This window comes from Miniopterus schreibersii, assembly GCF_964146895.1.
Source record: "Miniopterus schreibersii genome assembly, chromosome: X".
NCBI lineage: Eukaryota > Metazoa > Chordata > Mammalia > Chiroptera > Miniopteridae > Miniopterus > Miniopterus schreibersii.
The window spans coordinates 100,854,034-101,089,602 of record NC_138104.1 but is presented as its reverse complement, the minus strand read 5'-3'; the positions used below and the strand labels follow the sequence as shown (position 1 = coordinate 101,089,602).

At 42.1% G+C, this 235,569-nt stretch overlaps 5 protein-coding genes across 19 annotated transcripts; 3 read left to right on the top strand and 2 right to left on the bottom strand.

Annotated features, from left to right (window-relative positions):
* Nucleotides 1–6,549: 6,549 nt before the first annotated feature.
* Nucleotides 6,550–15,772, top strand: TCEANC (transcription elongation factor A N-terminal and central domain containing). 4 transcript variants are annotated; one of them, XM_081126145.1, is made up of 3 exons: nucleotides 6,579–6,637; nucleotides 11,036–11,156; nucleotides 14,440–15,772. In XM_081126145.1, exon 3 carries the CDS (start codon nucleotides 14,448–14,450, stop codon nucleotides 15,504–15,506), a length of 1,059 nt encoding a protein of 352 aa, XP_080982271.1. In that variant the 5' UTR covers nucleotides 6,579–6,637; nucleotides 11,036–11,156; nucleotides 14,440–14,447; the 3' UTR covers nucleotides 15,507–15,772. The 4 variants fall into 4 exon arrangements, with proteins under 4 accessions (XP_080982270.1, XP_080982273.1, XP_080982271.1 ...); XM_081126146.1 differs by lacking the exon at nucleotides 11,036–11,156 and adding an exon at nucleotides 8,030–8,404 and having other exon boundaries at nucleotides 6,602–6,637; nucleotides 14,440–15,766; XM_081126144.1 differs by lacking the exon at nucleotides 11,036–11,156 and having other exon boundaries at nucleotides 6,550–6,637; nucleotides 14,440–15,766.
* Nucleotides 6,565–54,314, top strand: RAB9A (RAB9A, member RAS oncogene family). Of its 5 annotated transcripts, XM_081126149.1 has the most exons (5): nucleotides 33,656–33,821; nucleotides 42,882–42,980; nucleotides 49,314–49,405; nucleotides 50,044–50,071; nucleotides 53,218–54,314. In XM_081126149.1, exon 5 carries the CDS (start codon nucleotides 53,249–53,251, stop codon nucleotides 53,852–53,854), a length of 606 nt encoding a protein of 201 aa, XP_080982275.1. In that variant the 5' UTR covers nucleotides 33,656–33,821; nucleotides 42,882–42,980; nucleotides 49,314–49,405; nucleotides 50,044–50,071; nucleotides 53,218–53,248; the 3' UTR covers nucleotides 53,855–54,314. The 5 variants fall into 5 exon arrangements, with proteins under 5 accessions (XP_080982276.1, XP_080982278.1, XP_080982277.1 ...); XM_081126150.1 differs by lacking the exons at nucleotides 33,656–33,821; nucleotides 42,882–42,980 and adding an exon at nucleotides 6,565–6,637; XM_081126152.1 differs by lacking the exons at nucleotides 33,656–33,821; nucleotides 42,882–42,980 and adding an exon at nucleotides 26,875–26,896.
* A 3,500-nt stretch (nucleotides 54,315–57,814) lies between these two features.
* TRAPPC2 (trafficking protein particle complex subunit 2) lies at nucleotides 57,815–68,709 on the bottom strand. Its single transcript, XM_081126288.1, has 5 exons — nucleotides 68,584–68,709; nucleotides 63,063–63,174; nucleotides 60,521–60,664; nucleotides 60,095–60,181; nucleotides 57,815–58,865 (listed from the first exon to the last, which is right to left on the bottom strand). Exons 2-5 carry the CDS (start codon nucleotides 63,153–63,155, stop codon nucleotides 58,767–58,769), a joined length of 423 nt encoding a protein of 140 aa, XP_080982414.1. The 5' UTR covers nucleotides 63,156–63,174; nucleotides 68,584–68,709; the 3' UTR covers nucleotides 57,815–58,766.
* A 45-nt stretch (nucleotides 68,710–68,754) lies between these two features.
* On the top strand, nucleotides 68,755–100,514 carry OFD1 (OFD1 centriole and centriolar satellite protein). 2 transcript variants are annotated; one of them, XM_081126286.1, is made up of 23 exons: nucleotides 68,755–68,907; nucleotides 69,315–69,413; nucleotides 72,980–73,180; nucleotides 74,946–75,014; nucleotides 75,102–75,132; nucleotides 76,684–76,791; nucleotides 78,113–78,249; nucleotides 78,577–78,750; nucleotides 80,824–80,930; nucleotides 82,441–82,560; nucleotides 84,225–84,298; nucleotides 86,083–86,174; nucleotides 87,114–87,303; nucleotides 88,262–88,392; nucleotides 89,161–89,272; nucleotides 90,855–91,418; nucleotides 91,953–92,079; nucleotides 93,209–93,309; nucleotides 94,545–94,655; nucleotides 98,480–98,631; nucleotides 99,367–99,513; nucleotides 100,042–100,109; nucleotides 100,375–100,514. In XM_081126286.1, the coding sequence occupies exons 2-23, from the start codon at nucleotides 69,321–69,323 to the stop codon at nucleotides 100,415–100,417; spliced, it is 2,952 nt and encodes a 983-aa protein (XP_080982412.1). In that variant the 5' UTR covers nucleotides 68,755–68,907; nucleotides 69,315–69,320; the 3' UTR covers nucleotides 100,418–100,514. The 2 variants fall into 2 exon arrangements, with proteins under 2 accessions (XP_080982412.1, XP_080982413.1); XM_081126287.1 differs by lacking the exon at nucleotides 68,755–68,907 and adding an exon at nucleotides 69,056–69,137.
* A 4,460-nt stretch (nucleotides 100,515–104,974) lies between these two features.
* On the bottom strand, nucleotides 104,975–233,626 carry GPM6B (glycoprotein M6B). 7 transcript variants are annotated; one of them, XM_081125207.1, is made up of 8 exons: nucleotides 233,460–233,621; nucleotides 117,850–118,036; nucleotides 115,795–115,951; nucleotides 113,113–113,284; nucleotides 110,903–110,976; nucleotides 109,954–110,019; nucleotides 108,433–108,526; nucleotides 104,975–106,992 (listed from the first exon to the last, which is right to left on the bottom strand). In XM_081125207.1, the coding sequence occupies exons 1-7, from the start codon at nucleotides 233,461–233,463 to the stop codon at nucleotides 108,446–108,448; spliced, it is 741 nt and encodes a 246-aa protein (XP_080981333.1). In that variant the 5' UTR covers nucleotides 233,464–233,621; the 3' UTR covers nucleotides 104,975–106,992; nucleotides 108,433–108,445. The 7 variants fall into 7 exon arrangements, with proteins under 7 accessions (XP_080981333.1, XP_080981327.1, XP_080981331.1 ...); XM_081125201.1 differs by lacking the exons at nucleotides 108,433–108,526; nucleotides 233,460–233,621 and adding exons at nucleotides 132,377–132,496; nucleotides 140,218–140,622; XM_081125205.1 differs by lacking the exon at nucleotides 233,460–233,621 and adding an exon at nucleotides 140,218–140,618.
* Between the last annotated feature and the right edge of the window lie 1,943 nt (nucleotides 233,627–235,569).

Sequence of the window (235,569 nt, the reverse complement as noted above, 5' to 3'; positions counted from 1 at the left end):
GTTGTCATCAACCAATCTGTACAAGTGACATCTATGCCAATGACCCATCCAATATCCTGGCCTCACAGTTCTTTCACCTCCTCTATTCCAGTTACCATCGCCTCCTTCCTGTCAGTGTCCTTTTAAACATCTTTTTCCTCAGGAGTCCTAGCTGCGGTCACACAGCTGTCCTGCTGAATGTGAGACACTTTCCCCTTGCACCACTCATTTTTCAGACCCTTTCTCAGAGTTCCAGCAGTGCCCCCTTGTGGCTGCCATCAGGCAGACAGCTCAAAGGACTGCCTTCAGCATCTTCTGCTCCCCCTTTGCTCCATTTCTCCCTTCTCCGGTGTCTTGTGAACTCATGATTCTTTCTGGGTACGCAAAACCTTACGATTCAGTCACCCCTGAAATCTTGAAGAATCCGATCTTGCAGGCCTTTCATTCTCTCCTATCAGCGCTTACTGGTCCTACGCCCTGTTCCGCTGTTCTCTGACAAGTGAAGGGAGGCTACCCTTAAAACATAACTCAAGTGTCAGGAATAAACAGCTGCAAGCGTAACCTTAACTAATATTTCCTGTTTTATAATAGTTTCCTATGCCTTCATACAAAGGAACGAGTAAGAAGGCAATTTTAGCACCACAGTAAGATCAGGGATTCTCTTCCGATGGCCCTCAAATCTCATAGCTACATTGAGATGGGGGCTGTGTCAGTTAGAGTTCATTGGTAGCAAGCAACAGAAACAGATCTCAGCTAACTTACGCCGAAGGGAAGTTGCCGTAAAGAAGCAGGAGTGTACAGGCAGGTTAAAGGACCAGCGATCCAGCCTTAGAAATGGGCTGCAGGGCTGGAAGAAAAACGATGGAAAAAAGCCATTGCTGGTCAGGATGCCACCATTGCCAGAATGGCCTCACACCATGTTAGTCTCCACATTACTCGGCCCAAAATTCACATTCTGGGGAGGGGTGTGCAATCAGACCAGCCTGGGTCATGTGGCTGCCCCCCGCTAGGGCAGATCAGGGTAACTTGTTAGCTTTCCAGAAGCCCACTGAAGTCCACCACGTGGACTCTATCACATAAAAGCTGGAATTGAGTACATGTAATTGTCCCAGCCAACATGCCAACATGCCGATCTAAATGATGTACTCTCGTCATGGCAAAGGAGTTGATACCTTCATCCTCTTCAGCAACTAGAAACCTAGGTGATGTTTGGGTCACGTTTGAAATTAAGAACAACTAATAACTATTATATGAGCCAGGTGGTGCAGCAACTACAATGTGTTAGGTTGTTACGGGGGCGGGGAATGGGGCCAAAATAGAAAAATGCTCCTCTTGGGCACCATAAATCAGAGCAGTACACTTCTGGCCAAATGTGTCTCCCCCTGAAGACTTAGACCTGGAATGAAAATGGTTATCCTTTATATTGTCTTTCTGGGGGTGTGTGTGTGGTTTTTTAAAATTGAATTTATTGGGGTTACATTGGCTGATAAAATTATATAGGTTTGAGGTGTACAGTTCTATAATCCATCATCTGTGTATTGTATTGTGTGCTCACCACCCCACGTCAAGTCTCCTTCCATCATTACTTGTCGCCCCCCTTACCTTCTACCTCCCCTCAGCCCCTTGTCCCTCTGGTAACCGCCACGCTGTTGTCTGTGTCTATGAGTTGTTGTCCTTCACCTTTTTCACCCAGTCCCCAGCCCCTCCCCTCTGGCAGCTGCCAGTCTGTTCTCTGTATCTATGAGTCTGTTTCTATTTTGTTAGTTTATTTTGTTCATTAGATTCCGCATAGAAGTGAAATCATGTGGTACTTGTCTTTCTCTGCCTGGCTTCTTTCACTTAGTATAATACTGTCCATGTCCATTCATGCTGTCACAAAAGGTAAGATCTCCTTCTTTTTTACACCCAAGTAGTAGCCCATTGTGTACATGTCCCACAGCCATTTTATCCACTCATCTACTGATGCGCACTTGGGCTGCTTTGAAATCTTGTCAATTGTAAATAAAGCTGCAATGAACATACGGTACATATATTCTTTTGAATTAGTGTTTCAGGCTTCTTTGGATATATTCCCAGAAGTGGAATCACTAGGTCATAAGGCAGCTCCATTTTTAATTTTTTGAGTTAACTCCACACTGCTTTCCACAGTGGCTGCCCCAGTCTGCATTCCCACCAGCAGTGCACAAGGGATCCCCTTTCTCCACACCCTCGCCAGCACTTGTTTGTTGATTTATTGGTGACAGTCATTCTGACAGGTGTGAGGTGATATCTTGTGGTTTAACTTGCATCTCTCTGATGATAAGTGATGTTGAGCATCTTTTCGGGGGTCTATTGGCCATTTGTATGTCTTCTTGGAGAAGTGTCTATTCAGGTCCTTTGCCCAGTTTTTAACTGGACTTTTTGTTTTTAGGTTTTGAGTTGTATGAATTCTTTGTAAATTTTGGATATTAACCCCTTATCAGATGTATCATTGGCCAGTATATTCTTCCATTCAGTGGGTTGTCTTTTCATTTTGTTGATGGTTTCTTTTGCTGGGCAAAAACTTTTTAATTTGATGTAGTCCCATTTGTTTATTTTTCTTTTGTTTCCCTTGCCCAAGGAAATATATCAGAAAATATTACTATGAGAAATGTCAGAGATTTTACTGCCTATATTTTCTTCTAAGATTTTTATGGTTTTGAGTCTAGCATTTGTCTTTTATCCATTTTGAGTTTATTCTTGTGTATGGTGTAAGAAATTAGTCTAGTTTCATTTTTTTGCACATATCTGTCCAGTTTTCCCAACACCATTTATTGAATAGACTATCTTTACCCCATTGTGTACTCTTGCCTCCTTTGTCAAACATTGACCATAAAGCTGTGAGTATGTTTCTGGGCTCTCTATTCTGTTCCATTGATATTTATGTCTGTTTTTATGCCAGTACCATGCTGTTTTGATTACTATGGCCTTGTCGTATAGTTTGATATCAGGTAGTGTGATTCATCCAACTCTGTTCTTCTTTCTCAAGATTACTGTGGCTATTCAAGTTCTTTTGTGGTCCCATATAATTTTTTGAAATATTTGTTCTAGTTTTGTGAAATACACCATTGGTATCTGGATAGGGATTGCATTGAATGTATAGATTGCTTTGGGTAGTATGGACATTTTAATGATGTTAATTCTTCCCATCCATGAATAAGGCATATGCTTCCACTTATTTCTATCTTCTTCAGTTTCTTTTTTAAATGTCCTATAGTTTTCTAAGTACAGGTCTTTTACACCTCTGGTTAAATTTTTATTCCTAGGTAATTTTTGTTGATGCATTTAGAAATGGGGTTGTTTTTTTAGCTTCCCTTTTAGATAGTTCATTATTGGTGTATATAAATGCAACTGATTTCTGGATATTTATTTTGTATCCTCCTACTTTATTGAATGCATTTGTCACTTCTAGTAGTTTTTTTGGTGGAGTCTCTAGGTTTCTCTATATACAGTATCATGTCATTTGCTGAATTGTTTTTTTCGATGAATGGTCCCTTGTGGTAGCATGCCCAGGTTATATCATGAAAGGAGGGCTGTGGATGGTGTGTAAAGAGTCAGTCAACAAGAATGAGCCTTGAAGCTACATGGCGCAAGAACAAAAGACAAGGAAGCTGCACGGATCAGTGATTTTTAGTTCAGTGTTTATGTCTTGCTACTCTGATGAATTGCTGAGAACCAAAATGAAGTGAGGCATTTCACAGAGCAGTCCACACATCAGGATCACTGGCAAACTGTACTCCTCCTGGTAACAAGCCATTCTAACTAAATGAAATTCCAGTGGTGGACTCAGATTTCTTAATAGCAATGCAAAAGTCAATTGAGTAGGCAGGCCTTTGAATAGAGTTGGCATCTTTTCATCCCATTTCTTTTTGTACTTTTTGATATTTTTCTGATTAAATGAAATTTTGAAGCATCCCAATAACCAAATAGTATAAATATTGTTTCACTGCCTCTGAATTTCCATCCTATGATCTGCACCAAGAAGTGATTAAAACCAGACTTGCTGGTCCTTCATTTCTCTGCTAATCAGTTGCTATAAATCTATGGCAGAATAACCCATGTTCTAGAGAAACGACAACATCGACTAATGGTGTTGGAAGAAGAACAAGAAGTATAGAAATGATCTAAAGATCACTACAGGTACAAGAGGGTATTAATGGGACTCTTCCTGACTTGGAGTTTTGCCCAAGGCCCCAAAGTTGAACCCACTTTTAAGTACCCACTGATTCTAAAAAGACATGCTAGACCGTCTACACAGGGCTAAGTGGAGAGCCCAAACTGCTTCTGCCATCCATGGCCTCTTGCCCCTCTTCAGCTTATGTAAAAGAGAAGACAAGAGTGAAAGAGGGCTGTTAGAATTCTGGAAGCTTCCTCCCACCTTCCAGGCAAGTGGAGGGGACTTTGAGAGACCCACTCAGAGAGATTGACAGGCTCCCCTGTCATGAAAGGGCACAAGAAATGGTGCTTGACTGTCCCGAAAAACTCAACAAGTGATAAACCGCTAGTGCTTCCTAAGACTGCCTGTGGCGTTGAGAGTGGCCACACAGGGAGCAGCCTCTGCTTCCAGGGATGAGTAGGCGACAAAGCTGCTGGAGTGTTCCCATGGGCTAAGCACACATCAAGCAAGTAGCTGGGTTTAGGTTACTTTGGATGGACCCTGCCCACGGGGCCTGTCTGCAGGCGAGGTGACCAAACAGAAAAAGGCCTGGTGGGACATGCCACCAAAAGCAGGAGCTAGCGGTCAACCAGAGACTGTATCATCTGAACCAGACAATGAGTGGGAAAGGGGAGGTCTCTCAATATCCAGAAAACGGAGCCCATAAAAAGAACAAAAGAGGCAGCCTTTGGGCATTAGCACACAGAGAGTTCCAATACCAGGTAACAACATCATTAATCAAATTAGTGTCCTGTGGCTGCCATAACTGGGTGGCTTGAAACAACAGAAATGTATTCTCTCACAGTGCTGAAGCCAGTCATCCAAATTAAAGGGGTTGGTAGGACCACACTCCCTCCAAAAGCTCTAGGGGAAAATCCCTCATTGCTTCTTCCCGTTTCTTCAAAGACCCCCCAAAATAATGTCACATTCACAGGTTCTGAGAGTTAGGAAGTGTACATATCTATCTTTTGGGAGGGGTACCACCATTCAACATACAACACGAATCAAATAAGACCTTTTAATCACTCCTCCCCCTCCTGCCCTCACCCAGGAGAGACCAGAAAATAGTAGAATAAGCAGAAAAAAGGTGCAATACAGTGAATGAAGAAATTGATCCATATGTTACAAACCACACCTGAGCTGAGGGAAGGTCAGAGCTTTGAATTTGATGAGTCATTGAATTTTTATATTAGTTTAGAATGCATTTTAATAACCTAAAAAATAAGATGACTTCTTTATACAGTGGCACCTCAGTTTTCGAACGTCTCCGTTGACGACCATTTCAGGTTATGAGCCCCGTAAACCCAGAAGGCGATGCTTCGGTTTTCGAACCCGCCTCGGAAGTCGAACAGGCCCCGCGGCTCCAGCTGAGGGCAGGATCCTGAGGCCCAGCTTTTGGCTGTGGACCCCTCGTTTTTCGAATGTTTCTGAACCCGAACGGTCTTCCGGACGGATTACATTTGAAAACCGAGGTCCCACTGTACCTGAAAGTAATTGCAAAAGCTGCGGGCTTTGCTCAGCCCTCCAACTCCATCCAGTCCTGCAGGAGCCGCTGGGCGGGGGAGAGAGCCCACAGAGCTCGTTTGGAGGCAATGGTGGGGAAAAATGTCTCTTATTACATCCACTCTACAGAGCCCGGCCTGTTCAATGTATAGGTGTTTCACTTCGTTCTTGTGATAGAGACAATCTTATAGCAATAAATGTTAGAAACTAAAGCCTCTTAGGTTACATCCCAAATGGGCCAGCAATGTTGCAACAGTTTTTAAAACTGAGTCACTGCTGGGTATTTTTTTTTTAGTCTTAGCCTTGGTCTTGTCTTCCCTGCCCCTAGGTAAGGTTTATTACTCTTCCTGCAGCATCCGATCCAGAGCAAAGCCCTGCTTCCTTGAACTGGGAGGGGGTCCGCAAAGAAGGCTGCCACATTCTAGTCCTCCCATCGCTTTGGCTTTATTGGACCCTTGCAGGGGAAGATGGGCACAGGTGATTTGTGCGGGATGCACACGGCTACTTGGTGAAGGCCTACTGCTTTCACGCCAACTGATGCGTGCTAAGGGTGCAATCAACACTTGCGGGATTAATCACTGCGTTAAATAGATCGTGAACATTTTGTCCAAAGCTCTGCCAGTATTTAGCTGAGCGCTGCCTTGACTGGAAGCAGGAATGGTACGTTTAGAGCAGTTCCGCAAACACTGCTGCTCAGAAACAAGAGCCCGCGGAGTTCCCTCGATTCGCGCCGGGCGCTGGTCTGCCGGCCCCGGGCTGACCTCTTCCCGCGCGCTGCCGCCCGCGGCCCCACCGCCGCCGAGCGCTGAGCGCAGAGCGCCGTGCGCAGGCGCGTTCCCTAGCGCATGCGCCGAGCCCAGGCCCGTTCTTCGGCCCGCGCGCCTCGGTTGGCTGAGCCTTCGTAGTCCCGCCCTCGGAACCGCGCGTCCTCTCCGGGCCCGGAGGCCGCCGAGGGCCCTCCGACTTCCCCGGCGCTTCTAGGTGAGCCACGCCCCGGGTTCGCCTGGGCTTCCGCCCGGCCCCGCTCGCGGAGGGTCCCCGCGCGCCCTGGGCGGGGCAGACGCGGGCGTTCCCGCGTCCCTTCCTGCCCTTCGGCCGCGGTCGCGGGGGTGGGCGGGTCCCTAGGGCCGCCGCTGCTTGTGTGCTGGGCGCCAGGCTGTCACCCCGGGACGGTTGGCAGCAGGCTTTCCTTGTCACTCCACCCCAGCCACTGGAACCCGGGCCTGGGCCCGGGCCCGAGCGGGCCCTTGGGCTGCACCTTGTGCTAGAGGTCATCTTAAAGTGAGAGGGCCCTAGCTCAGGACTGAGGGACAGTTTGGAAACGCGACGCCCCTACCGGCATTTGGATTTGTCTCCTAGAGGAAGGGGCTCCCTGTGTAGCTGGGTTAGATCCTAGAGCGATCTAATAATCTAAACAGATCTAGGTCACTGCTGATTGGTTGCCAGCTTTTGGAAATTTTCCTTTGAGCTTTCCTCTCCTTGGGGTTTAGGCCAGATCGTGTGCACCTTGCCCATACTGTAGTATTAGTTAATAATTACAAGCTTTTATATGCACTCAGTCAACATACTTAGGGCGTACTCTTGCTGGCACTGTATAAACTCTATTTTTGATATGTATTCAGAAGCTAGGGTTACAAGTGTGTATCTGAGTATTATCTATATTAGCATATGCTCTAGAACTGTGTTGTCCAATATGGTAGCCACTAGCTACATAAGGCTAGTGAGTACTTGAAATGTGCCTAGACCGAATTGAGTTGTGCAGTAAGTATAAAACAGCGAAATTTTTGAGAATTAGTATGAAAAAATATAAAGTATCTCAATAATTTTTTATATCACATGTTGAAATGGCAGTATTTTGGATACACTGGGTTAAATAAAATGTATTATTAATTTCACTTGTTTGTTTTTTAAGGCCGCTACTAGACAATTTAAAATTCTACCCGTGGCTTGCATTATGTTTCTATTGGACAGCAATGCTCTAGAAAGGGATCAGCAAACTATGACCTGCGGCCGAATCCAGCCTGCCTGTCTTTGAAAAAAGACTTAGAGCAAAGCCATACCCAGTCATTTAGGTTTTGTCAATGGTTGCTCTTCCTACTACAAGAGCAGCAGAACTGAGTAGTACATACAGAGATCGGATGGCTTGCAAAGCCTAAAACAGTTATTATTTGGCCTTTTAAAGAAAAAGTTTGCCAACCCCCTGCTCTGGAACAATGCCTGGTATGGCAGATATATGTAAACCCTTTAATGGTAGTCCTGTGTAATTGTCAGTCAGGCTTGCTGTGTGATGGGTGTCATTCTAAGGACTTTATGAGGACTGTCTAGTTCAGTTCTCGTATTAATCCCAGGATGTCGGATCTCCCCTGTTTGCAGATGAGGACCCTGAAGTGCAGAGGGGTCATGAAGCTTGCCCAGTGTGCTCAGCACCCCTCACTTCTGGGAACTGTACCTTCTTGACCATCTTTATCCCCAAATCGCTTGACTCCTGGAGCCCACTTGATTGGCTCACAGTAGACACCATGCTGCTGCTTTTTTGAACTAGAATTTCTGTTCATGACTTTTTGGGATTGAGATGAGATTGGCCTCTTCTGGAAGAAGCTAAGGGGGCCCTGAGCTTGGGTGCTGTGGGTGCAAGCAAGGTGATCTGTAGGGAAAATAATGAAGCTCACAAGCAGGGAGGAGAGAGCATCCTGAATGTAACAAAAAGTATTTGTTGAGGGATAGTGAGCACTGGCCAGGTGTTTCCAGGTGTGTATCAGTGAATGAAACAAACAGCATTCTTATGGTCTTGTGGGGAAGACTGACAATAAGAAAACTGATTTCGACCATGAAAAAACAATATGCAAATAGTTGATGTTTTTAACAGGTTTCCTCCTCTGTAAGGTGGAGATAAGCCTGTGTTGGTTATTGTGAGGATTGAGGTGACATGAGTGTGTATGGCATGTAGAGTTGCTCAATAAATATACATTGCCTTCTGCTGTTAAGAGGTACGTGAAGGAATGAATATGGGGAATTGGAAGCATCATGACACTTAAAACATGGCAGTCACCACTTGTAATTTGTAGAGAAGGTTCCCAGATTGGTTGTGCACAGCAAGTGTTTTTAATATTTCCTGATTTAATAGGGCTCATCTAGCAAAATTGCAGTCAGAGAGGTTCAGTGCATTCAGTCCAGGAGCAGGACAGGAGCTGTCTTCGGGCTGATAGCAGCGTCCCTGGGATGGTCCTGCTGCGGGAAGGGAGTTGTGCCTGTGCAGTGGTGGCAGCCCTGGTTTAAGTGAGAATCCCCCGGAGAGCTGAAAAAATACGCAGGCCTACCTTCAGAGATTCTAATTCATTCTGATATCATTCCATCAAACAAGGGCCTGCCATTGTTTGTTTTGTTTTTGCTACTTAATTTCTCCAGATAGTTCAGATTTTCAGTGAGGATTGAGAACCACTCATGGTGAGAGATAGGCCATGCTCAGGGAGCTATTGGAGCAAAGGCCCAGAGCTGTGAAGTGAGCAGTGTGTGCCGGTGGTTCAGCTGAGGCACTGAGGAGGCTGGAAGGGGGTTTTTATTACCTGGCCAAGGAGCTTAGCTTCATCCTGAAAGCAGAAGGGAACCCCTGAAGGGCTCTAAACAGGAAAATGAGGGAATATCTTGCTAAGATCTTTACTAGAGGATGAACCTTCTAACAAAGTGCCATGAAGGTGAGGAAGCAATTGGAGCTGGCCAGATGGTGGCAAGCCCAGATTCAGTTTCAGTATTCCTGCTATGTGTCCCCTAGTGGATAGTGTCTATCCTTGTGGAGTGTAATTGGCTGTTTTTTTGTCTGTATTCCGTCCACTGGGCTGGCAGCTTCTTCAAGGCAAAGAATCTCTCTTTAGGCTCAGCATCTATCATGTACTAGATGCACAATAAATATTTACTGAATGAACTATGTAGTACTTTAAACTGGACACACCACTTACTTTGTCTTTTTATGGCAGTTCTCAAAATTTTGTATCCCAGTTGCTTCCACACTGTACCCTCCTAGGGTAATAAGTACTCTATATTCACATGATTGTCCCATAGGGGAAATAGAAAGTTTGACAGGATTTAAATGCTGTTAAAAATATGGAAGAGAATTATAAAACAGTATAGCAGATCCTTAAAATATTAAAAATAGAATTACCATATGATCCAGCAATCCCACTTTGGGTATACACCCAAAAGAATTGAAAGCAGAGCCTCAAAGAGGTATTTGTACCCCCCTGTAATAGTATCTCTATTCACAAAATCCAAAAGGTGGAAGCAACCCAAGTGTCCAATAACAGATGAATGGATAAGCAAAATGTGGTTTCTTCATTCAACGGAATATTATTCAGCCTTAAAAGGGAAAGATCCTGACACATGCTTCAATATGGATGAAACTTGATGACATTATGCTAAGTGAAATAAGCCAGTCATAAAAAGATAGATACTGTCTGATTCCCCTTATATGAGGTATCTAAAGTAGTGAAATTCATAGAGATAGGAAGTAGAATGGTGGTTGCCCGGGGCTGCAGGGAATGGGGAGTTGGTGTTTATTTATTTATTTTTTGGTTAATCTTCACCCGAGGATATTTTTCCCATTTATTTTTTATTTTAAAGAGAGTGGGAGGGAGGGGGGATGGGGGGCAGAGAGAGAGAGAAGGAGAGAAACATCGATGTAGTAGAGACACATTGATTGGTTGCCTCCTGCACACATCCTGTCGGAGGCTGGGGATCAAACCTGCAACCTAGGCATGTGCCCTTGACCAGAGGTTGAACCTGTGACCCTTCAGTCCTCGGGCCAACGCTCTAACCACCCTGGCGAGGGTGGGAGGTAGTGTTTAATGAGTACAAAGTTTGTTTTGCAAGATGGGAAAATAAAAGAGTTCTGGAGGTTGGTTACACAACACTGAATGTACTTAACGCTTCTGAATTGTACACTTGAAAAGAGGTAAGATGGTAAATTTCATGGTTTGTGTAGTTTACCACAATTACAAATTGAAAATGAATAAATACAGAGGAGAGGCAAATAGAGGGACATATGGAGTGAAGAGCAAAGTGCTTACACGTGAATGCATTAACTTCTATAGGTTTACATGGTTAAGGAACAGGTTTTGCGGGGATGTCAGGCTGCTGCTCCCGTGGCACTGATGCCCTGAAGCTACATATTAAATTCCCCTTCAGAGTCTCCTTGAGACTCTGACCCATCGTTGAGAAATTCTGACCTGAGTTAAATATTGCCTAATCCCCTTGTGGGCACTGTAGACCTGTCTCTTATTAACTAGCTTGCCAACCTCCAGCGAACTTCAATCCTGATTTCTTTGGTATTAATGCATATAGAATGAGTTTAAAATGCAGGCAGGATGAATATTTCTTCTTTGTTAGGAAACTTTCCAGCGAGTGGGGGAGGGCTTGAGACCTCATCATCATGACATGGCTGCTTGACTTCCCCCAGATCCCAAGATGTCAGGTGGACAATTTTGAGACAAATATCCAGCAATTGAGAGTATGTATTTTTTTTTTCCTGTGCTATCTTGCCTCTTCTTTGTTTACTGAGCCTTTGATTTTTGGGAAGTGGAATCTTAAAGGAAAAAAAAACAATGATCTTGAAGTACTGAATCGATAATTAGAAAAATTGCCTCTTAAGATCCTGAATTGATGGCCCATTGAGTTACTGTTAACTAAAAAACAAGAACTGTCCAGGTTGTCTACATTCTGGTGGTAAAAATGCAAGACTAGGAATCTTTATCATCCTTGAGCTGACCAGCAGGGAAACACCAGGAGGAACCTTATAGTTGTGGCCAAGAGTACTTAATTTTTTAAAGGCACCTAATTCTTATCTTTGGTGGTAAAGTTTGAGAGTCAGGATAGACTTCTGAGGAAATCGTGAATGCTAATCTGAATGCAAAGACACAGGCGATGGAGCACCTTTCCGGTATTGATTCCAGAGGGAAGGTTGATTGATCCATTTACATTGCCATTTTTCAATAGGCACATATCTTAAATGTATATAGAGTTTATTATGAAATTATATTAGATGAATAAGTTTTCTGATTATGAAAAAAATACATAGTAATCATAGTAAATACAAAAAAGAGTAAGAGAACAAACAAAAATCACATAAATTTTACCATTCAGAAAATGCCAGTCTAAAATTTTGTGTATCTATTTTTGACCTTTTCACATGATTTAAAAATTTTTTTTTTTTTAATTGATTTCAGAGAGAGGAAGGGAGAGGAGAAAGAGATAGAAACATCAATGATGAGAATCATTGATCGGCTGCCTCCTGCACGCCCCTCACTGGGGACGGAGCCCGCAACCCAGGCATGTGCGGGGAATCGAATTGTGACCTTCTGGTTCATGGGTCAGTGCTCAACCAGAGCCTCACTGGCTGGGCCTCACATGTGACTTTTAAGTGAAATTTGGTTCAGACTCTATATGTTGTTTTTATTTTTATTTTTTAAAAATTTGTCTTTATTGTTGAAAGTATTACAGATGTCCCCTTTTTTCCCCCATTGATCCCCCTCCACCTCGAACCTGTCCCCTACACTATTGTCCTTCCCCACACTATTGTCTGTGTCCATGGGTTATGCATATATGCATATAACTTCTTTGATTAATCTCTCCCCACTCCCCAACCCCCGCCTTCCCTCTGAGATCCCTCAGTCTGTTTCATGCTTCTATATCTCTGGATCTGTTTTGTTCATCGGTTTATTTTGTTCATTAAATTCACATATGAGTGAGATCATGTAAAACTGAATCAGGAAGAATCAGAAAACCCAAATAGGCCAATAACAACCGATGAAATAGAAGCAGCAATAAAAAAAAACTCCCAGCAAACAAAAGCCCTGGTCCAGACTGCTTCACAGGGGAGCTTTATATATGTTGTTTTTAAATAACAGCTTTATTCAGATATAATTTATATACCATATCATTCCCCTATTTAAAGTGTACACTTTAGTGTACAAGATTAAAAGAGTTCTGGAGGTTGGCTGCACAACACTGAATGTACTGAACATTACTGAACACTTGAAAAGGGTTCAGATGCTTAATTTTAATGGCAAGTGTGGTTTTTAGTGTATTGACAGTTGCACAACTCGTCACCACAATCAACTTGAGATTTTCCACCTCCCCCAAGAGAAACTGTACCCATTAACTCCTTTTCATTCCACACACTGGTGTGCCCCCAGACATAGCTAACCACACTTTCCTCTGTGTCTCTATGGATTTGCCTATTCTGGACATTTCATATAAATAGAATCATACACTATGTGACCTTCTGTGCCTTTAACGGAGCACAGTGTTTTCAAGGCTCATCCATGTTGTAGTGTGTATCAGAATGTCATTTCTTTGTATTGCCAAATAGCATTTCATTGTATGGATATATACTACATTTTGTGTATTCATTCATCGGCTGATAGACATTTGGGTTGTTTCTACTTTTTGTCTATTACTAATGATGCTGCTATGAACATTCATGTAGAAGTTCAACCATTTGGGACCTTTTAGTTTCTTCTCAGTTTGAAGAAAATTCTTACAGATCCTGGCTCCACACCTCTCATTTTCTTAAAGTAAATTTATCGAAGTAGATTTGCTGTCTAAAAGGGCATTACATTTTACAGCACCTGTCAGATGGTTTCTAGGAAGACTGCATTTATTCTGTCTGTAATTGCTTCAGTGTTGTTAGCCTGTGTGTGTTCAGTGATGGATATTTAATACAAAGTGCTGTAAAATGGGAGTCCATGGGTTTTTTTTAAAAGACAGGGCCCCTGCCATCAAGATGCTTGTGTTCACATTTAGACGAGATGGGCAGATCTGGATCCACAGGTATCATGTAGGCAACATTATGTGCATGATGTGGAGAGAAAAATAGACTGGTGGGGTAAAGTAAACATTTGCCTGCCAAAGATGAGATTCATATAGACATAATCATCAAGCAACTTTTTACACCTAAAAGTTAAAAAAAGTTAACAGCCAAACTCTGGCCTAGGGACTAGTTAGTCCAATGTCATAAATCCTCTGGATCGCTTAGTCTAAACCTTTATCCTGTTGTCCAGAAGACTCAGATGTCAGCACAGCGGGGCCATCAGACCTGGCTCTGGCTGCCTCCCAGCCTGTGCTAGCTCATGACTTCTTTAGGTTCCTTGGGACATCTAAACAGCATCCCCGTTTGCCCTGTTTCTCATTCTTTTATATTCAGAAAAGTACCATGGAAAGATTATAAAATCAGCAAGTAGTTCCGTTTTATAGCTGAATATGGGGGACGTTGTCCAGCCTTGCTCGGCCGCACCCTGTTGATGTTGACATTGGCATGATTTCATCACCAGCATGACCACCAAATTCCAAGCACAGGAACTGATGAATCTTGATTTGGGAAGTTCACTGATTTGTAAAATTAGAGGTGGCAAAAGTTATAGCAGATCTTCCAGCAAGCTTCCTTTAAGCAGTGATTCATGTAGAAGCTATTTGCAGTGCTGCTTTTTTTTTTAACTACTGAGAATCAAACTTTATTTAAATTTATCTTTATTGTTGAAAGTATTACAGATGTCCTCTTTTCCCCCAATGACCCCTTATACCCCTCACCTTCCCTACCCCGAGAATCAAACTTTTAAAACTAAACCATGCCACATTGCAGATCCCGTTTTCTAACATGTCACACCCATTTTTTTCACCTACCTCCTTTAGAAAACACTGTGTAGGTAACTGGCAGAAAGTGCCATGCTACTATCAGGAACCTGTGACTGGCAAATGCAAGCCTAAGAAAGTAGAAAACTCTTTTTTCTTTGCAGCTGTGAAAATGTCCGCCAAGGCCCAAATAGCTGCGAGAGCATCCCTTATTGAGCAACTGATGGCTGAAAGGAACTTTGAGGATCTTGGCAACCACCTGATGGAGCTTGAAACTCTGCATGTGACTAAGGAGCACCTCCAGCAGACAGAAGTGGTCAGGGCTGTGTACCGAGTCCTCAAAAACTGCCCCACGGTGGCTCTGAAAAAGAAAGCCAAGTGTTTGCTGTCAGAATGGAAAGCTCTTTATAAGGATCCCCATTTCAAACCAAGGGACAGCCCCAAATTCTTCCCTACGGATGGAAAGGACAAAAATTCAGGACTTTCTTCTGACTCAAGTCAAAATGAGGCATTGGGCAGCTCCAGTTCTGATTCTCTGCTATCGTCCCAAGATGTTTTGGCAAAATCCACTGAAATGATTGTGCCTGCAAATAGCCCTAGTGGAATGGAACCTAAGGAAGAGTATGTCAGGGGTAGTGACCTTAAATCCACTGACAAGAAATCAAGTGAGTTGCTGGATCCTGCAGTGCCTGTGAGAATGAAATGCACAGAGCTTCTTCATGAAGCTTTAACTAGTTCTTCCACAGATCAGTCCAAAGCCGAGTTGTGGCAAAACTTTGCAAGAGAAATTGAAGAGCACATTTTTACCCTTTATTCAAAGAACCTCAAAAAATATAAAACTTGTATCAGAAGCAAAGTTGCCAATCTGAAGAACCCCCAAAATTCTCACTTACAACAAAACTTGCTCTCTGGGACCATGTCACCAAGAGAATTTGCTGAAATGACTGTCATGGAAATGGCAAGCAAGGAACTGAAACAGTTGAGAGCTTCGTACACGGAGTCTGGCATACAGGAGCATTGCCTTCCCCAAGTGACTGAGGGCACAGAGACCAAGAAAATAAAATGCAGACACTGTGAGAAGTTCAATTGCAAGGTCACTGTAATAGCCAGAGGAACACTTTTCCTTCCAGGCTGGGTACAGAATTCAAACCCAGATGAACAAATGATGACCTATGTAATCTGTAATGAATGTGGGGAGCAGTGGTACCATAGCAATTGGGTGTGCTTATAATTGTAAATAAATGTTCTGGCTCTGGCCAGTGTGGCTCAGTTGGTTGGGCATCCTCCTGTGCACCAAAAGGTTGCTGGTTCCATACCCAGTCAGGGTACATGCCCGAGTAGCCAGCTTGATCACTGGTAGGGGGCATGCCTGTAGGCGGCAGCCAATCAATGTTCCACTCTCACATCGATGTTTCTCTCTTTCTCCCTCTCCTTTCCTCTCTCTCTAAAAATCAATGAAAAATATTTTAAAAAATAAATAAATGTTCTGAACAGCAGATAACCAGAGTGATACCTTTTATTTGCATCACCCTTTTATGCTTGTTTTTAAAATCTTATACACACTGTTCTTAAAACAACCCTAAGAAGAAGGAAAGAAAGTCATTTGCTGAAGTTCACACCCACATCACTAAAAGTTGATGGTTTGGCTAGAGAGTGGATGACTGCACTGTACTTTGTGACCACGTAGTACTTTGCTATCCTCAGGGTGGCTGAGAGCAGCTCAGCATAACCTAGGAGCCTGTTAGAAATGCACACTTTCAGGCCCCAAGCTACTGAATCTGAATCTGCATTTTGGCAGAGTTCCCACATGATCCTGTCCAAGTTGCCAGCTATTTTAGCAATAGGCCAGTAGTTCTCAGCAGTGGCTGCGTATTAGAATCATTTAGAGAGCTTTGAAACCCCACTGAGGCTGAGGGCCAACCCTAGAACAATTACATCTGAATCTATGGGCTGCAACCCAGGACTGAACACTTCTTTTTTAATTCCTCGAGTTATTTTGAAATGCCATCCGAGATGAGAACTGCTCATACCTAGGCTCTCACGTGATCCATTTCACAGCTCTAAGAAAAGACTTATTCTGTATACTTTACAGATGATGAAACAGGTCCACAGAAGTGCCGTGACTTGCCCAAGTTACACAACCATGGGTAGCCCAACTCGAACTACTCCCAGATTGTCTTCCTCCACCTTCACTGTCGGGGACTGCCTCAATATTGACTTTTTTTTTTTTTAAATCCTCACCCAAGGACATGTTTCTCATTAATTTTTAAGAGAGAGAGGAAAGGAGAGGGAGGAAGAGAAACATCGGTTCGTTGCCTCCCGTATGTGCCCTGACCAGGGATCGAACCTGCAGCCCCTCGGTGCACAGGATGATGCTCCCACCAGCTGAGCCACACCAGCCAGGGCAGTATTGACTTCTGAGAAATGTGTTCCTGGAGATGTAAGACTAAATGCATAGTGCCTTTAGGCTCTAACATTGGGTAACTAGAGCTTTGTTATTTTTTCCTCTTGTTTCTCACTTTACACGTCTCCCTTAAGCCACAAAAGTTACCCTATAATTAATCCCACACTATTTTGTTTCGAGTCCTTGATTAGTCGAAGGAGTTCTTTTTTTTTCTTTGCAGAGTTCTCCAGGGTATATAAACTCTTCAACTATGACATTTGGTTTCTGATGTTAGGGAGCCTTCATGCTCTCAAGGGCATATTTTAGATCTACAGAGGGCAAAAACCCTCCCAGGCTTTGTACCTGGGAGGCTGCAACTTTGACAAAAGACAGATTAACGAGAGAAAACCAGTTTATTAACACTTGCAGCATGGTACAGGCAGGAGAAACTCAGCGATGAGTAACTCAAAGGGGTGGTTAGAACTTGGCCTATGTGGCATCTTAACAAAGAACAACGAATTTGTAGAGAAGTAACAAGACAAAGGAAAAGGGCTTTGGGCCTTCTAGGGGCAGCAAACCGGGAGAGTAAATATATGGGGGACCTAATGGAAGATAATGGTTATGTAGTCAGGTTTGTTTGTGTAGACTCTTCCCAGTGTCTCCGGTGGTAAGGTTGCTACCTCCTTCCTGGTATGGGATTCATGAGGGGGATTTGTGTCCTGCTTTCAGGGAGCTCATCCCGGGTCTGCTTTTTCTCACTTGCTTTCAGCTCAGAACGATCCTTATGCCAGGATGGCATATCTTGGGGTGACATACTCTGAACCCCTCTAGGTCTGAAGTTCCAAATCTACTTATGTAAAACAGGAATTAATGTGTCAGGGGAAGGCCATTGCTTCAGCCTTTGAATCTACCAACATTTCTCTAATAAATGAATTGAAGAGGAAATGACTTCTTTGAGGCCTTGCAGTGTTTAAGCAATCGGTATAATTGTTTAAACACAACAAGCCTTCTGTGTGGTTACAGCTGATTTTTTTCTCTTTTAAACATTCATAGAATATTAATTGTAATAGTTTTAACAAGCTTACTTCTGAGTTATCTGCAAACCAGATAACCTATACATTTTCACCAGTTCTTTTCTCCTAACTTGCTTAACTTGCTCTGCCACAACCCTGAAGGCCTAAGCACAGGTAAGATTTACCTGCCTCATGATAGAATTCCCCCAAAGGTGCACAAAATGAAAATATCCTTGTCTTTTCAAATGGTTTTGAAGAAATTAGCTTGAAGCCATCAAGTGTGAATTCTATTTTGGTCCCTTTTTTCCCTGAGACTCCCCAGGGCTGCTTATTGTGATGTCACATGTTAGTCTTTTAAAGAGAAACTTGCAAAGTCACCTAAAACTTCAAGTTTCACAAAGTGTGGTTTCATGTGACTTGGAATGATCTTAAAAGCTATTCAGTGGCTATAAAAGAGCATAGTACATGAAACCCAAGTGTGATTAGTTCATGCCACTGTTTGCTTTTTCATTAGGGTTTTTTTTTTGGTATGTGTGTGTTTTGGGGCTTGGGGGTTTTTGCGGGTAGTTTTTATTTATACTGGAATTTTGCAAACAAAATTTGCAGACAAAAACACCTGAAATGGAAATCCCTTTACTCTCCAAGACGTAGAAATCTGGCTAGTCTTCCTCATTTTGTATTAACTGTTAGTGGCTTTTACAACTAGAGTTAGGAAAATAGTAACCTGGGGGTTTTCTTTTAGCCAATGAAGTAGCATTACGTTTTCTAAGCATAGATAATCATTCTTTCACATCCTGTGTCTTATTCCCTAAAAATAAAAGTGTTTTATAAATTGCTTTTGGGGTAAAGGATCTTTCATTTAATTTAAAATAATTTTTACAGGAAAAGGCCCCAAGATGGGAGGGTGCCTGTCAGACAAGGTACAGCAAGGGTCCACTGGGACTGAGGTGTCATGGCAAAGGGAAGGAGGGTGAGCAGTGAAGTCAAAGAGCCATCAGGTTGGTCAAGGCCCTGTTGGTCACCATAAGAACTTTGGAGTTTTTCCCAAGCCTCATGGGAAGCCATGGAAGCTAGGGAGTTGGTAGTGAAAAGATTTGAATGACCTTTAGGAAGGATCCCTCTGGCTGCTGTGGTAATTAGATGGGGAGGGAAGCAAAGACAGATGCAGGGACACCAGTTAAGTGGCCATAGCAATGGTCCAAATTTCATATACAGTGATACCTTGGTTTTCGAACGTCTCCGTTGACCATTTCGGGTTAGGAACGCCGTAAACCCGAAGGCGATGCTTCGGTTTTCGAACTCGCCTCCAAAGTCGAACATGCCCCGCGGCTCCCGCCGAGGGCAGGATCCTGAGGCCCAGCTGTCGGCTGCGGATCCCTCGGTTTCCGAATGTTTCAGACCTCGAACGGTCTTCTGGAACAGATTACATTAAAAAATCAAGGTACCACTGTACCTGGATTCAAACTTGAGTACACAAGACAGCTCTCCCTATATCCTTATGGTTGCCAAAGTCCTTGATGATGGGGTTCAGGACGCGCTACTCCAAATATGGCACCTCAGCATATGGGATATTTTAAGCTGAAGGAATTTGAGAAATGGCAGATCATAGGACCCTCAAGTGAGAGGTGCCCACCCCACACCCAAGGAAAAGACCACTCTCATGTCTATAGATGGAGACGTGCTGAGAGGAACCTGAACAACAGGCCTCGCCAGGTTTCCCTCAGTGTACTACCCTTGGCTCATAACCTTTGCCCTACCACATTTTCTCATGACTTTCCACTCTTCATCAAACCTAGCATAAAAACACTCCGGCTTAACCATTTTGGGGGGGTATTTATTTCCTTATGAAGGCTCCTGTGTCACGTAAAACTTATGTTATAAATGTGAATGCTTTCCTTTTGTTAATTTGTTTTTTGTTAGAGTCCCAGCCAGAAACCTAGATGGATAGAAGAAAAACGATTTTTTCCCTCCCTACATTGGCAATATTGCAAATGGATGTTTCATAAAATACAACCGACCCCAAATTCCCTACCTGTGGCCCAGAATAAAAAATAACAAACAGCACAGAAACTCCACACAGTGCAAGTATAGCCTGGATCCTGGTTGCCATGGTTATGGGGAGTCGCTGTGCACTGGGCACAAACATCAGTTATACCTGAATGCAGAAAGGCTCTCTTCATGGATTTTCCCACATCACTCTCCTTTTGTCCATGTCACTTCTTTTAGATCAAAATTTGGTACAATCACAGCTCTGTCTCTTCCCCAGCCCTTCCTGTGATCAGAGGCTCCTTTCATTCCCTATTTCCATTTCCAAGGACCAGCGAGGAAGCCTGTGGCTGGCAGCGCTCCATTGCCTTTGCAAGGGCCAAGGGCCGGGCCTTCATCTTTTAGGTCAGATTGCTGCTTTGTTATTTATAACCTACCAGTAAATGCAAAATATTTCACTCAAATATTTTTCTCTCCCAGAGGTATTTACTGTAAGGGCCTAGATTATAGAAGGCACCTTCTTGCTTTCAAAAGAGCCCACAATCTGAAGGGAGAACCCATGACGACTTCATATAATCTCATTTGCAATATTGTTTAAAATTAGGTTTCCAGAGATGTCACTGTGTATTACCAGAAAGGCTGTGCAGTAATGACTGCACATTGCTTTACACTTTGCCAGTTGCTGGGGGCAAAGAGATGGCCAAGACACCATCCCAGGCCTCGGGACCCACGGATGCAGGCAAAGCACCAATGTCATGTAGCCAGCAGTCATTTTGCATTTTAAGAGACTGAAGAGGCTGGGGTACAGGGGACCCGGAGAATCAGGGAGGGCTTCACAGAGGCTGTGACCCTTCAGTCAAACCTTGAAGTTAGCTAGGCAGAGGAAGGGCGAGGGATGCTCCATCACCATATTTGCTAGATTCCCGGCACTTTATATACAGCATCTCATTTAATCTTCACAACCATGCTGCCAACATTTGAGAGGTGAGAAAACTAAAGCTGAGAGAGATTGTTGCTTGCCCAAGGGTACACAGAGACAAAGCCAGGAGTAGCATAAAACAGGTGGGGGGTTTCTTTTGCATATCATTTTGCTTCCAGAAATGCCCAGGCTTCCTGTTAATCCCACGCAAGATTCAAGCCATTTTTAAAAAATTGTCGTTTGGTTTTTCAATGGCAGGAGCATGTGGTTTATAGATTCCACCTTGACTGTGTATTCCTCCCTCTGATGGAGACCAGCCACGAACACCTGGCATGGGGTGCCGGCTTTCCCGATACAGGGGAACCTTCCAGAACCTTCTGTGGTATTAATGTGGTTTTATCTGATTTTCTGAAAAGGAAGTGATTTTTAAATTTTAAAATATAAAAACATGGAGCTTTTAAAGTTTTTTGTTGTTGTTAATCCTCACGTGAGGATATTTTTTTCCTTTTTTTTTTTTTTTTAGAGAGTGGAAGGAGGGTGGGGAGGGGTGAGGAGAGAGAGAGAGAGAGAAAAACAATGTGAGAGAGACACATCGATTGGTTGCCTCCCGCACTCGCCCAGATATTGAACCTGCAACCCAGGTATGTGCCCTTGACCGGGAATCGAACCAGAGACCCTTCAGTGCACAGTCTGATTCTCTAACCACTGACCCACATTGGCCAAAGCAAAAACATGTAGCTTTTAAAGGGACATGTGTATGTTTATATTTTTTATGAATTTGAAGACTATAGGTATAAAAATATAGTTTCAAATACCATTTCCTATAAAATATAGTGACCTTTATATCTTCATTCTCTGTATGACCCAGGGAAAATAATTAATACAGATAACAATTATGACAAAATAGCCAAGCTGTTTTGCATCCTGTTAAATTATTGCAAGTGTCCTACAGCAGAGTAAAAAAAAAAAAAGAATTAAAATTAATTTGTTGGACATATTCTTGTTTTTCAAATATAAACAAGGTACAAATAGGAGTAGGTTCCAAGTAGTCATTATTTTTCTAATGATGGCCCATATTTTTAAAAAATCTAAAACAGCTATGGAAATTTTGCTGATCTAATTAATAATCAAGTTAAAATATTGGTTCAAATTTTTCTTATTATTTTTGGAATATGCTCACTTTCAAAATGTATGTAAATATAGACATAAGCAGCTGCTTTTATTTATTTTATTAAAAAAAAATTTTCAGCACCTGGCCAGCATGTCTCAGTGGTTGAGCACTGACCTATGACCCGGGAGATTGAAGTTCAGTTCCGCCGGGTCAGGGCACGTGCCCGGGTTGTGGGCTGGCTCCCGGCAGGGCGCGTGCAGGAAGTAGCCAATCAATGACTCTCATTAATGTTTCTCCCTTCCTCTGTCTGAAATCAGTAAAAATATATTTAAAAAATTTTTTTTTCAATTATAGTTTACATTCAATATTGTTTTGTATTAGTTTCAGGTGTGCAGCACAGTGGTTAGACAATCACATACTTTGCAAAGTGATCCCCTGGTATTTCCAGCACCCACCCGGCTCCATGCATAGTTATTACAATATTACTGACTGTGTTCCCTGTGCTGCGCTTCACATCCCGTGACTATGCTGTAACTTCCAGTCTGTGCTTCTCAGTCCCTTCACCTTTTTCACTCAGTCCCCCACCCCCTCCCCTCGGCAACCAGCAGTCTGTTCTGTGTCTATGAGTCTGTTTCTCTTTTGTTTGTTCATTTATATTGTTCTTTAAATTCTACATATGAGTGAAATCATATGGTATTAGCATAATACCCTCTAGGTCCACCCATGCTGTCACAAATGGTAAGATTTTGTTCTTTTTATGGACGACTAAGATTCCATTGTTTATATATCACAGCTTTTTTATCCACTCATCTATTGATGGGCACTCAGGTTGCTTCCATACCCAGTAGCTGCTTTTAAATCATCAAAATGGCATCATAATTTGCTAAACTCACCTTTGTAGAAGGAAACAAAAAATTAAGACATTTCTGAGGGTGTTGAGTGAGGCCTGAGTCATCTGGCTGGATCCCACCTACCGTGCCTATCTGTCAGTGACTGAAGACAGAGCTGTAAACCAGTTTCCATTTTCTTCCCCCACCCACAGGCTTGTCCCAAACCAGGCCTGTCCGGCCAGTGCTCCTCTGAGCTCTCGCCCATGGCAGGGGGACCACATGCCCTTCTGTCAGGATGAGCTTAAGCGGATGTTCACCGTCTGACAGGAAAGAACTCCCGGGTTGAAGTGGGTGCTGTGTTGGCATCTCTGAGTCCCCCGACTTCCACCTCTGCAGTTTTGTGTTCATGCAATAGATGCACTTTTACCCACCCCTCCCCACCCCCAGCTCTGTGAAATCTCACACATTGCTGAGCCTTTTAGTGGATTTTGATACCATTTAAAAATGAGACGGTGGCTAAAGGGTGTGGGTTGGTGGTATGAAAATGTTCAAAAATTGATTGTGGTGCTGGCTGCACAACTCTGTGAATAAACACCATTGACTCCATCGCTTTGAATGGGTGAACTGTATGGCCTGTAAAGCTATTATGAAAAAATGAAATGAACTGAGAGGGAACTGGAGGCGGGATCTCTATTGGATGTTTATCTCAGTGAGTCATTCTGAATCTGTATAATTCAGTGTCCCACTTTGCTCATACCTGTAATGGAGAAATACGGCAGTCTTCCTCAGAGGGGCCTCCAGGGAGGCACCCCAGCCAGTTCCACTGACGGATAAAGAGGAGTCAGCTGGCATCCAGCAGCCTCTGTCCACGCGGTGTGCTGGGCCCTGGCCTCTGCACTTCTGTATGGAAGGCCCCTTCCTCTTTCAGTCACACATCCAACAGGGCCAAAGCTGCGATCCACGATCATTGCTCCCCATCTCTCTCGGTTTCTTCCCCATTTCTCAAGACACAGATTTGAGCTGCACTGTCAATGATATCAAAACCCCGGAACCTAGAAAATCTTCTAGAATCAATCCAGAGCAGTTGCCACATAGGCCCCTGGTTAGATCTGTACTGCAGATACTGCAGACGAAATCAGCCCCACACTTTCCCTGCTCACGGTGAGACCCTGGGATCAGCAGTATCAGTATCACCTGGGAGCATATTCAGAAACTGGTGCTCCATCCAGACCTATTGAATCTGAATTTCCCTTGTCACAAAGCCCTCAGTGAGTCCTATGCAGGTTCAGGTTTGCAAAATGCTGTCCTGTCCACAGCAATTGGACCTGTGAATTCTGCCTCCCACTTACACCTTTGGATGAAATGCCCAAGTTCCTGGCTAGCACTGCTCTCTCCACTGGTCTCAGTCACAACCGTCTCCACCCTCCACATTGCTAAGTCCAAGGGACAGTTCTCAGCCATGAAACCTATCAGCAGCATTTATACACTTGCTTCCTTCTTGAAAACACTTTTTTCACGTGGCTTGCAGTAGGTTACTGGCCTCCTTGCTGGCCTTTGACTGTGCCAGACACACACCTGCCACAGGACCTTTGCACTGGCTGTTGCTGCTGCCTGGAATGCTCTTATTCCAGACTCCCAATGATTTAACTTACCTCTCTCAAGCCCTAGCTCAGATTCCATCTTGGGCAGTGAGGCTTTCCCTAGCTGGTTACTACGTCCCCAAGTACCCTTTCTGTTTTTTTTTAATAGCGCTTATTCATTATTTAGATACAATGCTTTACTTATTTATATTGCTTATTGTTTGTTTCCCATCCACCCCCTTCAGTAAGTTGTAAGCTCCATAGGGTCAGGGATTTTTGTCTTTTTGGTTCACAGCTTATCCCCAGCCCCTAGAACAGTTCCTAGCACATAGGAAGCCTTCAGCAAAAATTTGTTAAATTAATACACTTAAGAAACCAGAATAGCCGGAAATATGACATTTTGATACATATGTACATTTACGTAAAGGATTAAAAACAAGTTTAGAGGGAGCGATTGTAGTTTTCAACAGGCAAAATAATTTGAGAGTGGAAAGAATGGGGACTTGGAAAAGGGGAAACATGTTTTTCCCAGAATATTTTTGAGCTTTTCTTCTCCGTGTAGATCTCTGAGTGAGCATCAGATATCACATAAAATCTTAGGCCCTATATGCTCAAACGCTAGGGTAAGGATAATTGCCCAGTTGTCTTAGGACCTTTCGCTTTCTCTGCATTGTTTCCCATTTCAGTATTCAATAGCATTTTCACCAGAAAAAAAATAAGGAAATGGAGGTCAAAATAAAATTCTATTTGTTCATTGTTTCATTTGCCAGAAGACCCTCCAAGTACTTAATAAGGAACATAGTTGAAAGAGTCGTTTGGTGATTTCGTTGTTGTTGACTTAATTACCTGTGCATTACAGATTGTACTTGTTTGTATGTTGGTGATTCAGAAGTGGTTCTTTGAAAATAATCGTCCCAAAATTATACATATAAACACTGTTTGAAGTTTATGAGTTTTTTAAAGCTTATGTGCATTTATTTATTTCTGTTACAATTCAGCAGTTTTTAGTGTATTCACAAGGTTGTGTAACCATGGCCGTTATCTACTTTCAGAACACTTTCATCATCCCCAAAAGAAACCTAGTCTCCATTAGCAGCCCCCCCATCCCTTCCTACTGCCAGTTCCTGGCAGCTACTCCTCTCCTTTCTGTCTCTATGGATTTGCCTACTCCAGACATTTCAAATAAATGGAGTCATACCATATGTGGTCTTTGGTGTCTGGCTTCCTTCACATGAGTTGTTTTTTTAAAGCTCAAGAAATAAAACATGTTTTACTAACCAAAGGAACTGTATTGACCTTTATTTAAAGTGCAGCTTTAACTGAATTTACGTAAATAACTTAATGTTTACACCTGTCACAATTACACTCCTTCAGACTTTTATGTCAGTAATTATTTTTGGTTAACCACATGCAAAATTTGACATATTGAATGCAGAAAAGCTCAACTCTTATCGACAAAATAAAGGTCATACGATGTTTTTTCTTTAAGCAAAAGGAAATACAGATATTTCCCCTCGTTTCTTAACTTAATTGGCAAAGATGAGTCCAGTCAAATTTCATCAGTATAATCGCTGCCTTTAGTAAGGACTTATAGTCACTGTTTGGTGAGGACTGAAGTTTGGAATTAGCAACATGTAATCAGTTTTTCCCCTGCATATCTCCTTCCAAACACACATACCCTCTGGCATAAAGTTATTGTGCTTTTGAATTGTATGGCTTGTTGTAAAGCAGTCCCTTCCTCACATAATTCCATTACATCACTTGGCCGGGGGATTTCACACTTAGCTCATCCGATGAATCTTCTGTATTCTATCTCTCCCCTATTTTATCACTGCTTTATATTATTTGTGGACATGGGTCCCCCCCCCCACTTTAATTGTCTGTCAAGATATGTTTGTGTCCCTTAAAGCCCCAAGGTTAACTCGGCATGGTAGATGCTCAATGCAATTTTGTAAAGTCAACTTTTATTTCAAGTGGGAATGAAAGTTCAACATGAGTTCGTGTTTCTGTTCTGTATACTCACCCCACACTGTGGAAGTACCACATCTAACTTTAATAAACTGGATCTAGTGTTACTATTATTTATGTTTCAAGTCCAATCTCCAGAAAAAAAAAAATTTATTCTAAATAAATTTATTTAATTCATGTCATGGAATTTGAAACTTATCAAATTAATAAAACAAAGCACTGGTGGCTCAGTTGGTTGGCGTGTCGACCTGTACACCAAAAAGTTTGTGGGTTCAATTCCCTGTCAGGGCACATACCTAGGTTGCGGGTTCCATCCCTGGTTGGGCGCATGCCGATCGATGTTTCTCTCTCACATCAATGTTTCTCTCTCTCTCTCTCAAATCAATAAAAACATATCCTCGGGTGAGAATTTAAAAAATAAAATAAAATTTAAAAATCTTAAAAAACAACAACAAAGTCCTGAGTCATAAGAGCTTTGTTAGATTGTATTATTGATCAAATATTTGATGCCCTTCCGGTGGTACAATTCTAGAACCCCACAGCACTCAGGTCAGGTTGGCCATGGGACTCGCAGTGCCCCTCCCTTTGGAAGGATTGTACATCACAATGTGGGACTGGCTTTGGCCAATCCCATATGGGTGGAATCATGAATGTCACTTCTTGGTGGAAGCTTTAAGAGCCAGCAGGGGTATTATTTTGATGTCTTTCTCTTGACCAGTGAGACCTGCATATATCAAGTAGGGTTTGCTCCGTGAGTTCGGGTTCACCAACCTGGGCCCAGAGGGAAGATGACATGGAGTGGAACCACAGCTCACCCACATGGACATTAAGGTGAGAAATAAATCTTTGTGTGTTTTTTAAGCCACTGAGATTTGGGGGGGTGGGAGGTGTTTTTAAAAAAATTTTTTTTTGTTGATTTCAGAAAGAAAGGAGAGGGAGAGAGAGAGAGAGAGAAACATCAATGATGAGAGAGAGTCATTGATCGCCTGCCTCCTGCCTGCTGCCTGCTGGGGATCGAGCCTAAAACCCGGGCATGTGCCCCGACCGGGAATTGAATAGTGACCTCCTGGTTCATAGGTTGACGCTCAACCACTGAGACATGCCAGCCAGGCTGATTTTTTTTTTTAACCACAGCATGGCTTAGCCTAAGCTGACTGATTATATGAAGTATTGAGAGGTATAATGCCATTGCCTGCACTTACATTATGAATCACAGGAAGCTTGCGCTAGATAATCTATAACATACATTCTAACTTTGTACCATTCAGAGTTTGTAGTTGCAAATAAAGACATCAGCTCCTTCTGACTTAGAAAAGGGATTTCTTGGGGAGATAATGGGTAGCCATTAGGGGCAAGGCTGGAGCGTTGAGTTTGTTCAGTGGTGGGAACAACCAGAACATGACTGGCCTGACTAAGATGCTGTCACTGCTACGTACTAAATACTGCCACAGGCCTCGCCACCACTGGCACCGTCCGTGGTCACTAGCTACCAGAGGCTACCACCACCCATGCTAGAATGAACTCTGAGCTGTTCCAGCATCTCTGTGTTGCTTGCTCAAGACTCAGATCTTCAAAGAGTATCTAATTGGCCAGCCTTGGGTCCCATACCTGTATCCTTGCTGCCAGGCTTCTGGAAGAGCCCAGATATCAAAATATCTGGCCTTTGAGGCTTTTATAGTGAAAAGACTCACAAAATAGTTGGTTCCCTAACTGTCAGAGGGGCCTTCAGAGGCTAAGCAAAACCCCCCACTCCCCAAAAGACAACCCCCCAAACTCTTAGAAGAAAACTTTACAACTCCTAATCTGTATTTCTTACTAAGTCCTGCTTCCCTTTATGGGGAGATAACGAGCAGTGTTAAATGATCACATCCTAATTGAAAATTTATGAGATAAAGGGACATATTCGAATCTAGAATTTTCTGTGATGGTGGAAATATTCTATATCTACACCATCCAGTGGAGTAACCACATGTGGCTACTGAGCACTGGAAATTAGGCTAATATGATTCAGGAACTGAATCCTGAATGCTATTTAATTTTAATTGATTTATATTTCAATTTAAGTAAGCACATGTAGCTAGTAACTACATTAGACAGCACAGTTCTAGTCTTTTCAGGCACCACACCTAATTTTCCCTGCAAAGGTCTTCACATTTTTTGTGTTAGATTTGTTGCTAAATATTTTATAATTTTGTTATTGAAATTGCTATATTTTTATTTATATTTCCTGTGTACGTTGGTTGTAACTTATCTTTGTTAACCATTTTTTTAAATCTATCCACTGCCTTAGTCCATTTGGGCTGCTATAGCAAAATACCATAAACTGGGGGGCTTATAAACAACAGAAATTTATTTCTCACTATTCTGGATGCTGGAAGTCTAAGATCTGGGTGCCAGCAGATTCGGTGTCTGCTGAGAGCCCACTTCCAGGTTCATAAATGACCCGCTTTTAGCTTTGTCCTCAGGTGGTGGGAGGAGTGAGGGAGCTCTGTGAGGTTTACTTCATAAGGCACTAACCCTATCATGAAGGCCCCACCCTCGTGACCCAATCACCCCCAAGGCTCCCACCTCCTGATACCATCACACTGGGGGTAGGATTTCAACACTGGAATTTGGTGGGGAAAACAGTCTACAGCAAGCCACCTTGTTAAACTTTTAAAATTAGTTTTCTATAGAGTCCTTTGGATTTCCAAGCACATCGTCTGTGTTTAATAGTTTTGTCTCGCCTTTTGCAGTCCTCACACTTGTCTTTTATTTTACTTCTGAGTGGTAGGATCTCCAATGTTGAAGAGTGGTCACAGCAGACATACTTATCTTTTTCTTGTATTAAAATGTGTACTTAGAGATTTTAACTATTAAGAATGATGTTTGGTATAGGTTTTTAGTAGCTATTTTTTATGAGGTTAAGGAACTTTCCTTCTATTCCTGGTTTGCTGAGATGATTTATCACAAACGTGTGTTGAATTTTACTGAACACATTTTTTTCTTCATCTGGTGAGTTGATTGTACATTTTCCCCCTTTTAAATGATAGTGTTAAACTTTACAACATGCACATTGTCACGGCATTTTAAATTCTAGTTTTGTTTCCTCCTGATTAGGAGTTACTTTCTGTTGCCTCTTCACATGCCCAGTTTTTGTTGCCTACTGGACACTGTGTATAAATGAAACACAAACGCTCCAGATCATACTTTCCACCACAGAGGGTTCCCGCTGTCCTCTATTAAGCAGGTAAGGTAAGGATTTTTATCACTTTAATCCAATCAGGGGTTGAGTTTAGCCCAAGCCTGGCTGTGTCCAGGAGTCTGCACCAGCTTGGATTATTTCTGCCTGTGTGGATGGTGCTGAGGAGAGGAGAGGAGAGGATGAGAAATCAGTTATGTGAGCACCATAGTGGTCCCAACTCTTACACCAGGTCAAGAAAGCTGTTCACGGGCATGGGGTACTCAGACACATGGCAAGCGGGAGGCAGGAAGAGCAACATTTGAACAACACGTTTTGAATGAGTCTGAGTTTGGGAGGTCTCTATCTGACGGAAAGAGTTGCTGAGATAAATGGATTTTTATCTTGCCCTAACGAGTGTACCCTAGGGCAAGGATTACCTTCAGATGCCACAGAAACTTTCTAAAGATTGCTTAGAACTGCTTCATTATGGAGCGTTTGAGATCACGCTCCCCAGCATATGTTATCAGTTCGGCTCAAATAAATTCTTATGAAATATCAGGGGGAACACTTGTAAAGTATATGACTGTCTGACCACTATGCTGTACACCTGAAAATAATACAAAATAATATTGAATGTAAACTGTAATTGAAAAAATTAAAAAAAATTCTACTTAATGCCCCAAAGAATATCATAACATGAAATTTAAAATTTAAATAAAAATTATGCAGAATCCTGCTGCCCAAACAATACAACTGTTTTGATTTTCCTTGTTGCTTTCTATTTTTTATTAAATAAACACTCATATACACAAACACCCACACAAACACACAAATAGGAGGTTGGCAAAAGTAGGTTTACAGTTGTTCATATGGAAAAAGACATGCAGGTAATGATTATAATAATACAAGAATAAACTGTGTTTCGCGTACTTACAACTGTTAACCTAATTTTGTCCACCCCTGTATTGCATAGATGTTCTTGTATAGTTATACTAAGAAGGGAGAAAAGCATGCGAAGTAACTCAAAACCCATTATGTTATATTTTAAGGTAAAGTCAGAGTGAAGATAGGTAACAACATACACTGTTAAGTGAAAAGGGACGTTACCAAATAGTATATGGAGGAAAATGCCAATTTGGTGAAGGAAGCATTTCTTATATAACTTTTCACTATATATTAAAATATTTATCTAATACAGGGTGGGGCAAAAGTAGGTTTACAGTTGTTCCTATGGGAAATAATACAATAATTAATAAAAAACAATCTGCATAAAAAAAAACGATTGGCCTATCACAGAGGCATGTCTTGGAGTGACTGGGTCTGAACCTCCCCAGTTGACATGATGAAGAGAACCAAGAATTCTAGGGAACAAAGACAAAGGGAGAAAGCACCAACAGAGCACCACGAAAGGGAAGAGAATGAGTCATTTGTGCTTCTCTGGAAGTTTTGCCCAAGACCTCAGGCAAGAAACGGGAACACTCAGCACAATTGGAGAAGTTCTTGCCCAAAGGTTGGAATGGTGATTTAATCAGGACGTGAGTGGGCGGAAACGGTCCACTGTGAACACATACTGATCTCCAATGTATTTTAGATCTGCCTTTAGAATTGTGTAGAGGAGGGGTTCAGAAGTATTTAGAAAATGTTGGGGTCATAACTCCCGTATTCCCTAATGCATGATTGAACCATTTAAAATATCCGGAGGACAGAGTTCCAGACGAAGAATCAGAAGAACTGAGTGTCTGTGGCAGCACAGCCCAGCTTCTTTCCTTTGCGCAGCCCATTCAGCACCCTGAGCCTCGTCTGCTCCATCTCTAAGTGAGAGCGGGGTACCATGAGTCTGTGCTATGTCTATGGCAGCAGATGGCCGGGGTACGGCCTGCACTCTGCGCTGGAATCGCATGCCCAGCGCAGGGGCTCCTGGACGCCGTCCATGGAGTCACGCAGGGGAATCCTCAGCTCGGACCTAGCACCGACCTACCCACTTCCAGTCCACTAACCCGCCGTCCCTCCCCCACTCCCTTTCCATCCCACAGCAGTGCTCTCAGCTGCATACGCATCGCTGGAGCTCAGAATAAAACTCTCCCAGTGATTCCTGACATTCAAATAAATAAATAAATAAATAAATAAATAAATAAATAAATAAATAAAAAACTCTGTGCTTTACATGCTCACAACTGTAAACCTAATTTTGCCCCACCCTGTATTGTGAACAAATCTCTTATTTTGGCCAATGGCTTGGGAAAAGTATCAAATTTCTGATTATTTAGATATGTCTGTCATTTAATGGTCAAATTGCCTATTATTGAGTTCTGTGTTTTTCCTTGTATGCGAAAAGTACAGTGGCATATGTCAGAGATACTGCGGGTTCGGTTCCAGACCACTGCAATAAAGCAAATATTGCCTTACAGCGAGTAGTAATCCTTTTGCTGGTGGAGTCTTGCCTTCAGTATATTTATCTCTCTCTCACACATACGCACAAAACATTTGTGACGTGCAATAAAGTGAAGCTCCTTCAAACGAGGTATGCCTGTAATAATTATAAGTATTTATTATACCTGAATCTGGGGCCCACTTGTAGCTTTTCACCAGAGATACCAGAGGTGTCTTTCAGACTCTGGCTTGAAATGGGGTATTAACTCCCAGTGCTCATATACTAATGAGTAGGTGTCATTTAAGAAAAGGAATCATTAACGCCTGGCAACCTTGATCTCTTTCCTCCATGAGTGATGCACTAGATGTTTACAGGATATAAAGACGAAAAATCCTAATTAGACGAAGGGAGTCAAACAGAATCAGTTCTTAAATGCTTTTCTTCAGTAAACAAGTTCATGGAGCGAGATAGAGACCATCTACCTAATTTGTGTCAGCTTGCCAACCATACACAAGGCTTACTTTAAGCCAAGATACAATAGTTCCGTAAGAGCACTTGTTAATAGCTGGTTGGTATTAGCAGTTGCAGATAAATTCCTATTCCATCACTGCTTTATGATTGTGACATACGATTTTCAGGTACCATTTCCTTAGTGACCCTGGGCATTGCTTGGTTGCAATTTAGTCCAAAGTACATGACAGTATACATTTTTTTCTTTTGAAGAATTAACTGAAATGTTCTTATATGTTTTGTTATGTAGTTTTAATTATTATGTGTTTTAAAATTAGATAATGAATATCTCTTCCCCCTCCCTGTTTTCAACAGATTTGAATTTTATAAACTTTTACTCATTTTTTCTTGGGGAAATATCCATTTTCACAAGTATTCTAGAATTGTCTTTTATACTTGTGAGAAACTCAAAAATAACCTTTCCATTGCTGAATGAAAAGACTACATTGGATTCATTCCTTGAAAATGACTCTCTGAAGAAGCCAGAGGTTATTTAACAATTATGGAAGTCATAAAAGTGAGAGCTTTCTCCTGGGAAACAAACGAAATCTACCAAACAAAATATATTGAGAGGTCACTAAAAGCCCCTCTGGTCTCCAAGGCTTGCATTGTTAAGACCCACCTGTTCAACTCCATATACAGGGTGGGACAAAAGTAGGTTTATAGTTGTTTGTATGGAAAATAATACAGAAATTAATAAATAATAATACAAGAATAAGCTGTTTCCTGTACTCACAACTGTAAACTTACTTTTGCCCCACCCTGTATAAAGTGAGGATTAAGAGGTGCCTTCCATACCTTCTTTTCCCACTACTGCTTTTTATTTAGAGATGACGGAGGCAATATTTTAACAAGATAAAGAAAACATTTAAATCTAATTTCTGTTATTCCACAATATCACAGCTGTTTCATTAAAATTTTTTTTAATAGTCACCCAATATGTTTCAATTAAAGACTTTTAGAGAGAGAGAGGAAGGGAGGGGGAGGGAGAGAGAGAGAGGGAGGGAGGGGGAGAGAGAGAGAGGGGAGAGAAAGAGAGAGAGAGAGGGAGAGAGAGGGGGAGAGAGGGAAAGAAGCATCACATGAGATGTGAGATGAAACATCGTCGGTTGCCTCCCCAAGGCACCCCGATCGGCCCCTACAGGGGCCCAAGCCGCAGCGGAGGCATGTGCCCCGACCGGCCGGCCGCCTTCGGTGCACCGCCCACGCCCCAACCGGCTGAGCCGTCGGACCGGGGCGCAGCTCTTTCCAGTTTTGATCTCGCCATCTGTTCTCCGCGCATTCGCTCTCTCATCGAACTCGCATCCCGTGATGGTGCTCAGGCGATCTGTTTATTCCCACAGTACGTAAACTTTCAAAAGTAACGATTACGTCTCGTCCCCGCCTCGCCGGAACACAGCGGGAGGACAGGAAGAGCCCCCCAAGAAGGAAAACCTCGACTACGCGAGGACGGGCAGGCCAGGAGGGGGCCGGCCGGGGGCGAACCGCGCCTCCAGGCCCCGCCCCCATTCCCGCGGCCTGGCCCCGCCCCGGCCCCGCCCCTGCCCGTCGCCATGTTGTTCCCTCCGCGCTGGGCGGGAGCGACCGGAGTCCGAGTCGGGCAGCGCCTTCGCCCTCGCGTCCGGCCAGCGGGTCCCCGACCCTCTCGCCTCCCTCAGTGTTCCCGGCCACGCCAGGCCGCGGCTCCCGGGCGTCCTGGGTGTGACGGCGAGGTGAGCGGGGCGCGGACTCCCCCGGGGGGCCGGGGGCCTTGGCGTCTGGGTCGGAGCGCGCACGGGCCGGGAGAGCAGTCTGGGCCTCGGGCGGCTGGGGCCGGGAACGCGCGGGGCCTGCGCGGGTCTCTCGGCCGCGGGAGGGGGCCGGCTGGTTGCCCGCTGCCTCCCACTGCCTGACGCAGCAGGAAAGAAGGGTTCCCGTCCCCACACACCCGGGGAGAGGCGTACACAGCCCGCGGGACACCCGCAAGCCCCAGCCTCTCCCGCAGCCACTCGGGGGCACGCACCCCGGTCCCCCCACACCAGACCTGCCCCCAGTGGTTCGTGGGGAGAGAGCGAAGGCGCTCGCGAGTCGATGTGGGCGACGTGTGCCGCGTCCCCTAGGTGATCCCTTGCGAACGGGTCGTGACCACTCGGGTGAGGAATTTGGATTGTAAAGCCAGTTCTGGGGCTGCAGGCGGGTTGGGGTGTTACCTGATTCAGACAGGCTAAGGTTTCAGAATCGGGTTCCTTAACTTTACTCCAACTTAACATGTAAAGAGACAAGATGAGAATTTGAGTGCTGACCAATTCGTGGTGGAGGTATCGGTTTTGTTGTTTCTTTTAGAGTGATGACACATCCCGTGACCACGGTTCTTTTGAGGAATGACTTTTGCTGGTTTCCAAAGTGTCATGTGACTAGTCTTTTTATAGCATTTCAGATTCCTGATGAAACCAATAGACAGAACTTGATTGATTTTTGAAAAATTTAAAAAGAATTTTTTTTTTTTTTACTTGTCTTTCAGTCTCTGCCACCGTGGTAATGGAAAATCCCTAAACTACCTGTAATCTCAAAAACTAACAAACGGCAAAACGGTTGGTGGAGCTAAACTGTGGACATGAAGGAAACCCAGAACGCCTCAGTCAGGGACTTTTAAGAAGACTGTTCTTAGGTTCTTGTTTAGAAGCTTATGTTGAAGTTATCACTACTTGTCTAGAACTCTCAGTATCTTATTTAGATTTCCAAACATAAGACATTGGTGTGGCAGTCTGGTGCTTTCATTATTTTTGTGTGGACATTGTAGTAAATTCCTCTTGCTTATACTAGAAAGTTTCTGGCTTGATGATTTATTTATTTTGGAGAGTTTTGTGACGCGAGGATATTTTTGGTTGATCACTGGTCAGGTTAAAGTGGACCAGTGAAACTAAGTAGAATATCCTTGGCTTTGATTCCAACCCGGGTTCTTGGAAATTAGGAAAATACTTTAGTGCTGTTCTCTCTTTTCCAAATTCTCTTTTTCTCTTTTCATTTCTTTGTATCAGCCACGTCTTCCATCTACACTACACTACTCTGGAGGCCTGAAGATAGGTTCCTTTGGTTTTAGAGGTTACATTTTAGTCTCCCCTCATTTCTTGGGCAGCCGCTGCGGCATTGGATGTTCTGTGTGTAAATCCTGTACATACATCGTTTCATTTCATTTTCCCAGCATTTCTGTGTTATTAGCTCCATTTAACAGATGAGGAATTTGCTCAGACATTGGAGGGTTAGGCCTGTTTCCCGTGGTCACACAGGGCAGAGCCAGAATTCAAAGCAGGCCTGTGCGAGTTTAGAGTGGTAGTTCTCAACTGGGGACTTTGATAATGTCTGCAGACATTTTTGGTTCACACCCGAGAGGGAGTGCGGCTGGCATGTAGTGGATAGAGACCACGGATGCTGCTCAGTATCCTACAGTGTGCACAGGGCAGGCCCCACAACAGAGTTGTCTGGCCCAAAATGTCACTAGTGCAGGGGCCGAGAGACCCTGCTTTAGAGCAGTCTGTGTAACTTGAGAGCTCATGTTTCAGCACTTCTGTAGTTTTTCAAATGCAGTGGCCTTTTCCTATTTAGAACACCTCCATCATTTTAAGAAAAAGCAGAGGGGAAATTTGAGAACTTGAAGAGATTTCCCTTGACTACGAGGCATATACATTCATTTGAAAGATTAAGGAGTGAGCAAATAATTTCTGATAACAGAATCCAGTTTTTTAAGGCAAAAGTGACAAAAGGAACTTGAGAGCCATTCAGATCCTTTGGAAGTAGACTTAGGGAGTTTGGTTTCTGTGTTATTCCAGTTGTCAATAAGCATTTTCTGAGTAGCCTGTCGTGCACTGATAGAAAGATGCTGCTGATATGAAGGGGAGCTAACAGTCTAATCACAATAATAAGATCAGGTTCTGCTCAAGGTCAGGGGCCAGGGGCCATTAAACACACACACACCACCGCCACCATCACCCCCGCCTTGTGGCTCAGTTGGTTGGAGAGTCCTCCTGTACACCACAAAGGTTGCTGGTTTGATTTCTGCTCAGGGCACGTACCAAGGTTGCAGGTTCGATCCCCATTTGGGGCGTGTACCAGAGGCAACCCATGTTTCTCTCTCTCTCTAAAACAAAAAATCAATAAAAACATATCCTCTGGTGAGGATTAAAAAACACACACACAATGGGTGCATACCCACAAACAGATAACTGTATCATGGTATTTACAACGCACAGACTTAGGTGAAATGAGGAAAAGTTGATGTGCTTTTGATAGCTTTGTAGTTTGACCACGCGAATATTTACAAGAATCAAATTGAATAGCCATTATTGTTGAGCATAAAAGTTTTAAAATTTAGACAATAGTTATGCATTTTTATCATTGAAATCAAGAAATAAATGATGAAAAAATATTTTTAAATAACCTTTGCATCATTTTCTTTTCTTGCATTTTCCAGCCTGTCTAAGACTAGGCCCTTCAATATATGTACTGCTTCATTCTGGTTGCAGGTGTAACTTTTAGGTGAACTTTGGGAGTGATTGAGGAGTCAAAAAGGACTGGCTCTTGTTTTAGGAATCTGTGAAAGTGTTATTCATGCACTCAACATGGCATCTTTTGTGGGTAGCTTTGCTTTTTGACTCATGCTCATGAACAGCCTGTTCTTTGCTAATGAATAGATTTCTTTGCCTCTCATCAGGAGTTGTCTGCTGTGGGGTAGAGGCGATGCTAAATTATACACCTAAAATGATTGCTAACTCATGGGATCTAACAAAGGGATGTGTGTTCTGTTCTTACTGGAGGGATTTTATTCTGGGAAGGGTCAAGAGGAATTGGTGCAGGAAGAACATCCATTGGCCTCTGAGGAGATTTGCTCAATCTGTAGTTGGCTTGCTGCTCTGGCCAGATTAGGTCACCACATTTCTTTCATTTTTTAAAAATATGTTTTTATTGCTTTGAGAGAGAGGTAGGGGAGAAGGAGAGAGAAACATCGATGTGAGAAACATGGATCGGTTTCCTCCCACATGCACCCTGATAGGGGATCGAACCCAAAACCTGAGTATGTGCCCCCACCCCAGATTGAACCAGCGACCTCCTGGTGCTTGGGAGGACTCTCAATCAATTGAGTCATACTGGCTGGGCCACATTTCTCTTTATGAGATTATAGGACATCAAGTAGAGACCTCAGATACATTATTGGTTTCCAAGTAGTTCTGCCCCAGGCAATTTGCTGGTTAAGCAGCACGAGGAAATAGCCAAATGGAAGTATGTGTGTTTGTGTTTGAAATGTGTCTCACTTGAAAGCTAGCTAGGTAATAAATTTGTTAGTCAAAACCAAGGACAAGAAAATAGGGCTTGTGATTAAGTAGGTCATCAACAGAGACTATTTATTAAGTATCTTTGGCGGGGAGGGGTGAGCTCACAAAATGCCTCAGGGAGTTTGGAAAGCTGTGATGCAAATGAAAGGTCAGAGTACCTGAGGGAGGAGCCATTGGAGACTCTGGGGTGTAGGTGGAGGAAGTCTGGCTGCTTTGTGCTGGGGAGGCGAGGCTGGAGTCGTCCCTGGCAGTGTTTACTAGGGAGCCTGAGGGCACCTGGGCTCCTTCCATAACCTGGAGGAGAAATCTGTTTTACAAAGTGCATTTTGATATTGTACATGTTGTGAAGTTGAGCTCTGAGTATTTCCACATTCTGGATTATTCCATTACTTTTTATTTTTGACCATGGTGGGTCCAGGTCTTAGAATGCTGTTGCTTATTATGAACATAGAGAGGATGATTAGATGTAAATAAATGTAAGTAAAGTAACAGCTGGATCAGCATAGGGTGGAGCGAGATGGCTATATGTTTTGGAAGAAGTGTAGAAGTGAAGCAGGCAGTCGAGGCTTCCCTCAACCCAGCTCATTCATCCTGGGGAGTCTGGACACAGACCTAACTTTTGTCCCAGGCCTGATGCCTTACAAATGTATGCTATTGTTTGGCAAGGGATGGAGAAACAGTATGACGCAACTTAATACATTCATTCCATGGCCACATTCATTATCCAAGTGTGAAGGGTAGCAGAGCAGTGTAAACTAACAAACTGAAATTCCAAATTCTTATGCATTGTATTAGGCTTTGGGTACAGAGGCTAAGGTAGTTTTTAGAAGGTTAGTTCTCATAAGAATGGTTGTGTTATCAGCGTGAGAGAAGCCTCATAAAAAACCTTACAGATTTGTTTGTAGAACTTGCTATGGAAAACTCTAATAGAGGAGTGTTTAAATGATATAACAGGCTCTAAAAAGTTAGAACTCACTGGGCTATGTATGCTGTAAGGTGACTGCTCTAGTCTTTGCAGGTTCAGGCTTGTGTAATCAGAGCAGTGATTAGATGAACATGCCTAAAAATACATATATGGTTTAGTTGGAAGTCAAAACAGAACAGAAGAGCTGCTTGAGGACCATACGTTGGTAAATGCAGAGCATTCTCTGGATTGAGTTCCAGTCTTCTTAAATAAAATTTCATAAATAGTTATTTTGGAGCAAACAGTTGCCACCCTCATATCCTGTTCCACATTCATATTTGCACAGTACTTGAGTTTTTATCACACCAACCCTGGAAAACCAGCTTTGCAAAGATATGATGTCATTGAAAGGAATGTGGTATGATCTAATGTTGAAACTGCAAACTCCCTTGAGTGCCAGTTTGCATGGTGTCCTGCAAATGTCTAGCACCTCTGTGGTTCCCTCAGAAATTGAAAGCAGCCTGCCCTGCTCCTGTTTCCTCTGCAGACTGTCCCTTGATCATCCCCTTTCCCTCATTGGCCATAGTGTTTCATTCCCATTTTCTGCTGCTCACACTTGTTTAGGAAATAGATCTGGTGGAGAAAGAGGCCTCTGGGTACAGAGGGGTGGTCATGGGGTCTCCTGCCTTTCAGAGAAACCCCTGTGCTTCCATTCAGCCTTGGTTGGCCTGTCTCAATAAGTGTCAAGAAGTGTGTTAGGTTTCCTCGTCTCTTCAGTTTGCCAGTAGTGGACCATTTGTTTTCCATCTTCACAGTTTTGTTACTGTCTCTCATCTATAGTTCCCCCTTGTTGTCCTTTTTGGGTTTGTACATTTTTTAGTCCTTTCATTTGGTGGGAGTGAAGGTAACACATATTCGACCTGCCCTGTTTAATAACACTGGGGGAAGTTGTTTAATCTTTCTGAACTTGCATTTACTGATCTGTAAAACATGGGTGATAGTGTCCAACTTGCAGGTGATTTGAAGGTGCTATATGTCTACCAGATACAGTGGAACCTTGGTTCTTGAACTTAATTCATTCCGGAAGGCTGTTCAAGAAGCAGTTTGTTTGAAAACCGAATCATTTTTCCCCTATTAGAAATAATGTAAATTAATTCATTCTAGGCCCCAAATGATTCTGTTTTAACTTTTCTTATATATAGTACATGTCTAATGTACGGTTTAATCAATAAACAAACACTTCTTAAATTTATCAACCCCCCCCCCCCCCCCCCAAACAAGCCTTAAAGGAATCACTTGCAGCACTTGTTCCAGGGTGTGTCTTTCAGGTCAGCATGGAGCATCTTTGGTTTTTCACATATTGCTTACTTCCAAATGCTGTTCCAGGCTAACTTTACAAATCAACAACAGTTTTTCTACCTTTTTAATTTCCCGTGATCATTGTTTCTTTTACACCCTTAGCAACATTAGCACTTTTTAAAAAAATATATCTTTATTGATTTCAGAGAGAGGAAAGGAGGGGGAGAGAGAGATAGAAACGTCAATGATGAGAGAGTCATTGATTGGCTGCCTAGCCCGCAACCCCGGCCTGTGCCCTGACTGGGAATCGAACCCTGATCACCTGGATCCTAGGTTGATGCTCTACCGCTGAGCAACGCCCTGCCGTTTACATTAGCACTCTTGATGGTCTCTTTATGTGTTAAAATTGTGCTAATCCATTTTTCGAGCAGCAAAAGCAAACAAAACAAAACAAAAAACCCCAAACCAAAACACACATACATACAAATATTCACAGCATAATTTCCTGAGGGGTTAACAAGGCGAGGTTTAACTAAACTGACTCCTACTGGTGAATTCTCTCCTTTGTGGCCTGAGAGATGCTTTATGTCATGCTGATAGATCAGTATGATGAAAGAAAGAGTTGTCAGGTAGACAACCCAGACATTTTTTTCTGTGAACAACTTGGTAGAGAACCCAGTTGTTTGAGATGGGAGACCTTGGAGAACTGAGGTGTGACTATATTTAGTAAACAGTGGTAGCTGATGTTATTCCAGTCATAGCATTTGTTATTTGAGCAAACATGACAATAGCAATAGGTATGGAAGTAGACACATTTCTTGTGTTGGTGAATGAAGTTGGTAAGACAGAAGAAGAAAGAGATTTTGGAAATGGGGAAAATAATTCCCTTGGTTTTAGATATGTTGAATTTGAACTGCCAGCAGGGTATCAGATGAACATACTATAAAAGGGGTTGGAATTCTTGTCTGGCCCCCACGGGGTGGGAGGGTGGAGGTGGACTTTAGTTTAGAAATCACTGGGTTTTATATGCCAGGAAGATATGGTTTGGGAAGAGGTAAAGGCTTCAAACCTTGTCATACACCAATGTTAAGAGCTTGTTACAAAAGGGAGCTGCCTAGGTTACTGAAAGCTAAGGGGGTGAAAGGGAGAGACGTTGGAACCTGTTGTCAAGGGTAGTTTTATGGACGATTAAGTAGGAAGCATTTTCAAGGTCACTGCCAGGCTGTGGCTGAGTACTGGCTAAGACTGGAAGGTCTTATGCTTCTAGCTAGAGGTGTGATACTTTGCAAGATACTTTCGCATTTGGGCCTTCATTGCCTTATTTGTTTAAAAAAATACTTACTGCCCTAGCCATTTGGGTAAGTGGTTAGAGCATCAGCCCTCCTGGGTTCAATTCCCGTCAAGGGCACTTACCTCTGTTGCAGGCTCGATCCGGGCCCTGGTTGGGGTGCACGGGGGGAGGCAACCAATCGATGTGTCTCTCTCACATAGATTTTTTTTCTCTCTCCCCCTCCCTTCCACTCTCTCTAAAAAAATCAATGGAAAAAGTATCCCCGGGTGAGGATTAACAGAAGAAAATTTTTACTTAGGGACTTGGGATGTGGTTGTTGGCAATACATTTTATGGTATGGTCTTGAATTCAATGATAAAATATAAATGAAAACAACCCCAAAATTATAGGTTTCTTTATTTTCACTAACCAGGCCATCGACATACATGGTACCAAAAAAAAGGTAAGATTGTTTTAAAATGAAATGGACAGGATAAATATTCAATTTAATTTTCCATCTATGATAATTTCACAATAAAGTCATTGTTTACTTTGTAAAAACAAACAAAAAATGCCTGAGTACCCTTTTGAGAGTTTATGTCATGCACATCCAGACACATGGCTACATCTGAGAGAATTCACTCTCTACTAGGTGGGCCTCGGGTGGGGACCCTGGTTAACCATGAGGGTGTTTCCTAGAAGCATACACTGTGCAGTCCTAAGAGAAGCACTTTTCTCTTTACTCACTTTAAGGGTGCATATGCCTTAGGCGATTTAACTGAGGACTGAGGAAAAGCCTTTGGCTTGGCCATTAGGAGTTGTCTGGGGACTTCTGCATATTAGCAGTGGTGGGATGAATTTGGGAGCCTATGTGTGGTGAGCAGAGTGGAGGAGGGTTGATCAGGCATAGATGTGAAATGGGTAGCAATGGCACAGTAAGTTTAAGCTTGGAAAGTTTCTTTGTAAGCAAAGTCAGCTTCATTACCTTGGTGGAGGCAAATGGGCATCATTGATGGAGAAGTGGGATGAAGTGAACTTTCTGGAAAGCTACCTGCAGCACTCTTACGTTCTTCTCATTTTGATCTGGTGACAACTTCCCTGTAGCATGGGGGCCTTTAATCTAGCTGAGTCCTATGTGCCAGACATATAGCTGTCCTCTTGAAATATATCTGCTTGGGAAATTTCTACTTCCCTTACTTAATATCTCTAACAGCAAGAAGTTCCACTTTGCTTTGGCTTCATGGCTCATGGGCAGTGTTTGTATACTAACTGTTCCCTGAGTTTATTTGGAAGTTCTCCAGCCCTTACACTTTTCTGCTCCAAATGGAAGACACCCGGTTTCAAAAAAAAAAAGACACCTGGTTTCTTATCTAACTTGAGAGGAGTCAGAATCCTTGTTTCCTTAAGTTAACAGCAGATCATTGCAGATCATGTTTAATTTGTTTAGCTCCTTTAATGTATTGTTCTAACGTGCATATTCAAATTCAGTTCTTTTATAATGCATTCTTCCTGAAATAACCAGCCTTCTTCCCACTACTGTATCCCTATCTTGTGATGTGCATCTGTTTCTTTGCATTTTAATTCCGTCTCCCAAGATGAAACCTTAAACTGCCCCACTCTTTTCTTTCTTGTAAAGCACTTTAAGTGCCTTTTATGGGTCAGTGTCTTAATATAGGTAGATACATTTATGCTTACTTCTTTTAAGGGCCTCATTAAACACAACAAATAAAACATCTTCACTTCCAGGATTAGCAGTTTCCCATAAGCCTGTCCACTGAACCATCACAGTTCATGGTCATAATATTAACAACATCTCAAGAGTGAAGGAGAAAATGGCAAATAGTGATGCCAAATAAAGATGAAAGTCTTGAGAGTGTTATGAGTTACACAAATGGATCACACATAATATATGAATGATGCAGACATGTGCCGATCATTTCTTGAGGTCCAAATTCCTTCAAGAACCTGATGAAACCTTTTTTACTTTTTCCAGAGGAAAACTGAAGCTCACGTGCTTCCATCCATGCACTCATCCTTATTTCACGTGATTCTAGGTGCATTTCCCCCTTGCAGCTTGTTCATGGATTCCCAGGTAAGCACACTCTGTGCACACACTATCCAATACAGTACTCATGTAGCAATTTAAATGTAGACTAACTGAAATGAAATAAAATTAAAAATTCAGTTCCTCAGTTGGGCCAGCCACATTTTAAGTGCTCAGTAGCCACATGTGGTTAGTGACTACTGTATTGGACAGCGCAGATACAGAAGAAAAAGTTCTGTCAGATGTCGCTGCTCTACACTTTCAAGATGGTTTAAGAAGATTTAGTTCCTTGACCAAATCTGTGTTTTTCTCTTCTCCCTTCCCACTCTCACCACAATTGTTAATGATTAGTTAGTATACCCAACTACAGATGTGCCTTGTTTTAAGCAAAATCCTGAGTATGTATTTCTTAAAAGTTTAATTAGATGACTCATCTTCAGAAAAGAGATTTATTGAAATGAGTTCTTTAAATAGGTTGAGCTGCTCTGATGTGATAGTGTGGTTTGACTTAGTTTTTTCCTTCTAGTTCTCTGTGAGGTAATGCTCAGTGATTGACTAGATAATTTATTTCATCTGGCAAGTTATGCCTCCAAGTTGGTCTATTTCTATTGTATTTTGCTTAGTTCTTTCTTTTTTGCCCCTGGCCAACTTCTTGCGGTAGAGATAGACTTAATGACTTCCTTGACTTGTTTCTTGTTCATACATTTCATCAAGACAACCAGGAAGAGTAGAGCTAATTAGGCTAAGTGAGATACACCTATATTAAGATACTATAAGGAAACAAATACAGCTCTAGTGAAAATAGAAATAATTTTGAAATTATCCATTGGTTAGTTTCTTTGGTTAGTTTCCATGGTTAGTTTCCTTGAGCCTCAGTTTCTCAAGCTGTGAAATTAAATAAGTGGTTTGCCTCTAACTAGGACATTGAAGGTGAATGCAAAAGGAATGTATGATTTTGGGGGGAAAAATCTGTTCCAAAATTTAAACCTGGAATGATAAATTCAGTTTTCGTGTTGGAAGTGAGAACTAGTCAAGTTGTCACAGAGTATGTGTTTCAGACTCTGAAATTTTGAGAAAATCAGTGTACAAACCCAGCCTACTCTCCGTTTGGTGTTAGAGGAATGTCATTTTTTCAACCACCAGCTCCCTGTTGCAGACAGTAGTACTTATTTTAAAGTGGTTTTCTCATTAGACTTGTAAGTAAAAATCAATGTTTTTGTCCCTTCCCACACATTTTAATAAACTTCAAAAACAGAATTGGGGAAGAACTGATTGATTAGAGAAACAAAGAATTGTAAGTAGGGAAAATACAAGTAGAAAAATAAGAATAGAGTAAGAATAAAGGAGGAAGTAATTACTTTGTTCTCAGTTTTAGCATTTCTTTGGTACCTCACCATATGTAAAGCTTTGTATAAGATGCAGAAAGAACAAAAATAAGACAAATGAATGATGGCATTAGGTGTTATGTGTCTCTCTCAGGGAGTTGAGCAGATTCATACACAATTGACTGGTTAGAGCATAAGTGAATGGGAGCTGTAATAGAGGTGGAAATGATTAGAGTGAAGAGAAAGATTAGACAGGGGAGGCATAGAAGGCTTCTTAGATGAGAGATCTGCACTAGGCCTTTGGATGACCAGGATTTTTGTAGCTGTCCAGGTGTAGGGAGGGGCCTTCAGGTTAGGATATGGGTCTGAGCAAAGGCTGGACAGTAAATGCCTGTAATAGGTTTGAGGATGGTGACTTGTAGGGATATAATTGGGACAGGCTTGTAAGCGAGGTTGGATAGCTCTTTGAATACCATGCTCAAAATCCTGTATAATAAAAATAATGAAGAAATAAATGGGTTTAGTTATCTGTAAGAATGGAGACAATTAGATCCATGACCAATAAAAATGTCTATCTTTAATTAAACATTCCTGTTAGAAATTTATATTCTCCATACTTGGGTCTGACTCCCTCTTAGTTTATTGTGGTATATGGCTTTGGGAACCATCAAGGGGCTGGAGAAGGCCAGAGAAAAGGCTACTACTGATAAACTATCCATATACAACTGATGGTGCAAGATAAAAGTCCACAATGGAAGAGTTGGAAAAATAGTATTATAAAAAGGAAAGGGTTGACATACAATACTCTCTTTTTTCCTTTAGTTTTGAGGTATCTGCCAAAAACATGGTTCATTTTCCTTTTTGCCAGTGATCTATTTATCCAGCTTCCTATTGAGATTAGTGTGTGCCATATACATGTGTTGGTGCCAGCACGTGGTACTGTAATCCTAAAATAGTATCTATTGTGCTTGTAACTGGTTTATTTAAAAGGACACTACTGCAGGCACAAGGAGGAGGTTTGTGGCTCTATAAATCTAATTTTAGGGTCTTGTTGCTAGTAAGACCTGAGGCCCTGGTATGTGTGTGTATCTATAAATATATATCTATTCTTTATATAACTCACCATAAAATTCATCCTTTTAATACAATTTGGTGGTTTTCTGTGTATTCACAAAATTGTGAACTTTCACCACTCTTTAATTCCAGAATATTTTCACCTTTCCCCCCTCAAAAGAAACCCTGTAGTCATTAGCAGTCACTCCCCATTTACCTCTCCCATCATTCCCTGAAAGCACAGATCTATTTTCTGTCTATGGATTTGCCTATTCTGAACATTTCATATGAATGGAATCATATAATATGTGGCCTTTTATGTCTGGCTTCATTCACTTATTATAATGTATTTGGGGTTTACCCATGTTGTATGTATCAGTACTTCATTCCTTTTTATGGCTGATTAATTTTCCATTGTATAGATATGCCTATTTTATTATCCAGTCATCAGTTGATGGACATTTGGATTGTTTCTGCTTTGGGGCTGTTATGAATAATGCTGCTATAAACATACACATACAAGTTTTTATGTTGGATGTATGTTTTCATTTCTCTTAGGTATATGCCTAAGAGAGGAATTGCTGGGTCATATGGTAGCTCTATGTTTAATTTTTTGGGGGAACCACCAGACTGTTACTCATTATGATTGCACCAGTTTACATTCCCATCAGCAGTGTATGAGGGTTACAGTTTCTCCATAGCCTCTTCAACACTTGTTATGGTCTATCTTTTTTATTCTAGCCATCCTAGTGTGTGCGAAGTTTTCATCTGCATTTCTCTACTGGCTCTTGATGTTGACCATTTTTCTCATTTTTAAGTTAGGTTATTTGGTTTTTTTATTGATGAGTTGTAAGAGTTCTTTATATATTCTGGATATAAGTCCCTTATCAGATATTTGGTTTCCAAATATCTTCTCCCATTCTGTCTGTTGTCTTTTCACTTTTTTTTTCCCCCCAGAGAATGTGGAAGGGAGAGAGGGAAGGAGGAAGAGAGAGAAACAACATCGATGTGAGAGAGACACATCAGTTGGTTGCCTCCTGCGCACACGCACCAACCAGCCAGAGATTGGGCCTGCAACTGAGGTACGTGCCCTTGGCCAGAATCGACCCCAGGGCCCTTCAGTCCTTGGTCCAACGCTCTGACCACTGAGCAAAACTGGCCAGGGCTTTTCACTTTTTTGATAGTGTCCTTTTTTTTGTGCCTTTTAGGCACAAAAGTTCTTAATGTTTTTAATTTTGGTGAAGTTCAATATATTTTTTGTTTTGTTGCTTGTATTTTTTGGTGTCATACTGAGTTATTTTGAATATAATCAGAGTTATAGAAAAATTTAGGAAGCATTTGTCCTTGAGGTCTGGTGGATAGCAGTGTTTAAAGAAAATTTAAAAGATGATTTCTACTTCACTTAATTGCAGCATTCAGTCAAGCTAGACTTTAAGTGAAAATGAAGCTTTTGATTCATTTTTATATACTTTTGATATTTAAAAAAAGTATGACTTTGCAACCAAATCAGAACTTTGAAGATTGAACTCGGTATTGATTATTCTGGGCTTTCTTGTAGACTTTAATATTAATCTTTAAGCTTTTACATAGTGTGATCACAGTGTGCCTACTATTTGGGTTTATCACTCAACAGTATGTTTCTAAAGTCCTTTGTCTCCAGCTAAGCATTTAGTCATTTCCAGAAATCTTTCCTTGGCATCTAAGGCCCTGCCTGCTCCAGGCCTGTCTCTCCAGTCCCATCTGCATACAGCTCTCGTCTCTCTCTGGACTCCAGGTTTCAAGCCTACTTTGGACTCTCGACTGCATGCCAGGCTGCATTGGCACAGCCTTGGCCTGGACTGGTCCCTCTCCCTTGCCCCCTCTCCTCCCCTCTTTTCACAGTTTTCTGCTCCTGGTGAGCTTAGCTTGTTGTCAAACCCATTTGCCCTAGGTCAAATCTACCTGTAGTGGAAGCCGAGCTTGGTGATCATTGAGACATTGCCTTCGAACAGCCCGCACTGGAAACCGGTGTATGGTCTCTCACTGACTCTGTTGACACAGCCAGTTTTCCTCTGGCGCTGGAAGTTGCTGCCTTTCCTTTAACCCAGTGGCGGGTGAAGTAGCTGGCTGTGTTAGAGTCATAGTGTATGAAATTCACATCCCCCTGATGGCTGGAGTCACGCACAGCTCTGAGCTACTCCTGAGATGCTCACGCAAGGGGCCTGGGTCTGACTGAGGGGAGTCTCAGGTTCACCCAGCGCATCGCTCACCAGGGGAGACGCTGGGCAGATGCTGCACTGTTGAAGTTGTTCCTTGGTTTTTGGTTGAATATGAATGGCTGTATTCTATCCCAAGTACAGACTCTCATTTGTAGGACTTACCACAGTTGTAATGGCATGGATTTGTGTGTGGATTGTCACCTCTCTAACTCCCAGTGAGACTGGTGTGGCTTGCATCCTCTACATCTGGCACAGTAGGCATTCACTAAATGCTTGTTGAAAAACTTTTCCCACCCGCTCCACTGAATGCTAGGCTTCTGGGGTGGTTCTTTAGAGTTGCAAACATTAGCTTGAAGTTTCATTTAAAACATGTTTAAGCTGCTCTACCCTGTCTGCCTCAGCGGTTGGAGCGTTGGCCCGAGGACTGAAGGGCCCTGGGTTCGATCAATTCCCGCCAAGGGCACATACCTCGGCTGTAGGCTCAATCTCTGGCCCCAGTTGGGGCATGTGGGGTGCGTGTGGGAGGCAACCAATTGATGTGTCTCTCTCACATCGATGTTTCTCCCCCCCTTCCACTCTTTCTGAAAAGCAATGGAAAAAATATCCTTGGGTGAGGATTTATAAAAAAAAAAAAGGAAGGAAAAAAACATGTTTAAGCTATTAAAACTCATAAAACTCAGGCACATTCAGATGTGCTTTATACTACAAGTGGATTGAATACTGTTAGTTCTGTCAGGTTACCTTTATTTTGTGCAGATCTTGAAATAAAGTGAGCAGTTGAAAGATTCTTACCATTCAACTGCTTATTTTTATTATATCTGTGACAGCAACAGGAAAACCCTAGAAATAAATGCAAGGCAGCTGAGCCTAGTGGGTTAAGTGCTGGGGTTTAGAGTAGCCTGCCACATTCGTACCCCATTTCCACATTTTACTAGCTGTGTGACCTTGACCAAGGTATGTAACCTCTCTGAGTCACTGTCCTTACCTGCATTATAGGGATAGAGACTTGTGAGGAGTAAATGCAGTGAAGCAGAGTAAATGGCTTACAGGGCTCAGTCAGTGTTGGCATTGTTGTTGTTATTATAATCATACCTCATTTTATTGCCCTTTACTTTATTGCACTTTGAAGACATTGCAGTTTTTTACAAGTGGAAGGTTTGCGGCAACCACTAGCAAAAAGATTATGACTCGCTGAAGGCTCAGAAAATAGTTACCATTTTTTAGCAATGAAGTATTTTTTACTTAAGGTATGTACATTGTTTTTTAGACATAGTGCTATTGCACACTTAATAGACTACAGTATAGTGTAAACATAACTTACATGTACTGGGAAACAAAAAAAAATTTCATGTGACTTATCTATTGTGATATTTGCTTTATTATGGTGGTTTGGAACTGAGCCCTCAGTATCTCTGAGGTATGCCTGGATTATACTATTTTATCCTTAACTCCAAAATGTCAAGGTTTTGAAGTGTCTCATTTTTTTCATTGATTGAATTTATAAGTTAAAGACTGCTATATGTAAGTCCCACAAAAATGTCCTTCGCTTTAAGGGGGATAAGGGGCTTAAAACCATTGGTGTAGACAGAGCAAGGCTAGTACTAGCACAGCTCCTCATTCGTCACTGGGAAACCTTCCCATTGAATTTGATCTCTAGGTCTAGGATCCTGGCTTCCTGTTGTCTGCCTGCATAATTCTCTCATTTTTCTGCCCATAACTCTTACTGAAATTTCACTGAAGAAATGGCCATAATAGAAGCCTTTCTGTAATACTGCCAGTAAAGACTTCTTGTATTCATTCCACAGAAACTTCCTGCATTCCTATGATGAGCCTGGCGCAGTGGTGAATCGCTTCCCCCCTGTTGTTGGGTCTGAGTGAATTTTCCCGAGTCTGAGAGGTAGGTACAGTTGTCACTGTTGTCCTGTGAGCTTCAGGATGTCAAGTAGCATGCCTATGGGTCTGTGTTCTTGGCCTTTGACACCAGGACCAGTTCTCCTTTACCACAGTGAGCTTTTATTTGGTACCAAGAAAGTTTTCACCTTGGCCTTGGCTGCCCAGAAAGAAGCTTCACAATACTCTTTGCTGTCGTAGACCAACTTTTCCTGTGTCCCATTGGTGCCCCTCTCTCTCGTGGTCCTTCTTTTTTCCTTGTTTATGTTAGCTTTATTTTATTCTCTGGAATATGATTATTCTAAGCCCTCAAAATTTGGGAAAATGTTGAGTGAATTATATATTTTACATTTATTTCATTTTAACAAAATTTTATAGCTATCTGAGTGTGAAACTTAGAAAAGAAGGGTGGGCAGGTGAACGACTTCTCGAAAAAACTGATTAAAGTGTAGTATTTGAATGTAGGACTTTTTTTAGTCTGAAAAGGTCATGGGAAGCTTTCAGGTGTGATTTTATTTTTAAATTAAGAATTTAGCGCTAATAGAAGTCAGATATTTCTTTCACATTTTAATGTGTTTACTCTTAAAATTATGAAAAAAAAATTGAATTTACATTGCTAAGATGTGCTAATTTTTTTCTTTGCAGATGATGATGCTTGAACTGAACAACTAAGGTGAGATTTATGACCTGTGTAGTATGTTTTTCTTATTCAGATTTCCTTATAGCATTTAGCTGAATTGCTAAAATCGTGTTTTAATCTTGGTGAAGATTATTGCCTTTGGGCAAACATTCCAAAGTGTGGGTTATAAAAGACTTGACATTACATTTTAAGGTAAGTTCTGAAAATAACATAGCAGGATACCTTTATTCATTCAGCTTATACTCAAGAAGTTTCAAAGGATTTCACTGTTTTTAGAAAAGAAAAAGGAAACTTAAAATATCTGTAAGCCTATTATGGTTATGTTAATGTATAGATTGCATGAAGTTAGTTTTTGTTAGTTTTTGTTAGATGTCCTTGGGAAATGAGATGATTTATACAATTACCGGTATCACCATGTATGTTTATATATAGTTCTACAGTTAGAATCAGAGAGATGTGTGTATTATTAGTAGTTTTAGCAAATGCCAACATACTTCCAAATAGTATATCTGGGAGGCCCCAGATTACAGATGGGAAATGTAAATATTGTACCCCATTTCCTGGTGTGTGGGTCTAGCATTCCCCAAATTTGTTTGATCAGAATAATGGCACAAACTAGGAAATCCCACATTATTATGAAAAAAGAAAAGAACTGTCAACGTGTCCTGATAAAATTATAAATGACAAATGCTAAGGATCTTCTAAGACTTAAATTTGGGGGATGTATGCAACCAGTCATCTGAGTGGAGGTTGTTAAATTGCATTATCTGGGTTATAATTTGATGTAGAGATTCTAACAGTGCTGTACAATAAAACTTTGTGTCTGGTAAGACAATTAGAGACCTAGTAAAATACTGGGATAAATGATAGATTATAATTATGCACATCTGTTCCACTCTCCTAACACAACAGGGAACTTTTGTGTTCATGTAGCTTAAACATTGTGTGAAAGGAACAGCCTTGGGACAGGGGCTGCTGGGGAAGGTTTCCAGTGTTGGTGACCATGCTGAGTGGTTCTGAGGGCCCAGTGGTAAGTTAGGTGAAACGGGGTGGGATCACCAGCAGAGGGAACAGTATGTGCCAGGGCAAAGGCACGGGAGGGTGTGTGAGCTGGGAAGTGGAATTGAATTTCAGTTCCATCTGACGGTGCTTTTCCGAATGACTGAAGCCAAGAATGGGGAGCAGGGCCAAGTGTCTTGCCTTAAAAATTGGATTTAGACTTGAATCTGTGGAGAACTACTGAAGAATGTTAAGGAGGGGGTATTTGACAGATACTTTTCCCTAAGTCAAAATAGTTGGTGTGCTTTTTTGGTTTTGTTACATCTTTTTCTGTAACTCGAAGTTGTTTAAGCAAGATTGCTAAGAATTAGCAAAGGAACCGATTTAGCACATCTTTACATATGTCAGGAAATTAAGAGGCTTGAGATTGTTTGAATTTCCTCTTTAACAGTAATTTAGCCTGGGCATTGGACAGCGTGATCCATTGGCAGTCAGAAGTCTCCGAGAGGTATGCATCTTGATTGCCTCAGACTTTTGTGGGCCAATTTAAATTGTATTAATTATAGCAGTAATTACTATAGTGGTAATTTAAAAGAGCTAGTTGGAGTTAGGGACAAGTTGCTACAGGTTTTAGCATATAGTTGGAAATACAGAATTCTTGCATGTTAGAGGAAGTGTTCCATTACATTACAGTGGGTCACATTTACATATAACTGGGAGATAGCCAGATAATATGATTCTGCAAATTCATCCAAGTAATATCACAATTATTGTTCATGTCTTAATTACCTTCCCATTGAGAGGATCGTGTTAAATTTCCATTTTTGTTCTAGAGCTGTGCTGTCCAAAATAGCTATTGGCTCTGTAAATATGGCTATTCAAATTAGTTAAATACAATTTAAAATTCAGTTTCTCACTCTCCCCAGCCATATGCCAAGTGCTCAGTACCACCTGTGGCTAGTGGCTGCCATATGGGATGCTGCAGATGGAGGACATCTCCACCATTGCAGAAAGTCCCGTTAGTGCTACTCTAAAGGTTGTCTTTTACAAATTTTAATATACTAACAGCCACTTAATGCTGAAGTATTTACAGATTAAGTGATATAATTTGATTCAAAATAACTGAGGAGAAGGGAGAATGGGGAGTTATGGAGGAACTAGGATTTGCCATTAGTCGACAATTGGTGAAGCTAGATTTAGGGTCTTATGGGTATCATATTATTCCCATTCAGAAATTTTGTGTATGTTTAAATTTTTCCATAATAAAGAATTAAAACAGAAGCTTAAATAGGGGCAGCACTTAGAAGGAATCTTCTATAAATGAGCATCTGAAATCCCACCCCGACAGGCTAGTGCCTATAGTGTAGGAAGGTTTTAATCGTGCCACGGTTTCCCCTAAGGGGTACGCATAGCACCACGTTTTTATTTAAGGGTTACTTCATTCCCCCCTCAACACACAAGTAACGCACAGGCTCACCCTTGTTAAGTTGGAACTGCCCAAATAAGTCTTGTGGGTAGAATGTGCTAGATTACAATACTATATTTAAAATTCCATTGCTGCTGACAGTAATTTTGGCAGACTCAAGGTAGTGTTTCCGATGAAGAGAATAGAATTCATTTACTCAGTGGTTGGCTTATTTTTGTTCACTGCCAAATCAGTCAGCTTCTGTCTCTGGTTTCCCAGTTACCAGCTCCTATGGTGATAGCATTGGAAGAGAAGAAGCAGGGATCGTGGAGAAAACCCTGGCAGGAGAGGAAAAGCCTTCGGTGAACACTGTCACTGTGTCACCAAAGGGCCCTTTGAAGTTGTCATGCATATTTGCCTACTTCAGTCTCCTACTGCATGCCTAACAGATGGTGGCAGGGCTATTGAGAGTAGAGAGAAACGGTTGAAAGCAAGGTGTTTGGGGTCAGACTTGGCCTTGAGTGCCAGCTTCAGTCAGCTGAGGCCCAAGGAAGGGCGAGACTGAACCCCCACCAGCTGTTGCAGGGAGTAATGGTAGGGCAGTGCCTGGCGCATCGTTGAGTGCTTCATAAATGACAGCTCTGCTGTTAGGTATTGTCTGTGCAGAAAGGAATTGGAGCTCTGTGTTTATTTCCCTTAAATGCTGATATTCATAGAATCATGTAGAGCAGTGTACAGGTCTAAAGGAATGTAATGGCACCTTTTTATTTTACAGGGTTCTGAAGTCAAAGATCTTGAGATTAATAATGGCAGGAAAATCATCACTTTTCAAAGTAATTCTCCTTGGAGATGGTGGAGTTGGGAAGAGTTCTCTAATGAACAGATATGTGACTAATAAGTTTGATACCCAGCTCTTCCATACAATAGGTGTGGAATTTTTAAATAAAGAGTTAGAGGTAGATGGACATTTTGTTACCATGCAGATTTGGGACACGGCTGGTCAAGAGAGATTCAGAAGCCTGAGGACGCCCTTTTACAGAGGTTCTGACTGTTGCCTGCTCACTTTCAGTGTTGATGATTCTCAAAGCTTCCAGAACCTGAGTAACTGGAAGAAAGAATTCATATATTATGCAGATGTAAAAGAGCCCGAAAGCTTTCCTTTTGTGATTTTGGGTAACAAGGTTGACATAAGTGAACGGCAGGTGTCTGCAGAAGAAGCCCAAGCCTGGTGCAGGGAGAACGGCGACTACCCTTACTTTGAAACAAGTGCAAAAGATGCCACAAACGTCGCAGCGGCCTTTGAGGAAGCAGTTCGAAGAGTGCTTGCCACCGAGGATAGGTCGGATCACTTGATTCAGACAGACACCGTCAGCCTGCACCGGAAGCCCAAGCCTAGCTCCTCTTGCTGTTGATGGCCAGAGAGGTTCCCGTGCGTCCTAACCAACTCTCACACACACAAACAGGGGAGAGGAGAATTAGCATTTGCAGCAGTGGATCTTGTACTCATAAAATTAACCATATTGCTGCTTCATAAGTGGGTGGGAGAAGGGACACATTCACTCACAGAAGAATCTATTTACTCAATAATGGCACCTTACATTTATAAATTGTAACGGTTGTCTAATGTTTAATTTAAACATGTAAGTTACAGAGCTAATAAATGAGTTGACCAAGACTTTGACTTTACTTATGATTAAAACAAAACACTTGAATATTCTAGAAATTATTGTTCTTTTCCTGGGAAAATGGAGAACTGCTTTTTATATATGTATATTTTTATGTAATTAGCATCTATTCCTGGTTCAAGGGGAAAGTTTCCTAAAGCAATAATGTTAGATATTAAAGATTAAAATCGAATGCATTTGTGCTGCAGTGATTTGCTTCTTTGTTCTCTTTCAAATTATTTGTGTCCACATTTTCATTTTACACAGCCGAATTGATCTCACCCAGTAATCGCTCACCATTTGTGTGCCACACGTTGGCTGCCCCCCAACCCCAGAAGCCAACTTTACCATTTTTAGAGGAAATGCAAAGAAGGATTGCACTTTGTGTGAGGGTAAGAGAAGACATCTTTATTTGGTCATGTATTTATTGGCTTCTCTCTTACTGAACACTGTTTAGTGATTTGCTCTTGAGATTTTTCATCTTGCCGCAGTGACCACTTACTGATAAAGCAAATTGCGGTCTTTGTGGGTGTGTCCGGATGCTGCACATTCGTGCCGATTCCATCCTCCGGAGGCGAACCAGTGCCCCGACTGTGCGCCAGTGAAGGTGGGCCTGGCTGTGGAGCGGTGGGTTATCAAAGGACATGTTTGGGGCGGGGTGCATTTTGAGAAACCAAATAGATCAGCCATTGAGTGTCGGCCTAGGATCCAGGAGGTCTCGGTTTGATTCCAGGTCAGGGGAAATGCCCAGGTTGAGGGCTCGATCCCCAGTGGGGGGCGTGCAGGAGGCAGCCCATCAGTGACTCATTGATGTTTCTATTTCTCTCCCTCTCCCCTCCTATTAAGACATGTTTTGTTTTTAAAAAAGAGTGTCATTACAGTAAGCTAAGCTTTTGAAAGTCTTATTTCCTAACATAACAATTTGGCTCTAAGGAAAACATTTTAACATTTTTGATTTGGGAAAATTAAATCTCTTCATATTCTCAGGTTCGAGAGCTCAAGTTTTTATTATTTAAAATTACTCCTCCCCCCAAAAAACAAATCCTCCATCCAAAAAATAAAATAGGAATCCACCGTTTACAGATTGCTGTATATTATATATTTTTTGTTTTGTTTTTCTTAAAGGGACTTGCTTTGTTTTTTAAAATCAAAAGTGTGCCCATTATTCTGCGACTTGCCCTTCTCTCTAAATATGTCTGGAAGTATTTACATTATAGTAGGCCGCCCCTCATTTATTAGCTGTATGGATACCTAACAACTATTCCAACCCTTCTCTCTTGATAGACATGTAGCAGAAGTACATGAAAATGCCGGTTTCCCACACCTTGGTCAACAATGTCTGCATGCGTGGAAAGGGAGGGTAACAGTGAAGCATTCTGGGAGTCACATGGTTCGAAATCCTAAGGCGGACGTATCTCTGCCTTTGCCACCAGTCCCTGTCCCCGGAGGTGGTCGCATCAGTTTCTTGGGTGTCCATCTAGATATTCAGTGCATAAGGAAAGCATACTCTATGAGCTTGTTCGGCTGCCATAACAATGCAGACTGTGTGGCCTCAACAGTGGGAATTTCTTTTCTCACAATGCTGGGGGATAGAAGGCCCAGATCAAGGTGTTGGTAGGTTTAGTTTCTCCTGAGGTCTTTCCTGTGGCTTGCAGATGATCTTTCCTCTGTGGGGGTCCTCCCCATCTATGTCCGAATTTCCTCTTACGCCAGATTGGATTAGGCCAACCCAAATGGGCTCATTTTAACTTAATCACCTCTTTAAAGGCCCCATCTCCAAATACAGCCACATATTAAGGGTCTGGGTGGTGGCTACGACTTCAACATATGAATTTGGGGGGTACGGGAACAATTTGGCCCATAACTGTAGGTATTTACAAAATGTGTAACTTGGGTAGTTACATAGATTTCACTAATAGCATTTTTTTAAACTTTTAAGCATCTTCTCAACTAATCTATTTTCAGATAAATCCTTAAGGATTAGATTAGTTGGCATTCAAGAGGTCTAGAGTTGAGCAGCAAAAATGATCTAAGGACCAGGTCTACATGTGTGTGGACAGGCTGACAGAGGGGAAAGTAATCCAGCTTCACACCAGGTCTTTAAGGGGATCCGGGGAACAAGGGCTGATCTACCAAACATGGTGCTGAAATGTGATAACTAAGAACAAAACCTGACTAGCTCTGTCCTTCAAAGCTACTACAGCCAACTGATGGAAAAGCTCTTCAACCGGCAGCAGCAGCAGCAAAAGGTAGGTGAAATTCTTTTGAAGAAAATAAAAGGTGCTTTTAATTGGCTGGTGTTACCTACACAAAGATGAGAAGTATGGGGAAAACAAGAGTGGGGAACAAAGCAGGTGCTGCAGGAGTGTGACAATAGCCGCAGAGCCCCCAAAGGGCGTGGGAGATCTGGGGTTCGGGAGGCGGGGGCCTGTGACAGTACTGCTGCTGCTTGGCCTGGGGCCGTCTGTGGCAGGGCGGTTCCATGTCGCTGCGGATGCAAAGCCTCGGAGGTCAGTGGTAAAGGCCAACCACTGGCCTTGGAGAAAGGGCAAATGGACATTTGCCCGCCGAGATGGCAGAGTAGGCCGTGGAAGGTGGAAGGGTACTTCAGCAATGGGTTACTTCAGATTTCTGAAGGGAAGGGTAAAGGGCCACCTTCACCCTTGTGAAAAACTCCCTAGTTGAAGTTAAAACATCCTAAATGTTCCTTGTCTTTAAAGAAAACTTTGCTTTACATTTTTATAAAAACTTAAGCTTTCACTGTAATATGACACGGATGCCAGTTCTCTTAAAATACCAGTGACTTGTGGGGCAGTGAGGTATTAAGTAGGAAAAACGGCCCCGTGGGTTGTGAGGAGTCACCACGGTGGGCTGCCCCCCGGGAAGTGCTGTTGTGACTGGAGAGAGAACATGGCTGTACCGGGTAGAGCAGAGGGGGCAACAGTGCAGCCTTCTAGGAAAGAGGACAGGACCAGGTTGGTGCATTTTATTTGGGTCACGTTGGGAGTGCTAACGATTACAAATGGAACGCTCACAGATCTGTGCTCCGTGGGGCCTGATGTCCCTCCATTGCTCTTGTGCTCCCGGACCCCCTCCCGGATCCATGCTTTGCCAGCTCTCTCGTTCTTCCCTCACAGCAGTCCTAGTTCTGTCCCATCAGCTGTCCTCTCCCCATGCCCAGTGGGGCTTTTCCCACACCTTCTCGCGGCATGTTCCCCCCAGGAGGCCCGCCTAGAGCGCCTTCAGAGATGCAGGCACCCGTGAAACCTGGCACTTAGCTACGGTAATGTACCCGCAGGGCTCCTGTTCCTTGTTCCCTTCACAGCCTCTCAAGCCCAGAGAGAAGGATCTGTTCGCAGGGCACCCTTGTGCGACTGAGCCAGGCCCTGCGGGTCTCCAGCCTAGAACTTCCTGCTGCTGCTCCTGGCTGGCCCTGCTATATGGTCATTGAGGATAGAGCAAACTACGTAAAATAAATAACGTGGCGGGTCTCTCCAGTGAGCATGGCTGAAATTACTCCTAGGTTTCTAGCTTAGTATCTTTCTCTGCTGCTCCCAAAGCTCTGGCACCTAATTTGAGGTGATCTGAGTTCCGTAAAATGTGTTAAGATATAAGTTTGCAGACTTTTGATAGGGGAAATAAAACTAAAATGGTAGTGGTGGTCGGGTGAGCAGCACTTTAAAAAAATTCGATATTAAACTTCCACAATCCTGGACAAACATCTTTATTTAAGAAATCAAATAAATAGGGTAAAAAAAACTGGTAGCAACTTCACACAAAGATACAAGACCAAACTTAGAATTACTTGCTCAAGTTATTCAGAAAGGAACAAAATTCTTCAAGTGCTTACAATTAGCACAGAAAATACGTGGTTATATTACTTGCTTTTCAACAGACAATTACTCGTTTACAGTAAGATCCCACAGTCATTGCAGTACAAGAGACCACTCCTGCCGCCTCCGGTGTACAGCCTAAAAGGCTGGGAATGCAAATGTTAATGTAATTCAAGCTTTGCTTTGTTTACAACTCTAAAATTGCCTTGCAACTTTTCACTAACAGATATCAACAGGTTCATTTCATCCTCAGTATACTGTCTAAGGGAAAGGATCCCGGACTCCAGAATGACAGCGGGATCACTGTCCCGATCCGGACAGGGGCCGGCATGTGGCATTAGGCGCTGCAAATGCTGTTTGCCTGGGCTTGCCGGGCAGGGCTGTGAACAGTGCCTGCACGTTTTTATGTCAACTCCAGGTGTATGGATAAGCCCATGTGTGTGTTACCGTCATTCCTCACTGCGGACGCTTTAGTTTTAAACCTGGCTACCAACTCTTGACAGTGACGTACGGTGGTGGATTGTTACACCAAGATTAAGCTATATGAATGAGGAAAGTCAAAAGCTTATTCTCAAAATTTTAAAGGTATTTCAAGGTTGTTGAAAAAGAACTTATAAATAACTGTTCAGAAGCAAATATTAATCTATTGATAATTCTAAGAAACTGAATGTACTATTTTTAACTATAAAAGGAATTTCATTAGGTTTAGATAAATTGAGACTACAAGTAAAACTTTTCCAGGCTATTTAATCAAGTAACTTACAATGTACACATTCCTGAGTATACCCCATTGTAGCAACATTGTTTATTTCCAGATTTTTCTGCATTTAGCTTAAAAGGTATTTCTTCCCAAGAAACTGAACTTTCCTGTCAAATGCACTGGATCGAATAGGAGAATTGGGTTCATAAAATGGATTCATTGCAAACTAGGAAAGAAGAAAGAATTAGTGAGTTTGTCAGAGTAAAAAGGCTGACAAGTAATAGGCCTCTAAATAGTTTTGAGTTTTAAATGAAATCATCAAAGACATTCAAAACAAAAGTCTGAAGACCATATTTTTAAGTTTCCACGAAAATGTTCCATTGTTAAATAGTAACTTCCCCTTAAAGAACTTTCTTTCTTGGTGTTTTAGTTTTGAGCAGCACCTGTGGTGAAACTGATGGTAGTATGCATGACAAGTGTTGCCTACGTAAGCAAAATTAACTTGCAGGATTCACCCTGTGTGTGAATTACTAATCTCCTTACATTCATTGTAGACATGTGGATTAATCTGTAAAACCCTTTGGCTACATAAAATACAAACTAAAAACCTGCCATATGCTCAGAGTTAGTTATACCACACTGACTAAAAGTTACTAGTGTGATAATTTTTTAATAATCAGGTTTTTAACACTCTCTTTAACACAAGGCTAAGTGATCAGTTTCTCAGATAACAATGAGTATATCATAGTGTCAAAGAAAGTTACTAATGCAATCACTAATGAGGAAAGGAGTTACCAATTTTTATACCTTAATCACTGTGTCTATCTTTATAAGAGGGCTAAATATTCTTATTTGCTACTGCTGACTAGGAATATTGTTAGCTGTGCTGATACACAAAAAAACCTTGTTCAAATACAGAGCATTTAAATGATTAAGAAATACTGTTGTCAGCACTGCAGTTTAACCACCGATATCCTATTATTATTTTATTTTTTTCCAATTAAGTATCAAGAAATGTGGGTGGCACAATTCTCCTTGGGTGACTATTTGACAATATATGAATCACTTCCCGCTGGTTTATGATCTGTATTCATTGCACTGCAACTTATTTGTAAAGTAGGTGGAAAACATTTTAGATTAAAATTATAAAGGAATTTCTCATATGGAGAATACTTCCTTCTCTCTCTTTAGGGTTCCCTAGTAAAAACTATATGCACCAAAATGGGGAGAATGAAATCGATTTAAAAATAACCATGAGTTCTTTTCCTAAATACATGATAACCTGGTGGTGAAGACTTGCCCATTGAGGGAGCTGCCAGGGATGGTTTTGACGGAGGGAGAGCTAATCTGAGATGAAAACTGTAGTATAAAGGAGTCACTTCAACAGGCCAGTTCCCTGCCAAAGTTTGAATCTCTTGTGATTATCAGACTTAAAAAGTTACAGAATACACATACCTTTATGTATAGGTCATAGACATCAGTAAAGAAGTTCTTTATTCCATCTTCTTGCCTCATGTCATGAAGCATAATAAATCTCATATGTGAAATAATTAAGGTATAATTTTTAGAAATGAAAAACGAAAAGCAACCAGTTCAAAGTTAGGTTAGTTTTACCTTAAAGAGAACATAATCTTTTAAAGTTAAAAAATAAAACCACCCTTGATAATGTTCAGATAAACCTTAGTTTTATATATGAGACTTGGTTTTAAAATGATGTTAAATTACAATGAATTTTCCCCCCTAAAAATAGTGAAACCCATAAGCAGCAATTTTTCACCTGACACTTCGAAGCGCGCAGACACAGCCTGGAATGTGTGCCCCATGCTCTAGTTTGCCACCCAACCTTTACTTAGGTATCTTTATTCGGAAGGTAAGGATATGACCTGCGGTAACAAACGCTGACACAAACCACTCGTTGAACTTGTCCACAGTTTTCAAGTACATGTTGTTCGTCAGCCACATGTTCTCATCCACCAGGTCGAGGGCAGCATGAGCGATGAACTGGTTCAGATGACGATGGTCGTCCTAGATGAGCGTGAGCGGCGCCAGGTTAACGTTTCCGTACCGCACCAAGAAAGCCAACACTGCATTCTGTAAATCCTGTACATAGCTCTTGTGCGGGGGACGCTTTCTTTTACTTTGCTTATTAATGGCATGAGACTTATAAAAGATCTTTTGTGTTTTCACATCATATTCTACTTTTAAATTTGGTATCTAAAAGTCAACAAGTATAAACAGCCAACTATAGTAATTAAAATAGATCCTTCTTTCTAGAAGCTTGTATCTTTTTAGAGGAAGACAGGAAAAAATACGTAAGACGTTGTGGTAAAGGACAGAACTTAGGTGAGCTGGGGGTAAGGAGGCGGCGAAGGAGAGCTACAGAGAGACGCTGCTGGCACAGGCCGCAAGCTGCGGTGAGGGGAGGCTTCCTGCACAGTGACACCTGGCGACGAGGCAGCAGTCCCGAAGGGCTGGCATATGCCTCCTTCAGGTGTAAGGAGTTTGCCTGGCAGGGGAGCCTGGGCGTGGCAGGAGGCCCTGCTTAACCCGTGAGCAGTCAGGCACCTGTGTGAGAAACGGCAGGGGAGAGTCCTGAAGGAGCTGGGAGCGTCCTTTTCACGGGCTGAAACAGCTTAACTGGAGAAGGTGGGAATGTCCCACCATAATGTAGAGGGAATTCACAATCTGAAAAGCAGTCTTACTCCTGTGGAGTTCTTATTTTCAAAATGCATTTTTCAAAGAACACCTCTGTTACGGGTTGAATTGTACCCACCCCCCTTCCTATGCTGTAGTCCTAACCCAGTACCTCAGAATGCCACCTTATTTGGAAGGAGGGTCGTCGTAGATGTAATTAGTTAACATGAGCTCATGCTAGAGTAGAGTGGGCTCCAATCCAATATGACTGGTGTATTTATAAAGGGGGACATTTGGACACAGACACACCCAAGGAGAACGCCATATGAAGACTGGGGTTCTGCTGCCACAAGCCAAGGAACTACCAGAAACTACCGAGGGGTCCTGCCCACCCTTTATCTGGGACTTCTGAGCTCCAGAACTGTGAGACAAGACGTTTCCGTTGTGCTAAGCCACCCAAGTTTTTGTATTCTGTAATGGCCGCCCTAGGGAACAAATACAGCCTCTTTGCTGAGGAGGCTGTTGTTGTGACTGGGCTGCAGGAAGGCTGCCAGTTGCCCTGGAATCCCTCGCACAGCTAAAGCATGTTTACTTCACTCCTGCTGCCATGATGCAGCTAATTTAATCCTTAGAGAAATGGATGCATTTTGTGTCTGGCTTACAGCAGCATTTTCCATTACTTTACAGTGATGATCAATCTGGAGAGATTAGGAGAAAACTGTAGAAATGCTTTCAGAAGGTAAGTGGTACCATCTTGCAATGACGTGTTTTTACATGTACTGCTTTACGTATCACCAGGCCACCGGAGTGCACAGGAACTATATTTAAGTAGCTGTGTGACACAAAGCAACAACTACTATAGAGATGCCGCAGACCAAAGTTTTAATGAGCAACGTGCTCACAGGAATGCAGAAAATGATGTAGCAACAACACCTGGTAGGATAATCACTTAAACTTCTATCGTATTTTAGTGGCAAGGTCTGAAGAGTTGAAAAGCATCCTATACTGGACTGGACATTATGCATTACAATTAATTTCAAAAATCAATTCCTGTCTTAAAGAATGTGAAAGCTTATTTTGGGAGGTTGGGAGAAACACAGCACAATTTGCCGGCAATTAGGAACATGGACTAGTACAGAAAGATGGAAGGGACCCAGGTGTTCTCACTTTAAGACTATGGCTCTGTTTACTCTGAATGGAGACATGTTCTCCAACAGAGCCTGTTTTTCTAGAACCAATCTTGACAACAAGGAAGCCAGGTGTGTCACTGGGGAGGAGAGCATGTGGGCACCAGCCAGCAGATAATGTAGAAGGGCCCTGGAAACAGCCATTGCCTCAGGGACAGCAGGAAGACATGTAAGTAAGGGTTCCTTTTAACCCTCCCAGGTGTAAATGGATCTCCTATGTATGTCCTGATGAAAAATGTGACTTGCAGGGAAAGAATGGGCTTTCATGGCATTTCAAGGCAGCAACAACTATTTTTCCAGACTCACTACAGGTGGATCATGTTTCTATGTGCTTAAGTAGTAGCTTTTCCTAGTTGGGTGGCACAGGGAATAGAAGACCAGAGTATCCTGCTTGTACATGCTAAGTGTGTGCTGATAAAGGAGAAATAAACAATTCAGAGGACATTCCGTGGCTGGCTTCTGTCAACCCGTGGGAATGCAGAGCAAGCCTTGTTTAATTGTTACTTCATCTGTCCAAGTCTCCAGTTCTAAAATCATATTATACCATTATCATTACAATAGCATGACAATTCTTATAGGATTTTTTAAGGTTCCATACGCACCTTCGACTCTGCTTTTCCAGGTGGCAAAAACTCCATTTCAAAAACAGGATTATCATGGTGGCCAACAATTACAAAGTAGAAGCTTCCAGACATTGTCTTCAATATATGGCTCCTAATTAAATGAAAAGAAGACATATTTTTAGTACTCAATACTGAAAACCAAAAATGGTTAACTGGGAGTGTCCAGTCCCAGAGAAAGTACAACTGAGTTGTGCCAGAGCCCAGGATGCATGAAGCCTCACTGGGACTCCTGCTGATTCACACAGAACGTGCAGCAAAAGCCAAAGAAATAGGAAATGTATTTCCTAACAAATACAACATTTTGTCAAGGAAATCTGGGCACAGCTGGCACGTTTACCTCTGGAATTGGAAGGCCATAGCTGGGAAAAAAGGCAGACAGGAGACTGTTGGTATGATGAAGTAAGTAGGATTTAAAATATTATTTGGGACAGGGGTCGTCACACTGCAGCTTGTAGGCCAAGTGTGGCCTCATCTGACTTACAATCGTCGAAGGCTGCTTTTGCCCTACAGTGGCAGAGTTGAGCAGTTGTGACAGAGACCACCTGGCCCTTTACAGAAAAAACTGGTCCCTGTTTTAGGGGAAAATGAGCAAAAGGCCCAAATAGTAAAACTGGATAACAAAGACAAGCAGAAATGATACAAAAGCTATGCAAAACTAGGAGAATTGGCCATGACTGCCAAGAGAAAGTGAGGGGAAGAGGGTGGGAGCTTGAAACTGCAACCAAGTCAACAGTGATATCATCCATTTTTGCTGCAATATAGTTTCATAGCTGGAGCGTGCCAAGGGAAGGGCTTACTTTCTTAAGCACAAACGTTTAAGCAGCAGAGATAAAAATTAAGGCAGACCCCCCCACACACACGTTTAAGAAGCAGAAGACAATATATGTTTAAGGAAGATTACCACCCCCACACACTGTCCCGTGTGGAGATCCATGACTGAGGGAGAAGCATGGTGCTAAGGACAGAGTGGGGATCAACAAAGGGAACTGAAGGGAACGCCGAATAAAGACTATCTCAAACTACACAGCTGGGCAGAACCTGAGCTGCCAAGAATTTGACTTTATGAATAGCCGAAGGGAAGTAACTATTCAATTCTTTTAAAAAATATATCTTTATTGATTTTAGAGACAGGAAGGGAGAGGGAGAGATGGAAACATCAATGAGAGTCATTGATTGGCTGCCTCCTGCACGTTCCCCACTGGGGATGGAGCCCACAACCCAGGCTTGTGCCCCACCAGGATCGAACCACGGTCTCCTGGATCATAGGCTGATGCTCAACCACTGAGCCATGCCTGGCTGGCCAACTCTATTCAATTCTGACACGGAAAAACTGAAAGGTGAAGTGAGAGGAAAGGAAACCATACGACCACATTGTCTCAGGAAGGAAATACCCACAATCATTTAATGTTTGAGGGCTTACTATGCCTAGGTAGTGGGCAAAGGGGAGACACTCTAGAACTCTGTCCTATACATGGAACTTTCTGTGAGAATGGAAAAGTTCTATACCTGTGCTGTCCGATGTGGTAGCCACTGGAGGCTAATGAGCACTTGAAATGTGGCTAGTGTGCCTGCAGAACTGAATTTGAAATTTTATTTGATTAAAATTTAAATAGCCACATGTGATTCATGGCTACTGTATTAGACAGTGCAGCTCTAGATCAATGATTCCAAACTTTTTTTTTTTTGAAAGTTCTGGAATCTCCTCCACCTTCCCTCCACCCATGAAGTATTACTTAAACACAAATACAAATAAAGCAACAGCTGTGTGAGTTGTGTAAGTGTCTGCTCGGCTTTCCCATAACCTGAAATAGGGGCCTTCAAGTATCTCCAAAGGAGACTAGGTCTCGAGGTGTGGAGGAGGGAGCTACACAGAACTTGGCAATGGATTAAACAGGTGAACCGAGGACGTTTCCAAATGTCTGACTGAGGTCATCAAGCAGAATATAAGGATGTGCTGCTATTCACCAAGAAAAGAGGGAAGAGGGATGAAATGAACATGTCAGTTTTGAACATGGGGTGGTAGCCAGAACAGCCCTCCCACCCGGCTCCCGCCCCCGCCCTCAATAGCTCCTCATCCTAATCTCGGGAACCTGTGAGTTAATTTACAAGGTAAAGGTAAAGGGGAATTAAGGCTACAGATGGGAACTAAGGTGGTTCATCAGCTGACCTTAAGATAGGAGAGGATCCTGGCCAACCCAGGTGGGCCCAATGTAATTATAAGGGGCTTTAAAAGCCAAGGAGGGAGGCAGGAGAGGAAGTCAGGGGGGAACGTGACTACAGGATGGTTACGAGGTGCAGTGTTGCTGGCTTTAAAGATGGACGAAGGGGCCACCGGTTACGGAATATGAGTGGCCTTCAGCAGCTGGAATGGACAAAGGAACAGTCTCCCCGAGACCCCCAGAAGGGAACGCAGCCTCCTGATGCCTGGATTTCAGCGCAGTAAGACCCATGTCGGACTTCTATGCTAAGAACTGTAATGTAATGCATTTGTGTTGCTTTAAGCCACTAAACTTGTAATTTGTTATGGCAGCAGCAGAAAACTCACACACGTCAAAGCTGAAAAACACACACACCTTTACAGGTATGAGAAAAAAGGAAATATTCAAGGAAGTGTCAGCAAAAAGGTAGAAGGTGCATTCTGTAAAGAGAGTGGGGACAAAGGGAGTTCATTTACCATGGCACATGGGTTTCAAAGCATGTGGGAAAGGTTGGGGGGGCCGAAGGGCATCCAGATGACGCTATTAGAGCAATTAGGGGATGAGAGCATGTTTTTTTCCAGCCTAAATCCCTAATACCGAGCCCAGTATATACTAAGTTTGCAGAATGGAGCTGCGAGGAGGGGGCTGTAGTTTAGACAGTATTTTTGAGATGACCCTGGAATATGGGAGAGGAAATGGAGGAATGAAACACATGGTGGGATTAACTAGCCCAGCTGAGGCCCCGGGTGGGGGCGTCTCAGGCTTGATAGCTGAAGTCTGTGTTCAAGTGATCAACAGCATCTTTGTGAGAAGCTGCTTGAGGCGCTACAAGGGACAGGGCTTGTTGCCTGAAGGTAGGGGAGGCAGGACTCGCCTGGTGTGAAAACAGCAGCTCTCTCTGGTAGCTAGAGTGCCCCTGAGCTGCTTTCGGGAGAGGCAACTAAACAAACCAAGGTGGTGCTACATGGAGCTCTGTACTACCTTGAACTCAGGATGGGCAGGGTACTAACTAGCAATGAACACGGAAATGGGACCGGGGACCAGAAACCTGTGAGGCTAGCATCAGAAAGGCAAAGCCCAAAATGAGCTGAAATGTGTGGAATATGTTAAGACAAACAAGCCTTTTTTACTAGAATACAAGCAGGAAAATGGGAGAAAGAGCAACTGCTTCAAGCACCTGGTGTATACAAATAACAGAGGACACAGGTCTGCTGAACTTCAATTTTCTCGAAGAGAATGATTTTCAAACAGCAAATGTGCAAGAAGGTTAGGCAGGCTATGAACCACAAGATGGCAATATAAAAAAAATCTAGACATTTCAATAAATACAAGTCTTCAGGTTGCAGCAAACTACATATCTTGGATTAACAAATACGATTCTATATCTAGTGATCAGTCACATTTGAGAAGTTGCTGGAACAGAAAAGAGCCATAGCATCAGATATAGGTGTTATTCCTATTTTCAGAAACAAAAAGGCTTACCTCCTAGGCTATAGTTGGGTACATTCAAAGAGATTAAAACGCCAACAAAAATGCGTATAAAATGGTTGTCTTTAGTCAGACACCACTAGGAGGTTTTATTATACACTTAAGTCATTTAACATGAATCCCTAGACAAATACAGAGTAGGTTATTATTCATTTATATGTTCCTGGTTACACTGAGAACAAGTCATGGCAAACCTAAATTTTCTGTTTTGGAAGGGAAATCCAGGAGACAGTAAGTCCCTTTGGGAAGTAATTTGGTATCTACCTAAAAACAACTAGAGATCTTTAGCTTGGATGGCAAGTCTGTGGTATCCCCAGAGCTACAACAGTGCCGGAGGCCCAGGAAACACTCATTATATGTTGAATAAGGGACACAACTCATAGCTTACTAGAACATTAAAGTGCTCCAAGTCGGACAGCATGGGGTCCCTGGGTAGCCTTTGAAGTTGACCTTAACCTAGTCCAGCTCCACATTTGAATCAATAACAACTTACCACATTCAAAGATAACCCGCAAGGGCAGCAAATTTATTAAAGGCAAAAGTCAAGATTCAAAACTATCTCCACAGCTAGGATAATCGGGTGTGAAATTGAAGTCGAATTTAATAGGACGCAAAATAAAGTCCTGTACTTGGGCTTAAAAAAACTGCACAACAGGATGAGAAAACCTAGTTTAAGAGTTCATCTACAAGAACCCAAAGTTTTCATTGATTGCAAGCTCAATAAAAGGCAGCACTCTGATACAGTGGTCACAAAAAGCGAATGCAATTCTAAGCTGCATTAAGAGAAGACAATGTCCTCTTCAGTAATACCATCATCTCTGGGGAACATACTCGGTTCTGGGAATCGTATTTTAAAATCAATAACAGCTGTGTGCTGGGAGGAGGGAGGGATCTAGGCTAGGGAATGTTCTGGACAAACGCTACTGAAGGAACTGAGGATGTTTAAATTGACCAGGGGAAAAGACTTCTTTGGGGGGGGGGGGGGTGGGGTGTCGGTGTACAGCACAACCTAATCTGTAAAGATGATATGCTGTCTAATGGAAAAGGGATTTGACTAGGGGTGGCAAATGGGTTTCCTTTCCTGAACCACGTCTAATCAACTGGTAGTGCCTGCCAGGAACTGGTGCTGCGAAAGATTCTGAGACTAAGCGTGGTCAACGGGAAAGATCCATTTCCACTGTCACGGGTTAGGGGAGGGCAGTCGCCTACGTGAGTGCCAAGTATTTGCTTTTTGTCACCATCCAAATAATACCCATTAAAGCCTAGATAAATCACATTTTCCCCACAGAGATGTCTCTGCGGGCGGGCTTCCATCTTCAACTACCTCTTTTTCTAAACTCTACAGTGCATCTTGGTTCACCTTTATTTTCCCAGCCTGCAAGACGGTGGGTGCTAAAGTCTAGCTCGCTGACTTTCCACCGGTGATTTTTGCCTCCCCGAGGGGATCTGGCAGTGTCTGGAGCCGTTCTCGGCGGTCAGAACGGGTGGGGAGGTGCTGCTGGCATCTAGTAGGTAGAGGCCAGGGAGGCTGCTAACCACCCCGCGGTGCACAAGACAACGCCCACAGCAGAGATTTTGCGGGCCCCAAACGGCACAGGCCGCGCTTAAGCAGCTCTGGGTTACTGAGCGACCTGGTGAAAGGCCAAAGCAGCGAAGCCCCGCAGCTGCGGGCGTTGGCCGGGTGCACTGCGCGGGCTGCGATGGGCGGGCCCGCATCGGGACGTAGAGGAAGAGTCAACACCAGGTCTCGCGGGGCCGAGAGTCCCCCTGGAGCCGCCGCCCTCCCCCGCCCCCAGCCCTCGCTCTAGCCCTACCTGCGCCGAGACGTAGACCACGTAAATATCCGGTAGGTTCCCGCGGTGCCGACCCGCGCTGCGCGGCTTCAGTTAGGACGCCCGGAGCGTCCCTCGCGATACCCGGAGGTTCCGCTCTCGCGATATGTGGGCGGGGCTTCCGGCGGTTGAGTGGCGCGGGCTCGCGCAGGCGCTGGAGGGCTCCGGACTGGGAAAGCTCGGCTGCGCTCGGCGGTAGAGGGCGGACCGGCTGCGAGCAGCGCGTCCTCACGTGGCGCCTCGCCTCCTAGGTCCCAGGGTTTCCCCGGCTTTGTCGCTCGACGTCGCTGCCCCGCGGCGGCCCCGGTGAGAGTCGCGCTCGCGCCCAGTGCCCGACACCCTCCCCCCCCACGGGACCCCGAGGAGAGGAAGTGCGTGTCTCGGCCGGGGTTCCTACTTCGCAGGGGGCGGCAGAGCGTCGAGCATCCCGATTCGGCGGCTCCCGTGCGGGGCGCGGGGACTGCCCCGGCGGGGACTGCGGCGCGGCGTGGGCGGGGCTGGCGTGGTGGGACGCGGCCGCCCGAGCGCGGGACCAGGTACATGCCGCGGCCGCCGCTCGGGCGCCGGAGGAGCGCGAGCCCCTTGTGTGTGTGCGTTTCGGCGCCGTTCCCCGCCGGCCCTTTCCGAGCTGTCCGCGGGTTAGCGCCGGTCCGTGCGTTTCCAGAAAGCCCCCGCTCTGCCTGCCCCGTAACCGTGAGCATCTTCTCTTGCAGTCCACTATGCCCCCCAAATATGACTCGTTGAGTCAAGACGAGCTACGCAAAAGGCTGTACCAGACGTTTAAGGACCGGGGTATACTGGACACGCTCAAGGTATCGGCTTTAGGCTTATCCGTTAGATACCTTTTACAAGTGGACGCCGTAGCCGGCAGTCCACGTGGGAATTGACCCAGGCCTTGGTGTTGAAAATTATGTGCGTGTATACGTGTATATATAGTCTTGGTGAGCGACCTTTTGATGTTTTGTATAACTCGTTGTCCTCGAACAAGTCTCAAATGCTTTCGAGTTTGCGCGGTCTTTATATTCTCATAGGTTTTTTGAACTGACATTCAGATAGGAGCGAATAACTTTATAAAATGAACACATTTTAGTAAGGTTAGGCTTGTTTGATGAAGCTGGTTTATAGGTTCCTGAATTTAAATGGTATCGTAATAGTCATGCTTGAGTGAAGGAAATTGACATGATATGGAAAACATTAAGTGTACTGCTTACCGTAGAATAGTTTCAGGAATGAGAACATTCTTTAAAATATCTTTGAAAGTATGAAGGTTTCATTTGCACAGCAAATACTTATTAGTATGAATTAACTGCAGGGAGTTGGATTAACAGCAATGAGTAGAATTACTCAAACATGTTTTCATTACTGTATACATTGCAGAAGTATATTTTACACTTAAAAATGGGAAATTAAGGAAAAGTGAGATTGCTTTTTTTTCCTTCTCCTGCCCCCGTTGTTTTTGTAATTAAAAAACACACAAAACAAACAAACAAAAAAACCCACTTCAAACTCATCGGAAAAGTACAGGAAAACATGAAGGAGGAAAGTCATCTCTGATAGAACCACTCATTGGCATAATATATGTGTGCGTATGTGTGTGTTCTTCTTAGTTCAATATTATATGGTGAGCATTTTCCTTTGTCCTTAAAAGTTTCTTCAAATTCTCATTTTCACTGGCAGCAGGCTCATGTTCGGATGTATGTGTAATTTATGTAGCATTTCCCTGTTGAATATTTAATTTTAGCAGCAAACATTTATTAATACATTTTATATATATAAATTAACAGCAAGGAGTAGGATTAGTTCAGACCCGTTTTCATAACTATATGTATTTCAGAGGTATATCTTACACTTAAAATGTTGACTAGGTTATACCCAGGTCTACACATTCTTCAGTTGCATTTCTCATTTTTTTGCCTAAAGTGGTATTACTTATGGTCTTCTATGACTCTGTCCTGGAAAATCGCAGGGCGTGAGCACTTCTTTTTAAGGCTCTTGGTGTCTCGTTCTAGAAAGATTGTAATAGTGTATATTCCACCAGCAGTTTGAGAATGCTTGTTTCACTCCAGTATTATCACATTTTAAAAACCAATCTAAGATTGAAAAACTCTTATTTTAGTATTTATTCCTTTGATTATTAATGAAGTTGCACGTATTGTTTGGCTATTTGTATGTTTTCCATGGATTGGCAGTTCATGTCTCTTGCTCAATTTTTTGGAGTGTTAGTGTTTTCTTACTAACATATAAGAAATCATTTAATAGAAACTATTAATCTTTTTTCCATTTTTGTGGCAATGCTTTTATCTTGGTGTTCAATTTTAATTTGGCTCTAAAAATACTGATGATATATTTTTATATAGTCAAATCTATTGATTTTTTTTTTTCTGATTATTCTCAGTGAATTTTTCTCCACCAGTAGCATGAATAGTCACTTTTTAAGTTTTTCAAAAGATTTCCCTTTTTATAGTTAACGCTGTAACCCACCTGGAGTTAATTGTAGGGTATAATGCATTAATACAGCTTCTAATGTGGGGTGGCCATTGTATTTCTGGGTATGGCATATTTTCTTTTTCTGTGTTTCTGGATTAGATTTGATAGTGTTTCTCATCCTATCTGTAGTCACAATTGACATTGACTAATCCTGTTTGAGCTCTCTTTCTTGGCTTTGGTGTGGGGATTATGCTGGCCTTGTTGGCTGTATAGGTGCAATATATCCTTGGGAGAAATGTTTCCTGTTTGCAGCTGTTGTTTCTGGAATTCCAGCTTGATCAATGGCAGGACAGAGTTTCACTCTTTCAGTCTGAGCTAATTTTTATTTTCTCAGTTCAATGACTGGTCTGGGTGCGTTCTAATTTTTAAAATTTCTCGAATTTTTGAGTGGCCTAACTCATATTCTATTTGGATGTTCGAAAAGAATTTGTATTTATGGTTAAGTACAAAGTCATAGATACCTGTTAAATGAGGTTTACCAAATCTTTTTCATATTTTGAGTCCACTTAATCTGTCAATTTCTAAGAGATGTGCTGAGGGTCCCTAAGTCTCTTCTCTCCCACTTCCCCTCTCCCCACAATAATTGTACTTATTTTTACCTTAGGGACATTGCAAGGTTTAATTCCGAGTGTATTTTCCTCTTTGCATTGGCTGCTGGAAAGGCCCCAGCCAGTCTTGCCATTTCTTCTGGCAAGTGCTAGATGGCATGCTTTTTGTATTTGCCAAGATGGAAATTCATCTATAATGTCATTTCATTTTTTTATACTCATTTTCCTTTTACCCTGCTGATATCACTCATTTAAATTTTATCTTATTTCAGTACTTGTTTGCAAGATACTCTGAGTCACTTTTGTCAATTAAGCTGGACCTAAATATATTACTTCTCTAGTATGTTACAAGTCTTATTAAACCACCTCTGAATTTTATTGGTGGAGAATGCTGTAGTTTCTTTTTTCTTGTTTTCTCATTGCTGTTACTGAACTCTATTAGAGGAGGCAGAGCATGTATATTCTGCTCAGTGTAAATGTCTTTGGTACTATAGGACTTTCTATGTGTAAGTCCTGTTCTATACTGGTAGTTATAAACTGTTCTCTCTAGCTGAAGGATAGAAGATAGAGGTATAGCAACTCCGTTTGTTTCTTGCTTGTATTCTATTGATATGAATACATTAGATATTATTTAGTGTTGAACCCCATGGATATAGGCAACGTAGTCTTAAGCTCAGCCCAATTATATGTTTCCAGATTATATGCAAAATAGATTAGAACAAATATCCAGTAGTTCAGTTAATTTAGAGATTTTCTTAAAATCCAAAGGAATAATAACACTAGTTATAACCTTGAAAAAATTACCCACCTTGAACCTGAATTTCCTTATTTATAAAATGTCTTGAGATGTAAATACTATATATGAAAGTGCATCTTAATAAGCCTTTTTAGAGGAGATTGCTCTCTTGCATATGTTATTTCCTTTTGGGGAACCCAATTTTATTTTGATCAGTATACTCAATAAACTGGTTTCACCCAATATTGTTTCATATCCTCCCACAATCCACAGAGAGTTGAGAAAGCAGCAGAATTTTCTCTTATATTTGCTATCCCAATCAAAAGCTGCTGACATGGGCTCATAGTCTACATGTGTTGTAGCTAACTACCACTTCACTTGGCAGCTGGTTGAAGCAGGCTGCTTTGGCCGGTACCCATGGCCTGCTTGTCTCACAGGTTAAGACAGTGTGCAACAGAGATGGTCTGACTTCTGGCCATGGACCTAGAACCACTGTGGAAATCAAAGGAAGGGTTCTAATTCACGTGGCACATCTGTGTATGTCCCGTGCAGTAATCCTGCTGAAAGTCGGCTCCCTCGTGTTTCTTCCCTCTTTGTCTTTGAGCAGACACAGCTGAGAAAGAATCTCATCCACGAGTTGATGCACCCGGTACTGAGCGGAGACATGCAGCCCGCGTCCATCCCGGTGGAAGGGAGCGCCCTCTTGATAGGCGCTTCCAACTCCCTGGTGGCGGATCACTTGCAAAGATGTGGCTATGAGTATTCACTTTCGGTGTTCTTTCCAGAGAGTGGCTTGGCAGAAGAAAAGGTAAAGTTTCCCTCCCCGTTCCTGAATTTTCTGTTCGCGGCCTCTTCTCAGATAATGGTTAAGTGCTGCGTAGTAGCCGAGTGCTCCTTGGCTGGCTTGGCCCCTTCTCAGCCATCTGCAAGCCACGCCCGTAGAGTTGTTACATAATGCAACTAAGGAGTACTTAGTTTCATATGTCGGCTCCCGCGTTCGGGGTTTGTTAAATTGTGAGGTGCAGAATCACAAAACACTCTGGAGCTAGAGTTGTTCTTATATTCCATGTAGTTGTCTAAGTAAGACTCCTAACTGCTGTTTTTGTTGACTGCTGTTGTGAGCTCAACACTGAGCTAGTCGCCCTGCAGGTGTCTATGTGTCCCAGGTGAGGAACCAGAGTCTGGAGAGGTGGGTGATTTGCTCAGGATCACGGGATTTTGGGGTGGCAACACGGGGCGGTAAATCTAAATCTCTAAAATGTGCTCTCTTTATTTTTACCTCTGTCTCTAGATATTTCTCTTTGTGATTATATAAGAGAAGTGAGGAATAGATTAATTTTTTAAAAGTCTGTGGTGGTCTCAAATATTAAAACATGGTTTATCACTTTTCTAATTGTTTTAACTATATTCCTCCACTGTTACCATTGAATATATGAGTCACACACTTCATTATTTTAAAGGCAGATATATCAATTTTCCCTATATTTTTAAAATAAGACTTAATTTTTTTAGAGCAGTTCAGGTTCACAGCAAAATTGAGCAGAAGGGGAGCCTTCCTATCTTCTCCCTCCCGCACATGTGCACAGCCTCCCCCATTACCAACATTGTGTAATCGGTGCGCCTGCCTTGGGGCACCATTATTACCGGAAATCCGTAGCTGACCTTAGGATGCCCTTTGTGTTGTCCTTACGTTTATCTTACTGTCTTATATGTCATTGCCTAAAAGTTTCATATTCAGAAGTTTTAAGAAATCATGAATAGTGTTAGTATTTGAAAACCTTAAAATTTAAATATGCTGTATTTATTCATTAACAACCAGATTTTATTTATCAACATTAGGAATTCTTTTTTGGTCCATCAGTCTCTAAGTTTGTAATTACATTTCACAATTTTGTTTATTGCATGAGCAATACTCAATTACATAGTGATTAGAGCAGTAATTAATCTATTTCATATAATTAAAGGTTTTTACTACTATAAAATGCCGTGCAGAATATTTTCTTTAAAGGAAAACCAATAGAAAATAAATCATATCACTGTTCTCAGGGTAGATATAGTAAATGATACTACATACTGTACTGGGAATATATATTAAGAATAGCTACCCAAAATGGTTGTTTAAACCTATTTTCAGTATACTTTAGTCATTCATAGTTGTAAAGACAGTAAAAATTGCGTTTATTTACATTTCAAAGCAAGAATACTTAAAAAAAAAATTGTTGCAGTTGAAAGACCCTGGAATTCACTCGTGACTCATGTATTCATTGGTTCATCAGATATTTGAGTTTGTCATCTGCAAAGCACTAACCATTTCTGTGGTTTCTGTTAGGCATATCATCTTCATTGTGAAGTATTTGGAGGTTAATTACATGATCAAAAAATTTTATCCACTTGATCTCAGTATGTTTATTGTAATTTAATAGTATAAGGAACAGCTTCAATTTTATATTATTAGCACAGTAAAAATCTTTTTATTTAATCTGAAGATGGTTCTTAGTCTTATATTCAGAAACATCCTAATTTATCATTTAAACATTGATGTAAAAATGTCTACTTAATCTTTTTTTCTGAAGGTATTTACTATGCAAGATCTATTACAACTCATTAAAATTAAGCCGGAATCCAGTCTCTACAAATCTCTGGTAGGATTATTTAGATTTTATAACTTCCTTTGGTTTGTTAATTATACCTGAATAGTTGAATAAAAGTCAAATATTTTCTTTTAACAGGTTTCAGGATTTGATAAAGAAAACAAAAAAGGTAGGAGCTTTCCTCTTTATAGAGAAATAGTAACATTTTTGTCTCATGTTTTTCCTATAAAAGTATGAAACTAGTAATTTTTAGGGGGAAGAATAAGGAATCTAATTTGAATTTAATTATGATTTTCTTGCTGACAATACCTGACCTTTTAAATAAACAACAAATCATTTGTTGTTTTGACAAATGTAGATAATTTTCTTCAAACTTCAATCTTTTTAATAGCTCTTAGATACTCAAATAAGAAAATTGTAGATAGGATCAGTAGCCCTACAATTGGATTGAGAGTCTCTTTGTAAAGCTACCCAATGTTTGGAACATTTCCACACACAAAAGAGAACAAACTAACGTTTAGGCCAAGTATCTATATCCTGATATCCCCCCTCAGTTAATTACCTACCTATTGATGGCGGTTTCGTCGTCATCTGGCTTTGCCGGTAGAAGCAGCATGCGGTGTCCACCCTTGGTGTCCCTGTGGAAGTGTAGCTGCGTGAATTCCCGGAGGTGGACTGACTGAAGGGCATGTGCGTTTCGAATACACACAAACACTGACAGATTTCCCTCCCAAGTGATCGAACCTGCTGGTTTCCCCACTTGAAGTCAAAACTTCAAGTGTGTGAAGTCAAAGCTTCAAGTGTGGCCCTGGCCGGTTTGGCTCAGTGGTTAGTGTGTCGGCCTGAGGACTGAAGGGTCTCGGGTTCGATTCCGGTCGAGGGCACGTACCTGGGTTGGGGCACGTGCAGGAGGCAACCAATCGATGTGTCTCTCACATCAATGTTTCTCTTTCTCTTCTACTCTCTAAAGAGCAATGGGAAAAAATATCCTTGGTCAAGGATTAAAAAAAACTTCAAGTATGGTCAGAGTTTTAATCTTAGCAATGTTCTAGGGAAAATAGGATCTCTCTGTTGTTGTATTAATTTACATTTATTTATGATTTTGTTCATGTTTATTAGACATTAAAATTTTTTCTATAAACTCTTTGTCCATGCTCTTTTTAGAATTTTCTTGCTGATTCATAAGAGTTCTTTGGTATTATAAAAATTAGTGCTCTGTCTCCATATTATAGCAACTATTTTTTTCCAGCGTATGGTTTGTCTTTTGACTTTATTTCATGCCATATATAAGTTCTTAATTTTTTATCTTGTTAAGTATTTCTCTTTATTCTGGATTTTTGTGCCATACTCAGGAAGGACTTCCCTCAGAAATTATTCTTAAAAGATACATAATAGCCTGGCCGGTGTGGCTCAGCAGTTGAGCGTCGACCTAGGATCCAGGAGATGCGTTCGATTCCCGGTCAGGGCACATGCCCGGGTTGCGGGCTCCATCCCCAGTCAGGGTGTGCAGGAGGCAGCCGATCAGTGACTCATCGTTGATGTTTCAGTCTCTCTCTCCCTCTCCCTTCCTCTTTCTGAAATCAATAAAGATATTTAAAAAATACGTAATATAAAAAAGGATAATGTTATAAACTCCAGACTCCAAATCGATAAACAGTGACTGAGCAATGGTTGAATGAAAGGTGTTGTGAGACGAAACTATGTACATTGTGTTTTTTAGGTTTTCTCGTGGAGTTTTTAAAAGAAATGGCACAATATCATCAGGCAAAAGAGACTTGTGACATGGACACTCAGACAAGTCCGATGTTTCCTAGCAAAGACTCTCTTGGTAATTGCAGGCTTTTTTCATAACTTCAAGTTTTCTGTTTTCTCTTTGAATGAAGGAAATGACCCGACTTCCCATGTTGTGTGTGTTCCTAGACTGGGAGGGATGTAAGCTGCAGGTGGGGTGCTCATTCCTGGAAGGGACCAGACTCTGTCGTCAGTACTGCCCTTCCCTCTATGACCACCAGGGTGACCCTTTCTAAAACTCGAGGGAATGCAGAGGCCCACGTTCTTGTTTGCTGGGTTGAACCTCTCAACTGGGAGGCTCTTCCCTGTGTCTCATCTAACTTTATTTTATAGCCACTAACAATGAGAAGATCCTAGACTATTTGTATTGCAGAGAACTAGAGAAGTCAGTGGCCCATCACTTCATTTTATAGTTGAGGAAACCGAGGTCTCCAGAGGAAGGAAAAGCAACTTGGAGACACCCAGTCTGGGTCAGAACTGATACTAGAGTCCAAGTTTTCTGGTCCATGATCCAGAGCCTTATCCGCCGCGGTACAACCTTTCTACAGTACCGTCCTGCCCTTTAGTTGTATGCTCAGGAGAGAAGGGAAACGGCTGGCTAAAATGCTGTGATTAATCCTGTCCCCTCCTTACTCTTAAGGAGCAACAGTGCCTGTAACTTGTTAGACAGTAAGTCCAAGAATCTTAGTCTACTTGTGCCAGCCTTTTTTCCCTACGCATACTTGTTTGTGGGCACTGGTGTTTACATGATTGAGACAGTGCTCTCGCTGTGGGTCTGCACTCTGCCATGTGGTTGGTTCTGTTCCCCATTTGGTGTGAGGGCCATGGGTCTGCTGGAAAGAGCGCTGGAATGAGAGACCATCAGTAGACCTGCCTTTCATCCTAGTTACACCAGTATGTAGTTGCTTAGCCCTCTGACACTGTGTGGGCATCTGTGTCCTCTGTAAAATGGAAGACTTGAAACTCATGATCTTTAATTCATTTTAAGGTCAGTGTTTTGAACATGTGTCTCGATTTTCACCAAAGACTGATCAAAGAACTCTCTGCTTTGGCACTTAGAGACTGGAAGGAGATACCAGTGTTTTCTGGCTTAAACTGCTTTCTTTTTCCCTGACATCTTATGAAAATTTTCAAACATACAAAAAAGTTGAAAGTTTTACAGTTCACCATTAAATTTGTATTATACTTGCTTGATCACTTTCCATCCAGTAATCTAAATTTTTTGAATTATTTCAGAGTAGACTGCAGACATTCCTGCACACTCCCCTACTTGTACTCTTTGCTTTTGAACAGACTTCTGGCCTCTTGCTCACCTGACCACATTCCTTTACCCTAATTTCCTGTGTTTGTTTTAATAGCTGAGAAGTTTCAACATATTGACGATCAGTTTGCGGGTGCTTACCCTCAGCATCCAAAGTTAGACTCTTTAGAAATGAAGTTAAATGAATATAAGAGGGAAATAGAACAGCAGCTTCAAGCAGAAATGCATGAAAGGGTAAGCTTATCTTGTTGCTGTTAACAAAAGTGACATTTTTGCTTATATTTTCATTCTTAATCTTAGGTATATAGGAAAATATCTAGGATCTTTATTAATGAATGTGATGCTATACTGTTGTGCATATTATTTTTCTTTCCCCTTGATGTCATTTCTTTTTCCTTTTTGAATGAATCCTGACAGGTACAATGAATGAGATGAAACTAAAGATGAATTAAACTAAATATATTTAGAGCATGAATGTTAAACCTAACCATGGAGAATTTGTTACTGTTTTTTTTTTAGTATCATTATTGGTATTTACAATTATTTGTGCTCAATTGGCAGTTGAAGCATTTTAAAAATACTGAAATAGTAAAAATTAAAATGGAAGAAAAAAGAAAGTCTGAGAAGGAATTGGCGAAGTTCTGGAATGATGTTGAGAGAACTTGTCAAGCAAAATCTGAAGCCCTCCTTTCTCGGGAAAAGATGTCCCTTGAGAGAATTCAAAAGCACCAGGAGGTAATATTTTTAAATCGTTTACTAGGTAGCTCTTTCCTGCACCTGTTAGTCGATTGGCTCAAAGCCCAGGAGCAAGGTGGGGCATTTGCTGGAACAATCAATGGTTCAGGCCCTAGAGGAGCAGTAGGGACTGCGTTCAAGAACGCAAGTGGAGGAATTGGCCTTCAAAAGGATGCCCAGACTTCTTTTTCCGAGACTGCTGGAAGGAAAGTGGGTGTGAAGGTTCGCGTCGGGGGTGTAAGCACTCGCACTGGGGAGCGGCTGAGGTGAGGGTTAGGTAGCGATGTGGAGGAGACAGCCAGAGGTGTGGAGTGGCTGCTGGAGGTGAGGAGCAGAGCAGCCCCCCGAAGCGGGCGGGACTGCTCGAGCTGAGTGGCGGCCCTGCTGAGGTGGGCAACCTGGAACTGAAGTAGACCAAAGCAAGTGCTTGCAGGCGGTCGTTCTGTTGCAGCTCTTGGGAGGTTTTGGCAGGTCAGTGAGGGCAGAAAGATGGTGGTTGAGAGCTGAATTAATTTGATTTGAGAAAGGCAGCCTGGTTAGTTGAAGACATTGGGGTTCAGCACGATGGTAAAGGGAACCAGAGCGGAGGGTGGATGCCACTACCCTAGGGTAGGAGAGAGTCACATGACAGTCTCAGAGACCTCAGGGGATGGGGGCGGGGATGCTGACAGGTGGAAGGGTAAGGGTGGACCAAGAGGGCGGAGTTGCGGGTGAAGCAGGAAACCAAAGGCAGTGTGCTTCCATCAGAGCAAAGGCGAAGCTCCCTAGAGTAGAGGAGTCCAGGGCTGCAAGCACCATCCATGTGGCCATTTGACCTTGTCACCCAGGAAAGTGACTGGTCAGGAGGTGGGACAGGTTGAGGAGTGGCAGGGAGTGCATGTCAGCAGGAGGATTTGGATCTACTCCTTTAGGAAAAACGGGTTCCTTTCCCCAGGGGATGTCAGACCAGACTGGATTTGGGGCATGGGTTTCTATGTCCAGCCAGAGCTACTGATGCCAGGAGATGGTGGAAGTAAGAGGCTTCCTCTCGGCATCAACCCTTGCTTAGAGCTTCTCAGTGAGACCCAGTTATTAATGGTAATTGCACCCTCTACGATTTTGTGTAGTGTTTCTGGGAATTGGGCTTATTTTAGCTATAAAAATAAATGTTGAAAGCACTGGTTTTTGAGATGGTTGAATTGTGTTCAGACTAACACTTTTATCTTTAAGATAGGTGACTAACTATATCAGATCCACCAGTTAACAGCGCAAGTCCCCATTTAGTCAACAGATTCTGGGAAAGCTTCAGAGAAGGTTGCCATTCTCATAAAAGGCACCATGCCTTTACACCACCACCCAGAATGTCCTCCTCCTCCTCTCCCTGATAAAACTGTCCTGTCCTTCAAACTCCAACTTGAATGTCTCCTCGAGGTGACATCTTCCCCGACTGCCACTGATAGATTTGATTCATTCTTGCCGGGGAGACTGGACTCTGGTTGTGAAATCATCACACTGTAGCATGATTGTTTCTCCCTTAGTAAATTGAATTTTTTAAAAGACGGGTACTGTATCTTCATCTTTTCATATCCAGCCCCCAGTGTGCTTTCTGACAGGATACTCAGTAAATCCTTGCTCAGTGAACACACAAATGGAAGTGTGGCCTGTTCATCCAGGGCTTCATACGAGCTTTCTAAAGCTGAGTCAGAATGACCTATGACTCAAACAACCACTGACCCATGGGAATTCTATTTTGTTAAGTCTTACTGCTGAATGTACATTTTGTTTTTGTGGTTTTTTGCTGAAGAACTTACCAAAAATTTAAGTGTCTGAGAGATGTTAATTAAGTAGAATAATTACACAAGGGATGTTAGGAATATAGGGTAATGTAGCTTTAACAGTCATTGCGGGAGGGAGTAAATTTTTGTGTAACTAGAACAGGCAAAATGCATACCTCAAGGTGGAACCTTTTGAGAGTGAAATTGTTACTCTAAATGTCTGTACTTGGATTATTCTCTGGAATTTAGGAAGCAGTCCATTAGTTCAAATCTGTTTTATTTTCTTTAACTTGCTAAAAATTAATGCTTTCCTGTACAGATGGAAACAAAAGAAATTTATGCTCAAAGGCAGCTTCTACTGAAGGATATCGATTTGGTAAGAGGCAGAGAAGAAGAGCTGAAACAAAGAATTGAAGCTTTTGATATGTAAGTAGTAAGTTTTCATTTTGGATATTCAGAGCCTGTGAGATTAAAAACTAAACATGTCTAAGTATTCTAATGCTAATCCCCAAGTAGGGTTCTTGGTTGTAAAGGTGCCATCACCGAGTTTTAAAAGGCACAAGTAAAGAGAAATGGAGACTAGGATTTTGCTTTTGAAATAGTAGACATTGGGGTGAACAGCCGAGTGAGATACCATCACCGGGCTGCAGTAAAGCCCGGCCAGTGCTTTGAAGAAGCTGACGCTGCTTTAACAGATGGTGTTGCACGCTCACGTTCAGTCATTCGGATGTAACGGTGGTGTGTGCATGTAGTAACCGAATTGCAGACACGTCTCCCTGCTCTGCTGTGGGAGGACCTGCGGTGGCTCTGACTGGACTTGTACTGGGTGAGGCGGCCTGTGATGTGTGTGTGCTTCTCCTGAGTGCTCACCAGCGTTTCATTCTTCACATCTTACCTGCGATTAATAGCAAGCTCACCAGTCTAGCGTATGCAGTAAGCTTTCTTCCCAGTTAGGGTCTGCTGTTAGTTGAAACTCACAGGTACTCTTATTCATTAAAGGATTTGTCCCTTCATTAAGGAGCTTCTCTCATTTGTATAGGCTCAGCTCATTTGATTTCTTCTCTCTCCCTACCTTACTCTCCTTTTGGCAGTAGAGAAGTGGTAAGTTAATCCGAGAGGAAAGGAAAGGGACCAAATTTGGGAGATAGCTCGTGGTCATGTGCTCACTTTACATTCCCCCCCCCCCCCCCTCGCTTCACATGCAGTTCACGCCCCTTCGCTTCCCGGGTTAGCCCGCGGGGGGTGAGCACATAGGCTTTCGCCTTCGCGCGGAGCCCTCGGTTCCCTGGGCTGCTCACGGCCTGATCTGAGGACCCGATTCCCTGGCTCTGGGATGGATTTAGGGTTGACTGAAGGCCTCACTTGAACACCATTCCGTTCTTCAGTATTTGGAAATTCTGATTGATCCCTCTATCTTTTGCTCTCTCGTTCGGCACCCTTTTCAGTTTTCAATCACTAGATTATTAAATGCCAAAAATAAATGTTCTCTCTTTAATACCTGTGGGCTAATCAGTTAAATCTCACAGAAAAAATCTTACAGAAGAAACAAGCACTCAAGTACACTAACAAATTTGGTTTGTAGCTCTTACTTAATAACATTATTCTTTCACCTCTGAATTGATTATGGCCATTTATCACCTGTAACCGTTTTGTAACTGAATCATCTGCTGTGAAAAAGCACCTTGGCTCAACACTTTCACACTCCCTCCAGCCTGGTGCCACCTTATAGCTCTATTGGCTACTTCAGATCCCTCATAACTCGGTCAGTTCATAAAATAGAAGGAGGACTTCTGGCTCTTTTTGTTTATTTCCCAGTGGTGACAGTCACATCGCAGTTTTAGTCTGTGGAGCTAACAGCACGTTATTTTTCTGTCTTAAAATCTTTACTTGAGATATTAGTTTTTTTATTTGCTTTTTATATTTTTGCTAATTTCAGGGCTCAGAGGCTACAGCAAGAGAAAAATAAAAGCATGGCTGATGCACTTAAGAGACGGGAGCTGAATATAAAGAGCATGGAGGAGACCTATGACCAGAAGCTCAAGAGTGAAATTCTAAAGTAATTGTTTGGCATTCTTAAAAGAAGTAGTATGTTTGAATTAAGTTGTTAGAAACATGGCAACACTAGTGAAGTAGATTAGGCTAACATTTTATGGTGAAAGTTAGTGTTTAAAAAATACATGTTTTCACTGACAGTCAAGCCTTTCCCATGAGTATTTGAGTTAAGATGATTTTAAAAGGATACAGTACAGAGAATAGCATCCTCTGCTTGTTCTTACCCGTAGCTTCTCTAACAGGTACTGAGGGACCTGCGATTTGCTTTAATTTTTAGGGCACCTTGTGACTTGCTCAGTTTGCACTGCTGATAAGCTATAAAAGCGGAATTATAATCACTTAGTATCTCTTTTCTTCTACCCCACTCATACTGCCCCTAAGATGGGGGTGGCTAACAATTTATAAATTATTCTACGTAGCGGTTATAGTATTTGTCAGTGGACATGTGTCTTGTATTCCTTCAAGATTCTGCAAAGCCAGAATGAAAAGGAAAAAAAACCTGAAATTAACTATTGATGAAGAAAAAATGATACAGGGAAAGGAAAGTATGGATAACTGTGGTTACCATGGCTTTACTATAGTTGACTTTTATTGTGTTACATTGACTAGTATCTTAGTGCAAAGACAGTTAACCAGTATGGTAATTTTTCTCTCTAGTGCTCAGTGTAGTGTCTGGCACATAATAAATGTTCAGTTAGTATTCATTGAGTAAATGAATTCTTGGTGAAGAGATGACTCAACTGAGCTGCTCTGGTATTTCTTAATCATTGGCCTCTTTTTACTGCCTTGCCCATAATCTGTCATTGATATTCCATTGCATAGTACTTGCAAAAGTTTCTTGAGCTTATTTAAAAGAATTCTAATAAAAAAGAGATACAGTACCTTTCCATGTATCGATTTTGAAATGATGGGTGTTATCCCTACATATTTTATGCCAGCTCCTTGAGTATAGTAGCAGACACTGATGCATCTATAGTTGTTAAACTTTTAGGAATAAGTGAATAAGTGTGTATGTTAACTTTCCATCACCACGGAGATCGTGAACTGTCTGGTGTTATTTGTCTGCCTTGGGTATCCTCTCTGACTTTGGGAAGTGTTGGAGTTCGCAGGATATTCACCACAGGAGTGCTTCTCTTTCCTTTCTCCCATCTCTGAACCGAAACGTCTGCTAGTAGCAGTTGGTGGAGATAAGTAAAACTGCTTGAAAGTGTGCCTTTTGGTATTGCTAACCCAGGTATGAAGGTGTTGGCAGTTGGCTCTTAATACTGTGCTCAGCCCCTGATAGGGAGTGGGGGGAGGCGGGGCGGCAAGGCAGGTAGATTGGATGTGACTGACTTATCTTTTGGGATTCAGAGTCAGTTGCATACAGTATAAATTTAACTTAATTTACTTTTTGTGTCAGTCCAGACCACTGTGGAATAATGGTTCTCTGTAACCTCACAGTAACTTGAGATTTGGGGACCCAGTTTACTGGAGTGCAGCAGGCTTTTACTGGACCTTGTATATTCAGAATTTGGATCTCTGGCCTTAGTACTGAGAGACCTTGAAGTTATGCATGGCCCTGTTCAGTGCCCTTAGGTGCCCGAGTGCCACAGATAAGCCCACATATTGATAGCGATCTGTCCAGGAAGGTGAAAAGAAACTCATTTTAGTCATTCTGATCCTCAGGTTTCAACTTGAGCTAAAGGACGACTACATTGCCAGAACTAACAGGCTGGTTGAAGAAGAAAGGAAGAATAAAGGTGATTCATTGTTAATACAAAATTACACATTGTTTTGTCCTTTTAATTTCACAAAATTTAAGAAATAATCATTGTCTTTCACTACATTTTTGCAAACCTTCATGTTTAACCTTTTGTACATTCACAAAGGTCACTAATTGGTAGGATTTTATCCAACTTTATATATACTTTTTACTTTATATTTTAAAAAATATGTTTTTATTAACTTTAGAGAGAGAGAGAGCGAGGGAAAGAAACATTAGTCGGCTGCCTTCTGGACACCCCCTGCTAAGATTGAGCCCACAACCTGGGCATGTGACCTGACCGGGAATCGAACTGTGACCTCTTGGTGCACGGGACGACACAACACTCAACCAACTGAGCTACACCAACCAGGGCTATATGTATTTTTTAAGTAAGAAAAGTTATATGTAAAAAATGACCCTTAACTGAGAGGAAGTAGGGTATTCAGGAATTTTTCCTACCCATCTGCCTCCCTCCCTTTGGCAACCATCAGCTTGTTATTTATATTTATGGGTTTGTTTTTGTTTTGTTTGTTCATTTGTGGTTTGTATTTTGTTTTTTTAGATTCCACGTATAGGTTAAATCAGGCAGTATTTGTCTTTCTCTGGACTGACTTCTCTTACCATAATGCCCTCTAGGTCCATCCGTGTTGTTGCAGATGGCAAGATTTCATTCTTTTCTATGGCTGAGTAATACTCCATTGTGTACATATACACACCTTCTTTATCCGTTTATCTGCTGATGGACATCTAGGTTGATTCCATTTCTTTGCTGCAGTGGACATAGGGGTACATTTGTATATCTTTTCAAATTAGTGTTTTTGCTTTTTTTGGATATCTACTAAGAAGTAGAATTGCTAGAGCACATGGCAGCTCTATTTTTAGTTTTTTGAGGCCCTTCCACACTGCTTTCCACAGTGGCTGTACCAGTCTGCACTCCCACCAACAGTGCATGAGGTTCCCTTTTCTCCACACCCTTGGCAGCACTTGTTATTTGTTGATTTATTTGTTTTTACCATGAGAGACTTCATTTTTTACTTACGGAAAATTTTATTTTAGCTTCTCTGTTCCCTGTGACCTGGTTTCTTATTTCTTTTACTTCTAATATGTTTTTGTGCCTCACGATATTTTTACTTACTATATAACCCCCTTAACTGTGGTATAATTAGCTGAGGATTAGGAAAGTTGAATGATTGTTCAATCTCCAGATTTTACATTTCATTATATTTCTAGGAACTTGCCTGTGACAAGTTGAACTTTAGTGGCAATTTCCAAGGGATTCTTGGGAGTAAACCAGGGCTGGGTACCTGATAGAGACCTGTAAGGTCATCCAGTGTGTGGCTGCCTCTCTGTGACTGTCTTTTGGAGACTAATACTTCTTCAGCAGTTAGTACCATCATGAAGTCAGCACATTATTTTTTGATGACATACCTGCATAGACTTATATTAGATGAAGTGAAAATGACAAAATAGCGACTATAAAATCATAAGGCGAATTGTTGTCTGAGGAAATTCAGACCTGTTGGCATGAGAGCTCTGAGCCGTGGTGTGACTGGTTGGTATGTGCAGCAGAAGGAAGTTCACCACATATGTGACCATTAGGACTAAGTTCCCATCACCTGTTGGGTAACAGGGTTTATTTCTACTGATTTTTGACTCTGATACCTGCTATTTTAGATCATGAAATAATGGTCATTAGGTCTGACATATCGGCCATAATTTCTTAAATGAGTTTTGTATTCACTAGAAAAACATGTTTAATTGGTTTGCTCTCTCTTACAGAAAAAGCTATACTTTTGCAAGAGCAGCTCATAGCTGTTAATTCAAAAAGGGAAGAACTCTATCATTCTGCAAATCGTGTGAAAGAACTTGAGGTAATTGCTAAGCCTATTGTTTTTTGAAATTGATGTTAGGCAATATATGAACTTTCAGCTTCAGGCATACATAATTTAGCTTGTTATCCTCTTGATGTGTTTGGGTTATTATTATTATTATTAATTCAGTAGTACTTCCTTTCAGTCTTACTTTCCTAGGGAAGCATAGAAAGAGTGCGTCCTTTGGGGCCTGGAGTTCTGCTTAAACATTGGGGTGTTGCCCGCATCCCATGGTTGTTGAGGTTCCTCAGTGAGCTGACTTATGTGCCTAGCCCATAGCAGGTGGCCAGTATGTTTTAGTTTATACTTCAGCCTCTTCCCATCAGCAGTAGGTAAAAATTTCTATCATTACATAGAGATCTTGCAGGTTAAAACAAAATGAGATATGTTTTTCACATGCCACTTTCGCTTTATTTCTGTTCATTCATGTGTGCTAACTTTCAGTACCTGAGTATGTCCTGTGTATAAAATGTATTTTTGCAAACTTATTTGAGAACTTTATATGCTTTTGTATGCAAATATGAGATGTACAAAGAAAAGGAAAACACCCTGTTCACTCAGCCAACCACAGCACCACAGCCAAAGCATGTTTGTGATCACTCACCTTTTCATATTTAAAAACATACTGCTACAGTCTGATTGCTATTGGGAGCTTCATTGCATCTGGAAAATGGGGTGATAATCTTAATCAGGAACACTTGCTTGTTGGACAGGGTTCTACATAAGTATAAAGTTGGACGAACTTCCCCCTGCCCCACTCTAGAGCAAAAGATGCCTTTCATTATTGCAGTCAGGCTCTTCCTACTGCAGAGAATGAGACTTCTGTCCAGTGACCTTAATTACATCATGAGGCCCAGCTTAAAGTAGCCTGCCAGCCTTATATGTAAGCAGTACTTTGGAGTCACTGCTCAGATACAGGTTTTACTTTTTCAATTCCAGCTGGAGCTCGAGTCTCTCAAGGCCCAGTCCTTGGCAATAACAAGGCAGAACCACCTGCTGAATGAAAAGATAAGAGAGATGAGTGACTATTTACTTCTAAAGCAAGAGAAACTGGAGCTTCAGGCACAAAATAAATTACTTAAACAACAACTGGAAGAAAGCAGAAATGAAAACTTGCGTCTCTTAAACCGTATGTCTTTTTTTCCTGATGGCATGTCTTTGTTATTGATATTAGCTTAGTATGACGAAACTGGGCTTCGTACCTGTAAGGGAGGCTTCATTTGGGAAAATTTTATAAAATTAAGATTCTTGAAGTTACTTCCATTCACTTGCTATTGTATGATTAGTAGTGTCACTAAGAAGAAATATTTTTAAACAGTACAAACCTGCCTCTCTGGATTATACCGGTCTCCCCACCCTCTGCTGCTCAGGTTTGGCCAGTAGGGACACCCTCAGTTCTGGGAAGGAGGATGAGAGTGAGGCTGAGGTGGCGGTTATCCCCTTCCCACCACCTCCTGACCCCCTGTGCTCTAGGCTGGCCCTGCGCCTCTCAGCCGGGTGAGATCCCAGTGCTTGTGGGATGGCCTCTCACCAGTGCTCTGTACCTGTGCCAGCTCATTCTCCGGTTCTGGGACTTCTTCCCTCTCTGACCCTCTAGGCTCAAGGAGCATGACCCTAGTCCAGGGATTACGCCATCCTTTGTGTCTACCCTACATGAGTCGCCCTTTATTAGAGGGTCCTCAAGTGACTGAAATGGGGGAACCCCATCTGCTCTGCCTGGCCCCCGAGTGCTGCTGATATGCACAGACTGGATTGGACCCTGGGTGGTCATCAGCAGGTTTTGATGCAGGCCTCCTATGCCTTCTGTGTGTGGTGGAGGAAAGCGGCGGGGTTTCAAGTTCATTTGAGGATTTGAAAGAATTTTTTCCTTGGAGTGGGACTAGGGAGAGGAGTGAAGTTTGTGTTTGCTTGCGTTACAGCCTTCTGAAATTTGTGTGTCAGGATTGCTCTTAGTCCATTTCATAGAATTGATATAACTGCATGTGTACAAAGAAAAGAAAGAAAATTTTTACATCTCTTAGCTGCTTTTGCTAAGTGAAATGAAAAAACTTACTGTTGATAATCACCAGGCTTTTTTTCCTTCTTAGGCATAGCTCAGCCATCTCCTGAGCTGATAAATTTTCAGAAACAGTTAAAGAAAGCAGAAACTGCTATTGTGTTAGGGCATCAGGAGTTTGAAACCCACAAGGAAGCTCTGCACCAACAGCTGCAGAACGAAGTGAGTACCGCTCTTTGCTCAGCCAGGTGGCAGGCCAGTCCACTTTGTACGCTTGTAAACTTGGCATATGTCACACCAGCGTAAATCAGATTGATTTTAACATCAAAAATTACTCCCCAATATGCTAAGGGTATCCTCATCTGAGAAAATTTTTGAGTGATGATATGACATTATATTCATAACAGTAATAAAATCCAGAGGAAAGCAAACCCTCGTAAACACAAAATAGTCCAAGTTCTGATGGTGCCCACTATTAGTGTCTCTTTTTTAAAAATATTTTTTTTATTGACTTCAGAGAGAAGGAGGGAGAGGGATAGAGATAGAAACAGCAATGATGAGAGAGAAACATGGATTGTCTGCCTCCTGTATGCCCCCTACTGGGGATCGAGCACACAACTCGGGCATGTGCCCTGACTCGGAATTGAACCAGTGACTTCCTGGTTCATGGGTGGACACTCAACCACTGAGCAACACCAGCTGGGCTCTATTAGTGTCCCTTGATTCTTGCCCTGTGACTTAGAAATATTGACACTCTCTCTGATGTCTGCATTATGCCCTGCAGTAGCTGTTCTTTGAGATGAGTGAAAAGGGAGGTGGGAAACTTTGTGTGCTTTGTTGTTTTCTCGGGACCTGTGGATTACGGGCATAAAGCTGCTCAGAACGGGCAAAACAGAAAGAGAAAAAAAGCTCAATAAGAGACTTGTTCCTTTTGCGGTGAATTGGGATTTCTTTTACATTGATTTCTTTTCCTTCTCTAAATCTTTTCAGATTGAGCATTCTGCAAAGCTGAAGGCCCAGATATTAGATTATGATGCCTCTGTAAAGAGGTTAAGTATGCAGGTGGCTGATTTAAAATTGCAACTGAAACAAACTCAGACAGGTTAGAGACATTTTTAACCTATAAATGTGTATGTGTATGTGTAAAACTTAGGACGTATGTGGAAATATAATGGTTATTCACTGAAATTTTAGTAATTCTCATAGTAGGGGAAAAGCCATAGAAATATGTCATCTTAGAAGTGTAAGTCCCTGGTATTCCATTTCACGAATACCAACCAAGTCGTCAGTTACCGTGACTTGCTTTTTATAGGTGCCCCATGGTTTGGGAGAGCCTCATACCCCAAATTCATCATGGGCCTAGGCTTTTCTTTTATATTTGTTACCCCAATAATATCAATCTGACTCTCTTGATAGATGAGTAAACATATGGGAGACGCAGGGTGGCTTATGTCACAGCGTAAATCACGTTGATTATATATAAGGTTTCTGTTTTTGCACCCCAATTTTGAAGTCAGTTGATTGACCTTGGGCACATTTAACTACCTTGGATCTCAGTTTGCTCATTTGTAATGGGGAGACGAATACCTGCAGTGCTGTGGTGAAGAAGGTGAAATGAGGTGGGTCCCAGCCGAGTGCCTGGGACCCATCGGACACTTGGAAAGGTTACTGCTATCGTGTTGTTGCACCTCTTCACTGGGGAAGCGCATCTGCCCCTTCCGACTTCATAAGTGTGCTGAAGCTTAGACACCTTCTTTCGCTGCTTTTCAGCTCAAAGGAAGTTTCTGTGTTAGCAGTTGAACTGATTTTTCCCGCTTCCTGGCCCTGAGCCTTCCTCAGTTCCCATTTGCACTCTTTCCTCAGTTCTTGTTCCCTTCTCCTGCACTAGTTTTGTTTTTATCTCTTGACTCATTTCTACTCCTTCCTGTTCATTATTTTCTCTCAAGTCTGTTTGCCAAACTGCCCACAACTGAAATCGGTGATCTCGAATGATGAAAAATAGTTTGAGGACGGGACCTTTTCAAACACATGCGTTGCCGGAGAGTAGCGGCCGCCTGGACTGGCTGTGCATGGACTGGCGTGGCGTTAGGGAGTCCCAGTGTCTGTAGAGCTGGCTGCCTGTGTGACCCAGCCTCGGCCTCCAGCTGGACCGTGGGAGGAGGGCGAGCTCTTAGCCTTGTTGTGACTGCAGGTCCTCATTCCCGTATCTGAAACTTGGGCCCTGGGGGTGCTGGGCAGCATCCTTCAGTGAAGCATGTTTGCAGTCACATGTATGACTGTCCATGCTGGGTGGGATAAAGGAAGACTATGAGTGGGTTTGCATCAGTTTAGGTCAAGTTTATTAACTAAGTGAGTCCAGGTCTGCTTAGGCTTTGTGACCAAATAAATTATGAATAAATTTTCAGTTCTAAGAACTTTTTGGATTTCAAGATTGTGTATTGTGGATCGTGAAATAATACTATGCATTAAGAAAGAAGGCCTTAAAAGACCTGTGAAGCTGTAGCTGGTACATAAAAGCTCTCAGTAAATGCCAATAAATAATTAATAGTATTACCATGGCTTCAGAAATTGTTTAATGTGCATACTTGTTCTTATGACTACCTCTTTCCATTTTTCAAAACTTCTCAAGCATGTTTGAATTTTATTTCCGCTCATTGGTCACATTCTCTCTTTGTAACCCACAGCCCTAGAGAATGAAGTGTACCGCAACCCAAAGACGTCTCTGTTACGCTGCTCTGCCAATGGATTCCAGGTGTTTCCTAGTGGTGAAATAAGTGGGGATTTCTTGAAAAATCTTGAAAAGGAAAAGCTGATGGCAGACACAGCGGTACCAAGGATTAGAAATTATCCATATGCAAGCACGGATGGTAGCTCTCCCGATTCTGACCTTGAGTTTGTAGCCAACACCAAGGCAAGAATGAGAGAGCTGGAGCACGAGGCCGAATGCTTAGAGAAAGCTTTCCTAGATTACCGTCAGAGAGTGAGTCAGTACCCCACCGCTAGAAGCCCACTGGCATCCAAAAGCCTGCCACCCCTGCACTTGCAAGGACCTCTCAGGAACATCATTTCAGGTTCCTCCGAAAGACGCATTTTTGCAGAGGAAGAAGCTGTGCCCAGGCAGCCTCTGGCGGACAACGTGGCAGAAGTGCTGGGGAGCGCGGCCTCGTGGCTCGGCAGAGACCCTGCCAGACGCCTCTCCTCCACTCCCCTTGCTAAGCGAAGCCTTGACGCTGAAATACAGCTGGAAGGTAAGCTTCTGCAGAAAGGGTTGCAGCGTGCCCTGGGCTTGGGTGGTCCTCGGCGGACCTTTATCTGAGTTAGAGCGAGCCCTAGACAGCGGGAAGGAGCAAAAAGTGCAGGCTCAGCTGGCCCGGGGAAAGCCCTGGGCCTGGGAAAGCTCTGGCCTGAGCAGGTGCTTCCTCGCTGCACCTGTGGCTGCCTGCTTACCGGCGGCGTCTGCCCTGTGGCACGGCATTGGTGTGGAAGGCAGTGGGATCGAGTGGCAAGTCCCAGCGCTTTGCTTGGCAGGCAGACATGTTCAGACAGTGACGATCAATGGCTCTTCCCTTATTGCTGATTAATTTTACACATTTTATTGTAAGCACTGCAGTTTCATTTAGGTGCTTGAATCATTAATGCTACGGGTCATGTATACATCATACTCAGCTGTTTGCAAGAATAATAGAATTTCTTTTCAAACTAATAGAACTCCTTAAAAACCACGTTGCTTTTTTCTCCGTGTAATTTGTAATATTCTTGCCCTGATACCTTCTGACCCTTAGGTCTAGGCCAATCCCACATTGCTGCCCACAGTCCTTATCCTGAAAGAATGCTCCAGGCTTCACCAACTGAGTCTCGGCACCACCTTTCCACCCATTCATTTTCCAGCCCTCTGGAGCAGAAGGCCGGGTAAGTTCCATGTTCTGGTCAGCCCCGGCCAGGCCTCGTTAGCTGCATGGGGTCTCAGCCTTGACTTGTGCGGGGTTTTAAGGTGATTCTCAAGACCACGTGGAGTGTAGAATTTGCTGTCAGATTGTAACATGATGTGTAATCTTCGAGAATCATCTGAATTACCTGGGGAAAATTCCTTTAGCAAATTACGTAATTTCTCCTTGTTTGCTAAACCTGATGTGTACACTATGCACTGCGGTAGCAGTAAGCATCTTCATAGTTCCATGAATAGACTAGGTTTATAAAGATCAAAAAGCAACATACAGAATCTGCAAAAGCAAATGAATTCAGTTTATTTTTAAACTTGAAGTAGTTTCACACTTTGGCATTTAAGTCCAAGCACACAAAATTCAAATTTGTCTATTGAGATAAATTCTGAAGTGGTAGTGGGTTATAGGGTCCGATTGCTGAAGCAGGGTGGAGTAGACCTATGTAAAGCTTGATGGTGCATCACCCAGGCTGGGACTGAGTCACCTGTGGGAGTCCTGCCTGTGCCTGATCCTTATGGTGGGAGACTCTGACTCCTTAGTTCTGGGCTCCAGGCTGGACTTCTGTCTGCATATTGATTCAGTCCCACTGTACAGAGGTGACAACTGCCACATGTGCCCATCGTGGTCCTAATGTGTGTAATGTATATGTGTTTTATATCGCTCTCTTGTGGTAAAACCCAGAGGAGAGACAGGACACCCACTTGGTGAGCTAGGGCACTTGGATGCACATGGGGCTTGTTCTGCATCTTTAGCTGACTCAAGCTGATTGTGTGTAGAATTTGGTTTTTTCAAAAATGTTTTGTGGTTCTTGAAGAAATGAAGTCCTAGGAACAGCACTGAGAGGGCGGTGCTCTTCCTCGTTAACCATGGCAGCGCCTGCCTCGCAGTGCAGGGGCTCTGAGGCGCGCGAGCTGGCGTCTGGATGGCTTGGGGTGCCTGGCGCGGGAGAGCGCCCAGGGCGGCGCGGGCTCACCCTCGCGAGCACAGCTCATTCTCTGACGCGCTTCCCCAGTCACAAAAGGCTTTTCATTGTCCTGCGCTCCTGGGTTTTACGTTGTTACAGCTTCAGGCTCATGAATTTTATTCTTCCTACCCAGTCTTTATGGGAGACAAACTGAACTTCAAGACAGAGATGGAGTTTCAAATGTGGACAACCTATCCTTGAAGGGTAATGAGGAATTGGAATCATCTTCTGAATGTAAGTTCAAATAGGACTGGCTTTTATAAGTTGAATATGTAGAAAGCTTAGTTTCAGTGAAGCATATCCATTGTTATAAAAATCAAAGCAGTTACAAATTACGACATTTGTATTTGTGATAAAACCATAAATACAGATATATATTGCCTCGTTTTTATATCACAAAGATTTTGAGGGGTACGTTGGAGTTTCATTTTTTAAAAATCTCAGGATAACCAATAATTTCAAAGTTGGAGCCCACAAATGAACCCTTAATTTAATTTACCAAATTGGACTCAGATTTAAAATGTGATTTTTAATTTTTTTTCCCTTTTATGGAATATGAGAATGCTGTTACTTTCTTTAAGTCGTACAGATACTGTCCTGCCTCAGACTTAGAAAACTCATTCTTAGTGAAAGGATGGAAAGTATATTAGCTTTGTTGTCTGGAAACTAGAGTCCTGGCTCTGGCTCTGCCTTAGATTGTTCTTTGGGAGCCTACTGCTTAAGTATAAAATTGAGATGTACAGTCAGTCAGCTCTGAGGTTCTCTCCAGCCTCGGACATCTTTATATTTGTATATAACTTAGTTCACCTTTTTTTTTTTTTTTTTTTTTTAATACGTCTTTACTGATTTCAGAGAGAGGAAGGGAGAGGGGGAGAGAGATAGAAACATCAGTGATGAGAGAGTCTTTGATCAGCTGCCTCCTGCACGCCCCCGACTGGGTATGGAGCCCACAACCTGGGCATGTGCCCTGACTGGGAATCGAACTGTGATCTCCTGGATCCTAGGTCCATGCTCAACCGCTGAGCCATGCCCGGCTGGGCTCATTTCACCTTGTGAGCTTCACTACCAAGTCCGAAAGTATATTTTGAACAGTTAAATGAGAGAGCTTAGTAAAATTTGCAGATTCTTTGCAACTCACTTTAATAACTTTATTAACGCCTTGCTCTTTAAATGGAGCTCAGATGATTGTCAGCAAGCCAGGTGAATTCTTCTATCACTTTCCTGTTGGGTTATGAATCTAGGTTTGGAAACAAATCTAATTTTTGAAGTGTAAGAACAGTTTGTGGGGCGAATACATCAGCAAGCCGTTACGCTGAAAACGTCTTAGAACTAATTCTGTAGGGAAAGGGCTGGCCCGTTTGCTTTGGCTGAGACTTGAGCGCTCCATGATGAGTTACCTCCATGCTGCACTCCCTTCTCTTGCTGCTGTTGTTAAGGACTCATGGGACACTCATTTGTACCTCATATAGATGCAGGGGACATGCCAATGCAGTTTGAAGTGAGTGGTCTCCGTCCTGCTGGCGACATGCCTCACTTGGACGCTGCTGCGGCCACTCTTCCTGTCTCTTCTCACTACGCAAGTAAGTTTAACTTGGCTGTAACTACAGGTAGTATGACCACGTACTAAACGCCAGTCTGTGCCCTGTAAATTATTTCATGTATCGTGGGAGGACTTCTTGTAAGCCTAACGTATTCAAGTCTTAGGGTTCGGGTGTTACCATCGTTAATGACATTTCTGAAGTGACTCCCAACCTGAACATGGAAAGGAGAAAACTGTTAAGGAAAGGCTTCTCATGTAGTCTTCCTGGGCCAGTGGCTTTTAATATTTTTTCCTTTCTTGTCCAGAGTCTGACAAAGCACTTACCTTTTTGCTTAAGACACTTCTGTAAAAACCATTCCATCTTGGGAAATCATAATGGTGGTTAATACCCATATACATCTTCAGTGTGATTGTAGTATGTTAATAATTCTTTATGTTTCCTTCCTTCATGTCTTTAAACATTAGGACAGAAAAACTTTTATGTTTCAGTTTTTGGAAGAGCTGATGACACTGGAGGAAACCGGTCATTAGATTTGTCTGGCCCACTTTCTCTTTCCTCTTACTTTCTCCAGTACCCACTTCCCTCATCAGCGTGGACACACAGGGAGGACAGCAGAGGGGGAAGCTAGAGCTTCGTTCCAGCCAGGTCCTCTTGTCCTTGAACCAAAGTGTTTAAGCCTCAAGTAAAATCACCTGTCTCCCCAGTGTTTGGGTGGGACTGTCATGCCCCAAACCTATGTATGCAAAGCCTCTTATAAGTAGTTCCTTGGTTTAAGTGAGTATACTCGGGGATAGGAGGAGTTACTGAAAGAAGCAAGAGTCTTTGAAAGGGCCGCTGTTGCTGTTTCCAGAGTCAGTCTGGAAAGCACTCATTTAGTGAGACTTGGTCAAGAACCTTCTCCATGCTGGGTGCTTCCTGGGAGCTGGGCATACAAGCCGTGGGCCAGCCCAAGCCCTTGCTTCACAGAGCTGCTAGTGGGGACGTCGGACAGTCAGCAGCCCACCACGGAGGACCTCCGATGGGATAGGTACTGAGTAGGGGCCGTGGCCACCCAAGAGCAGATGTGATAGGCAGCCATTTGGCAGAGACCTGGGTGAGTAGGGAATAAAAATAATGTCATAGAACAAGGGAAACCAACCGAGCCCATAGGTGTTCTGCCTCTGAGATGTAGTATACATTATAATAATGGCTTTTAAAATCTTTCTTAGTGTGTTTACATTTTGATCATTGAAAAACTTTCTTAAAGTCATCATTTCCCCTTTTTATCTGGGTACAAAGGGAAGTGAAAAAGGCCAAAACTTGGTGTCTTTGAGGTGCCCAGTGGAAACGCTGCTTTTCTTTGCTCTTACACCCAAAGAGGTTTCTGTATGTTACTCTGCAGCTACAAAGTGCAGCTGTGAGCCGCTTCAGCGGGGATATATTCTGAGGAACGTGTCCTTCTGGGGTTCATCGTTGCGCGAACCTCAGAGTACGCTAACATAAACCTGGATGGTACAGCCTCCTACACACCTGGCCTGTTGCTCCCAGGCTACAGGCCCGTACAGCGTGTGACTGTGCAGAACATGAGATTCAATCAAGCCCAAGAGCCCTGGCCAGTTTGGCTCAGTGGTTAGAGTGTCGGCCCACGAACTGAAGGGTCCCAGATTCGATTCCAGTCAAGGGCACACACCTCAGTTGCAGGCTTGATCCCCGGCCCCAGGCAGGGCACGTGCGGGAGGCAACCAGTCGATGTGTGTGTCTCACATCGATGTTTCTCTCCCCCGCCCCTTCCACTCTCTGAAAAGCAATGGGAAAAAGATCCTTGAGTGAGGGTTCAAAAGCACACAAATCACGCACAGGAGGAAGTGATGCCATTGAGAGACGTGGCAGTAAACACGAAGTGCGTGGGGGCGCTGCCTGCCAAGCACGGCATGCCATTTTACAGCAGACTTTTCCTCCTCAGCAGAAAGGGCCCTCTGCAATAGCGATACAAAGTGTAGCGTGGTGAACCCGTGAACCAGTGACGCGGTCGTTCACGGTCGTCACCAAGCGCTAGGGTACTGGACGGAGCCGTAGGCGGCGCGGTGGGCTGGGCTGCCGCACCCGCACGCGAGCAGTGGCCGCTGTGCCGCGCGGTGACGGCTGCGGCGCTGGCAGCAGGCGCTCCCCGGCTCCAACAGCCTGACGGGGCCGCTGTCATAGATGCGGTCCGTTGGCTGAAACTTTGTTACCCGGTGCGTGGCTGTATACCGCACAGCAAAGAAATAGCCCTTTTTTCTTCTTTCTGTCTCAGTCAGCAGCCAAACAGCATTCCTGTTTTGAGATTGCTATTCCATGTGCGAAAGTGATGCCATTTAGGAATAACCGTTCTTCCACCAGCAAGGAGGAGATTGCATTTCTGCTTACGGACATGATCAGCTGCTCCTCTGGTATTTGAATTTCATGACCAGGGCCGAGAGACAGAGAAGACTGTGTTGCTTCTGTCCTGTTAGTGGAACTAACTCGGTTCCTGCCAGGGACTTAGAGCAGGGCAGAGCACCAATGTTCAGAGTCCTCTGGTGAACCCGAGTTTGTCTCTTAGCATTGCTTGGAGGAGGGGGAGTGTAGCCTACAGGAAGTTCAGGCTTCTCCAGAGCCACAGTGAAAAGGTCAGCGTAACCGGCTGTGGCCTGAGAGCGAGTTAAACCTGAGACGCACGGGGACTTGTGCTGCTAGCCATAGGGAATAGACAAAGCCCGAACGACAGACGCAGGACAGACACGCACACGCGCGCGCACACACGTGGTTTGACAGGGCAGGTACAAAAACTGTGACCGTGGTGGAGAGGTAACTCACCTTAGGAATGGGGAGGACCTCGCCGAGGAGGAGGCACTTCAGTGGGCCTTCCTCGAGGTGGGGTTTGTGGGAGAGGCGGGAGGAAGGGAGCTGAGGCTGGGAGTGAAGGCGGAGGCGCCAGCAGCGCTGCTGGCGGGGCAGTGTCCCGGGGCCGAAGGGGGTGCTGGGGAGTCGCTCCCGGAGGACTGGCGGAGCCAGAGCGCGGCGGGGGTGGGCTCTGCCCGAGCGGAGCCGCACGCGGCACGTGCAGGTCTCTTCAGGAGCGACGGGTGCTGCTGAAGGGGCTGCTTGAAGGCTCGCTGAGGTCAGGGAGAGCATGGACAAGGTTAGTTCAGCCGCAGCCGCCCAGGCAAATGGTGATGGGGGCTCTAATTGCCGCCGCAGGAGGAGCTAGAACCTGTAAGCCCTGGTGGCGAGGGAACATAGCATAGAAAGGGCATGACTGGGGACAGGAATGCTGATCAGATACGGAGCTGATGCTGTGGCATTTCCCTGTGTCGATGGCAGGGAGCTCATCAGAAACGCGGGTGTGAGGCTGGGGGAGAGAGCAGGACTAGAGGAAAAGATGTGGGAATGAGCCCGACAGAGGCCATAGCTAAAGGCCCAGGAAGAGATCAGCCCGGAGGAAGTGGGGAAGGACAGCGAGGTGACTGGGGGGGTGCAGGGCTGGGGGCTGGTTTTGTACTGTTCTGGGCAGAAGAGACTCGAGTGCCTTTGTGGGAGTCGGGGGAAGGGTTATAAAGCCACTGTGGCAATAAACAGGGAATAATGGTCGAGTCAGAATCCTAAAGAGTGGAGGGACTAACCAAGTGTAGGGGCAGAAATGCGGGGCTGGGGCTGGAGGGAGGAGGGTGACAAGGATGGAAAAGGTGATGGGGCGGCCAGGATGGTTGAGGTGGTTCGAGGCAGGGCCAGTCCGCCCATCTCAGTAAGGGGAGGGCGGGGCGGGAACCTGGCAGTCAGCAGGCCCCCTCTCGGCAGGGCGCTGGAGCCAGTCGCGGTTGCTGGAAAACGTGCTGGAAGCTACTCACTATTTTCTGCCCCTTCAGGTGCAGATGAGAGAGAAATTGGAGAAGAGAGTGAGGAAGAAAGGATTTGGAACCTGCTGAAGGAACAAAAGCACAGAGAAGAAAGAAGGCAGAGTGAGCAAGAACCTTCAGAAAGGGAATGGAGAGAACTAGAAAAGCTGGATCAAGAAAGGGTAAGAGCTCCACGTGTAGCTCGTGGTTGCCGCATGGCCCGCCTTCAGCGAGCACCTTGCTCTCCGGGGAGCGAGTCCTTAGTGTGTCCCAGAGGCGGAGCGGCAGGTAACTTGGAAGCCCTGCCGTTCGCACCCGTGTCCGCTCCTGTGCTCGGCGCGCTGAGGGGCTGCGTGTGCACACCGGAGGAGTCCCCGGGAAGGGGAGCTTTGCAAGCCCGTGGGCATGCGCTCTCATCTGGCCCTGAGGACACACCCGGGAAGGGGGTGGACTCTGCTTTGCTGTAGATGTCCCCTGTGTAAGGGGTTTCCAGGTCCACTGGCTGGGACGCTAGGAACCCCGGGGAGGTGGCTGCCAGTCCACGGTGGTTTCCTCAGGTTGCCCTGCCCTCCTCCTTCCTTATTCTCTTTGGCCTTCTATGTCCTGATTCTGGTCCCAGACAGATGGGTTACTCCTCCACTTCACATGCCAGCTGGACCTTAGAAAAATTAATCTTCCGTATCCATGTTCCTGGAACACCTGGTTCATTTGGTCTAGAGCACAAGACACTTTAGACAAAGGAATCCCTTCCTTAATTGCATGACATGTTTGTCCCCCTTTGATGGTAGCAATGACTTCAAAGAAAAAAAGAAATGATTTTCTGGCATGCATGTTTTACTTGAAGGATCAGAGTTATAGTACTATGTGTTTTAAAAATATTTGTGTATTCCCTATTTTGGTGGCCATCTACTTGACAGCGATTGATTAAAGAGTCTTTGAAGACTGAGATGGAGAAAGAAGTGAGCGTTCAAGAAATGGAAGACAAATCTGTTTGTGGAGAAAATCCTTTGGAGAAGTACATGAAAATCATCCAGGAGGACCGAGACCTGAAGATGGCAGATAAGGTGCTGATGCTGTGGACCAGCTGTCTGTGGGTGGGGGGCACACGGGCTCCTCTGGTTTGTTAGAAAACCTCTGGACAGGAGCCCGCCTTCTCCATTGGAATCAAAAAAGTAAAAGCAGAGGAAATCCGAAATTCAAATGGATCCTTGAGTCTTTTAAGTATATTATATCCTTGACAAAATTTTATTGCTTTTGCTTGGGTAAAAGATTGAACAGATCTTGATTTGTCAAAGTTTGTACAGGTTCCGATGTCTCATTTTCAGAGCAAGAATGAAATGTAATGAAAGTCCTATAAATGAATAACAGATATGTATTGGCGCTGTCTGAGACATTAGTATGTTACCTAAGTCTGCAATACTACTGCTGCTGAGAATGCACAGGGGATCCTTTGATGTACTTGCTAAATTTCATGTTTAAGAGTCACCTCCTTTTTGGACTCTTAAGTTATATATGTATATTTCGAAAAGTTCTCAGAGAAATCAATAATATTAATATCTAATTTCAAAATCATTCTTCCCCCTCTGTATCAGAGCTCAGTGAAGAGTGTCAGAGAAGGTTCACAAGTGGACACGCTGCCCTCTAGTGACAAAGATGAAAGGTATGCTGTGTTCTTACGGAAACCATTATCATATTGCTGGCTTTGTGGGCAATGTGTTGGAGTCTGCCTGTAAGAAATTATCGAATTAATCAAAATTACTGACTTCAAAACAAATCTGTTGCATTTTGAAGTTGATACTGCTCCTGATACAAACTGTAAGCGAGGGCAGAAACCCCAGAGGGAAGGAATGACATTAGAAAGGTCCCCGAATAAACTGGACAAGAATTTAACACATTTTTAAAATTTTTGTCTTTCCTTAATTTAGTTTCCCAGGCCTTTCTCATGAAGAACCAGATGATTTTTGGTAACCACGTATGCTGCCAGCTTCTTTCTCATGTAACACAATGAAAGGCCTATGCGTTCTCTGTAATAAGACAGAATTTTCAATAAAGGTTGTTTGTTTAATCCAGCGTGCTTTTTTTCATCATTTTATATGGTACTCTAGTGTGTAAGCCAAAAGTAATCTAGTCAAGTGACACCTTTTCAGAATTTCTCATTCTTAGGCCTTCCATTACATTAGAATGAGCTGCTATGGGGTTTCCCCCCTATTTTTATGTTAGATTATATTTCTTTGAAAACTTATTGGTCAAATTCTAGTCCTGCATTTTGGAAGTTTATTCTGTGTTCTTTGCTCTCCAGAGTTGGGCTACCACCTGTCAGACAAGAGGCCACCTTCCCCAACTCTGTCTTTCTGATTTGTCCCTCAAAATAAAGACACAGGTTTTTCTATTCTAGGCTCTAGAAATAATACAGTATCACCACTGGTCTTTACTTCTGACATCTTTATCTTGAGACTCAACCCAAATCCTTACATGGTAAGAAGAGAAGGTAACATTTACTGGGCACTTACTGTGTGCCAGGTGTACTTTTAAACTTGTACCTGTATTTACTCAATGCTCATATCAGCCATATGAAGTGTAGGTGCTGTGACTACCCACCTTTTACGGATTGGGAAACTCGGGGCACAGAGAGCTTAGAGACTTGACCAGGATCTTGTGACTGTCCCATTGTGCAGCCAGGAGACCCAGGTGTTGAGACCAGCACTGCCTCTAGCCTGGGCTGTGCTGGAGCTGCTCCGGTGGAAGACACCCCAAGACTTAGAATGGCTCACCCATGGATGCTCCTCTCCAGAATGACCTTTAGAAACTACACATCAGCCAAGTCAAGGTGACCACATTCGAATGCAGCACCAGCACAACTTCCATGCAGGTAAGAGGAGGCCCGTTGGCTCACCCCCTTCATCTTTGCACACCTGCAGCTCTCAGTCGAGCATCTTGCTGTGGGAGCATCTCGGGAAAGTTCTTTAACGACACTGCCACTACGGTCGCCGAAAGTGCACCCAGGACTGCTCTGAGGGTAAACCACCATCCCGGTTGGCCTGGACTGGGAGGTTTCCCAGGATATGAGACTTTCGGTGCTAACTGATGGCCACCCAGCTCCTAACAGGAAGGGTTTGTCTTGTCCGTCTATCCAAGAAAACCCTAGAACCGATCATTTTCCATTACAAATACAAGCTGAGCTGAGTCGTTTCGGCCAGTGATACTTGCCTGACCCTTGCGTTTGATAACGGGGTGTCTTTCAAACCTTTGTGACTGTCCAAGCCTCCTCCTTTGTTCTGGGTGCTGCTCAGTAGTTGAGGGTGTGTCTAGACTGGTCAGTGTCGCAATGGGGACGATCACAGTGAGCACCTAGGTGCAATTTGATTGGAAGCCAGACTCGGACAGCAACTGGGCAAGTACCTGCAATAGTCCACTTTATCCATTGTTTGGCTTTCTGCAGATTGTTACCCATGGTCTGAAAATATTAAATGGGAAATTCCAGAAATAAACAATTCATAAGTCTTAAGTTGCCCATTCTGAGTAATGTGACGAAATCTCATGCCACCTCGCCTGGGATGCGAGTCCTTCCTTTGTGCAGCGTGTCTGTGCTGTGCGCACACCGGCCCGTTAGTCACTTAGCAGCCATCTCGGTTATCAGCTCCCCGTCATGGTGTAGCAGTGCTTGTGTTCAAGTCGCCCTTATTTTACTTAATAATGACCTTGCAGCCCTTTACATAACTTTTATTACAGTGTGTTGTCATAATTGTTCTACTTTATTAGCCACTGTTGTTAATGTCTTGTTGCTCCTAATTTGTAAATGAAGCTGTCTCCTCAGTACGTACACGTAGGAAAAGCGTGTAAGGTTTGGCGCTCTGTGGCTCCGGGCGTCCCGAGGGCCTCGGAGCGCCCGCCCGCGTGCCAGTGGACTTGTGCAGTGGCCCGGGCCAAGCTGGGGGGGGTGCGTCGCTGCCCCCTCTGCCCTTGGCCTGGGCGGGCGGCCGCGGCCGCGCGCTCGTCCCTGGTGAGAAGGGCTGTGTGCTAGCCCTGCGGGCCTTGGGAATGTGAGGCTGCTGGCGATCGGAGCGGGTGGGCAGGCGGCCTTGGCTCTGCGGCCGCTAGAGGGCGGCTGCCGGCCCTCCGGTGCCGAATTAGAAAGCAGCCCCACTGAGGCAGCAGCTCCCAGTCCATGCAGGCGGACCGACTCGGGGGAGGGCCGGCCCGTGAGCCCTCGGGCGCGGGGGAGAGCTATATGTTTGCTATAGCCTTGTGGGCCTTGGGCACAAGGCCGAAGAGCTGGGTGTTCCGGGGCCCATCTGAGGTGGGAGTCTTGACGGCTGGGGCACTGGGTGTGGGGTGCGAACCCTTTGCTCTTCAGGGAGACCCTGGTGGGCAGGCGGTGTCTCCCGAGTGTGTGGGGTGTGCTGGGGTTGGGCCCTGGGGAGAGCATGTCTCCGCCTGTCCTGATGTGTTTTCGTTCACGTCGTGTAAGAGCCGCTCAGCTAGTTTTGGATTTTTCAGAAAACCTTGTTCCATGTGTGGTGGTACATTCAGTGTGTCCATGGGAGAGGAGTTCAGGAGTCTCCTATTGTCGCCATCTCGGACCAGAACCCTCAGATAACTTCCTTTGTTTTTTTATTTTCCAGATTATTTCTAAAAACTTTATTGTTGTAAGTATTACAGATGTCCTGCCCTTTTCCCCCATTGACCCCTTGTCCCCACTCCCACCCCCTCCCCAGGCCTTCTTAATACTTTAGATTATTACTTAGTTTTTCCCCCCACCTTGTATTTCAAAGCCCTTGTCTAAATAACTGATTGTATACTGTGTTTTCTAGCTTGGGGTTTGATAGGTTCATTTTTTTTTTTTTTTTTATTCAACCTAAATTCTAACTGTTCTTAATACTCTATGTCAGGGCAGAGTCCATTTAAAGAATAATACATTTTTTTAAAATATGTCTTTGTTGATTTCAGGGAGAGGAAAGGAGACGGATAGAGAGAGAGATAGAAACATCAATGATGAGTCGTTGACCGGCCGCCTCCTGCACGCCCCGACTGGAGATCAAGCCCGCAACGCGGGCGTGTGCCGACCAGGAATTGAACCCCAATTGCCTGGATCCTAGGTCGACGCTCCACCGCTGAGCCACGCCGGCCGGGAGCAGTAAGTCATTTCTTACGTAGCATTTCAGGTGGCACGTCAGCTAGAATGCCTATGACTGCAGATTTCAAAATGCAAGACCCCCTGCAGCCTGTCTCGTTTGCCTCACGAAGATCCCCTAGGTGAGTCTCTTTAAATCTTGCCCAAGTGGGTACAATAATGTTTATATTTTTTACATATATTTAACATTGATGTGAGAGAGAAACATCCATCAGTTGCCTCCCATATGCATCCTGACCAGGGATTGAACCCGTGACCTTTCAGTGTACGGGACAACACTCAACCAACTGAGCCACAGCAGTCAGGAAACAATATTTAAATATCAAAACAGCAAGGAAGATTACTGGGGCAGTTTAGAAAAAGAATGTTCTCTGGCAAACCTGACTTCTATTTTCATTATTTCCTTAAAGCTTTCTGTAGTTTTATTCATTCTAAATCTTCAGGTCCTTATTTTTTAATGGACTTAAAGAGTTTTGCTTGTTGGTTTTTAAATGAGAAGATGCCTCCCCTAAAATTGAGACCTTTTTTTATCTTTTAAAAGTTGTTAGACATGGTATAACTAGAGGAATGCTCCCCACTCTAAAGTTTTCCCATTTGTGCCAGGGTTGCTGTTAAGATCCCTTGCAGTCTTTTTTTATTATCTAGCCACAATTTTCACAGAACTTATCCAGGTGATTCATGTAACTTAGGAAATCATTGCACAAATGCTCCGTAAGCAGAAGGTATGAAGTGGAGTGTGACAAATAGCAGACTAATTGGGCTCCTGGTTGGTTCTGCTGACTGAAGGAAGGGTGGTGATCCGGGGCAGCGCCTCACTTAGAAATGCCATTGTGGCAACAGTGACAGAAGCTGGTCCTGCACTGAGAAAGGTGAGAGGGAGAAAAGGCAAACGTGTGATCATGCTGACAGAAGGCGTTGAAGCAGGTTATAAAGTGAAATCTTAGGGAGCTGATTTAGCTCGGCTGCTTTAGAAAATACTGTTAGCTCTAGATCTTTATAATGACTCCCAAATACATCCCCTTCCAGTAGATTTTATACCTCGGGTTTAATGACACATGGACACTCATGAAGGTGGTTCCTTGTACTTCCCCCAAACTTAAGGTTTGTGTTCATCCCATAGGTATATTGCTTTCATTGATGGAAGCTAGTCAGAAAATTTCTATACTTTTCACAGAGAACTATAAAGTGTACTTTATGTAAAATACAGCCCAGTGGATGACATCACTTTCTCAAATTGCTGTGGCTTAGAAGAGATTTGTCAGAAATGAAACGTGTAGCACCCTCATAGAAACTGGATTTCATACGAATGTGAAATCTTGATTATGCATATTATTTTAAAATGACACCATACTGAGGACGGAGAAAGATAGTATTTATGTATGTCAAAAGGCAGCTGAATGAAGCTATAATTTTATTTCATTTCTGTTAGTACATCCACAACTATTTCCACCTAAATAGATCTTTAAAATAAGCATACACAGGTATCGACTATTATCTACAAATATTTATTGTAACACTTGAATAGAACTACAGGAAGCCCTTGGCACGGATAGAAAATATTGATTCACTGTTAGGTTACAAAAATTTATACATAGCAAAATTTAATGCTCTTTACATAAAAAATATTAGACTACTTGAACAAAACTTTCATTCTTGGTAGTAGCTACCAGAATTAGAAAAGTAAAATTAGGCTTTAGACACTGCTTCTAGAACACTGGACTCAAACAGCACCTGCACTGCTGGAGAAAACATGGAAGTCTGTCATGCAACAGAGAGCACATCACCAAGCTATTCTGGAACAACCGTTCTACACAGAGGAGAGCTCCCAACTGAAAAAATAGTCAAGGTCCAAATAGGCATGTTTAGGCATTAACAACAACAGAAAGAATCCAAAGGAAATGTACTTGATGTTCAATTTTAATAGCATATTGATAAAGGTACGCTTCCTTTCATTGCCAAACATTTCTGCACATGTATATGTTTTAAAATCCAGGAAACAGCCAAACCACAAGTTACTTCTTAACATGAATATACATAGTTAACCCTATATTATGCAGCCCCTTTTAAAAAGCACTGATGCACCCAACAGTTACATGTATTGTTTCATAAAGAAAACACAAAGTTTACCATCACTAATACCCAATACCTATAGTCACTTAATGTTCTGCAACACAACGATTTAGAAGGCAAGTTGCTTTTGAAAATGGCTTAAACTCAAGCAGTTGGTTGTTTTTTGCTGAACATCGAACTTTTATTATTCCAGGAAACTCAAGAAAAAGTGAAATAAATACCTACCCTAATTTAAATTACTTAAGTCTTCAAGTCTATAAAAGTAGGAGGCCTGTGGTCTGTTTGTAATTAGGTTTTAGATAGTTGGTATGAAACTGTAAACTCACTTTTCAGACCACATAAAAATGGTTTAGAATGGTGGTCATTTTAATAAGGTAACACTTCTTAATTAAGAAAATTGTCGAAAAAAATTCTGTGAAGGATTTTGGATCTCCTGTTGTGATACGAGTTCTTAGAAATTTATAGCAAATACTCGTTAAGGCAGAGCTGACATTTATTTCCCAAGAAGAATGATGACAAGTGAGTCATTCTATTAAAATGAGGTCTTTTATAAAACTGCTTCCGGAAAGCTTGTCAAGGAGTCAGAATTCAGCTTCTTTAATGGTAGGTATAGCAGAATTATAGTAGCATATTTTAGCATTATTGAAAAAATGATTTCCGATTGGATCATAAAATTAAGGTGTCCTAATTAATTGTAAGAATCACGTTATCTTTGAGCCACAGTTTAGTAAATGCCGGCTGTCAGAAATGGAACTTCACACCAATTCCATTTTATTCCCTATTAGATTCATCTATTTAAGGACAGATGGCACACATGAATTGATGGCCGCAGCCCTTGATGCTGGCATATCGCTGGCCCCTGTGGAGGAGTATGCCATATTCTCAATGCCGATCTCGGCAGGACTGCTCTAGCAATAACTGTGAACATGCCACAAATTTGACAAAGAGGAACAATCATTTTGTCAAAGTGTTGCCTTTTAAAATGGCTAACCTGAAACCTCCAATATCTGTTCTAAAGAAAAAGGTTTACCTACTGGAAGGTTTTCCTAGAAATACATCCCAGCAGCTTGAGACAGTGAAGTGTTTGTAGTTTTACATGAGTTTGTTTGGTGGGAAACATCTGGACTGCAGAGCAGCTGTCTGATGGTTGGTTAGAGCTGTCAATGCGTCGGCGAAGCACTCGGGCAAGCATTTATGTGTAAGAATTGAGTTGCTCTTTGGACCGGGACTGGATATCTTGCAGTTCCTGCTCTTCCTTTGCTTTGATTTCCTGGTAAGCCTGCATTTTGCTGGCATCCTTTAAGTAAGCCCAGTTAGAAGACAGTATCATGAGGAAGTGGATCTGGAAAAGAAGGGTGAGCATGATGGCTAGTGAGCAGGTCAGGGGAAAGCAAGCTGCCAGGCGAGGCGGATTAGCTGGCCTTTCCGGGGGCGGGGTACTCCGGGTTAATGCTCACTGTGCGGGCGGCCCCAGGCACCCAGGCACGGAGAGCATGCTCTACTAGGGGGCTCAGTAGTAAAAGCTGGAGAGAAGTTAGTACACAGGCACAATGCACTTGGAAAATGGCCACAGTTATTGTTAAGGGAAAGCAAAAATAAAACACAATAGGGTGTTTACCATTTAGAGAGTAATTATAAAAACTGATACAGAAGTTCAGAAACACGCTGGTGGTTATTTTCAAATAAGTGCGGTGCAAAGCTCGCTCTTATCTGTGGATAAAAATCAATAACCCAAAAGGCCTAAAAGTGTGAACAATGTTTATTTTGAGTAAATAATGAAAAACTACATATTTAACATGGAAAAATTAAGTGAATGTGAAAACCACACTTAAAAACTATAAGCAAAGCAGTCAGTCAGTCTCTATGTTAACACATTTTTTAGTAGTAAAACTACATTTCCCATTTTGTAACTGCCATTATTTCATTTCAAAAGTATAAAAATCCTTATTGGCATTCTTTCCAGTTGATGTGGTCAACACTTTTCCCCCATCTTTCCTGCAAAATCTACATTTCAAGTTCCTTCTATTTCATATTTCCTTCTCAACATACTTGAGACTTTCAGATGCAGCAACGATTTCTCTTCCCATTAAAATGTTACGTGCAGTGTGAGAACTGGCTTGGAGGAATCGCTTAGTACTCACCAAAACGACTTAAGGTTTCGATTTTGTGGGCTCTGCTAGGAAGGACTGTGTTATGTAAAATAAAAAGAACCCATACATAGAAGGCCTTTTATCACAGGAAACAAATGGGTGGTCTTTACTTTTCTTCAAAATTTGAGGGGCATTTATTTGGTAGTGAACTATGTAATTGTAAAAAAATCTTAATTAAATTTAAAATATATTTGTAAAATATTTTCCAGAAGGAGTCTGACAAATCCAGACTAAGATGCTTCTCTTCCATTTCATCTTCGGCACTTGTTTTCATTTTCACCATTGAACTTGGTTATCAAGCCAGTGAAAATAACAGAAACTGCAGGTATGTCAGAGTTTTAATACTTCATTTAGCGATACTGCTCAGAGTTTAGGTTCAAGAAAATTAATTTTTAATGGCTGCTCAGCACTGTCAGTAAATAACTGAATCCTTTTCAAAATGTGGAAGTAGCCAGATCTCTTAATTTTGTAATTTGCGTGCGGTAAGTCATCTTATTAATCTCCCATGTGGAATGAGTTGACTAAAGCTATTTACAAATTACTGGTACAAAACTGCAGAAACCTAGACTCTGCTTTAGTCTGGGTGCCAGTGATATTCGTGCTACATCGTGCAGCGCCCTACAGCTCCTTACGGGCCTTATGCAATTAGAACTTAGTGCAGCAATCTTCCCGACTCTTAAACTTCAAAACCGCATAGTTATATGTGGTAGCCATCATGTAGATCAGCTGGTGGAAGAGAACAGAACAGGACAGTGAGACAGAGGCGGGGGGGCCGGCCAGCCTAAGGTGCGTCTTTTCCCCTTTAGCGGCACCACGGACGATTCTCATGTCCAGCACACACACCTCTCATGTCACATACACACCAGGCCTCCGTACGTTCATTCAAAAGACTGGGACATGCTTCAAGAATGACAAGACATGGTTGTGGGTCAGCAGCGCACGATGCAACTAAGGGCGCCGTATTCCCCGCATCCTTCCCAAACTACTCGGCGGCAGTTAGTCCCCTCCTGCCTGCTGTTCAGCCGGACAGGCGCTCTCGCTTCATGGGCTGCCTGGGCCAGAAGGGCTTCAGGGTGGGGAAGCTGGGAATGACTCGTTCCCGACTTGTGATGTCCCCCTTGCCCTACCAATCTGAGTTCTGGAAATCTCAAACCAAGCCCTCCCAAATTATGTATCGATGCGCGCGCGCACACACACACACACACCCCTATTCGTGTTTGTACAGCTGATCATTATTTGCAGATTCCATATTTGTGAATTTGCTTACGTACTAAAATTCCTCTGTAACCCCCACAGCAGCACTCACAGCACCTTCACTGTCACCCATGGACATGTGCAGAGTGGTGAATAGGTCTCGGCTCCCAGCGGAGCTCGACCAGGGTGACACTGCCTTCTTGTTCTGGTTCAGCCTGTACACAGGTGTCCTTTCTGCAGTCTGTTTAGTGCCATGTGTTTTGCATTCTTGTGACCACTTTAATGTTCCTACTCGAAGTGCTGCAGTGTTTTTAAGTGCCAAAAGGTGGTGAGCTGCCTCAGACATGTGCGAGTGAGTTTCATGCCGGTATGAGGCGTAGTGCGGTCAGCCAGGTCTTCAGTGGGAGCAAATCAACAACGTATACTACACGAGATGCCTTTGAACGGAATCACAAACACAGGGCTATTTGATCGGTTTCACAAAAAATGTGACCAGAGGCTAGCAGAAACCTAATCCTGCATTCTCCCGAGGAGCAGTGGCTCTGTGTTCATTATTGAGCATAACTACTGTGCACACCAAGATCAACAGTACAAGTATGTATGTATATAAGCACGTTTCCTTTGGGAAAGTGAAAGGGTAAGGCCTCGTGTGACCACTTGTCCGTGATTGACGTCATGAAAGGAAGGGCTGAATAAGCCACAGTGCAGTGTCCCAGTCCTAGTAAACACGTGTGCCAGGTATAGGTGCCCTCTCTTTCCACAGGATCCAGTTTACATTCCCTGAAGTCGGGGCCAGGACAGCCAGCTCGTACACCCTGCCGTCTACACAGGTGGTAGGTTACACAGGTGAAAGTGAACTCACCTTGAGTCCCAGGGCTGCTCGCTGGAAGGGAAATCTGTCATTACGGAGGCTGCGGGGAGGGGGAGCTAACCAGGCCAGGCCTCAGGCCAGTACTCACCAGGGCAATGACGGTGGCACCAGCTCCGGCACAGGCCACAATGAACAGGTGGTAGGACATGTAGAACTAGGAGAGAAGAGCGCAGCAGCGTAAGCCTTCCCTGGAATGAACTGGCTCCACCCCGCGCAGCGCAGGCTGCCGCTGCCCCTGCGAGGCTGCGTGTGGGTGTGCACGCCAAGCCCCGCTGGGGGCACCTGGTGGCTTTTAGAACTTTGATACCCTAGACAAGTGACACGGGAGTGGGGGCTGGGCCTCCGCCATCAGTGTATCATACGGTCGGGAGCCCGCTGTGAGCCGGTCCACACTGTGGATACACAAACCAAGCAGCCAGGGCGGCAGGGGCTCATTATTTTGGTAACTGGTTGCTGTCTAAAAGCAACAGGAGGATTCTCTTCCACATGCAAGTTTCTGCGAGTTAGTGCATTTAAGGATTTTATGAACAGTTATAAACCAGTGCCTGAAGAATATTCCAGGGCCTGGAGATTTTAAAGCGAAGTGTGTTTGTGTTAGGATTTACTGCCAATTAAGCTTGACTAAGAAATAACAGCAGTCACTCTGGAACTATAAATGATTAACTGTGACTTGATTTATAAAAATTTGGCTTATGTGCAAATACAGGGGACTCTTTTCTCTGAAAATTAATTTACATTGGTTCTGTGACAAATGTCCTAGTTTGAGAAACTATCTGAAGGTGAAAGAGAAGTCTCTCTATATTTTCAGAGTTGCAGGGTTGGGAGCAATCCCAAACTGTTTCCCAAAGAAAGTTTTCTGATTGCTGAAAACGTCACCGAGAGGGAGGGCCAAGTGAAAGGGCCCCGTTCTAGGGACTGGTGATGGCATACAGTTCACTCTAAAAGTGCAGAGCCATTGCTCCGGCGCTTGCTCCTCAGGACTGACTGACTCCTATTTGTGCCACATGTGTGTGCGCCTCCTACCGAGAAGGGTTTACCTCATTTGTGTTGCAGATGTTCTCTAGGGCGGAGCCGCAAATTTTCCCTGGGAACGCATTCCAAGGAATGATACCTGTGAAGGGAATCCCAGTGGAGAGTTAGGTATTCGTGCAAACTGCAGTGCTTTGTGCTCACCACTTCGGACGCCAATCACGGTGCAGTTGTAGGCCATGCTCTTCACCAACAGTGAACACATCTGCCCTCTGCAGAACAGGCTTTTTGGAATAATTAACAGGTTCCATTCGGACTATCGGGCATGAGCAGAGTCAACTAGTCTTAACCTGATAGGAATGGATTTTCAAAGTGAGGTTTTCCCTCCCATGAATAACAGCTGAAGGACAACCCCTCATAAAGCACTTCTCCATGCTGAGGTCAAGTCCATTTCCCCGTAAATCCCTGGTCTGGGGCCTTGTTGCTCAAGCTCTTTTAGTGGTTTTCCGTGAGATAAGTTCCAAAATTGAGTTTGTGCTTACACCGTTACATGGCAGATGACAGAGTATGTTGATGTTCTGTAATTTGGACTTGTATTTTGTATCTTTGCTTTTATATTCCTTTTTATTGTGTTTTACAGATGTTTTAAAAATACTTTGGGATTGAAAACACTGACCTTCATCAAGAGTCGGGCCAGCGTGGTCTGTGGTCTTTCTCACTGTAACCGCCCCCCCACCCCTGCAGTGACATTGCCCATTGGGCGCTGCTGCTCTTTTTGCCATTAATGAGCAGGTGAGTGCTTAAATATTAAACACAGCTCAACTTACACTTCTCCCAGGGGGGGAGGAAGGCGGATTTGAAAAATTCCTTATTTCCCCCATCCTTGCTGTGGGCCAAGTGTGACTCTTTATGCTTCAGAAAAATCGGAGATGAGGAGTCTTTAAACTGTCAGCGAAACCAGGGATTTCAAATACAGATTTAAAAAGATGGTTTACAATGACCGAAAATTTGTAGCGCAAATATTTAAGAATAAGGAAATGATATACATTTAGACATTAATTTACAAATACTTTAGGCTATCAAAAAGGACAGTGTGGCCCCTGACCGCTTTGGCTCGGTGGTTAGAGCGTCAGCCTGCGGACTGGAGGGTCCTGGGCTCAATTCTGGGCCAAGGGCAGGTACCTGGGGTTGCAGGCTCAATCCCTGGCCCTGGTCAGGGTGTGTGCAAGAGGCAACAAATTGATGTGTGTCTGTCTCTCACATGGATGTCTTCGTCTCTCTCTCCCTTCCACTCTCTGAAAAGCAATGGAAAAATATCCTCCAGTGAGGATTTAAAAAAAAAAAAAAAAGGACAGTGTGGTTGAGCCTTGGTCTGCATGAGAAGAGATTATTAGGCTGATGGGCAATTTAAGGCAAGTTCCCTATTATGTCCTAAGGTAAGAGGCTGAGGAAAGCCACATGGGGAAAAACAAGCAACAGAAATGAAATAGTCATCTCTCTCTCTCAAAGCTCTGAAAGAACAGTTACTTCCTCTCCAGTTCTAATGAAAAGCTGTTTTCCCCTGGTTGGTTCTGCCAAGAACAGGATTTCTTGCCATCCTGGCTAGAAGCACTAATTAAACTCTGTACATAGGGGACGTTGCCTTCTCTCACTCAGCAGGGAAATCAAGCCTCAAATTAATTGACAGGCACAGCCATGGCCCCTTCTGTGGCTTGTCAGAATGAACCAACCTTAAGTGCCTATTGGGACGGGCCCGTTCCTTTGAAAATATGTTTGAACCTATTTCCAATAGCCAGCTTTTATAGAATGTGTTCTCATGACTTTTATTTTTCAGTATAGATGAAATTTAAGCAGTTGGTTATTTAAAAAAGACCTGTTTTGCAGAGTTGGATGTACAAGTTAATTGGATTATACAGTGTGTGCACTATTTTGGATGGGCAGGAAGATGGTACAAAACAGAAAAACTAGAAGGAGAAATGCATAACCCTTTCATAGTGGGCACCCAGAAGCCTTTTTTTGAAGTGCATTATGAAGCAGCTTCTCATAAAATTTTTTTGGCTACAGACTTGAGGAAATTTTGAATGGCACCTTTGAACAACTAAGACCCTAAACCGTCTTTCCATTCAGAAAATGGAGCGTATTGAGGGAAGGAGTACACACTGTTCCAATAGAAGAAGGTCTGACAAAGATCACGATGGTTTAGAGATGCCCCTGTAGTAACTGAGGTGCAGGCACACGCACAAGGGCATAAACATCAACGGGGGGTTAAAGGAAGTACCGTATTGTCGGATATCCACGCAGATCTGCTCCACACCAGCTGTCCCGTTGGTTTGGGGTGACTTGATGACTTCACAAGTTGACCATATGTTGTAGAACATAAACACGGGCACTGCAGAGAAACCGAACACGCCGAGCCAGGCCACTCCCAGCACATAGGTGAGGAAGACAAACTAAGCCGAAAAGGAAAGAGCAAACACTCAGTGATCCTGGCAAGGTGCACCCCCGGGGAGGAATGATTCTGCAGCTCCCACCTAATACTGAACCTGTGGAATGTATGCAGTTCAGGGCACCACCCGGGCCACAGAAGCAACAGGCAAAGTGACCAGGGAGAGGAGAACCAAGGGCTGGCAGCTGGGGCGGGGTGGTCACACTCTCCAGGGCTAAGAATGGAGACTGTTACTACCTGAAGCCAAGTTAAAAGGCCTTTTAACTAACAAGAACCCGAGACCCCAAGAGATCATCTCCCTTGTCCAAGGTCACAGAGCTAATTAGTGACAGGACCTCCCACGTGGCATTCTTTTTAAATATCAGTTCTGTACTTACCGTGGGACAGTGTCTGGGTGGTTTCACTGGCAACCTGAATTATAACTTCATATTAATTTCCCCCAAATCACCTTTATTTTACATAATGGGTGCTGTAATAGCAATACAGGAAGCCCTTTCTCAAAAGGAACTTCACTAGTTTTGTGATCCTGTGAAATAACTAAAAGCATTAGATCTTGAACCTATATGAAAAGTTTAAAATAGCCTTGAACACAGCTTAATGCAGTGAATCTGATCAGATGCTCATCTCCCCCCCCCCCCCCCCCCCCCGTTGTGTTCATCTAAGATCCACAGCAACTCTGCAAGCAAAGCCCTGGCTTAGGACAAAAGTGTGGTGTTCACCCACATGTTGCTATGGGCAATTTCAGGAAGAATGCAACCACATTGCTTTAGTTTCTTCCTAACCTGCCTTGACTACCAATTTTCAGAGAACTTTGAAAGGCTGTTTCAAACACAGTGTGGTATTTATATTTTCAGAATGCGCACCCACAGAGTGTGTGGGTGAAGGTTTAGAATCCTAGTTTAGCTTTTTAGTTTTTAAGATGCTGCTGAAGATGTGAAGGTTCCATCTAACTTTCCACACTGCAGGAAATACCTCCATCTGCCAGGTAGGCCTGGGGTGGGCTTGGACAGGACACCTCCTGTTGGTCATCCCAGGAAACTGCAGGAACTGCATTTGATCTCAAGGACATTTACACTTCGGAAGCATTTCTAAAAGTATTCAAAGCAGATTTCAGTAGTTTCACAGGCTTCCTCCCCAGTGCTTGTGGGTGGGCTGCTCCAGACTAGGCTTTCTTTTTGTGGCCCTCCAGAAAAAACTTTACTTTCTGATAATACCACAACGACTTTAAAAGGGCTGGTGGCTTTTTGCTTGGTGAGCAGTGCTCAGGGCCCCAAGGGCAACCAGTGCCCAGTGGAGAGGGCCGTGGGGACATTCCTATACTGGTGGCCTCCAGCATTCAGAGTTCTGTCCTTAGTGACAGACTGTGAGTGGCCTGCAGAGCCTAAACCGATTGCCATCTGGCCCCATGCAGACAAGGTTTGCGGACCTCTGGTCTAGAGGACAAAGTTTAAGAAGAGTTCATTAAAAGACAGGGTTATAAAGAGAGCCACACCACGGAGGGAAACTCAGAGGGCATGGAGCGGCCAGCACAGGTAAGTCTTCCTGGCCATAACCCACATTCAAGACCTGAAGAGGAGCACGGAGACAATATGCAAGTTATGTCCTTTCTTCGTGGGAATGTTAGGGGCAGAAAGATTAATCATGGTCTGGTAACCATGCTGCTTCTGTTCTGATCAGAGAAAGCACATTGTAACCAGGCTGAGCGTTGTGCGCCCTGGGATACGGGAAGACGTCGGCGTTAACCTGGTACCTTGGCCCATTCTCCTATTCCAAGAACTGCTTATCATCATGGAAAGATCAACAACCTTGTTCCCAAAACCATGGAGTCCTGGAGGCGCCCGCCCTTTGCAACCCCAGCCCGCATTGCCTGTAACCTGTAACCGTCCTTACTCCTTTTGCCCACTTCGCCATGTAATCTTTGTCTCTCTACCCAATATAAGCAGCTTGCTTATGGGGGGCAGGTTAGAGCAGATTTTATGTGGGTGACCTGCTGCTCTCCCATACTGCTGGCATTATTGGAATAAACGCTCATATGATTGATTCATCCTTGTCTCTGCTTAATTGGCTCAAGTAGTGACAGGCAGCCCAGACCCATCGTGTCCGGTTTCAGGAACTTTCTATGTGAAAAACCTTCAATACCCTCATTACCTATACCTTGATAAGGGAAATGTTTCATTCAATACTACCAGCCACAGATTTTATTATATATTGAAGGTATTTTCAAATTCCTAACTCTACATTAAGAACACTCCAGGCATACCCTAGTTTTACTGCGCTTCACAGGTGTCCGTTTTAGGCAAGACCTTCCACCAGCAAAAAGATCACAACTCCCTTTACTGCCATACTTGCTTCCTTGCGGTGGTCTACAACCAGACCTGAAGTATCTCCGAGTTGTGCCTGTATGTGGCTCATGGACTCTCCCTCCACTCTGTGACCTCGTAGCTTTCCCCAGCTACAGAGTACAGAGACGTGTGGCTCTGGCCGTGTATTAGACAACCTGAGATGCGAACTCACCATGCCACTGATGCATCGGCCACAGGCAGTGGTTTTGAACTCCCCATGCAGCTCTTTCACTGCACTTGTGGTGTAAAAGCCTTCTGCCAACAGAATGATCCCATACAAGAAGAAAAAGGAAGCAATCCCGTAGATGACATACTGCATCAGTTGGATTCTATGAAAAGGAAGAAGAGAGCTTGAAAAGTTAAATCCAGCCCTGGCTGCCGTGGCTCACGGCTAGAGCATGGGCCCATGCACCACAGGGTTGCAGGTTCCATTCCCAGTCAAGGGCACGTACCTGCGTCGCAGGTTCGCTCCCTGCCCCTGGTTGGTGCTCGTATGGGAGGCAACCAATCCATGTGTTTCTGTCACTTCAATGTTTCTGTCTCCCCCCCCCCTCCTTTCCACTCTCTAAAATCAATGGAAAAAATACCCCCACTCCTTGGGTAAGGATTAAAAAAGTTAAATCCAGTGCCCGGTGAAAAGACAGTGTTTCCAGCCTCTGGAGGGAGGACATGAGAGTGGTGTTCCTGTGGTGTCCCCTGCTCCTCTGATGGCTGCAGTGCTCCTGGGGCACTCCAGACAGGCATCCCACCCCACCCCACTGCACCCAGGGCCTTTCTTCCAAGGTGGGCCCACTGTTGGGTGCACAGCCTTTCTAGACAAGGGAGTTGTCCCTTGGGTCAGCGACAGAGGCCCAGCTGTAATCTTATAATACCCAAGGCCTGTGCCTTGAGGGTTAGAACGCTCATTTTGTAAATAAGTAAGCACAGGCATTGAGGGAGGATACAGAGCTAGTGGCAGAGTCAGCATTGGAACTCTGGTCCAATGGACAACATGTTCCTCCCGCCATATCAAATGCTTCCCAACCAGGCCTAATGGTTAACGCTGTAAGCGCGCACTCAGGGCTTTCTTAAGGAAAGTTCTTTCACAACTCATTTTGTCCTATGAAAGCTGACAGGGATCCAGGTGACTGTTCCTCAACCTTTGCCCACCCACTGGAACTACCTGGGGAGCTTTAGGAAATACTGGTACCTGGGTACTATCCCCAGAGATTATGACTTAATTGGTCTGGGGCAAAGCACGGGCATGGGGAATTTTTAAAGATTCCTGGAAGTCTGAGAGCCACTAGCTAATTATCAAGCTCACTAGCTAGTTACAGCAACCCCTTCCCCGGTTTGCTGCGGTGAGGACTCCGGTCACTCCGCGCAGTTGTGCGCATTAAGGATCCTCCTCACAACCCCCACTGCCCCTGCTCATTTCCTTGGGCGTCATTCACGAGTAGCCGAAAAAGAACATGCCCCGAGGACTCTTCCAACAAGATTTCAACGTTGTTCCATAAACATTCACTCGTGCCCTTTTCAGCCTGGTGGAAAAGTTCCTTATAATCACAAGACCCCTAAATACTGTGAGACTTCGCGAGTCAAGGAAAGAAAAAGAGCACATGAAGGCAGTGGAGAAGGGGCAGAGGGTATGAAGGAAACAGAAACGCTGCTGCTGGGCTTGCGCAGCTAGGACAGTCTGCACGGGAGCTGCTGAGACTCCACTCAGAATGATTCCAGAATGGGGAAGCAGAGATTTTGGGCTCAACCCCCAAAGTCCCCCTTTTCTGCACGGGAAGATGTTCGGGGATTTGTTCTGCCTGAAGGATTCACGCCAAGAGTCCTGTTCCCGCAGAATTAGAGGGCAGTCCTAGACGGAGCCTATGCTCCGGGGGTGGTCATTCCCTGTGAGAACACTGGAGGGCGCCTCTTCCTTGGGGACCATGGTGACCCTGGTGTGAAGATCTGACGCAGCATCAACCTCCCGCCCTGCTACAGCCCCCCACGCCCACTGCTGCACTGTGCAGTGTCCTAGGAGCGCGCCGTGCCGTGCCATGCCCAGGTGAGGTCCCAAACACCCGCTGCACTCTTGGCCCTTTCTTTTCCCTTCTCTCGTGGACCTTTTTCTATCTGCATACAGTGAGCCGTCATGAAAAGCATCAGCTTTCTGCGGGGGAGCACGCTGCAGTCTTTCTGAAAACGTGGGGTAGTTGCATTTGAAATCCATTTTTAAAGGAAAGCAGGTACTTACACCTCACTCAGCACGGCATGGTCACTGGTGTTGGTGGAGAAGTGTTGCTCAAGAATCGCCACAGTGCCTGCAAGAGCCACATGTCCACAGCCGCAGAACAAGGCGACCCCAGAGAAGCAGAGGATGGTGGCCACCAGAGAGGCGTAGGGGACGCCTCCCAGACACTTGATGCAGCATTCGAAGCAACCTGGACCCAAGGGAGAGACAAGGCAGCTGTTACGGGCAAGATACCTCTGGTCTTCATGAACACACATTAGCAGAGAAGGTTCTACTCTTCCATCTTCCCTCTCAGACTCTATGGGTAATAGAGCAGCATCCGGAGGGCTGGTGGGGTCCTTGTCATCATCTAATATTCTGTGGGTGAGGACCCTGGGGCTCCAAGAGGGAACGTAGCTTAATTCGCTCCGGGTGAGTGGCAGAGCAGCCACTGATAATTATGCGGCAAGTCACAACTCTAGAGCTTCCCGACTGACCCAGGGTTGGTGGAGGGACCTGCTCGAGTGACGATGCGGAGCAGTCATTCCACTAACAGTCAAAAGAAAGGACAGCAGTGAAGCTGCAGGTCTAAGAAGATAAGCCACCATCGAGTCCCCCCGACCTCAGCCTGCTGGGGTTCCAAGTGTCTCTTTGTGTAGCAGCCAATGGCTTTGCTGGAACCCTTACCTTCTGGGCAACCAGAAGAGTCAAGTACAGTAATTGTACTGTTGCTGCATTCAGGAAAACATGAATGGGACCATTTTGGAAAGGTGATGGGTATTTTGGTCCCTAGAAGTACAGTCACCCAGATCCACTCGAGTAGATCCCCTCAAGTTTAATTCATGTCAATATCAGAAATTACCTTAACTTTGGAATAAAAACGTCCCCCAGCCCAGCAGCGCAAGCAGTTTATTCATAACCCTCCTCCTCCCCGGCTTCCATCTGTCCCCTTCCCTGACACATATGTTCCAAATAAGAACCCAGAACTGGTGGATGACATTTAAGTACTTGGAGAAAGAAAAGGAACAGGAAAAAAAAAAAAAAAACACACAAAATGAGCATCCATGAAGTGAAATGGAGGGGAGAGAGCCACAATCCACTCTTCATCTTGAGAAGACTAAGACTTTTATTCATTTTTAAAATAAACTTTTACTTGAGATGGCCATGGAGACCTCCCTGAGGGGCAAAGCCAGGTGCCACTTTCAGTTCAGAGACATTTATGCTTCAGTAGAACAGTGCTAGCCCCAGGATAATGTCACCACCTCCCTGACCTCCCGTCCCTGTTTATATTATCCAGACCCTTAAGTAAATGGCGTGTCAGGGAAATCGAACCCTGAATGCATTATGAGGGCGAGCAGCAATCAAGAGCAGTTCATTACTCAAGGCAAGCACATTAAGCCAGCTACATTTCTCTTCCCCAAATGGGGAAGTACACGGGAATGACTGCCCAGCATAAAACACCTCTAGAGAGAGCCTTTTCCATTTTGATGAGCATCCCATTTTAAACTAGCATTTGCTCAAAGCCACCACATTACCCAGCACATTACCAGACTTCAGTTCACTGGAAAGTAAAAAAATGTCAGGACTTCATAAAGAAGCATATTTCCTTTTCTTTTAGAAGATGATGAGCTGTTTTTATGAAGACCCACCTCCCTGAAATGGATTTATGAAACTACTTAAAATGGGAACCAATGCACAATACAGTTCAAGTTCATTAGCAAGTCAGTAGCTTAAAGAGTTCACAGACACTTGACATTTGTGAACAAAGATGATGGGAGTTCAATCTTATTTTGTCAGTTGGCTTTCTGGGGGCTGAGGTAAGGTGGAAGAATGCAACTAGACGTCCAAATTCTTTCCAGGCCCCCAAACCAAGAGAAATCCCCAGCCTTGATGTGTCCCATTACATAAAATAAAATAGGCCTTCGTGCATTGTACCATTCACAACCTCGCCCACTCTCAGTCTCTATGAGGTAAGGAACAAGATGAATGCCTCCTTCCTTAGCTAATAAAGTTATATCAGGTCCCTATTGGATAGAGATACGTGGCCTTGCAACTGTGCTGTCCAATAAGGTAGCCACTAGCTCATGTGGCTCTTTAAATTGTTTAAAATAAAATAAAAGAATAAATTCAGTTCCACAAGCCACATTTCACATTCTCAGCAGCCATATGTGCCAGTGGCTACCCTATTGGACAGAACAGATAGAGAACATTCTATCATCACAGAACACTGCTTTGGAAGATACAGTTTCACCTGCCACATATTTGATTTTCTGTAACATGACCTGGGTTTTAACTGAGTTTTACTCTGGGTTTCATTAATTCAGTATTTTTTGAAGACCTACTGGGTGCTAAGCATTGTACTCGGCACTGGGGATACAACTATGAAATCTTTGCTTTCAAGGAGATCAGTCTAACCCTGCAGGCAGACACATAACCTAATCATTATAGTACACAAGATATAGACTGCCGGGGAGTCAGTGGATGGTGGGTGGGGGAGCGGAGAGAGAAGGAACATAATTCATACTGGAGAGGGATTAGGAAAGACTTGCGACAGAAAGAGCTCATATGCAGAATACAGCTGACACGGTGCAATTGACATCTAATCTGAATACTTTTGTTTTACATATGTATACACGAGAAAGGATATATCTGTATCTATATCCTTTCTCATCATTTGGAGTTATGTTAGGGGCCATGGCATACCACACTTGCCCTTTAACAATATAACTCATCCTTCCAAATCCAGTTACCACTTCAAAAGTCTTTCATCCAAAGGGTTATAGCATTCTGCTGCTTTCAAAGGAAATATCACAGCTGCTTCCTGACTCAGAAAGACAAGTGGGGTTAGAAGAATGCTGCTGTTCAGTCCCAAATTCAGCACTACATCAAGGCTAGTTTCCCTCCAATTTTTCTCTCTCAAGGACTCCGTATACCCCATGCTGTGGGTCTGGTTTTGTAACAGCAGGGAAAACCAGGGACTCAGGAATTTGGGGGAATCACATCAAAGAATCAGAGTCTATCTGCAGATGGTTGTATTTGCAGCTATAGGAACTCTGGCTCCTATAGAACAGAAGTCGCCACATTGGTCATCACTCCACACGCACAAATAAAACTCCCATGGACCTTGCCAGCCAATGTGAGAAGCTCGTGTAATAAATACAACATAGGGAAAACTTACGGGCAGTAATACAGCTGGATGCACAACAGGCCCATCTGAAGGCACAGCTCGGCCCTTACTCAAACAAGAGACACTCTTCCCAGAGCCTTGCTGTTTCCATCACTTTGGGTGCTGCGCTATCTCAAAGGTGGTGTTTAGTGGAAGCTGTCAGTCAGGCAGAGTAACAGATACGGGTAAGGATGACAGCATTAGGAAGAAGGGAGCAGCTGTCTAGTCACTCATTCCATTTCATTCCGTTAGTGACCGATCAATACGCACCGAGTGTCTTCGATGTCACAAGCATTTCGCTGGGCACTGGGAACTCAATGGTGAGCTCAGACAGCCGTGGTCTACACTCTAATGGCGCGCGTAGTCTATGGGGAAACAGTAACCATATGGTTCTAAGCTCAGAGGTGCTAGGAGAGTAAACTATGGGGACTGACTTAGGCTTCTGGGGAGGGAGCAGGCACGGCTTCCAGAGTTTAAATATAAAGGATGAACTTGAGTTAATTAGGCAAAGGGAGAGAAGAAGGGGTTAGGGAGGGTGTTTCAGGAACATAAGGAACAAAAGCTCTATGGCTGAAAAGAGGGTGCTTTCCCGGGCATGAAAGAAGCCAGAACACAGCAAACAGAGCGTGGGACAAAGAAGGCAGGAGGGGTCTATCAGAGGTAGACCACGTAGGGTCTTAGGCTGCCGTAAGGATTCTAGACTTTATCTCTAGAATCATAAGAAGCCATTGAGCATTTTTAACCACAGGAAACAAACTGGGGTTGCAAAATTTCACCACTGGGGCTGATGCGATGGGAAAAATGGAAGTGGAGATGAGTAGGAACCCAGTGTAATGGTTCACACAAAAGACAGGAGCTTGGACCAGGGCAAAGGTGGTAGAAGTGGGGGAAACTGATGGGTCCAAGAGATGATTAAGATGTCAAATGGGGACAACTTGGTGTGTATTTGATCATGGAATTGGAGATGGATTGGTGAGTACCAAAGATGACTCCTAAATGGCACATATAACTGGATGGACGCTGTGTTGTTCTCTGAGCTAGGTTGGCCAGAACAGGGCTAGGCTTTGAGGATAAAGATGTTGAGTTTCCTTTTAGACACGTTGAGTTTGAGTTGATTGGATGTCATCTTAAGGGAGGATTTCTGGTAGGCCATTGGATACGTGGGTCTGTAGCTCACAAAGAGCTAAAGATGGATGCTGTCAGCTTCTACTGGACACCATCAATGAAAACTTTCAAATGTCAAGAAAACATACGAGTGGACCATTTATCAGTTAAAAGTACTTTAGACCCTTTGTTTGCAAAGAGTGGTCCTTAGACCAGCAGCATCGGCTTCAACAGGGAACTTGCCCGTGAAATGCAGAATCTCAGGCCCCACCCCACACCAGATGAATCAGAATGTGCATTTTAACAAGCCTGTGCCCCAGGTGACTTGTGTGTACAAGAGTTTGAGGAGCCCATTTCTAGTCAACAGTCCCATCTTCCCAGTCACAGGAGTGGCGTCCTGAGCCCGTGTGAAGTGCCTGTTTTGTGTTTGACCGTGTTTGGTGTTTTCCCTTAAGAGGTGGCCTGCTGAGCTTGGCCATAACTCTAGCAAATCAAATGACATGTTCCAGGGGCTGCAAAGAAGAAAACAAAATGTTCCAAGTTGTTCAGCTGTCTTGAAAAGAGTGCAACCAGAGTGCTTTTTCTGAGCCAAGCAAGTCCTCTTAACCTCAGAATTTTTGACAAAGATGCTTCAGAGCGACACCATAGATGGGGTCTGAGAAAACAGATTTATTCCCCTCCATCCCCCCCTGCCATGGGGCTAAGTGTGCCCAAAAAGACAAAGGAACTAGGTCTGTGATTCAGGCTGTCCCCAGAGTGAGAAGTCACAGGCAAGGCTGGTGTTTTGAAGTGTGGAGGTGGTGCCAAGCATCGGCAGAGCATCGCACTGTTCAAGTTCACGCTAGCTAAGGAAGGCCAATGCTTTTCTTGGATACCCCATAAATCCACACTCAAGTTTTCCCAAGCTTCAAACCAGCAAGGACAACATTGGTTAACATGAACCAGAAAAGGAAAGGAAAGCATTTTTTTATGACTATGATCTACTCAAGTAAAAAAAAAGTCAACACCAGCCTTCTAGCACATTTTGCTAGTAATTCTCAATACCTCCCATTAAACCCCCAGAACCTCTTAGGTTAATAATGTTGTAAGCCTTCACTTAGCTGGTCTTGGTGGCTAAAGAGAATTTTGAATTTTAGGTTTTGATTCACACAAAATCTCCAGTGTGCATTAGCCTAAGACAGTTTAAATATAAACCACATAGTAGGGAGAAAGGAATCTACATCAATGCCTCTCACTCTCAATGGCCAGTTTGTCTCCAGTATCTCTAGAACCTTTTGTGCAGAACAACAAAATAAAACACGTTTTGTCCTCGGACTTGCGGATGGCCGTTGCCATGGCTGTGAGTTCAGAGTGGCCCAGTGATTTGCCCCGAGTTGTCTGTGATCCTGGCTGTAGATTTAATGCTGGTGCAGAAGGAGGGCCAGCGGGAACAGGGCTCACATTCTTCCCCAGGGAATGAATGTCACACTCACACACACACACCACGCTCTACACACCACGCTCTGTGCACGGCCTTCCTTACTGCTTCACCGATTCCTACCGAGTCACAACATTAAAAAGATGAGAAGTAGCCAAGGTTTGCAACTTTCACACAACCAGCACCAGGAAAATAGAAATAAGAGAAGTGGCAAGAATCATACTTAACAACAGCAAAAGTGAATGTCAGCAGCAGTTCTCAATGGGTGACTGTGCCCCCAGGGGACATTCTGTCATGTCTGGAGATATTCTGGTCACCACAACTGGGGGAGAAGGGTGCTGTTGGCTCCAGTGACTAAAGGCCAGGGATGCTGCCAAACCTACAGTACACAGGACAGCCCCCCAAGTATCTGACCCCAAATGTCACTAATGCTGAGTTGGAGAATCCCTGAGATAGTGTGAATAAAGAAACTATACAGGGTTTAGATCAGTGGTTTTCATCTGGGGACGATTTTGCCCCCCAGGGACATTGGGCAGTGTGTAGGGAGACATTTTCAGTCATCACAACTGTGAGGGCGCTGTTGGCATGGAGTAGGCGGGGCCAGGGATGCTGCTCAGCATCCTCCAGTGCACAGGGCAGCCCCTTCTCCCCAAACAAACATGATGGGATGGAAAATGTCAGTAGTGCCACAGGCAAGAAACACCACTCTGTTACAATGTACAATCCTGGTCTGAGACATCTACAATTAAAAAAAAAAAAAAAAAAAGCTTAAGCCCTGGCCAGTGTGGCTCAGCTGGTTGGAGTGTCGTCTTGTGAACCAAAAGGTCACAGGTTCAATTCCTGATCGGGGCAGATGCCCACCTTTCTGGTTCCGTCCCCAGTCAGGGCACGTACAGGAGGCAACCGATCAATGTTTCTCTCATACGTGGATGGTTCTCTCTCTCTTCCTCCCTAAAAATCAATGAATATGTCCCCGGTTGAGATAAACAATAATAACAATAAAAAATTTTAAAGAGCTTAAAATAAACTTTACTTTGATTAAAAAATATTATAGAGCAGAAGCTCTCAAGTTTGCTGGGCAGTAGAATTATCTGAAGGCCGTGTGAAAGCCCCGATGCCCACACTTCACCCCAGACCAATTAAATCAGAATTGTAGGGGGTAGGACTCAGGAATGAGAGGTTTCGCTATTTTAAAAACAAAGCTCCCCATGTAATTTCATTGAGGACCCAGGTTGGAGAACAAGTGTTACAGAGCAGGGTCAGCAAACTGTGGCCCACAGGCCATACACAGCTACAGCTCTTCACATGGGCTGCGAACCAAGAATGCTTTTCTACATTTCTAAATGATGGGAAAAAAATAAACCTCAAAGAATAATAATATTTCACAACGTGAAAAGTATATAAAATTCAAAGTTCTGTGTCCATAAAAGAAGTTCTGTTGGAACATAGCCACACTCATTCATTGATTGTGTGTGGATATTTTCATGCTACAAAAGCAGAGTTGACTGGTTGCCACAGATATTTACTATCTGATTCTTTACAGGAAAAGTGTGCAGATAAATTCCCTGGTGAGCTTGTAAAAATGCAGATTATTAATTAGGCAGGTCTGGGGAGAGCACTGTGCGCTTCTTCCCTGCTGCCTGGCCGCGACTCCATTCTGCCAGCTCACCAGCCCCACACTGAGTCAGGAGGGCAGATAACAGAGTTCTCAAAGGAGGGACGGGTCTGTGAGGCCTGGGGGATGCTGAGACTTTCGGGGGTCAGCGAGCCCCACACTTCTGACAGCGGCATGAAGCCGTCACTGAACCGCTGTGCTCACGTCTCCACAGTGAAGCTCCGACGGCCTCGCAGGAGGCGGGCAGCGCGCTCGCAGTACCAAGGGAAACACGAAACAGTTTCGCTCGGGCATCTCCTGGGTGCGGGAAACGACGAATTTTATTAAATCCGAACCCCAATATACACCTTTGAAAACTGTGCAATCAGGTGGGAATGATGCAGAAAGCACTTCTGCTGGGCACCAAACTATGATGTCTTGAAGCAAAGTTCTTGCATGATCAAAAAAAGGTAGAACACCACTTTTTCTTGAAAACATGGCTGACAAGCTATAGTTACTAACACTGAGGTATCCGGCAGAAATTTTCTCAAAACTGATCCAAGAGAGCTTGTCACTTCAAAGAAAACAACTGATAGCATCTGTTGCCAATCAATTTTGGAAACCTTGCACCTGCCATAGGGAAAGTGCCAGCTTCCCAATACTTACAAGGCTTCTTGATAAAATCGGTGGTAATATTAACAAATGAGACTTTTTTGATATGATATAGTGAAAGATCTGCACAACTCAGAGAACCAATATTTTTCAAATGACCAATGTGTGATACAAAATCATTCTCGAATACAGAGCTAAGGTAGAGCAACAGATTTTCATGGAACACAGAATAAAAAGTTCATTGATATGGTTTCAGATTCCACATAACAAATAATCTTTTAGAAACTACCACTTGTTGAAGTTCGGTGTATTACCAGGAAGAGTTCCACAAATATATGAAAAGGCCATTAAAACAATCCTCCCTTCTCCAACTACATGCCTGTGAGACCCTGAATTTTCCTCATATACTTCATTAAAACTAGATACCCCAAGATGCCTTTGAGTGACTGTAGAGGCAGATATCTGCAGCTGTCTAATATTAAGCTAGATATTAAGGAGATCTGCAAAAATGTAAACAGTACTACTCTTCTCACTGAACTTTTGTTTTGGAAAATATTTACCTTTCCTAAGTATTATTTATGTTAACATGCAATAGATTTATTATAGGTTTGTTATTATTTTAAATAATAATTTCATTATTTCATAATAAATTTTTCATTTATAGTTTCTAATTCAGAAAATATTTATGCATAAATCCCCCACGAGGAAAAGTTTTCAGAGTTTTTCAATTACTTTTAAGAGTATAAAGGGACCTGTTTTCTAATAATATAAAGGGAATTGCTTTTCAGCAGATCCTTTTAAGAAGCTTGTCTTAAAATCTATTAAATAGATAAAAATCTTAAATTTCATTTACTTTTAACATTTGTAGTATGACCTGAGCAGTATCTGATAAGCAATTACACTGAAGTAAAGGTACATTCACACGGTGAGAATAAATAAATTCAAGTAAAGAAGTAGACACTTCTTAGCCTCTTCCTGGCTTTGTAGGTACTGGCTTTGGTTTTCCTCAAGACCATGTGTGTGTCTTAGCGTAGTAGAGTGGGGGACCAAAGAATCGGGGAAACCAGTGGTGAGTAGGAGAAGCTAGCTCTGAGTTCAGATGGCACAGATTTTAAGAAAGATCTGTAGGTGGTGAAGAAGCTTGACAACTTTCTGCATTATGAACTTTGGCAGCACTCAACCTTCTTGACCATCTGGGCGACAGAGTCTATGCTTCCCTGGATTGCTCTGAATTCCATGTCTGTTGAAGTGGCGCTGTATGCCAGACACTCTAGTGGGGGCTACAGGGGGGTGTTTTCCCTTCCCAGCACTGACACTTTGGAGTGAGGTGAGGGACAGAAACACAGAAAAAATCATTAAAGCAGAATAGAGATGACTCAGGGACATACTTCCTTGGTCTAGTATGAGGAGCTAAGGGAAGGGTGTATGGTGGCACCAGTGTGGACAGGCCTTGAAGAACAGTAGGATCCCACAGTTAGGACAGATGGAAAAATATGGGGGAAGGAGAGCAGGACCAACCTGGTGAGCGTTGCATGGGGGGAGTTCAGGGTATGGCCGAGTTTATCAAGGGCAGAGTCGGGGTAGGAGCCAGAAAGGCAGGTGGGGCCCTCCTGTGGGGGGCCTCCAAGCCAGCTTGCACCCTGTGGGCTTCATTTTGCTGGCAGTAAGGGGAGAGAGAAGGTCTGTGAGCAGGCAAGGTATGCTTTTGAGAGGTTAATCTGGCACTGGGGTGTGGGCTGGCCTGAAGTGGGTGCAAACTGAACTCTTCCACTGTGGGTGGTAGCAGAATGAGTCTTCCTGAGTTTTCTTTCAAAGTGCACAGGGCGTGTTCAACGGAGGAAGGAAGGATGAAAATCAGACAAAGCTCGGAGCTATTAAGCAGTCAGTGTCACACAACGTTTTATGGGAATCTCTTGGCAAGAAACAGTGAGAGAATTTATGTGAGCAAATCTTCATAAGGGTCATTCTGGAAAATATAAACCCATCTAGAGAGACAGAAAGCAAATCAGTGGGTGCTTGGAGAGGGGAGTTAAGAAGAGGGCTTACAGAGGGACCCAGGGACAGTTCGGGATTGATGAACATGTCACCATCTTGTTTGGGCAGACACATATGTCAAAACTTATCGACTAGGCCACTTTAAATATATGCAGCTTATGCGTGTCAATCATACCTCAAAAAAGTTAGAAAAAAAAAAAGACCTGCTTTTTAAGTTCGATTTTTACGAAAGACACCAGTAATTTTAAAAGGTTGTGAATCCCTTTTGGGAACTAAAGATTGGCAGCAAAAGATTGGCAGGAGCCACACCAACCTAGGTGGGGTTGGATAACATATCCTGTGGCTGCAGAATCCACATCCCCCCACTTGGTGACAGGGAAGGGAAGGGGCTATTGTCGCTGAAGAAAGAAGACAGTGCTCGATGGCACACAGGATGCATTTCCACTTTGATACGTTTATACAGCTTGTGACAGGCACCCTTCTAAGATACCCCCAATGATCCCACCCCCTGAGATTCACACCCTTGTGCAATGTCTCTCCTGACTGTGGCCTGGACCTACTGACTTGCTTCCCTGACTATTTCAAAAGACTGTGACTTCTGTCCTGCTAAGTAGCATTCTCTTTCTTGTTGGCACTCTCTCTTACCCACTCACTTGCTCTCTCTGATGAAGTCAGCTGTCATGTCATGAAGGAGCTGTGGGAAAGCCCACATGGCAAAGAATCAAGGCAGGTCTTGGGCCAGCAGCTAGTAAGGAACTGAGACCTCAGGACAACAGGCTGTGAGGAACTGAGTCCTGCCAACAGCTGCAGGAGTGAGCTGGAAAGTGGATGATTCCCTGGTTGGGCCTTCAGATGAGACCCAGAGACAGATAAGCTGAGCCCAGACTTCCAACCTGCAGAAACTGAGATAATATATATTGTTTCTAGTCTCCAAGTTTAAGATTAATCTGTTATGCAACAATAGATAACTAATACACTGCTGTTTGCCTATAGCACTACAATAGAATATTTTTGCATTTTTTTTAGATACACAAAGAGGCAATGACCATATAAAAACATCAAGAGGGGTTTCCTTCAAATTCAATAGCACTGTCTGCTAAGGATGTGGTGATTTGGCTTTGGACACCTTGATAGTAACCATGTATACAAGTTGCCTGTGAATTTCAAGTTTATGTTGTTCTTCAGAAAGGTATTTTGAACTAAAATAACATGTTAGCAAAGATGTTGTAATGAGGAGCTATTTCCTTAACCAAGGTTATGATCCTCTATGTATATGCTAGTGGTGGTCAGACTTTAGTGTGCATCTGAATCACCTGGGGAGCCTATTAAAACATACCAATTCCTGGGGCCCACCCCAAAGATGGTGGGTGGGGCCTGGGCATCCTAATGTTTAACCAGCATCCTTGGTGATTCCGATTCAGGGCATTAGAGGCCAACACTTTGAAAAATCACTTAAAGAAATGACCCCCAATATTACATTTAATAAAATATAAATAATCTTTTACATATCACAGAAAATAAAACTAGTTAAAATACACTGAATGGGGCAATAGATGAAAACAGCTCCACGACATCCATTTAACAGGACTTGGTTTAATATGGGAACACTCAGAGAAGGCCCTGAAAGCGGCCAGAGGGGCTGAGCTTCCAGAAAGAGCCAAGGGACCTTCTGTAGAAGAGCTGAGCTTTAGTCTAAAGCCTGTGAGAAATGAGTCCCCCCTTGCCTCCCAGGGAACAAGAATTCTGGAGCCTGGAGAGAAGAAGGTGAGGGCTCTTGAATGGAGATGATTTCAGGAAACTGAGTTACTAGCAAAATCCTTAGGTGTTGCCTACCCTAAGTAGACTGTATTTGCGCTGTGTACCAAGAATGCATTTGCGCTAAGTCAGGCTGGCAATTTTCTGTCAAGGGCCAGATAGTAAATATTTTTGGCTTTGCAGGGAAAATGGTCGCCACTGCTGTATTCTAAATTAGTGCTTCTCAAACTTTAATGTGCATAAGAACCATCTGGAAATATTGTTAAAATGCAGATTCTGTTTCTGCAGGTCTGGGGCCGGGCCTGAGCCTCTGCCTTTGTAATAAGATTCCAGGTGATGCCAATTTTGCTGGTCCACAGACCACACTTGGAACAGAGGATCTAAACTCTCTTATGTTATACTCGGAAGCCTGTGTAACACAATCTACTACAGCTTGAAGTATTCCCTACAGTAAGCACAATGGTCCATTGAACGCAGGTGTACATTAACTATTCCTTCTTGCACTAAGGCCACCATCTCAGATGGCCATCTCAGGCCCAGGCCCCTGAGGCGGCATCCCACAGGGCTGCCCATGTGGCCATCCACCCTTTGATTTCCTGTAGGCCTAGAGAAGATGTGGGTATTACCTGGGCAAAGAAGTTAAAAAATGAAAAAATAAGAAAAAAGCAACACATAGTGAAGGATTAACTACCCAAGTCCTAAAAATGTAATTCTACTGAGAAGTTACACCAAAAAAGGAAAGCTGAAAAGATCCAGGCAAAGGAAACTGGAGCTACTGGACTTCCCAATGGGGAATAGGGAAGTTGGGGGTTGGGGAGAGGTGACTGCCGGGCGGGGGGGGGGGGGTTCCTCTGGCCAAGATCTCCCAGTCAGCTTGCATCGAAACCTCCTCTTCCCCTCCCCCACTAGAAAGAAGCTGAGAACTCGGCAAAAAAAAAAAAAAAAGACACAAGAGCCATATGGAATTCGCTATTTTTTTGCTCCCACCATCTGGTTTGGAATCTAAGTACAGAACGGCAACTGCATTGATTTGGAAGCCAACGATATCTCCAAGCAACTGGGAAGGTGACCACATGTCTGGGTTCAGTCCACTCACTCCGGAGCCTGCACCGCATTCTTTTTTCTATTTTTATACTCTACATGCAAGGTCTCTGCGGCTGGCTCCTGGCACAAATGGTCACGATTTCAGTCAATGCACAGAAAAAGTTAAAACTACGTGTGGGTAGAGATCATCTTAGGATCTCAGAAGATGATTCTAGAAAACGAGTTCAGTGATTTTGTTTCTCCCCCCCAGACAAGAACCTGCTTGCTCATGGAATTCACACATGAAGTATCACCAGCAACCTGATACTATTAGAGTTCTAGTTTCTCACCCTACCATTCCAGAAGTCTAAAAACTCTACAACCTAAGGGTTATTTATTTACTTATTGGTATAGTTCAGCTGGCAACAAAACCTGTTCTGATACACACTTATTTGATGCCAAAACCCTATGTGAATGGACCAGAGGCTGTTTATAGGCTTCCTTTTCCCGACGTAGGCTCTTCACAAAGATTAATGTGTCTGATTTGTGGGAGCACCCAGGCCTCACTGGTGATGTCCTGTAGCGCGCGGTGTATGTGCCATGCTACTTTTCAAAAACCCAAACTCTTATGAATTCTGAACAAATTTGGCCCCAAAGGTTTCAGACAAGAAACTGGAGCCTTCTGTTTCTCTCCTCAGCTGCCACTGCTGCTTAGAACACCCGTGTTCCAGTGTTCGGTTGTAGGATTAAAAGCATGTATTTTTCCCATGCTTTTACAGGGAACTGCTCAACCAGTGGAGAAAACTCATCAAGAGCAGTTGCCAGAGGGCTTTCCTCTAGTTAGATATTGATGTTTACTCTTCACCACACAATCTAAGGAAGATTTTTTTAGTTTTTTTGCTCGATCTCCAACTAGCCTGGTGTCTTCCAACACATTCTTAAAATAAAGATCGTTCTTTCAAAAAGTAGTTTCTAAGTAACTTAGGGACCTTCTTGTTATGTTAACAAATACCCTTCTCTCATTCTGTGCTACTGAACTGTGCACACCTAATGGTACCTCTGGGGCAGGGGTTAAAAACAACTTTAATGTGATATAGCTTACATATAAAATTCACCTGTTTTAAGTGTACAATTCAATGGTTTTGAGTAAATTTACAGAGTTGTATAACCATCACCACAATCTAATTTTAAAACATTTCCAACACTCCAAAAAATATCCCTTGTACCCCTTAGCAGTCATTTCACCCAGGCCTAGCACCTAGCGGTTCTGAGAGACCAGTGTTCCTCATGAGCAAGGAAACTGGAAACCCAACCCAACAGACCTACCTGATGGGATTGGATACAGTTATCCAACCCCCATTTCATAAGCTTTGACTTTCCTGTCTCAAAGGCAATGACTGACATTAAATCAGAGTGGTGCACAGCAGTGGGGCCAGGAAGAAATCTGGGGACACTCACAGTACTCTCTGAACCAAGGCTCCTCGAGTGTCCTGGTTCTTGGTCCCAAGGTGGACATGGGTGACACCTCCCTCCCCCTTATCAGTCTAGACGCTGGAAATTTTAACAAAATTGGCTAAACAAAAGTGGTTAACAAAAGTGTAGCTCATTGTATACTACTTCCTTTGAGAAGAAGAGGTGAGGGTGAGGAAAGAGGGAAGAGGGAGAAGAAAGAGGCGAAAGAGGCGAAAGATGGGGTGGAATGGAGAGGAGAGAAAAAGAAAGATGATTAAAAAAATTTTAAAGGGCCAATTTCATCCATGCCCCTGTGAACAAATTAATGCATCAAGCAAAACATAAAATACCACCAATTTGAAAGAACCATTACAAATAATATTAACGATAACAGTTGACTTGCTATTAGAATTCACCCCAAGGCTGTATTTACCTGGACTGCTCAAGGGGTTAGCCCTGTCCCCCAGGGTTGGCACGGGACGGTACTGGTGGTTCTTTGAGCCTGGGTACATCCAGTGGTACCTGCCAATTTCCATTTCAGCTCTGCTGTTCACTGCCAATTTCAGGTGGCAAAGAGTCAGTGTCTCTATCTCCAGCAAAGATTCTATATCAGCATTTTAATTATTTTTTTTTACCATATAGTTCAAGGAAAGGGGGCTTTAAAAAATATGCGATTGGAAAGCAATCTTTCAGTACCATCTTATCAACTCAGCATGATAAATTGAGAATGTTGGACTCTGTTCCTCCGTTTTTCAATTTAAGTTTACAAAAATCACCAAAATTGTCTTTCTTTCCTTATGTTATCCATCTCCCCCACCCTACCCCTTAGAAAGCTCATTTTGGGCAGACACTATTTATAGTAAAAATCTGGCTTCTCACAATAATATTTCTCTTTCAGACCCACAGAGTACCGTAATTATTGCAGCTGCACAAGCAGAGGTGACTACAGGCTCATTCTCCATAATGGTACCCAGACCCAGCGTTGAAAATCTGGCAAAAAAACACTACCCCAGTCTGCTAAATCTTGGGTGAAACTCTCATCCTCCTATTGACATCTGCAATATTCTGTCACCTCATCTTAACCTCTGTACTGCAGAGCCTAGAATGTTCTGGATTAAACCCTGACTCAATGATCTCTCAGTCTTTTATAGACCAAGGGCTGCTGGGCTTGGACCACTGTTCACTCACACACAAGGTGACAACTGGTCTCCTGGGGACTCGAGTCCCTATTTGGTAATATATTTCCTACTTCTTAGGATTGGACAGAAAAAAATCTACTAATTTGCCTGACACAGAGTAGGCTGCTGGTAACTATTAGTTAAATTACAATTTTGAAATCCCTAAGAAAACATAAGGGTCAGTATGCTAGTTTGTTTGGGAACCCCATAAAACTAATAAGGGGTTATGTCCTCTGGGGTGCTGCAAATATTTCAGGATAAAAAAATATGATTCTAGCATTGACATAGATGATTATTCCAGCAAATGCCCTGGCTTGGTCTACTCCAAACCTCACAAAGACCACTCCCTGTGGTCTTTGCAAAGTCGCAAACTCTCTAGTGATTTCTGATTGGGAAGTGGACACATACTTTTCTAGGTGATGTTTTGGAGAAACCCTTTTTTGGTTTCAAGTTAAAGTAAAGTGTCTTTTAAAGACATTAAAAAGAAGAAAAAGATGCTAGGACAAGCAGAACCGCACACTGAAAGTGTTCGGCTATTTCTGTCGTCCGCGGTGCTGCCAGCTGTAAGTCACAGAGCGCAGCCGGTACCTCATCTGCCACAGCCACCCAGTGAGACGGGTACTGTGCCATTCTTCTTCCATCGTTACAAGTGAAGAAACCAAGGGCAATGAGATGGCAAGTCACTTGCCCACGATCATGCAGCAGGGGTGGAGGAGCCTCGGCATTTTGACTCCATTTTCTATTCTTTTTCTGAAGGCTCAACAAGAGTTTTTCTGAAGTCCCTCTAGAGGTGAACTATGCTTCTGTGCCTCCTAAAGAAATATTTCCGGTCCCAAGCTGTCAGTGTTCTTACATCTTCTTAACTCTCTTCCCTGGATTTAGATTTTTGCTTTGCTGTTCAGGCGATTCTCTCTCAGCCATGGGTTGTGCTACATATTCTGACAGCAAAGTGGCTCAGTGGGGCTGGTGGAAGGACCAGAAGGCCCTGTCGTCTTATGCCATGACCGGATTTCCTCCAGTCAAGTGGCTGTGTGCCTTCCCTGCTGACCTCAAGCAAGAGGATTCCACGTAGCTCTATCACTTTTGATCTGAAAGATTTCCCTCTCCTTTAAAAAAATTTCCCTCTCTATGCCCAACACACAGCAGGTGCCCCAAAATGTGTGCTGAGTAAATATTTGGTTGAATGGAAAGGAGACCCCGTGGACCAAGGAGTGTGCCGTGACCTCACACCAGCCAGGCCGGGGAATTCAGGGACTGCCTGCATGGGGTCCATCCCCCCCGGGGGGGCAGTCTCCAGACTTGGGAGGTCAGGCGCAGCCTGCTAGGCTATGGCCGTGAATGGCACGGCTGCCCCTGCTAATGTGCTTTCCGGGGTGCAGCATAAACATACGGCTGCCCCCGCAGATGGGGGGGGGCGGCAAGTGGATGGACACTTTCCAATGCCTCTGGGAGGGCTTTTGCACAAGAGTGAATCTCAAGATATGAAAGAAAAGAAAACCATGTCTATTTCGTGTGTTTGAGCCAAACTTAAATAAAGGCGTTAAATATAAAACTATTTATAAAATTTCAAAGAACACTATACATTGTGTTTAAAAGGACAGGGTCCCAACACTTAGAAGGGAGTCGCATGATTGCAAGAAGCCCCAGCTTGAGTGGCGTATGAATATGTTACTTCTGGGCAACTGGCAAGAAGTGGGAAGACGTGCAAACCTAGGACCTTGCCTTAGAGAGTGAGACTGCGAATGTTCCCGAGAGAGCAGAAGAGAGAGATGGCAGGAGACCAGTCCATGTTCTTGAAGAAGCAAAAAAGACTGTGACATCTGAGATACTATTTATGGTTGTGGCTTGAGGTCAGCAGTGGTGACTGATGGCCATAGACACAACTGTAGTTGGTCATCACCAAAGGTGGGTATGAAACAAACAATGGGGAATTAAGGGAAGAAAAACAAAACAATGCCTTGTACACTTTTTTTTTTTCCATTTACTTAGATAATGTGATTTAGTGGTAAGGCTGAATAACTGAACTGCAGACTGCTAAACTTTCTAGCATCTAGGAAATTATCACTGGAAGCAACTGAGTGCCAAAGACTGAGCTGCCTGGAAAGACTATATTCACTGGGCAAGGTCTCTGAAAGCTACATCATCATCCTTCATTTTCAGCTACTGTTTAAAATATGAAAGCAAGCCATAACTACACCACAGAACATAGCAGAGGTCCTGAACGATGGCCGCCTGCTTCTGTAAATGAAGTATTGGAACACAGCCATACCCATTTGTTCAGATACTATCTAGGGCTGCAATGGTAGACTTGAGTAGTCACAACAGAGGCTGTGTGGCTCACAACACCTAAAATATTGACTCTCTAGCCCTTTACAGATGAGGTGTACTGAACCTCGATTTGAATATAGCTAGTAAGAAATACATAAAGAAGTTAATGCAATTAATTAAATCAGCCTATAAAACAGGAAATTATTTTCTCTTATTATATGTTATTTGAAGAGAAATATCACTGGGCTGGCTAAGGATCAAAATTCTCTCTGGCATTGTCATTTGCTATTGAACGTGCCACCAATTAGCAAAATTATGGTCAAAACTAAGATTAAACTACACATAATGGTCCCTACAATGAGTCAGCATCCTTCTGCTCCTATGATATGAGCTGAGAGGATAGAGGAAGGGTAATGGTTCAAAGTAGAACATTATTAAATGAATGAATAAATAAATGAAGGTAAGAACAACTAGGTACATTTGTGAGCTGGGACTGCAGCCTCCCTCTCTCCAAAGCCATCATCTTCTTCCTCTGTCCCACAGCCATCATATTCCTGGCTAACCATTTCACATGGATATACATTTGGTTTCAAGGACAAAAAAGCAAGAGAGTGTCTTTGGAATAATGCAATTCATCACTAGTCCCAGTCATGGGAAATTTATGTCATGAGGGTAACTGGCTATTTCACATGCTTTTGGATACATCAAGGGTAGTAAGTCATGTTATTAAAATTATTTACTCAAAATCGACCTCTACTTCCAAATAACAGAGAAATATAATTTTTAGCGTTACAATTTGAATTCAAGATTTCCACTCAATTTCAAGGTAAGCAAATCTAAATCTCCAGAACTGGGTCAGAATTCTTTGTCTAATGAAATAGCAAGACCAAGTCTTGAAAAGTACGCTAATGGCAATAATGATATAAAAGTAGATGCACCAAATGGCTCACTGAGATCTTCTCCACACTTAAGTTTTCTAAAAAAATAAAATAAAAGCAAGCTGTATCATACCTACCACATATGTCCAGCACCATCTGGCCAGCCACACTTTTCTCTATAGCCTATCCCCCAGACACCCTCTCTTCAAATGTCCTCCTTGGCAGATTCTTACAGGGGAAAACTGCATCTAAAACATTCTCTGTACCACATTCATATAATTAAGTTAGAGAACATCAGTAAAAATCTTGAAATCAAATAATTCATAGATCACCAGAAATAGTGTAATGTGTTCGATGTGTTGCCCTGGATTTTAAACATACAGGTCACATATTCTAGAGGAGTGATATTCTTCCTAAAAAAAAAAAAAAAGAGGGTCCAAAAGCGCACACATATTGCAAAAAAAACAAAAAACAAATAAGAACCTAACCACCTAAGAAATTATATCTATTTGATTAAAAGGTTTAAATGCATGTGTTAAGTTTTTAATCAAGTCAACAATTTCAATTCATTTCTTACTTTGACTATGTTCTGTAATTTATTTTAAATTACACATTATTTCCAATTTACTACATTTTTCTTCCTATGTGGTTAGGAACTTAATTTGATGCCTGGAATTCTGGAATTTATTTCAGCAATGATTCATAGGAGCTTAACTAGCCTGACTATGATTGCTTTAGGAGCTTCCAATTTCCTACATGTAATAAAATTAATTTTCATTACAGATACTTAAATTTGTTTCCACGCAATAGAGCAATTGATTCAATTGTTTTTCTACCCCGTGATTCCGTACTCCCAGCAATTCCAGATGCACTGGTTTCCACAAATTAATTGCCATCAAGTAATACTGCACAGAAATAAATAGAAACCTAACTCTCTATTCTTTATTATTGTCTCATAATCTTCTTGCTTTGATTCTAATTCATTTCCTCCACTTATTCCATTTCAGTGAACCTGCTTACTCACTCCTCACATTTTGATTTAACTTAATGCTTCCAATTTTAAAACTGCCATTTGTAATAATTTGGCATTTCTTACATCTGCCTGAGAAAACCTGCTTGCTTTCCTTATGAAATTCCTGAGTAACTACTAAATACTTCTTGTGGATTTTGATCATCCGGTAGTGTTCTGTGACAAAAGCTATGAGGCTGTTTTGAAAACACATTTGCTTTCTTTTTTTAAAAGGGCTTGGATTATTTTTGTTTAAAATAGGAACAAAGTCATTATGATTTAGTTTAAAGAAAGAGCTTTCTTTGTCCTGCCAAAACTCTCGGGAAGTGGCACCAACTAGAAAAGTTGAGGTCAATTTATAAAACTCAATTTAATTTATATTCTTAATAACCGCTGTAATAATTACCCAAAGCCATTAATTTAGAAGCTACTGGGTAACAGCCACTGGGCAATAATACCTCAAATTAAGGGACAGACATCGCCTCTAGTACTATTAAAAACAAAGAAAGGAACAGAGGGGGGGAAATTATGTGCATAAAAATCTGTGGGAAGCGACAAAAAATATAGGATTAAATTTGGTAAATTAAACCCTTCCTTGAAAGTTTTGAAAGAAAAAAAAAATCACACCAGCTCATGAATTATGTAATATAGTCTCTAATTATGTCAGATTTTTCAATGTTGATTTCAATGAAGTAAACATTTATTTTATAAATTGAAAATGAAATCTGAATACTGGCGTGAGAAACACGCACAAATGTACAATTATCGTTTTGTGCCTTGAAGGACAATGGCAAGCAAACTGGGGACACTACAAGGATGATACCTGTGTGAGTTTTGACTTGTGCAGTTATGAACTTGCTTGTCTAAACGAAAATTAGGAGAGAAGTTACCCTCCAGACCAATATTTATGGTAGGTGGGTCACATAGCAATCACAAGCCCCATGACTGCAGTGAAAATACACTCCCTGTCCCATATTCTTACTGCAGCACATACTACATATGCGACCAAAGCTCAAGCTAACATGGCATTTTGAATTCCTTAACAAATAGGTGGTGTTCATCAATTTTGGTGATTTGTAAAGTTCCTCCAGAAATGATCTTTGGTATCTAATTTTATCTCCAAAAGCATAGCTAAGGAGATTTCACACCCAGATGGTCAATGGGTGCAGTGGCAGCCTGTGGACTTGGTATTAAATAATATTTAATGGACATAAAATAACAGCGGTCCACAGGACTAACTGATGGATGATGAGGCACACAATTGTGGAGTGAGGCTTTCATATCCATTCCATGCTCCTTGCTTGCTTTTGGACAGAAAAACGAAAGCTATGTTTCTGCGGAGACCAAAATGCTTTTATCTGCCACTGGCAGGCACCTTGTTAATAAAAAGTGTGTGTCATCTGTCTCAGGAAAAACCTGTTATCAACTGGGATAGGCTTCCTCACAACAATGCTACATTACTTATTATATCCCCTAATTTCATCTTTGATTATCATGGAAATGAATCTTTAAACTGTCATCTCAGCTCCTCTGCTTCATAAATTCTCTTATTGCTGTTTGCTCATTCATGCACATTTAAAATATATACAAACAAGAAAAGTCAGGGTTGTTGGGGGCTTTTGGCTATTGTTTGTTTTTTGAGGGGGTAGTAGGTTTGATGCAAGGATCGAACTAACTACCAGTTTCAAAACTGAAGTGCTATGCACTTAATGCTACTGAATTATACATTTAAAATGTTTAAAAGTCAATTTTCATTTATGTATATTTTATCATACTTTGAAAATAATTAATTGAAAACATGAAATTGCTCTGTTTAGGATGTAATGTTATTACAGTATTGCATACAGAAGAAATCTCATGTAAAAACCAGCAGCCTCAACCCCGGCATGCTGTTAAGCTGAAAACATGGAATTGCAGGTTTTGTCATGTAAAATGGTTGACTATCAGCAATTTCACAGTTCAACCTGCATATTCATAAGTAAAACCTCCATCATGAAGAATTACTACTGTTCAGTAACTGTCAGTAGACGGCAGGCCCATGAGAAATAACCTTCATTCACACGATGGCTTTTGATATTGGAGCCAGTGCGGCTACAGAATCGGTCCCGCGCCTGACAGTCCATAACTTTGGGGGAGGGAGGTCAATTACCATGCAGTGAGATGCCCTTAACCTAACAGCAGCTGAGCTGATTCTAGGGGTATCAAACTTGCAATCAGTCATTATCTAGGAAAAGATTAATTTTAGCTTCTATTTTTTGCCACTTTCTTACCCCAAACCCCCTCTTTCTGCCCCCCCCCCCAAAAAACCCCCCACCATTCCATATGTCAAAATCATGATATGTTCTAAGATTCCCTTTCAGGAACAGGACTATTATTAATTTCCTCTCCCAGATCTCCAAGTCATAAATAGCAGAAGACCCCTACCCCTTCCATCAGCACTAGGCAACAGAGCTGAATCCCTCTCTCAAGCTCCAACTTAAATGGCTATTACATGTCACAGCCAGGGCCCGATACACAGAAATAGCAGCCGTCTTCAATAAGAAAATGAGAGAATGTGAAGCGAATTTAGTATGCACGCTCCTCCAGTTCCTCCTCAGCATGAGCAGCAAACAATGCACCCCATGTCCCTGGACTGTAACACAACCGAAGTTATGACATTCCATTAATTAAAAAAGAGACAGCCTCCCCCGATCGAGCTCCGAAAGGTGACAAGCTGCTGACACCCTTCTATGAAACACCGCTTTCGGGAGGAAGATTTGGAACAGGAATGGATTGCAGAAAGGCTGCTCTGTTAATTTAACATCAGGAAAAAACCACCCGAACACAAGACCGTGCCATAGGGATTCCTTCTGAGCTATTTTACAAGACACACAAAACTGGGCTCCCCCTCTAAGCACCCCCAATGAAAAGCTTTAAACAGGCTATTGTCAGCGCTGGGTACCTTTTCTCTCTTGGCTTTGTTCAGTATTTTCCTCCGCTGCAGTTTCCATGGCTGGCTTCATACCATCCACCAAAAATGCTTTTCCTGCTCCCCCAGCACACTCTCCCCTCCTGTCCCCTGCCTCTGGCCTCCCCTCCCTCTTATTTACACTCGGGATTGAGAGGCTCTGTTCTTCCCTACAGCAGATCACAGTCCCTTCCAAGATGCAAGTGTCTCGTCAGCGTCGATTTCCTTCTGCCTACTGGTCCATGAAGACAGCTGCCAAAGAGCGGGCGGCCATCCGTCCCGGAGGGTCCCAGCTATAAAGCAGCCCTGTGCGCCCCGCTGTGCGCCGGCCGCGCCCCACCGGGCCCCTTCCTCCCGCTCCCCTGCGCGCGCCCCTCTTTCTCCTTGCCAGCGATGCCCAGCGACTGCTAACTAAGCCTCCCGGGGGGGAGACTCGTGACATCAGAGGAGGGCATGTGGGGAAGAGAAGAGCCCCCTCCTTCCACGTGACTCAGCGGGCTGGCCACGAAGAGTGTTTTCTCAGGAGAAAGCGTGTCTTCCAGAAGTGAACCCTTTCTTTTCCGTGGGGCATCACACCTGGTTTTATTTCATCTACCCCTGACCCTGGCAGACTGTAGTCAAAGGACTTGCCCAGAGTCTCTATTTTATTTGCTTTCTTTCAAATTTCTCTTGCACATAATCTCTAAGTATATGAGAAAAATACAACCCAAACATCACGGTTGTATAACAGCAGTGTAGCCATGGTCTCTGGCCAGCATATGTGATAGAAAAACTTTAGCTCAAGCCCAATTAATAAAGAGACACCTGTCCTTATTTTTAAATCATCGTGATATGCTACAAGTATATCTAGCTGACATTTTGGTAGCTTCTTGGAACGAAAATCAAAATAGAATGTTATTTCTTATTGCATGTAGTTATTTCTATATGGAGCTTTCTTCATTACAACCCCTGGTTCAAAGTGAAAAGGGTAGTTTCAGGAGCATTCTAATTGTTCAGCATAAAAGCTATTGCACCAATAATGATTTTGATTGCTGGTTTCTCGAGCCTTCTTGCATACCCTGATAGCCGTGGACCACTGTTTTCAATCTTCCCATCCAAGCATATAAGCCTTATCATGGTTGAGCCACATGTTTCCAAGCATCACTAATTTCCGCACTACGTTTTAAGCATTTGGTGCACCCATTTAACTTCATTTTCCCTATCAAAAAAGTTTATAGAAACTGAAGTAAAATACAGGATGAATACTGATAACCACAGGGCAAAAGGTTCCCTGACCAAGAACAGAGTCTGGGGGTTGGGGTGAGCACCCATCTTAAAAGCAAACATAAACACAAGTTAGAGACCACTCTCTCCAAAAACAAATCTCTCCTAAGTTTTGAGGGTTTCTTGATCAACACTCTAAAAAAATGTATAAGAGACGGAAGCAAAATCCTTTAACAACCTGATCTCTTAACAAATTAGGTCTAGATAAGCCCCAAAGCTTTCTACATTCAATACCTAAGGCCCTGTTACACCAAAAAAAGATTTTGAAAACCAGTTTAGCCTGTATCAACATTTTCTTTTAATTTTACATCTCATTTTTCACTTCAACCATTGTTATAGAAGACCACACCCACAATCAACTATTTCCTTAAATTATGGCCCCAGACAATTTTATGTCTTATGGCGATGAGATTGGCAAGCATGGCAGTCTAAAATTTCAGACTTTCAAACGGAGATTAATGGTGTAAATGTACCATAGCTTTATTTATTTATTTTTTTAATAATCTACTGATGGGCACTTGGGCTGCTTCCAAATCTTGGCTATTGTAAACAATGCTGCAATGAACACAAGGGTGAACACACAATACACTATACAGGTGATGTATTATAGAATTGTATACCTGAAACTTATATAATTTTATTAACCAATATCACCCCAATAAATTCACTAAATTTTTTTTAAAGATGAAAAAAAGAGAAGAGACAAACAAACAAAAACATATTCATTTGTGATGAACTACCTCCACAGGGAAACCTGATGATGTGTCCAAACAGGATGGTCTTAAACATTTCTGCAAAGACTACTTAGGTGCATTCAGTCAGAAAGATGGTAATTGTTACTCTGTGACAGGTCTGTTCTCCCTCAGCAGTTCAAGTGAGAATTAAAACCCAAACAAAATTCAATTCAGCACAAAAGGGGACAATTGTGATTAGCTCTATTATTGGTTTTTATTTTAAAAGTATCTAGCAAGATCAATTACAGGACTGCAGAATAGAATAATTTTTTGGCTATGACTTAAGGATATTATTTTAAAATGTTGGTAAAAGTGGGAAGGCAGAATATGGAATACATTCCAAATTTAAGGACAACTCTAGTTCTGTAGCACAATCTTGGAAATCAAAACCACGGGACAAAATGTTCACAAATTCTCCAATTGATACCTTTACCTACTTTCACCCTGAAAAACTCCATGTACCATTTTTGTATCATTTAATGTACCATGTACCATTAAATGTATCATTTTTGCCTTATTCACAACTTCATCATTTTCTTTTCATTAGGACAATGACATATGACAATTCTAAGAGTTACCACTGTAACTTTATAAACAGTCTCAATAGCATCCTGGATGTTTATGATAAACCATCTGAATCAGAAAATATAATAATAGAGAGATTTTACTAGCAAGAAAGAGTAGATATTTATAACACTTCTTAGGTATGCATCCACATTTGGCCAGAAAAAATGGGATACTTAGAATGTGTAGGATGGGAAATGTCTCACAAAACTGAAAATAATTTATTGAGCCCCATGCATTAAGGCAATCTAACTGAAGGTAAGAATACTAATAAAAGCCAAAATAGGAATAACAAATATTGACACAAAATAGATGTATTAGATTGAACCATACAATGTTGCTAATACTAAGAACAGTTTCATACGGTTCAACTTAAATATCTGCATGTCTTCTGTAGAATTCCAGCCAATTAAGTAAATGTGCACAGAATAACCTTCCAAGTACTAATATCTACAATAAGCACAGACACACACAGATGGTGCTTGTCTTGGTGTAACACATAGACTAAGGAGACCCCACATGTTAACCAACCTGGAAGCTCTCTGAACCCCCATTCTTTGGGGTTTTATGGAGGTTTCAGTACAGGGGCACGACTGATTAAATCATTGGCCATTGGTGAATTGGTGATTGAACTCAATCTCCAGCCCCTCTCCCCTCCCTGGAGGTGGAGTTGGAGATGGGAGCACATTTTGGGCGTCATTGGTACCCAGCCCCCATAGTTAAGTTCCAAAAGCCACTTCATTAGCAAAACAAAAGACACCTTGTGCCCTCCATCACAGGAGATTACAGGGGTTTTAAGAGCTCCGTGACAGAAAAGGAGATGAAGATTCTTAATATAAATCACAACACCACAATGTCTAAGTATAGTAAATTTGCTTTATGTATCTTATATTTAGACATATATTTAGACATATAAGATACATAAAGCAATATGTGATCTAAATAATTGATGGAACTGTTGAACACAAGACCAAGGTGAGAGAATCCTGTGTATGCACTATGGACATCATCCTGGTTGATTGACTACTTCGTTCATTCATTCATTCATTCATTCATTCATTCATTTTTTCAACCATGAATCATTAAGCACCGATTGCATGCTGAAAATTGAGTCACTATTCCACATTATATGATTATGGTTGTTCAGTCAACTGGGAATTCATTGAGTTGCACAATCATTTACCTACATTTCCTTATCATAGTCACATATCTATCAATAAAGTTTGTCAAATGTCTACTCCTTCCAAATTTCTGGAATTTTATTTTAGGTTTCTTTTGGCCGTCAAATGACGCCTCAGTGGGGAGTCATTAATCACCAACAAGGGATGTTTCCATATTCCTTCAAACTAATTCCTCTGAAATTTTCACATTTCATAGAACATTTTTTTCCCAAAGTCCAGCCTCCCACTCGCTACCCAAGGACAGAGCCTCCTAGTGGTTCCAGGGGACAGGGCCTCATTCATCTTTCCATTCACGTCATTTACCATTTTTGGCATTGACTGCTTTCTGTCTGGATTATTTCTTTCCTCCTGTGATGGATGTTCCCCCCTTTCCAATGAGCCAGCATGTCCTCCAGATTCCTTAAGCTCCTTTATCTCTCTCCTGAGTAAGGAGCTAACACTGCATTCATGGAACACCTCCAACAAAGACAGGCAACTCAGAGACAGTGGGTTTCCAGAGACCTATCCCTTCCACAGTGTTTCTGGGGCATAAAGGCATTCACATGTCTCCACATAATTCACATACCCAGCATAACCCTTCCTCTTTGCCCTTCAAAGGAAATCAATACCCAGAGCAGCAACCCCTAAACTAAAGACAACCCCACTTCACATTCTATTGTGAAAATCCTTCACCTGCTCGAATGGATAAATTTTAAATAAATTGTATTTTAAAAGAAATTGTTAAGTGACTACTATTCTCACATTACTTAAAATCAAAGATGTGTTCTGGCAGCAATTATCTGAGCCTTTGGAGAGAATAGAATTACAAATACTGCAAGAATTCTGAAACCTTACATTTAAAGCAGAAAAGATATTTGTTATATAAAGTAACAATAACATTCAAAATATTAAGACTCATGCTGTATTAAAAATGTGGCATAAATTTAAAAATACAGAAACTAGAAATATAGCATAGAGCCAGAAATTTAGAATGTGATTGTCTAGAATTGGGTCCTTTCCATAATTAGAAGTTTTATCAATTTGGCAAAGCTCTGTCTCCCACTACCAGAATAAAATTTCTTCTTAAACTTGATTTTAGAGAGAGAGAGAAAAGGGGAGAGGGGAGAAGGGGGAGGGAGACACTGATTTTTTGTTCCACTAATTTATGCATTCATTATTTCTTGTATGTGCCCTGAAGGGGGACTGAACCCCCAATCTTGGCATATTGGGACAATGCTTTCACCAACTGAGCTACCCGGCCAGGGCTGAAGTTTCTAGTTTTATATCCAGTGTGGGTTTTAATATGTTTTCTTAAATTGATTTCAGAGAGAGAAAGAGAGAGGGAGATAGTGATAGAAACTTCAATGATGAGAGAGAATCATAGATCAGCTGCCTTCCGCACGCCCTCTACTGGGGATCGAGCCCACAACCTGAGCATGTGCCCTGACTGGGAATTGAACCGTGACCTCCTGGTTCATGGGTTGATGCTCAACCACTGAGTCACACTGGCCGGGTCTAGTGTGGGTTTTTAATGCCTTTTGATGCCTTACACTTATTCCCTTTCTTGATATATTTCAATACCTCCTCTATATTTGTTATACTTTCCTTTCCAGGAAATGACACTGCATAAAACTAAGAGCTGAAATGACAAACCAAATTGGATAATGCATATGAAAACTTATAAATTGCATAGCTCTGTAAGTATAAGCCATCATCGTTAGTGTTTCTCTTTCATGACAGAGGTGGTTCCCAGGCACGCCACTGTCATGAAACTGGCTAATATCTGTAATGATGAGCACACAGAAACCTATGTTTGCCAATATCTTCCCAATCTAATCAGCTGCTCATTTAACAACAGGCCGTGTTCTCATTAGAAGCTACATGAGCCACCAAAATAGCAATTGTTGAATTTGGCAAAAGCAACTTGAGAGGTGATGAGCCTTTTGCTTCTGGCAAAAATACCACTAAACCTCATTTTCAAAAGGAGAGCAAGAGGATACATTTGGCAGGAGCAGGCTGAGGCTTCATATGATGGAAACAGGTATGGCATGAAAAGTTTCAACATACCACGCAGGCAAATGGGCACACAGCCCAGGCAGCACTGTGGCATGAGGCAGACTGTGAATTTTCCTCACTGGTGTGGACCTCATCTGTCTGTCCCAAAGTCAAGGCCAGCATTGCTGCTTTTTTCCCATCTCTTAAACCAGTGATGTTCAACCTCAGAACTAGTGACACCTGGGGCTGGATAATTTGTAGGTATGGGGGATGTCTTGTGCATTGTAGGATGTTTAGCCACATCCCTGGTCTCTACTCACTGGATGCCAGTAGCTCCAACCTAGTTCTGACAACCAAAAATGTTTCCAGACATTGCCAAATGCCTCCTGGAGGGCAATATCACTCCCAGTTGAGAACTACTGTCTTAAATCTATCTTTTCTTCCTAAGTTTCCTCTGGCTATTGTGATACTTTGTCAGCCAATGGCTCTCAAGCCTGGCTGCACACTGGAATCATTTGTGAAACTTTGAAAATACTGATGCTTGGGCCCTATCCCCAGAGATGTGTGGTGGGCACAAGAGCTTTAAAACCTCCCCAGATAATCCCAATATGCAGCCATAATCAGAATTATTTTATAAGAATTATAGAGGGTAGTTTGATGGATGGATAGGAGACCAGAGATGCCAGAGTCAAGGTGACCACACCCAACTGGGGAAGAGGTGGAGACATCACACCCAGTTGAGGCAGAAATGACAAACCGAGCATCTAGTTGAGAGAGAGGAGCTTCAGAGTTTACTCTGAGATAGTTTATTCCAAGATGTCAGCTTGGATCCTTAAAAGGATGGTGAATCCTGTAGGAAATACTTGGAAAGATCAGACAATTTGTTAGTTTCCTAGGGCTACCATAAAGTACTACAAAACTGGGTGGCTTTAAACAACAGCAATTATTCTCTCACAGTTCTGGAAGCTAGAAGTCCAAAATAAAAGTTTCAGCAGGGCCTTGCTGCCTCTGAAAGCTCTAGGGGAGCATCTTTCCTTGCCTCTATCAGCTTCTAGTGGTTACCAGCAATCCTTGGTTTGTAGATACATGTCATTCCCCTTGTGTGTCCATGTCTCTTCTTCTAAGGACACCAGTTATACTGGACTAGGGCCCATCATAATTGAGTATGACTTCATCTTGTTTATATCTACAAAGGCTCTATTTCCAAGTAAGGGCACATTCACAGGTACCAAATGTTAGGGCTTCAACATATTTTCCTGGGGGACACAATTTAACCCACAATGGGTGAGGAGAGTTAGTGCAAAAGACTATCAAGTTTGGAGGCCATGTGGACCATGTCTATGCAGCTACTCAGTCCGGGCAGAGTTTAGAAATGAAGACTTCAGTGTTACCAGCAGAGAGGAGCCGATTATCATCATGGGAGTGGGTGAGATGCCAAGGGAGCTGATATAGAGGAGGAAGCCTTGCTAGTGTCACCCAATTTGGGGGTCTCTAGTGAAAGAACTATTCTCAAAGAATGCAGAGGACATTGGGGAATATCTAGGACAAGGCCCTGTCAGACAGGAGGAAGGAATTTTGAGATGGAGGAGGTGGTTCACAGTCAAGGCAGCCAGAAGGCAAGGACTTGGCAAAGGCCACTGGAATGGAAAATTCCAATTTCCTTACCAGTATCAGAAGAAAGATTAGAATGGAACTCAGTTCATAGAGGTGCCTCTGAAGGACTGGGAAGTGAAGAAGAGGAAGAAGGGGCAGCCAACTTTCTAAAGAAATTTTACAGTGAGGGGAAGACAAAGGAAAGATTCAGGCAGATTGAGGAAAAGAGGGAACACAGTAAGGGAGAGAATTTCAAAATGTTCTATGCTGGAAAGAAGGCAGCGGTTGAAAGAGAAATTGAAGAAGATGCAAGTGAAGGTGACTAAATGACGAATGGAGATCACAGGAGAGGTGGAGGGCCAGCTGTGGGTAGGAGGATGGAATGTGAAATGGAGGGAAAAGGAGAAGCTGATTCAAGATTTAAGGAAGTTCATCTTAGAAGAAATGGTGGTGATAGGGAGGTTAAAAGAGCAACCTGCCTGGCCTTGACAGGGGTGCATGTGTTACCTCACTTAGTTCACATTACAGCCCTAAAGGGAGGTATTATCAGCCCCATTTTATGGGCAACATAACAGAAGACATGATGCTCTCGGTCTTAGTAAGGGAGGCAGCTTGCTTGTGTTACCTCACTTAGTCCACATTACAGCTCTAAAGGGAGAGCTTGCTTGGGGGCCTGAGTTTTCAGAGCATCAGAGAGCCCATCGAAAACCCAGGGGATTAGAGACTAGAGGCAGAGTGAGGAAGACAAACAATACCCTCCTCACTTTATGTCTTACCATGTTGAGGGGAAGTGGACCCCAACAGGATGGAACCACACTTAAAACCAAAACAGAAACAAGGACCAGATGGTGGGTTTTTAAACTGGTTTTGATTAAGAAGGAAAGTTTGTACTTCCTGTGTACACAAGACATACATCAGGAGCTAGGCCGCTGATCCATGGACAACGTGCTTCCTGATTCATTATCACATCCCAGTGGGGAGCTAGGATCCCTCGTTAAGAGTGGCACACCATCAGCGAGTTCCTCGTGTGAGGGCTCCCAGTGATCTCATCCGCCAAGTGCACATCAGCCAATATTAACAAAGGCAGACCTTCCAAACCTGTTAGTTGTTGAAAAGGCAGCTACTGGGATCTCAGTCATGTCTTTGGAGCAGCCAGAAGCCGCGGCAGCTACAGTAGTCTCTTAGAAAGAGACTCGACCTCACAGCTGGGCAAAACTGGGGTGCTCTGAGGGGGATTTCCCTTACCTCATCTGCCAAAACTCCAACTCACATGCCTCCCCAGTTCCCATTCCCTTCCTGAAAGGCACAGCCCAAAGCCTGCCTCCTTTAGAAGGCCTACTTGGGTAACTGCACCCATTTTCTTATTCTTCACATTCTAACCACTCCTCAGTCTGTCAGTTATAAATGCAAGCATCTCCAAATGACAGCTATCTACACCGGAAAGACATGTGCCTTTACCAGCCTCCCACACAAGTGGGAGACAGACTTGTGCCAACCTGGACCAGCCCGAACCTCCAATGTTGTTCCCCTAAAGGCGGCAAGCCTCAGTATCTTTGTCCTGTTTTGCTGAAGAAAGCTCAGAACAGCTCCTCCACAGCTTGCTCCATTCTCCCCAACATGCCAACCTGGAGCTCCCTGCACTCACCCTCCCAAACCTCTGTTAAAATACAGGCCGCACACCGCCCCAACCGGGTAAGTTTCTTACATCTGTATTCTTGCCCACCATCCCTTCCAGCCCCGCTCCACAGTTTACCAACCTTATAATGCCATGTGGCCTTCCTGGGCCTCAGCTTCACCAACCAGTAAAAGGGCTCCCAACTTCCTTCATCAGCCTGTTGCCCAGCAGACATACTGCACATACAGCCTCAGCACAATGCCTCCTACAAGGACTTACAAAGTGCTATTATCTCTACCTTGTAAGTGCTCATGCTCCCATCATCATACAGGTCCAAGGGGGAGGTAGAGAGAGGAAGGAAGAGCTGGTCATTTTATATCTTTCCAGATCTTTCCCTGTCTCTGAGGGGTTCACTTCTGAACCCCTGTTTGGCCTGATTGAATTTCTAAGGGCATTCTCTACCCCCTCACCTCCCCCAGACCTCCATGAGGAGGTAAGGCTTGGATGTGATGAAGCTGCAAATAAATAAATGGAACTGATATGAAGAAGGCAATGGGATTAAATAAGATGTGCCTCCAAGGGCACTCTAACCAATTGTCAAAATTGGGTTCCTGGAATCTGGAGGATGTTGCTAACACATGGCTACTCAAGACCAAATTAGATTTGCCTCTGATTTTTATTTTATTTTTTTTAAAAAGCACATGGAACCCCACCCTTTGAAGGTCCTCAAGCTTGGTTTAATACTCTGATGTCATTGTCTTAAAATTCTTAATAATTTGATCTTTGAACTTGTGTTTTGCAAATGAAGTCCAATAGGACAATGGAGCATGTGAGCAGAGGAGCTGTGAGCTCCTTGCCACCCTATTTGCATATTGTATTCACAATGTCTGGGTGAACCCATGAGACATGGGAAGTTCAGAGAGATTCAAAGTTAATACAAGGTAAGCATGTTATGTCTACTACTGAGGAAGCACTGGCTCTGTCACTTGCCAATCATAAGGACTTGAGCAACTCATGCCTGAGCTTCCATTTCCCTATCTATAAAAAGCCTGGACAAGATGTTTTGTGAAGACTGTCTTGGATCTAAGGCCCACTGGGTCTTAGGTGATCTGTTTCATGGTTATAATGAATAAAAAACATCAGGTATGGAGCCCTGCAACCCCCATCTCTATCACCATTCCTACTGACCTAAGTCATCCTCTAACTGTGCAGGTCAAATGATTTTTTATCTGCTCTGACTGACTTCTGAACACCCTGGAATGGATGCCACTAGGCTCCTGGCATTCTTTGGAGCAACATGCCAGCACCTCTTTCTTTGGAAGTATGTGGCACAATTAACTTTTTCTCAGCTTTGATCTTACTAATCTGTGTTCTTTAAGCTCTTAAAGCGGTTACACTAAACTTACCTTCATATTGTCAAGAGCATAAAGAAAATGGAAACCAGTAAAACCATTAAAAAGATACCTTATAATAAAATTTAGACCTTGTTATCCACTTAGAAATATATTTTTAGAAACAAAATGGATAAAATAGTGCTACTGAATAGAATATACAAAAACTGAGTTTCACATTCTGTTTGTTTTTTCAAACAGAAATCTGGTAGAAAGAGAGTTTTAAGATTGGTTAAGATCTCTTCATGGATTGAGGAGTATAAGTTTTAGTACAACTGAAACAATATATTTGTGTACCTTTACAATTAAAAAAATCGGCTATTATTAGGCTAGGATAGAAGGACTATGATATTTGTCAGCCCACGAACTGCCAGGGTAGATTGAGGTAATTTGAGTGAGCACATGGCTGTCACCTTCTTCTCCCTTTACTCTAGATGTGACCTTCCTGAAACTGCCTACTCAGATGAAGGACACTGAATATCCTGGACAAGCAGTCGTGCACCAAGTGATCCTGATAAACACACCAAAGTCTGGAAACCATCAATTTATAGGAGTATGATTATCCAACATTTAGCTTGACAGAATATTTGAGATTCACCAATACACAGCTTGACAGAGTAGTTGAAATTTACTTTCTGATGTTACAACACCTGCTCTTGCTAGTTCAGGAAAACCCTCAGGATTTGTAGGTAAATAATTCAAAAACCCTCAAATGAAAGTCTACAGAGAACCAGTGCCTTGTTGGGTCAGCTGCTGGGTGGGCCAAGGTTGGTATAAATATGAATTGCACAAAAAATGTGAGCTATTTCATTTAATCTACTGATGATGAGAATTTACACTAAAAAGAACAAAAATCCCACATACTTTTAAATACATTCATATTTATTCAAATGGAGTATTTTATTAAATTGCCTCTTCTGTTTATTTACTGGGATGGAAATTAGAAGTGGGATGAAGTAATTTAGGTCCTTTACTCCACTAAAACAGTCAGTGGGCTTTGAAAATTGAAACCATTAGGACAACTTGAAATAACCCTCCCGGCCAGGTCAGACACAAAATATCTTAGTATGTAGAAAAGGCAAACCAATGAAGAGTAAACCTTGACCATCTCACTGAAATCTACCGATAATATTTTGCATCCCTAATTCACACATGATGTCTTCATATTGGGAAATCTACAGATTCAGAGCATCTCAAAAGAAAAGGTAAAATCTGAAGAACAACCTCTGTATGGTCTCTGACCTCAGCAATGGACTTGGGAATGAGGCCAACCACCTGTTGGTATACATAGCCACATCTGTGACTTAAGTTGTTTGTCGTGACTAAATGGAAAAGTTGACACTTTTACTGGAATGTAAGTTTGTCTCCAGGCGCAAACAATGGATAGCAGAATCCTGAGAGAACTTTTGGGTGTGACTGCACACCTGCTACAGATAATCACTGTACGGGTGGAGAGATGCTGGGAACTGAGACAAAAACTGTCCTGAATTTCTAAGGCAGAGAGGACAGCATTCTCTCTCATTGCTGAAAACACTCGAGAAGAGATTTTCCAACAGATTGTTCATGAATACTTCTAACAGGAAACTGATTTCTAGAAACCAGTCTAGGTTCTTGAGGAACAAGTAACACCAAACTAACTTGATTTCTTTTTCTATTTAAATATTTAATTTGTGAACTTATCATACTTAAATAAGAGTAAATTAGAAAAAAATGCTTTTCCCCATAAACATTTTTTGAATCAATTTTATTCAAATTCGTCCCTTGCATCTTCAACATTGTTCATTCAACCAATCAGAATCTTTGTCGTCACTAGAGCTCCACGTGGAGTCACCTAACAGTTTCCCAGAGCCTGCTATCTTCGCTTCCTTCTGAGCTGTCTGACACCCATCACTTCTGAAAAGTCTGTGGAAGACTCAGATCTGCCCAGCAGACAGGTACCCACTCACAGGACTCATAACTTTAGTTTCAGTTTCTCCTAAATTATATAATATTCATAATTTTTACATCAATGGCATACTGCATTGCTAAAGTGAATATACATTTTTAAAGATAGGATCACTAAACCAGGTGAATGTCATCTTCTAAGCTGACCTTGCAAGCCACTTCACAAAACCTTTCCCATATTTTTGGGACTAAGATTATGTAATGTCAGCAACAGGCCAGTACACTTTAAAACATTGTGTTCATTCTGTGTTTTCAACCAACCAACAATTAATTTAAGGTCTCTTATACACTCAAGTGGAATCAGAATGGTCTAATATGTTTTCCAAGTGGTTACTAAATGGTGGATGTCAATGCAGAGAGGAAGGTTTGTAGCGCTATGCCATGGAGATGGCAATGTCACCTAGGGCCCTGAGAGGGCAGGCCACTTATGTTCATTTTACCACCTAGGCATTTAAGGTGAAGTCAAGTCGCCTACAATTTCTTCACAGAAACTACAATGAGAAGAATTTTGTTCAGTTCTTCCCTGATTTTTCTGGCCCTGCTTAAAGTAAACTTTACGTGCACACAGAATTCTAAAAGCAGGAGGAAAAATTTTAAACCCTCTAGCTCTACTCTCCTTTTCCAGTCTGTAATCAGGAAAGACAGGACTAAAGATTCAGATTTCCTGACTGACAGCCAAATGTGCTCTTGTTTTCACCTGATGCATAGTTTATTAAAGTAAATATTCCATTAGAATGCGGCCCAAATGCCAGATCTGCAATGCACACACTAGACACAGGTTATTCTCCTTAAACTATGCATCATATCTTTGCAAAAACACATTCATGTATTGTACAAAATACCTTTTAAAAGCTCAACCGTATTGAGCCAAGACAGAGTGTAATAGAGAAGACAACATAAATCTTTGGAAATCAATGTTTGTTAATGTCAACTTATCTTTTTAATGAAAAGCCACTGATAGGCCAGGCCATTGGATTAAGTGAGCTAATGCATGCCATGGGCTTTGCACAGGAGCTGGGAACACTCAATAAAAAGTAGCTGTTATGATTAATAGGTGAGACTGGAGTGGGGTTGGAAAGGCTTTTTCACAAAGGCAGTAAAGCTCCAGGATGGAGCTTTGTCAACCAGCTCTGGCCGGAACATAATGGATGGATAATGGTCACCTGCTCCACCCGCTCTCAGAGCAACCTAGGATTACTAGCAATCAGCTCCAGAGTTGAGTTCCCACTCATTGTCGCCCACTCAGGAAAGCGGAGCAAACTGCGAGGGAGAGACAGTGGTGTATGATGTGAACAGACGTGCCCATTTATCAAAACAAAAAGGAAATCAGTGCACATCTCCCTGCTTCATCCTTAGTAACAGATAGGAATTTCTTACCAGTTGTACCATATGAGTGTGATACATTCCACAGCTGAGAATGGGTGCTGTGCAGGAATATGAAATGCCTCTAAGCACTTAAAACGATAAAGCATTAAAAGAATTCAAGCTGTTGTTATACTGCCAAAGAGGAAATGCAATAACAGAGAAAAAGAAGTTAATTCTTGATTTGAGCTAATTCCTCAAGTCCCGAAGGTAAATATGAGTTTGTAGCTTCTTTTAAACAGTGCCTGCATGATCCTAGGGGTTGGAATATAAAGGATAAATTGAACACGGCACTAGGATATAAAATGAAACTCAAATATACTTAGAAAATTTGAACATGTTTATTTCTAATTAGCCATCCTAATAATTAGCTTGTTTAAAATGTCAAAAATCTTGTTTTGAGGGATTTGCTGTGTAACCTTTTCTGCTGCTCTGTCAGTTTCATGGGTGAAAGTGGCAGGTAATTTGTCATGTTCACACCAAATAGTTGATCAGTCAATGTGTTAATTATCCAGTATATTTACTCATTTTTAGAAAGTAATTTGATTATTTTCACTAATTACTGCCAACCTTAGTAGAAGATTCAAAATAAATGAGATATGAATTTTAAACATGTTGACCCCATACTTGTTTTAATATATTCAAGGGGGGAAAGGAAATTTTTTTACACAGTTTAACCTGCTCATGATTACTTTAATCATTGTGAATAAAAAGCAATTAGTGTATTTGCTGTAATGCATCCCAGTTAGGCTGCCCTAAATGTTCTCTAAAAGCTCTGCCTAAAGTTGTAACTGTTGAACTTTCAGCCAGAACATTTCTATTCCCTTCTCTGTGCCTTCCTCTTCCTCACCCATCAAAAATCTGGATCTCGTTATTTATATATTAAAAACAAATTGAGGCTCACAGTAGGAAATACACAGAAGGTGACGAAGGCCAATTCTTCCCTTTTAAAATATCTCTAATTTACTGCTAGCAACACCTAAGACAAATTATAAATATTTCAAATCTTAATAACTTAGTTGTTTACCTGACACACGTTTATCAAGTGCCAGCCATGTGGCAGGGATAGGTGCTGGGCACTATGGCACTATGGAGTGGAGAAGGTTTTTCATTTGAGGAACTAAGGTGCTCTTGGGAGCAGAGGGACACCAACTTGCACTTCTGGTTCAGCAAATCTTTACCTGTCCACCGGTGTGGGGGTCACTGTCATGGTGGCTGGAGTCACAGAGTATTTCTCTCACCAGAATGTACACATCTGATTCATTCCTCGATGCAGGCCCAGCACCTGGCACAGGGCAACTGTTATGGGTGCTATTGACTGACCACCAAGAAAAATCTGGTGCTCAGCCTCCCTGAACTCATATAACCCAGGGAGGATGGGGGAGCCATGGGGCAGGGATGGAGCAAAGTTCAAGGCGGGGGGCGAATGGCAGAGAAGGGCTAGGGCCTCAGGAGGCAAGGAAGGCTCCTCTCTGAATGGGGACCTGAAGGATAAAAAGCAAAGTTCACTTCCTGTGATCCTTTAAGGAATTTCAGTTTCTTTGAGAGTCTTAGACCACACTGCAAAAACTAGGAGTTTAAGATTTGACCCAACTTTATCAGGAAAGCAAGTCACTAAACTCCTCTGTGTCTCCAATCCTCCCTTGTACAGCTGGATAATATGTAGTCTATCCATTTGAAAGTGACAGGGAAGATTAAATGAGATGGTAGCAAAGTGGTGAGAACAGTTCCAGGCTACTATATTAAGTGTTAAATATATGGTAAGGTAGATAAAAGCCAGCCATTTTTATACAAGACTTTTTCCAAGTTGTAGCACCATTATCAGCAGTCAGCCTGAACGTGAACCACCAAGAACTCTAAGAGGGTTTTGTGCATCACTAAGTTTCAAATCAGGGGCAAGAAGTCTTGCTTTCGGGGTTTGCTTAACTACCAGTTTCATTCAACTTTTACATTTTTAGAGTGAAATGTTTAAGTGCATGATTACCGCTACATGTGAAAAATGCTCACCAAGGTTATGCACTAGCTTTCAGCTCCTGGACACAAGAACAGTGCAGCAGTTCACAGGTATGACAAAGATGACTCAGAAGCACATGGGAGACCTCACCCAGAATGATGTCGCTCTTAAATGCTGGGCTTCTGCCATCGGTTGAGGTTAAACAAATGAACAAACAAAACGTGTTAAACCATTGCTCTGTGATCTCTGCAAGTTTTCATGAGACAAGTCTTGGGCTTGCAACCAGTAGCAGTTGGCACTTTAGTCACTAAAATAGGTGGCTGATCGCTTATTCACTATTAGATCCTTGACCTGCTATGATTTTAATCAGAAAAATAAATTAATAGTAGCTATTTGGAACCTGTGGATTTTTTTTTTTAAATTATCTTTATTGCAGAAAGTATAACAGATGTCCCGTTTTTCCTCCCATTGACCCCCTCTACCCCACTCCCACCCCCTCCCCAGGCTTTCACCACACTATTGTCTGTGTCCATGGGTTTTGCATGTATGCATATAAGTTCTTTGGTTAATCTCTGCCCATCACCACCCAGCTGTGAAGGGAGTGGCAAGAAATATTCAAAGTGATGAAAATCAAGGACCTACAAAACCAAGATTACTGTACCCAGCAAAGCTATCATTTAGAATTGAAGGTCAGATAAAAAGCTTCACAGACAAGAAAAAGCTAAAGGAGTTCATCACATGGCCACCAAACCAGTATTACATGAAATGCTGAAGAGTCTTCTTTAAGAAGAAGCTAATGAAAAAAATAAATTGATGAACAAAATAGAGCCAGACACTGAAGCATACAACCTGTGATTCTTAATGCTAAAGCGTGCTGACCATGTTAGCAAACAGAACCCAGACCTTTATTTAAGGTAGAAACAAATCCACAAAGTCTCAGTCAGTACCTGTGTGTATCCAGGCACGTGAGCTACTTCTTTGTGGAGGTGAATGAACCAGCTCTAACCCTAGTTTCTATCCAATGAAGTTCCGTGAGTGTAAATAACTTCCATTTCTACAGTGCAAAGACTTATCATGTTTTAACTTTTCTAAAAGAGAAACAAAGATGCAATGTTCAAAAAAAGTTTTAAGCACATTAGAGACCATTGCAATAACGACATCCTATATTTTTTGTTTCACACCTAAAGCACACTATAGTCCACCCTCTGTATCTGTGAGTTTTGCATCCCTGGGTTTTGCATTTGCAGATTCAACCAACTTCAGATCAAATATATTTGGAAAAAAATCTCAGAAAGTTCCAAAAAGCAAAAGTTGAATTTGCCACGTGCTGAGCATTACACTGAATCCATGGGAATGAAGGGATTTGTAGGCATATCCTGCTGTAGTCTATACCCAAATACAGTCTATCCTCAGGGCACTGGTTCCAGGACCCTCCCCCCAACCAAAACCCCCAAATGCTTAAGTACGTTATATAAATGGGCATAGTATTTGTATACAACCTGTCGCACACCCTCCTGCATGCTTTAAATCATCTCTAGGTGACTTATAATACCTAATACAATGTAAATGCTGTATGAATAGTTGTTATACTGTATTGTTTAGGGATCAACTTTCTGTAATTTTTTCCTCTGAATATTTTTGATCTATGGTTGGTTGAATCCCAAAATGCAGAACCCATGAATATGGAGGGCCAACTGTATAGGTTCTATGCAAATACTTGAGCATCCTCAGATTTTGGCATCCACGAAGAGGTCCTGGAACCAATCCCCCAAGAACATCGAGGGACTACTGTACCATCATTATTTACTAAATACTCAACACAAACCTAGAATTCAATTATCATTCATTTTATAGCTTCCCATGGTGGTATAAAATTCACTTTCATGAACTATATAGAATACACTACAAGCATACATGACAAATATACAAATTGCCTCCAATGAGTCATGTGAAATTTCAATTTGGAAGTACTTTTGCAGGTCTTAATGGCTGTTTGGTAATGCATACATTATTCTTCAGTTATAAAATTCACACATTTAAAAGACTAACTAAGCTAAAATGTACCCATAAGGAATTAAATCAATGCACTTCCCTGCATGAAAGTCAGCCAGTCAGAGCAGGAAGGGAAATATGTTTCTCCTATAGCTGACTGTAAGATTCCACATCCAATACTGTCCTCTCATTGTATAGGAATCCTGGCTAAATTTGCCACATAAAAATTCAAGCTTAACGCATAAAAATTTAGCTACACATCTAGTTATCCAAGGAGAGAACCAACTGAATAAGCCAAAGATTTGAGAAAAATAAACACAACCCAAATTTTATTAAACTGTGATAAGACAGGGCTTTGAAAGCACAATTGTGTAGATAACCATTCAATCATGGCCTTGGCATAATCAAGTTTTTGCTGCTATTTCAAAACACCGATTTCTTTTTTCTTTTTTCTTGGCTATGCCTCTTCTAGGAGGAAGGCCCCCACCTCCACCCTGAGTCCTTGCATAATTTCCCTACCCTGACACATTTAATAATTTTAAGCACACAGCCTTTCTGCGAGGGGGGGTGTGGCCAGAGTCCCCTATAGAATGTGGCTATCTAGCACAGATGACAAGACAAGGTGCCTGGGGGGAGGGCAGAGCAAACCCATGAGAACCCACTCAGCTCTGGGCAGCCCACAGACTCGAGGGGCTTCACGGGTGACTGCAGTTGTCACCCTATTCATCTCCTTTCTCCCTGCACAATAGGGAGCCCAGAGCCCGAAAAAAGCTGCCTTCTCTCTTTATCATCATTCATATCTCAGCTATGACAGGCCGAAAAAAAGACTCAGAGGGGAAATGTGCCTCAAATTAGCATATTTCTCCCCTCCACACAATGAAGGCTTTTGAGCTTCAGCTTTTTAAAAGCAGGGGAGAAAGAGGAGGAGGGGAAAGCAAGGCTGCTCTTAGCAACAGTGTCTGAATGTAATGATTTGCCTCCCTCAAAGCGGCTTGTGTTTTTCAATTTTTTTTAAAGCAAGCCTCCTCTCAGATGGCCTCCACACTTATTAGAAAATATTTATTGGGCCACTGTGTAATAAACATCCTCCCTCTTGTCATTAAATTGCAATTAAACTCTTTGATTAAAAAAATAATTACAAACCCTAAACTCTTCCTCCAATCCTGCAATGGAGCCATGGAGCGTGACAGCTCCCTTGCTCCTGGAGAAATTAACAAAATGGAGAAATCCAGTTATTGTCACTACTCATTGAGGGAAGTCCTTAGAGGGGACACCTTTGCCATGTTTACTTATGCGTTTCCAATCCAGTAATAAAAACAAGAAAAAAAAGGCTGAAAGGCAACATGGATGCTTCGAATACCCTGAGACTGACTATGGGGTGCAAGCCATGACTTGACGTCACCTTTCCTTTAGAGGCTGTCCCTGTCACAGTCGTCTTTGCTCAAGGAGAGTCCTAAAGCTGCAACAGGAGCAGGCTGACAAACCCAACTGGAACATTCGAAAGGTCAAAAAAAGCCATCCACCTACTAAATCTGTAAGGGGTCAGCAAAAGAAATTATTTGTGTTCCATTCTACTAAATATTAATTCTCCAAAAGATTGAGTCTCAATTCGAGGAGGAGAAATTAAGATTTCTGTGGCTCAGAATGAATTCTTCGAAAGGGCTCTGCCCTTTAGCAATAACTCAAGACCATCATTGGTACTTAAAATGACACCCTTCTTCACTCAAGCTCCAGTGCCTTAATCATGGCCCAGCACATTGGTTTTCAAGACCCTCAGGAAAGACAAGTCCAGGAGATTCAGAGTGTTGGAGCTCTCCCAAGGGCCACGATGGGGCCAGGGGTCAGCTAAGCTAAGCTTGGCTCTAGAAGGCGACCCATGTACTCTTGCTTTCTCCCTTCCCAAAGGAAGAAGGCAGCTGAAAATGATGTTGGGCCATCTGTCTGCCTCCCAACCGTGCCCCTGCAGAACTAGCCTCCTGCCTTTATTAAATACCTAGACACAGCCCCCTCCCCCAGGCCCAGGTCCCCCTGACAGGGACCAACGTTCATCTTCATGTCTGTGATTTAACTTCTACCTCTCTGGACATCCATGTCTACATCTGTATAATGGTCATATTCCCATATCACCATATTGTTTGGAACAGTCATTCAAATTCTATAAAATCCCTCTACATACCATACTCATTCTCTCTCTCTCTAAAAAACATATTAGTTGGCTATGACTTCTCCACATTGGATTACTTACCGGGGTGGGGTGGTGGTGGTGGTGGTGGTGGTGGTGGTGGTGGTGGTGGTGGTGGTGTGTGTGTGTGTGTGTGTGTGTGTGTGTGTGTGTGTAGGGAGGGAGGGGGAGAGAGAGAGAGATAGGGAGGGAGAGAGGGAGAGGGGGGGAGAGAGAGAGAGAGAGAGATAGGGAGAGGGAGAGAGGTTCAAATCACTCTTTGACTCTTTGGCTCTTTATCCAATCTCTCTTGATCTCAGGCTTGACGGTAGCAATAGCTGTCTAACTGGTTATCAACCTCTACAATCTCCCATCTCAAATCCCAGATCAAAGTGTATCTGTCCAAAATTAACACTTTCATTGAGTTGTTCCCACAATCTACAATGGAACCCTTGCCTACTAGCTCAGGTTGGCTCTCAGACTCACATGGATCACCTTCCTCCAAACTGAGTCACCCATGTTCACCTACCTTGCTCCTCTTGGTTACTCACAACTACTGCACCTTCTTGCCTCTACCTCTTGGACCATTTTTCCTTCTCACTCTTCCCTCTCCCCTTCCACTTGTTCTAATTCTATTCCTTTTCAAGGCATAATTCAAGGGCTACAGCTTGTGGGAACCCCTCCCAATGATTTGGTTCTCAGTTCTATGCCCCCCGATTTACCACATTATGACATTCTTTGTTTTTCTAAAGCACTCATGTATTTATTTAAGTCTTACATTCCAAAAAGACTTTGACCTCTGATGGAACAGGGACCATATATGTTACTTCTCTGGTGCCATGCCAATACACCTAGCCTAGGTTTAGAAAAATGTTGTCACCTTTAATGAGAACTCACTGATTTTCTCAAATAATAATTATCAATTATTTGCAGTGTTTATGTCCTGTGGCTTTTAAGGTAAGAGTATAATTTTTCTATCTGAAAGCAATAAAAATGGCCTACACGGTACCATCTATTTTAAGAAATTGGTAAGTAAATAGCACTTCATTACCAGAGAGGGAAAATTTGGCAAAGATATTATAAAGTATAAATTCACATATTTAACATATTACATTGGTAGGGCTCAATATGTAGAAACACCAAGTGGTTTTAATTTTCCACCTACAGTTTGTGAAGCCCAGGAGCTCAAAATGACCTCAATGTTGAACAGGAGGCACATCCATCTGCCAGCAGTAATTGTTTTATTGACCTGATTAAAGAACAACTATTTCCACGGTCAAAAAGACCTATCCAAACCCATCAGCCTTAGGCACACAATTGCAGTAATTAGAGATGCATATTTCCCTCATTAAAATATAAGTCAATAGGCAGAACATAAAATAATGTATTATTAACATTTATTAAACATATTTCTTCCACTGGTTATGATGTACAATTAAGCCAACCCCTCCTTTTTAAAAAAATATCCTATAATTCACCCACTTAATGTGTAGAATTCAATAGTTTTTAGATTATTTCTATGTTTCCACTTGTTCAAATTCTATGGCTGCAACTGTCACCACAATCTAATTTGGAACATTTTGGTCACCTCTAAAAGGAATTCTGATTCTATTAGCAGTCAATCCCCACTCCTCCCCACCCTACCCAACACCCCAGCTCTGATTTTAAGTAGCCACTCATCTACTTTCTCTATAAACTTGCCTGTTATCGACATATGATATGTGGTCCTTTCTAACTGGCTTCTTTAATTTAGCATGTTTTCAGGGGTCATCCATGTTGTAGTATGTGTCAGAATTTTCTTTTTTTAAAATTTTTTTCTTTATTTTATTTTTCTCCCCATCACAGTTTATCCCCACTATACCCTCTCTCACCTCCCCCCAGCAATCACTACACTGTTGTCCATGTCCATGAGTTCTTTCTCTCTCTTTTTTTCCTCTTTTGCTCAATCCCTCCATCACCATTAGATGGCAAAAACTTTTAGTGCATTAATCTTATGATAGTTAAAAGGTGCTTAAATTACATACACAGCCTGTGAAGGTCAAATATCCCATTTAGCAAGTTCATCAACTTAGTATATTCAGAATTATTTGAACAAATAGCATCAAAATTATTGTTCCAGTTGGATACAAGAAGATGACTGCCAAGCCTTGGACACAGAGAGACTTGGAGTCCAAGGAACTGGAGAATGTCATTCTCCAGGTCAATGCTGGGATCTAGAAAGATTTCCAAACTGAGGTAAGACAAAACATTTCATGGTGTGGTCTACAGCATTTTTCAGTTGTCTATAGCTATAGGTGGTTCCCCCTTAGAACCTATCAACACATTCCTAGTATCTGACCTATTTGGAGTTCTTGAACCATTTTTAACAAAAAATAAGAAAACAAAAGAGGCAACTCACTGTCTTAAATATGAAGCAAGACCAAGGAAGCTGGGATATACAGTGGAAATTTAAGCACCTGAAAACCTTCTAGCTCTTTCAGTATTTATTTAGGATGGACTGCCATTTTCTATCTCACAGAATTTTTGTTCATTTGTATGAAATGACCTTCCATTAAATCTATTCCAACAGCCTATTCCAAAACCAAAAGGCTTCTTGTATAGATTTTATTTTTCCATGCAAGAGTAAGAGTAAAAAGTCTCTGTCCTCTGATATGTGTGTGTGTGTGTGTGTGTGTGTATTTGTATTTATATCTGATTAAAAGTTGTTTAGCTTTCAGTCTGACACTAGTTATATATTTATATATTAATTTTTAGGGTTTTGTTTAAATCTTTAGCATTCTCCCACTTCTGTGGGATACTTTAGCTTCTCAAGACTAAAGACAACCAGCAACTTTGCAAGGAAACTTTTTATTAGCATGTTTTGAATTTTCAGCTACATATTCTCTAAGGGGTATACACCCACACAGAACCTGGTGCAACCTCCAAATCAATGAATCTCATTATGCATTTTCTCTGAAATTTCCCGTTCTCCATGAAGGAAGTTGTGTCCTTCTGAGGATTCTTCCCAAGCCACGAAGGGGCACTGTGCCCAAAGTGGTGGGTTCTTTGTCTCAGAGAGAATGGGTGGGGAGTCCTATTTTCAGAAAAGAGTGCCAAAAACCCTGATCTCCACCCTCCACTCCTTTCTCCCATTCTCATTTTCCATCCTTCCCTTCCTCTGCCATTTGGCTGCTTCCCTGTAACATTTAAACCTCTGTTTTTACACCTGAGCACTGTTCCGTTTCCATACTTGCATTTTCTCTATGGAATTCTGAGTTTCCACACATCTATTGATCACATCTCCCAGTCACCTCCAGAATACCTAGATTCATTTGTTTAATTCTGTTTCCCTGGGCACTACTATCCATGTTCCCAGGCCCTCCTTGAACCAAAAAAAACCAGACTCTTACAAAATCCACTAAAAGCTGCCTTACACTTATTGTAGGCTCATATTTCTGTGTTCTTGTTCCACATAATAGAGTGTAAAGAAACCTACTCTGATCACCCAGAGCAATATAGATTTCTCTCTCCCACCAATCCTTTTTCTCTTTTCTCTTTTTCTTCTTTGACTAATCATGTTTCCTAGTGCTGATTTACACTTTTCAGGCAAATGTCAGTACTGTGGTGGACCCTCACCACACACAATAATCGCTCACTTCTTGTCCTCATCAGATGCATGCACGATAAGGGTCAGTGCTTTCTATGAACTACACCAATGAGACTGCTAGTAATGAACAGAGACAAGCAGATGGCTTGGTTGTTCTGTCAGTATATCTATTTGTATTGAGCTTTCCTCCCAGTATTTGTCATGTTTCCATGTCAAATATATACACATGGTACTAAAAATCCCAAATCCCCAAATCAGTAATATAAAGATGAGACCTTATGAAACTGAGATGAAGAAAAATACCATCTTATACATCTACAAGTATCCTTACACATGAGTTGCTGCCACAGTTCTCAGTGTTGAACAGAAGAATTTGGCAGACAGTCAGTTAAGAGGACAATACAGCAATTTTAAAAATCCAAACTATTTTTAATGTAATTAAATATTCAGAGACTAACATTCAAAATTTACCAATGAGTTTCTCTCTCAAAGTCTACTTAAATAAGAATTCTTGCTCTTCATGGATTTCAGTATTTATTTCTAAATACCACATCTAAACTCTAATGCAATATTAACCCACCTATATTTTCGCATAGTTTGAATACATGAATTATGATTCCATTCAGCCTCCTCACCATCATTCAGGCCCTCACAACATCTATTTCTTTATAGAAAATGGAAGTGTTTGCTAAACCGTTAGCCACTCAGCTTTAAGTGGATTAATGCTGGTGCACTAGAAAATGGCTCCTACATATTACATCAAATGAGTAATTCCAATATTGGACTTTATAATAAAGCCAAAAAGGCCCTCCAAATTACAGCTTTTACACTAGCTAAATAGCAGGGTTCTTTTTCAAGCAACTTTACAAATACTGTGATTTAAAAATTAATTGATTCCTAAATTCTCTGTTATTTCTTAAATTATATTTGTTTCAAGATATAGAAGGTGAAGTACAGAACAAACACCTACATTTTATTTCCATAGTCTAAGCCTGGAACTACATGAATATTCAGTGGTCATTATAAAGATATTAAGGGAGCTACCAAAAACATGAACTAAGGATTTCAAACACTTTTCTGGTTTACTCAGACAACTGCCCCACATCACAAATGCTCTTCACTGGCAAAACTGCATGTGAGAATAAGATGCCACTTCACACAAACCAGAAAGGCCATAATCCAATAGATAATAACAAGTGTTGATAGGGACATGGAAAAACTGGAACACTCATTGCCTGCTGGCAGGAATGTAAACCGGTGCAGCCACTTTGGGAAACAACACATAAGTTCCTCAAAAAGTTAAACACAGGGTTATCATATGACAATTCCACTCCTAAGTACATACCCAAGAGAAATGAAAACATATGTCCACATAAAAGCTTGTATACATGAAAGGTCATAGCAGCATTAGTGATAATGGCCAAAAAGTGCAAACAACTCAAGTGTCTGGTTAAAGAATAAACAAAATGTGGTCCGTTCATATATGGAATACTATTTGGCAATATAAACAAAGTACTGATACATGCTACAACACGTATGAACCTCAAAAACATTGTGCTGAATGCAAAAAGCCAGACATGAAAGAATACATATTACATTAGTCCATTTATATAAAATGCTCAGAAAAGGCAAACAGAGACAAAATCAATTAGTGGATCCCTAGGGAACCTAGGGCTGAGGATGGGAACAGGGATTAACTGTAAATAAGCTCAAGGGATCTTACTGGGTGATGGCAACGTTCTGAAATTGGATTGTGGTGATGGCTGTATAACTCAGTAAATTTACTAAAAATAATTTAGTTGTCTTTAAAACTGGTGAATGCTATGGTATGTAAATTATACTTCAATACAATAGTTTTCAAAAACAGATATGGGAGAAATAGCCAAGAAGCAGGTACAATCATTCAAGTCAGAAATGATGGCCTGGACCAGGTAGGAATAAAAATTGAAAAAGGTTGACTGATTAAAAAGAAGCTAAGACAGAACTGTCAGGATTTCCATAATGCTGTTCCTTATTCACTTTAATATTCTGTGAACCCTTACAGCACAAATGCTCTGTCCCATTCATTTTGACATAATCATACACTGCCTTACATTATCAGTTGATTGTGTTGTGCATACTGTCGTTACTTGGAGGCTGGATTGGATTGTACATGGGTGCACCATAAATACTCATGAACAAATGAATGGTGAGACAATTGGACATAATCAGCCCCATGCTGAAAATCATTGATTATACTGGATTATATTAACAGTCATCATAATGTTCAGACAATAAAACTAGCAATTACCTTCACATAGGAGTTGCTATAAAGTCATCAACACAATAGGAGAGTAAAAAATCAATTCGTTAGAAAATAACCACCATAATTGATAGAAAACGGTACCAGAAGACAGAATCAGAAAGTCAGTCAAAAGCAACATTTGCAGTATATATATATTTTGGGGGGAAAATAAAAATATAGGAATACATTGAAGAACATGTTTGTCTTCTTAATTAAGAGTCTGTCCATTTACTAATTCAAGTCTTAAGCCCATGTAGTGCAGTGGGTGGAACTGGGTCCAGGATATAGGAGTCTAGAGCTTGGCTGAACCACTCATGTGAGTTTGGGCAGCTTCTTTGAAAAAAAAGAAGAGAACTCTAAACATATTTCACAAACTCCATGGAAGACACCAATGAAATTATGTGTAGCCTTTAAGATATACAATGAATCAAAGTAGTATTGCTTCTATTGCAATTATTTAAAACACTTGTAAGGATCTATTTTAAAAATGAATTAAAGCTATATTAAACTCACTTCTTGGAAAAAAAACTTTGAAGTTCACTTGAAAAGAGTTCTACCTAAACTAATTTCTGTTCCAAGTCATGAAAATACAGGGAACAGAACAGAGATTTTGAGCCAGAGCTGGGTTCTAATTTCAACTCTGCCACTTACTAGTTGGATGACCTTGGGCATAATTTAAAACTCTCTATGCCTTGGTTTTCATACTTGTAAATCAAGGATGAAAACCTCTTAAGACTGATGGGAGGGTTAAATAGATCCAATACACATGAAGCACCTTATATACTGCCGGGGACACAGTAGGTCCTTGATAAAGAGTAGGTACTATCATTATTATTCATATAAAATCATGATTATTTAAAACATGACTTGCTTACAGTTCTACACAGTCTTTGCTAATCAATAGCTGTCTCAAGAATAACACATTTTGTTCTGGAAGGATGGATGAAGTCATCTCAGACATGCAATGAAATAAATAGTTGAAATAGAGGGGAAATGACCCCATCCTAACCACTGCAGGCCTCTGTTTCCCCTAGAGAAGTCTAGTTTCCACAATTTTTACCAACATGAACCTTTAAAGACAACATCTAGCCGGTGTATCATTGCCAGGAAGGAAGACTCTTCCTTTCTCAGAGGCATACATATTTTTAGAAAAGAGATCACTCATTACTTTGCTTCTTAATATTTTACCAAGGAACTAATAATGCATCTTTGTAAAAAAGAACTACCCCCTCCCATTGACCCTAAGCAATCACACAGCCCACATAGCACATACCAAGTTCCATGGAGATTTCTTCAAAGTTTATTAAAAAATGTCCTCTTTGAAATGATTGTCACTTGCCTTGCCTATTACAAATGAATGACCAAGTCAAATTAAAATGCATTCCAACATCCTTAGGTAGGACATCAACTGTGATTAAGAAATGAAAGCCACTTTTAAGTTATTATGGACAATTCTCATTGAACATGATATGTTCAATAAGAATGTGAAAAGAATTCCTTTTATACAGACTGACGCATTTTGATTTATAGAATAATTAGTTTTACAGAAAGATAGAAACACATAGAAAATCCTCTGGTGTGTTCATTTACGAAATACAGAAAAAATAGGAACATTCTAAATATTTAATATATGAGCCTGAAGATAACAAGAAAGTTGTTTCATAAGGATCCTATCTTAGTTTGAATCCTTCCAGGAGCTGAGCCTGAAACAGGGCTTGTTTGCAAGTAGTTCATTTGGAAGTTGATCCCAGGAAATATGGGTAGGGAAATGGGAAGTTAGAGAAGGGAAGAGAAGGTAGCCAACAAAGATAGGTTAACAAGCAAGTTATTGCTATGGGTGACTGGGTCTTAGTCCCACTGGAGAATTCTGAGATGGTACAGAGCATGGGCTGCAGTCATCCCACCAAGAGGCAGAGGAGCAGGGGTATTTATACACCAGTTCCCATCAACCATTGGTTCGGGGCTTCTCCTGGAGGGTGTTAATTCTCTGGAACTTCTTGCCTACCAACAGACGAGCAATGCAGTCTCTGGTGGCCAAAGCCCTCAGGTGACGAAATGCAAGTGCTGGCACTTGGAATTCGGACCAGGGTTCTCTGACTTAGTACGTAGTACAGGGAGGGGATATGGGCAGGGCCCCACACCATCCACTACAGATACATTACTTAGACTATTAAAAGGAAGCCCCATAAAAACATGCATCAAGATGAGGGCTAGGACCTTCAAAATTGCTAATTCCTGCTCAGAAGTGAGCCATACTACTGGAAAATGAATCTGATTTGAATGCACAGAGCAGTGAAGAGATTTTTAAAAATCTTGTCATCAAATGCTTTTCATAGAAATTCAGTATTTACTTGAAAAAAAGCAAGTAAGTTAATTTTGATATATATAAGCCATAACTAATCAATGCAAGTTATGGTTTACATCATAATTAACTTACTTCAATACAAGGTCATCAAACTTTTTCTGTAAAGGACGAGATAGTAAATCTTTTAAGCTTTGTTCACCATGTGGTCCCCATCCCACCTACTCAACTCTGCAGTTGTAGCAGCCATAGACAATATGTAGGAGAAGTGGTTTGGCTATGCTCTATAATTTTTTATTTCCAAAATCAGGTGGTTGACTCATGGGCTATAACTGAAGAGAAAAGTAAATTCAAAGAGTGTAATTTTTTTCTTACTTTCATTTATAATAGTATGATTTCAATACACCTCATCTATATTGCATCTTCTCAGCCCTTTTTATCTTTTATTTTAAAATTTTAATATGTAATACAGTAAAATGATCAAAAAAGCCAAACATAAGAAACCATACACTGAGAATTTCCACTTCTCTGGCCTCTAGTCACTGTCTTATTTGCCCCCTCACAAGTCACCACTTTTAATAGTTAAAGCATAAACAAACGCTTTCCACCCTTCCTATATAAAAATAGCATAGTATATTTACTATTCTGCAGCTTGTTTTTTATTTAATGCACACAAGAAATTCTTCTATATATCAATGTATACCTTCTGCATCCTTTTGTTCCAGCTGCATAGTAATTCTTAGTGTGACTGTACCCTGGGAGATTCAGCCGGCCCCCTAAAGGCAGACACTGGTTTCTGGTCTTTTGCTATTACAAGTAAGTGCTCAGGGGAGAGTACAATGAACAACTTTCATATGTTTAATTTTCTACAGGTATAGTACAGCTATAGGATACATTTTCAGAAGAGGGATTCCTGGATCAAAGGATTGATGAATTTAGGATTTTAATAGAGACTGACAACATGGCCCCAACAAGTATCGCTCCGTGTTTACACTTCCACCAGCAGCACATGGAAGTGTCTTCTAAACCTGTTTTCAATTGAGAAAAAAGCAGAAAACTACTTTAAATAGTCACTTAGGTATCTGTGTCTCCGAGACCATCCCCATGTTCAGAGATTCACTAGAAAGAGTCATGGGACTCAGCATACACTTGTACTCATGGCTAAGATTTATTAGAGCAACACAGAATCCAAGGGGAAATGACACACATGGAGTATCCAGGAACTCACACATAGGCTACGCTCTCTCCCTCCTACAAAGAGTCACACCGGACCCACTCAGTCCTCCACAATGAAAACACAACAACACATATGAGATGTTTCTGCTCAGGGAAGCCATTAGAAAGACTTATGCTGGTGATGGAGGCACCCTCTGCAACAGACATATAAAAATTCCAGACTTCAGGAAGGAAAGCAGGTGTTCAGCATAAAGCATATGATTTGTATAGTTTAGGCACCTTGAACTAGCCTTATTGGGTAGGGAAAGTTTGGTAAGGCCAACCTTGCAAGCAGGCCTTGTAAAGGAGAACAGGCCTGCTACATCAACTTTTCTGCACAATCTCATAGGATAAAATTATTTTAGGTAAGCTAACCAGCTAGTTTGAAACTAGATGGTCAGTGACAGGAAGTGGATGTGGCTTTTGATGAACTCTGGCTCAGAGGGATGAATTATGGCTGGTCGGCTGCTTCACTTCACATCATTTGAATCCAATTGTAGCATCCAGGCCTTGCCGCAGGAAAATGTGCTTGGCATGACAAAATTGTCTCATAACAAAATTAGTATTTATTTCAGGCTTCTTCTTTTATAAACTGACCCCATTCTTTCATTCTATAGAACTACCAAGAGCCAAAGAGGAACTGAGGGCTGGTGCTGCCTTCATAGATTTTCATGAAAGGAAGACTGTACTAGTTCAGTGAGAAAGCAAACTATAGAATAAGTATCTTTTGGTTTACAACTGAAATTTAAATACAGAACTTTCCTTAAAAGGAGATTTCTCTCTGTAGCATGTATTTTCGAATGATTCAACAAAAGCACATATATTTTCTAATACAATCTACCTCTACACCTTTAAAAAAATCAAAGCTAAATTCTTCAGAGCTGAATAGTAAAAAGCCCTGTGGGAGGTTCTTCTCTAAACCTTCTAATAGTCACATTTTAATTTTTAATTGAAATATATATAAATAAAATGCACAGAGTGGAAACATACACCTTACTTCATTTTCACAAAATGAATATGCCCATGTAAGCAGAACCCAGATTTTAAAAAAGATCATAGGACCCAAGAACCCCCATCTTTTTGTGCCCCTACCAGCCTCCTCAAAGTTAGTTACTAGCCTGACTTTTAACACCACTTATACATTTGCTCAGTTTTGACTTTTATATAAATGGAATCATATGGAATGTTCTCTTTCTTATCTGGTTTCTTTCTTTCAACAACTTGCTGGTGAGATTCATCTACACTGCTATACGTTACAGTGGTTTATTTACTCTTGCTGCCGTAGAGAAATCCACTGTATGAACATGCTACAGTTTATTTGTCCAGTCTACTTGAAGGACATTTGGATTGTTTCCAGTTTTGGGTTGTTATGAAGAATTCAGCATGTTCATTTTCAAAATGCTAGCAAAAAATTTTTTCATTGATGAAAAGGCATATAGTCATGTACATAAACCCTAAGTATACAACTCGATGAATTTTACACACACACACACCCACACACACACACACACACACCCCCACACACACCCCCACTATGTAACCAAACTCAAGAGCAAGATACAGAATACTTCTGTCACCCCAGAAGACTCCCTGAGACTCAATTTTCAATCACTTCAAAAAGATGAGCAACTGCCAATCTTTAAACCCACTGTGCATCCTCCACTGAGGTCATCAAGTGAATGTGGTCAAGCCACAGGCTCTGTCATTTGCTTGTGACCTTACAAAGGTCACTCAGCTCCTATTTCATCATCTGCAAATAAAGGGGTGGAGCTAGATGGAGCCTAGGGGCCCCTCACAGCAGCAAAAGTCTACAGTCAACAAGAATCACAACTTCCCCTGCCAGTCCCTCATGCCTAAACCCAAATTCTTTCTGCTGCTATTTTATCCTGGAGCCAGCTCAGTAAGGAGGAGGCGCACTTAATCACCATTTCCCACTTATTAACTTTCCTGTTTCTTACATATCATTATTAAGTCATCCCTCAGCCTTCTCTTCCTCAGGCTGAATAATTGCAGCTCTTCTTCCCAGGTTGGCTCTACTCCAAGTCTTTGTGGCTCACCTCAGAATATTTTCTAATTCTCTACATGCCTCTAGAAACTAAGAAGCCCCAACGGGATATAATATTTTAGCAACACTGACCAAAGGAGATTAAGGAGAGAGAAGCCCAGTCAATGAATACTGCTTCCAGAGCCTTCCTATTTTGAGTGCGGGCTGAAATCAGCCCACAGCATCACCAGGGATCTCAGTACAAGTCAAATGTTCCTGCTCGACCCCAGACCCCCCCAAACCAGAATGTGCATTTGCACAAGACACCAGGTGATCCTATATTCACTGAAGTTTGGTAGGCAAAGGATGTTATGTTCAAAGTAAATCTTGAGAAGGGATGGCTTACTAGTTTCCATTGGAGCTATAACAGATGACCACAGATTTAATGCCTTAAAACAGCAAGTTTAAACCTTTTCATTGCAAGGCACACATAAACTAATTACTAAAATTCTGCAGCACACTAAACATATTTTTGCTGATCTGACAAAAATAGCTATAATTTTGATTGATTTACAATAATAATAGTAATTACCTACACTTTTTGCTCCGAATTTTAAATAAATAAGGTGTTTATACTTGTATATATGGATTTCTGGTACCAAGAATGAACCAATCAGATACAACTTTATTATATGACCTATATATTTATGGTTTGAGACAGGGCATTCGCACCAGATGGCTACTGTTGTGTTGGCTGTTGTCATTTTTAATTTGACAATCTAAGGGAAAAGAGGTCAGTGCCCCTGACCTAATAGTCTGGTATAACATGTTTTAAAAATTCTTGTGGCACACTAGTTGAAAATCACTCCTTAAAACAATACAAAGTCATTCTCTTACTGTTCTGGAGGCCTCAAGTTCAGAATCAGTTTTACTGGGCTAAAGTCAAGGTATAGGAGGAGCTGCTTCCTTCTGGAGGCTCTAACAGAGAATTTCTTGGCCTTTTTCAGTCTCTAGTTGCCGCCTGCATTTTGTGGGTTGTAGCCCCTTCTTCCACCTTCAAGACCAATAACATAACATCTTCAAGTCTCTGTTCTTATCTTGGCTCCCATCCTCACATCTTTTGACTCCCCTGCTTCCCTCTTATAAGGACCATTGAGATTACATTGGGCCCACCTCGATAATCTTCCCATCTCAAGATCCTTAATTATGTATAAAAAGTATCTTTTGCATATAAGGTTACATATTCACAGGTTCCAGGGATTATGACCTGGACCTAGTAGTGGCGGAGGTGAACATTATGCAGCTTAGCACAGATGCAGAGGAAGAGGACAGATGGGGCAACGATTATTAGTCAACATCACTTATCAGTTATCACTTATATAGGGAGTAGAATCAAAGAAGTCAAACAGAACTATAAAACATTTCTATGCAGCAGATGGCTTTGAGTCTTAACATGCACAATAATTAAAGGACCCATGGCTTTAAGCTTACAAGGTCTGAGCTTTCCTCCCTTGTTGAATCATAGCATCTCAGACTTGGAAGAAACCTTGATAGTAAATTGCTTCAATTCCCATATTGTACAAAGAACCTGAGATGTTGACAGACTAGTAGTGCCCCCCAACAATACAGACCAGGATTTGAGCCCATATTTTAGCACTTTTTAATGTTTTAAGAAAGGCTTGGGTTTTATTGAACAGAATGCTAATAATAGATCTTTTGATAGCTACATGTTATCTAAACTGTAATCACCTAAATTCATTCAGAATTTCAATAAGCATTAGTTGAGCACCTACTGTGTGATGGTAGGTGCTAGGATACACAGAAATACAAAATTACTGGCCCTTCTAGAGTTCACTCTATTAGGTAGAAAAATAGCAAACAAGATTTTGTGTTGTAAGCATACAGTATGAGCAATTCTGCCATAAGGATTAGTTCATGATTTCATTCATTCCACTATGACTGCGTTCCATGTGACAGAAACCTAAAGAATGCCAGGAAGCACAAAGAAGGGTAGACCTGATTTCGCACTGCATGCACTGAGAATTCAAGTGCTGCATATATCTCAAAGAAGTTGAGGCAAGAGGGAGCCCCATTTATTCAGGGTCTGAAAACACTCCTTTTTGCATAAGAGATGCTTATTACATGTGTGCTTGAGATAAAGCATGCTACTGTTTCAGTTCTCTCAGAAATTATACAGAAAGCATCCTACTTGTCTTTCAGCATTAAATATTTGTGCCTTTTTAAAGAAAAAACGTACCTTTATTGATTTCAGAGAGAGGAAGGGAGAGAGAGGGAGAGAGAGAAACATCAATGATGAGAGTCATTGATCGGCTGCCTCCTGCACGCCCCAACTGGCCATCGAGCCCGCAACCCGGGCATGTGCCCTGACCGGGAATCGAACCGCAATCTCCTGGATCCTAGGTCAATGCTCAACTGCTGAGCCACACCGGGCTGGGCTATTTGTGCCCTTTTGTTCCCCTTAATAGTATTTTTTCTCTCTCAACATCTCCTTAGCCATCTTTAGATCATGTTTGCTACCCTCTCTCATGCTCATAATTATTTAGGATTACAATTAATGGTACATCGGTAAGTGGTTAACAGCTGCTTCTCTAATGGGGTGGGGGAACCCAGATCTGTAACATTTGTTCTTTTCCATGATGTAAATACTAGCATCATGGACAATCTTAAGCTGCCAATTTTTTGTCACTGAGCTTGGAGCTGAAAGAAGACACATATAATCAGGGCAAGAACCAGTATGTACCAGCCCCAGCACAACACTGTACAATCAGGTACCCTCTGCAACTGTATCTATGAAGGTGACAGACAGAGTACTGCACAATTTGCGTCTTCCCAACACTCTCTAGCCAGTTTTGAGTATAAATTGTGACCTCCACACCACTGCTCAAGTTATTTCCAGGACAGTCCACACACCCCTTTCAAGTCTTATCTTTGCCAGGGGCCTTCCCTAGCCACACGTATCCCCACTAAATTATCTCTCTTCTCGCAGCTCTGTCTCAATACTTATCTGCACCACACACCTTGAATTCTATTTGCCATGTGATTTCTTGGTGGTTTAGTGTATATCAACTGTTAATAACCTCCCTATAATTTCTGTAAAAATAAAGACTAGCATAGGTCCCTCTGGCATCATTCTTCCTATCTATTGCCACAGATAGTATGGCGAGAGCTCAGTAGCCTCTGCATTAATTCTCCTCTGAAATAATTTAAATAGTTCCAAGAACAGAATCTGTGTAAAAAACATCCACCTCTGTTCTAAAATACAAGAAAATCAAACATTATACAGCCTTATAATTTGCAACAAGTGTATTCTCTTCAGTTTTGAGGTATAATTTACATGCATTAAACTTTATCCATTTTTAAGTGTACCGTCTGATGAAATTTAGTAATTATATACAGTTGTTCAATCACCACAATCAAGACACAGAACAGTTCCCCCACTTTCTGTAGCTGATCTCGTTCTCCAACTCCTGGCAACCACTGATCTACTTTTTGTTACTATAGTTTGGCCTTTTGAGAATGTCATATAAATGAAATCATACAGTATGTTAGCATTTGTCTTTTTTCACTTAGCATAATGTTTCACAGTCTTCCATATTGCTGTGTGTATGCATATGGTTTTCCTGTTCATTGCTGAGTAGTATTTCATAGTATAGATATATCACAGGATTGTTGTTTTTAATCCATTTACCAGTTTAAGGGCATTTGAGTTGTTTCTAGTTTGGGGTTATCGTGAACAATGCTGTTGTGAATCCTTGCTTTAAGTCTTTGTGTAAACAGATTTTTATTTTAGTGCTAATTTTTTTTACATCTTTGAGTTTTTTTAATATATCAGGCACAATTATAAATATACCTATTATTTCATTTAATGCTAACATCAATACCAAGGGATGGGTGCTTTTAGTTCATCTGCAAAAATGAAGTAAGTTGCACACATTTTCACAGCTAGGAAGTTGAAGAGTCAGAATTTGAACCTGCTATCCCACATGATTGTCATAGGGATTAAATCAGTTAATAGATATAAAGTGCTTAGAATAGTACACGTTCAATAAATGTTAGCTATTTTAACTATGCTCTCTCCCACACACGCTCCTACCACCCACAGAGTGCCCAATAGCGTTAGAAAGTGAGGCTGTACAACAGATGCTGAAATAGATGACCAATGTGCCTCACCAGTACACGCCCGTCCCGTTTCTTGGCTCATCCTCCATTCTCATCTCTGATCAGAAAAGAAATCCATGTCTTATCACCTCAGCAACTGATACACATCATAGCAACAGCTGAAGTATCACTAACACATGCCCCAGGACAAACACTTCCCAGTGAGTTGAAAGGAAAACTTCATTAGTTGGCCTGGTGGTTTTTATACAGGAAGGAGTTTTAGAAGACAAGAGAATCCTCACTAGAGCTTTCTTCATCATCCATCTCTTTTTCCTCCCTTTAGCCACTTCAGTTTTATGGACTTTAAGAATAGAGCACAAAAATGTCACATAAACCCTATTGGAAAGTAAAATATGACTCATTTAAAATATACAGGAATCAAAAATAAGATTTAGTATAAAAGATGGGTTCTTTGTGGAGCCCAACCAAGGCAAAGCACTCACTACAATTCCAGAAGATTATTTTTAAATGTAAAAGACAGTAACATACGATATGCTCTGGTGAGAACAATGTAGGGAGGTGTCCCAGTATCTCTGTTCCTGATGTGCTTGTTATCTATTCTTACCCTTTTGATGCTATTGAGTAGCCATTTTGGCAACTAAGATTTTCCCCATAAGCATGAGATCATTAGCATAGTCAAACCCTGAATATACTTATATCTGCTTTTAAATAAGGACTTATTCTTTGTTAAAAATATTTCAGTAGACTAGGCAAAATGCCACAAAGTTTAAACCACAAATCCATAAAGTGGATCTTGGACCTTAGAAACTCAAAAGCCAAAAATAAACTTTTGTTTGCCCTCAGCAGTGGCCTCACCTTCCTGGGGACAGAGTTGTCAAGATCCAGGTGGAAAAAGGGGAAAGACAATGGGGGAAACACTAGCAGTTCTCTCTTTTGCTGAGGTCACAAGCCTAAGCTTGTGACAGTTAACTGAATACATCACAGGACCCAGTGGAGTCAGCGAGTGTTTCTTCTGAAGACAGAGGCTTTAGCAATCTTGGCTTCTGTGACTTCTATAAAATCATCCCATCATTTCTGTTTTGAATCCTAAACACCATTTTTATAATATAAATGATAAGTGTAACATGGCAGGTAGGTACAATACAAATAATATGAAGCAGCAGTAATAAATAAAAGCACATTTTAGAGCTTTTGGAAAATACCCAATAAAAAAAGTGTATTACTCCCCCATCCTCAAAGAGCCGTCTCTTTCATGTCTGACTTTGTGGAACTATAGTTTAAAAATTGGTATCACATAACCATAGAAAGCCATAGAGCCTGAAAGTAATCTCCTCTCTCCCCTACCCTCAACCTCACCGATGTTTTGCATCTTGGATCAGCAGCAAGCAGAATTTCCCAGCTCTGCTTGTATGATAAGGATCTTTTGCATTTTTATATATTATGTAATTTCACCAAACCATCCTTTGGGAAATCTTTGATAAATTAACAGCAAAAGATATAATTTCACACAGTCTTAGAACATCTCATTTCTGGATAAGAACAAATGTCATATCCACATGCAACATCCATTTGAAATAAAAATTTACTCCACTTTGTTCACTTGTGCCATAGTAACTGTTTCCATCTCCTATGAAAATGGTAGATTATAATTCCACAATGCTGAGTGGTTTAAAAGAAGACAGTCAGACTCAGTGGAAACTTTCTTTGAAGACATCAGGGATTCAGCCCCAGAAAAAACCACAAAAGCTATAACACTGCAAGCAAAAATAAGCTAGTAGTAGTTATTCAGACGCCAAACTGTCAATTGTGCGACCTTTCCACGCTGGCCGCGTCCCAGGGCTCATTATGAGAAAGGCTGTTCTTTCTCTCTCCCGAATGAATGCAGCTTTTGAACACACTTTTCTAGTTACATTTGGTCCCAGCGCCGATGGATTACTTTAACCATGATCTCCTAATGGGAAACTCACTCACTTTCTTTCTAGAAAAAGAGCTGCCTTGTGACAATTATAGTGGTTTTAAAAACTCCAGGATGTGTGGTGTTTTGAGAGGAAAGAGATGAAGTCTTTGGCATAACAACAGAGAAATAATTTCCCTTTGGTCCTTCCTTGTCCCTTTTCTTAAGTTTTCAGTGAAATGGTGAAAGAAACCAGAAAGAAATACTAATGTTGCAATTTCATATTTTGTATCATATTTGATAACAAAATCAGTATTTTTCCTAAAGCCATTCTTTATGGTAGCTTGTGTTATTGTATCTAGAATTGATAACCAACGACTGCAGGATGTGGCCCATTTATTTCTGGAAAGCAGTGAAAGGTTAATGAAGGCAAGAAAAAAAGTTCCCATAAATTGTATCAATAAAAGTTATATTAAAAAGGTCATCTGTTTGACCCCCCCCCCCCCCGTGTAGTACAAAGGGAACACGGAAAATCAGCAAGAGACTTGACAAATCTGAAGGAAATCGATGCTGACCCTTAACCTTCTGCCCCTCTCTCCAAGGACATGCATGGTAATGTAGCTAAATCACTGAAGCAGGTCCACGGAGCATCTGATTCAGCAAAAACGCAGAGCAGCTGATAAATTCTGGACCGCCTGGCCTGGTACTGCTGCCAGTTCCCTCTTATGGAAAGCAGACGGGGGCTGCTACCCTCCACCAAATGCTGACACCGGCCCCCTTGGGGAAGAAGCTGGTGAAGTGAAGGGGATCTCGGGAGGAAGCGGCTATGTCTTCTCACATTGGGTGGTGGAGCAAGTTTCTTACGCCAGGGCACATGGCATACAAAGGGAATAGTTTGGGATTTAGGGCTTTCAAAAGGTTCACAAAATGGCAATTTTGAGTCCAAGGTCAGATTTTTTAAAGGAAGATGGCTTTAGAGGATTGAGATGATCTCAGAAATGATATTCTGGTAATAGACTCATTAACAAGCCCTTAAAAGTAGTGAAAAAGAAACAGAGTGAAGTTGAATGGTTTATAAGAACTGCCCTTCCCATGCAGCATAGATGAAAGAGAGAGAAAAGGTATGTACTAAAGGACAAACAAGAATTTCAGAGAATAAAGTCAGAAAGGTGAGCTTCCAGAGTATTCAAGTGTGTGTGGTAAATGCAGCAAAAGCTGTACAGTGGAAAAGTGAGGAGCTCCCCAGGTTTTCTAGGAACAGGCTTCATGAAGTCTTGGAAAAGTCCCTCAACCCTACATGTCACAAAACGTAAGTTCAATTCTGATACCTCATTTTTAAATGTAGGTAGTAAAGTCACTGACTTACAGGGCAGTTGTAAAAGTCAAATGCACATGAGAGCACTTTGTAAACTGTAAGGCAGTTCATGACACCACCATCAAAAAGAGCAGAGAGGTCATGGCTCAATCCTGTTTCACTTCCAATAGGTGAAAGAAAACCTGATTATATCCTCAACTTCATTTTGCTTCTGAGTTCTTGGGTAAGAGCAATGACCTCCAGCCAAGAAAGAGTAGGAAAAAAATACTAGGAGAAGAGACCTGAGGCCCCAAATTGATCACAAGGTATTCTAAAGGAATTTAAGCATTATATTCCTCAAAAACTATGGATTGCTGGATTTGACACACATCATTGTGAAGAGCCTAGAATAGGTTGTTAAAGAATGTCTTGTGGGTGCTTAGAAGGGGATGCAGTGGTTATTAGATGTAAGGTTAGCTTCTCTTGCTTTTATTCCCGAGAAGGTAATTAAATTGTTAAGCTGAGGGAATTTTCTAGACGTGAAGTATCTGGATATGGCAAAACTCTTGTAAAGGTCTTTCAAACTGCCATGTCACAAGGGAATGTGGAAGAGACAACTTTTAGTGACGCTGAGGCCCAATAGATCTCAAGGCTGTGGCCAGCAGTAGTGAGAAGTTGCTGGGCACTCTCCAGTCATTGCAGTGGTCTGGGCTAGCCCTTTCCCTTTCATGCTTATCAGTGGCTCAGACAAAGTTACTGACACCTTCTTGATTAGATCTGCAGGTGATACGAAACTAGGAACGGAGGCCAACCCACTCCATGACCAACTCATCAGATGCCAAAAGAAACTTGATAAAATGAGGAGAATCTGAAAAGGATAAATGTCATGGGGACAAATGTCATACCCTAAATGTAGGTCTTTGGAACCAAGTGCATGACTTCAAGATGGGGGCAGCATACAGAAATGGGCTAAAGGGCTTAGCTGATCAACATCAGCTTGAGCCCAGTGGTACGCTCACCCAGAGAGGCCAGTTACAGCCTACACTGAATGATCAAACACATGGAACTAGGATGATGTCTGTGTCTGGCGTTCAGTTCTGGATGCCACACTTACAGAATAACTACAAGTTGTCAAGGAACTGGCTGGAAAGGCTGGTGGGAAGATGAGAAATTATACATGCAAATACCTAGCATAGGGCCTCATTCTGAACTTAGATTCCGTGAGATGTCTCCATTTTGCCTCCAGGTATGACATGAGAATACTGAGGAAGATTGAAGTTGGAAGAATAATTTTCCAGAAAGTGAAGCGTTCTTCAGAGACATTAAAATACTGTGTGTGTGTGTGAGTGTATGTGAAGGTACTTCTGGAAAACAGTTATTTAAATGGTGGAAGTGCTTTGTATTTTTATTTTTAAAATTTTTAATTTTAATATATCTTTATTGATTTCATGGAGAGGGAAGGAGAGAAAGAGAGAGAGATAGAAACATCAATGATGAGAGAGTCATTGATTGGCTGCCTCCTGCATGCCCCCTGCTGGGGATCGAGAAGCCTGCAGCCCAGGCATGTGCCCTGACCGGGAATCAAACCTCCATCTCCTGGATCCTAGGCCGACACTCAACTGCTGAGCCATGCCGGCCAGGCAGTGCTTTGTATTTTTAGAATGCAGTAACTGACAACAGGTAGATTTCAAAAATAAAAGGTCAATACTTCAGCAAAGAGTAGGTTGACAGTTTACTCAGTTTCTGAATTTTGAAGGTAGTTTCACAACTGAATATAACTACAGGATTTTTAAATCAGATCCAAAACCAGTCTTGGGTTTTTCTTGTATTTCCTATCTCCCACAACTTTTGCTAATAGAATATGAATTAGATATGTAAATCATCTCTCACTAAAAGTGAAATACAGGATCTGAGTCATCTTTTCTGAGATAAAATTATCTATTGTTGGTTATTAACCAGCCTACATATAAAAGAATAACTTTTAAAATGTGATGGTTGCATAAGACTTTTCCTTTACCCCTTGGGTCAAATGAGGGGAAATTCCATGGCACAGAATAAAATGTCCACTGTTTCCACAGAAAAGATTGTTTCCACAAAGTTTGGCAATAGCATTCTTGGACAACTAATATCTTTTCTTTCTCACACTTATTCAATAAAGTGATTCATTGCATGGCTCCCTGAAGTGGTGATTATTGATTTGGACAAAATATAACCCACATTTTTCCCCTTTCTGGGACCCTGGGGTCATTTCTTGCCTTAATTCTAACAACATTCCAAAGCAGTTACTCATGTACATAAGTAAACAATACTGCACGGGATGCTTAGAGATAGTGTAGATGCTTTATCTCAGAATCTATCTTCTAGAGCAACAGATGCATAGAACATGGGAGGCTGGGGGAGTATTCTACCCTAGAATTTGACCAAAAGCCATCAGAGTAATGTCCAACAGATAGATATTAAGTGTCCATCAACTGAAGAATGGATAAACTATATGGTGGTACAGATCCATGCAACGGAATATTATTGGACCACAAAAAGGAATGGAGTATTGATACATGATACAACATGGCTGAACCTCAAAAACATTATGCTAAGTGTAAGAAGTCAGACCTAAAAGATGACATATCCCTCATTTTGGATTCATCTGATGCTTTTTCAGGATTTGGTTGAGATTATGCATTACTGGGAAGGAAACCAGAGAAATGATGCTGTGTCCTTTGCAATGCATCATATCAGAGACAAACGGTGTTAATATATATTACTTGTGCTGTTAACCTTGATCCCTTTGCTAGTGTGGGGCCTGCCAAGATTCTCCACTGACATTTAAAATTTAAAACTTATTTCCATACACTCATTTATTCAATGTTTGCCATGTGTCAGAGAATACATTAAACTCTAGGACGGTGATGCTCATTCCTGTCTACAAATCAAGATGGTCTGTGAAGACTTTTAAGCACACATTCTTGGGCTTAGTCTCCCAAGATTCTGAACCAGTAGGTCTGAGAGAGGTTTCCCTGCAGATCCTGACAGTGGCCTGCATGGTGAGGCAGAGAGGAATAGGACAGTGACCCTACTTTGGAGGAGCTCTCAGTCTAGAAGCAAGAACACAGAGACAAGTAAGTCATAAAGCGACAATAACCATTCTAATGAGGTAAGAACTGAGGGCTATGTGAGCACAAAAACAGAGCCTCTGACTATTAAGCAGCTCTGGTCTCTGTATTTACTTCTTTAAGTAAGTACTTCTTTGTACAATGAATGTATGTGTGCAAAGAAAAGTATAAAGTAATTCACAGGGTCTGCATGTATTTTGTCAGAAAAGTGACATGGTCTAGAACAGTCCTTTGTGAAAAGAGAAATCCTTTACAACTGTGAAGCCAAGTCTGTCTGGCAGTTTCCAAATCTAATTAAAGAAGTTAGAGCTGTTCTGACCTCTGGCAGTGTCCGGAGGTTTGGGGGAAAAGGCAGGCAGGAGGCCCCAACAGGGATTTTATGCTGCAAATGAGTAGGCACATAGGTAGAGTATCAAAACAGAAGGAATTCCCACCCTGTGTGTTGCTTGCTCTGCAGAACTAGGGTTTGGAAGTTTGAGAGAGAAAGAAAGGTTTGGCCTGATTCGTAAGGGGACCAGTGCAGGAAATTCTGAGTAGCTCTGAGGTCTCAGCAACCAGCAGGCATCTCACCTGCTTTCCATGAAGTTAAAGAGACTAAGTGCTTTGCCCCACAGTGCCCAGGGAGGAAGGTGGAGCCTGGACTCAAGCACAGATCTTTCAGCAATGATACAGAGTAGCCTTGAGTGCCAGCGCTCAGGTTCAAACATGGGCTCCATCACTTATCCGTTGCATGTCCTTAGGAAAGGGGCTTATGGTCTCCATGTCTTTTCTGGCTCTTAAAAAGGAGATAACAGGGTTTCCTTCTGGGGTGATGAAAATGTTCTGGAACTAGATAGAATTGGTGGTTGTACATTGTGAATGCACTAAATGTAAATGTCACCGAATTGTTCACAAAATGGTTAATTTTGTTATGTGAATTTTGTCTCAATAAAAAAAGAGGGATGGACTGCATCTACTTCATAAAATGGTCTTGGGATTAAATGGGTCAATCCACATTAAACAATTAGAACAAAGTCTGACACACAGTAAGCCTTCTAATGATATTATGATTATGATTATATCATAGTCCAGCTGCTTCATTCCATGTAAATGCCATTAAAATGTGCTCAAGGGATCCAGGCCATACAAGTGTCTCAATTTTTGCACAATGAATAATTAAAAACCAAACATTTATATTTTAAAATGCATTTCCTTTTAGAATGTATCTGAAGTATCCCATCCTCCACATTTTCCATCATCAAAATAGCAAGTTCCCATTTTTATTAAGCTGTACTTTGTTGTCTAAAAATTAAATACAGCATTAAAAAAAGAGTGGGATTTTTTAAATGACAAAAAACACTGTCATCTTTTCTTACCCTGAGCAACAACACAAGGGAATACTTAATAGTACATATTGTGCAAAAAGACACATTTCAAATTGAGCTGCCAGCGATTTACAATGGATATATCAATACCATTTTATCCAAAAGAATGGGATTAAGAAAGACATTAGGAGGCAGTCAAAAGCTTTGTTTCAACAGTTTGTAAACAGATGCAAATAAAGATTGAAGTGCCCCGCCTAGGAATAAGTCAGAATAATTTCATAAAGAAAAGCCTTCACTTTCCTGGCATTTAAGGAGAAAAATGAACAAAAAAGAATGGATGTTGGGGAAAATTAACACAATCAATGGCATATTCCTTGGTAAGTAGATTCAACAAATATTCATTGAGCAGTGAGCATACCGAAATATCTGTAAGGTGCTGGGGAATACAGAACTGGTGAGCCACTTATAAAGCTGGAGGCTCATCAGTAATACCTACAATGCTGGTACAGAGAAGTGATGACAGTGGTCCACCCTCAAAATAACAGAGGTGTGGCAGCAGCCAAGAGCTTGTGCACTGTTGAAATCTAACATATATTGTTGAGGGCTGAATTGTCTCCCAACAAAAAATGTATGTTCAGCTCCTAATCTCCAGTACCTATGAATGTGACCTTATTTGGAAATAAGGTCTTTGCAGATGAAATCAAGTCAAGATGAGGTCATGCTAGATTAGAGTGGGTGGGTAGGCCCTAACCCAATGATTGACGTCTTTATAAGGAGAGGGAAATTTGGACACAGAGGAGACACACAGGGAAAATATGAAGATAGAGGCAGAAATTAGAGTGATGCTTCTACATGCCAAGGAATGCCAAGAATTGCAGGCAACATCAGAAGCTGGAAAAGAGGCATGAAATGGATTCTCCTTGGGAGCCTTCAGAAGGAACCAACCCTCTGGTACCTTGGTTTTGGACTCTAGCCTCTGGAACTGTAAGAAACTAAATTTCTGTTGTTCAAGCCACCCTATTTGTGGTATTTTGTTACAGTAGCCCTAGGAAATGAATATATGTGCCACCTTGGCATACTCTTTTCAAGGCCCATGAGAGGTTGAATAGAAGATGGGTCAAAGGTCCGGGCTCTGTAATCAGACATTTCAACCTTGCCATATACGAGCCATGTGGCCATGAGCCAGGTACTAAGTCTCTCTGTGCTCCAGTTTCCTTGTTTTTAAGTGGCAATAATGATAGAATCTATCTCACAGAGTTGTCATGAAGATTAAATGAGATCAAAGTAAGGAAGTCTGCATTAATGCTATTATTGTTATATTGAAAATTTTAATTTTTACCCTATGTGCATAACAAACCCTCCCTTCAAACTCCCTTTTCCTCTTTGGTCTACTTTTTAATTCTCTGACACTCTAGTGTTTTAAACATGGTAGACTCTATAAGACCTTACCTATATTTCAATGAAAACCCTGAGCTTCATGGAAATAGAATCAAACCTAGTTTTGTAATCTCTAGTTGTTGTTAGAATAGCCCAACAACAGAAAGGCAAAAATAATACCCAAGTGCCTTTGAGCATGAAGAACATGTATCCATCTCTGTCCTTGAGAGGCTGCAGTTGGTGTAGGTAGAGAAACAAACATCCTTGAAGCTGAAAGAAGTAGGGTAGACACAAAAGACATGAAAAGTTTAAAAAACAACAACAGGTAAAGTGTCTCTAGGTGTAGTTGAAAGAGAGGCATCCATGGGACTGCCAAAGATGCAGGAGTTATTGGAAGCTGCAGGGAACCATCAGGGAAAAAAAAATTATGATGGAGGCAAGTCCTGACATGGGTTTGAAAGAGAATGAACATACATGGCCGAAGAGGATTGGTGTGATAGTGGTGATGTTTGTACAACATTGTGAGTGTATTAAATGCCACAGAATTATATAGTTTAAAAAGGTTAGATGGTAAACGTTGTTATATGTATTTCACCATAAAATAAATTAAATGAAAGGAATAAAAGTTAGGAAGAATTCCACGAGAGCAATAGCAAAAAGCCATGGTGAGTGAGATAGGACAATGTGATATGTGGAAAGAGGAGAACTAATAGTAATACATTTGTCACAGAGATGAGATTAACTTGGTATAGCACCCAAGGCAATCCATTTATTCAAAGATCAAAGGAAAAGCCAGAAGCAACAAATGATGGCCATCCTCAGGGCTCTACAGGGCCTGACACTGCAGACCAGGTCTTACGTGTCTTCCAGATCACTCACAAGTATATTAAAATCTCTTCGGAAGTCACTGATAAACTGCTGTTGATCGGTTATTCATCAAGGGAGACACACAGTTTAACATACAAAATGTCTATATCTTTGTCTTAAAATTTTTAAGAGTCTCACTTGTTAAAAATTTCTATGCGAATGTTCTCTGATGATTCCCAGCATAACTGGTCACCCAGGAGTGGTACCAAAAGCCCTGCCTAAGTAGATAATGGCACAGGGAACTTTAAGCTGTTCATCAGAAACATTAGGGAATGAGACACCAGCATACAAGGCAGATGGTGGGATGAATCCAGCCAGATGGTCAAGGGTGGTCTGGAACAATCTACTGCTTGTGAAGATGGCCTGCTGTTGACTCTGAAGGCAAGAGGAAGCTTTTGCAAGGCCATGCAAGCTCAGGGACAGCACATCCACCTATAAACAGTGGGTACAGTGGACAAGAGAATGGTTGTTTCCCAGCAGAACGTAGTATCCATTATAGACTGCCATATGTCCGACTTGAGTGGGCCTGTTGTCTGGCAATGACTGAGGTGACATCATGCACATACCATGATGCTTTGTCACCCCCTGTCCAGTTCCGGGAATAATGCACAAGCAACTGGGGTAATTTGGGAACACCATCTCAACTCCCATGCTGGGTGGTGGGGCGGGGTAATCTGGGGTTCATATGAGAACACAGGCAAGGCCATTTTTTGGGACACACAATTTCCAGCTGTGTGTCTTGGTGTCATTGCAAGCTCGGGGTCATGGGGCAGAAGAGGATTTTGACCATAGCCTCCCAGAAAGCAGTCTCTTGCCGCACACACACAGCTGCAGATCAAGAGGCAAATGCATACCAGCTAAATCGGTCAATAATTACACATGAGCTTTTGGTCTTAATAAGTAATGCCCTCCATCTAGAAAGCAGGATGTGTCCTTTAAAAGTTGAAGAGTAGAGCCCTGGTCGGTCTTCTCAGTGGTCAGAGTGTCGGACTGAGCACCAGAGGGTCACGGGTTCGATTCCCGGTCAAGGGCACTTACCTGTGCTGCAGGTTCAATTCCCAGCCCTGGTCGGGGTGCATGTGGGAGGCAACCAATGATCTCTCTCTCCCTCTCTCTCTCTCTCCTCCTCCCACCTCCCTTCCACTCTCTTTAAAAATCAATGGAAAAAATATCCTCATGCCTCCTGTGAGGATAAAAAAAAGTTGAAGAATGGATTGTGATATGGGACAAAACAAATGTACAAAGATGTCAACATTCTCTAAAATGTAAATTATGTTCCACCAAAGAGCACCAAGAGCATGTGAACTTGACAGGGATGCTGAGGTAGAGTTTCCTTAGGGGGCCTGATAAAGCGTGAGTTATATAAACAGAGAAGAGTTAAGAGTTAGAAACCAGTAGACTACAATCCATACCGAAACAAAAATAATGGTTTCAGAAATTATTTCTGGCCATGTAGGTCTTTTGAGTCACTTGATTGTATATAATATTTTAAAAATAATTCCACTATATTTGTTTCATGTCTTTTTTCTAAAGATATTTCACAACTAAGTATTTCAGTATGTATTTTAAAAAGCATATTTTCCACCTGGTCAGCATGGCTCAGTGGTTGAGCGCTTGATCCCCAGTAGGGGGTGTGCAGGAGGCAGATCAATGACTCTCTCACCATTGATGTTTGTATCTCTCTCCCTCTCCCTTTCTCTCTCTGAAATCAATGAAAACATATTTAAAATAAATAAATAAGCATATTTTCCTACATAACTAAAATACTATTATGACCCCTAAAATATATAACAACTTTTTAAGATCATCCAAGATCTTTCTACATTCAAATGTTGCTAATTAACCCCCCAAATGTCATTGACAGTTGATTTGATTGACCAGGATTTGACAAGGCCCTGGATATGAGACAATCAGAAGCAAATCTAGAAAGCAGAAAAATCAAAATAAAAACTATGCCTTAACTAAGCTGATTTTTTAAAATGAAGTAAAAGCACCCATACTTTTGTATTTTTTTTCCTAGTCAGGGTTTAAAGTAGGGGGGAATAGGAACAAGTAATTTGGGGCAAGAAGGGTCCCCCCTTCCATTTACAAATGCTCCGATTACCCTTGAACCTTCCTATCAGCATGGGGCAGGGGAATCACCAGTGGGGGTGTCAAAGAACAGAGCAGAGGGGGTCTGTGAGACAGAAGGATGCATTTAAGTAACTTTAAAAAGAACCAATGTAGAGACTTTGGGGACACATAAAAGTGTTGGACGATTTCAGACTCTCACAAAAGGCCACCTCTGTGCCAGATATTTTCACATCTATCTCATTTAATCCTCAAGGAGAACCTTCAAGAACTTTTTTACTATCCCCATTATACAGATAAAGAAAATGAGGTTGTAAGGAAGTTCAGTGGCCTGCTGTGTAGGCAGAATCATGTAACACATCCATGTTGTGGTAAGCTACTAAATTTGTGGTAATTTGTTACAATAGCCCTGGGAAACTAACACAGCAGGAATAAGTACAGCCTTTGCTTTTACTTTTTTATTTATTTATTTATTTAGTTAGTTAGTTAGTTAGTTAAATCCTCACCCGAGGATATTTTTTCCATTGCTTTTCAGAGAGTGGAAGGGAGAGAGGGAGAGAGAGAGAAACATCGATGTGAGAGACACATCAATCAGCTGCCTCCTGCATGTGACCCGACCGGGCCCAGGGATCGAACCTGCAATGGAGGTAAGTGCCCTTGGCTGGAATTGAACCAGGGCCCCTTCATTTCTCAGGCTGACGCTCTAACCACTGAGCCAAACCAGCTAGGGTCAGCCTTTGCTTTTACAATAGTATTTGGAATGTTCCTTTCCTTACTGCCCCCAGTAGGTTGGTGTACTTTTTAGTATGTACTTAAGCTAAAAACCAGTCTGCTTTCCTTAAGCAGTGCTATGATCTGAATGTTTGTGTCCCACTCAAATTCATATAGTGAAACCTAACCCCCAATATGATAGTATTAGGTGGGGCCTTTGGAAGGCGCTTAAGTCATGAGGGTGGAGTCCTTGTGAATGGGATTAGTGCCTTTATAAAAGAAGCAGCAGAGAGATCCTGCACCCCTGCCACCACATGAGGACACACAGAAAGGAAAGCAGTCTATAAGCCAGGCAGCTGGCCCTCATTACACACCAAATCTGCTGGCACCTTGGCTTTGGACTCCCAGCCTCCAGAACTGTGAGACATAAACTTCTGTTATCCATAAGCCCCCCCCCCCCCCCGGCGTGTAGTATTTTGTTATAGCAGCCAGACAAAGAAAAACAGATAATTTATAACCAAAGAGAAGATCCACATACAAACAGGTTGGCTGGTGACATGAGCCACCCAGGGATTAAAAAGTCACTGAGGGAAGCTGCAGTATAGACAGTCCACCTGTGGGCAGCTGAGAATATGGTTTTTAAATTCAAACACAATGCTGCCAGTTCTCAGTGGAAACTTTTATCAGGACTGCCAGAAGCTTCTTCCAGTGCACACTGTTAAATGTGACTCAGGGAGGACATAATTACATCAGTTCTACAACTCTGAGAATTCAGATAAGACAGCCCAGAAACCTTATAAATATTCCACCCCACAGTTGTATCCAACAGGAAGAACCTAAATAAAACCTGAATAGCTAGTGGCAATTTCCAGCTTCTGTGAGGGTTTCTTTTCCCTTGCTTTGCAAAGAACACAAAAGACCCTTTGCTTACACACCCATGGATCCTCCTAGAAATGTGTGAGTACATACATGGTAATGTCAGTCTGAAGCAGCAGACCACATTAGGGTAAGGGCCCCACTAAACATCTGTACAAGCAGAAAATGATGCTTTTCGGACACCAGGGCTGGCAGATGAGCTGGCTGCAGGGGGTCAGTGATGCTCAAAGTAAGGAATGGAGAGTGCGCCCAATCTCACGTTCTCATGGAACACATGGCCCTCTCCGCCACTCCTATAAAATCCCCCAAAGCCAGAGTGCCATTTTCAAAGGCAATTCAGATCCTGTCACTTCTCTGCCCTGCACCTTTTATTGATCTTAGAATAACATTCCAAGCTCTGCAAGGTCATCAAGGGTCTAGCCCCTGCCTGCTTCTTGACTTTATCTTCCTGCTGTCTACACTTCAAACACACAAGTCAGTTTTTAGTACTTCAAATACAATACATCGGTTTCTCCGTGGGGCCTTTACAACCTGCAGTTTCCTGGGCCTTACGCTATGCCCCAGATCCACACCAGCTGGAAGCGTCTGCTCATGCAGGTCTTAGTTCTATCATCACCTCACCTCCTCTTCGAGGTTCTCCTTGATTGCTTATCTAACCCCACCTCAGCTTTCCCCAGTCATGCTAACCTGTTGTAGAGATAACGAAGCACTGCTCACACTCTGAGATGCTCTTGTTCATTTACCTGCTCACCTGTTTATTGCCCGTGTCCCTTCACTAACAGGTAAGATGTGAGAGCAGCACTCTTGTTCACCTCATCTACCCCTATGGCCGCAGCAATCAAAACACTAACTGGGATGCAGAAGACACTGGGTAAGTAGTTACTGAATGAATAAATAAGCCAGTCGAAAGTGAGACATGAGGCAATGGAACAACTTCTGAATGAGGATGATGCTCATTTAAGAGCTAATGCTACTATGCAAGGTGGGGCAAAAGTGGGTTGACAGTTGTTTGTATGGAAAAGAATACAATAATTAATAAATAGTAATACAAGAATAATCTCTGCTTGGTGTACTCACAACTGGAAACCTACTTTTGCCCCACCCTGTAGAGTAGCTCACTGCTTCTTGTCTATTAGGTCACTTTGTCCTCATAACCCTATGAGATACTTACTATTACTAGCCTGAGCCTTAAGCTAAAGAAACTTAGGCATGAAGAGGAATTTGCCCAAGATCACAAAGCCAGTGAGTAGTCAAGACGAGACTCAAACGCAGGTGCCATAGCTACAGATATCCGCATGGAACCACTGGAGGACAGTACATCCACCTCCAATGTCATCAGGATCTGCCCTTCCAATTCACAGGGAAATACTGTAGAGAATGGTCCTCAAATGAAAACCAAGATTTTATACGCAAAGTGGCTTAGTTCCTAATACTAACTGTTACAGATTTCTATCACACTTATTTTCCAACACCCCCTTTTCTCAATGTTCAAGACATCTTTTTAAAATAGGGCAAGAATCTTGATTAGCTATCAATCTCTCCCTATATGGATTTAGGAATGAAGATCTTGAGTTGTGTTGTCCAACACAGTAGCCACTGGCCACATGTCACCATTGAGCACTTGATTGAGGCTAGTCCTGTTGAGAAGTGTTGGAATTATAAAGTTTACCCTGAACTTCAAAAAGGCCTACTATGAAAAACAATGTAAATGTCTCCATTTTTTAATATTGCTTACATGTTGAAATAACATTTTGGATATATTGAGCTAAAGAAAATATTACTAAATTAATTTCACCTGGTTTTTAACCTTTTAAATAATTTGTAATAATGATTTAATAATTACACAAGTTGCTTACACTATATCTGTATTGGACAGTGCTGGTCTAGAGTATTCTACAATAGTTTATACTGGATAATATTTACAATAGTTTTTCATGTTGGAAATGCATATTTTCTTAATCAGGTTTTTATCTAGAGACAAATATCAGATCCCTCTAACTTCTGAATGTCAAATGAATTCATCAGGCTTCTTCAAATGTACAAGACTAACTAATCTGATGTTCTATACTTTATCTACTTCAAGAGTTGTGCATTTAGCAGCCATAAGGCAATTTTGCATTGTTCTGAAATAGAGGGAAAATGTTTTAAGGACCCATCAACCAATAATGCAAACTCTCTAATCTAAAGATTCTGCATATCTTACCTCATCTTAATTTACTCCCATTAAAAGGTTCTGGAACCATGCTGTAAGAAGAAATAACAAGCAGTTTCCATTTTCTTGGCACATTTTTTCCCCTGAGAGCTACAAAATAATGTCTCATGTCATTAAGTGGGCTGAGTTTTCCCACAGACTTTAGAAAATTGAGCCTGGGGTCCTGACCAAGGACTCCAGATCAAAGAGACAAAGACATAAACAAATGCGACAGAAGGAAATAGACAACCTCCAGCCTGCATAAGTATTCAGAAACACTGAGAGGAGGACCCCGTAGTGGATGGGCCCAGAGGAGGTGACCTCACAGAGCATTTGGCCTGCCCAGAAATTTATATGAGGGGAAACTGAAACCGGGAGGAAAGAATAGCAGAACATTTGTTGATCATCTACATATATTTTGCATATGTCATCTTAGTTAAAGAGAAATCCAGTAACTTGTTAGTGCAGGAATCTTATTCCCAACTCTGAATTCCCAGAGCAGAGTTGTTGTTTTTTAACCATTCTGTACCACTTTTCTTACAAAGTCTAAAAACTGCATAAATAAACTGTAATTAAACATGGAAGACTGGTTTGTTATAAAGTATACAGACATTGTATGAAAAAAAGAAATTTCTCTGTCACTTTATTTTTCCCAACATTCCATTAATTATCTTGCTTGCCACCGTAGAAAGAGGAATTCCAAGCTATTCAGATAGCTAGGAATGTCCAAGCAATGCAAGCTAAATGCCTTCCCCACATGAAGTCCTCCCCACTCACCAGCAAATAGAGGCAATTTCCAAAAATATCCCCTATAGTTTCACAATAGTGCAGGCACTATGAAGGTTTGGCTGGGAAGTTAGCAGGCAAGGGCCTGGAGAGGTGGACTTGCCCTCCATACTGTCCTTCGCTATTCCTACCGCTCCTAAACACAGTCTTCAGAAGCAAGGACTTAGTCACCCCCCTCAGAAGGACACAAAAGTGCTTAGGACCCTACATCTGTGTAAAAAGACCCCAGTGTCAGGACTACCTCTTGAGGTCCTACTTCCCCTCACCTTCAGCCACCACCGCAGACGAGAGTGATGGATGGAGTGAGTGACAACAACGTGCAGTTGAGGTAGAACATTGGACAGCAATGAAGGAACAGACAAGGAAAGTGCACATGGCAGAGAAAGGCTTGCCCTTATACAGAAAAGCCATATACTATTTTATGTTTGGATTTTGAGAAGTTTGTTTTAGTTTTTTACCCTCATTGCTTCCAACTGTTATCATAATGGCTCCAAGTGAAAAACTGACATATCTTTTTGAAAGCTAAAACATGCAGAACAGAAAGATCAAATACCTGAGAAGCACAAAAACACTATATGCTTTTGTGATACACTTGTAATTTGTTAAATAAGCAATAGAAATGCAATTCTGACCTTGTTATCTACCTCCTTCTCCTGATTCTACAACTCATAAGCATACAACGCTTATTGTTTTTTTCGTTATTTGCTGCAAAAAGATTTCACTAAATTAGCATTCTACATATGCATTGATGCAAATTTATTCAAATTTTAAGCAATGAATTAGAAAGCAAAATCTCATCCTGAAGTTTCACTTTTAATCAGTGATTAATTTAACCCAATGTCTTTAGGAACTCAATTGATATCTTGTAGGCTACCACATTTTTCTCCAGTGATATCTTAAAACGTTCCCCTTAAATATCACATTTCTTCATTTTTATGTTTATAGTCCTGTATGTTTCAGGATATAGCTGTTTCACTTGGTCATGTGAAAAATGCTCCCACACATACACAGTATTTATAAGCTCCAGGCACTGTTGACATTACAGGGCATGGAAGGGTTAGAGTCTAGCCCTCTGTACTCAAATTTCAAGGCACATTCCCTCTCTTAGCCTACATGAAGAGAGACCATGAAACACTAAGCAGTCATTGTCTTGCTGACATCATCACTTCCCCAGCTCTCAACATGACTGATCATCAACATCAAACCAAAGGGAATGACTTTTTCTGGGCCTCACCTCTCTCTACGTTAAGTCACTGCTGAATCAAAGATAACAATACAAAATACAGAAACCCTATTCTCAACAGCTGATGTGTGAACTTGGGTACTAAGTTACAGATGCCCCTTCTCATAGGGACCCTTATCTTCTAATGACATTTACTGCAGTCCTGTCCATACCTACTTTGTCTACTGACAAATGCTTTGTGTTTCCACTTCTGATAACAAACAAGTAAATCAAAGTCAAATGATGACCACCAAAGTGGAAAGAGTTAATCAAGTTCATCACCTTGGGTTTCTCCTTCAGGAGGGTGTTGAGGCCAGCTTGCGGGAAGACACTGATAAGGGTGCTGAAATGAATGGCATAAAGGTCCTCACCAGCCTGATTACACCAGAAACACCAGTAGCAACAGGACACCACCTCTCTCCACAGGAATGCCTCAGAAGCCCACTGATGGGTTTCAGTCACAGACCCGCCATCTACATGATCCCCCAGCCTTACTTCCCTCCTTGTTGAAGCCTAGGGTGAAAACAATGATTCCCAATGTTGGGAGAGAAGGATTGTGGGCTAAGGCAGTGAGTCTCTACCTCGGCTGCACATCAGAACCACCTGGGGAGGTTTCCACAGTCGCCCACCAGGCTGCACCCCAGAACAATTATTCTAATCTGGGGAGGGGGGAGCCAGAGAGCAGTAGCTTGTAAAACTGCCCAGCTGATTCCAACATACAGCAAAGTTTAAGAACTGGTGGTAGATCGAGCATATCAGAATTGCTGAGTACTTTTTGGTTCCAAAATGACCTCTCTACCCTCAAAATTCATGCATCACAGAGCCCATGCTCCTAATTGCTGGGTTTTATATTCTACGGGTGAGGACAGGAAAACAGACTGAGAAACACCCAATTGGATAGTGCCTAAGGCCCCTTTCAGTACCCAACATCTACTTTCCTGTGATCCTAGTAGGGTCTCCCATCAGGCATGGAACATGATGAACACTAATGGAAAATGTCAGCGTTTTGAAACATTTCTGCATGCAGCCATGGATTATTGTAAAGTTCACTTTCTTGCAGAAAGCCATTTAGTTACAAGCTTGGCACTGAAAAAAAGCTAAGCTTTCCATCATAACGGATCTTCCAATGCACATACTAAACCCTGGAAGGTAAAATTAATTACCTTCAATTGTCTCATGCAAAGCCTCAAAGGAGAAAGAAAAACATACACATTTCTTTCTCTTCCGCCCTGGTAAATGAAATCAGCAGTGGCATTTGTCACATGGCTTCTAACTGAGCCAACATTTGGCAGTTCAAACCCTGTCCTTTCAGCCATTTCTATATTCTTTGTTCAGCAGCCTCACACACACTGAAGCATTCTGCTCTGGCTCCCAGCGAGGGCAAACAGGAAACATTCTTTTCTCGGGAAAAGAAAGATGTAGCCTTTTGCCTTTCATTTTTTTTCTACATGGGGGAAGATTATTTTATTCCATCGATTTGGTTCCTGCATCTCCCCCCTCCCTGCCCTTTTTTTCTTGTTTTGCTTGGTGATGGTTTTAAAGACGGAGATTAGAAATGAAGTAGAAAAAGTGGTTTTTGCCTTTTGTCTCCCAAGCTAATTATCTAAAATAGAATTACAACTGATTCTGATGGTAACAATACCTCTTTCTCTGCAAAATATTTTTGCATTGTAGACCTCTCTCCAACCTCCAGAAATATACAGCACTTTCTTTCCCGGTGGAGTCAACAGCTCTCTAGGCCAACTGGAATAATGGGACATTAACTAGAAAGGAACCCACAGGTTTCTCAGACTTGGGTATGCAAACAAATTACCTGGGGGCTTTGTTAAAAATGCAGATTGATTCCACAGGCTTGAGGCAGGGACTGAGATTCTCAATCTCCAACAAGCTTTGGAGGATGCTAATGCTGCTAGTCTTGGGACTGCACGTTCAGAAGCAAGGACCGAGATTATGGTTCTCAATCCTGTTTTCCATAGAGAGCTTTAAATGCTACTGATGCCCATCCTACTGCAGATCAACAGAATCCATGGGGAGGGACTGAGGCATTAATAAAATACTCCAGGTGAAAACCAGTGAGTTAGAAGGATACGTTCTTAAAGTGCTACCTCTTCAAGGGCTGAAGAACTTTGCTCAGTCTGAGGACCCAAAAGGAAGAAATATCCTCCATTCCCTGCAGAAAAATCCACTTCTTACTGATGCAAAGCTGTGATATCTCCACAATAGTTCATACTAAAACCACTTGGGGAGACTGAAAAAATCTCTATGGTAGGCCACACCCTGACCAGTTAAACCAGAATCTCTGGGGGTGGGGTTTGGGCATCAGTAGTTTTGAAAGCTCTCCACATGAGCCCAACACACAGCCAAGGTTGAGATCCACTGATCTAGCACTTGCTACTCAAGTGTGGTGGTCCACCAATCAGCGGTGTCGCCATCACCTCAAGGTCATCAGAAATGCAGAGTATCAGGCTCCACCCAAGACCTACTGAATCAGATCCCCAGGTGATTCAAATTCACATTAAAATTTAAGAAACTCTGCTCTGGAATTCATAAAAATTACTACCTTGACTTATGAGTAGTCATGCTAATCTTTTTTTCCCAGCTGCATGAAGCAATTCAGAGAAAATCCAAAGTAAACTTGAAAATGGTAATTTTGAAAGAGCTGCTTCTCAATTTCCCTCCTCTAAGCCCAAGAGGCTGCACTTTCAGGGGTGGAAACACCAAGGGAGAAATGTGGCCTGTTTGCCATTGTGGACATTTGTCTGAGCTTGCAGTCCCCCAAAGGGGACCGGACACACTGCTATGTGTTCCACGGGTGCTTAATAAATATTTGTTGGCTGACTGACCAGCCCAGATGTGAGAACAATGTGTGTTTCTCTCCAAGTTGGGGGAAATTTATCCACCTAACCATTTCATATGATTTAAGGCAAGAAGTCACAAGTCTGCTTGTCTCTTGGTTTTGGAAAGCAGTGGGGCTGGAGGAACGGAAGTCGAGGGAAGACTAGAACAGTCAGAGGCAAAGCAAGAGGCTGCAGAGAGCACAGAATGCATTACTGTACTCAAGGCATGAAATAAACAGAAGCAAAGTATGCCAATCACCTCATAATGAATTTGCTTCTGGCTGCCAAAGTAGGAGCCACAGAACAATGAACAATGTGAGCGGCTTCTGTTTCCACAATGCAGCCTTGTGAATGTCCACAGGCAGAAAATTTTGCCTACCATGCACTGGGCATTCTTCTTTCTGGGCGGAGCTCCAGACCTGGGCAGCAAATTGTGTACCTAAGAACCATTTTATTTCAGGGCTAGGAAAATGAACATTTGAACCTCCTGTCTTCCATCACCCTGGGTATGACAGGGTTTCCTTTTCTGGAAACCATTTTATTAGTAAAAGCAAGTGTTCAAAAGAGCAGTGGTATTGGCATACCAAAAGGGTTTCTAGAAGCTCCTTGCCAACTAGACCATCTCATAGGCACAGCATGGGAATAATCATGCTGCTTTTGAGTATTCAGTCATTATTTGTCAACGACCTTGACCGGTAAATAAGTGTTGACATGTACTAAACTAGGCCATGATACTACAACCCACCCCATCAATTTATGTGTATGATTATGTCCCAGGTGGCCTACCCAAACTGTCCACAAACTGGCATTTTGAGAACTACAGGAATACTCACTTCTTCAGACAAAAACTGGGTGTTGATTCATGTTGACCTGGTAAACATAGGATGGATTTTCATTTTAGTTTTTCCTCTGCAAAACTCCTTCCAAACAACAAAATCTGTACTTCATCAATCACAGGTTCACACATGCCTGAGCCAAAGATTGGGCACACTGCCTTTCCTCTCCATAATTCAGTTTCGTCATCTACATACTGGACTGTTGGATGGTGACTATACTATGTGATTTCTGGGGAGACAACAAGCTCAAAAATACCTGTGATGCTGCAACTATAATGAGAAAACTCCTCATGAAAACACACAAAGGTAACCTTTCTATACCTTCCAGTACCCTTTCTTTCCCAGCTCAAATAAAGAAGCACTTTAGTCCATTAAATTTTCTTGAAGTCAACAGTCATCCCTCCCTCCCTCCCCCTCTTCTTCCCTCCCTCCACAGTTCTTAGACACCCTGGAGATTCCTGCATCTTCCAATTGCTTTCACAAAGAACCTGAGGCCTCTTTCCTGAGGGCTTCTCTCTAAAACAAGTGGTCTTCTATGTAGCACACAAGGGTTAGGAATTATACACCTTGACTTTTTTCCCTAATAGTCTCCAAAATTTTTTTGTTGATATACCTCTAAGAATAAAAGCTCATATATTCCCAATCCATGTAAATGTAGGTATATATTATATCCTTAAAGTACTAGAAGTATGCATATTAAATTTATTTTTATTTTTTAAAAATAGAGCTTTATTGAGGGTAATTGGTATACAATAAATTGTAGATATTTAAAGTGTGCAATTTGAAAAGTTTTGACATATGTATATACCCATAAATCCATTATCATACTCAAGGTAATGAACATGCAGGTCACTCCTAAAGTTGCCTCTTCCTCCTTTGTAATCTTTCCATCTTGTCACTCTGAGCCCCTTCCCCAGGCAAGCACTAATCTGCTTTTTGTCACTATAGATTAGTTTGCATTTTCTAGAATTTTACATAAATGAAATGCTACAGTATATAATTTTTTTGTCTTAGCTTTTTTCACTCAGCACAATTATTTTGAGATTCATCATTGTTGTATGAACTGATATCTGGTTCCTTTTTATTACTGAGTAGGATTCCATTGTATGGATATACCACAGTTTATCTGTTCACCTGTTGATGGGTACTTGAATGTTTTCTAGTTTTTGGTTTTCTAGTTATTATAAATAAAACTGTTATAAATATTTACACACAAAGTCTATGGACATATGCTTTTGTTTTTCTTGGGTAAATTCCTAGGAATAGAATCGCTGGCTGGATGCGTCACACTGTAGGTACATATTTAACTTTTAAAGAAACTGCCAAATTGTTTTCCAAAGTGACAGTACCATTTTACATTCCTACCAGCAGTGTATGAGAGTCTCAATTTCTTCACATCCTCTCCAACATTTAAAAAAATTTTAGTCATTCTAACAGGCATGTAGTGTTCTCATTATGGTTTTGTTCTTCCATAATAACTAGTGATGTTGAGCATCTTTTCATGTGTTTATTTGCCAAATGTGTATCTTCTGTGAAATGTCTGTTCGAATCTTTTACCCATGTTTTTAAAATTAGGCTGTGAGTGTTTCGCTTATAGGACAGAGGCTTTGAACAACTCAAGGAATGAACATGTCTTGATGTAGCCTTTTTCTGAGTAGGGATGTTAGTAGATTCTCAGGGGTCTACCAGTTCTCCACAAGCAATTTAACTCTTGGGATTTCATTTGGAAGGTCATCTACAAAACTTCAGACAAGCAAAATAAGGATCATTTAAACCAGAGGTCAGCAAACTCTTTTGGGAAAGAGCCAGATAGTAAATATTTTAGGTTTTGTGGGCCACATGCGGTCTGTTGCAATGACTTTACTTTCTCACTGTAGTGTAAAAACAGCCATAGATAATATGAAAAAAAATGGGCATGGCTGCATTGTAATAAAATTTTATTTATGGAAACTGAACTTTGAATTTCATTTAATTTGCTCATATCATAAAATATTCTTCTTTTGATTTTTCTTTCAACCATTTAAATATATAAAAACCACTCAACCTGTGAGCCATTCAAAAACAGCAGGCCAAAGTTTATAACTGCTGATCTAGATGGTCATTTTATAACTAGGTTTGAACCCCAAAGTACACACCTGAGTTGGCAGCTATGTTCATCCTAACTTCTAGAGAGTTAAATATTTTCACCATAAATGTAGTAGTTCTTAAACATGGTCTCAGGAAACCTCAAGACCTCACATCAGAATTTCATCTTAAAGGCGTATCATTACCTTAGTTTCTCAAATGACAAGATTTTCCTCCTAACTTAAACTGAGCTACCTGCTAGCATGAGACAGCATGGTAGCCATGCTGAATCTACAACAGAACATCATTCTTTCTGTCAAATATTGGCCTCTACCTTCTCTCTGATCAACACATTACTGGACTTGAAGACAATCTGTACAATGTACTACTCTAAATTTCACTTCTATTCCCTGCTCTGTGTCTGAGAGCCAATGCTAATGAAGCAATGGTCATATTTTACTGAATGGCCAGATAGGCAGGCAGAGGGAGAAGGAAATCAGGACCACAAAGGCTGTGCCTGGGTTACTAGTCCCTGGAGAGCCAAAGGTTTTTAATACTCCACAAGTAAGGGCTCATACCCGAGAAGTCACCTACTAGCTCGTGTCTTTACTTTCACTTGTGAACTGGAGCTCCCCAAGTCAGTGAAGAGAAGCCTTCCACAGGGCTGGTTTGTTTCATTCGCTGAAGGTAACTAAGCACAGTGCACATACGCTTTTGTCATTAGGGTGCTGTGCAAGGAGAAGAATCTGCCTTCTGTGCAGGGACGTTGTGCCGCTGATGGAGGTCTCTTGCTTCTTCTCCCAGAGGGTCTTAAACATGCCTGGAGATTTAGTGTAACAGGCTGTAACTCTGCAGGGTGTTCCATCTCTCCACATCCTCAGAGACTTCATGGGGAGAACTTGCTGGCACTGGGCCTGGATCCTCCCCAAGGTTAAGCAAAGCTGGCTCCAAGACCGAAACTCCCTGTCACTTGGGAAAGGGTTCTCTCTCCAGGACATCTCAGGAAACACTCACTGTTTCCATAGAGCACTGGGGAGACAAAGGAGCAAAGCCTGGCCACTCTGATCCCTTCCAGGTGACCCAAAAACATCTCAGCCCACTAAGCCGTTAAGCCCACAGATCGAATGTGCATCACAGCCACCGTACGAATGATGGAGAACTCTTCCTCTCTGAACTAAACCTCTACTCCTACATCAAAAGACTTGGAAAAAACTATGCTGTGATATTGCAGTAAATCTAGACATAATACTGTGAAATCTAGCTAATCAGACAAGCTAGACAGTTAATCTCGCGATTGCCACCCAAATTTGATCTCCCTATGTGCATATGTATAGGGCAGTTCTTTGCATCCATGGATCTTTGAGTATATTTCATTTATCTTATGGTTAGAAATGAATATTCTTATTTAGCATAGTCATCCCTAGATAGCTGAATCATATGCTGAGGTTATTTTATTGTAACTTTTTGTTTCAAAGTAAATCATAGCCTCAGACATTTGTCACCAATTATTTATGTTGAATGAAAATTTGTAAACCCTACGAGAAGAAATCCTATAGCATATCAAAGTGGGTTAGAAACACAATGTTGGGTTCTTTTCTGAACAGTGATTTGCCATAGAATCACTTTATAATCTATATGTTGCATCTGTTACAAAAGGGCCTGCTGATTTTACCCTACTTCAAGGAAGTAGCATATAAATTTGCTAAAATGTGGAGGTTCATATAAGCAGAGAACCAAAGCAGGCTTCCCATATACTCCCCCCCTCCTCTCCTCTCTGAGGACTACTCAGCCCTACAAGATATAAATGACAATAATAAATGAGTTGCAGTCAGTGTTTTCCCTGAAATGTTACAACATCGTTTTGGTGAGAAAAGAGCTCTTCGTTCCTTGTCATGCAAATATTGTATTTGGGGGATTTTTCTCGTAATGGGAGAGATCTTAATTTGAGAGTGCCTATTGGGGCATCTTGGCTGATGCTCATTACAGCTTCTAAATATACCCACATAATCACCACAGCCCAGAGGGGTCAATAAGCTCCTTAGCATTTCCTTGCTAAGATCCTGCCCACAGTAAGGCACTGACAATGGCCACAATTAAACCTGCAAATCTCATTTCTGCAGAGCATAATAATCATCTACTATTTTTTTCATTTTTAGTTGTTTTAAGATTTCTAAACTTGTGTTGAAACATGCTGCTTTCATTCCCCTAGAGAGGAATAATATTCCTTTAGCAAAATTCTTAGGTCAAGCCCATGTGTATTTTGGAATGGACCAAAAGCTGGAAAAAAAAAATAACAGATATCATCTGGGGGGGGGGGGGAGGCGGGATTGTAGCCAGTTTGTAACAAACCCTTCTGGAAAGGGACTAGCATGGAACAGAGTTTTTCAGACTGTATACAGAGGATTGCTAGTTCTATGAGATTGTAGGTGTTCCAGTTAAATATCTTTGGAAAATGATACAATTGATAACTCCATCATGGAAATTAGTAATGGACTTTAGGAGATTAGCAAGGAAGCAACTATTTTTTTAAAATCTCAGGGTTCCAGACACTTCTATGACCTCAAAATCCCTATTCTCCCCCAAGGAGTATCTGTCAGTATCTTGAGATATTAGTGTCCAGTTGATAGGACAGAAATGCTGGGATACAATTAGAGTTTTTTTTTTTTAAATCTTAAATATGGTGATTAACAAGAATTAAACAACATAGATAGCTAGAAGATAGGTAGTTCATCATCATAACAGAAATGAGACCTCTGTATGGCTGGGAAATAATGGAACGAACCACTGTGACGCACACATTGTGAAGTTTCAGGTGCCAACCCCAAGTGAAAGGTGTCACTGGTGTGAAACCATATCCTCCACAGAGATGAAAAACCCAACAGACAGGGCCAATCACTCAGAAAAACACATATTGTACCTAGCTATTCCTCCTCAGTGCTTATAAAAGCTACTTTTTAACAGAAGAATTAAAATGCATTATTGAACAATATTAGGTTGAACCATATGAAATTGCCGATTTTGTAGGTAAAAAATATCATATATTGGCAATTTCATATAATTCACTCTAGCAGAGGAATTACATGGAGCTAGGTAGAAGAAAGGGGAGTCTAGAATTAAAAAAAAATTAAAAAGAGAAACTGTGATGGTTCATGTATTAACTTGACTTAACTAGTGGGAACAAAAAATAAGGAACATTTATTCCAGATGACAGAGTCACTGTTCAGCAGACATTTTTATTTGTAGGTAAAGTCTGGATGTTCTTATCTTAAGTATATGTAACCTACAGGCTCAACAATTCTTGCCCAACAGCTGAGCTCAGTTGGTAAAATTCAACTGGCCATAGGATGTTAGAATTGAGTATTTTAGATGCTTCTCTCCCTCAGGGTCAACAAGTTTTAAAATCATCTTAAATGACACAACAAATCTTTTTTCCCCTTTGGTGAATGGATGGGCATTATTCAGTTGACATTAGTTGACTATCATGCTTTCCCACAAGAAAGACTGTATAGTTGGTATAAACTTACAAATACCTCTCAGGAGCAAATTGCATATTAAAGTTTTCTTCTAACCCAAATGAAAATTACACTTGACAAAAAAGACCTTTGAAATAATCCATCCTCAGAGGAGCTACTTTCATCTCTTGCTACTGTTGCTTCAAATGATTCAAATACACACTGATTATATGACTAGATTGAAAAATTCAGATGCTGCCATATGTCCAACCCATGAAATAAGGCTGGTTTGTTAATAACCATACCTGGACCTGGGTTATCAATCTGTATTTGTTACTTTTGTGACGGGAAACTCTTCCACAATGAATTATTCCTATGGTTAAAAAGAATTCTCGATCTGTGGGTCATAACATTGCACCGCTTTCCTACCCAGCTGCAAGTCATATTCAAGAATCCAAAGGAATGTTCCAAGTTAGTTCCAAAAATGTCCAGATGGGCTCACTTGCATACCACTCCAATAAACAGGGTTGGCCAAGCATGCGCAGCCTGGTCAGCCCACCACATTCACACTCCATGAAGGGCAGGCATTCCCATCCTTCCGCCAGCATGGTTTCCTGCTACAGGCATAAGCACGTCTCCCTGTAGACCTCGTGATTACAGGAGTGTTTTCCTTTTAATCTACTTAAGTGCAGTTCTTTATATTACCATTACCTCACTTCCCCATTTAAATTGATTAGAGATATCTATTGATGTCAATTGCAGAGCTTGACCACTGAAAACTGCTTGGTGCTACCATAGTGGATTAATATCACTGTCAAGGAGGAGAGGGGGTATTTGTATTAGTCTGTGCTGTCTTACTAGGGGCAAATGTGTCATTTCCTTTAGGCAAGGTTTCCAATTTCAGCGCTATTGACATTTTGGACCAGATCATTCTTTGTGGAGGGGCTGTCCTGTTCACTGTAGGATATTTAGTAGCATCCCTGGTCTCTATCCACTAGATGCCAGCAGTACCTCCAGATGTAACAACCAAAAATGTCTGCACACACTGTCAAATGGCCCCTGGGGAACAAATTGTCTCTGGTTCAGAACTACTTCTTTAGACTTTCTGAACCTCTGAAATTAATCTGAGGACCTCTTACAACTGTCTTCAAGTTCTCTCAGGATATTGCTGCTCAAAGTGGGGTCCCTGGACCAGCAGCATCTGCAGCATCTGGGAGCTTGTCAGAAATGTACACTCTCAGGCCCCACCCCACACTGGCTGCATCAGGATCTGCATTTTAACAAGATCCACGGGTGATTCTGCTGCACATTAAAGTTTGAGAAGCACTAATTTATAATACCCTAGAGGTTGGAATCTATCATTTAGTATCTTATAAAGACGATGATTCGTAACAAAAGATGTTAAATATAGGCTGACAAGCCAGAATCATTTATTATTCAACAGCTGGTTTCTTTCCATTTGTTTTGGCCTAGATATGTGCTCCTCTTTTTCTATTTCTTTTCTTCTTTCTTTCTTTCCTCTCTCTCTCCCCCTCCCTCCCTTCCTTCTTTTCTTTCCCTCCCTCCCTCCCTCCCTCCCTCCCTCCCTCCCTCCCTCCCTCCCTCCCTCCCTCCCTCCCTCCCTTCCTTCCTTCCTTCCTTCCTTCCCCTTTCCTCTCCCTCCCTCCCCCCCCTCCCTCCCTCCCTCCCTCCCTTCCTTCCTTCCTTCCTTCCTTCCCCTTTCCTCTCCCTCCCCCTCCCTCCCTCCCTCCCTCCCTCCCTCCCTCCCTCCCTCCCTCCCTCCCTCCCTTCCTTCCTTCCTTCCTTCCTTCCTTCCTTCCTTCCTTCCTTCCTTCCAGCTAGATGTGTGCTTGTCCTCCCTCCCTCCTTTCCTTCCTTCCTTTTCTTTCTTATAGAGGGAAACTGGAGTGGGGGGGGGGGGGAGCAGGAATCACACACCCGCTTATGCCCACTTTCTCATAGGGACTGGATCAATGACAGTCACCTAGTTGTACTTCCCTGTCAGGGTCACCCAGAAGATGATAGGAAACCACCCAATAGTACTTATGCCCCCAAACTCAAGTCTATCATTCTAAGGTAGTCCAATATTAATTTAAAAAGCAGATATGTTTATTTAAAATAATTAAAGATATAGAATATGCATTTTCAACAGGGGCAAATCACCACCAGTTGGATGAAAATGGGTTCTTGAAGGAGAAAATAAAACCTTACTCTTTTTATATATAAAACACAAATATATACGCAGTACATAAACATACATATCTGTTGCATTAAGATTTCACAGGGAGGCAGTTAGGAAAAATGTCTAAAAATTCTCTTTGGGGGGGATTAATAATAAATAAAAAGGTTGAAAAACACGGATTTAAAAAGTGATCTCTTAAAAGACAAAATCTTCTAAAACCTCAATGTAGTCTTGGGACAACCCACAGTCACTTACTAATACAGTCTTTGCTTCAGAAGACAAAAACACACAAGTTGGAATGGGAAAGATGATGAAGAACAGGGACAGAGAACAGCTTGGGGACCATGCTGCCATGGAGAGAGAGGCTGCTTCTCAGCTGTGAATTCTGGTCCCTAAATTCCCAGCTGTAGGGATCTGGGCCAATTTTCTCTCTCCCTCCAAGCCTCAATTTCCTACCGCCTAAGCAGGGTGACACGAGAACGAAATGCAGTGATTATTAGAAGGCATCTAACATGACCTGGCATAAAGTAAGTTCGCATGAAATGCTAGCTTTTCCTGTTAATCATCCTCTCCAGTTGTAAGATTTTAAAATATCATTAATTTGGGGGTTTTTGGCAAATGAATCTATTCCTTCTTGTTTGCATTCTGAATGAATCATAAACAGGACTTTACTATAAAATACCTGTATATAAATGAGTCTCTTGTTCATCCCCAAAATAACTTATTCAATAGGGTGATTTCAGGTGGAAGATTTAGTGCAGAAGCTTGTAAGTCACTTATGCTATAATGCCACATAGGTGGCCCTGAAAAACCATCATTCTTTGCAAAAACACACAATAAAAAAACACAGGGCTTATGGGAAAAAATGGGGTTAGGGCACAATACTCAAAAACTTCATTAGTGACATATACTAATAAAAAAAGAAACCTAATAAAATGTTTTTTACACATTACATAGTTAAGAAATATATAAATACAACTATTAATATTTCACTTCACCTTGCATAAAGACTGAAATTTGCTTGTGGAGAGGACATCAGAGGGGTTGCAGCTTATGAGTTACTAGGAAGGGGTAGAAAGAGGGTGTTCTGAAATTGGAGGGCAGACTGCAACACCAGGTGCAGATGGGTGTGGGTCCTAACACAGGGTGAACTGAGAAGGCTTGGAGACGTGTGAAGTGTGTGCATGTATGTGTGTTGTGTATTCCAACTCTGTGCGGATCAGTTGGGAACGCTTTTCTGCTTTCACCTAATGTTTCACCAGGAGAAAAATGGCATCTAAGCAGATGTGAAGTTCCAATTATGCTCATATTATTCCCTGATATATCGATTATATTGGAACACATTTGTGATTTCAAAACAAGACTCATAGAGGAACTGACTACTGCATTTCCAACACTGCTTAATTTCTCAGTCTTGGATGTTTTGTAAAAAGAAGGGATCCTTTTTCTGAAGGACATTTTAATTCAGAATCAGATCCATCAACTATAGTCTGAAGCCTCCAGAGACATCTAGCTCATTTCCCCCTATGACAATGCTTCCAATAGCAACTCACACTATTCCTGAGTTTTCATAGAGCTCAAGAATTCCCAAAAGTTACACAAGGTGCTGAACATGGGAGGCAGCTGTGGAGAGGGCTCTAGAGTTACAGAGAAGAGTCATTATCCAAACCCCTGTATGACTTACATTGTCCCTTCACCTTGCTGAGCTCCATTATCACATCTCTAAACTAAATCTATATTGAGGATCAGATGAGAGAACATATCTTGCAGTTACCTGGGCCAGTGCTTAAAAATATCAGTTTAATGTAAATCTGGACACAGATTGACTTATAACCATAAAGAAAGCATAATCCTTATCCTTCTAAGAGGTAATGTATCAAAAATATCCTTTATTTTACTGCCTTGGCATAAAATGATCATTGAGGTGGCTATAAAAATGCAGAGAAAATAGAAAATGCACATCCCAAACACTAAAGTAGTTTACAGACACAGGAAGACACGGGGGAAAGCAGCCACTTCCATCAGCCCAGAGAGAATTTCATTTCCTCCCTCAAGGTTTTATTAGCTTTTGTCTCCTTGGTTTCTTGAGTTACGGTCTGGAATGTCCTACTTCCTTGTCTAAAAACAAAGATTCAATCTCCTGAGTCTGCAAAAATTATTCTTGCTCAATCCATCCCTCCTGTAGTGGCATCTGAAGGAACTCCAGTCATCTAACTTGGTTTCATTGTTCCCCTAATCCTGCCAGGAGTGAGTACCTCTTGTTGCCAATGTCTAGCTGGACAGACAAGGTCACGCTGCAAATCGAATAACTTTTACTTGCTTGTTTTGGGGACTCTAAGTTCAAATCCACTTCTGAAGCAGAAAACACACTTGGTACCTGAAGATGGACACAGATTACAAGAACTGGGCTGTGCACTTGGCTAATTCTCCTCACTATTACTCTCTGCTCAACTTAGTACTGACATTTAGATCACAGGGAGCTTTCCCAACCAAAGAAGAGATGCTATGAAGACCAAAGTCTGTCTGCTGATTTTATTTCTCATTACGAAATAATTAAATGACCTCCAATTTTAAGATTTATTTTTTAAAAAGAATAAGTGTCATGTAAAAGCAAAGAGTGACAACACAAAGTTACACTAGAAGGGCACACTTCTAGAATCAAGACTCATGATTTGCTGGTCTGAGTTCAGAATTCCTACATGATTATGAGGCTATTAGTGGATGCAGAAAATGAGTTAACTGTGCAACAGGAGTCCAAGTGTGTGGTTTCCCTGTACACTTGAAACCTATACAGTTTTGTTAACCAATGCCACCCCAATAAATTCAATAAAAAATAAATAATAAAGGCAAAAAAAGAGAAATGCAGTAATATAAATATTGCATATGCATAAGCCATCTGTAAAATATGGAAATGAGCATCTCCAAGAAAGTTTTCCAGTCCAGCTTGCCATTCCACCTCTTTCATGTTGCCCTGGGTAATTCCAAGTTTTCAGAACAGGCATATATGCAATTTGCTATAACAAGAATATCCCATGGAAGGGTCAAGGTTCTACCACACTTCCTGCCTTTCAAGTTGGCCCAGCTTTATATCACATGTATTTTTTGTTTTGTGGTTATAAAGATAAAAACCTTTATTTGATCTTGGATATGAGATTTGGCCTGAGACAGCTATGTCCTCCATTCATGAAACAATGGGATACAACTAAACTAAACAAACCTCTGAATTCATCTTGATGCTGAATATTAACCAAAAGTTCAGAATTTTAAAATGAATCAAGTGGTATGTTGATTCAAGAGTCACTGGTCTCATATCCATTTCACTTATGCATTAATCTACCAGCTTCATACACATACTTCATTTCTTTTCTCCCCAAATAAAGAACATCTATAAATCTTCAAACACTTTAGAGCAATCAAATGCATGTGAGGGCTTCCTCTTTTGATAATTTGAGCAGCTGTTGTGGCAGAATTGTTTTTCTTCACTCCCTTTCACTGGGTTCTCTCTTTAGCAGCTGCTTTTGTTTTTTGTTCATGTGCCTCCTCCCACTTCCCCTCCCCTAACCAGTTACAAAGTTGGGGGCTGGGGGTGGGGTGCTGAAAGACAAAGCAGTGCTTGTGAAAAATTTGAGTAAATCTGGGCTAATAGCCAAATTTAATTCTAAAGACCCTTTTTGGAGGCTCAGGACTAAAATGGAACCTAGCATAGGTCTGGCTGTTTCTAGGACACCATGTCCCTATTACGGGGGAGGGCAAAGAGGGGGCAAGATATTAATTTGATTCTATTGGCCACCATGTTTTGAAGATTTGATACATATTAAAAATAAATCATTTCTCATACAGCTAAGCTAAAAGGAGATTTTTAGTTTGAAATAATTTATGATTAGATGAAATTTTAAACTTAGTGGCTGTACTGCACATTGATCATTTAGTACTATATTTTCCAAACCTTATTACACCTTACCTTCCTAGAAACAGAGCAAATTTAGCATTTTTATGTGTGTATTTGTTTTTTACAAAACGTCCAACCTAATGACCTTCATATTTTAGGGTTTTAGGATTAAATCCATTAGAAACATCTAGTGCTTCAAAGAATAGAATAGCTATTGGAAAAAGAAATTCACCAACCAAGTTCATAAACTCTTTTCAATGATCAGATTATTCCCAAAATTGATTCCAAAAAACAATTTTAATATGATAATCTCAATATATCATTCTTTTATTAGTAAGCTATGTGGTAGTTATGGGAAACAATGCTCTTTACTGTTTTATAGTCATCCCCAGTAAGATTATGGAATGATGATCACAAAAGCAAGACCACTAACTTGACAATGATCTAACTGCACGTAAAATTGAGGGAATAAATGTACAAACGAGTCTGTATGCTTTTTTCTGTTTCTATGTCTCCTATTAGTTCTACAAGCCAGTTGCAGATTAATTAGGACATAAACCTAATTGTTTATCCTTCCATGTTCTGTCAAATCCTAAGAATCCATAAGAGTCCTACGAGGGATAATGTCACAGGTAGCAGCTGACGTTTATTGGGCACTTGTCGTACAGACACAGTGCCTGGCATATCCCTTATATTTTCCTATTTACTCTTCATGACAACCCAGAGGTTCTGAGTGTAGAGGGTGTGTCTTGGAGAAGCTAAATAACTTGCTAGTAAGGGGCAATACCAAAATTTAAATCCAGATTTGTCTTTCAAAATTATACTTAAATATTTAACTTTAAAGTTAGATTCAAATCCAAGTTTAACTTTAAAATCGACTTAAATATTGCACTTCGTTTTTAAAGTTAGCAGAAAAAACTGCTTCAAAGAACATCTATTCAAGTTCATGTACTACATTTCCAGAGGACTTTCTGAAATCTTAATGTATAGCCTATTAATTTTTACTTTACACACAATTCTAACAGCTTGATTATCTCTTTATCATCCATTATCTGTGGCCAAACTCTGAAAATGGTGAGAAGGTGTCATTGAGAGTACAAATGAGATTAAAGAGAGAAAATTATGAAAATGACACATAAAACATCAAAAGCACAGCTATTTTGAAACCACTTAATGTTTGGGCATAATTCCTCCCATCTCATCCTTATATTGTAGCATGGCACATGAATGGTGCCATTATCGAAGATACTTATAAAAATTAATCAAACTCTACATATACCTCTCAACCAAATGATCAGGGTTAATGTCACAGTAATGAGACCTATTGACATCATGTGTCCCCTTATATAATATATTGTGAAGGACACAACATTAGACATTCTGTGGCATTCTTGCCCCGAATGCATAACTTCAGTCTAACCATTACAAAACATCAGACAAGCCCAAATTCAGGGACATACTTAAAATACCTGACCAGTATTCTTTTCAAGAGTAGAGGTCATGAAAGACAAGAAAAAAACGAGGAACCGTCACAGGTTGGAGGAAACTAAGGAGATGTGACAACTAAAGGCCATGTAGGATCCTGAACTGGATCCTGAAACAGAAAAATGACATTAGAGGAGAAATGGGTGAAATTCAAGTGAATGCTCTAGTTTCGTTAACAATGTTACCATCCTGCCCGGCCAGGCGTGGCTCAGCGGTTGAGCATCGACCTAGGATCCAGGTGATCGGGGTTCGATTCCCGGTCAGGGCACATGCCCGGGTTGCGGGCTCGATCAATGACTCTCTCATCATTGATGTTTCTATCTCTCTCCCTCTCTCCTTCTCCTTTCCTCTCTCTGAAATCAATAAAGATATATTTAAAAACAAACAAACAAAAAACAATGTTACTATCCTAATTTTGATTATTGTATTCTGGTTTTGTAAGTTAACACTGGGGAAAGCTTGGTGAAGGGAATGTAAGAACTTGATACTATTTTTACAACTTTTCTCTACCTAAAAATTATTTCAAACTAAGCAAAAAATTTATATAGATCTAATTTGGTTCCATATACATATAAAAATATATATTTTAGAAATCTTTAAAACAAAAATATTTTAGTTCTTTATGAAAGGGCTAAAATTCCCATTTATTGAGCACAGAGTTGGCATATATATATTTATTGAAAAATAAATATCTCATTCCCATTGAAGGCAGTACTACCTGATAGTAACTTTTAAAAATAAATTTATTTTTAGAACAGTTTTAGATTTATAGCATTATTGCAAAGATAGAACACAGAGTTCCCTTAGACCCTACTCCCAGTTTCCTCTATTGTTAATATCTTAGATTAGTATGTAGTATTTGTCATAATAATAAGCCCCACCCTGGACACTTCTATTCATACAGAGGCTGATCCACTGGCCCTGTGGACAGCTCATGACATGGATGATGAAGATCAAATCCATAGTAGTCACGTATTTGCTGAGCACTTACTATGGGCCAGGCACTGTACTCACAGTCTGCATAAATCATGAGATTTAATTTTCACAATAACAAAATTAGGTAGGTGCTTTTTATTATTCCCACTAAATGGAGGAGGAAACTGAAGCCCAGTGAAGTTAAGGGACATGCTCCAGATCACCAAGGAGGAAACAGTAGAGCCAGGATTCACACTTAGGACTGGTTTCTAACTACACACTCCAAACCACATCAGCTGTCAATCAACCAAAACCTCTCTACAGCTGTTTATCTATGTTTCCTGAATCCTATACATGTTCACCTCGTTTTATATAAAGGAAGTAAAATGTGTTGTACTCCTACCAGCTTAACTAGGATGCTTTGTTTTGATTCATATCACTGAAAAAAAAGGGGAACCAGACAGGACCATGTAAAAATTCACCAGCTACCTCCATCCAGGGTGCTGTGGCTCCATTAACCAGCAACGTTTGGGCCACACTTCAAAAGTGTCAACTCTATCTCACCAGGTAGAGGCTGGCCCAGTGCTTAACCCAGGCTGCCCATTAGAATCACCTGTGGAGCTTTAAAAAGTCCCTATGTCCAGGAAACACCCCAGAAAATTACATCACAATCTCCGAGGGCGGACCCAGGCATCAGCATTTTAAAGCTGCCCAGGTGATTCCAGCCTGCAGCCTGGGTGCAAACCCCTCGGCCAGCACATATTTCCCTTTATCCACAGAGACCAGGGACAGGACTCCCAGTTCTGGATCTGAGCAGTATCCTACTCTTTCAGTCAAGCTGCCCTCTGACAAAAGATGCTAGGCACCTGTGGGGTGTGACAAAACCTTTATGAACAGAACACTGGCCCTTGTGATTTATTCACTCCACGACCTAAGGAATTGGAGAAATAGGAAAATAAATGTCACAGAAGGAGAGGCTTCTCTTAGACTTTCTCAGCACTGATAACAAGCTCATTAATTTCTTTTGGGAAGAATTAATTACACAGCTGAAATATCAAAGAACAAACCTTGAGCGTGCCATTGTAAATAATTTATTCTACAAAGGGACTTAATTTATGTAGGACACCATAAGCATTAAGAAGCTACAATGTGGCATGTTTATATTCATGTAGAGCCACACGTTGCAAAGAGGTTAGGAAAAACACAGAAAATATCAACAAACTGAAGTCACCATTTGTAACAAAAAAATGTTTTAAAGAACTGTACTGATTTTTTTTTTTTTTTTTTTTTTAGAGAGGGAGGAAGGGAGATGGAAAGAGAAAAACATCCATGTATGAGAGCGAAACATTGATCAGCTGCCTCCTGCATGCCCCCTACCAGGGATAGAGCCCATATCCCGGGCATGTGCCCTGACCAGGCATTGAAGTGGCAACCTTTCAGTGCACAGGATGATGCCCAACCAATTGAGCCACACCATCCAGGGCTGTAACAAAAATTCTGATAGCAACTTATACTCTTCAATGGATGACATTAATGATGATGATGACGATAACGATAGCAATAATAGTTTAAACACTGAGTATTTTCCATGGCCTGGGCATTGATCTGTGCATTTTACATACATGAAACCATTTACTACTCAATCATACAAAGTAGGTACTTTGCTGTCCATTTTTCAGATTAGAAAATCATGCCCCAGAGAAAAGCACTTGTAGGTAACTGGTATTTAAATCCAGCAGTCTGGCTCCAAAGTCTGTTCTCTTAACCATAAAATGACACTGTTACATCTGATCCTCATGTTGGCTTTATAATCTACACTAGCACACAGAAGTAGTGGTTGCAGTACTGACATGTCCACTGAGGTCTGGAGTGGCTCAGATAGATAGGATGACAGAGCTTTTAAGGGCTCAAATGAGTTGACTTCCAGTCCAAGCTTCCTTATTGCTATACCATAAACAGTTCTTTTCTTAGATGCCTATCTATAGATAGCAATGTCCAATAGGATCCTCTGTGATGGTAGAAACACACTAGATTTGTGTTGTCCCTATAGTAGCCTCTAGGCACATGTGACTGCTGAGCATTTTAAATGTGGCTGATGTGTCTAAAGTACTGAATTTAATTTAAGTTAAATTAATGCAATTTGAAATAGCTAGTGACTATCATATTGGAAACACAGCTATAGAGGCCATGAAAGATCTATCATTTTCACCTTTTACAATTACTTTTCAAACTAAATTCACTTCCAGCCTGTTTCCATGCTCATTTAACAGCTCATCAGTCCATCTCAAGCTCTACTGAAAATAAAAGACCACCAAGAGGTTTATAGAAGCATGAGGTCTGTGATCTCACTGGGTATTTGCTTCGCAAATCTACCACAGCAGGCTCAGCTATAAATTGGAATATGTGACTCACAAAATGTAGTCAAGAAAAATATTTCCTGAAGAAAAGCCATCACACGTGTCCTTGCATGTTGAGGATGTAGTTTGTTTTCAAAGAGCTGAAAATGGTCTGAAGATAAAGCAAATGTGAACTCCACTGACCAGTAGCCAATCACCTGGCCTGCCTGAAATACTACTGGAAACTGAAATTTAAGACATCACCACCCCAAGTCCTTTCCCGGTTGGCAGCCACATAGGGTGCTCATTATTTCCTTTGTCGTTTCACCATTTTCTTTTCCTAGCTGAGTTTGGGTGCCAAGATGAAGGTGAAAAATCTTACCAAATAGTCATAAGCTTAACAAATAGTAAATCCAAGAATAAAATCCCAAATATTGGCTTCTGTAGGGGTTCAGAACAAGCCACCTCAAGAGAAGGATTTGCCCAATCCTTTCTTTTTCATGTTAGCAAGAACGTGAACATGATAGGAAGAGCCGGGGCAACCATATTCGATCAGGAAATGGAAGCCAAGCCTTGAGTATGACAGAGAAACAACATGGACATAGCTTAAGTCTCTGACTCTTTTATGTAGGAGAGCCACCATACCAGCTGGCACTTTTATATCAGGGGGATAACACTTCTGGCATACTTAAGTTATTAACACTTTGGGGGTTCCATCATAGTAGATAAACCTATAACCCAGCTAGTTACTATGGTAACAAGTAATAAAAGTATCTGTTTTGTTCTAGTAAAAGTAATTACAAAAGTATACATACAACAAACTGTTCCTGCAAGCCACCTGGCATCCAATGGTGCTGCTGAAATACCTCCAGAGAGAATAAACAGTTTACATTATTTCACTGGGTCCCAAAATGGCAATCCTCATTCAGGTCACTCACCTTACTCACTGGATCTGGCCTGACTAACCACTTCCCAAAAACCTAACCCCTCCATCAAAAATGCGCCACCATTGAGACCCTTAAAACAAATGAGACACAAGTTTCCCTTTTCCCTTTCCTACACTGGCAGAAGAAAATAGGTAGGAGAAATGGCATTGTCCATTCCCCATCTCTTGCTCTGTTATGTTGATGGTCCCTGTGGTTAAAAGCACCAACATCAAACAAATCAATCATACCATTAAGTGGTATTGACTGTACCACCTCCATCAAGAGGTGAGGAACACAGAGAGTACTGGGGTTCACATACCAGCCTTGCCACTTCCTGGCTTTGTGACGTCATATCTATGAAATGGTGAGGATTACATTGGTTGACTCAGGCAAAGCATTTAGAACAGTGCCTACACATAGTAAGTAATGACTCGGTAAATGTTTTATATGTGTATGCATGTGTGTATCATATACATGTCTATACATACATGTATGTGATATATAATGTATAAGTTCATTTTATATATACTGGGTATATGTATATATGTTTGTGTATGTATCTCCATTTCTTGACTGATTTGCATAAATATTCTGATTTCTGTGAAAACCAGGTTGATTCATAAAAGCAAAGTGCTCCTCTGTCTCAAGTTCAAAAGCTATTAACGTTTATTCTCCTGCATTTGGAATAAGTAGATCTGCCACTTAAACATCCCCCAAGGTGCTCTGAAAGACCCAGCAGGACTTTCAGCTGCTCTGGCCCAACCCCAGGATGGGGAGGTGGCATGTGAGTACAGAGCTGGAGGGATACTTAATGCAGCAGTCTCTGGACCTGCCTCACAAGGCTTTGAACTATAATTTTATTTTCTCAGTGACCAAGGGAGCTTGTTTGAGCCATCAAAAGAGGATGCTAACATAGAAACACAAACACACTGCCAATGAAAGATTTCCATAAAGGTAGAAATGCATCAAAGAGAAGCTCACAATAGAAGCAGTACTCTTCCCTACACTGTCCCAGGTTTTTGGAATGGATATTTAAAAAAAAAAAAAAAAAAAAGCAGCATTGTCATTGCCTAGGTCTCCAAAGCAGGACTGATTTATATCACTGATGTGGATACAAAATGCAGTTTATGCACAGATACATCTCCATCAACTGCTCTTCCCCACTTATCCAGAATCTGAAATATTTTGGAAGCCTCTGTCATTTGCAAAATAGTTAAGTATAAAAAGCCTCAGGATGGTTAACAGCTGCTGCAAAGCCCACTCCACAGAGGAACCAAAGCTCCTGGGCACCTACTCCAGGCTACTGAAGGGAAAATTATGCAGCACTCGGTACTGCTTAAGTTAGTTTACAAAGAACATGTATTTGCTTATTAATTCATGTGTGTGTTTTAAGGAGGCTCATCTTCAAAAAAATAAATAAAACAAGGCAGCAGATTGGCTACAACCGGAACTCCGCGACAGCACAGGGGAGCTAGAAATATTCAAGTCCAGTGTTACAGTAGGGACTCAAATGAAAAGTAGGCATTTCTGCCTCAACACCTGCTGCTAACTGAAGATACCCATATGGAGCCCAAGCACAATTCATCCTGAGTCCCTCAGTTATCAACAACCAAGCTGTGAAGGCTGTTTCACTCCGTTAACCATGGCAAGGAAACATGTAAGCTATTTTTTAAATATTCAAGTTTTTAAATGGTAGAAAATTTAAATCTCTTTAGTACTTTATACTAATAACCTCTGGCATTTCTCAGAACAACTTATGTGATCAAGTCATTCGCTAAAATGCCAGTTAAATGAGTGACTCACTGGACATGAGAAATTGTGTGTGGAGATTTTTATAGCAATGAAACTATCGATATTTTTAAAACAAGTAAGCACAGCCTGCCATTTTAAGTACAAGGTTACCATGGCAACACTAACATACCTTATCTCTTCTACCCTAAAGATAAGTTTTCATAGGTAATAAAATTGTAGAAATAATTAAATAAAGCATTCCATTTAAGACTAAACTACATAAGAGACTAGAATTTGTCAGGCATCCAAGCAACACCTTAATTGGTTTTCAGGTTCCTGCAATGGTGTCTCCAGGCTTCTAAAGAAGGAAGCATCACATAACAATGATGTTTCATTATGTTATTATAGTTACTGACATCATTTATGGTTTAGTCTATGACACAACTTGTGGTTTTGATCAGTTTTATTACCAACCCTCTCTATTTTCCTAATTGCATTAAAGTATTAATGATAATTTGCTACATTCAAAAAATGCCCTTTTACAAAGTTCTGATTCTCCCCAAGTGAATACCTTTCAGCAGGATGTTCACTTGTTGAAAGATTCAGATGAAACTAAGTCTGAAACCTGTTAATATACTCTGATTAAAATAGTTACTACTATATAAAAGAAAAGAGAAATGTCTCCTCTATGGTAATACATGTAGCACAGGAATGTAAACCAGTATTGGTGCCATTCTATTACTGAAGACAATGCTCTTTTGAACACATTTCTTTTGTTTTGCTTTTAATCCTTATGGTTTCTCTGCTCAGAGGTATATCTTCTTGGCTCTTCGTCAAGGCCAAGAACTCTCTTATTCATCACCAGAGTTCTTGTACTTCCAACTGCACTTGGACAATGAATGTGCACAATGAAAGTTTGGAAGGTGGCTGGTAAAACAAGCTGTCTCTAATAATGCCTTTGATAACGTCAATAAAAGCAAGTAACTATCATGGACATTCAGAGCTTGGACTTCAGCTAACAGTCTTTTTTCTCCTCAGGCATCTCTATAGCTGACTGTGACAATGACAAAACGTTAAACCTTCTCTGTAACATTATGAAGACATTTCCTCATGGGAATGAAAGCAAACACAACTCCCAATTACCTGGGCAGATGATCTACAGTGGGGTGAATCTTTCTTTCGTTCATGGTCACTTAGTTTCTTAACTTCTCAACTTCCTTTATTTACTTATTTGGAGAAGCCATCTAAACTTTGTTCAGCTTCAGGGAATGGTCAACAGAGGCCAAACCTTTTAACCCACAGATTTCAAGTAATAGTATACCAGTATGGCGGACATCACAAAGAAGGACTGGGCAAAAGGACTGGAGGTGCGGGTAAGAAGTGGGAAGAAGAGAGTTTCCTGACTGGCCAATACGTGGCTGTATAATTTTTTAAATAATATTTTCATGAATAAACACCTGTTTTCAAATATAAGGATAAGTACAGCGTTCCCATTACTTGATGTTTCATATTAGGATGAACTCTTAATTCTAGAAAACCAAGGTATGGGTTTCCCCATTCTTAATGTCACCCTCAAAGAGCAATTTTATATTTATTTCAAGTAAGGCCCATGAATGTTTAGCAGTTTTATGGATATAATACTAAAGAATAAAACATTCAAACAACCTATGTAGAAATCTCAGTAGGTGAAATTATACTGGATATTTTTCTCACAAAGTTGTTCAAGTAAGATGTACCCATTGAAAATTCATAGTAAGATAGTAACATATTCATATATGTTTAGGAATCATTAAACTGTATGGATATAAAAACTTGACACTTACCTGGAAATGACCACATTTTTACCAACTGCAACTAAAAATATGGAGGAAAAACTTTCCTACAAATATAAACCATAGTTAATTTTCTATGCCAATATTAAGACACCAAAAAGCATTCATTAAATATAAGTGAAATGACAGACTGAACATAACTAGAGAACTTCCTCTATCTCGCATTTAGCAATTACTGAGACAGGTGTACAACACACCTGAAAAGAGAACATAGCACACACAAACCCACATTTACAGAGGAGATAAATTGGGGGATGATTCTTTGCTTTACCAAAGGAGTTGCTGAAGAACAGCAGCCTTTGGTTCTTAAGTATTTGTGAGGGGAACCCCAGGTTTGGGGACAATGAAGCATAAAGCCTTTGAAGACTAATTAGAATGAGGCTATAGCCTCATCTGCAAAGTTTCAGGAAGCAAATGGGCGCTTCTTTTGCTTCACTGCAATACCAGGCTGGAAATGGTACTTGGGAGAGAATATTTAGGCTGCTACCTTCTTTTTAGCTTGTTGGACAGCCAGGCTGTATTAGAGTGAACCATATGAAAATGCTGTATTATACACCAAAAATGGTCTAATGCGGTCTATTTCATGAGTCTCAACTTAAGAATTTTACCAAGGATTGGGAAATTCAGGGAAATATGATATTTAAATCAGTCATTGTACTATTCATCAGCAGCTCTTAGAATAAAATAAAAAGATTAAACCTATTGCTTGAAATTAAGTGGTGAATGAAAAAAATAATTGGCCCACTTCAATGTTCTATGCTATCTTCTTTTAGTTTGCAGGAAAGAGGCTGAAATAATAAATAAATAAAACCCTCAGTTAAAAAGAAATTTATGATTCAGTTTTATATCATACATTGTATTATCATTTGTTTCATTATTCTTATCATAAGTAATGCTTGTTTGTGGTAAGAGTTTAATGGACATCAATTGAGTTAAACAAGTAGGTCCATATCAGCAGCAGTAATTAGCAACATCCAGGACTGGGTTTTGTCCGCATGGAGAGATGCTTGACGTAGTGGCATCTACTGAACAGGGCAATTCCTTCTATACCTGGGTCCCTTTATTTGGTGTCTAGAATCTCTTGCTCTATTTCAGCCCAAATCCTAAAACTTTCTATGGGCTATATGTTTTTAAGGTTTGCAAAGATCATCTTTTACAACTTCAAAAGTTTAGTTTAAATCAGTGTATCCCAACTTTGGAACTCTTGCAAGTTGGGGCCAGATGACTTTTTGTTTGGGGTGGGGGTTGTCCTATGCATTGTAGGATGTTTAGAAGCATCTCTGCCCTCTACCCACTAGATGCCAGTAGCACACTCCGCTCTATTTCAGTTGTAACAACTAAAATGTCTCCAGATATTGCCAACTGTCCCCTGGGGGGCAAAATCGACTGCAGTGAAGAACCATAGGTATGAAAAATTCACCTTCAAACAAAAAATAAGTCATTGTTGCTTTTTAAAGAATAAGAGGCCTTCATTTCTCACCAGCAGCTGAAAGAATGCCGCTGAATGACTCCAAATACTGCCTCCACACACTAAGGAAAGAGCCTACCCAGGCAGCAAGTCAACCGTCTTCAAGCCACCAACCTAGTAGAGGTTTCTAATCAACAACCCACTCTGTCACAGTTACTTTGGTCAGAAGTTTTTTTTTCTTTTTAGTGATAGCTCACTTGTCCTGTTAGGCTGAGGAAACTGCAAGTCAATCACAAAGTAGAAATAGTGCCATTTTTGCTCAAATCCCTAAATGCTAAAATAAGATGATAAAAAGTCAAAAGAACTTAACTTTAATGTCTGAATTTAGACTTCAGTTTTAAATTCTAGAGTTTCTACAGAGAGAGACCCTTCCAAGACAAAAACATATGACCAAAAAAGTGAATGTCAAGAATGGATTCCTATGACTGGTGCCTTTCAGGCTTACTCAAATCTAAATGTACGGGGGCTGGGGGTGGTGTGCGTGTGTGCGTGTGTGCGTGTGTGTGTGTGTCTGGTGGGGAGAAAGATGTTTCAGGACAATTTATATTTGTGATTTATGTTGCCTCCAAATAAATAAAAGTTTGAGGCCTTGGGCAGGAATAAGAATATTTCTGTGAACTGATGGGTAACAGTTGAGCACATAATCTTTTTTGACAGCTGAATAAACCACTTTCTGGAATAAATCAAGCCGGCTGTCCAGCCCAATGCTGGCCTCCTCTTTGCAGGGTGATCAGCTATGCAAAAATATTCCAGGAAAAATTTTCCATTTCACTACTCAGGGAAACTAGGTAATCCTGAAACAATCAAGAAAAGTTCATTTTCATGAGTAACATTGCCAAACATGGAAATAACACTCCAACAGAAGAGCCATGTTTAGTCATTCTAGGGTTACCTTAGCTACATCGCTCTAAGGTATTAGTGGAAAAACATCATCTTCTTTCAACTAAGAATTTGCATCTTGAATGTAAATATGGTCTTTGTAATGGAAAAAATTGGGTAATATTTTTCTTCTAGAAGAAAGCCACATTTTAACATACTGAGAGTTTTACTTTCTTATCTTATTATAATATGTCGAGGGTTGGTTTAAGTAAAAATACCTCACTTTGCTTCAGTTCTTATGATCAGGGTGGTACATGATAACTCAGAATCGGCTTCCTCCACAGCTTCTACTTGAATCTGAACAATTTTGTCCACTCAGCTGCACTTTCAGAAGTCACAGGGCTGTGGAGGGATACCTGACATCCCATGACATTAGATTTAACCCTGATTCACTTTTTCTTTTTAAAAAAGCCACAGAAACTATGAGGGACCTTTAAAAGATTTTTAAACAGTGTGCAAAAAACATTACTGGGGGATGTAAAAGAAGAAATAATTTTATGAAGAGATATACCACATATACCATTGCAAGGTTCGACACAGTAAACGCAGTGACTATCATGAAAATTATTCCGTAAAATCCTTGTAATCTCACACAAAATCCTAGTAGAAATGAAAACCCAATTCCAAAAGCGAAAAATGAAGACTACCTCAGACATTTTTAAAGAAGAGCAAGAAGAGAAACGTTCTCCTAGGAGATAGCCAGGAATATTATAAATCTACAGGAATTACAACAGTGTAGTATTAGCACACGAAGGGCAAAATAGATCAAAGAACAGAATGGAGTCCATAGATGTACACACATACACAGTAAGGAAATTTAATACATGAGAGATGGTATTATATAAAGATCAGTGGGGAAAGGATGAACTATTAAGTTCCTGGTGGTTTATGTATAGGAAATATAAAGTACAAATAGATTTCTAACTCATACTATTCCAAAGAACTAAAATCCCAACGGAATAAAGACTGAAAAATGAAAAGCATACTTTAAAAAATGCTTTAAGAGAAAATGCAGGGGAGAGAGGAAACAAGATGGCGGCGCGTGTAACAGCTGCACCCGCCGCCTCCCGCAACCGCATCAAAATCACAACTCAAATACAGAGCCACGTCCCTCAGAGCCTCCTGAGATGCGGCGGAACAGAAGCCCCGCAACCAAAGAGCTGAGGCAGCACCGAGACCGGGAGGAGGGGGAGATGCGGCCGCGGGCCCACCCCCGGTGCCCCGGGGAAACCCGGGAGGGAATCTCGGCGGCGGGGGTTTCCCGGAGGAGCAGGGGTCCCAGCCCCACAGCAGGCCCCAGCCCAGGGCTCCAGGCCGGGAAGAGACGTCCCCACAACTCCGGGCTGTGAAACCAGCGGGGACTGTCCCTGAGGGTCGCGGAGGCCGCGGGAGCCCCAGCAGCTCCTCTCAAGGGCCCGGCGCGGACTCACTCGGACGCTCCCTCTGAGCCCAGCGCCGGGAGCAGCCGGAAAGGACCCGGGACACTCGGGGAGGGACTGACCTGCCTCAGATCCGGGCGACAGGTGGAGGGCGGCTTCCTCCCGGGCAGAAGGGCTGGCGGAGGCCATGGCTCCTGTGGCGAGTCCTCCCCGCACAGCCGGCAGGCAGGCGCCATGTTTGAATCGCGGGCACCTGACTCACCTTTGGCCCCGCCCCGTGATTCCCGGAGGCCCCGCCCCCCCACCTGCAGCTCATCTGGGCCATTTCCAGGGGCTTTTCTGTGCAAGTGGCCTCTCCAGCCTCACGCTTAGGACTCTCCTAAAATCTCCCAAACAAGCAGCAGCTGCCCCATGCGGCTTGATAAGCGGCCCCAGGCCTGGCACTAGCAGCAGCTGCACTGGCTCATAGCTGGGCCTCTCCTGGGCTCCTCCAAGCCCAGCACAAGGAGCAGCCAACTACGGTTTGCTGTGTGGCTCATGCTGGGTGGCCCTGGGCAAGGCACTGGCACAGGCTGACTGTGCACCTCCCGGGAGGCCCCAGAGACAGTGCACCTGGTGGTCAGACTCAACCACACTGGATTACAACCCTGCCACAGCCACGAGTGACACTCAAGGGGCGCACTTGGTGAACACCAAAGCCCCACTGAAGTAAATCCTGCTCCATGGGGGTGTCTCCGGCACAGCAGCTCTCTGGCTGTAGCTGCAGCGGGTCCTCACAGCCGATTGGCCTGGGGGTCAGTTCCTCCCAGGGACGCCAACAGCAACCAAGGCTCAACGACAACAGGATAGTGCACACAGCCCACACAGGGGAGCCCCTAGAAGGCCCAGCTCAGGGGACTGGGGAGGCTGAGCCACTGCACCCTACAGGACACCTACTACACAAAGCCACTCTACACATTCCAGGAGACAGAGCAGCTCTACCTAATGCATAGAAACAAACACCTGGAAGCAGCCAAAATGCGGAGGCAAAGAAAGATGTCACAAAGGAAGGAACAGAAGAAATCTCTAGAAGAGGAACTAACTGAAATAGATCCAAGCAAGCTAACAGGTACAGAGTTCAGAATAATGGTTATAAGGATGCTCAAGGATATTAGTAAGAGTATGACGAAAATAACTGAGGAAATCGATGATGTAATAAAGTACCAATTTGAAATGAAGGCTACATGAACTGAAATGAAGAATAATTTAGAAGGAGTCAACAGTAGAGTAGAGGACGCTGAGAGTCAAATCAGCAATTTGGAACATGAGGAAACAAAAAACACCCAACCAGAAGAGCAAAAAGAAAAAAGAATCCAGAAATATGAAGATAGCATAAGGAGCCTCGGGGACAACTTCAAGAGGCCCAACATTTGTATTATTGGGGTGCCAGAAGGAGAGGAAAGAGACCAAGAAATTGAAAACCTATTTGAAAAAATAATGACAGAAAACTTCCCCTACCTGGGGGAAGAAATAGACTTACAAGTCCAGGAAGCACAGAGGGCCCCAGAGAGGAGGAACCCAAAGAGGCCCATAGCAAGACACATCGTCATTAAAATGCCAAAGGTTAAAGACAAAGAGAGAATCTTAAAAGCAGCAAGAGAAAAGCAGTTAGTTACCTACAAGGGAGCACCCATATGACTGTCAGCTGACTTCTCAACAGAAACCTTGCAGGCCAGAAGGGAGTGGCAAGAAATAGTCAAAGTGATAAAAAACATGGAACTACAACCAAGATTGCTCTACCCAGCAAAGCTATCATTTAGAATTGAAGGTCAGATAAAGAGCTTCTCAGACAAGGAAAAGCTAAAGGAGTTCATCACCACCAAACCAGCACTACAGGAAATGTTGAAGGGTCTTCTTTAAGAAGAAGCTAATGAACAAAAGAATATGATGAACTAAATAGATCCAGAGACATTGATGCATGTAACAGACGATCATATTTCAGAGGGAAGAGGGAAGAGGGGTGAAGGGTGGGAAGAGAGTAACCAAAGAAGTTATATACATATATGCATAACCCATGGACACAGTCAATAATGGGGTGAAGGCCTGGGGAGGGGGTGGGAGCGAAGTAGAAGGGGTCAATTGGGGGGAAAAATGGGACACCTGTAATACTTTCAACAATAAAGATTTTTTAAAAAAGAGAAATGCTTTGGAATAGAAGAACATCTTCATCACCTTGGAGATAGAGACAATTTTAACACAAGACAAAAATAAGAGGCACAAATTATAAAAGACTAACGAAAAAGATTGATAATTAGGGCTTTATTACAATAAAAAAATTCTGTGCAATAAAAAATATTCTATACAACAAAAGATGTATTCCATAAAGTTAAAAGATAAGCCACGGAAAAGATGATATTGACAACACATTTAACAGAGGGATAGTATTCAGAATGCATAAAGAATTGCTACAAATCAATGAGAAAAAAACAAAGGAAGCTATAAATTAAAGACAAAACACAAATGGCCAATAACTTACAAAAAAATTTCAGCCTCTAGGGAAATTCAACATAAAAAACAATGAAATACCACCTCATACCTATAGAAGTTTTGAAAAATTAAACACTGTGACAACCAAATGCTTGTGAAGATATGGGGAAACTAGAATGCTCACCCACTACTGGTGGGAGTATAAAGTGATACCACTACATGGGAAGCGGTGATGACACTATAAAACTTAGTCAGCTTTATGTAATGACAAAGCATTCATTTTGCTGACTACATCACTTCAATCAACAACAAAATTTTTCATTGAAGAAATAGACACATTATTATTGTCTACATCCAAACAACACAAGAAGAAAAGTTATTTTGGGAAAAACAGTTTTATATCTATTTCTAAAAATTTTCAGGATGAAAACTTGAATCGTGCCTTCAACCCGTTTTCCAAACCTGCACTCCACCTGGACTACCCACTAGCCAACAGTTCACTAACTACTGTAAATTCAGACATTTTCTAAAACTCCTTTTTCAGGAAACTAATTGAAGGGAAGTCTCAACATGTTATGTCCTTATATTCTGAAGACATAAAGTATTCATACTGATCGTATCCTGAACAAATGCGCAACATCTCCAACTTCCTCTTTATTCACAACCCCTCTTGATGTACTTTCCATTCCCAGGTAGATAATGGGGGTGCCTTATCTTTGTAATCTCTTCTGCTATATGCACGTTGTTCATGTACCGTTCTCATCTCTCATCAATTATTTTCAAAGTCCTCACACCTGCTGTGTCAATGTTTTCCCCTTAAAATGGAGGGTAAGAATCAGTGGTTTATGCACTCCCTAACATAGCTCTATGCACGCAGGCACTTAATAAAAGCTTATAATGATTTAGAAGCAGGTCTATTTCCTGGACAGGAAACATCTTGGAGTTTTAAAATAATGTTATTAATGTTGATCAAAAGGTGCCAGACCTGAGAGTTCATACTGTGTGATTCTATTTATATAAAAGTACACAAATAGGCAAAACTATGTTGGCAGAAATTAGGAGTGAGTATCCCTGGTCAGAGGTTCCCGAAAAAGACCTTTCTGGGGATTTCTGTGGGGCTAATATGTTCTGCTTCTTAATCTATGTACTGGCTACTTAAGTTAGTAAAAATTTTTCAAGCTGTATGCTTACGATTTGCCCACTTTCTGTGTATATATTTTAATAACATTTTAAAATGATTTTATAATATCCATGTCCCTTACCAAACACCTAAAAATATTTGTGACAAGATATCATTATATGATAGAGCTCAGTCAAGTTTTTGGTAATCCAGGGCAGTGGCTTTGCAAAATGGTAATAATTCATGGAGTGGAAATTCATCTCTTTAATGTTCTTAATTCTGTTGTACTTACCATGAAAATTGTCAGAATATGCCATGTGAGAAAATTAAAAGAAAAATATTTTTTAAATTGCTGCAAAAAATAAAAGTTATCTTAACGGTTTGAATTTCTCTGCTAATTATATTGCTCCTTGTCTGAAGGAACAGATGCCTGAATTTAAGCTGCCATTTAAAATTTAAAAAATATATATATCTTTATTGATTTCAGAGAGAGAGAGAGAGAGAGAGAGAAACATCAATGATGAGAGAGTCACTGATCGGCTGCCTCCTGCACACCCCTGACTGGGGATCGAGCCCACAACCCGGGCATGTGCCCTGACCGGGAACTGAACTGTGATCTCCTGGGTCCTAGGTTGATGCTCAACTGCTGAGCCACGCCCAGCCAGGCTAAGCTGCCATTTTAAAATCACCATTTAAGCATTCTTTTCAAAGAGTCAATGTGAAATACCACATTCCTAAACCTAAAAAAGTGGCCTGATGCACATAGAAAATAGCAGAATTTCTAGGCTCCTTCTAACCTTTGCTTCCGACACTCCTGCTCTTTTTACACGAGAACTATTTTGCAACCGTGCTCAGATCTCTTAGAAAACAGCAACTTACGGTCTCCACTGGTGGGCAGGAGTTGAGGAAGGGGAGGAGCAAGGAGATTACAGACTGTCAGTAAAGGGGCTCTGTGATCAACAAGGGAAAAACCAGTCCTTTCTCTTAACAACTCCTGCATCTCTCAAGCACATGGAAAACATAATGAAGTCACAACTATGGACCCTAAGATGGAGCAGAGCATGCAGGAAGGTTGCCTTAAAGGCTTAATCTGGGTAGATTTTATTATAGCTAAGATGAACTCTAAATTTGGAAAGGCCACCAAAGTTATTAAGGATGTTAAGAAATGGGACTAGATCCTTGATGTCTTTCTACTTAATGAAGAGAACAAAAGATGAAAACGATTTTAATAAGCAAAATGAACGTCATATTGATTTAGTCCTTTCAAAGATAAAGTGCCCTGAACATCAGAAAAAGTTGCCAAGGAAAGCCAGGCACTCTATTCGAGGGGGTGTTTGGTCTCATTATTGAGAAGGTTTAGGTGCCATTTTACTGCAAAGAAAGAGTGAATTAGGTGGTCCAAAGGGCTCCCCCTTATAGCTCCAGAATCTCTGGTAATATTGAAAAAACGTAAGAAACAACAAACAAAACTTCCTTCCTATAGAAAAATAAAGCATTCCTTTCTGAAGGATAACACCTTTTAAACCAGAGATCTTCCCATTCTGCAGATGTGTTCAATCAAGTCCTCAATGCCACTACTCAGATTTTATGATATTGTGCAGCACAAAACATTTTCAATTTCTTTACTCTAAAGCAATGATTCTCAAAATGGGGCAATTTTGCCCCTCACCCAACAGAACATTTGAAAGGGAAGGAAAAGAGACTTCTTTTATTTTAGTATCTGTCTCCAGCTGCTCCAAAGAACAAAGTATAATTGAACAGTCGACAGAAAACAAATAAATATACAAGTAAATACTATGCAATAACTCTAACTCAAGATTATTTACAATAGACTTTGCCACACCAAGTTCAAATGTACTGATTTATATACAGCAATTAAAAGCAAAACTAAAAAGGTCAGGTTTAAACACTTTTTCCCTTGGCAGATTTTTGTTCTAACCAAGTAAGCAAATTTTACTTCTAGACATTAAAATCCTAATTTCCAATTACTAGAAAATTCACTCCTTTAGTTAAGTGATCATCTCATCTATCAAATTACCTACATCACTAACAATGAATATCACTACTGATCCTACAGACAAGAGGATTAAACACATAACACGAGAATGTTATGCACAACTTTATGCCAATAAAGTTAGTTTATGTAAAATGGAAAAAGTCCTGGAAAAACACAACTTATCAAAACTGAAACCAGGAGAAAGAGGAAATCTGAAGAGTACTATCTTTGTTAAAGAAATATAATTCAGAACATTTGCACAAAGAAAACTCCAGACCCACATATCTTCACTGGTAAATTCTTTCAAAAATTTAAGGAAGAAATAATACCACTTTTAAAAATAATAATCAAATACATACACAAACAACAACCGGGTTCCATTTCACCAGCCCTTCTCGAACCACACCAGAGTCACCTTGTCTATCCCAGAAAGGTTCACGCTTCCTTTCTTCTCCAACTTATCTTTTGAAAGGAAGGAAGCAGTAGACAAGATTAAAAACATTTTTGCAAGATTCATTTATGTGTGTCCATTTGTAATCAGTTACATTGCGTTACTCCCCATTTGGCTTCCTGTGCCACCCCCATCTTATGTTCTACTTTCCCCCACCCCCGACACCTACCCTCTGCTATGGCCAGGCCAGGTTCTTCAGGGTCACACAGTAAACCCTGCTCACTCCTACCTGTCTTTCATGTGTACCCTAATCCTCTCCACCCTTCTCAACACACCTAAAAGCCAAGTCTCCACCAGAAGCTTCATGTAAGCTAGAAGGTTTTACCTTTCTCAGAACTTCTTCTAGACTTTTATTTGGAATTTTACAATTAGACACTAATGATTCTCTCACACTGGGTTTCTTTTATCTCCTCGGTTAGAATGTCACTTCCTTCCAGCTGTTGCTTCCCTGCTTAAGATCCCTTCATGATCTCTATGACCAAAAGGGTGACCTTCTTCTATCTCCGCTCTCCCACTTCCCCCACATTCAGGCCTTGCCCAATTCCTCCACGTGCCCAAGCTGCACCCTCTGCCATGCCTCCTGCTTTTGCACATTTGTACCCAGGGCCTGGGATGTCCTCTCCTGGACACACTCTGACCCCTGTCATTCTCCTGATCTTTCCAACTCAGATCAAAGGTAACTGCCTCCCCCAGGAACCCCTCTCTGAAATACCACCCACCCCCTTTTTGCCCCTCAGACAGAGGAAATTATTCTATAGGCTCTTGTGCTTACTTCTTCTTATAACTGTTTATCTGCCACTCTGAAGTGACTGTGGGGATCTGAGGACATGGCTGGGTCTTGTTTATTTATTTGTTTATTTTTTGCTTCAACACTTAGCACAATACCTAGCTCATCTGAGCAGGACTTTGAATGCTCACAGTGTGAGCACCTGTCTTATATTTGAGAGCCTTCGAAGCGATGGGCATGTAACAGCAACTCAAAGGTTTAGAGACTGGCACTTGCTAGTTGCACGGCACTGCAGTGGGTACTCATTCAACCCACTTGTACAAGGTGAGAATGGAAACACAAGACTGTTGTTACCTTTTAATCCTCGGGGCAATAATGATTTCACTGAAACAGTGTTTTACTCCAAGCTTCCCTGAACTTCAAAAATCTGACAAGAAGGAAGTGTTTTTTACCAGAGAGAGGAAAAATATTTTATAACCTCAAAAGAAAAAAGCTAAAGGCAAAATAAGAAATGAAATAACACTCAACCTGCTCTTTAAATTGTTTTTGTGTCTGTGTTCGCCTGCAGCAATCAAATTACTTTTAAAGTGACTTCAAGCTCTGAGTTCTGTTATTCTGTGAATATCTTTACTAAAAGTATTAATATTATTAAAGAACAATAATTAATATCATCTGCCCTATTTAATTTAGTGTAGTCTATCATAGTTTATAATAAATAAATATCTTATATATCTTGAAATCTATACATTTATAATGTTGATAGGCCTTAATAAAGTACATTTTATATGATAAAGCCTTTATCCTTTCAACAAATACTTGTGGAGCACCTACAATACGCCAATCATGTGAATGAACACTGGGATACAACAATGAATAAAACAATCTTTGTTCTTGACCAATTTGGTATTTGAACAGAAAAGAAGACATAAGAAAAACACTAACAAGCCAGCTAATAGTAACCCAAAAAATCATGTTAAAATTATTAAATGGATGTTATTGGCTTAAAAATACAGTAGAAGCACTTTTACCAACACTCACCAAGTGAGCCCATATTTTCTATTCTTTTTGTAAACTACACTGACTATTGTCCACAGAATTTGACCTCAAAGCTATTCTCAAGACATCACTGGACTACTTTTCCCACCAGCTGAATTGTATACCTAAGAAGTGTCACTTGTTTGTGCCCAAAACTGTTTATGCCAGTTGTACTTGTTACTTTAATTATGAAATTCAATTCAATATTACACAAACTAATAAAATATGAGTGCCAAAAAAAAGAGTTTTTATTTCTTTGAAAACCAGGTCGATTGCTTTGGAAAGTCTTAACAAAGAGGAGTCACTTGGAAAAATAGTTGCAAAAAAAAGTGCAGGCAAGACAAAGTTAAAGCCACCTAACTGCTTGACCCCTGATACAGCAGATAAGGATGTTCTCTAGGAAACCCTCGGACGGGTCAAGTGATTTGGGCAACAGCTTCTTCTGGAGCAAAGATACACTAAATAACTAATGTTTGTCACAAACAGTACAGGGTGCTATTGGGCTACAAGGTTTTTTCAACATTTCAGCCTGCACGGAACATTAGAAGGGAGTGCTCTCCAAGACCGAGGAGGGTGGGCTGTTGCTAGATCTTTACACTCAGAGGGAGGGAGGCGAGCACATTCTGGGACACTTCCTGCCCATCTGCTCCTCAGGATACCATTCCTTTGTTTCTGATTGCATCTGAATTCCTGAGCAAACTCCCAGAACCAGACACCGTCTGCGTGGGGCCTCAGTGTGCTTCCTCGTAGTCTCACCTCTAAAGGTGGCCTTGGCCCTCTGGGGGGTGGGTGAGGAAAAGCTCTCTGGAAGAGCCAGCTCTAAGGAGAAGAGGGCAGAAGCCAAAGCTGGAAGCACTCCTCCACCGGTCTCCTTGGAGAAAGGCCAGTTGTCCTGTTGGCAGGCACATCAAGATGTCAGCATTCAGTGCAACTACAAATGATGCCTATGATGCTGGCCTCGTGGAAACAAATAGTGTTCAATTAGGGAGCTGCTTTCTCATGCTTTTCAAGCATAACATTACCCTCCCATTTCTTTTTCTAAGTTACATCCATTTTGCTCTGTAAGAGCCCCCCAAAATAATTTCATCAAATCTTTTACTTTGTAGTAAACTGAGATTAAGAAGAGACAATGATTTGCTCAAGGTCACACAGCAAGTTAGCAGAATTACTGGGGTGGGCACCTGGGCCTCTGGCTTGCCCTGCTTTTCCTGTTTCTTGGTCCCGGAAACAACAGCACCAGCAGCACCTGGGAGCTTACTAGAAACAGAAACTCAGGCCCATCCAGGCCCACTGAATCAGAAGCTGCTTTTTTAACAAGGTCACAGATGGCCTATATGCACATTACAGATAAAGAACTGCTTTAAACCAGATTTTTTAAAATGTTATTTTGTGAAGTGATTAAGTTCATAATCTTCCCATAAATTTCCTTACAGTGAAGTGGGTCAAAACAAAGATCATGTCATACACAATTTTCATTTAAAGTTATAGGCAACTAATGAAACAAAATTAGCCTCTCTCTCTGGATACATGATCCGTATTAAAGCAGGATGGATATCCCCACACATGCCTTATAAGAGGTTACTGCATTGAATCCAGTCAGTTGCTCTGCCTTCAGGCCTATGAATAAGGTAACAGAATCAAAATTCTGTTGGGCAACATGAGCTCCCATCAGATAAAACCAGAGTAACACTGAGAATGTGTGTTTGTGCACAAGCAATGGCTAAATGTGGGACTCTTCAGCCAGTGAAATAATCAGTTTCATCATATTCATTTAGTTGGTGTACTGCATACAAACAATACATCAACATCTTCCCATTGTGCAAAACAACCAAAGTTACTGAATAGTCAAACACACTGCAAACATCATTTGGCTCATTGCATTTACATGAACCGTCCAGAACCAGTAAATCCATAGAAAGTAGATTAGTGGTTGCTCTGGCGCAGGCTGGGGGGAGGGGAGAATGGGGAGTGACTTTTAATGGGTCCAGGGTGTCTTTTTAAGGTGATGACAATGTTAGTGGTGGTGGCTGCACAATTCTGTACACTTAAACATGCCAATTGCAATGGTATGTGAATTATATCTTTACAAAGTCATAAAAATATCAATTGGCTCAACAATAAAAGTGTTTTCTTTTAAGATGCATTGAAATACACACCACCACTGCTCATTATTTTTTCCACTTAAAGATTTTGAATACCTTAAAATTAGAGTCTGAAGCGGCTTTTATTTCCATGAACCTCCCCCATTTTACCAGGAAATTAACTGATACCAGTTTAAGGAAGTGACGTGCATGAGAACCAAAGACCCAACTCAATGGGCCAATGGTCAGAATTTTCCCAGCATTACATCATTTCAATGAAAACATTCATCGGGTATGTTGGGTAATTGAATACAACTGGAAAAATAAAACCAGTTCATGGCCCTGTGGTGTATTTACTAAGAACCTACCAAAGAAAATCAGTACGTTTTCTTTTCAGCATGAAGGGAACTTTCTTTTTTTATGTAAAAACTAAAAACTAAAACCAAGGATACAGGCAGAATCAGTAAAGTATGCACAAATTAACATAAGTTGGCAACTGAAGTGTAGAACCAACAATTGTCCCAGACACAAAGTACTTCCTTGAGAACAGGCCTCTGCTTTGGGCATTTGTTCATGAGAACTTCCACACCCACTGAAAAATAAAACCCTCACTTAAACCCAGGGTTTTGTGAAAGCCATTCTCAAGAAGGTGCCTGCATGATCATTAGAGGCTCAATTTCTAACCTGTACAAATCCCAATGTTTGGCGTTCAAAAACCAGAAATAACTTTATTCCAAGAAAATTAGTTAATGCCCCCAGCATTGCCAAGGCAGTTACGGGCTGAGCAGCAGCCCCGAGTTTTGCATATGAGCCTCATTTGAAAGGGAGCGTTGAGTTGAGTGATGTGACTACTCACATGGGGGCATCTGGAGAAGTAGGAACCAGAGTTACAGTTCTGCAATTCTGCCCTTTCTAGAAGGAGTTTATCCTAGCTCTCCCCTAACTCTTTGGCAAGAAAATGTCCTGTTGGATGCAGGGGTCTTATTTCCTCTTGTATTTTGATCACGTAGTAAATTTTTTAAAAATTAACTATAAAATTCTTTGCACTTCCTTTTAAATGAAAAATACTGTGCCCTCCTTACCATCCCTCTCCAAAATATCAGCACAAAATTACCTCCCCCCACATGCACAGGCCAACCCATACTCAGTCGCAGAGGGGTTTGTAGATGGGAGTACGGGGCTAGGGATAGTGGGTGGGGAACCGGCAGGGAATTAATTCCTTAGCCCTCACTATTAACCAGCAATGGTTAAAGCCACTGGCTGCCTCATTAGGAATGCTTCGGATGGGTCTTCAGTCTGTGGCTTTTGTGGCACTGGTGGCTGGAGTCTGTCAGCCACTAGAGAAAGATAACAGAGCAGGGACAGAACACCCTTTCCCGGCACGGTGCTCAGACACTTCCAAGGCTGCAGCAGAATCAGTTTATTTCCACCCCCCTCTACGAGTTTCCCTTCCCATAGAGAACCCCTTCAACGACATGTTGCTGAGGCAGCATTTCAGGGTGTTAGGAGGTGACAGAAAGAATCTTACAGCCACCTAACACCCTCCCCGGCCCAGGCTGGAGATTTTTCATCTCCAGAGCTGGGCTTTCACTGTTATTAGTCGAGCCCCAATCGCACTGGCACCCGCCTGGCACACTGTCTGCACCTGAGCCCAGGTCTGCATTTTGATAGTTGGAACTGGGACAAAGAAAAGAAACCCTCTGTCCCGTCCAGTCCCTCTCCCCTCCCACCTTCCTTGTTTCAAGGGTCTTGGTTCTCAAATGGGGTCTTCCAAGAGGCGTGGGGAACTGGGCATTTGTTTCACGTGGGTTTAGGGCCAACCGAACTACGGCAGGCTGGGACAGGAGCGAACTCTGAGCCCAGAGCTCGGGTGACAGGGAGGGCGAGCGTCCCGGCAAATGGGCAAGAAGCTAGCTACTCTCCCACCCCTTAAAAGAAAGCAGAAGACAGCCGCCTGGGACACCCCGTCTGCTCTCCCCACCCTTCTGGGAGCCCCGCTCCTTCCTCCCGCGAGCGGCAAGCCCCGGGCGGGGGACGCCCCCAGGTTGGGGCAGGGACGGCACCTGGGCGCCGGACACCTGCACCGCGCCCCTCCCACCTCCGGCCTCCGCCCGGCCAGCTCGGGAAGGGTGCCCCGGGAGGCCGCACCTGCACCGGGCGGGCGCGGGCGGGCCGTGGCGGTGGCGCGGGGCCAGCGCGCTGGCTTACCCATGGTGGGAGATGGGCGGGAGGGGCGCTGGCTCCCCGAGGACAGGCCGAGCGGCCGTGCGAGTTGGCGGCTCGGGCGGGCACGTGTGCGGGCTGCGCTGGGCTCCGGTCGGGTCGGGCTGCGCTGGGCTGCTGGGCTGGCAGCTGGCTCCTGGCTCCGGCTGGGGTGGGAGAGCCACTGGGCTCCGCCTGCACTGGGGGCCGGCCGAGCCGAGAGGGGCCCTGACGTCAGCACCGGGGGCTTTGTGAGCCCGCAGCAGGGCTGGTACCCGCAGCAGGCGCGCCCAGGCGCCAGCCAAACTGGGGGCTTCCTCTGGGACCCCCGAGCAAGGCCCACGGGCGTGGAAACCGGAAAAGCCAGCCGGGTGGGGGGCGTGGAGAGAGAGGGGAGTAGGCTTTTAGGCTCTCCGAAAGAGATCTACAGCTGGAGGGGCTCTGCGGTCTTAGTCATGACCCATTGTGCAGGTAAAGAAACTGAGGCCCGGGTCACTACACCAAGGACACCCAGTGTTCGGCAGCATCGCCCCAGTCCACAGTCCTGGATCCTTTTGTTCACATGTGCGCTGCAGCTGGTTTACTTAATTCAGCAGCTGTAACCAGGGCTGCACGTTAGAGTCAGCCAGGGAGCCTTAGAACCCCGATTTCATCAAGTCCTCAGCGGGTGGGACCAAGTCAAAAGCTCTCCAGGTGATTCCAACCTGCAGCCAAGGTTGCCAACACTGACCGGAGTTACTTGTGGGTAACGAATGACTTCGAAGGGCACAGGTGGCACTTTCCAATCTGAAGTGGTGACGGATTTGGTGGTGTCAGTAATCAGCCCACTTGCTCCTTGGAAGCGCACCCCTGTCATGCTCTGGGGGACATAGCGGACTCGTCCCAGTCACCGCTTTTCTGGCTCAGGCCTCCCGCTTGAGCCTGTAAGTTAATTAATGGTTTAACAGTGTCCGGGGTTTAAATTCCTTCTGTCTCCTAAGAGAAGAATTTCCCCTTCTCCGAAGGTATTAGAAAAGCGCTAAGACCCTGGCAGTTTTCCTATGGCTACTGCATTCCCAGACATTTCCGAGCCCTTGATAGTGCATGTTGTGCTTCTTCATTGTTTTGAAAACACGTCGTGTTACTTGAACCGAGGGTTACATAAACGGTAACAGTAGATTGTACACTTGAGGGACATTTAAGCCAGAAGAGGCTTCAGGACTGAGAGCGGTGGAGCAGGCAAACATTTCATGTATTGAAGTTTATTGTATTAGAGAAGATTTTATCAAGGCAGAACTCTAGAAGGCCTAATAATGTTTTGCGTGAAAGGACGGAGATTTGCGGTAGGCGGATCATTGCCAACCAGTCGTGGTGCTAAAACAGCAGGGAGCCCGCTGGTTTAACTCTGTCCTCCTGTTGCAGGAGAGCGACCCATTTGAATGAGGCTGGAACGCACATGCATGCAGGTTCCAACTGCAGGTGACAGTGGCCACGATGGCCTGCAAAGAGCAGAGACAACGGGGAAGTGGGTGGAGGCGAGGAGGAATTCATTTTAAGTCCTGGTTCGGTTGGTTCCTGCATCATGGGAGGCTCCTAGCAGACAGAACAACAGAATGGGAGTCTGAAATAGTATTTGGGCACAAGATGACCTCACTACGGAAGCAAGAACTCTAACGTTTTGTGCACTGGGATAAAAGTAAACCCTTTCGTCCACTTTCTGTCATTCCCTAGAAGTCTCAGATTTTTTTTTTTAACCAAAGAAGAGAAATAACAGCTGTCCAAATATTGGAGCTAGTCACATGGGATGCTGTGATTAAAAAGCAAGTTAAAGCAAGTGTGTACACAGTGTCAGAGGAAAGCCACATTTTAATAGAAATTTTTATTCACTTTGGAAATGTCATGGACTGATTTCAACAAGCAACTGTCCCGAAAATCCTTAAGAAAAACAAAACAGCAGCTGGGAAATTAACAAGGCTACTACAGACAGGATGCAGAAGATACGTAATATATATACTTGACTATTAGTCAAAGAAATGTTATTTGAAAGTAACAAACCACTTTTCTCATAGTAAGTAACTAAAATCATTTAAAAACCAAGCAAGTCTACCTTGCAGGTGGGTAAATAAATTGGCAGAGC

Bases quoted from the DNA above. Each gene is read 5' to 3' on its own strand.
- TCEANC (XM_081126145.1), top strand. From the start codon at position 14,448: ATGTCCGCCAAGGCCCAAATAGCTGCGAGAGCATCCCTTATTGAGCAA.
- RAB9A (XM_081126150.1), top strand. From the start codon at position 53,249: ATGGCAGGAAAATCATCACTTTTCAAAGTAATTCTCCTTGGAGATGGT.
- TRAPPC2 (XM_081126288.1), bottom strand. From the start codon at position 63,155: ATGTCTGGAAGCTTCTACTTTGTAATTGTTGGCCACCATGATAATCCT. The intron at 60,182-60,520 runs CATATCCTTACC...TTAATTATTTCA, and splicing joins CAGCGTTTGTTACCGCAGGT to CATATGAGATTTATTATGCT. The intron at 58,866-60,094 runs GTATGTGTATTC...CTTCTTTCCTAG, and splicing joins TCTATGACCTATACATAAAG to TTTGCAATGAATCCATTTTA.
- OFD1 (XM_081126286.1), top strand. From the start codon at position 69,321: ATGCCCCCCAAATATGACTCGTTGAGTCAAGACGAGCTACGCAAAAGG. The intron at 75,015-75,101 runs GTAGGATTATTT...TTCTTTTAACAG, and splicing joins CCAGTCTCTACAAATCTCTG to GTTTCAGGATTTGATAAAGA. The intron at 87,304-88,261 runs GTATGTCTTTTT...TTTCCTTCTTAG, and splicing joins AAACTTGCGTCTCTTAAACC to GCATAGCTCAGCCATCTCCT.
- GPM6B (XM_081125201.1), bottom strand. From the start codon at position 140,278: ATGAAGCCAGCCATGGAAACTGCAGCGGAGGAAAATACTGAACAAAGC. The intron at 115,952-117,849 runs GTAAGTACCTGC...TCCTTTTCATAG, and splicing joins CATGCCGTGCTGAGTGAGGT to AATCCAACTGATGCAGTATG. The intron at 110,020-110,902 runs GTAAACCCTTCT...CTTCTCTCCTAG, and splicing joins ACATCTGCAACACAAATGAG to TTCTACATGTCCTACCACCT.